Source organism: Staurois parvus, unplaced genomic scaffold (assembly GCF_062004578.1).
Source record: "Staurois parvus isolate SC_StPar_1 unplaced genomic scaffold, SC_StPar_1.0 ptg000286l, whole genome shotgun sequence".
In the NCBI taxonomy this organism is placed as follows: Eukaryota; Metazoa; Chordata; class Amphibia; order Anura; family Ranidae; genus Staurois; species Staurois parvus.
The window spans coordinates 730,811-1,019,168 of NW_028318082.1; the positions used below are offsets into that span (position 1 = coordinate 730,811).

At 42.3% G+C, this 288,358-nt stretch overlaps 2 protein-coding genes across 2 annotated transcripts in view; both read right to left on the minus strand.

The window, feature by feature from the left end:
• Positions 1–1,244, minus strand: part of CSF1R (colony stimulating factor 1 receptor) — a 129,868-nt gene extending 128,624 nt beyond the window's left edge. Inside the window, exon 1 of the mRNA XM_089682129.1 lies at positions 974–1,244. Coding sequence (XP_089538255.1) covers positions 974–1,022 — 49 coding nt within the window. The 5' untranslated portion in view covers positions 1,023–1,244. The remainder of the gene's footprint in view (positions 1–973) is intronic.
• Positions 1,245–4,752: 3,508 nt separating this feature from the next.
• Positions 4,753–226,481, minus strand: PDGFRB (platelet derived growth factor receptor beta). Its single transcript, XM_089682130.1, has 24 exons — positions 226,054–226,481; positions 183,473–183,563; positions 103,970–104,026; positions 99,338–99,637; positions 95,023–95,289; positions 93,441–93,568; positions 88,152–88,317; positions 84,551–84,740; positions 82,412–82,527; positions 80,482–80,605; positions 78,263–78,486; positions 74,447–74,541; positions 71,575–71,707; positions 64,050–64,154; positions 63,825–63,935; positions 35,154–35,307; positions 33,069–33,232; positions 28,392–28,510; positions 26,882–27,004; positions 24,822–24,933; positions 21,055–21,154; positions 18,665–18,770; positions 15,765–15,985; positions 4,753–12,976 (listed from the first exon to the last, which is right to left on the minus strand). The coding sequence occupies exons 3-24, from the start codon at positions 103,989–103,991 to the stop codon at positions 12,844–12,846; spliced, it is 3,213 nt and encodes a 1,070-aa protein (XP_089538256.1). The 5' UTR covers positions 103,992–104,026; positions 183,473–183,563; positions 226,054–226,481; the 3' UTR covers positions 4,753–12,843.
• Positions 226,482–288,358: the final 61,877 nt, after the last annotated feature.

A 288,358-nucleotide genomic window follows, 5' to 3' on the forward strand; every position in this document is an offset into this window, starting at 1 on the left:
CTCTGGAGGGGTGACACCAGTGGCGTATTTAGGTTTTGTGCTGCCATAGGCAACACAAAAATCATCTGCCCCCATGGACACTGACCAACACAACCCCCCCATCCCCCTCCCGCGGAGAGAGCCTGTCATTGACTGACAACCCTGCCCCCCACCCAGGAGAGCCTTCCACTACCCCTCTGGCAATAGAGAGACACTCATCTTCACAGCTCCGGACATCAGGCTCTATATACACCATAAAGCAGCCACTCTCGGATCCAACCTGGTTCAAATATCCCTTCTGTCATCCCTTCTTCTGGGGGGAGATGCTGCCCCCTTAAAAAATGCCACCCTAGGCAAGTGCCTTGTTTGCCTTGTGGTAAATACACTCCTAGGTGACACCACGTGTTACCGCACAGGGTGACACCAACCCCAGGGACGCCTCTGTTGAACAGGACATTGTGAACATTACCCATACACATATGTAGAAAATCACAGTGTGTATAGGTGTGACTGTCATAACTAATCCAGTACCAGAAGATAGTTAAATACCAAATAACAAGAAATAGTAATACACTTCCATAGCACTTAAAGTTATATAATGCAACAGCAATTTTATCTCCAAACTGCTATCTCACAACGGACCAGAAAATCACTACCATTCTGTGTATATATAAAAAAAGTGGAAGATGTGAACACAACTCCAGGACTGAGTGCAATACATCTTTGTATTGCAGCTTCTAAAATATAGAAGGCTTGGAATCTTCATTCTCCTTCATGGTAAACAGGTGTCTTGTCAGTGAATTTCAAACCAGTTAAGGCATTTATCACTGTCAGTCAGATAATGATCATTCAATGGTCAGTTAGTAAAAGTAGTAAAAGTCCAAACATTAACTTAAGTGAATTTGGCCTTTTTAACCTAAAAGATATAGGATACTAGACTGGAACTTGGTAATAAAATCAAAGCGGCTTAGCATCTATGAAGTCAGGAACTCACCATCTCTGAGGCTTGCTAAGATGATCAGGGCCAGTAACCCTGTGCCCATTGTGTCTCTTACTCCTACACGCCAGCTGTGCTTATCCAGTGTAGTACGATAAGAGATGAACTAACGTAGGCAGCTCCTGTCTGCCAGAGAGACCTTGGAGTTCTGAGAGCTGTATTTCTGGTACATCCTTTTATCTGGCAACTTCTGTTTTCTCGCTTACCACAGATGTGGAAACTGAGTCTTCTAACCCAAAATGAATGTCATCTTCTTTAAGCTGAACTCCAGACAATATAAAGAACGCAGCTCAGAGTTTATTAATACATTGTAAAATCTATTTTTTAAATGAGAGCACTTAAAGTACTGTACCTGCATTAGACCTGGTATCAGCTTCTTGCAATCCCCAGTCAGCAAATATTAGACTGGGGAGGGAATAATAAGCACAAGGAGGCAACCAGTTATGCTGCACTGCTTATGTGTTAACCAAGAACATGCTGATGGTAGGAAAGAGCAGAGTGACAGGGAGATAAGTTCATCAGTACACTGCTTCTCTTTTTACTGTTACAGTGCCCAGACTAGGAACTGTAGCGCTCTCTAGGTAAACTAGATAGGATTTGTTGTTAGTTACAGGCTGGGTAGCAGCCTGGGATTAGTCAGCCTGGGAGTGAGCCAGGAGTTCACCTCAGTACAGGCTGGGAGGCTCTACAGGTCAGGGCTTCTGCTGAAGCCCTCCCACCCTTCCAGAAACTTAGAGAACTTTCTGGAGGAGAGGCGGAGGATGGGAGGAGGCCCAGATCTGCATGTTTGAGGAAACTTGGCAAATCCCCAGGAAGAAGGTTGGGCATGGTGACCAAAAGGAACCCTTAAATCTGGCAGAGCCTGAGCAGAAGGGAGTTAGGTGGAAGATGGATTGAGAGAAGGCTGGAGTGTAGAGCCTGGGAGGGGGCCCCAGGGAGGGGAGCCTACCTACAGGCTGATTGCTGGACAGAAGGTTCTCCACTGTCCCACCGTCTCCAAGGGAGAACAACCTGTCAGTCGGGAAGGGGCCAGTCCAGTGAAAGGCCTGAAAGCAGCTTCAACCCACCAAGCTAATAGGGCAGGACACTGTGAGTACTTCTACACCCCCTGGGCCAGTTAAAGGGAGAGGACGGTCAGGTGCAAGACCCAACTAGTTTTCATCTGGGACTGCTTAATTGCCAGCTCTTGGAATCCCTTGCCCCGTGCAATTGGGTGAAGAGGAGGATTCATCTGGGGTCTGAGGAAGTGCACCAAGGGGACTTCAGTGCTCCTTAAAAAGACAGTGCCATATTTTTGCTGATCCACATTTTTGTACAGTATTGTTGCTAAGACGTTTGTCCTCAAGTTTGCAGTTCCTTGGGCATCCCATATACCCCTAGACCCCATTCAAGTTTTTAACCCCTTAATTAAAAAAACAACTAAAAACCAGCTCAAGGACTGTAGTAGTGAAGTGTGGAGATGTGAAGAAAATGCATGTTGCCTGACTGTGCAAAGCTAAGGGGGATCCAAAACTCAGCGGCCCCTAAGGGGGTTGTGCTACAAGTTTTTAACCACTTCGTGCTGGTGCCTCCCAGCCCTTTCAGAGTTTCAGAAGATGGGAGGCGGGCGGGGTTTTAAGGCATGTGACCGCCGTGATTCGCTGTCACAGCGGTCACATGATCGGAAAAGGTCCCGATCAAAAGGAAAGATTGGGACCTTTCCATGACAGCAGGGTGTGCACTCTCAGCACATATGTATTTTCTAATTGCACGCAAATATGCGGCCGATCGGCGTCAAGGCCCAGACGCCGAGAGGCCACATATTTTCCTATGCTCGGCGTTAAGGGGTTAAACTATTTACAGTACATTTTCTTTACAAACTGTAAAATATCTTTGAAACAAACCCTTCTTGACCTATCTAACTGCTTCTAATGCAAAAGTATTAATTCCAAAAGCAGTATGCTATGTATAATGTGTGTCCCTGGTGTGCGCTGTCAAGGGGAGGTGGGATGCGTTGTTATGTTTGACACTTTTTCCAATTTTTTTAATTTAATGAAGTGTCACAAAATTACATTTCATTCAATTTTATTCACCACAGTGCATTGAGATATTTACTTTTTTTAAGCAAACTTTATTGAATTGCCACTAAGTGACATTTCATGAAGTTCTATTTTCTGCAGCATGGTGTGAGGTGGTAAATTGCGTCACACCACGTTGAAAAAATGTACTGCATACCATACTTTCTTTCAGCACACACCTTCGCAATGGTGTGGTAAGAACTGGCCTGATAGGTGGCAAGGCATTTTACCTTATTTTGCGGTGGGACTACACTGGGCAAAGCTCCCCAGCTCAGTCCCACCACTCCTGATGTGAAGGGGAGACCAGACTTTACAGGGGTGCCTCAGCACAGCAGTGTGGCTACATTTAGAGTGCCTTGGAAAAGTATTCATACTCCTTGAAATTTTCCACATTTTGTCATGTTACAAACAAAAAAGTAAATGTATTTTATTGGGATGTTATGTGATAGACCAACAGAAAGTGGCACATAATTGTGAAGTGGAAGGAAAATGATAAATGGTTGTCAAACTTTTTTACAAATAATATCTGAAAAGTGTAGCATGCATTTGTATTCAGCCCTCTTTACTCTGATACCCCTAACTAAAATCTACTGGAACCAACCCCTCCCCATTCTTTTTCACTTTTTTTTATATTCAATTAGTGAAAGGGGGTAAAGAAAAATACAACATAACTATTTTAAACAGATGGGTAGATAAATAGGTAAAGCTGGTTATACACTGAGCAAATGCGGAAGCATTCCAGGGTAAAGGAGGAGGACTGGCGGTGGGGGTTAGAACCGGAATTGCACTTTATTAATGAAATGGGCATGGACATTTTTAGGTGTAGCATTGAGGCTTGATGGTTGGGTCTACTAAAAGTCCCATCTACCCAAATATTATATTTTAATTGTTGCTGAAGAATTTGGACTTAGTCACCTCCTGACTTTCATGTTTTAGGTACTCCAGCAGCAAACTTCATTGTCCATCTGGCAGTTTTGGATGTTCATGGCCACATTTGCCTCTTACAGATCCCCTAAAATAGCAGCAGATGTTCAGAGCTTGGTACAGGCACAGTTATTTTCCAGAAGTAGCCTAACTGTCCAGCATCCACCAAAAACAGCAGCTGAATGGACTCACCCTTGAAGCCTTGGGGTTTGGTCTTGTAATTTTGACGATAATACCAAATCTACCTGAGAAATTTACCAGAAATGATTGCACAATACGTTTGCTTGTTGGAAATATTGAGAAATAGCAGTGTGTGTACGTAAAATATTACCACATGTACTGGTAACTGTTTTGGTTCCCATTTTTAATTTTAACTTTCTGTATTTGTAGCAATCAGTAATAAAACATACAACATATGCATTAAAAAATGTGTCTTCATTTTATAGAATCCATATTTAAAGCAACTTTGGAAAAGAGAGAAAGAAAGAAAGAAAGAAAAGAAAGGAAAGAAAGGAAAGAAAAAAAGAAAGAAAGAAAGAAAGAAAGAAAGACAGCCTGTACTGATGATGGAGCAGGAAGAATTTTTAGGAGGTAGTGGGCATGCTATTACATCAGAAAGAAATTCTGGAGTTTTTCTCATTATAACTGGCCTTAACGGCAGGGTAGGAGAGGCTGTTGGAGGTACCTGCTTGCATTGTATACCTAATAATAGCAGTGTTCGTTACATGATAGGTTTGCTTTAATCAGCATCTATAAGATGATACTAGTCCAAAAGCAATGTAATTAATGACAAAATAATACAAAATGCTATCCTTTATTGAGAGTGTATGTACTTCAAAATAGTGATATATTTTCTTTAACAAATATGGTCACATTATATGTACAATTTAGAAAAACATCATGAACATAAAAAAAAAAGTAAGTACCCATGAAAACTAGTACAGCCATGACATCTGTTATCTAGAAACCTGTAGTCCTCAAATAAATGCTGATGCTCAATAAAGAGGCCCAACATGCAAAAACATTATCTTATTATGAGTGGTCTCTTTTATATCTAAACTGAGCTCAGTAACCAGTCAGATTGCATCTTAAAATTAGGTCTGGGCTAAAGGAAAAAAGACAACTTTTACAGTGTTACAGTTAATAAACCTTTGTTTTATAATCCTTAATTGAATGTTGCCCCCACCCTATGTCATGGCATAAGTCATGTGGTAAGCAATTTTTTCTATCAAGCATTATGAGTCTTCCTTTTCATTCCATTATATGTGTTGTTAAGGCAGTCTGACTGCTGTGGTTTCTAAAGAAAGCTGCTACGACATTTAAAACTCAGAACTAGCTCAGATTGAGAAGGAGGAGCAGTGTTGAACCTGGGGCAGAGGCCATGTCTGATGACACAGACACCAGTAGAGATCTTTACTAGCCAAGCCAACTAACCAAATTTGTTAAATTTAATTTTAAAGCTCTAAATATCTAAACAACCGGTAGCCTTATAATTACCACACTATGTATAAATCCCTAGACGCAAAGATATAACTTTCCCCCCAGAAAGTCCAAAACAAAAGTCTCTCTCGGGGTTCGTACAGTGAAATGTCCCTATCATGTGAAAGATATTCTCCTTCTTATTCAGTCTTCAACCACACATGAATCTTAATCCATCTTCTACTTGGTATCCTCAAAAAAAAAAGAAATAAACACACATAGTGCATTATCCTCAGTATCCTCAGAGGACACATGGTGTGCTGGTCTATTGGAAGTTTGGAAATACTGTGGATCGGGATGTGCAGTTTCTTATATGCTTTTTGGCTGACATAGTCCGGTAAAGTGCATGGTCTGTGAGGTGTGGAGCGATTTACCACATGTCACTAGTGGTCACTAGTGGAGCACGTGAGGACACCTTTAGTTATTGATGGTATTACACTATATATAAAATATATTTTTCAGAGGTTATATATTCTATGGAAGGGAGCACGGAAAAGAAGAAGGTGTGATTGGAAGAGCTCTACTTTTGGGATCTGCGATAAGGCGTTTACATATACACACAGAGGGTAAGGGTAGGAATTACAGGCGTTTAGAAGTGATCACATGGTGGAGTGACCAAGCACTGATTTGCTACACATTTTTGTGGGTACGTTTCTCTTAGTATAGCTGTGTTCATACTGAGGATAATGCACTATGTGTGTTTATTTAATTTTAAGATTCACGTGTGGTTGAACACTGAATAAGAAGATGGAGAATATCTTTCACATTTCACATTTCACTGTACGGACACTGAGAGAGACTTTTGTTTAATTTTAAAGCTGTTCTAGGAAAATTACATCTTGAAGTTGATTGATTGCCAAGGAGCATTGCCTACAAATTAATTTCCTAATTATTTTCTGGAAATAGCACTTCAAATGCTCTTTGTTGGACAAAAGGGCAAAGATTTCAGATCGGAGATTTCACACGTATTCATTAATTACCCTTATATAAAATTGCACATTACTGACACCAGAGCCATCTGTCTCTTTCCATAGTGTTTATATTTATAGGAAGTTAATGTTAAGCGGAAATCTGACTCAGTGGAAGGTTCTGTGCATAAATATTGTACAAAACAAAAGATGATTAAAAACAGTACACATCATATTGTTATCATAGAGAGAGAGATTGGCAATGACGCTATGTGCGGATCTGTAACTTTAACAGTGGACCTCTAGGTGATATACATATGTAACACTTTCATTTATGCTTTCACAACTCATTACATCATTATTCAATTCAGATCAAATGGAGCTCTGGCCAAAACCAAAAGGGTTAGAACCTCTGTTAAGTTTGTATTGGTGCCTATGTCAACATTGGGGACATTCACCTTCACTTACTGCTCTGGTAACAACAGGAAGAAAATTAGGAAAAGTCAAGCATTTTAAGGTTGTATCTAGAAGAAGAGGAGCAGAGGTGGTATCTTCTAATGAGAACAACTGTCTCAGTGACACCTGTCAAAATGGGATTTCTTCTCACTTTTAAGAGATTTCTCACTTTTTGTTGTGTCTTTGGAACAGGAAATGGGGTAAGAAACAGACAGACAAAAAATTTAACATAGTGGAACCTCTACCACACCCCATATTCTTGAAAAAAATGTAAGGGTAGGGCTGGAGTTTTACTAGCCAGGTAAAACATTTCTGAGGATGCATTCCAACTTCATATTATTAAAATGTCCTATTTTGAAAATTCTTCAATTTGACAGACATGCTATTTGTAAAGTTATTCATGTCTGAAATCTCACAGCTCTCAAGCTGCAAGCTGTATCCTTCTGTTGTGGACACATTGGGTGCTGGACCCTGGAGCCCTTCATGCTCCGTATAAATACTAGATATGGAACAAAGGGCTGCACACTGGTAGTATCATGTCTCTCAGCAAGTTTTATTATAGACACAGTACATCTCCATCTCAAGAGCCACTCTCAAACACATTACACCCTTCCAGGCTTAATCATAGAGATCAAGCCCCGAAGGGTAAAATGGGTTAGAGAGGCTGAAGGAAGTGATACTGCTAACATGGCGAATTGTTCCTTGTTTAATGCAATGTCTAAAGTTGAACTCCAGGTAAACAGCTAATAGTTTGCTGAGATAAATATAAGGGGTCTGTTTTGATTTTTGTCCATCCAGTCTTGATTTTTACTCAGCTCTTCCAGACAGATCATCTGAGCTGGTGACCTGATTTTTCTCTACTTAGAACACTACAGCTTAGTCACCTCCTGCTTCAGCGTATGACTGATCACTAATAAAGCAGCAACAGCAGACTGATGAGGTCATCCCTCTGGTCTCTCCTACTTTCAGTACCGACAGTACTGTAGCAGATTGGCCCCTGGTATTGCTTCTCTCTCTCATTGTGCTTGCTGCTGTTTAGAGTATTTAAGAGTTGCATTTAAAATACATTTAATTAATCTTTTTTTTTATAAACTTTTTATTGCTTAAGTTTGCAAAAATATGGTATAATCATACCATTTTCAATAACAATATTTCCAAATGAATTCCTCATACAAGGACCATTTCAGTGCAAACTAAAAAATAATAACCAAATATTACCCATCAAATCAAAAACCCAGGTTGCTGCTGCGCTCTATTCATTAATACATCTAACTTATATCTCCATATTATCCTCTAGATATCTCTTAATAACCCATATTTATTGTCTTTCGTTCTTATCTAAAGTTATACAGGAATTACACCATATAGCCCACATTTTATAATACTCCTGAAAAACCCTCTATGTTCTTACATAATTTACTTATATGGTAATTACTGATTAACAGTTCTAATCTATTGACCAGTTAACGGAGGTAAAAGCTGCATCCATCTCAGGGCTTTTTGTTTACGTGCTAGGGCCCATTCTGTACAAACACTGAGGAGTGAGATATGATTGATGCATAAAATATAGCTGAATTAATTTGTTTTGAATTGCAGGGGAAACTACCAAGTGAGAGGAACTAATCTCTTTCCAATTCTCTTCCATCAAAGAAGGAAAAATATCCTGCTATTTATTTCATACTTTCAATGGAATACCACATAACTTAGCTCTCAGTAAACGGTAATACATTACAGATATTGATCATTTTGGTCCTTGCGATCTCAATACCCCAATTATGGATATTTTGATACTTTAAGGTCTTGACAACAAAATGGAGCCTGAATTGTATATCCTAACTGTAAATATTTATAAAAAAAACCTATAGGGCAGATCAGATTGCTGACTTAAATATCCAAACAAATGGAACGTTGTATGGTTTCATACCTGCACCAATGTAACCACTCCTCTCCGTTTCCAAAAAGCAATTTCTTGAAATGCATTCAACTGTTCCAAAGAAGGATTATTCCACATGGGGACCTCTAGGGGAGTGTCTGTAAATCCCACCACCTTCTTAACCTCCTTCCAGACTGCCCAAGCCAAAGACATCATAGGAATCCTTACTTGGGCAATCAGAAAGTTTCCACTTCCAAACCCACCATTAAGTCCTCTACCTGCAGTATTTTATATAAGTGCCCCTCAACTCCATTCCTTTGTTTTTGTGTCAGCCATATTCTTAGATCATTCAGCTGGCCCATCAGATAAAATTAATGCGTATCTGTTAGGGCTAACCCGGCATCCAGTTTTGGCCTCTGTAATGTTGTAAGTTTCAGTTTGCATCTACCATTAGCCCATATAAACCTTGCAAATTGGGAATTTAACTTAACTTAAATAATTGGTTAGGTATGGTCACCGGCGAATGAGAAAACGCATATAAACACACGGTAGTAAGACCATCTTGAATAAATTTCTTCGTCTTGGTACTGATAATGGTAGTTTCATTCAGGCTGCCATTTTACTTTAATATATTCCATCAAGGGGTAACATTTGCTATTGTTAAATTATTTGATTGTAAGGTAACATATATTTCCAAATATTTAAATGAATCAACAACCTTAAGTGGAGAATAAGACCAGACTGCTTCTACTTCTTGTTGTATAGGCATTAGAACAGATTTCTTGCCTTGTTTAAAGCCAGAATACTTCCCAAAGACATCTATTATCATCATAGCCTCCATCAGCGTGTTCTATGCATCTCCCATATATAATATTATGTCATCTGCATATAAACCTAAATGTTCTGTCCTTTCCCCTAAAGTAATATCTATATAGAATCTGAATTTTCTAAATCTTAGGGCCAACACCTGTATTGCTATAGCAAACAAAAGTGGAGAAAAGGAACACCCCTGCTTTGTTCCTCTTTACAACCTTATAGGGGGGGAATGATCAATTTATTAGTAGATTTGAATATGGATGTGCATACAATATCCTGATCCATCTCCTGAATATATCTCCAAATCCAAAACATTTCAAAGAGGTCTTTAAAACAGCCACTCTACAGAGTTGAACACCCTGAAAGTATCCAATGATGCCAGGGCTCTCAACTCCAGAATTAACTCCTCAACCACACCATTAGTTGTGCTCTTCTAATATTTATCAATGTCAATATCTCAGGTATAAAGCTTGCCTGATCAGTATGAATAGTAGATAATATTATTGCATTTAGTCTTCAGGCTAAAATTTTGGTAAAAATGTAAAATCAGTATTTAACATTGATATTAACCTATAAGAAGCACATTCACATGCATATTTCTTCGGTTTCAGGACAAGAACTACTGTTGCTTTGTACGTGGACGTCATGAGCTTCCCCTGCAGAAGGGCCTTTTGGTTTACCCTTGTTAATACCGGAGCCGCAATATCAATATATTTCATATAAACTTCTAATGACACCCCATCCGGGCCAGGGGATTTGCCGACTGCCAAGGATGAGTTAGCATTTCTCACCCTCAGTAATTTTTCCATTCATCATCCTTGCTTGCTCCTCCATAATTGTTGGAAACTCTAAATCATCTAAATACTCCTCTATGTCTGCCTCTGTACATGTCAATGAAGAAGTATACATTCTTACACAATATTCATGAATGCAGGTAAGTATCTCATCTGTCATACAGACCATTACATCCTTCTCATTTCTCACTTTTGGGTTTACTGAGGTATTTTTTGGCTGTTTAGCTAAAAATAGCCAACAGAGCACTAGATTGGTTACCCTGTTCAAAGTACTTTTGATTTTGGAAAAAAAAATTGCTTGGCATTGGCTGTAAGTCGATTTCTTTACTGAGGAGACAAGCTTTCCCATTTCATCTGGTTACTATTTGGGGGGGGGGGGGTGTTATAAAATTGACCTCTGCCTGGCCCTACTTCCTAGCTAATTCTTCGTCCTCCTGTTTTGTAACATGTTTTATATTTGAAATTGATGACTTCAAAGCCCCCTCAAATATTCCTTAATGTGTCTCAAAAGACACAGTCTTCATGTGCTTTTAAAATCCGGAATCTGGAATCTGATCATTGGATGCAACCTGGGAAAACCAAAAAGACTATCCTCCCGGATGGACGCCTCCCTACACGTCATATTATCAAGTTATTACTAATGGTGAGTGATCAGACATTCCACGTGTATTCAGCAGAATGGAACAACGGTAGCACTTTCCTAATGCCAAATCTATCTGGGGAAGGCACCCTTTTCCTGGTATTGACCAGTAATATGTTCTTATATGGAGATCTCTAACCCTCCATATATCTATCCATCTAACTTCATTAATGAATCTCCTGAGAGCACCAGGCCCAACCACCCAATTTTGAGACTGGTGTGACTATTTTAGGCCCGTGTCACACAGAGGGGAATTTACTAAAACGGAAGAGTTCAAAATCTCCATATCTATCCATGATCGGATTATTTTTTAATGCAGAACTGTATTCATTGTTGGTTTTTGCTCTCTTCCTGGTGTTCAGCTGTAAGCTAACCTTCTTATATATTTTTTTACAAAAAAAGTTACATCCACATTATATATGGATTTTTTTTTACAGTGATATATGTGATTGAAATTGCAAGTGAGTAGATAAATGTGAATATAGATGACATCACAAATTTTCCATATATTTGTAGTAATAATAAAGTGAATAACAATGGACATGCAAATATTCTTTGATGGCTGAATTGTTTGCTAAAAGTATATAGATAGTGTAATAAAGATGCTACAAATTAGATATAAACCCAAGAAGTCAGTCACAGACAGACCTAGGGACTATTTAGATTTGTTACAACAGGATAAAGCGCATTGCTCTCCCAGCAATATTCTGCAATATTTTTTCTTTTCATTTTTTTTTTTGGCTGACGGTCCAGCCGCCACCATAACATTATATTCCCAAGGATTTTTCTAGTACATATAGAGCTGTGTACAAAGCTGCATTTACACTCTTTTACTGTTCACAGATTGATGAAGCTGACTGACTGTTCTGCTCATGATAATGCTGGATGGGCAGATTGGTCTATCAGCTACTTCCCTTTTAAGGCTGTAGGAAGCCTAGATTTCACTATGTCTATGCAAATCTGATATATATAGGCTTCTAGTGCAGATGCTGGAGCCTATTTCATATTAGTAAAAACAGGAGTTGTCATACTAAAAACATGCATAATAATGCAAAACCCTCATTCAACCCCTTCTTCCTTCCCTGCCTTTGATATCCAAGTCTACATGTTGACCTCAAAGTCAGAAGATACATTTTGAGGCCAATATTTTATATTTAGGATTGTGCTATAATCACTAAAAAGCTGAGATGTGCTATAATTTGTAGGTAGCATGGATTATGTTATCATAAATGCATACTGTACTTTCCAAAAGGTATCAGCAAGATAATGTAGACATGTACCCCATATCCAACTGCACCAAACTGTCCATTTTTGGTTACACTACGTACATTTAACCAAATCACATTTCTTCTGGGACAATTGAGAAGATGATGTTCCTTGTGTCTTCTTTTAAAACCAGTAAGAGATGTCACCAGATCCTTCTATTCTAGCAGTGCATTAGTCATCCAGGCATCCATAATAGCAGGAAGGAAAAAAAGTGGTGGACTGATATACATGACCACTTACTTATACTTCTCAGATTTCCATACTTTATGCTTCTGACAGTCTCTCCTTAAAGTGATGCTTTCAGTACCATTCAATACTTCATCAAAGTAAACATTGGAATTCATCCATTATATTGCACATTTTTCATAGTTTTACACTTGGAATGAAATATCAACATTTGTAATACTGGTTTGGCATTTGTGGATCTGCCATCATATGGTTTAGCCACAATACCTATGAAAGGCTATAGTCCTGGAGTTAAACGTTCTTGAAAATTGAAGTATGATATTACAGTGCACCAAGATTGTAGAGCAGAAAGATTTCTTTGGTCTTTAAATCCAGGTAATCAGTACATAACATTTTCTTGTACCTTGAGGCATAAAAACTTAATTGCAGCTGATGGTAATTGCCAAATCTTATTCCTTTTTTTATTTGCTACAGGAAACTTTCCTCTACCTCATGAGGCTGTTCAGCTTGCTGAATATCACTCTCCACCTCTTGTTCTGGCTGTCTCAGAGGACTGTCACAGGAGATTGTAGATGACGTATTTCCTTCTTGCAGCGTAGAACTGTGTGATAAATCAAAAAGAAAAAAAATGGTCTAATTTGCAATAAACTGGCCACACAAAGATGTTTTTGTCCTAAAAACAAATTATAATCATGAGTGTTGCAATATTTCAGTTTTCTGCATTTTTATTTAGACTCTAGGGAGACTTTTCATCAGAAAACATATTTCCCTGGTTTATACATGCTGGAGAGTTTCTGAGATATTTCTCAGGAACTCTAGTAACAAGATATCTGCTCCTGAATTCCTGGACCTGCACGCCTGATGTGCTCACTACTGTTGTTGGATTTTCATTTATTTTATATCATGGACAAGGAGCTAAAACACACAAAGGTAGGCAGGAACAGCCTAAACATTGAGGTGGGAAGAAACAGCCAGGAATTATGGCAGAAATAACCACTGTTGGAGAATCCAAGACCCATATAAAATCAGGAGCTCACTTAGTCCAAAGGGTTTCATTAAAAACTAAATGTATTACTTTAAAGAAGATTTTCAGCCTAGTGACAAAAAAATTAAAAGTCAGAAGCTAGAAATGCTGTAGTTGCTGACTTTTAATAAAAGAACACTTACCTGTCCAAGGATCCAGCACTATCCTCACCCAGGTCGGTTCTTCACCGGTCTTCTGGTCCCCGGTACTTTAGTGTGGGAAGCCGGCTTGGACTCTGCACATGCGTGAGCCACACTGTGCTTTGCAAATGGTCCTGCAGTCTTCTGGGACCTGTGATGTGTCACGAGAGGTTGCGGGCAGAGAGGGGGACCAAGTACCTATCAAAACTAAGTACCCGCTCCCCCCAAAAAATGTCATGTGCCAAAATTTGTGAAGGGAGGGAGGACGCAGAAAAGGAGAACTTCCCCTTCTGGGTGAAGTTCCAAAGTAAGATGAACTGACCCTTTAAGCATTGGGGTTGTAGAAGAATTATATAGCCCTGTAGGCAGGTGTCCTCTGCGAGATGCCAAAATGAACCTCCGGTTCACCCAAAACCATATAATTAGGATTTACACATAAACTGGCAGATGCTTCATAAATATGATATATCTACTGACCCAGATAGTTTAGTTGCTAGCATCTCAGAGCTGCTTTTATTTCACACAGGAACTAGTTTTTTTCAGCACTGATATGAGCACAAAATGGCCTGATGCTTTCGGTAATGACAGGTTAAGTATGGATTTGAATGGGTCAACATTATTTGAGGTTTCAGTTCAGTACACAGGAAGTTACAAGGACTGTGAATTTTTGGCGAGAACAACAGATATGTTTTTACTCACAGAAAATGTACTAGCTTAAAAAAAAGGAAAGCTAATGCAGCCACCACATCTAAGGACTGGTAAACTGCAATATACTGCATTTTTTTTGTTTTTGCATTTAGATACTTTAGGTACACTCCAGTCAAAACTATAGATTAGACCATGAAATGCTATATGTTCACCCTTTTTTCTTTGGGTTTAAGTTATTCATTCACAATATCGGAACCCCTTTTTCTTATACAGTCTGTTTGTAATGCTGGAGAAACAGCCTTAAACACACCCATTGCAGACTTTTTGTTATCTCTGACATACAACAAGCCTGTTGTATCAAACTGTCATTATTTTAAAAAAAAGTTCCTTGTATCAAACTGTCGTTACTAAAAAAAGTTCCTTATGGACACCAATTAGATTACAACCTGCCTTGGAAATATGAATTTAACTGGCACTTTCAATGATAATGGTAAAGGGGACAAACAGAGAGGGTGAATCTCCCTAATGGGGGTACAAACTGCAATAGTTCTAATCCATCTCCACTCCACCTTTAGTGGAGTTACCTTTTGCCAGGTATTCATTTTAACAAAAATATTCCAATTAGGTTATATATGTATTTAAAATCTATTTTGCATGTCATTTAAGTCTCAGAGCTCCAACAGCCCTGAGACTGCAGCTGCTTTTGGATGTGATGTTAGCAGCAGGGCTGCTGTTAGAAACCACATGTCCCCATACAGCCAACCTGACAAGCCCCCTTTAAAAAAAACAAACAAACAAAAAAAAAAACAACAGTTTACAGTGCTTCAGTTATGAATGAACACAGTGAGTGATCAGTACAGATCACTCATTGTGTTCATTCAGGAAAGAAATGGTCTGATAAATGTGGCATATTTATCAAACCCTTCCCCCACTCTCCAACCTGAAGGATCCTATTGTGTACTTGCAGCTGCCGGTGGGGGGGGGGGGGGGGGGGAGCTGGCACTGTGGGGGCCCAGGCAGCTGGGTGAATCAGATGTGCACATGGAGGATAATCGGCATGGTGGGCGGGGCAATTACTGGGACCGATCCCCTGTATGGCTCTCTCTGCAGCAGCTGAAAACCAGAGAGGGAGAGGTGAAGAACACAGCTTTCAGATGCAGCAGAGAGAGTCATACAGGGGATTGGTTCCAGTAATTGCCCCCCCACTGCTCCGATCACCCTCCCTGCTCACATCCAATTCACCCAGCTGCCTGGGCCCCGTACAGGAGGACTGGTGGTAACCCCTTGTCCATGGCCCTGGTCAGCAGCCCCAACAGACTCAGGCCTGTCAATCTATAGTACTCCATGTCCCTCCTCCACTGGCAGCTACATCAAAGGTTATGTAGGAATGTGAAGGAAGGGGTAGAGGAGCTGGGCCAGCACAGAATGCATTTAAACACTCCAAGAAGAAGGGAGGGATATGACATTCAAAGGAGGAGAGGGTTGTTCTAAGGAATTGACTATTACTGCAGAAGAGTGTCTTTACCTGGAATTTTTTTAAGTTGTTACAAGGTGATTAGGATTATGAATCCTCTTACCTTGGACGACTCTCCGAATTCTCATTAAGCATGTTATCTGACTCTTCAGGTTTGGGATCAGGCAGAGGAATAATATAGTCGCTGTCATTTGGTTGCACGGCTGAATACAAAATATTTGTAATGCTTTCTCCCCCGTTATTCATTTTTGCCATTCTGGGTCTGACACGAACAACAGCGGGGTGGTCGCTTCTTAAAAACTCTTCATTCACTTGTTTGTATCTCTGCAAAAGACATCATGGGAACATTTATTCTACTCCCTGTCATTCAGTCAATACCTCTTATGCCCATTAAATACAATTGATTAATACTTAAACAACCATTTTAGAACTGCCTAGGAATATTTGCTTAACTTTCCCTATAGGGTAATTAAAAAAAAAGATTTGTAGTGCAAAAAAAGGAGGCATTTTACTTAACTTATTGATTTTTTTAAAATGCAGCTGCTTTGGTGCTTCCAGTTGTGTGAATAGCTGCTCCTACTGCAGCATGCAGTGGTTTCTCTCTCCAGCTAGTATGCCACCGCAGGATATATGCATGCGGCAGGGGAAGGATGAGAGGATCCATTACATGCGGCAGGAGAAGGATGAGAGGATCCATTACATGCGGCAGGGGAAGGATGAGAGGATCCATTACATGCGGCAGGAGAAGGATGAGATGATCCATTACATGCGGCAGGGGAAGGATGAGAGGGTCCATTACATGCGGCAGGGGAAGGATGAGAGGGTCCATTACATGTGGCAGGGGAAGGATGAGAGGATCCATTACATGCGGCAGGGGAAGGATGAGAGGATCCATTACATGCGGCAGGGGAAGGATGAGAGGATCCATTAAATGCGGCAGGGGAAGGATGAGAGGATCCATTACATGCGGCAGGGTAAGGATGAGAGGGTCCATTACATGTGGCAGGGGAAGGATGAGAGGATCCATTACATGCGGCAGGAGAAGGATGAGATGATCCATTACATGTGGCAGGGGAAGGATGAGAGGATCCATTACATGTGGCAGGGGAAGAATGAGAGGGTCCTTTACATGTGGCAAAGATGAGATGAACCATTACATGCGGCAGGGGAAGGATGAGAGGATCCATTACATGTGGCAGGGGAAGGATGAGAGGGTCCATTACATGTGGCAGGGGAAGGATGAGAGGGTCCATTACATGTGGCAGGGGAAGGATGAGAGGATCCATTACATGCGGCAGGGGAAGGATGAGAGGGTCCATTACATGCAGCAGGGGAAGGATGAGAGGATCCATTACATGCGGCAGGGTAAGGATGAGAGGGTCCATTACATGTGGCAGGGGAAGGATGAGAGGATCCATTACATGCGGCAGGAGAAGGATGAGATGATCCATTAAATGTGGCAGGGGAAGGATGAGAGGATCCATTACATGTGGCAGGGGAAGAATGAGAGGGTCCTTTACATGTGGCAAAGATGAGATGATGCATTACATGCGGCAGGGGAAGGATGAGAGGATCCATTACATGTGGCAGGGGAAGGATGAGAGGGTCCATTACATGTGGCAAGGGAAGGATGAGAGGATCCATTACATGCGGCAGGAGAAGGATGAGAGGATCCATTACATGCAGCAGGGGAAGGATGAGAGGATCCATTACATGTGGCAGGGGAAGGAAGAGAGGATCCATTACATGCAGCAGTGGAAGGATGAGAGGATCCATTACATGAGGCAGGTGAAGGATAAGAGGATCCATTACATGTGGCAGGGGAAGGATGAGAGGATCCATTACATGTGGCAGGGGAAGGATGAGAGGATCCATTACATGCAGCAGGGGAAGCAGCTATATACATATCCGAAAGTGTAAAATGGCTGCAGCAGCCAGTGAGAACTGAAGCAGCAGCATTTAGCAGGTATTTGACCCCTCTGACAAGAGGCATACCTGCAGCGGCCAGGGAGCAGTGAAGTTACAGCGTTTCAAGTCACTAGAACTTGGAAAGTGAGTATAGTGCCTCTTCTTTTACAAGGCCAGTCTTTTTTGTATTTGGCCCTTTAGTGACAGGGTAATTTTAACTACTTCCAGTCTAGGCCAATTCTGGCATTGCTCTCCAATATGTAAAAAACATAAATATATTTTGCTAGAAAACTACTTAGAACCCCCAAACATTATATATTTTTTTAATCAGAGGCCCTAAAGAATAAAATGGTGGGTGTTACATATTTTTATGTCACATGAACTTTGATGATGTCATTGACAATGAAGATGTCATAGCTGATGGTGTCATAGATATCATTGCTGACTATTATTATGTCATTAATGATCTCATAGCTGATGGGACATAAATGATGATGTCATAACTGACTCTGATAATGTTATTGATGATGTCATAGCTTACCATGATCATGTCATTGATAATGTCATGGCTGCTGCTAATGTCATAGCTGGCAAGACTTCACTGATGATGTCATAGCTGACTGTGATGATGTAATCAATGATGTCATGGCTGATGATGATGTAATTGCTGACAGGACATCATTGATTATGTCACAGCTGACAGGAAATTATTGATGATGTCATAGCTGACTGTGATGATGTAATCGATGATGTCACGGCTGATGATGTCATTGATGATGTAATAGCTGACTGTGTTCCAGGAACTGGATATCACAGGTCACATCCACCAGGCTTCCTGATCGCTTTGGAGAACCCAGTAAAAACGCCGCTGGTAGGGGGATGAGACCCTCTTCTGCCACCTGTAAATGTAACCTAGTGGCTTTATAGCCGCTAGGATTACTTTTACCTTGTAGGAAACCACTGGCTGAAAATAATTTGGCCATCGCTGCGACATACTGGTACATCACTGGACAGGAAGCAGTTAAACAACTTTGTTCTTACTGAGCAGGATAATGGACCAGGCAGGGTTCCTGTAAATCAGGACAGACAACGTACCTGTTTGTAACCCTCAACTAAAAGATTTCCTGTCATATCCACTAGGTTTGTGAAGGATGGCCTCTTCTCAAATTTCTCATCCCAACATTTCTGCATAATTTCATAGCTGAAAGAATTAAAGATGACCAAGCAGCAAGTAAGTAAAATCAAATGTTAAACTGATTATTAGCATTTAAAATACATTCCAGGTAAAGATGGAAATGAAATCTTAAAACTCAAAAGGGAGTCATCTCACTGCTGAAGAGGCCAAGATACTAGAAGCCAGCGGAAAATTCAACTCAATAATGTTCAACCACTACTTAGATATGAATTTTGGGTGAACTTGCCCTTTAGGCCTTGTAAACATAAGCATTAGCCAAAGCAAATCATTTGTAAAGCCTTCTGCAAGCTTCTAAAGGCTTTGTTCAAGCCATTAACTCTTTTGTTGCCACTGGCATACAGTATGTCATATGCAGGCAGCAAGGGGGGGGTTACACACACTCCTGGCTGCTATAGCATTATAGGTGTGTGATTTTATATAAATTCAACAAGCTGACTGTCAGGTTTCAAATGGAAAACATTGGACAGCTGTACAGGACCCCGTGAAGTGCGCTGCCCCCTTCCTGCATGGCAGGTATTGCCAAACAGAGAGGCGGGAGACCAGCGGCATATGTTTTCTGACCTGCCCTAGCTAGTAAATACTCAGAAGTGATGTGTACTATATCATTTCTAGATTCTTCTGTCATTTTTCCCCAGCTGCTGTGCTGGGAAGACATCAGGGGTCTAACAGACTAATAGTAGTTTAAGTGTTTGTAAAGCCTGAAGATGTTTTACGTTTATGCATGCTACACATGAAGGTAAAAAAACCTTCTGTGTGTTGCCCCCCTCCACAGCCTCCCTAATACTCATCTGAGCTACTTCTTAATCCAGCGATGTGCACAGAAACCTCGACTGTCCCTGGTCTCTTTCTTCTCATTGGCTGAGACAGCAGCGGGAGCTCCCACTGCTGTCAATCACAGCCAGTAATCCAACAAGGAGAGAGCAGAGGTGGGGTTGAGCCACAGCTCTGTGTGTCTTGTGAACATATAGAGTGGGGCTCAGGAGCGACCATGCACCAGTGCCCCCATAGCAAGTGGATTGCTATTGGGGGCACTGGTCAGGGGGGGGAGAAAGCAGGAGCACCAAGCCAGAAGCAAAAGTCATTGAGCAGGGCTGACAAAGCTTGGTTCAAGAAAGGTAATTTTCTGTACTTGTACTGCATCAACAGAGGATGCTTGAAGCTTGCCAAAAGCTTTGCAAATGCAAATAATTGATTTACACACTGCTGTTGTAGAAGATGAAGCCCACATGAACATGGCCTATGGTGGAACTCCAGACACAACTTTTTTCCTAGTTGTGGATAGAGTGGGGAAGGGGTAGAACCTCTACCTGTCACAAGAAAAGAGACAGAATCTTACTGAAGTGATAGTAATGTGATAGTAGATCTAACATTACAAATATTACTTCTACAGGTGTCCACATTGGGAGATTTCAATTTGTAATGCACTGCAGTGCATCTATATGGCATGAACAAGACATAGAAAAAACAATTGCTTTCTGCATGTCCCCATGTTGAACCTGAATTGAGTGGATCAGTGCAGCTTAAGGATCAGGGTGCAAATGTATCCCAAGGCTGGATTCACATTTATGCATTTTTCCTCTAATGCATTTTAAAATCAATACCAGGACATCAAAACACATGTCAACGTGCATCGGCGAGCATTAACGCCATTGCTTTGTTGTGTGTTGAAGTGCATTGTATGGGATGTCTACATGTGTCATAATGCACTTCAACGCATGTTGATGCATGTCACGGTGCCTTTACATGCATTGTGATGTATTGATATGTGTCATGATATGCGTTGACACTTCTTAAGCAATCCTTAAGCATGTGTTGTTGATATCAATGCAAAAATGTATCAGTGCTTGTTCATATCACAAGACACATAAAAACATACAGAAAATGCATTTTTAAATGTACTTTTTTTTCTGTACAGGCAACATCAAGTTATTTTTGTATTTTGATTGTGGTGATGCACATTGGTATGTTTTTATGCATTGTGCTGCATAAAGATTCAGCATGTCTGCATTTTTCCCCATGCACATCAACACACTTGCATGGTGTGAACAAGGTACAAAGAGATCAATTATTTTTTCAGTGTTGCATTCAGCCTGCGGTGATCAATGCAACTTAACAGAGCTGGCGTCAGCAAGCCCTGTGACAACTGTAACATTTTAGAATTCCTGTCACGGTCGTGTAAATAGAATTTAAGAGTGTATCTCCCAACAAGAACACAGAAAGAAATAAAGAACCCATTTTCAGCAGGCAGTCATTCTGTACAAGGTACATTGGTCAGGTTATTTTGACTCACATTTCCTCTGAAGCGTAAGAAGGTCTTGACATCCGATAGCCTCTCTTTATAGCATTGTAAAACTGCTCATTCATTGGCAGCTCCGGGTAGGGCGTTCCACCTACAGAGATGATAAAAAGTTGGGTTCTTTATCAGACTCAGACTGGGACAAAAAATAGACCCAGGCATTTTGGACTGAGCAGCCCAAAGCCCGGGGACCCTTTTCTCGGAGTCCGGTAGCGGAACGCCAGGACAATTTTATATTTTATTATTTTCTTACATTTTTGTGTAGGAAGAAAGGAAGGAGGGAAAGAAAGAGACAAAGGAAAGAAACGAAGTAGGGAAAGAAAAAAGAAGGAGGGAAAGAAAGAAAAGAAGAAGGGAAAAGATGGAGGGAGGGTAAATGCCCGGTGTGCCCTATGGCTAGTCCGGGCCTGTTCTTTATGACTGACAGGGTTCTGGAAACCTTTTCAAGCACTGAAAATATGTATAAAATGCTCTCTGATTAAAAGTTATAGAATAACTTTAGCGAGATTAAAGTATAATAAAAGGGCAAAATACTTACCTTTCCTATAGAAAATTTTGTTCCAAGCTCCCTCCAGTACTAGTTATGGGACCAAAAGTCTAGGCAAAAGGCCATGTGACCTCATCTTAAAGGGAGGTTCTAATGTCAGAAAAGCTGGTCCTCTGTTTCAGCAAACATCATGTGCCTAAATGCCTAGACATTTGGTAATGCCACAAGCACTAATCTAAAGCCCTGTACATACGATGAGAATATCAGACAAATGATCATTGTTTTTTTTTTTTTTGCATGCTAGTCTCATAGAGAAGAGGTTACTAAAGTTATTTAAATTTTTGTACTACAGAATAAAAATCCGAAAGTGATGTAATGTATTTGTATTGTATTTCTGGAAGAAAACTGTACTGATTAATCACTTGCCCTCCTGAGGATTTATCCCCCTTCCTGACCAGGCTATTTTTTGCTATACGCGCTGCGTTACTTTAACTAACAATTGCACGGTCATGCAACACTGCACCCAAATGAAATGTATGTCCTTTTTTCCCCACAAATGGAGCTTTCATTTGGTGGTATTTAATCACCTCTGAATTTTTTTATTTTTTGCACTATAAACAAAAAATGATTGACAATTTTAAGAAAAAAACAATATTTAACTTTTTGCTATTAAACACGTCCAGTAAAAACATTTTAAAAATCTAATTTTGTCATAAATTTAGGCCAAAATGTATTCTGCTCCATGTCTTTGCTAAACAAAATTCCAAAACGTGTAAATTAATTGGTTTACATGAAAGTTATATTGTCTACAAATGGCGGTATATATACTGGAATTTTTTTTTGTTATATACTAGTAATTGCGGCGATCAGTGACTTATAGCGGGACTGCAGCAGGCTTTCTGGCACTGCGGGGGGGAACTGACTAACTGTCACTGACATCCTCAGTGACACTAATACAGTGATCAGTGCTAATAAAAAGCATTGACACTGTATTAATGACACTGGGCAGAAAAGGATTAACATCTGGGGTGATCAAAGGGTTAACTGTGTGCTGTGTACTGTTTTACTGTGTGCTGTGTGTGTGTTTTACAGTGTAAGCACATTGCTTTGTATTGCTCTGCTATGCAGAGCAATACTAAGCAGTGTGCTGGAGTTGACAGGGGAGAGATCTGTATTGTTTACATACAGACCTCTCCCCCGTCAGTGATACTCGGTGATCACAGGGTGCCGGCGGGGAATCACTGGCCGGGACCCGGTGATTGACAGCTGAAGCCGCCAATGGCGGTGCGGATGGGGCTGTTATATTATTTCTGCTATAGGGTGGCGGGCAAGCGGTTAAGGGACAATCATATGATCTAGTATTGTACAAGAAAAATATTCGTGCTTGTACCTAGGAATAATTTCGGACAAAAGCTGTGTACTAATGATCAGTATATCGTATGATCGCTTTGAAAGCAGCATTTTTCGTACAATTTTCTGATCATGTGTACTAGGTTTAAGTCTGCATCAGCATGTTCTCCAGGAAAGTACTTCTCGTAATCTATTCTTTTCTTCTAGCAAAACTGTGAATAAATATTCAGGTTAAATTAAATCTATAGTAATAGTACCTAGTGTTCAGGCCAGCCAATCAGCAGCTCTGTCTTTACACTGATCCTCCCCTTCAGAGTCATGTCATTCACTCTTCTTTATAGGAATAGAAAATTCACTTAGCAAAAGACACAGGAAGCCCAGTGGAAAGAGCGAGAAGTCGCAGTCATGGTTGTACTATGGTTGGACAGACAGCTCATTTCCAGATTCACAAATGGATTTGAAGGTTTGTTGGGGAGAGAAAAATTCCCCCCTTCACCTAAAACAGACAAATCTACTTTGGGTAGAATTTTATTTTATAAAAGTTAAAATTGCCAGTTTCTGGGGAAACCTCTTTTTTCCATGTATCCAGAGGGGAATTTACTAAGGATGGAGCAGGGAGAATCTGAAACAGCTGTGTTTAATAACCAATCAACTTCTAATTATTGTTTTCAAAGTTCAAAGTGGTAGTCAAGGCTAATATTAGCTATTCTTAAAAATGTTCCCTCCCCTGCCTCTTACCTATCCTGCATACTCTTTATAAAAAAAGATCTGTGTACTTACCTATTTTTAATCTGCGATGGTCCGGTCATATCATCCTGCAGCTCCAGCTCCCCTGTGTAAGGAAGCGCTCGATATCGGCTGTGAATTCCTAGAGCCGCAACATCGCCCATGACCCAGCTGTTGTTGGCACTCCCTCTCCCCTGCAGCAGCTGTGCATTGACATAGAGAAGATGGAACTGCAGGATTACATGACCAGACCAGAGTGGATTCAAAATAGGTAGGCACACACAGGGTATGCATCATAGATAGGAGGAGGGGGGAAGGAACATTTTTAGGAATAGTTAGTATTAGCCGTATCTTCCACTAACCAAACTGAAGATTGAAGCAGACTGGATACTATGCACAATTGCTCCAGATTCCGAGTGCTCCATCTTTAGTAAATTTTCCCCAATATTTCTTTAATCGTATCACTGTATGGTAATTGTTAGAAATTCAGGGCCCATTCACACTTATGCATTGTACATGCTAAAACATTAATGCACATTGACACAACACATGGAAGCACACCTGCTCTATGTGTGCTGCATTGCGGTTCCATTTATTGTGAATGGCATCCTATGCAATGTACAGTAAAGCATGGTCAACTGCAGCACATCACAATGCCTATACCGTGGGTTGTGGTCTACTTCATTTTGAAAAAATGGTCCTGCACATTTTTTCAAGTAATGTAAGGCACAGCAAGACAAAGGATCACTGTTGCTTTTTTGGGAGAGGGAGGTGGTACCCTTTCATGTTATGACAGGGCCCAATCAAATGGGATACTTCCTCTATTCTTTTATTTTCTTTATAGCTTTGAACTTGTGCATGATTAGATTTCCCCTTCTCTACCATACCACCAATAAAAGGATATGAAGTGAGAAAAAAAGTGTTTTTACTTTATTGTTGAAGTTTTTCTGAACATGCTAGTTGGCTGGCTGTCTCTGGATCCAGCATGTAACATTTAGCTGGAGAAGGAATACATATCTAGAAAGCCTGAATTCTTATTCCAAGTAGTATTTTAGAAGGAAAAGTTAAGAATGGAGCAAATTTAAAATTTCCTTTAAATTCAGTAAACATTTTTCATATTTCTTTAAGTGTGGTGAAATACAACACAACGCCTGCTTCAAAGACATATTAAGGTCAAAGATTCACACACAATTCATACCTAAAGTGAATATTTCCCAAAGGAGGATTCCAAAAGACCACACATCACTGAGAGTCGTGTACAGGTTGTTGAATATACTCTCTGGTGCCATCCATTTCAGAGGAAGGAAAGTCTGGATTAGAAGAAAGTAGATGTTAGCTTACTTGTCTATTGGCATACTATTATATAAAGTTATTGGTGACTGGTTGTTGGAGTGTGCAACATGTCAATTTAAATTTACTAGCCGATAACTGCACAGGCACATTGCCATGCTGTACCCTACAATGCTAGTGAAGCTGCATTTTTAAGTCTTTAAATGGATCGTTTCAAACATAAAACTTTATGAAATTAGAATGCACTGTATAATTCCAAACTTCTGCTTTAACTCAGCACTAAGTAATTGAGATTGGCTATGTGCAAATCTTGTGGTAAGGAAGAGGCAGAGAAGGCTTGTATAAAGCTATTACATAATGTATTGTCTTTCATTTTCCAAATTTATTTAAAAAAGTGAACAAATAGTTAAAGTGTATCTAAAGCCAAAACTTTTTTTGTTTTCTATATAGAAAAACCCTGTTGAGATTAATTTGCCCTGCAGATAAATTCCAGACTTCTCATACAGCCTCTTAATAATGATAGAAATAAAAATGCAGTATTTTGCTTACTATTATGATAAAGACCTTTACAGGAATTGTGACACGAACCACCTGGCACCCCGACTGGGTGCCTCTGTCAAACAGTGCTTCTTGCCTTCCAAACCCTTCCAGCAGACTGATAGCTAATACCAGTCCTTTACCCCAAGCATCATACACAGACAAGATGTTGAGGTAAAACCAAAGGAATAACTGTTTATTAAAACCCAGACACCTACTTTATACCCCCAGGAGGACATTCTCCTTTAGAGATGTTAGTATAGATAAGATAAGATGTACAACCAGTAAAAACATGACAATGCAACCTTTAAACATTAATCTAATTAACAGCTAGGCACCTAGACAAGTCTTATTAGTATGGCTAGTAGTCCCAGGAATTCCCTAGCCTGCCTCCCTTGTCTATGTGCTGGAAAATATGTCCACAATGAGTTTTGATTAGCCAGGGTGTATCCACCAGGATGCCCAGAAACATACAGTGCCTACATACAGTTCTACAGCTATACAGATATATAAAGTACATTACACTACTCATTTCTAAATGTCCCACCCCAAATCCAGCTTGGATCTAGGTTACCAAGTGGCACATAATAAAAAAAAATGAAAATATTATTAAAAGTTAATAATATAAAATTGGTAGTAGCCAGGGTAAAATGGGAAAATGCTGCAGTATGCAGTTCTTGAGGACCACCTGGGGCAAGATAAGAAAAATGCCCAAGAAGAGTTCAATATCCCCTGAAGGTGAGTCTACACAATCTGTCCGTCAAAATGTTCCTGCAGACGCACCACTGTTCTGGGGACTTCCTGGCCACATAATCCTGGTAGATACTCCCGGACGAAAGGTTTCGGGACTTGGCTCCAGGGCCATCTTAATAGCATCAAGGGCCCCTAAGCAAAGCAATGCACTTGGTCTCCTAACAACTTGCTCTAATTTATGTATAAATTCATGACAGAATTAAACATACAGTATATTTATTAGTACTTTACAAAAAACTTTATTTTAGACACTAGGACAACATGCCATAAATCAAGGAATAATCAACACAAAGGACACAGTACGGGGGGGAAGGGGGGTGGTTGGGCACAATACTGGGATCAGGAGAGCACAGTACAGGGACAGTCAGGAGGGCACAGTACAGGTTCTGGGACACTGCCCTGGCGTTTCCGGGATAGCTTAGTAAACTGGGTGACTGTCCCAGTAAATCCAGGACATTTGGCAAGTATGATGTAATGCATTATCATGGGCCCCCATGCACCTGGGGCCCCTGGACAGTGCCCATGCATTAAGTCAGCCCTGCCTGGCTCTCCTCCAACCGGGAGAAGCAGACAAAATCCCCGGTCTCCTCCATGGACCATATTCAGTGGGTAGAAGGCTAGCCCATAGTCACCTCCAAAAGCCCCTGTCCCAGGTGGGCCTCTCACAGGAATACTTACATTGCCTTTGGAAATATAGTTGGAGTCTCTGACGATGTCTCTGGCTAGGCCAAAGTCACAGATCTTCACCAGTTTTCCCTCACAGATCAGGACATTCCTTGCAGCCAAATCACGATGAACACACTGCAGATTGATTTACAAGAGCAAATATTTATTATTCAATTTCTTATACCCTAATGCTGCACACTTGAAAAAGTCAAACGTGGCCATAGTGATCTGTTGGCTCTGCGGGTGGATTGAAATCATGTACTCAAGAATAATTTGCTTGTATACTGAATTTTCATTCATATGAACAGCCTTCCGCTTACAGGGATAGAATGAGGACAATACATACAACAGAAGCCAACAGGAGAACATGTTGATGGTGTCTTTCGAGCATTCAGGCTATAAAGCCAGTATTAGCAAGTAGGTGATTTGTACCGGATATTGGTTGAACTCTGTGAATGAATGGAGCTCCATGTTTTTGTATTACTGGCATGCAGAAAACACCCAAGTTTACAATTTATGTTTGGGTGTCTCTAGCCATAATTTGGGTGTGTGTAGGGGACTGGGAGAATGAAGCATAAGTTAGGCCGGTATGGTATAATCAATTCCTCGTAGATAGATGACATGCCGTGTTTTATTATTATTTTGGTCCAAGAACACTGGAAATTATATAAAGTATATGAATTTCTCTTCTGCTCCACAACATAGGGGTAAGGTGTTCTAGAGTCCACATAGAGAGGGCTGATAACATTGTTAGAGATTTTAGTGGAGCATTATCAGCTTACTACTGGAAGTGAAGACCTCACTGGATTTCTTGCAGGATCAACAGGTATGTTTTGCATTTATTGTACAGCACGGGTGAAAAACTGGTGACCATCCAGCTGTTGCAAAACTACAAGTCCCATCATGCCTCTGCCTTTGGAAGTCATGCTTGTAACTGTCAATCTTGCAATGCCTCATGGGACTTGTAGTTTGGCAACAGCTGGAGGGCCACCAGTTTGACACCCGTGCTTTACAATAAACGCAAAACATGCCTGTTGATCCTGCAAGAAATCAAGTGAGGTATTAACTTCCAGTAGTGAGCTGATAATGCTCGACTAAAATCTCTAACAATGTTATCGGCCCTCTCTCTGTGGGCTCTAGAACACCTCACCTCTATGTTGTGGAACAGAAGAGACAGAGAAGTATTGCCATAGAACAAGCATGTCACCAGTGAAGTCAGTGTGGAGTCCTGATATTCTTACTGGTCTTGGGTTAGTGGCTAACAGCATAAACCATTGGTTCTTCACCAGTCAGCTAGCATTTTTAGAAGACAACGTCAACAATGCCAGTCTATATGTTACATCAGTACAGGTTCTCTTTATGACTGTAATTTTATAGATAACGCCACTAAAGAAAATGGTAAGTAAAAAATAAATATGCAAATAAATGGCAATGGGCAGTCTGTCACTCAAACAGATGGACACAATACTACAAGTCAGTAAATGCACTAATGTGAAGTTTAAAGAGAATTGAAAAAACTTACATTCTTTGAGGCAAGAAATTCCATCCCATTAGCAACTTGGTAGCTAAATCCAATTAAATCAGTATAACTGAGGACTGGTGATTCATTTATTAAGGTGGAATAATTGGTCCTTTCATGAGCTTCATGAAAAAAGAAAAATATAATTAGTTTGTTATTCATATAAAAAAAAACTGATGTAAGGATCCAATTTAGATGGCACATGTATAAGACGAGAGAAGTGTGCGTCTCTCTGTAAAATATGGATTTCATAGTGTAATGCTTTAAGTGAGCCTGGTAATCATGTTAAACTTTTAGGGCTGATTTACATCTATGTGTTTTGGCAATGCACCCTATATACATTGACGCATTGCAGTGTCATTCATTTTGATTAGCACCCCAACACGTCAAGAAAACACACATGCATTGCAACACTCTACAATGCATGAAATTGCAGATCAGATTGCTTTGCGGCAAAAATTCTATGACATATCCAGGGCGGACTGACAACTCATGGGGCCCACAGGCAATAGGGGATCATGGGGCCCCTGTGTCCTAGCCCAAACTTAAAAAATCCTATAAAAAAAGGTCAGAGGGGCATCTCATAGGGCCCCCTACTGACCCCGGGCCCTTGGGCAGCGCCCGAGTTTCCAAATGATCAGTCTGCCCCTGGACATATCCGATTTTTGGGTTTGTGTTGGTGCATCTGAAGCCTATTAATTTCAATGGTCTGACTTAGTGCAGCGCATGTTACCACGTAACAAAAAGCACTCTGATACACATGCATTACCGCACTGCAAAAATGTGAATGGGCTCTAAAAGTCGTCAATAAGATCAAAAACCACAAGGGGACCTTAATTAGCCAAAAAAACTCTCCCTTGTGTTCCTTTTTTATAAATGAACTCCAAGCAAATATATATAAAATACGCATACTGTATTAGAGATGTTCTACCTGCCAAAAGAAGTATTTATTTCTAAGTCCTAAGATTTACAAAGCCCTGCTGTAAAGTGCAGTCCTGTCTGGTAGGGTAGGGGAATCCATTTTCACTGCTGAAGTTCAGTAAGGCTCCGTTCACACCTATGCAGTTTGATTTTGTCCATTTTGCAGTGCTTTTCGCAGTTCGTTTTTCTATATGCGTTTGTGACGCGTTTTTGTTGCATTTTTGATGCGTTTTGTTCAGCTTCTTTTTTTATAAGGTGAAATTTTTTTTGGCTGGGTAGAATAAAAATGAAAAACACGGCAAATACGTGCCAAAAACACACTACCATGCATTTCAGCAGATTCTCCATTAAACTCTATTGTAGCAAAAATGCTGCTTTTTGCTTTTAAAAAAATTCCCTGACCCTTTCCAAATAGCAGCAGCTCAAAAATGCATAGATGTGAATATGTTCCATAGGAATACCATGTTAAATGGATTGTAGTGCATTTCTGCAAAAAGCACTAAATCCACATAGGTGTGAATGGAGACATACACTTACAGGTCTTGTCCCTTCAGCAGCCTGTGACTGACAGTGAAAGGAGAACTAGCACACTGAAGAGCTCATATCTCTATCACTCTGCTCTAAAAGCAGGCTTCTTGCATTACAATACAACTGATAGGCTGCTTGTGCTGCTTCTTCCTCCCCAGTCTGTGCTCTGCTGTACTGAGACTGCAAGATGCTGATACTAAGGTAAATTCAAATATTTACACTACTTGCATCTAATAAATGCATTTAATAATGTACTGTATTAATAAATACGGAGCTGCTTTAATTTGTGTCTGAAATTTAGCTTTACACCTGTCCAGTGAGAGTACATCAGTGGCCACTAATGGGCGCTGTAGACGGGACGAAAATCGGCCGATTTTTATAATGTTGGTGGTAATGTCGGCCGATCGAACGACCGATTTTTCTGTTTTGTTTTTTAAAAACGTCCGGTTTTTGACCTATCTATGGCCTACATAAGGCTAATCTCATTGGATTTGAGGGATAGCAGTTAGTGCTAATTGATGAATTAGTCAATTGAACACTTTTTGACTGCACCAAAAATATATATTCATGTAGACAGGGCCAGATTTACCATTAGGTACAGTAGGCTTCTGCCTATAAAAGGCAAGGGAAAAGAAGTACTAATAAAAAAAATAATTTTTATGTAATTTAAATGATCACACATTATCATAGTACTTGACAGCAAACAAAACAAAAAAATGTTTTGTGTAAACGAGGTCACCCTAGTAGAGGGCTGTTACCTGGGGTAACATGAATATACTTAGACAAATCAAAATGTTTGCAGTTCACTGATTTACGAATTGATTTGTGGATGCCTTATGCCAGGGTTCAGTTGCCTGACTGCATTCTTTTTGTCTGACTTATGCCGGCCATACATGGGTCGAAATTCGACCGTTTTTCGTCCGAAAATTGGACCTAAGAATAATCAGCCAATTTTTGCTCTGTTAGTGGGTCAATGGCATTTTAGTGGTTCCTCCCCTTTTCAGTGAGTGGGCACTTTGGAAAAAACGACTGATTTTTGACTCAATGATGGTCAAATCATACTATCATTTTTCCGAAAAGAATATGCGCATGAGCAGTGACCTGGAAGGAACAGAAGTTTCACCTGTTATATGGGGTGAACTTTATGACTTGGTCGGCCAATTTTTTAAATCATTGATGGCATCATCAGATTACTGAGCGAACTACGTTTTTGATTTTCAGATGAAAAATCGTTCGGAATTCGACCCATGTATGGCCTGTATTAGAGAAGTGGTCTCCAAGCTGCAGCCCGTGGGTCCAATGTGGCCCTTTGCTTGCTTTCATCCAGCCCTTGGGGCACTATTTCATCCACTAACACCAAAGAAGGGATACAATTCCTACCAGTGACTCCGATGATGGGGCACAGTTCATCTCAATGATACCAACAATGGGGCCCAATGACACTAATGTTGGGGCACAATTCCTCCCAATAACACCATCGATGGGGCACAGTTCCTTTCACAGTCCCATTGCGATCCAGCAATGTGAATGTCCCGGGTCTCTGCTTCCTCATTGGCTAAGACAGCAATGGGGGATTGTTTACTCCCACTGATGCCATGACATTTTCCACTCCCGATGGCCATGGTCCGGCCCTGCTAAAGACTGAAGGGCAGTAAACTGGCCCTTTGATTATAAAGTTTGGAGACCCCTGACTTAGAAGAATAGATCAAAACTCTAGTAATGGATGGCTCTGCCAACTGCTCATTCAACATTCAGCCAATCAAAAGCAGGCACTGTACAATGTCCAGCTGTCAGAATACAATAGCCTGACAGGAGAGATTTTCCCATCTAGGCCATTTTTGTGGAATCTGAATTTTTTTTGGCCTGCAGACTGAACAAAAAAAATGTATTAATGTATGGCTAGCTTTAGCAAGTCAAACCCTTATTAAATGGGTACAGGTAATAGCAGGCAGGGGTTGTGTTTTAAACAAAAATGGATGACAGATTTACTTTAAAAATGTTTGTCTTTTTTTTAACCTAGAACTTAATTATCAATCTTGGATGGACTGACCCTTTAAAGATAAACTCCAGGAAAATGCATAGATAAAATACATATGTGGGAGCTGTTTTACCTGCTGAAGGATTTGTATTTCTGTCCATACAGGCATGAGATTCACACAGCTGTACTGTCTGTTTGGCCTACATTTTCCACTGCAGTAAAGTAATATTTATACATACAGTATTTTCTGGCCCCTGGTTTGTGACTGGGCAGTGAAAAAAGATGTAACAAACTGGTGAGCTCATCTTTTTGTCACTCTGCTCTCTCCTCCTATCAGCATGTTCATTGTCAATACATGAACACTGTGACTTGCTCCTTCTCCTTCCCCAGTCTGAACTCTGCTGTACAAGGATTGGCAAGAGGCTGCTACCAGGTAAAATTCAGGCACTTACACTGCTTACATTTAGGGCCATTTCACACAACAAAAATGTATTCCGGATGCATTCCGGATACGTTTTTGCTTACAGTTCACACCAACAGCTCCGGTGCAGTTTTGATGCAGTTTGCTATGTTCCAGTGTGGTTCCGTGCAGAAAAAATGCAGCATGTTCTACTTTTTTTTTCCTGCATCGGAAACTGACTGCACTAGTGTGAACCAGGGCCATTTGAATACATGGAAACCACTGTGCATCCATTTTTGATGCAGAAAAAAGCACACTGAACTGCATCTAGTGTGATCTAGTGCTGTATTAGGGTCAGTTCACACTACAAGAATGCACTCTGGATACATTTTTGCTTACAGTTCACACCGCACGCAGTTCCGGCGCAGTTTTGATGCAGTTTGCCATGTTCCAATATGGTTCTCTGCAGAAAAAATGCAGCATGTTCTACTTTTTTTCTCTGCATCGGAAACTGACTGGAACTGACTGCACTGGTGTGAACTAGAGCCATTGGAATACATGGAAAACACTGCATGCATTTTTGATGCAGAAAAAAATGCACTGAACTGCGTCTAGTGTGAACCAGCCCTCAAGGAATACATAGCTGCATTAGTTTGTGTCTTTTATATTTTCTTAGAGTTTTTCTTCAAAATGTCCTTCTTCTGGTTTATTGCAATGCATAAACAATTCTTGGAAAAAAAAAACTTCCTGAAATATGGTCTGTTTTGACTAAGAAATATAGAGCTCATAGTATATGTAAACTTGTGGGTTTTAAACGTGCGGTTTTATTTGAAGAAGCTCAATTTCCACTGACCGGAAGTGGAGTAACTCTCCAGCTCATATGTGGTTCCATAACCAGATGGCTCAATCTCTGCATATTTAATGTCTTCTTTGAGGTCCAGCATAGGTACATAGTAGATATCATCTTTGCTCATGTCCATGTAACCTCCATCACTGTCTACCGGGATTGAAAAGTGGCTGGAAAGTATAATGATAAAGCATGAAAATATATATATATGAAATGTTAATGTAAAAAGCAGAGACTTACATTTCATTAAATAAAAAGGTTAACTGTATATGATAAACAGTGCATAAGCGCACTAGCAGGTCTGTTTTTCAATATTTTTACCAAAGTTTCACACAATTTTCACCTAAGATTGACACACTATTCACATAAGCTTCAATTAGAAAGATATATCAACTCTGTAAAAGTTGCTGGAATCTTAGGTAAAACATTTACAAACAGACCCATAAATGTCACTCAGTTTGAGTTTTCTTCTACTTTAAATGCAAACCAATAGGCTGACCCTACTGCACTTAAGGAATGGGTCACTTCTGCTGTGTGTGGAACAGAGGTCCAGAAAATTGCAGGCAAAGAATGTCACCAGTGTTGCCTATGATCCTTCATCTGATTTTTTTCCCCATTAAATTTTAAATAGAATATGTAGTTATAACAAAATTATCAACATGAATGAATATGTAGTTATAAAAAATGATCAACATGAATGAATATGTAGTTATAAAAAAATGATCAACATCAGGACTAACAATACTTTTTGTTAGGTAAATATGTCAGGTCTGGTATGGATTTTGATAAGAACCATCACACAAAAATAAAAAAAATGGCATGGGGTCCCCCCCCAAAATTCATACCAGAACATTATCTGGGGGGGGGGCATGCGAGCACCCCCCTTCCCTCCTGAACCATACCAGGCCACATGCCCTCAACATGGGAGGGGTGCTTCCCCACAACCCTGGTTGGTGGTTGTGGGGGTCTGAGGGTGGAGAGCTTATCAGAATCTGAAAGTCCCCTTTACCAAGTGGTCCCTCAGATCCAAGCCCCCCCACAAGAATTAGTATGGGGAACATGGTACCCCTACTCTTTCACCCAAAAAAACACAGGAGGCAGTTTTTGACAAGTCCTTTACTAAAAAAACAAAAATAAAAAATGTTGAACCCCCCCCCCCAAAAAAAGGCTCAGCTTCCAATGAAGGCTCCCACCGCCTGACAGCTCTGCCGCTTGAGACTTCTTAAGTAACTAAGGGGATGGGTCCCCCAGTGTACCAAAGGAAAACTCATACAAATGAGCGCAAAGAGGCCACTCCAGGTGGAAGCATGTGAACGGTTGATCATGAGCTCACCACTGCTCCCTTGTTAATCATTTACATGATGAAGAGAACTGAAAACTTTCCACAGCACCTATTCTTTTCAGTTCTCCCCCAGTGTACCATATACCCCATACTCGTTCACATGGGGGGGGGGGGGGCTGCGATCTTGTTAAAGGGGGCTTCCAGATTCCAATAAGTCCCCCACCAAATCCTCGCAACCACCGGCAAGGGTTGTGGGGAAGAGGCCCTTGTCCCCATCAACATGGGTGCTCTGAAGGGGGAGGGGACAGATTCCGTCTGGATATATCTGTTGCTCCCCTGCTGATCAGAGCAGAGTGGATGAATGACAGGTCTGTGTTTGCTCCATTGATGCAGTGCGGACACAGACAAAGCCTGCTCTGTTTTATGGACCAGCGCCAATTTAGTTTACACTCGCCGGTCCATAGAAGTGAATGGACCATCCAGGGGCAGACTGCCCATTTGGAAACTCGGGCACCGCCTGAGGGCCCGGGGTCAGTAGGGGGCCCCATGAGATGCCCCTGGTACCTTTTTCATAGGCTTTTTTGAGTTTGGGCAAGGACACAGAGGCCCCATGATCCCCTATTGCCCAGGGGCCCCATGAGTTGTCAGTCCGCCCCTGGGACCATCCGATCAGGCCCACCTGAAAAACTGACAGATGGACCTGATTGGACCATTCATGTGACAGGGGCTTTAGTATATTGCAAATTAAATATAAAACATCTAAACTCATATCTGTGTCCACTAGTATGAATGATGAAAGTATAGATTACCTTGACATCCTCTCTCCCGTGGAAGTGTTACTGTAGACTTCATTCTCTTTCCTACTTTTGTCAGCATAGTACTGCAGGAAGGTGTGTTTGTTTCTGTGTAAATAATCCACCAGGTCTCCAAATCTGCAGTATTCTGTCACTATGTAGATAGGTCCTGGTAATGCAAGAAATGATACATCTTTAGTTTGATATAACATATATGGCAAAGGAATCATCGTGCATACAGTGAAGGAAATAAGTATTTGATCCCCTGCTGATTTTGAATGTTTGCCCACTCACAAAGAAATGATCAGTCTAAAAATCGAATGGTAGATGTATTGTAACACTGAGAGACAGAATAGCAACAAAAAATTCAAAAGAAATGCATGTCTAACAAATGATGCACTGATTTGCATGTTCATGAGGGAAGTAAGTATTTGATCCCTTTCACAAAACATGACTTAGTACTTGGTGGCAAATCCCGTGTTGGCAATCACGGAGGTCAGACGTTTCCTGTAGTTGGCCACCAGGTTTGCACACATCTCAGGAGGGATTTTGACCCACTCCTCTTGGCAGATTCTCTCCAAGTCATTAAGGTTTGGTGGCTGACGTTTGGCAACTCGAACTTTCAGCTCCCTCCACAGATTTTCAATCGGATTATGGTCTGGAGACTGGTTAGGCCACTCAAGGACCTTAATGTGCTTCTTCTTGAGCCACTCCATTGTTGCTTTGGCCGTGTGTTTTGGGTCATTATCATGCTGGAGCACCCATCCATGACTCATTTTCAATGCCCTGGCTAAGGGAAAAAGGTTCTTACCCAAGATTTGAAGGTACAGTGCCCGTTCATTGTCCCTTTGATACGGTGCAGTTGTCCTGTCCCCTTAGCACAGCGGTTCTCAACCTGGGGTTCGCGACCCCTTTGGGGGTCGAACGACACTTTCCCAGGGGTCGCCTAAGACCATCGGAAAACACATATTTCCGATGGCCTTTGGAACCGAGACACCGCTCCTCTGTCCGTCTCCAGGTGTGGGCGGGATGACATGCAGTCCCTGTCATCCGGACACACCCCCGGGATCAATCCTCGTCGGTGATTGGCCGCCGGAACTGTAGCTCAGGAGAGGCACACAGGCGGCCAATCACCGGCGAGGAGGTGGAGCTTGGAAAGGAGGAGCCGAGCGGCACCGCGAAGATCGAGCGAGTGAAGAGGAGGAGAGCGGCCGGAGAAGGAAGACATCTGACCGGTAAGTGTCTGTACCATGGGAGAGGGAGGGAGCGAGCGAGCCCAGGCTGGAGCAGGGGTCAGCAAGGTAAGTATCATTGGTGTCAGTGGGAGGAATAGTGCCCAATCATTGGTGTCACTAATACCAATGATGGGGCACTATTCCTCCCCCCACTGACACCAACCATGGGACACTATTCCTCCCCCTTTGACACCAACGATGGGGCACTATTCCTCCCCCCACTGACACCAACCATGGGACACTATTCCTCCCCCTTTGACACCAACGATGGGGCACTATTCCTCCCACTGATACCAACGATGGGGCACTATTCCTCCCACTGACACCAATGTTGGGGCACTATTGCTCCCCCTGATACCAACGATGGGGCAGTATTCCTCCCACTGACACCAACGATGGGGCACTATTCCTCCCACTGACACCAACGATGGGGCACTATTCCTCCCACTGACACCAACGATGGGGCACTATTCCTCCCACTGACACCAACGATGGGGTACTATTCCTCCCACTGACACCAACGATGGGTCACTATACTTCCCACTGATACCAACGATGGGGCACTATTCCTCCCACTGACACCAATGTTGGGGCACTATTGCTCCCCCTGATACCAATGATGGGGCACTATTCCTCCCACTGACACCAATGATGGGGGCACTATTCCTCCCACTGATACCAATGATGGGGGCACTATTCCTCCCACTGACACCAATGATGGGGCACTATTCCTCCCACTGATACCAATGATGGGGCACTATTCCTCCCACTGACACCAGTGTTGGGGCACTATTCCTCCCACTGATACCAGTGATGGGACACTTTTCCTCCCACTGACATCAGTGATAGGACACTATTCCTCCCACTGACACCAGTGATGGGGCACTATTCCTCCCACTGACACCAATGATGGGGCACTATTCCCCCCACTGACACCAATGATGGGGCACTATTCCCCCCACTGACACCAATGATGGGGCACTATTCCTCCCCCCACTGACACCAACGATGGGGCACTATTCCTCCCACTGACACCAATGATGGGGCACTATTCCTCCCACTGATACCAACGATGGGGCACTATTCCTCCCACTGACACCAACGATGGGGCACTATTCCTCCCACTGACACCAACGATGGGGCACTATTCCTCCCACTGATACCAACGATGGGGCACTATTCCTCCCACTGACACCAATGATGGGGCACTATACTTCCCACTGACACCAACGATGGGGCACTATTCCTCCCACTGACACCAATGTTGGGGCACTATTGCTCCCCCTGATACCAATGATGGGGCACTATTGCTCCCCCTGATACCAATGATGGGGCACTATTCCTCCCACTGACACCAATGATGGGGGCACTATTCCTCCCACTGATACCAATGATGGGGCACTATTCCTCCCACTGACACAAATGTTGGGGCACTATTGCTCCCCCTGATACCAATGATGGGGCACTATTGCTCCCCCTGATACCAATGATGGGGCACTATTCCTCCCACTGACACCAATGATGGGGCACTATTCCTCCCACTGACACCAATGATGGGGCACTATTCCTCCCACTGACACCAATGATGGGGCACTATTCCTCCCACTGACACCAGTGTTGGGGCACTATTCCTCCCACTGACACCAGTGATGGGACACTTTTCCTCCCACTGACACCAGTGATGGGGCACTATTCCTCCCACTGACACCAATGATGGGGCACTATTCCCCCCACTGACACCAATGATGGGGCACTATTCCCCCCACTGACACCAATGATGGGGCACTATTCCCCCCACTGACACCTATGATGGGGCACTATTCCTCCCACTGACACCAATGATGGGGCACTATTCCTCCCACTGACACCTATGATGGGGCACTATTGCTCCCACTGACACCAATGATGGGGCACTATTCCTCCCACTGACACCAATGATGGGGCACTATTCCTCCCACTGACACCAATGATGGGGCATTATTCCTCCCACTGACACCAATGATGGGGCACTATTCCCCCCACTGACACCTATGATGGGGCACTATTCCTCCCACTGACACCAATGATGGGGCACTATTCCTACCACTGACACCAATGATGGGGCACTATTCCTTCCACTGATACCAATGATGGGGCACTATTCCTCCCATTGACATCAGTGATGGGACACTATTCCTCCCACTGACACCAATGACGTGGCACTATTCCTCCCACTGATACCAATGATGGGGCACTATTCCTCCCATTGACATCAGTGATGGGACACTATTCCTCCCACTGACACCAATGACATGGCACTACTCCTCCCACTGCAAAATTACAGTTATGAAGTAGCAACGAAAATAATGACACCAATGTTGGGGCACTATTGCTCCCCTGATACCAACGATGGGGCACTATTCCTCCCACTGACACCAACGATGGGGCACTATTCCTCCCACTGACACCAACGATGGGGCACTATTCCTCCCACTGACACCAACGATGGGGAACTATTCCTCCCACTGACACCAACGATGGGGCACTATACTTCCCACTGATACCAACGATGGGGCACTATTCCTCCCACTGACACCAATGTTGGGGCACTATTGCTCCCCCTGATACCAATGATGGGGCACTATTCCTCCCACTGACACCAATGATGGGGGCACTATTCCTCCCACTGATACCAATGATGGGGGCACTATTCCTCCCACTGACACCAATGATGGGGCACTATTCCTCCCACTGATACCAATGATGGGGCACTATTCCTCCCACTGACACCAGTGTTGGGGCACTATTCTCCCCACTGACACCAATGATGGGGCACTATTCCCCCCACTGACACCAATGATGGGGCACTTTTACCCCCACTGACACCAATGATGGGGCACTATTCCTCCCCCCACTGACACCAACGATGGGGCACTATTCCTCCCACTGACACCAACGATGGGGCACTATTCCTCCCACTGATACCAACGATGGGGCACTATTCCTCCCACTGACACCAATGATGGGGCACTATACTTCCCACTGACACCAACGATGGGGCACTATTCCTCCCACTGACACCAATGTTGGGACACTATTGCTCCCCCTGATACCAATGATGGGGCACTATTGCTCCCCCTGATACCAATGATGGGGCACTATTCCTCCCACTGACACCAATGATGGGGGCACTATTCCTCCCACTGATACCAATGATGGGGCACTATTCCTCCCACTGACACCAATGATGGGGCACTATTCCTCCCACTGATACCAATGATGGGGCACTATTCCTCCCACTGACACCAGTGTTGGGGCACTATTCCTCCCACTGACACCAGTGATGGGACACTTTTCCTCCCACTGACACCAGTGATGGGGCACTATTCCTCCCACTGACACCAATGATGGGGCACTATTCCCCCCACTGACACCAATGATGGGGCACTATTCCCCCCACTGACACCAATGATGGGGCACTATTCCCCCCACTGACACCTATGATGGGGCACTATTCCTCCCACTGACACCAATGATGGGGCACTATTCCTCCCACTGACACCTATGATGGGGCACTATTCCTCCCACTGACACCAATGATGGGGCACTATTCCTCCCACTGACACCAATGATGGGGCACTATTCCTCCCACTGACACCAATGATGGGGCACTATTCCTCCCACTGACACCAATGATGGGGCACTATTCCCCCCCACTGACACCTATGATGGGGCACTATTCCTCCCACTGACACCAATGATGGGGCACTATTCCTACCACTGACACCAATGATGGGGCACTATTCCTACCACTGATACCAATGATGGGGCACTATTCCTCCCATTGACATCAGTGATGGGACACTATTCCTCCCACTGACACCAATGACGTGGCACTATTCCTCCCACTGATACCAATGATGGGGCACTATTCCTCCCATTGACATCAGTGATGGGACACTATTCCTCCCACTGACACCAATGACATGGCACTACTCCTCCCACTGCAAAATTACAGTTATGAAGTAGCAACGAAAATAATTTTATGGTTGGGGGTCACCACAACATGAGGAACTGTATTAAGGGGTCGCGGCATTAGAAAGGATGAGAACCACTGCCTTAGCAGAATGTTTCCACCACCATGTTTGACAGTTGGCATGGTGTTCTTGGGGTCATAGGCAGCATTTCTCCTCATCCAAACATGGCGAGTTGAGTTGATGTCAAAGAGCTCGATTTTGGTCTCATCTGACCACAAAACTTTCAACCAGTCCTCCTCTGCATCATTCAGATGTTCAGTGGCAAACTTCAGACGGGCCTGGACATGTGCTTTCTTGAGCAGAGGGACCATGCGGGCACTGCAAGATTTCAATCCTTGTCGGCGTAGTGTGTTACCAATTGTTTTCTTGGTGACTGTGGTCCCAGCTGCCTGGAGATCATTGACAAGATCCTCACTAGAGATGAGCGAATTATTCAAAAATTCGATTCGGCTGATTCGCCGAATTTGCGGAAGAAATTCGATTCGATGCGAATTTATTCGCTGCGAATTTAACTTATTAAAAGGGTTTCTAGGCTTCAGAGAGCCTTTATATTAGTGCAGAACACTGTACCTTTAATTTAAATGCCCTTGGAGTCTGCTGGGGAAGAGAAATAATACTGTCAGTCAGTATGACATGCAGATGAGTGCCGTCGATCTTAGAATCACCGCACACTTCACTCATTTGGGCAGTCACGGGGCATGACGAAGAAGAAGAAGAAGAATGAAAAGAAGAATGAAAAGAAGAATGAAAAGAAGAATGAAAAGAAGAAGAATGAAAAGAAGAAGAAGAAGAATGAAAAGAAGAATGAGAAGAATGAAAAGAAGAATGAGAAGAATGAAAAGAAGAAGAAGAAGAATGAAAAGAAGAAGAAGAAGAAGAATGAAAAGAAGAAGAATGAAAAGAAGAATGAAAAGAAGAATGAAAAGAAGAATGAAAAGAAGAAGAAGAAGAATGAAAAGAAGAAGAAGAAGAATGAAAAGAAGAATGAGAAGAAGAATGAAAAGAAGAAGAAGAAGAATGAAAAGAAGAATGAAAAGAAGAAGAAGAAGAAGAATGAAAAGAAGAATGAGAAGAATGAAAAGAAGAATGAGAAGAATGAAAAGAAGAAGAATGAAAAGAAGAAGAAGAAGAAGAAGAATGAAAAGAAGAAGAAGAAGAATGAAAAGAAGAAGAAGAATGAAAAGAAGAATGAGAAGAAGAATGAAAAGAAGAATGAAAAGAAGAATGAGAAGAATGAAAAGAAGAATGAAAAGAAGAATGAAAAGAAGAAGAATGAAAAGAAGAAGAAGAAGAATGAAAAGAAGAATGAGAAGAATGAAAAGAAGAAGAAGAAGAATGAAAAGAAGAAGAAGAAGAAGAAGAATGAAAAGAAGAAGAAGAAGAATGAAAATAAGAATGAAAAGAAGAATGAAAAGAAGAAGAAGAATGAAAAGAAGAAGAAGAAGAATGAAAAGAAGAATGAGAAGAAGAATGAAAAGAAGAAGAAGAAGAATGAAAAGAAGAATGAAAAGAAGAAGAAGAAGAATGAAAAGAAGAAGAAGAAGAATGAAAAGAAGAAGAAGAATGAAAAGAAGAATGAAAAGAAGAATGAGAAGAATGAAAAGAAGAATGAAAAGAAGAAGAAGAAGAATGAAAAGAAGAAGAAGAATGAAAAGAAGAATGAAAAGAAGAAGAAGAGGAATGAAAAGAAGAAGAAGAATGAAAAGAAGAATGAAAAGAAGAAGAAGAAGAATGAAAAGAAGAATGAAAAGAAGAAGAAGAAGAATGAAAAGAAGAATGAAAAGAAGAAGGAAAAGAAGAATTAAAAGAAGAAGAAGAAGAATGAAAAGAAGAAGAAGAAGAATGAAAAGAAGAAGAAGAAGAATGAAAAGAAGAAGAAGCATGAAAAGAAGAAGAAGAACGAAAAGAAGAAGAATTCCAGTACAGCAAAAAGTGTATCTGCAGAGAGCTCCGCTATTTCTGACAGTTCTCTGACAGTTCCTTCACATTTACAGCGGTTGAAACATTGTATCTATTTGTTTCCGAATAAAAACATCTGTATCCTAAATGGAAACAAATAGATACAATGTTTCAACCGCTGTAAATGTGAAGGAACTGTCAGAGAACTGTCAGAAATAGCGGAGCTCTCTGCAGGGACACTTTTTGCCGGCTGTAGAAGGGATGAAAATCGGCCGATCGGGAAAAATTCGATTCGCGCATCCGAAGTTTGCTAATATTCGGATTCGGTGCGAATTGAATTTTTCCTAATATTCGAAACGAATTCCTCTTCGCCAAGTTCGATTCGCTCATCTCTAATCCTCACGTGTAGTTCTGGGACGATTCTTCACTGTTCTCATGATCATTGATACTCCACGAGGTGATATCTTGCATGGTGCACAACACCTAGGGAGACCGACAGTTGTTTTGTGTTTCTTCCATTTGGAAATGATTGCACCGTTGTCACCTTCTCACCAAACTGCTTGTTGATAGTTTTGCAGCCCAGTCCAGCCTCGTGTAGGACTACAATCTTGTACCGAACATCCTTGGCCATCTTTGGTCTTTGCCATGGTGGAGAGGTTGGAATCTGATTGTTTGATTGTTCCTGTGGACAGGTGTCTTTTATACAGGTAACAAAATGAGATTAGCAGCACTCCCTTTAAGAGACTGCTTCTAATCTCAGCTTGTTAGCTGTATGAAAGACACCTGGTAGCCAGAAATCCTGCTGAATGATAGGGGATCAAATACTTATTTTCCTCATTAAGATGCAAATCAGTGCATAATTTGTTAGACGTGCATTTATTTTGAATTTTGTGTTGCTATTCTGTCTCTCAGTGTTACCTTACACCTACCATTCAATGTTTAGACTGATCATTTCTTTGTGAGTGGGCAAACATTCAAAATCAGCAGGGGATCAAATACATATTTCCTTCACTGTATCTAGTCCCCATTACCCTTTGTTTTACCAATCTTGCCTCAATAACAACATGGACTTTGTAACTTAGATTCAAATTGCCATTTCAGCCTTTAATAAAAAGATATCCATTTACAAACCTTTCTTGCCTGTAGCTAGCAATTGAAGTTTACTTACTCAAACAACTCATCCCTACACAGTTACTACATTTTGTGGCACTTCTATTTACATTGTAAGCTCTCGCAAACAAAGTCCCACCCAGCGCTCTTGACTTGACATATATTGTAACTGGATTGTCTCTCTTTATTTTGTAAATGTCTGTGAAAACTCTTGGTGCTACTTAAATCCTGCATAATAATATTAAGGTTAGTTAGGATGTGTGCGCCCATGTGTTTTGTTTAGGCATGTGACTTATTTTTTATTGTGTTTTTCTTATTTTTGCATGCTTTCACACATTAACTTTTTTTAATAATATATAATTCATTCATTTTTCCTACACCTACAATGTTATAACTGAAACTATTAAAAAGTGCAACTTAACCGCTTGCCGCCCTGCCACTGTGTATATACGTGTGCAGGGCGGCAGTGGAGCGCAAAACCACGTTTAAAAACGGGTTCCGCGCTCCCGACACTTTCGCCGGCAGGGGGCGCGCGCGCGCGCTCCCGCCGACCCGCGGGTGATCCGATTCGATCCAGGAGGGATCAATCATTAGATTTCAGCCAGTGATTTCTGGCTGAAATCGGATGATCGGTCCCTGTCCTATCCTGTCCTGTGTTGATATTTACACAGGGCAGGATATGATGTCATTCTTCTCTGCCTGGACACATTCCGTTCCAGACAGAGAAGAAGAGACATTTAAACGTGAGTAAAACAGCACACTGACAGTTAGAACACAGTCTAGGACACATTTAACCCCCTGATTGCCCCCCCCAGTTAACCCTTCACTGCCCTGTCACCAGTGTCACTGATCAGTGAAGCGATTTTTATTGATCACTGTATCAGTGTCGCTGGCGACTTCCAATAGTGCTAGCGCCCCTCCCAGATAGCGCCAGTTTGCCCCCCAGTACACCAATAAAGCCATTTAACCCCTTAATTTCCCCCCCCCACACCCACCTGTCACCAGTGTCACTGATCAGTGAAGCGATTTTTACTGATCACTGTATCAGTGTCGCTGGCGACTTCCGATAGTGTTAGCGCCCCTCCCATATAGCGCCAGATTGCCCACTAATACACCAGTAGTCCCGTCTAACCCCTTGATCGCCCCCCCCCCCCTGAGTTGACCCCTTCACTGCCCTCTCACCAGTGTCACTGATCAGTGAACCAATTTTTACTGATCACTGTATCAGTGTCGCTGGCGACTTCCGTTAGTGTTAGCACCCCTCCCAGATAGCGCCAGATTGCCCGCTAATACACCAGTAGTCCCGTCTAACCCCTTGATCGCCCCCCCCCCCTCCCTGAGTTGACCCCTTCACTGCCCTGTCACCAGTGTCACTGATCAGTGAACCAATTTTTACTGATCACTGTATCAGTGTCGCTGGCGACTTCCAATAGTGTTAGCGCCCCTCCCAGATAGCGCCAGTTTACCCGCCAGTACATCAGTAATCCCATTTAACCCCTTGATCGCCCCCCCCCCCAGTTAACCCCTTCACTGCCCTGTCACCAGTGTCATTGATTACAGTGAACAGATTTTTACTGATCACTGTATTGGTACTGGTGACTTGGTACTGGTGACTTCCGATAGTTTTAGCGCCCCTCCCAGATAGCACCAGTTTGCCCGCTAGTACACAAATAATCACATTTGACCCCTTGATTGCCAGGAACACGCTTACTTGCACGCTAAACCATCATTGCTAGTATAGTGTCTGATTGGATCAATATCTTTGATCAGATCAGCGCTATACCAGCATTCACATTACTTTAGTATCCCCAAAAACGCAGTGTTAGCGGGATCAGCCCCAACACCTGCCAGCACCTGCGTTTAGCCCCTACGCCCCCCCCTTCTCCCCCGGCAAGTGCAGTGTCAGTAGATAACTGTCACTTGATACATATTACACACAAAACCGCAGTGTTCACAGAATCAGGCCTGATATCTGTTAGCACTTGTCGGTAAATTTTTTGTAGCGGTTCAAGCAGTCCCTGACAGCCAGGCGCTCTTTTTCCCGTGAGTCGCACTAGGTACCTGTAAATTTAGTGGCCAAAATGTCTAAGCAAAGGTACACTAGTGAAGAGGCCTATAGGATTCTGAGCATGTCAAGTGAGAGCGAAGGGGAAGACTCACTGGCAGAACCAGGCTCAGAATACGAACCTATAGACAGCAGCGGCACCATGACAGGTAGCTCAGACGACGAGGAAGTGGTCCCTGCTAAGGTCAGGCGTACCCGATCCCATTCACAGGTTGCTGAGGTGGTACAAATGCATGATGACTCTCATATGCAGCAGAGTGCCAGTACTAGTGCCGCAGTATCTTTTGGTGAACTGGCGAGCACCAGCGGCCTAGTACGTCCTGGTCGTAGGCATACCAGCACTGCAGTATCACTTGGTGACGTGGCGAGTCCCATAAGTGCAGTACAAGCTGGTGCGGTGGCGAGCACAAGTAGTGTCCCGCGGCCACCAAGAATTCGCAGACAGGCCCGTAGAGCCCCTAGTGTCCTTCCGGATGTGCTTGCAAATCCCGATTGGCAGCCCACAAATTCTGCAGCACCCGTACTTCCCCCATTCACTGCCCAACCCGGAATTCAGGTGGAAACAGCAAATTTAAATACTCCTCTTAATTTTTTTGAGCTGTTTTTCACAGAAGATCTTTATGCATTGATTGTGGATCAAAGCAATTTATATGCACGCCAATTTATCGCCGCCAACCCAAATTCAAACCTTGCCAGACCATTCGCATGGAAACCCATTACGGTTTCCGAATTTAAAGTTTTTTTGGGCCTAACCCTCAACATGGGCATTAATGATAAAAATCAATTGCGGTTGTATTGGTCCACCGACCCTCTTGTTCACATGCCCGTGTTCTCTGCTGCCATGGCCAGGCATAGATATGAGAGTATAATGCGTTTTATGCACTTCTACGACAACTCACTCAGTCGTCCTCGGGGTGACCCTGAATTTGACCGGCTCCACAAAATTCGGCCCCTCGTAAATCACTTTAACCAAAAATTTGCAGATGTGTATACTCCCCAGAAAAACATCTGCATCGATGAGTCCCTCATTCAATATTCTGGCCGCCTTGTAATCAAACAATATCTCCCCAGCAAGCGTGCCAGATATGGGATCAAGATGTATAAGACCTGTGAGAGGGCAACAGGCTATACATGTAAGTTTCGGATTTACGAGGGAAAAGATAGTTACTTGGAGCCCCCCGGATGCCCAGACTACATGGGGAGCAGTGGCAAGATAGTTTGGGACTTGGCGTCATCCTATTTCCATATGGGGTACCACTTATACGTGGACAATTTTTATTCAAGCGTGCCACTATTTAGACATTTGTTCAATTTGGGAATTTGCACATGTGGCACTGTGCGATCTAATCGCCGAGGCTTCCCCCAACTGCTTGTAAATACCCGTCTTAAAAAGGGGGAAAAAGCCTGCTTGAGAAATGAAGAATTGCTCGCAGTGAAGTGGAAGGACAAACGGGATGTTTACCTCCTGTCTTCCATTCACGCAGATACGACTGTCCAAATTACCACGGCAGCTGGTGTTGTTGAGAAGCCCCTCTGTGTCCACGATTATAACCTTAACATGGGAGGGGTGGACTTCAATGACCAGATGATGCAGCCGTATTTAGTTTCCCGAAAATCCAAACGCTGGTACATAAAAGTGTCAGTTTATTTATTTCAATTGGCTCTATATAATGCTTTTGTTCTCTATAAAGCAACTGGACATAGTGGATCATGCCTAAATTTCCAGTTAGAGAACATCAGGGCCCTTTTGTATCCAGAAGGTGCTGCGCCCCAAATCCCTCTCCCAGATGCAGTTAGCCGTCTGCATGAGAGACATTTTCTCGATACCATTCCTGGTACCCCAACCCAAAGAAGACCCCAAAAAAGATGTCGTGTCTGCAGCAAACGTGGAATTAGGCGTGACAGCCGCTATTGTTGTCCCTCCTGTCCTGGCCAACCTGGCCTCTGCATCAAGCCCTGCTTCTGCCTCTACCATACACTAGTTGACTATTAGTATAGGGTACAGCACGGCACAGATCAGGGCACATTTACACAGGGTCTCAAAAGATGTTAGGTAGTCAGGAAACTGGCTATCGCATTTGGAGAGACCCTACCAGCTGTTTAAATGTTTGAAGTTTGGAAAAAAAGTTAAAAAAATAAAAAAAATAAATAAAAGTACAAATACCCCCCAAAAAAATAAAAAAATATAAAAACCAAAAATAGTTATAGTTTTTTTTGTTGTTGTCATTTTTGTGATTGTTCGACTTTCACTGGTTTATTGTTGTTTTATTGTTAACCATTTCTGTTTGCAGGAATGCTTTCAGCTGCAGCGTTGACCTGTTTATTCTGACAGCAACAGGAACTTGCTCTCAGAATAGACATAAGTCAGCGTGGGCAGCGCTGTTGGATGAGATTTTTCATCCGCAGTTATAAAAAACAGAATATATGCCAAAGCATGGGGGCCTGGGGTGGCCAGTGGGTGGATGGCCCCTATGCTTCGGCATATATATTTTATATTTGTTGGCACATTTCATGTGTGCCCACCATTAGAAGTGGGTGGATTGAGGGAGGTTTCTAATGGTGGGCATACCACCACACACTTTTCCTTATAAAGTTGTTTTATTGAGTTTATGTTTTATTGTTAACCATTGTTGATTTCTTTGCAGGAACGTCAAACTGCAGCACTGACCTGTTTATTATGACAGCAACAGGGTCTTGCTTTCAGAATAGACATAAGTAGGTGTGTGCAGTGCTGTCGGATGAGATTTTTCATCCGCAGTTAAAAAAAAGAGAATGTATGCCAAAGCATGGGGGCCTGGGGTGGCCAGTGGGTGGATGGCCCCCATGCTTCGGCATATATATTTTATATTTGTTGGCACATTTCATATGTGCCCACCATTAGAAGTGGGTGGATTGAGGGAGGTTTCTAATGGTGGGCATACCACACATTTTTTCTGGCAGAGATTTCTTCTCTTTTTTTTCATTCAGCCCACAGGCTACATAAAGAAAAAAAGAACATAGCATATACACCCAACAAGGACCAGTGACGTATTGGTACATCACTGGACTTTGAATGGTTATACCAGGGTGATGCCTGCAGCTGCAGGCATCATCCTGGTTTTATTTTTTTCAGCCGGCAATGGGCTTTCATGTAAAAGCATTCCTAGTGGTTAATTAGCTGCAGAATTGCCTTTACAAGCAGCGGGAGAAAATGGCCCCCCTCCCCCTCCCTGAGATAGCATTAAAAGTGATTAAAAAATAAATAAATTAAAGGGACAGTGTAAAAATAATTAAATAAATCAGAAAAAAAGAAAAAAAAAAAAAAAAAAAAGGACCCTCGCCCATCCGCGCACGCGCACACCTGCGGTCGTGAGCGTTGACCCTTTCCCAGTATGGAAACAGCGATTGCACCATGCATGTGAGGTATCGCCACGAACGTCAGAACAAGGGCAGTAATTATAGCTCTAGACCTCCTCTGTAAATCTAAAATGGTAGCTTGTAAAGGCTTTTAAAGCGTTGCCTATAGATATTAAAAATGTATGCAGTTTGTCGCCATTGCACAGGGCATGCGTAATTTTAAAGCATGTCATGTTTGGTATCTATTTACTCAGCATAGCATCATCTTTTATATCATACCAAATAATTGGCCAATATATTGTCATTTTGTGCATTAAAATTAAAAAAGTGTATATTTTTCAAAAAAATTGCGTTTGAAAAATCGCTGTGTAAGTAATATGTGAGATAAAAAATTGCACCACCCACCATTTTATTTACTAGGGTGTCTGCTCTAAGAAAATATATAATGTTTGGGGGTTCACTTTAATTTCCTAGCAAAAATACAGATTTTTTTAATGTGAACAAAAAGTGTCAGAAAAGGCTTGGTCTTCAGGTGGTTAGAAGAGTGAGTGATGTGTGGCATAAACCTCTAATGCTGGGCATAAAATGCCCCCACCCCTCAAAATGACCCCTTTTTGGAAAGTAGACACCCCAAACTATTTGCTGAGAGGCATGTTGAATCAATAGAAGAATTTATTTTTTTACCACAAGTTTTTGGAAAATGAAGAAAGAAAATAAAAATATATTTTTTCTTTTCTTTTTTATATTTCAAAACCTTGTGAGAAAAAATTAGATCTGCAAAATACTTACCATGCCTCTTTTTAAATTCCTTGGAGTGTCTACTTTCCAAAAAGGGGTCATTTGGGGGGGTTTGGTGCTATCCTGGCATGTCAGGGCCTCCAAAACTGTGATAGGTAGTGGGGAAGTGAAATGAAGAAGTTACGCACTTTCAGGCTTTCAAAGTGCTCATTGGATTTCAGGCTCCTGTATGTGGCTAGGCTCCCAAAAAGTGTCACACGTGTGGTATCCTCATACTCGGTAGAAGTAGCAGAATGTATTTTGGGGTATAATTCCACATATACCCATGGCTTGTGCAAGAAATAAATCATTTAAATGACAATTTTGTGTAAAAAAAAAAACAAAAAAAAGTTTTTGTCATTTTCCAGAAACTTGTGGAAAAAAAATAAATCTTCCATGGACACAATATGTCTCTCAGCAGATAGCTTAGGGTGTCTGCTTTCCAAAAAGGGGTCATTTGGGGGTGTTTGTTCTATCCTGGTATTTTAGCACCTCAAGAGATGCGATGGGCGGTCAGAAAGTAAAAGCTGTGTAAATTTCAAATTATCTATACCATAGTTTGTAGACGCTATAACGTTCACACAAAGCAATCAATATACACTTATTGGGATTTTTTTTACCAAAAACATGTAGCAGAATACATTTTGGCTTAAATTTATGACTAACTTTGAGTTTACGATATATTTTTTATAGCTGAAAGTAGAAAAAAAATTTTTTTTTCAAGATTTTCGTGTTTTTTTGTTTATAGCGCCAAAAATAAAAAGTGCACAGGTGATCAAATACCACCAAAAGAAAGCTCTATTTGTGTGAAAAAAAGGACGTAAATTTCGATTGGGTACAGCATTGCATGACCGCGCAATTATCATTTGAATTAGTGCAGCGCTGTATAGCAAAAAAAGGCATAAATTACAGTATCTATACCATAGTTTGTAGACGCTATAACGTTCACACAAAGCAATCAATATACACTTATTGGGATTTTTTTTACCAAAAACATGTAGCAGAATACATTTTGGCTGAAATTTATGACTAACTTTGAGTTTACGATATATTTTTTATAGCTGAAAGTAGAAAAAATTGTTTTTTTTTCAAGATTTTCGTGTTTTTTTGTTTATAGCGCCAAAAATAAAAAGCGCACAGGTGATCAAATACCACCAAAAGAAAGCTCTATTTGTGTGAAAAAAAGGACGTAAATTTCGATTGGGTACAGCATTGCATGACCGCGCAATTATCATTTGAATTAGTGCAGCGCTGTATAGCAAAAAAAGGCATAAATTACAGTATCTATACCATAGTTTGTAGACGCTATAATGTTCACACAAAGCAATCAATATACACTTATTGGGATTTTTTTTACCAAAAACATGTAGCAGAATACATTTTGGCTGAAATTTATGACTAACTTTGAGTTTACGATATATTTTTTATAGCTGAAAGTAGAAAAAATTGTTTTTTTTTCAAGATTTTCGTGTTTTTTTGTTTATAGCGCCGAAAATAAAAAGCGCACAGGTGATCAAATACCACCAAAAGAAAGCTCTATTTGTGTGAAAAAAAGGACGTACATTTTGTTTGGGTACAGCATTGCATGACCGCGCAATTATCATTTGAATTAGTGCAGCGCTGTATAGCAAAAAAAGGCATAAATTACAGTATCTATACCATAGTTTGTAGACGCTATAACGTTCACACAAAGCAATCAATATACACTTATTGGGATTTTTTTTACCAAAAACATGTAGCAGAATACATTTTGGCTTAAATTTATGACTAACTTTGAGTTTACGATATATTTTTTATAGCTGAAAGTAGAAAAAATTGTTTTTTTTCAAAATTTTCGTGTTTTTTTTGTTTATAGCGCAGAAAATAAAAAGCGCACAGGTGATCAAATACCACCAAAAGAAAGCTCCATTTGTGTGAAGAAAAGGACGTAAATTTTGTTTGGGTACAGCATTGCATGACCGCGCAATTATCATTTGAATTAGTGCAGCGCCAAACAGCAAAAAAAGGCCTGGTCATTAAGGGGGGTAAATCCTCTGGGGCTCAAGTGGTTAATTGTAAACAGTTTTGTTCGAGAAATTCCAGCCATTCAGAATTAAGGAGCCTACAAGTGTATTTGACTGTCTGCACTGCAATACCATATGCCACCAGCAGAGACAAATCCATTATTGTATCTTGTGGTCAGGGCAAAACTATGTATCTATGGGATGAAAAAGCTCTTTCTAACACTATGGCTACATGTACAAGTGCGTATGTGGCAAATGAGGTTTAATGTTGATAAATGTAAGGCTATGCACTTGGGGGCTAAGAATATGCATGCATCATACATACTAGGGGGAGTACAACTGGGGGAGTCAATGGTGGAGAAGGATCTGGGAGTTCTGGTAGATCACAAGCTTAATAATGGCATGCAATGCCAAGCTGCGGTTTCTAAAGCAAGCAAAATCCTCTCTTGTATTAAAAGAGGTATAGACTCCAGAGAGAGAGATATCATATTACCCCTGTACAAATCATTAGTAAGACCTCATCTGGAATATGCAGTTCAGTTTTGGGCATCAATTCACAAAAAGAACATTGGGGAACTGGAGAAAGTACAGAGAAGGGCAACCAAACTGATAAGAGGCATGGAGGAGATCAGGTATGAGGAAAGATTAGAGGAACTGAATTTATTATCTCTTGAGAAGAGGAGATTGAGGAGGGATATGATCAACATGTATAAATACATCAGTGGTTCATATAGTGAACTCGATGTAGAGCTATTCACCCTGAGGTCATCACAGAGGACAAGGGGGCACTCTATGTCTGGAGGAAAAGACATTTAATCTCCAAACACGGAAAGGTTTCTTCACAGTGAGAGCTGTGAAAATGTGGAATAGACTCCCTCAAAAGTTGGTTCTGGCCAGCTCAGTGGATTGCTTTAAAAAAGGCCAGAATTCTTTCTTAGATACACAGAATATAACTGGATACTAACATTTATAGGTAAAGTTGATCCAGGGAATATCCGATTGTCTCTCGGGGGATCAGGAAGGAATTTTTTTCACTGCAGGAGCAAATTGGATAATGCTTTGCTGGGTTTTTTGCCTTCCTCTGGATCAACTGTGGGTATAGGATTATAATTTTTTTTTTTTTTATGGTTGAACTGGATGGATTTTTGTATTTTTTCAGCCAGACTAACTATGTAACTATGTATGAATTTATGCTCCATATATGCTGCCTGAAGTTGGCAGACAAATGCCTCTTATGTCGCATGTGAATGTGTGTTTATGCGTGTTGACATGTATATAGTGTTTAGGAGTGTATAAGTGTAAATTTATACTATTGGCTTGAATATTCATTTATTCTAGCCACTGGAATAAATTTATATGCATATGTGTGAGTTTATGTGTGTTTAAGCACATGTATGCATATAAAGCCATAAATTAAACTAACTAAAAAATTAAAAAGCTCCTCTATAAAAACAAGTTTGGGGCATTTTTTAATAAAAATGCATATGCACATTAGATAACTTACAGCTGCTTTCTTGGGTGTAAAAAAAAGACAGACACCTTTAATAATGGTATTTTTTCTATGCATGAGTTCTTAAAGGAGGCAACAAATCCTCCTTTAAGAGGTAAAAGTTTTCTGTGGAAACTTGCCTCTATTTGAACTAAGGTAATATTACCAAAGATGTATAGACTACTTTAGACAGTAAAGGAAAAACAACCATACAATAAGAATTATTGAATATTTTCAGCTAAATTGTCAGAAAATGTCCACAATACGATACAATGAAAAAGCATCCTTAGGCTGGCCATACATTATACAATTTTCTTGAGAAATTTGCTTTAGATTTACCAAAAACCATATCATATGAGGTCAAACCTAAATAATACTTTCATTTAGGCAAGCTCTTGAACTACATAGTTGAAGGTAAATCTAAAAGAAATTGGGCAGAAATTGGACAGAAAGTTGTAAGAAAATTATATAGTGTATGGCCAGCCTTACATCAATCAGAAGCAAGGGGAGAAATAATTTCAAGACAGACCCATCTAGATTTGTGGACCCTAAAGACATCACAGTCCCTTGTTTTGGTGTAGTAGATACAGTATTGCTCAGGATGTTAAATGTTGTCTTTTCCAGTAATGGTCACATGAGTTTCTTATACATACTGTAAGCCCCATATTGGCTGCGGCGAACCACGGAGGACTGTGGCCGACCGGGATGCCCCGCTCCAGAGGGGACGTAACCCAGCTCCAGAGGGGGCGCCACCACCTCCCCCGTCGGTACCCTCACCAGCCGCTCCTGCCATCGCCCAGGAGGGGTACTGGACGTCCTGTCCCCTGCGGCCTACCGCTGCCTTCTAAGCCCCGCTGCTGCCCAACGCCTAAACCAGGACGCCACCGTCCGTGCCAGCGAGAGGAGAGCTACCACCACTGCCTCCCCTACCTACAGCCACCGCAGAGAGAAGGGAAGCAGCAACCACCCCCACTGGCAACGAGAGGGTAGGCCGCCACCGGCTCCACATCTGCTTCCCTGCTCCCCACCGTGGACCGCACAGTCGCGCCCCTGCCACCGCACAGCTCCGATTGCCGGATCCTACTGCTCCCACAGACGCTGGGCCCCTTAGCACCCTCATTCACTGGCCCGCAGCATCCACATGTACTGGCCCACGGCGTCCCACTGACGCTGGGCCCTGCTGCGCCTGCCAGTGCCTAGCCCACTCCACCTCTAGACATCGGCCTACACCACCTCCAGACGTCGGCCTGCGCCATCTCCTGACGCCGGGCCTTTGGCACTTCCTGATGCCGGGCCTTTGACACCCCCTGACGCCGGGCCCTCAGCACCCCCTGACTCCGGACCTTCTGCACCTCCTGACGCCGGGCCTTCTGCACCTCCTGACGCCGGGCCTTCTGCACCTCCTGACGCCAGGCCTTCTGCACCTCCTGACGCCGGGCCTTCAGCACCTCCTGACGCCGGGCCTTCAGCACCTCCTGACGCCAGGCCTTTAGCACCTCCAGACGCCGGGCCTTCATCACCTCCTGACGCCGGGCATCAACACCTCCTGACGCCGGGCCTCAAAACCTCCTGATGCCGGGCCTTCAACACCTCATGACACGGGGCCTTCAGCACCTCCCGGCGCCGAGCCTCCAGCACCTCCCGATGCCGGGCCTACAGCACCTCCAGGCACCAAGCTGTCAGCATCCCCAGACGCCGCGCCCTACAGCTCGTCCAGACACCGAGCCGTCAGCATCCCCAGACGCTGTGCCCTACAACACCCCCAGGCACCGCACCCTACAGCTCGTCCAGTCGCCGAGCCACTGTACCCACCAACGCCGTGCCACAGCACCCACGGACACCGGCCTACAGTACCCACAGACTGCAACTAGCCAGCTGCTGACCCACCCGCCCACCACTCCCACTCTCCTCCTACAGATGGACACAGATGAATTCCGCCATGACATGACAGACTCTCCGCATCATCATGCCCTGATATGAAACCTCTCACCCCCCCCATCTGACCAGCACTCCGCTCACCCTAACATGCCATCTGCACTCCTCCTCCTCGTATTCCTCTCCTCCATTCCAAAAATTGCCTCCCTCTACCCCCCTACTCCCCCAAAACAGCTCTACATTGCTCCTTCACTTCTTCCTTCTCCCCACTACGGCTCTCACCACCTCCTCCTGATACTCCACTCTCCCGCCGACCCACATGCCACCATTAACAGATCCACACGCTCCTGCACATCCCATTCCCATGCCACCTTCCTCACCCTTCTCCTTCTCCTAACCGCTGGGGACATCTCCCCGAACCCTGGCCCCCCACCTCCCCACTCCCCCTCTAGGCACCCTCCTGCTCCCGCCAGCCGCCGCAACCCCCTCAACCCCATACCCGTCCCCCTCCTCCCCGCATCCACCCCTCCTCTCTCGGTTTCACTCCTGAACGCCCGTTCGCTTTGCAACAAGCTCACCGCCATCCATGACCTCTTTGTTTCCCACTCCCTCAACCTCCTAGCGGTCACTGAAACCTGGATCCAAGCCACTGACTCCACCTCCCTTGCAGCACTCACCTACGGAGGCCTCGTCTGGACCCACTCACTCAGACCGAGTGGTCGCAGAGGTGGTGGGGTTGGCATGCTCCTGTCACCGCTGAGCACCTTCCAGGTCCTCCCTAACCCCCCTCCCTATCCTTCTCCTCCTTCGAGGCCCACTGAATCTGGCTCTTCTCTCCCACCCCCCTGAGGATTGCGGTGATCTATCGGCCTCCTGGATCCGTATCCCTCTTCCTGGACGACTTTGCTGCCTGGCTTCCCTTCTTCCTCTCCTCTGAGCTACCGATCATCATCCTCGGGGATTTCAATATCCCCATCAACGTCAACAACCCGGCTACTTCCCAACTCCCCCTCCTAACCTCCTCTTTCGCGCTCACACAGTGCACACAGTCCTCCACCCACACCGATGGGAACACCCTGGACCTCGTTTTCTCCCACCTCTGCACCCTCCACAACTCCACTAACACACCCTTCCCCCTCTCTGACCACCACCTTCTCACGTTTTCTATCTCCCCCTCCTCTAACCCCCCCCCCAAAGCGTCAAACCTTCACCAGCCGTAACCTCCGCAACCTAAACTCGGCCCATCTCCACTCGGCAGCTGACCGTCTGTACGACAGTATCCTTCCACTGACATGCCCTGACCTGGCCACTACTGCGTACAACGACTCACTGTCAGCTGCCCTAGACTCCCTGGCACCCCTAACCATGCGTAACATCAGACCCCGACCGCTTCAACCCTGGCAGAACGACCATACAAAATGTCTCAAACAACGCAGTCGCGCGCTGAAGCGATTATGGCATAAATCCAGATCCCCTCGAGCGTTCTCCCTCTACAAATCCGCCTTCCTCACCTACACCACCTCCCTCCATGCTGCCAAGCAAGCATATTTTGTAACCCTCATCAACACCCTCTCCACCTGTCCTCGCCGACTCTTCTCCACTTTCAAATCCCTGCTCTCTCACCCCCCACCTCCACTCAGCACCTCACTCACCGCCCAAGAGATTGCCAATCATTTCAAAAACAAGATTGACGCAATCCGTAAGGACATTGTGAATTCGCAATCTACCTCTCCATCTAGCCTCCCTCCCTCCATCACCCCCTCAACTCTCCCCTCCTCTGACCTCGCAACCGCACTGCCCCCCACCATACCTAATGCCCCACACACTATAACCTCCACAACACTCCGCTCCTTCAGCACTGCTACCACCGAGGAGGTCACTAAGGTCTTCACTGAAGCCCGCCTCACCATCTGCCCCCTGAACCCTATCCCCTCACAATTCCTCCAGTCACCCCACTCCTCCATCAATCGCTCCCTCACCCACATCTTCAATCTCTCCCTCTCTACTGATGCATTTCCCTCCCCCTAAAGCACGCATACATCACCCCCATACTCAAAAAACCCTCCCTTGACCCCACTGACCTAAACAACCTTAGACCCATCTCCCTGCTGCCATTCACTTCCAAGCTCCTTGAGCGCTTAGCCTACAATCGCCTAAGCCCCCACCTCACTGATAACAACCTCCTTGATCCACTACAATCTGACTTCCGTCCCCTACACTACACCGAAACCGCCCTACTTAAAATCACTAACAACCTGCTAACCGCCAAAGCTAATGGCCACTACTCAGTCCTCCTGCTCTTCGACCTCTCCGCGGCCTTCGATACCGTTGACCACCCCCTCCTCCTTACTAAACTGCACTCCTTTGGCATCAGGGATGCTGCTCTATCCTGGCTCTCCTCCTACCTATCCCAACGCTCCTTCAGCGTTACCTATAACGCTGCCACCTCCCCCTCTCTGTTGGAGTCCCCCAAGACTCTGTCCTTGGACCTCTCCTCTTCTCCATTTAAACCTCCTCCCTTGGCAAACTGATAAACTCCCATGCTTCAACTATCACCTCTATGCCGACAACACACAAATTTACCTCTCCACCCCTCACCTCACCCCCTCTCTCTCCGCCCGCATCGCCCACCTCCTGAACGACATATCAGACTGGATGTCGCTCCATTTCCTCAAGTTAAACCTGTCCAAAACCGAGCTCCTACTTTTCCCCCCTGCCCACGCCCCCCCCCCCCATCCTCTCCATCACGATTAGCAACGCCGCCATCAATCCCACCCCACACGCCAAAGTCCTGGGTGTCACCCTGGACTCAAACCTTTCCTTCCAACCTCATGTCCAATCACTATCAAAGTCATGCAGGCTCCACCTCCGCAACATATCCAAGATACGTACGTTCCTCACCCTAGACACTACTAAACAACTCATAGACTCCCTCATTATCTCACGCCTGGACTACTGCAACTCCCTTCTCACTGGCCTACCCAAACAAATGCTATCCCCACTCCAGACTATCCTGAACTCAGTGGCTAGGCTCATCCACCTCACCAACAGCTCCACATCTGCCACCCCCCTCTGCCAATCCCTTCACTGGCTCCCGATTGCCCAATGCATTAAATTCAAATTACTAACTCTGACATACAAAGCCATTCACAATGCTGCCCCAAACTACCTAACTGACCTGATACCCAAATACCACCCTACCCGTGCCCTTCGCTCCTCACAGGACCTCCTACTCTCCAGCTCTCTGGTCTCCTCCTCCCACGCCTGACTTCAGGACTTCTCCAGGACTTCTTCCTTCCTCTGGATCTCCCTACCCCAATCCATCAGACTGTCACCTACCCTCCTTACCTTCAGCCCATCTCTTCAGGGAAGCCTACCCCACCTAGATTGTAAGCTCGAAAGAGCAGGGCCCTCGAACCCCTTGTGTATTGTATTGTACTGTATTGTCTCATGTTCTGTCCCCCTCGCTAATGTACAGCGCTAAGCAAACCCTTTGGCGCTATATAAACACTGTATAATAATAATAATAATATTGACCATTAATCATTTGCTCTCCAGAGGATTTACCCCCCTTCCTGACCAGACCATTTTTTGCATTATGGCGCTGCGTTACTTTAACTGACTATTGCGCGGTCATGCAACACTGCACCCAGGTGAAATTTAAGTCCCTTTTTTCCCACTAATTGAGCTTTCTTGGTATTTGGTCACCTGCGCGTTTTTTAATTTTTTACACTATAAGCAAAAAACGACCGACAATTTTGAGTAAAAAACCTTTTTGCTTACAAATATGTCCAGTAAAAAATTTTAAAAATCGAATTCAGTCATAAATATAGGGCAAAATGTATTTTGCTACATGTCTTTGCTAAAAAAATCCCAATACAGTACGTGTAAATTAATTAGTTTATGTGAAAGTTATAGCATTTACAAATGGCGGTATAGATATTGGGATTTTTTTGTGCACAGTCATCCTGAGCAGTGTGTCCAAGCTGACAGGGAGGAAGACTGTTTGTGAACAAAACATCATCCTCCCCATCGGTGATTGTTGGTAATCAACAGGTGCTGGCGGGTAATCACTGGTCGGGATCCGGACATTGACATCCACAGTAGCGAATGGCAGCGCGGGTAGGAACATAAATATATACGTGATTTTGCGCACCCGTGCTGCCATGTAGCAGCACGGGTGCACTTCTGGCACCCCTTCTGGCACCCCTCCCTTGCCAAGTACCCCTAGAATATGCAGCTTGCTCTGGGGGCACTCCTGCGTGCTCACTCCCGATTCAGCTTTCTGTGTCTATGGGACACACAGAGCGTAACTCCATCCTGCCCCCCATTCCCTCCTCACTGGCTTTGATTGACAGCAGTAGCCAGAGAGGAGTGAGAGACCCAGGAGAGCTCTCACTGGATCATGATTGGGCTCAGGTAAGCATTGGGGGGGGGGGCTGCGGGTAAAAAGCCTTCTGTCTTTAGAACCACTTTAAATCCTAATCCATCTTGATTTAAAATTTTGCAAAATGAACTGTGGTTTATACTGACTCACCCCAGCATGCTATGTCAGCATTAGTAGCGGTGCATGGTTTTTCTTTCAAGCGTACTGACTTTTCAGAAGAATTTCCCCAATTTCAATAGAGAGCAGGAAACATGCTTTCCCTTTTTTGCATTGCGTAGTTCTTGTTTAGCAGTTCACAGACCTCCACCATGTTACCCATTTAGGATCATCCCCAGCAGCTTGCAGTTTACTGGCAGTAGCTAGCACTGAACATTGTTTTAGGAGAGAAGAAACTGCATCTCATTTATCTTATAAGACAAGAATGGACCGTTGAAACTGAGAACACTAATTGGGTCAGTCCACCCAGGATCAATATTTTAGTTGTACAGAGTTCCAAGTTTCTTTATTGGAGACTGTGAGATCACTCTGCCATGATTCCTTACTACTTATTCTCTTTGCTATAAATGGAAAAATAACCTCAACGGGGAGAATTACAGCAGGTGTTCAGACCCAGAAATCCAAGCACAGAGATCTCACTTTTCGAATCCCTGAGTGACATACAAAATTGTCAGCTGGTTCTGCATCTACAAAATGACCCACTGGACCCTGGGTAGGAAGTCTGCTTGACTCATTGCCTCAGGTATTTCCCTGAAGTGAACTTTCTTACATCTGCTGGTCCTCTAGGTTTTCTCTGTGGGACCAGAGAATTTATTTGTAGAAATGCTGGTCGTTCACTGCTTTGTTAGTGGACGTGTCACAGAGTCTAGATCTCTTTTAAGCACTTCTTTCATGCAGAGAACATACCCTCAATGTCCCACATAGTTGGGAGAAAAAGGAAGGACTCCCTAGGACTTGGGACTTTGAAGGCTAGAATAGTACCAGGAAAGTATTTAAAAAGATACAAACTTTTATTTGTAAAAAGTTGTTGACACATAGACATACAATACAAAAATCATTCAGAGTCATAGTACAGCATCAAAATCAGAATACACAATTACATGATAAGGATACCCAGTATGACTGTGTTTTACTGACCATAAAAAAATATACAGTGGGGCAAAAAAGTATTTAGTCAGCCACCAATTGTGCAAGCTCTCCCACTTAAAAAGATGAGAGAGGCCTGTAATTGGAATCATAGGTAGACCTCAACTATGAGAGACAAAATGAGAAAAAAAATCCAGACAATCACATTGGCTGATTTGGAAAGAATTTATTTGCAAATTATGGTGGAAAATAAGTATTTGGTCACCTACAAACAAGCAAGATTTCTGGCTCTCACAGACCTGTACCTTCTTCTTTAAGAGGTTCCTCTGTCCTGCACACATTACCTGTATCAATGGCACCTGTTTGAACTTGTTATCAGTATAAAAGACACCTGTCCACAACCTCAAACAGTCACACTCCAAACTCCACTATGGTGAAGACCAAAGAGCTGTCAAAGGACACCAGAAACAAAATTGTAGACCTGCACCAGGCTGGGAAGACTAAATCTGCAATAGGCAAGCAGCTTGGTGTGAACAAATCAACTGTGGGTGCAATAATTAGAAAATAGAAGACATACAAGACCACTGATAATCTCCCTCGATCTGGGGCTCCGTGCAAGATCTCACCCCGTGGGGTCAAAATGATCACGAGAATGGTGAGCAAAAATCCCAAGACCACACGGGGGGACCTAGTGAATGACCTGCAGAGAGCTGGGACCATCGTAACAAAGGCTACCATCAGTAACACACTACGCTGCCAGGGACTCAGATCCTGCAGTGCCAGACGTGTCCCCCTGCTTAAGCCAGTATATGTCCGGGCCCGTCTGAAGTTTGCTAGAGAGCATTTGAATGATCCAGAAGAGGATTGGGAGAATGTCATATGGTCAGATGAAACCAAAATAGAACTGTTTGGTAGAAACACAACTTGTCATGTTTGGAGGAGAGAGAATGCTGAGTTGCATCCAAAGAACACCATACCTACTGTGAAGCATGGGGGTGGCAACATCATGCTTTGGGGATGTTTCTCTGCAAAGGGACCAGGACGACTGATCCATGTACAGGACAGAATGAATGGGGCCATGTATCGTAAGATTTTGAGTGCAAACCTCCTTCCATCAGCAAGGGCATTGAAGATGAAACGTGGCTGGGTCTTCCAACATGACAATGATCCCAAACATACAGCCCGGGCAGCAAAGGAGTGGCTTCGTAAGAAGCATTTCAAGGTCCTGGAGTGGCCTAGCCAGTCTCCAGATCTCAACCCCATAGAAAACCTTTGGAGGGAGTTGAAAGTCCGTGTTGCCCAGCGATAGCCCCAAAACATCACTGCTCTAGAGGAGATCTGCATGGAGGAATGGGCCAACATGCCAGCAACAGTGTGTGCCAACCTTGTGAAGACTTACAGGAAACGTTTGACCTCTGTCATTGCCAACAAAGGATATATAACAAAGTATTGAGATGAACTTTTGATATTGACCAAATACTTATTTTCCACCATAATTTGCAAATAAATTCTTTCCAAATCAGCCAATGTGATTGTCTGGATTTTTTTTCTCATTTTGTCTCTCATAGTTGAGGTCTACCTATGATGCCAATTACAGGCCTCTCTCATCTTTTTAAGTGGGAGAACGTGCACAATTGGTGGCTGACTAAATACTTTTTTGCCCCACTGTATATTATGGTATCACCATTAATGTACACAACTGCAGAGATACTATTCTAATTGATCCAATGCATTTCAGAGTGACTCCACTCCTTTCTCAGGGAAAAAAGAAGAACTCTGCATATGGATGACGTCATAGTACATGTAAGTGCAAAAAGAATGGTTGATTAAAAAACATGGTGCTTCAGAGTATAGCCTCATATGACTAGGGGCTGACCGAACCCAGACAGCAGAACCCCCCAAAAATTCCTCAAATCACAAGGGCACATCCCAGATCACATGAAGTGTGTAAACCTTCAGGTTAGCACACACCACCTCCTAGTTATACTTGATGGAATGTATCCAAAGGATATCATGGGGGACATCCCAGAAAAAAAGAGAAAGGGGGATACGGATCACTGTGTCCACATCAAGGAACACATGGAATGTCTCAATATCCAGATCGTATTATGTTTCCTCTTTGTATTAGCACAATAGATATAATATAGGGCTTCAAAGACAAATATGCCCAATTCTGTCATTCATCCCATCAGTATTGCAAATAACCAAAGATATAGTGCTCTCTCATATGTGCAGGACCAGCCTGCGGCGTTGCAAAAAAAGTGTACACTGGCTCACAAGGACAGAGTATGTACCATTCGATAGTGCAAGACCTGTAGAGGTAGTGCTCCCCAGTATATGCAGGAAAAAACCTGCAGCGTGTCAAAACCTTTTATGCCAACTCACAAGGAACAATAATTATTACAGAATCAGTGGGATTAGACAATGTTTTAGGCTTGGTGGTCAATGGGAATAAATAAATTACACAGTGCCTGTGCTCAGTAGGAGGAGGAATAGTGCCACATCATTGTATTGGTTGGAAGAATAATGCCCTATCATTTGTGCCATTGGGAGGAATAGTGCTCAATATTTTATATTCATGGGAGGAATAGAGCCCCATCATTGGTATCAGTGGGAGGAATAGTGCTCAATTGTTTATATCCATGGGAGGAATACAGCCGCATCATTGATGTCAGTGGGAGAAATAGTGCCCCATCACTGGTGTCAGTGGGAGGAATAGTGCCTAATTACTGTTGGCAGTGGGAGGAATAATGCTCCACTGATGGTTTCAGTGAAAAGAATGGTGCCTTATTATTGGTGTTGGTGGAAAGAATACTGCCTTTTATCATTGGGATAATTAGTGCCCCAAGAGCCCGAAAAAAGATGGACAAAATGCCGCATCTGGCCTCAGTTTGAAGACTGCTGTGCTAGGTGGAGAAATCATGATGACCAAGGGAACAACCCAAGGCCATGTGTTTATCAGTGGTGAGGAGGTCTCTAACGCCTCTCGCTTTAGCACCATATTGGGCGAGCGTGAATTGGCCTCACAGTTTCCAGTTTTATGAATAAAGGCTCCTATATAATTTTATGGGATTGGGAGGATCAGTAGAATCTGAGTTCCTCTCTTGCTGCTTTTCAAATAGTAAACTGATAAGTAGTGAAATTTGGGTCCTTTTAGTGGTCATCTGGGCCAATGCAGGAGTCCCCAGATTATACATCTTCGTGTAGCCATCATCAAAGCATGCTCCCTGAAGTGTTTGTTTTGAGTGGACTGACCTTTTAAACAGATATTAGGCTAAAGCAGTCTAGTGCTAGCATCTTCTGTAGATGCTATGAGTTACAACATGTCTGTGTCACTTGCTAAAATACATTCTTGAAGTCCTGGAGTGTACAAAAGAAGACCCATATAAGCAATAGAACATTATAAATTACCTCCTTTTGTACATGCAGCTAACAAGTTGACGATATTTAGGTGTGGACCTAGATGACTCATGATCTTCAGCTCAGACATGAGAGCTTGCTTCTCACTACTCCTGGCAGTGGCTGTGAAAATACATCAGTGATATATGTGTAAATAAACATCCATATTCCTAGAAAATTTAGACATAACAGATTTTATATTTTGATCTCATGATTACTGTCAGAAAGACAACTCACATTTTAGCATCTTCACAGCTACTTTTGTGGTGGACTGAGCGTGGCCTAATCCGTGAGCTGTAGCTTCAACAACTCTACCAAATGCACCAGAGCCAAGGGTTCGACCTGTAAAACAAAATAAATAGTCCTTCTCAATGGCATCAATGGATTTATTTTTTCAGTGAAGTAGAAGTGTGTACAGGATTGCTTTGGTGGGAGAAAAGATCCTCACATTGGGTGTGCAGAGGCACCTGTAGAAGTATTATTACTGTTTTATTTATTAGCAATATTAGGGATTTATATACTAAGCACATGGATTAATTTTTGTTTGCACCATTAGACAGTTGTAATCAAAACAGATTACTTGCTTTCAGGCCTCTTGACACCAAAACTAAAAGAGAGGATGAATCTCACCACTGAAGACACAGGTAGGAATAAAAAAAACACTGACAGAGATTCTAGAAGGAGGAACCCCCTAGAAGAGCATGCAGCTGCCACATCCCTGAACTATTAACACTCACTACTAATACCCCTTGGGACTTTGAGGCAGTAACCAAACATTAAACATCTTTAAAAGAAGTAATTTTATTTATACATGGTTAAAAGCATAAACATTAGGAATACCCTAAGATATGTAGTTCCAGTATGATATATCCACCACACAATATACACATAGCCTTATAAAATATAGTTGATCAAACTCATTCAATAAAATATCCAGGTGGCAGCTCCAACGTGTTTTGATCAAAAGAGTCTAGATCTTCTTCAGGGTACATGGCTGAATATCATAATCACTTAAATAATGAATAAACATGATACAACCACACTCCCTCTGGATCACCAAGCACCAAAGCAGACCAGAATACCCAACAAGCAGCCTCAAGGAGTCATGTGGACCCAAGATGTTAGAAGAAGAACTAAAAGGGCCAACAAAGCACAATTGAATGCATCAGGTAGTTCAACGTCTGTTTTGACAGGATTTAATCATCTTGGAAATCCCCAATACACTTGTCCAAAAGTGTCTGTATGTGCCCAGGTGGTGTGGATCCCATGGAAAGAGGAGTGTGGATCTCCATGGGATCCAGACTACCTGGGCACATACAGACAGGAAGAGGGACACAAAGTAAGAGGCAAATCTCTCTAACGGTTCTCCAGGTCACAGTAGAGATCTTATAAGGGTTCTATCCCTTCACCACTCTGTTGAAAACTATGAGAAGATGTTTTGACTTCACATGCCTTTTAGCCAGACATTGTTTTGCATATTCATTTTTCATGGTCCTCGTAAAGGGAATTGGCAGGGGTGTGTCCATTCCCTATATTTTTTGCTTAAAGATGTCACTCTTTCTCAACCTAGAAAGCTGTGTGGTATGGTAGGGGCCTACTTGAAGACCCTTATGTTTATTTTTTGTGTTTTTTTTTACCATTGAATAACTGAATAATTTACATTTATTTTTTTTATTGAAAAGTATGGTATTGGTGGTTTAAGGGGGTTGTATATAAATTAAAAATACAAATTATGCAGCTAGTCCTATTAGAATTCATTTAAATCTTACTGGCTCATCACCATGCTCACTAATAACCACGCGAGGGCACTCTTTGCCTAGTCACTGTTCCACAGTTTAATTTGCAGCACATTTAAATGATGACTTCAGTTTCGTTTTACTATTGCCATCTAACTGCAAAGAAGCAATTTGCATTCCCATTATGTAGCTATGTGCTGTCTCTTTTTCCAATGGTAATAAAGCATAACGAGCAGCCGGCAATAAAACCACTAATGAGTCAGTATAGCGTTTAGTAAACTTGTTCTGGAATGTGTGAAGAGTTGATGACAAGTGTATTATTATTATTATACACCAATATGCAGAGTACGAACAATGTAACATTAAATGCAGAAACAGTTGGGCTGTGTCATGCACGATGTTGCTAGATATTCGTGACAGGACTAAAATTCCGACTTTTGAGACAAAAAAAAAAAATTGAAATAAAAATTCACTTGTAGTATTTTTAAGAGCACAGGGTTCCCAGCCATCACATAGTTGACAAGGTCCACATGTCTAAGAGAGAGCAAGATACAAGCCAATGAAAACATGATATGAGAATCGCTCCAGCAGAACAGAACAGAACTCGAGCCAGTACAATATAAAAATATATATCCCATTAAAAAGGTCAAATAAAAGCATCTTTCTTTGCAATTTTCAGCTCTCTCCCTGCACTACTTCTTTTCTGCCACAAGATGCCTGTAGGTCTGCAGGATCAATTAACCCACTTACTCTGAGCCCAGGTCATCCTAGATCTGCCACCTGGGCAGTGAAAGGAGAAGCAGCACTGTGATGAGCTCATCTCTCTGTCACTCTTATCATCATGGTTCTTGTCATCACAGACTGTTTAGCCCCGTCTACTACTTCAACTTCTCACACCCAAGCTCAGGGACAAGAACTGCACTAGGTCAAATTTTGGTAGTTGCACTGCTTGTATTTTATCCCTTCCTGATACTGCCTCCAGGCATTGTAAGAGGTTCCAAATGCTGGGAAGTGGAGGTGGGCATTCTAATCATGTGACCGCTATGATTGGCAGCTACAGTGGTCACATGATCAGTTTCCAATCGCAAGTATGTATAGGGAGCTTTCCGATACCTACCAGCAGGGCTGCCATTAGAAACCACGGGGCCCCATACAGGGAAAAAAAGGGATTACTATGCTTCAGTTATGAATGAACACAGTTAGTGATCAGTACATATCATTCATTGTGTTCATTCAGGAAAGAAAGGGGCTGGTAAATGTGACATATTTCCCCACACTCCATCCTGAAGGATCCTACTGTGTGCTTGGTAGGAAGGAGAGGAGGTAAGCTGGCAGCACTGTGGAAGTGGGGGCACAAAGGGGGGTCTGGGCAGCAGGGGAAACATATGGTGCACAGGGAGGGTGATGGGTGTGGCTGGGGGGGGGGGCAATTACTGGAACTGATTCCCTACATGGCCAGCAGGAGGGAGAGGAGAAGAAGCTGCTGCAGAGAGCCATACAGGGGATCGGTTCCAGTAATTGCCCCCACTCTGCCCACATCTAGCAGTCTTTGCACTCCTGCTGGCCTGGGCCCCGTACAGGAGGACTGGTGGTACCCTCTTATTCACAGCCCTGCCTGCCAGTCACTGTGCTGGGAGCTCTCAGCACAGTAAAATGTTTACATAGGGACGCATATATGTGACCACTCGCCGTTAAAGCCTACCTGCCAAGAGGCCGCACATATGCATATGGCTGGCAGGAAGTGGTTAAAAATACATTTCAATATGTAATAATGTTTACAGGGCCTCTTACATCTGTTCAGTGTTAAAGGATAGGTTCACCTCTGGGAACATGTTACATGTGCCACCCATTTTTAGGGTGGCACATGTAACATTTTCCCAATACTGCAGCCCCCCCTCCCTGTGATAGAAGTTCGGGGAGAAGTTCTCTGTACAAGCTGTCATTTTTTAAAAACAGTGTTGCTGTGCGGGGTTCCACCCACAGTGTTCTGTGAATTAGTGAACTACAAGTCCTGACCACTACCACGGTGCTGTGAAGCTACCACGGAGCAATGAACTATCATGGTGCTGTACATCCTAAACGGCAAGCTGATATACTGACAGGTCTGCAGGAGTCCTGCACGGCACCAGCGATCTGCTGATCACTGGTGCAATGCTATACAGACTCCTACAACCAAAAATAATAAATGCACATTTCTTTACCTGCAAAAATGTGCACTTATTATTTTTGGTCAAAAGGCGAACCTTCAAAGGCAACCTGCCATAATTAAAATATTGGAGCTGTTATTGTGGATTTATTTTAGGAGCCTAGCATTTTCTAAAGGAGGTCACTAAGGGTAACCCCTGTATTTTTCTGTAACAGATTATTTCAAAGCCATCAGGTCCACATGACAGCCAGGCAACCAGCTTTTTCCAGTGGAGGCAAAGACAGTCCCCTTGTTTCTCTCATGATAGATTTCCTTTAAATGGGAAACTTTGTATTTTATGTTAAACTTTGTGATTTGTAATAGTACTGTTTAGACTTTGAAGAAGGGGACATACCCCGAAAGCTTGTCCTCAAAATTGTATGTTAGTGCAAATAAAAAAAGTATCACGGACAGTACTCAATTGTTTCTGTCTTTAAATGGGAAAACACAGCTAACAATGACTCTGGCTCTTTCCCAAAAAAGGTAAAAAAAGCCGAATATTGACTCATCTACCGCAGCTGTAATTCTGAAATGTTAAAGTTGATTTAACATAAAATGGTGGTAGTTAAATATTATTGAAATGTCATTTAAAATTACACAGCTTATGAAAAGTTATATTTAAAAATGATAGTTTCTATGCAGCATATGCTAGGGAATATTAACATTTGGAGTGTAATTTAGGTGGGAGATGATGCAGTTACAGAGCCATATGTTTAAAAGATACTGTAATCTTACAGAAATATGTTAACTTTCTATTCAACAGAGCATGGGTGACATATAAGTGGATATATATACAGTGCCTTGAAAAAGTATTCATACCCCTTGAAAGTTTCCACATTTTGTCATATTACAACCAAAAACGTAAATGTATTTTATTGGGATTTTATGTAATAGACCAACACAAAGTGTCACATAATTGTGAAGTGGAAGGAAAATGATAAATGGTTTTAACATTTTTTACAAATAAATATGTGAACAGTGTGGCGTGAAGTGCAGTGTGGCAAGAACCACCTTTCACTGTAATTACAGCTGCAAGTCTTTTTGGGGATGTCTCTACCAGCTTTGCACATCTAGAGAGTGAAATTGTTGCCCATTTCTCTTTGCAAAATAGCTCAAGCTCTGTCAGATTGGATGGAGAGCATCTGTGAACAGCAATTTTCAAGTCTTGCCACAGATTCTCAATTGGATTTAGGTCTGGACTGTGACTGGGCCATTCTAACACATGAATATGCTTTGATCTAAACCATTCCATTGTAGCTCTGGCTGTATGTTTGGGGTCATTGTCCTGCTGGAAGGCGAACCTCTGCCCCAGTCTCAAGTCATTTGAAGACTTTAACATGTTTTTTTCTAAGATTGCCCTGTATTTGGCTCCATCCATCTTCCCATCAACTCTGACTAGCTTCCTTGTTCCTGCTGAAAAAAAGCAACCCACAACATGATGCTGCCACCACTATGTTTCACGGTGGGGATGGTGTATTCAGGGTGATGTGCAGTGTTAGCTTTCTGCCAAACATAGCCTTTTGCTTTTAGGTTAAAAAGTTAAATTTTGGTCTCATCTAACCAGAGCACTGTCTTCCACATGTTTGCTGTGCAAACTGGACTTCTTATGGCTTTCTTCCAACAATGGCTTTCTTCTCTTCCATAAAGGCCAGATTTGTGGAGTGCAAAACTAATAGTTGTCCTGTGGACAGATTCTCCCACCTGAGCTGTGGATCTCTGCAGCTCCTCCACAGTTACCATGGGCCTCTTGGCTGCTTCTCTGATTAATGCTCTCATTGTCTGGCCTGTCAGTTTAGGTGGACGGCCATGTCTTGGTAGGTTTGCAGTTGTGCATCTCCGTGAGATGTTCAAAGTTTGTGATTTTTTTTATAACCTAACCCTGATTTAAATGTCTCCACAACTTTATCCCTGACCTATCTGGTGTGTTCCTTGGCCTTCATGATAGTGTTTGTTCACTAATGTTCTCTAACAACCCTCTGAGGGCTTCACGGAACAGCTGTATTTATACTGAGATTAAATTATACACAGGTGGACTCTATGTACTAATTAGGTGACTTCTGAAAGCAATTGGTTCCACTAGATTTTAGTTAGGGGTATCAGAGTAAAGGGGGCTGAATACAAATGCATGCCACACTTTTCAGATATTAATTGGTAAAAAAAAATGTGAAAACATTTATCATTTTCCTTCCACTTTACAATTATGTGCCACTTTGTGTTGGTCTATCACATAAAATCCCAATAAAATACATTTATGTTTTTGGTTGTAACATGACAAAATGTGGAAAATTTCAAGTATGTGTGTGTGTGTATATATATATATATATATATATATATATATATATGTACTCACCGGCCACTTTATTAGGTGCACCTGTTCAATTGCATGGTAACACAAATTGCTAATTATCTTATGGCAGTAACTCAATGTATTTAGGCATGTAGACGTGGTGAAGACAACTTGCTGAAGTTCAAACTAAACATCAGAATGGGGAAGAAAGGGGATTTAAGTGACATTGAATGTGGCATGGTTGTTGTTGGCAGACGGGTTTGTCTGAGCATTTCAAAAACTGCTGATCTACTGGGACTTTCACGCACAATAATCTCTAGGGTTTACAGAGAATGGTCCACAAAATATCTAGTGAGTGGCAGTTGTGTGGACAAGAATGCCTTGTTGATGTCAGAGGTCAGAGGAGAATGTGCAGACTGGTTGCTGCAACATTCAGATGGTAGGGTCAGAATTTGGAGTAAACAACATGAAACCTTGGATCCATCCTGCCTTATATCAATGGTTCAGGCTGGTGGTGATGGTGTAATGGTGTGGGGGTTATTTTCTTGGCACTAGCAAAGTGTACCTAATAAAGTGGCCGATGAGTGTATATACAGTATATACTGTATATACAGGGGTTAGACGAAAAAATGGAAACACTACATGATTTGCAGGTGTGAAAGTGATGACATGTTTTGTGTTGAAATTGGAAGTGATGTAACATTCTTTTGCTTCTGCTGTGTAATGAGACACCTAGCTAACAGGTGGGAAGCCTCACTTTCGTCATTCACTGCATGTGCTGCTTGTAATACGGATTCATGTCAGAGCTTACTGATCTTCATAGAGGACAAATTGTTGGTGCCACTTAGCTGGTGTCTCTGTAACTGAAGTTGCCAATTTATTTGCCGTGTCAGTAGGTACAGTATCAAAGGTTATGCCGAAATATACAGTTTTCATCTGATAAGCATAAGCGCGGTTGACGTGGTCAACTGACTGAAAGAGACAAATGGACATTGCGCAGGATTTTGACCCAGAATAAGAAAACAACTGCTGCAAAAGTGACTGCAGAGCTCAATCTCAGTCTTCACTTAGGTCTTTAACTAAATGGTCAATTTGAAAGGATAAGTGCACTCTAAAATTCTCAGGACAAAGTTTTACCTTGAATGGTGGTACCCCCTTCTAGCTATATAGTAGAAATGTATAAATCACAATAGTGGCTGAACAGAATAATAAATAGTTTTGAATATAAAATAGGGTCAATATATAACTTTAAGTTGTTTGGACAAAGTTATTCAATGAGGATTTCTAACTTTATTTCTCTTTGCCACTTTGCTGATCAACTACCACCATTCTGAGCTGCTCAGCTTTCTTTGATGTGACCCACCCTGGCCTCTGAAACCGTATTTGTCTTTGATGGTTAAGGGTGCTATTCAAACAGCTTACTGGTTGGGTTCCGAGACTGTTCTCTCCTTACTTGGCGGTAGTGATGTTTTCCATGTTCTGTTTGTTAACTGTTAGAACAAGAACCATATCTTGTACAGTGTCCACTTAGGGTACATCACATCTGCCATTTACCTAAGACTAATTTATCTCTTGAAATCTCCCAGCTGGAGTCATATGGAAGCTGCAGAGGGTCCACGTAGATGTACTCATGGCCGTCAGAACTGACTGATTCAATAACCTTCCACCGGATTTCATAGCGTGGTTTCTGTGGACCAAGAAACAAAAGTGGTGACCATTACTTAACCTAAAGATAAAATATTTGAGATATAGGTAGCTCCATGTGCAAAACAGTATGCACCTTTGGTTGAACATACGGAATTCTCTTTCAGTTCTGGAGCTGCTGACAACTGATCAAGAGTCCCTCACTGGATCACATCAGTCATCACATCTAAATAGATCCAGACAGTGTCCACTGTGCCACATGGTAAATCCAAAATGACTGCCAGGAATTTCTACATGTTACATAGCAGGAGCAATGGTTCTGGTTACTTTTTATGTGTGACCTTTGATCTGCTTTGACATCAGTAACATATTGAAAAAAATATATTTTTATTTAATCCCTTATTAACCCTTAGTTAATCCTAATCAGCTCTAATTAACTTATTCCTCCTTATTAATTTTTTATTTTTTTGCTGTTTATTGTTTTGATATTTCTATTACTTTTACCATTGCATTCTACACTTAAATTTTTACATGTTTTTTTGGGGTAAAGGTTTTACATAAATGAATAAAAGCTGATCATTGTAAGCACCCCTGCCAGTGTTATATAGTTTGTCTCTATCCACTTTTGTTGAACAGCTTGGCTCGTTAAAGGAAATTGAAAATAATAGTTACAGGCCAGATCACCAGGTGAAAATAAATGAAAAAGGCCTAAAAAAAAAAGAAATCAAATGTACCCAAAATGTCTGAGAATTGGCAAGCTACAGCCTATACTTTTAAGGTTGTTATGTTTAATGCCAATTTAAATAATGACTGATTGCATTTTTTTGAAATGTTAGTGTTACTTTTAGTGTACTTATTTTAATGACTGACTTAATTTTTCAGTAGCAACAGCATTTGAAATGGTGTCATTGTGAAAGATCTCTCTCTCTCGCCAGGTCTTTGGACATAGGAGTTGAGACGAAGATCCCCTCCTGGGTCGTATTCTTAAAACTGCTGGCTGCTGGAGGCTAAGAGAGTCTGGCCTGGAGAAAACAAGCTATGACTGTCTTCCACAAAATATAGTAAGTGATTGGTTAGGTGAAAAGTACATGCAGGAACCATTCCATGATGGTCTGCCTTGGACATAAAGATTGAGATACCTCTTGAACCTCCAAAATGTTGTGAAGAGAGAGATGTTATCAGAGATGCGATTAAGAAGGGATTTTGTGCCTAGTTTAGTGTTTGACCCCATCCATGTTTTGAGGATATCTTGATTCACCCCTCACTCCACTCCCATAATGAAATCTGTAAAAAACTAGTTCTTGTTTTGAACTCACTAAACTAATGCTCATGCTTTTTACACCCAGAGAAATGAACCATGCTTGAGATGATGTACCTGGGATCTTAGTCATGTACAGGTAAGAGTGCTTAGGACATTTGTTGATCAGCTGAAGATCAGTACCAATCGATCTTCACTACAATTAGTATTACATTTGTGTTGCCAATGTCCATATGTCCGCTCTCCTAGGTTCTGCTATGATTACAAAGTAAAAGACATAATCTGATTGTTTACCATGGGCAGCAATCATTTTTTCTGTTCCCTGCATTTATCTATAGCAGCTAACTGGTTTGAGCTAAGGTATAAAATAAAGATAGTGAGCGCTCCTGAGAGGCAGCTGCTAAAACACCAAAAGGTACCAATGTAAAACCTTCAAAGTAGACGGTATAATAGGGGTGTAGCGCTAAAAATATTAATAATTATACGGTTTCTAGCACAAAACATCCTGTGAGGATGTACTAAAAAATTTCCGCTGATAGAGTTCAAACATAGATATATATAAAATATGAATCAAATCCCAAGATAATAAAATCAGCAGCAGACAAACTTGTGACGCCAACCAGTAGTTAAAGTGCGCACTCACCGGAAGCGCTTGGGTAATGTGCATGTGATATAAACCATCAAAGTATCTGTAGATGGGCAGGTCAATCCGGTGAACTTATCCCCTATGGTGTAGTCATCAAGCTATAATAAGTTGTCTGCTGAATCCAGAGGTCCCCTGTCAAATTTCACATCATTGCAGGATGTAATAACAATGACTCCAGAGACAGCAGCAAGAACCCCTTGAACAGAGGAAACTATTCTCCTTGATGGTTTATATCACATGCGCATTACCCATGCGCTTCCAGTGAGTGCGCACTTTAACTACTGGTTGGTGTCACAAGTCTGTCTGCTGCTGATTTTATTATCTTGGGATTTGATTCATATTTTATATATATCTATGTTTGAACTCTATCAGCGGACATTTTTTAGTACACCCTCACAGGTTGTTTTGTGCTAGAAACTGTATAATTATTAATATTTTTAGCGCTACACCCCTATAATACCGTCTGGTTTGAGCTAACAACATTTGCTTTCAGTCACATGAAAAATTCCAATTGGATGCTCTGCTTTAAAACATTATGCATCATGCCATTTGCTGTAAAAGAAATGATGCTGCTGCAAGAATACATGTAGCTGATATCTAAATGGCATCAGCATCAGTTAATAAACACTGGGGTTGATTTACTAAAACTGAAGAGCGCAAAATCTGGTGCAGCTTTGTGTAGAGACCAATCAGCTTCTAACTTCAGTTTGTTCAATTAAGCTTTGAGAAAAAACCTTTTGCACTCTCCAGTTTTAGTAAATCAACCACACTATATTTACAATGGATGGCTTAGACCAAAATTTACATATTGATCAAAAGGTTGAGGCATGTAGGACAACATGATGTTTAGTTAATATCAGAAGCTGGGCAATGCTTACCTTTTTCCACAAAACAATAAGTATCATTAAGAAGATCAAAGCCAAGGCCACCAGTCCCACAATAGCACATATTAACACAAGTTTAAAAGGCAAATCTGCAGATATAGAATAGAAAGACACATATGTATTAAAGTATTTGTATTTAGAGGAGTAAAGTGCATCGGCCTAATATATAAATACGTCCCATGAAAAGGTGGAATAGGAACTGGTCTAATAAAAAATCATGAAGGTACAGCTGACCACTACAGTGTGCCTGATAATATAGTTACATAGTTAGTCTGGCTGAAAAAATACAAAAGTCCATCCAGTTCAACCATTAAAAAAAAAGATTTAATCTTATACCCACAGTTGATCCAGAGGAAGGCAAAAAAAAAAACCCAGCAAAGCTTGATCTAAATTGCTCCTGCAGGGAAAATAATTCCTTCCTGATCCCACGAGAGGCAATCGGATATTCCCTGGATCAACTTTACTTATAAATGTTAGTATCCAGTTATATTCTGTGTATCTAAGAAACAATCCAGGCCTTTTTTAAAGCAATCCACTGAGCTGGCCAGAACCAACTCTTGAGGGAGTCTATTCCACATTTTCACAGCTCTCACTGTGAAGAAACCTTTCCATGTTTGGAGATTAAATTTCTTTTCCTCCAGATGTAAAGAGTGCCCCCTTGTTCTCTGTGGTGACCTCAGGGTGAATAGTTCTACACCGAGTTCACTATATGAACCACTGATGTATTTATACATGTTGATCATATCCCCCCCTTAATCTCCTCTTCTCAAGAGAGAACAAATTCAGTTCCTCTAATCTTTCCTCATAGCTGAGCTCCTCCATGCCTCTTATCGGTTTGGTTGCCCTTCTCTGTACTTTCTCCAGTTCCCCAATGTTCTTTTTGTGAATTGGTGCCCAAAACTGAACTGCATATTCCAGATGAGGTGTTACTAATGATTTGTACAGGGGTAATATGATATCTCTCTCTCTGGAGTCTATACCTCTTTTAATACAAGAGAGGATTTTGCTCGCTTTAGAAACCGCAGCTTGGCATTGCATGCCATTATTAAGCTTGTGATCTACCAGAACACCCAGATCCTTCTCCACCATTGATTCCCCCAGTTGTACCCCCCCTTAGTATGTATGATGCATACATATTCTTAGCCCCCAAGTGCATAATCTTACATTTATCAACATTAAACCTCATTTGCCACATAGTTGCTCAATTAATATGTGCAGTAAAAATCCCTCTTCCTGTAAACTAGACATTCTAGTGTATTAGAATGCAAAAGGTAAACTAATTATGGTGTGACGTGATGCCTTAAAGAGACCCTGTTGCCAGAGCCTAGATCTCTCTATTTTGTTTACAATTTACTGACTCATTGAGCACCAATAGTACAGCCTTCGATATATTCATTACCGCTCTCCTACACAGCAGCTGTTCTGCCCACCCCTCCTCTCCTCTGCCCATTCACAGAAAGCTTTGGATTTTATAAATGGATTCACAGAATTCAAAGTGTTCTGTGATTGAACAAGGGGAGAGGAGGGATAGGCAGTGCAGCTGCAAACGCCAGTATGGCTGCTGTGTAGAACACCCATAGCTGGGGTGTTTCAGCGTCAAAACTATAGTGATAGTGATACTATCAGTGTTCAGTGAAACAGTAAATTGAAAAAATGAGTGCTCCATGGGGTGGCAAACACCTCATTGCACTTAATTCCTTCTGTGCCAGCAGATTTTAAAAAAAAAATTAGTTTTCTTAAGATATTTTTCGTCTTTAGGGTTTTGTGGTATTAACCTGTAAAAGGACATCCAAAAGCCCTGAGACTGCTGTTGGAGGCTACCATCTTGAATGTGATTTTGGCAGCTCCAGCAGATTTGAGCAGTCACTCAAATTACAATCTACAGAACAGGTTGTCAAACTGGCTGCCCTTCAACTGTTGCCAAACTACAAGTCCCATGAGGTATTGCAAGATTGACAGTTACAAGCATGACTCCCAAAGGCAAAGGCATGATGGGACTTGAAGTTTGGCAACAGCTGGAGCACCACCAATTTGACACCCCTGCTCTACAGTATTCCTCCTCACACCTCCCCCAGAAGCTGCACTGGGGTTTATTTACTAAAGCTGGCGAGTGCAAAATCAGGCTCACTTCTGCATAGAAACCAATCAGCTTCCAGGTTTTATTGCCAAAGCTTCATTGAACAAAATTAGGTTACAAGCTGATTGGTTTCTTATTCAGAAGTGAGCCTAATTTTGCTCTCACCAGCTTTAGTAAATAAACCCCATTGGGTTGTGTAGGAGGTGAAGAGGAGCTTGGCCAGTAGGAGAGTAATTGACACCCCCTGAAAAGAAGAGGGCTATGACAGGTAGTGATAGGGCTGTGCCAGGGAATTAACTGTTCCTGGAGTAGCCAATTGTTCTAGCAAAGGCACATTGCAAATGAATAAAAAATGATTTGTGGAAAGAAAAATACTACGAAAACAAACAATTTAAATACCTAATTTGAATGTGCTATTACCTCTATTTTTAGTTGGTGACAGGGTCTGTACTGAGAAAAATATGTGGACTGCCATTGCTGTCCATTTCTTCTGGCAATAATAGTTTCTTGGCTAACAATTTCAGTCCAATGGCTGCATCATAACATACAATGTACCACCTGCCATTGATGTCCGTTTCTTCTGGCAATAATAGTTTCTTGGCTAACAATTTCAGTCCAATGGCTGCATCATAACATACAATGTACCACCCAAACCTTGAGCTCTTTAAAATAAAACTATAGGCAAAACTTTAATTTTTGATAGACTACAGGGGGGTTGTAACCCCTGCCATTTTTTTGCCATCTGTATCCCTTTGGGAAGATTTTTGTTCACTTCCTGCCCCATAGCCAGAACACTAAGTGAGAATAAATCCTTGTGAATTTAGGGAATCCCTTAGGGAACCCGGGTCACTGGAACTAGTGTCCCCATTGAAAGATTTTCCCTATATTACTTCTCTGGAGACAACCCAAAATGTGGGATTTTCTTACTTTCTTACTTTCACTTTCATGATAATGGTAAACAGGACAAATAGAGAGAGTGAATCTCCCTAATGGGGGCACAGGCAGCAATAATACCCAACATATGTTCTAATCCTTCTCCACTCTATACAAAACTGAAAAAAAAAGGTTTTGCCTTTCGTTATACTCTAACCTTAATTAGGACAGATGGTGTGCACATCTAGTTTACAACCGATAATAAAATCAGCCAGCACACTAAGACAGCGTTAATTACAGTAAACATATCTCCCCAGCCTCCACTTAACATTACACAAAAGGGGAAAGCTTGAAAGGATTTGAAAACAAGTAAAAAGCAAGAAAAATAGTAAACAGTAATTTAAAAATATTTTTGAAGTAACACTATATGAAAGGAATAAATATAAAGTTGGCCTTATCCTAATTTAGCTGGAAAAATGGAAGTATGCTTTAAATCTATGTCAAGGCAAAATAGTCATCTCAGATTTCTACAATATAAAGGCTAAACAGACTCTAAGCAGATATAATGCAATGGAGGCTGTTTACTAAAACTGGAGAGTGCAAAATCTGGTGCAACTTCGCACAGAAACCAATCAGATGTCATGTTTTATTGCAAAGGCTTAATGGAACAAGCTGAAGTTGAAGCTGATTGGCTACCATGCACAGCTGCACCAAATTCTGAGTGCACCAGTTTTAGTAAATCTACCCCAATGCTTCCAATTATATATATTTAACAGACCAAAAGGGAGCAAATACGAAACATTAATTATAAAGGTTTACATGCATTTTAATAAACATCCATGTGGCTAACATTTACTTACAAGGTGGCACCAGGGTGACGTCTCGATGGTGACTAATTCCAAGAGCATTCTCACCACGGCAGCGCAAAGAAAGAGAATCTTTAATACCACGAACATGGAGAATGCTTTTCACATAGTAGGTCCCCAACTCTTCTGGCTGTGAATAGCTGATGTTCATATCGTATTTAATCTGTGAGGTTGTGTTGTGTAGAGGTTCCCATTGGTTCCATCCCTTACTGCTGCACCTGTTGGTGACATGACATTTTTTCACATGTCAAAGTAAAAATTCCGTTTGAAACATTGTAAACAAAACCAAGCACATTAGTGCAGTATAATTGTCAGCATCCTATCATCTCATTGAAGGAGGACATATAAAGTCATTTTTTTTTGTCACTAACATTTTTATATTATTATTATTATTATAATAATCAGCCCGAGCTGACAGGGAGGAAGACTGTTTGTAAACAAAACAGTTTTCCTCCCCGTTGGTGATTGTCAGTAATCATGGGGCGCCGGCGGGTAATCACCATCCGGGACCTGGTGATTGACATCTGCAGCCGCAAATGACGGCACAGGTAGGGCGCACGTGGTTTGCACATGCTCCCTACCCGAAAATGCAAAATCACGTATATATACACATGATTTTGCACACCCATGCCGCCGTGTGGCAGTATATCTGCTATACGGTGGTGGGTGAGCAGTTAATATGCTTAGGATATGTCTCAAAACTGTATGTGATATTATGGAACAGGTTAGTATTAATCAGGGATAATAGGTCTAACTGGTATATGCCTAACTTTTATTTTACCGACGGATATAGTGGGTGCTTTGATTTGTGAGTGATGTCATGTGAAATGGTTTACGTGCACACTGTTTTTTTCATTTAGTTTTTTTTTTTCTGCAAATGGTGTGTTGTACACCCTAGGCTTCTCTAAGAATAGAATGTTGCTAAAACCTTGCTGCAAAAAAAGCAGTTTAACCTAAAATAAAGGCCCTATGAACCTGTATTAAAAACCAATAAACCCGCAAATACCACCCACCTGAAACAAAAGCCCATTGCAGCAAATAAAATATGTTTGCTATGGATGGGACAGCAGCTAAAAATAACTACTCTTACACACTGAAAAAAGACTGGGTAGGTTTAGAAATAACTACACCTGCTGAAAGCCAGAAATATGGTATTGAATAATCAAAGAAAAATGTTTATGGTAGCCATAAAAAAGTGCTATAATAATAATTGGGAAATATGCATTATCCATATTTTATTATCCACAAAGTATTTTTTAAATGTCCCCAATATATTTTATGGAATTCACTATTAGGCAAGTACAAATTAATTAAAAGTAATTTGGCTGACAACTGGGACTCAATACAAATTTTCAGAATGTATTTAAATTCTTTGAAATGCTTAAATGAAGTTCTGCACACATTTTCTTTATTTCAAGGAAACCACTAAAGGAAATATATAATGTCTTTTAGAAGGGGAGGAGAGAGGAGTGGAAAGTTAATGCCAGATTTATGGATGTTTTTCCTCAATTTCTTTCCCAATGACACTCATACAAGAATTAGGGGGAGCAGTTGCCACCTGGGCAGGAAGGCACACTCAGCAATAAAAACATTGTCAGAAATTTTAACTCTTCCCTCTATTCTAACTAAACTCTACTAAAAGGTGTTTTCCCTGTGTACTGTTGGAAGAGATTTCCCATCAAAGGAAAGAAATGGAAATCTCCCAAATAGTGAACAGATGTCAATAAAAACCTGACAGAAGCGTTAACCCTTCTTATTTGTACTTCAAACAGCATAAAAAACTGTGGTTGGGGTTTGAGTTATCTTGCTGTTTTTGGTTTTTGAGTGACCATCCCTGAAGAAGTGCACAATTGACAAAGTTAGATTGACGTCAAAACTTCAAATTTTAATTCTTTCTCCAGATCAGTCATTCAAAGTACTGAAGAAACAGGATTAGTTTAACAGCTGGAGAAGTAGAATTTTTAGACAGTTAGCAATATTGGACTTTATATTTTCTTTCAGTAAGCACCAGGGGCGGACTGACAACTCATGGGGCCCCCGGGCAATAGGGGATCATGGGGCCCCTGTGTCCTTGCCCAAACTCAAAAAAGCCTATGAAAAAGGTACCAGGGGCATCTCATGGGGCCCCCTACTGACCCCGGGCCCTCGGGCAGTGCCCGAGTTTCCAAATGGTCAGTCCGCCCCTGGTAAGCACTAAAGTAATGAAAACATACCTTGTTATCTCAGTACAGAAGTACCATGTGATCTCTGGCCTTGGCATCCCTTTGCCAGCACATGTCACTATCTGTCCACCACCTGCTGGATGACTGTCAATCATTTCCTTTATTTCAACTGGCACTAGAAAAAAAAGAAAAGAAGGCAATGAAAAAAACCCAACATATAATAACAAAAGTATAACCATTAAAGGATAAGTTCACCTTTTAGACAAAAATAATAAATGCACATTTTTTTTGCAGGTAAAAAAATGTGTATTTATTATTTTTGCCTACAGGAGTCTGGAAAGCATTGCACCAGCGATCAGTAGATCAGTAGATCGCTGATACTATGCAGGTTTCCTACAAACCTTTCAGGATATCTGCTTGCTGTACAGGATGTACAGTCAAGCATATATTCTGAAAGGAAGCTTCAATGAACTACCACGACGCTCCACTTGCAGTTCATTCATTCATGGAAGTCCGTGAATGAATGATTCTGCAGTGTGGGTGAAACCCCGCTGTTTTCAAATCTGACAAATAGCATGGGGAAACTTCTCCCCATACTGTCAGAGGGAGGAGGGTGGCAGGTGCGGAATATGTAACATGTTCCCAAAGGTGAACTTATCCTTTAATATTTACATTAGAGACATTTTGCTTAAACCATTATCTTAACATGTGGGCAGGGCATATTGCGTCCAAGTGCAGGACCCAGGGCGAGATCCCGCTAGTGCCCCCAAAGTTGGTGGAAGCCAAACTTCAACTAACACTTTAAAAGCAGTTATGGCAAACAGTTTTTTTTCCTTTTGGGTTTCCTTTTGGGTTTGTCTCAGCCCTGTAACCGATACACCTGCAAGAGAGTTTATTCTTTTTAAAAACAACAGACTTACTGGCTGGATCACCAGTTGAAAATAAATGAAAGAAAGCCTAAAAAAGATAACAAATGCAGCCATGACATCTAAGAATTGGTAAGCTGCAATAGAATGTTTGCTTTTGGGCTTAATGCTACTTTAAGTGCATGCATGTTAAGCAATGTATAAGTGTATCACCGGAAGGTATGTACTGCTTCTCACAGGGATCACAGTACTCCCCCTGATAATACCTTGATCTACTTTTCTCTACAGAAGTACAACACCATCTTTGCTCTGACATCATCTAGGATCAGCATCTACTCACTGGGCTGAAATGCAGGCTCATAAATGATGCAATAATGTAATGCCAGCCATACATGGGTCAAACTTTGCCCGATTTTTCATCTGAAAATCGGACCTAAGAATAATCGGCTGATTTTTGCTCTGTTAGTGGGTCAATGGCACTGACCGATTTTCGTGGTTCCTCCCCTTTTAAGTGATCAGGCATGTTGGAAAATTTGTGAAAAACAACCGATTTTCGACTCAATGATGGTCAAATCGTACGATCGTTTTTCCGAAAAGACTATGCGCATGAGCCGTGACCTGGAAGGAACAGAAGTTGCACCTGTTATATGGGGTGAACTTTATGACTTGGTTGGCCGATTTTCGAAATCATTGATGGCACCATTGGATTACCAAGCAAATAACGTTTTCGATTTTCGGACGAAAAATCATTAGGAATTCGACCCATGTATGGCCTGCATAAGTCCAGGTGCCTGTGTACCTTGTGACTTGCTACAAAGCCACAATGTTGTGGCTTGATCACCAGCAGAGAGGAGACTGAAAAAATGCTTCCTTCTGCCTGCAGCAGACAGGTGACGTCATGAAAGCCAGTGCAAAATCACTTGTATGGTGCTACTGACTGCTTTTAAATGATACCGTAAAATGTAAATTTTTTTAAGAATATAGTTACTGTATATTGTGACATGTCAGGACATATACAGTATATGCAAACTCGATACTGATCCTGAAAGATTTAAACCTCTAGGGTAGGGTCAAGATTTTATTTACATATGATGACATAAGTAAAGATTACTCACCGTTTATCTGAAGATGAAATGTCATCTCTTCATAATCGTCCTCATTGTAAGCTTTCAGAGTGTAGGTGCCTCCATCTTGTTCTTTGACCCTCACAAGTGACAATGTAGTAACATACCTAAAGATATGATGTTGATTGCTTCAGAAAATATTGGCTTAAACGTTTCCCAGTTCTAGCATCTCAAAGTAGCATTAGCTTCTCCCTTACACTGCTAGTCTGTCTCAGTGAATGATAACTTCTCTGGGATATCTCCCACCCTATAAGGAAACACAATGGTAGCTTGTCCATATCCTATGCCAGACTTGACTAAAATTGGTAAAAGTCACTTGGTTTAGTTTACTAAAGGAGTAAATCTGAGAAACCTGAGAGTCATGCACTACTTGGGGTCCTATTCCAGTAGCTGCAGCAAACCTCCCAGTGTCTCCAAACAGGATGGACTTAGCGCATGCAAAGTATGCCATATCCATCCAATAAATCCCTGCCTCCTTATCTTCTCATCATTGTGTTCGATCTTACACATCTGCCATTGTGTGAAGTGGTTGAGTGGCTTGGGTAGTGAGGGTGTGTGTAGGTAGGGGAGAATGGCTGAATTGAGTCTCCGTTGTAAGTATGCCATATCCATCCAATAAATCCCTGCCTCCTTATTTTCTCATCATTGTGTTCAATCCTACACATCTGCCATTGTGTGAAATGGTTGAGTGGCTTGGGTAGTGAGGGTGTGTGTAGGTAGGGGAGAATGGCTGAATTGAGTCTCCGTTGTGTGGAAGCACATAACACGAGACTGTAGCAAGGATTGGAACAGATGCCAAAGGCTATTCACTGTGTTATTGACACGGCCTTTGCTGGCCAGGTAGGACTTTGATAATGTAGGAAAAAGGTGTCTATTGTAGTGATGAGTCCAATTGCCCTGAGTTCGGTTTGAGCAGGGTTTATTGAACTTCACAAAAGTTTGGTTGCCGAAACCGAACTCCATTAAAATCAATGGGAGATAAATCTATGTAATAAACCACTTGCTGACCACTATATATATATATATATATACTGTACGTCCTGTCAGCAAGTGATTATAACAAGATCATGGCTGCGGCTGCTCAGTAAAAGTGATCTGGGCAGCTCTACAGCCAACTGATCGCTTTTACTGAAGTTAGAATGGTCCTAGGTTTGGCAGGCTCATCCCTAGTCTATTGGACTCAAAACACAAAAAAGCTGGATATGAATCTCTAACAGGAGAAAGAATTAATATGTGTGATGTGGCCTTATCACTTGGCCATAGAGGAAGGTGCAATTGTACATTGTTTCTGTCTCCTGTAAGAGATTTATATTCAAAAACTTTTGCATTGAGTCCAAAAGACACCTGTTTTGCTAATGTTTCAAAATTCTTTTTGGGAGCGATTTACGTTGTTTTTGTTTTGTAGTTTTGTATTTTTACAATTTGTATCAAGGGCCTTACATGGCTGCTTGCACAATGTAGGAGTTGTTTTCCCTTGTTTTTGTATACTTTAAAGCTCGTTTGGCTGTACTTCTCCTGTGATCACAGGACTGCGGTTCGTTCTGCACTCCTGTGACCCATTTTCAGCTGACAGCGGGCTAAAGCCCACTGTCGGCTGCCGTTGCTCAGCTAGTCCAAGCTGGGGTAAAATCCCGACTTTAAAGTCGGTATAAACTCAGATCCGCGCACCGGTAGCTGGCTCAGCCTCTCAGTGATCTTCTGAGAGGCAGTCTCTCTTTTTTGATTTTCATGTGGAGTTCCTAATTTGGGTTACCCCTGTCTTTTGGGGGGTGGCCCGGCTTTATGGAGTGCTGAAAAAGACAAAGCCATTAGGAATAATTGATGATCCCTCATTACAGGTTAAAGAATATGTAAACCCAACATTTCATATTGCTGATATGTTCCTGCTGCACCATGTACTTGTATCTTGTTTTCTTTGCATTGCTTCCTTTGTCTGAAATCCCTGGTGTTCCTGCCAGTTCCTCTGTTTTCCTATTTTTAAAAAAAACTGACCACACTAGGCATGAGAGCACAGCTTAATCAGTTCTCTATCTGTGCTGGGAACTCAGCCTGCTCCCCTCCAATGATCAGACTTGTCCTGACACGCCCCCATCCATAAAAGAAAAAAAATAAGAAATATTAAAAGCTCACGTGTTCTCAGCAGTTTTTTCAGTTGCTATGTTCACAAGGCTGTTATTATTTCCAGTCAACAGATGGTCACCTTTTAGCCACTCAATGGTGGGTCTGGGGTAAGATTCAATGGATACCACAATGGACGTGCTTTGATGTAGTGTAGCAGGTAATAAAGTGCCTTCCGTGTGCATCTTCACATATCCCTTTCCTAAAAGAGATTTAAAGATACTTAAAAGGTACAAGGATATATACAAAATACAGGATATACACCATATATATATATATATATATATATATATATATATATATATATATGTGTGTGTATTTAAGTTTTGTTCTGTCCTAGGCAACACAAATATTGTCCGCCTTCCAACTACGCTACCCATGCCCCCCCCCTCCCCTGCTGAGGGAGCCTGACACCGACTTGCCAAAAGATGCCCCCCCCATGGCCGAGAGAGCCATCCAGTAAAATTTGCCAAAAGCCAACCCCCCTCAGTCGGCTGAGAGAGCCCCCCATACTCCAATCATGGAGCACCACGTGGTTCACTTTTTTTTAAATGAACTTTAGTGAAATGTCACACAGTACTATTTAACCACCTGCTGACCGCAGATAGCCAAATGACAGCTACACTGCGGCCGGCCAGTTCTGGGAGGGCGTCATATGAAATCCTCCCAGAACGCGCTCTCCTGCACACCCCCGGGGGCGCGCACCCGGCGATCTCCGTGATCGCTGTGTCCTAAGACACAGCTGATCACGTGATGTGGTAAAAGGCCAATTACAGTGGCCTTTTACCACGTGATCAGCCGTGTCTAATGACACGCTGATCACCGGGAAATGCAATTGCCGATTCTCGACTGCACTTTCCTCACGCTGTCAAAGCGTGAGGAAAGTGCTTCCGAGAACCGGCAGTTGTCAGAGCAGGGATTGGCACCGATCATCAGGGCACTGATGATCAGTGCCCTGATGATCGGTGCCCAGCAGTGCCACCCACCAGTTACGCCCACCTGTGCCCAGCAGTGCCACCTACCTGTGCCCAGCAGTGCGCCCACCTGTGCCTAGCAGTGCGCCCACCTGTGCCCAGCAGTGCACCCTCCTGTGCCCAGCAGTGCACCCACCTGTGCCACCCAGCAGTGCCACACACCTGTGCTCATAAGTGCCACCTACCTGTGCCCAGCAGTGCCACCCACCTGTGCCCACCCACATGTGCCCACCAGTGCCACCCACCTGTGCCCACCAGTGCCACCCACCAGTGCCTATCAGTGCAGCCCAGCAGTGCTGCCAGTCAGTGCCCAGCAGTTGTGTCAGTCAAAGCCTAGCGGTGCCGCCAGTCAGTGCCCAGCAGTGATGCCAGTCAGTGCCACCTATCAGTGCTGTCTATCAGTGCCACCTATCAGTGCTGTCTATCAGTGCCACCTATCAATGCCGCCTATCCGTGACACCTCATTAGTGCTGCCTATCAGTGCCGCTTATCCGTGCCACCTCATTATTGCTGCCTATCAGTTCGCATCAGTGCTGCCTATCAGTGCCCATCAGTGCCACCTATTAGTGCCCATCAGTGCTGCCTCATCAACGCACATCAGTGAAGGAGAAAAATTACCTGTTTGAAAAATTTTATAATAGAAACAAAGAAACTTTTTTTTTTTCTTCAAATTTTTTGCAATTTTTTTGTTTATAGCGCAAAAAGTAAAGTGCCCAGTGGCGATTAAATACCACCAAAAGAAAGCTCTATTTGTGAGAAAAAAAATATAAACATTTCATATGGGTACAATGTTGCATGACCACGCAATTCTAAATCAAAGTGCGGCAGCGCTGAAAGCTGAAAATTGGCCTGGTAAATAAGGGGGTATAAGTGCCCGGTAGGCAAGTGGTTAATTAAGTTCTATCGACCGCTGGGCTGAAAAAAAAGTACAGCGTGCCATACTTCAATTGCAGTGGTCTAAAATGGCCATGTAGGGGACAAGGTATTTTGCCTTGTCTTGCGGTGGGAGTATGCTGTGATTAGACCCTAAATGAGGTTCAGGCTCCTAAGAAATTATATTGGTTCAGTTGGTGAAATATTTTGCAGTATTTCATATTTAAAGCTGAACTTCACTCTCTCAATAGACTATTTTTTTTTATCTTTATGCTGCTAGCAATAGTAAATCGATAGGGAAGTATATCATATTTACTTGTTTTAAACTTTTTTATTTACATTTCTTCAGTTACTTTCTGGTTTCCATACCTAGGCATCATCCCAGGAGCCTTCAGGAGGGGAAGAGGGAAGGAGAGGTTTTCTCAGCTAAGCACGCCTACATGCCTGAGCTAAGGGCACAATGATTCCAGGAAATAAATGCTAGATGAATAATCTGCCCTTACCCAAGATGACCACGGCGATAAATGTTTTTGGGGTGTTTTTCAAAGTGATTTCTCAGCAAAATAAAGCATGGAGACATGGATGGATGGGGGAGTTTGCTTTGAATCTTAAAAATGAATTAAACAGCATTTTTGGTGTGTGGTGCTCAGATGCAGTGCTGTTCCACTTTAACATGACTATAAATAAGGAAATACATAGCACAGTGGCTAAATGGTTAGCACTTCTGCTTGGCAGCACTAGGGTTGTTGGTTTGAATCCCAACCATGGCACCACCTGCCTGGAGTTTGTGTGTTCTCCATGTGTGGGTTTCCTCCCACACTCCACAGACATGCTGGTAGGTTAATTGGCTCCTGTCTAACCCTAGGTCCACACCTTAGCATTTTCCTCTGCGTTTTGCAGAAACACACTACAGTTCATTTAACAAGATTTCCTATGGGACCCGTTCACATCTCCGCTTTTTCACCCAGAGGGGGTGGGGGGGGGGTCTAAAGGGTCAGGGACTTTACATGAAAAAAGTTGAGTTTTTATTTCTTTAGACTTCAATGGAAATGCTGCAGAAAAGCATGTAACGTTTTTGCCACGTTTTTGATGTGTTTTGGTGCGTTTTGCATTTTAAATCTGCCTAGCAACAAGAAAAAAAACAAAATGCATAAAAAACGCATGTGCAAAAACACAAAAAGCAACGCAAAACACACTGCAGAAACAGATGAAACGCAAACTGCTTAGATGTGAACCTAGCCTAAATTGGCAATAGTATGTGTATGAATGAATGTGAGTTAGGAACCTTAGATTGTACGCCCCTTGAGGGTTGGGGACTGATGTAAATGTACAATATATACATATATATATATATATATATATATATATTATTATACAGGATTTATATAGCACCAACAGTTTGCTCAGCGCTTTACAATATAAAGGGAGACAATACAGCAACAATACAGTTCAATACAAGAGGGATAGGAGGGCCCTGCTCCTTGGAGCTTACAATCTAGGAGGGAGGGGCTAGTGGTACAATAGGTAGAACTGCGGGGGATGGACTGGTAGGAGGAGTAGAAGATTCCATTATTAGCAGAGGGCGGGATAGGCTTCCCTGAAGAGATAGGTTTTCAGAGATCGCCTAAAAGTGAGCAGAATAGGCGATATGTATGTAAAGCGCTGTGTAAATTGACTGCGCTATATAGGTACTTGTAATAAAATAATTTAAAGTAAATAAATGCAATCATACTAAACATTTCATTTTAACACATTTGTTTTCATACCAATAACAGTAATGTTGACATCTTTCATTTCAAAGTCCCCGGAATACGCTTCTTCCACTGTACATGTATAGGTTCCTGAGTCCTCCTCAGTGGCGTCTAGTATTTGCAAGACAGAACTTACAGAATTACCAGTTGGGAGGTGTTCAACAATAGCGGGCCTTCCTGCCTATTATGGAAAAAAAACACAGTACAATCATGTGTGCTATGGTGATTAATTTTTTTATCTTTCTAGGTTCCTCCTTTTCCCCCCCATTAACTTGCTATTGATATTTTCAAATGGAATCGTTGTGTTATCATTGCATACAGTACCTTACTGTCAGACCAAGCGATGTTTTCTCTGGATCTTTGTGATTCTCTATGAAATGCAGGCAGATCATAGCTAGTGGGAGGGGCCGGAAAAGTGATATACTTTATGAAAACATCACAGCACCCTGCCTCAGTACTCCTCCCAAGAGCCCTCATCCCTGATTAGTAGTGTACCTAGCCTATTGGACATAAAATGATGTTGTTAAAAACATTGTAAGGGCAAAATTTCAACTGCAGCGCCATTTACTAAGCATCATGATCTGCCGCATGTAATGTAAAAAGCCATTCATAGCATGTAGTGATCTGCACAGGATACGTATGGTGCAGTGGTCCAGAGTATGTAACAAATACCATATTGTATAGCGTGTAGCATTTTGTAGGCCAATTAAATCCTTTCTAGGGGTCAAGAGATTGCACGTAGACCAACCTCATTTACATGTAACACCTTCCTAGGCAGGCTGCTAGGTAAATTAAGGCCCCATGTACGCAGGACACTTTTGAACGATGAAAACTGACTGCTGGAAAATGTAGGTTAAAAACTGTTTAGCCGCGTTTGCATAACGCGTTCATGTGCGTTTGGAAACGTTTTTTAAAGACAAGCATAGGAGAACCTCCCAAATGCCCAGAATGCACAGAAAAGTGGTAAATTATTAACTATTTCAGACTGTTTCAGAGAAATACAGAGAGTAGAAGCAGAGACAGCTGTATGTGTTGAGATTATTTAGGTGTGAGTTGCTCATTATCATTTCTTTTGTTTCCAAGGCTGGGATAGGTGTCTGGTGGAGGGAGTCATTAAGGTCACCTGGCAGGGGGTTTTCATGAGGAATTTGACATGTGAATGCTCATTAACATATCTTTTGTTTCCAAGGGTGGGAGAGGTCTGAGGTGTGAATTGTTCATTACAATGTGTGACAAGCTTGGTAGGAACATCCTGTGTTCAGTGTTTTGTCCATCTGAGTACCTTTAAAATGCTTTGCATGCATTTTTATGATGAAAAAAGGCTCTGGACAGCATCGGGAACTGGAAGAGTTAAAAAAAAATTTCACACACAAACGCTTATCAACGTGATTTGCAGCGATTAGCCGCGTTTACAAGCGTTTTGCGTTTGAAACGCTGATAAAATCGACTGTTGAAAGCAAGTTTTCTGCATTCAAAAAAACGACTGTCAACTCAAATGCCTATAAACGACTGTAAATGAAGATGTGTACATGGACACATAGGAAAACATTAGGGGGAGTTCAGGGGCTGCTGAAAAAAACACTGAACAGCTCCTAAACGTGAGTTTATCAGCTGCAGTGTACATGAGCCCTTAGTGTTTGGCTTGCTTTGTGAGAGGCTGAAGTCGTTTGGTCTAGTCTGTTCTGTCTCCACAGTCTTGGGATTTGATTAATTTTCCCTGGCTCTGTTGAAGAACTTTCCAGAGCACAGGGTGGGAAATTCAAATCCTCAGGGTGGGAAATTCAAATCCTCAGGCTGGGCTTTTGCCTTACCCCAGCCAATCCCTGGGGAGGTGCACCCAGATGGTGGATGTGAGGCAGGTAAATAGCCCAGGAAGTTCTCTTCTTCCCCTGGTGGAGGGGAAGGGTGACTGCGTGCTTTAGGGGCTTCTAAACCCTGAAGTCTACTTTGACTGGCTGTTGGACCACTCATCTTCCCTTGGAACAAGACCATGGTCTGATATCTACTGGGATTCATGAGTAGAGCTTGCAGCTGCAGTTTTATCTGTGGTCACCAACTGTGGATATATTACAATGCTCCAGTATGCTTAGTGTACTCTCCTTATTCTGTGGTCTTAGACTTTTCCAGTCTACTGCATAGTCCTAATATTCCAGGATGGTCTACAGCTCTGAGTGAAACAATGTGCTGCTTCAACTAGTGGAGAAGAGCCTCTCCTAACTTTGTCCTAATATTCTCTTGTTCAGCAACTGGAAGTAAAAATAAACTGTGCTAATATCCTCTAGTGACAGTGTCCTCGTCAAAATAGTGCTTGACGTTTTGGAGTACTACATACCCCATTGTCCTCCCCAGTTAAACATTTTCACCAATAGATCAGAAAAAAGACATCCTCTAGATCACAGGTGTCAAACTGGCGGCCCTCCAGCTGTTGCCAAACTACAAGTCCCATGAGGCATTGGAGGATTGACAGTTACAAGCATGACTCCTAAAGGTAGAGGCATGATGAGACTTGTAGCTTTGCAACAACTGGAGGGCCACCAGTTTGACACCCCTGCTCTAGACTGTTCATTGCACCAGAATAAGTGAACTGCTACCGTGTGCCTGGCTGCCTCAGCACTGTTTGGGAAAGACTCCGTGGGAGTAGCGCTCCTGTGGGAGTAGTGCTACAGACAATTTACACAAAATCACCTTTAATGCAAGTAGATGACTCTTTCCCTTGTGGACTTACACTCCTTCCTCATAATAAAGAAAGATGTCACACTTGCAAAAATCATGCTTATGAAAAATTTGGCAGTGAAAGGATAACTAGCATGTGTCATTCCCCCCTATTTGGCTGGAAGCATAGTTCTCACCACCCTGCTGTTTCCTTTCTAATGATCCTGCTGCAAACGGTGCAGCTGATAGGCTTCCACTTGCCTAATAATAACAGACATTAAATTGATTTTAAATCCACCACTTTTAAACCTTCCTGAATACAACTTTTATCTATTTCTGCCCTTCATTTGTAGCCTCCCTAGTGGTCTGATTATGTCCATATTTCTGTGCTCAAAGCGGTAAATTTTTTTGCATGGAAATATGTATTTTTTTAATTGTAGGCCTATAATTTGTAGGAATAACTCACTGAAATCTGTCCGAACAAGAGTCTAGTAAACATCCCGGGTATGTTAAAATTTGAAACACGAAATCATAAATTATAATTTAATAAATAATCATGAATAATAATAATAAATGTAATTCAATAATATAATCAAACCAAAAACACGGAAATCTGAAGTATAGCGCCAAGTTCGCACATCACTGAGCTTAGTCGCAAAATCGTTTTCAATGTCTGATGACGAATTTCCCCACGAATCATTATCACTCAATTCTGCAAGTGGTTCTGATTTACTATCGCTGTTCTCTAGCCGGTCTAAAACCGCTTTTGACCTAAAGGGACGCTTTTTGGACGCCATGGACTTTTCTCAATTTCCAGGCAGAAAGAATAGTAAAAATGCAGGCAGGGCACAGGACAAAGCACTCGGGACAAAATGTATGTGAAATGGTTTGATACAGTAATGTTTTACTATGTGATTTTAGTGAATTTAGTGAATGTTACTTTTACAACTTTCAAATTTCCCGCCAGTTCCGTCTCCGTACGTCCCGACGTCGCAGGGAACGGAACCCAGATGGATGGAAGACAGATGTCGGCATCCCCAGGAGGACATTGCCGGGGACACTACAGGAGGGACATCGTGGGAGCGCAGGACAAGGTAAGTGAAGAAGAGATCCCAGAGCAGCGCTGCAAGGTATTCCCGAGTGTAGCTCTGGGTTACCGCTTGTGGTGCTGAAACTTTAGCCCGAGCTACACTCGGGAATACCGCCAGGGAGGTTAATATAAATCTTTCCTCTAATGGGAATTATCTGGTAATCCTGGAGTTTCTGGGGCTTCCTCCTTCTGGAGTGGCAACACTCAAGAGGCTAATTGAGCCTCTGGAGTGTTGCCACCATAGTGTGCATGCTCCTCGTTTAGCTAAGTAACCAAAGTAGATATACATGGCTTGCTTGCTAGGTCACGTTTCTGATCACCGCATCACGGCCCTGGTCAGGGCACAGTTAAACCACAGCATCCGACCTCAGCAATCACAGTACCCAAAAAGAAAAAGTAAAAAAGTACGAACAGCATAATATTTAATGCCCAAAGTACATACATAGCTGAGTTTAGTACCACTGTAAAGGCTTCCAAAGACAGCTTTAATTTTTGACAGATCATGCTGAATTGACTGAAATTCGAGCCAGGAGTTGCCCTGCAAGTACTAATAATTTTATATATATATAAAATTACGTGAGATATCTTATAAGAAACCAATAATTTTCTACTTGGCTCAGTCAATTTATACTTTTGCATGACTTTTGTTGAGCCAGGAGGAAAATGATGGGTTGAACAGCAAACTATGGGCTGAACATAAATGATGTCATGCCCTTGATGACATAATTTATGATGAAATGTGTAGGGTGGAGCCAGAAGTTGTGGCATCACCACACATGCACAATTCTGAAAGGAATTGTGGAATTTGTAGTTTGATGGATGCCAATCTCTGTATATACTTCTGCGAGTACGTTTCACTACCATGAAGAGTTTTATCTGAAGATTTTACAATATGAGAGACTGTCGCTGTCTTTCTTCCTTACCGAAGTACGAGATCAGCAGAGTACATGTGAGCGGTGAAATACCGGTGATTCTGCGCGGATTGGGTGTTGGTCACTTCTGGGTGGCCATACATGTGCAAGCGTGTTTTGCCTAATTACATACTGAAAGTCACGTGTATTCTGGTAATCTCATATATTTGCTATTTTGAGTGAAAACGGGGTGTTATACCTATGAACCTGATCTAGAGCCACAGAGACTCTTTACCTAAATACACGGACCCATCTTAATGGTGTTGAACTTTTTATCTCTGTTGGTACGTGGATTACTTCTATGTTCTTTATCGGACTCTCAGATTTTTATTATTTTTAATAGTTATGTGTTTGTGGATATATATTTGTTTAATTATCAGACACGTAATAATTTTAAGTGTGGCAGGACTTTGAATAAGTTAGAATTTGGTTTATTGATCTCTGTGATCTATGCTTACCGGCACAGGATACTCTGTGAACAATTTTTGCTGTCTCACTCTTACAGAAGGGGAGATATTACTATCAGGGACCCTAAGCAATCAAAAAAAAATTGGAGGTTGCTTAGCATCTGCCAGCAACCACCCTAAACTGGAGACACATTAAACTACTGTTGGTCAAAACTGAATGATATTGATTTAGCATTATACCCACCTTCTTACCTGGATAATCCCAGGTAAAATTAAGGATTTCATTATCGGTAACTGTGCATTTAATTGTGATGTTTTCCCCTATGGCCACTGTGCTTTGTATGGGGGTAATGTCCATGTTGATAGTGGAGACTAGAAAAAAAATATAAAAGGACGTGCATGTTTGCATAAACAGTAATGATACAGTAGTGGAATGCACATAAACTAAAAGGAATTCAATACAAACATTACAAATCTGCAACTAGGTAGTAGGTCTAGGATACTATGCTCTTTTATTTACTATAAGCAGGATTTTGGAATTCTTACTGCCCTAGTCACACAAGAGTAATGTTTTACTCTTGTGTGACTAAAAACTGCCCTCAACAATCATACAAACAAATATCTGGAGATCCCCTAAACCTACCCCCACCCTCCAACCTATGACAGTTCACACCCTCTAAACCAAGGGTCTCCAAACTTTCTAAACAAAGGCCCAGTTTACTGTCCTTCAGACTTCAGAGGGGGCAGACTGTGGTCAGTGGGAATTGAAACTGCCCCAGCATCAGTGGGAGTAAACAGTGCCTCAGGTTTGGTGGACAGTAGGAATAAACAATTTTAATAATGCGTGTGGTCAATAGGATCAGGAATAGTACCCCATCATTGGTATTGATGGGAAGAATAGTGCCCCTTTGTTGGTATCAGTAATGTGTCCAATTTGTGGAAGGGATAGTGCCTCATCATTGGTGTCAGTGGGACAGATGGTGCTCCATTTTAAGTATCAGTAATGGTGCCCCATAGTTGATGTCAGTGGGATGAAAAATGCCCCATTGTTGTTGTAGGTGGAAAAAATAATGCCCCACTTTTGTTGTCAGCAAAAAAAGGTGTCTCATTATTGGAGTCAGTGGGAGTAATAGCTCCTGGTACAAGTGGATGAAAGCATGGCCCAAGAGCTGGATACAGACAAGCAAAGGGCAGCATCTGGACCATGGGCCACAGTTTGGAGACCGCTGCTCTAAACTATAAAGGTTGGTGGTGGGTGGTGAGAGGAGCTATGAAAGCTCTGGCTGGTCATGGAGAAAATAGTTGTGATTGGCCAAGAAAATTGATCCCAGCCAATAATTTCTTTTTACGAGCAGGCTTGGCCACCAGGCATTAGAGAAAACCTACAGATATCTGAATGTAAATTGATGGATTGATTAGACATTGTGTAATGTCAGTAGGCAGGTCGTATTTTGACATCTAACGCTCAGTACTGGGCACCTCTGCAACAAGAGCATTTCGGGGCTTTTTTTTCAAGAACATCTCTTTTGTTGGTTTGTACAAACCAAGCTTAAAGCTGCCCACCCTGAGGAAATATGGGCTAGTTCTCCCTATGCATTGAGTTTCACCGCAAATGAGTACCAGCTCATTCTAGAGCCGCCTGCTGTGATTTTCAGTACTGCAAAGATACACTTCCACTGGGCTCCTATAAAATCCTACAAAATGGTAGACACTCCCCAACCCAAATCCTATATCACCCTAATACCTCTGATTACATCTGATTCAAGATGTTTTATTGAGAAAGCATTTGTTGCTATATACTAAAAATATTTAAGAGATTGCTCTACCTTGCAAACTATAGATATAGAACGAACTGGATGAAACTTCCTTCCCATCAAGAGACGCTTTACAATAATAGTTCCGGTCTTCAAAATATCCAGTGAAACCTTTCGTGTTGTCATATGGGTAAGGGATTTCCATATCTCCTATCTTCTCGTGAAGAGTCACTGTGGCATTGGGGTAAGTCACTCGACAAGGAATTGTATTTTTGCTGTTCAGTGGAACAATTAAGAACTCCCCATGTTCCTTGATTGGCAGAAACCACATTTCTGGATCTGGAAGGCAGAGAAAATAGTAGACAAGAGTTTAATAAGCAATCAAGAAACAAACCAGTTATGTATACTATTATAGGACATATAGAGCCTCATGCATAAACAAGGTGAAATCTATGTGTAGGCGATTGTGAAAATTTAAATGTTTCCACTCGAGCCTGTATGCAATTGAAAGATCCTCCACACACACACACACTTCTCTCCCTGTGACAACTCTAAAATCTTGGATTTCCTTACAACTTTGTGTATGGGAGAAAATGGTCACCAGGACAAATGTAGAGGGTGAAACTACAAGTGTGATTATAGACAACAATATATACATGTGCAGTTCAGTGTACATTCCTGGCATGTCTCAATGTCAGGATCAATGAACTCCCATGCACATTCCAGGGAGTTATTTCATCTTTGGCTGGCCAACCAAGATGGCTGAAGATCCTGAACCCAGAGGAAGATAAGGTGAAGATGGAAAGGGAACTTGCAGGTGTCATATCTCTGGAGAGGAGTGAGTATAAGTAGACTTTGGTTCAACTTTAAATGCAGTAACCCCATGGAAAACAAAATAGAATTCCCTCTGCTGAACACAGACCAGTGCAAGATAGATTCCATTGAATTGGTTACTGCACAAACATAGGACTAAACATGGGCTCCTGGACTTCTCTCATTGAAGTTTTGCAAATAGTCTGTCTAACTATTTAATGATTTAAAAGAAAAGTAGGTTTTTTTTCCCCCTATTTAGTCTTCATGCACACTTGAGATTTTTACAGCGGCTGTTTTTGGCTTTTGACATTTTTTTCTACAGCTAGTAAACCCCTGGCATGTTATCCTATGTGTCCATGCACACATAGAGTGTAATCAATGTTTTTTGGCAGGGGCGTTTTTTGGCTTGAAAAAAAACAGAACTAGTGGGTTTCTAGAGGAGTTTTTTAGCTGTAAAAACGCTCTAATACTGAAAAACGTGGCAAAATGCAGTAAACGGCCACAAACTGGCGTTTTTGGGAGTTTTTGGACCAAAAAAAATAGTTTTTGGTAAAAAAACGCAAAGAAGAAAAATGTGGGAAAACGCCGCTAATCACAGCAAAATGCTGCTAAATGTTAATGCAAAAACGCTAAAAAAAGCTGAAAACTCACGTTTTTAACGTGACTTTCTACAGCTAATGTTACCAGCGTTATCAAACCGTCAATTGTGAATGGAGCCTGATGATTACCTAAGTGGATGCAGCATCAGTCCGATGCTGCATCTGCTCCCCACTGGCTCTAAGGGTAAGAACTCAGCGGTCACATGATCGCTGACCGCTGAGTTCTCACAGCCGCTCTGAGCAGATAGGAGGACTGTCAGTCACCGCTGTTTGCTCTGCCCCTCCCATGCTCACTGGCTCTGGCTCTCAATGCTTCATTGAGAGGCTGAGCCAGGTGCCTCTCCAGACTCTGGGGTGGATCCTGACTTTGAAGTCAGGATCTTTTCTAAGCGTGGACCGGTTGAGTGACATCAGCCGACTTCAATCGCTGTCAGCTAACAACAGGTCACAGGAGTGCAGAACGAACGGCATTTCTGTGACCCACATGAGACGTACAGCCAAAAAAAGCTATAGCTGTACATCTCCTTTAAGGAACTTCAGACATAAATACCAACATAAAAACCCATTAAAGAATAAAATAACAAATTCTGCTTTTTCTGCAATATTTGCTTTAGTTCAGAGATTTCCCCTTCAGTAATGTTTTTTTTTCCCTAGATTTCTTTAGTTTGATGACCAGCATCATTCAACCCACTTCCTCTGAGCCCAGGTTGTCCTTGACCAACCTCAGCCTGGTAGTGGACAGTATAAAGAGAATCAGTAAAATGATGAGCTCATCTCACTCAGTCACCTGACTTTTTCCTCTTGCCAGCATGCTTGTCAGCACAAAAACTGATTGGCACCTGGTGCTGCATCTTTCTTCTACAATCCAGCTCTGCCCCACCAGAAGCAGAGCTGATTCCAGAACAAATTCAGGTACTTACACTGCTTGTATTTAAAATTAAATGATGTATTAACCACTTCCCATCCGGCCCATGTACATAAACGGGAGCAGTGCAGGAGCGGGTGGCCATTTATAAACGTGCTCCCGCGTTCCCTGGCTGTGCAGGGACTGCGAACACCGACCACTGTATGGGACCTCTGTGTGAGGTCCCGATCATGTGATCACTGGCCAATCACATCATTGATTACTACTAGTGAAATCTGTAAATGATCACAGAGGTCACATTGTACAAGGCTATTCACAACAGCCTTGTACCATGTGACAAGCTGTGACCAATCACAGCTCTCACAGTATTTCTCAATGGCTGCAAGAATGCAGCCAGAGAGAAGGAGAAATGATTGCTTTTACGCCTTTATGGGTGTAAAAGCAATCAGTGTAAAAAAAAAAAATTCTTCATCACCCCCCACAAGTAGTACAGTGCTGCTATGGTGACACTGTACTGCTAGAGTGACAGTATGTTAAAAAACATAAATAATAATATAAAAAAATAAAATAAAAATGTAAAAAAAATTAGAAAAATTATTATTTTTGGTTATAAACTAATTTGGGTTATTTTATTTTTTACTAAAAAGATAGCTGAATACATTGTGGCCAACATTTATGAAGAAAGATTATTTATTTGCAAAATTTTATAAGAAAAACACATTTTTTTCAAAATGTTTGGACTTTTTCATTTATATAGAAAGAAAATAAAAATCCCAGTGGTGAATAAATACCACCAAAATAAAGTTTTATCTGTCAAAAAAATGCTAAAAAATTCATATGGGTACAGTGTTGCATGACCGTGCAATTGTCATTCAAAGTGTGACAGCGCTGAAAGCTGAAAATTGGCCTGGACAGGAAGGGAGTGAAAGTGTCCGGACTGGAAGTGTTTAATGACTATATTACTGTATTCGTAGGTGTATTTTATATCTGTCTAAAGTTCAACTTTAATGCTTGTTTCACATTTGTGCAGGTGAAAGCCGCTGAGGGACCCGCACTTCGTCCTGCAGCAGCAACCACCAGCACACAAAACGCGGGACCATTGGGTGGGTGAAAATAATCTTCATGGCATGGAAATCACACCCGTACTGGGAACCCCACTGTAGTGCTGGGATGCATTTTCTAGAAAGGTGCAGGGACCTTTTCCCTATGTTTTGCGAGGCATGGCAGCCCATTCAAATGACAGGACTAGCGAGCTGCGCCGCGGCACACAAAGCGGCACTAGTTTGAGCCGAGCCTTAAGGATAAGTTCACCTTTTGTAACATATTGCATATTACACCCATGGTCAGGGTGTAGCATGCATGTAACATGTTACAATTGTACTTGGCCCCACACCCTCCTGATCCCCTGTAATTGCTAGTGGGGAATCTTCTCCCCCACACAAGCTGTCACAATTTTTAAAAAATGTGGCCATGTGGGCCGTGTCACCTATTCACAGTATTCTGTGAATGGGAAGACTACAAGTCCTGACATCCTTTGCAATTGTGAATGAACTACCATGGCACTGCTGAGCGCTGTGGTCATTCATTGATTCTTCCTGTCAGTGCTGATAGTCCGCTGATAGCCCGCAGGAGACCTGAATGGTATCAGCAATCTGCTGATCACTGGTGCAATGCTTTCAAGGCTCCTAAAACAAAAAATAGTAAATGCTGTATGATGTTTCCCTATCCTCTATTGTTTGCTATCGCTTTGTATCATACAATTTGTCATGGTTTGTATGTTTCTTTTAACATGCTTAATAAAATCTTTGGAAAAAGAAAAATAAAGCTTTTAAAGGGTAAAAAAAAAATTGTAAATGCGCATACTTTTACCCGCAAAAAATGTGCATTTATTATTTTTTGTTAATAGGGGGAACTTAACCTTTAAATAATTGACAGCAGTTCTAATGCATCAATGGACCCTAAATATATACGGTAATTTAGTAAATAAATATTTTATACAATAAAAAATAATAATTTCAAATCATTATCATTTCCCTTTAAAGCATCTTTACGGAAGTTCAGAAAAAAGTTCAGTAGATTTTGGCAAAAAATCATATATTTCTATTTTTACCTGGTACAAAGATGTAGACAGATTTCACATCTCCATCATCTTCTTGGCTAGTTGACTCATTGTACAGACAGGAGTAGAGTCCTGTGTTGATCCCGTTCACATTATCAAGGGTCAGGGTATTGGTGTACAGGCCATTGCTGTAATCCAGACTGGAGGAAACAAACTGTTCATCGTGCTTCCAGGCGATCTTCCTATTGGCAAAACAGCTCAAAGTAAAGGTGCTGTCAAGATTGAGCACTATCTCTGACACACTTGGGCTGATTTCCAGGGATGAGGTTCTCCAAGTCAATATTAACAAACCTTAAAAAAGGATAAAACAAATTCAATTTGTTAACATAGAATCCCATTGTTCTCATTTTATGTACTGCTGTTAAAGGGGTGCTATAAGTTGGCTTTACGCCTATGCATTGTGGTAGTGCACCCGTTACTGGTACCAAAGTATACGTTGTCACACAGGTATATGAGTGTTTTGTTGCAGTTCCATTCATTTTAAAAAGCATGTACATCATATGTTGAAGTGTATGTAAACCCTGAAAATGAGCTTCTCTTATTTAGTTCTTTTTGGTTTAAAGTGTTACTAAATCCACAACAGTAAAATCAGTCTGTATACACAGTAAAGCATGCTTGTTATACTCACTGTGGAACATAAGGGGTTAATCCTCTGCATTGTGTAAAAAGGATGGTTGATCCTGTCTTCTCTGATCTCCAATCCATCTACTGATAGAACAGAGCCTTGGAGGCAAGCTGTACATGCTCAGTTTGGTGTGGATTGCTAGAGAGGGTTTTTGTTTTTCTTCGGAGGGTGCATGTGATCAGCACAGGGCCAATCAGCACTGTCCAGACAGAGGGTCAAGGGTTTTGCATCCTCCTAGAGCAGAAAGAAAACTCCTCCTACAAGCTCTAACCAATGCTCTGCTGGACACTGATAGAAGTCACAAGACTGCTCTAACTGCTGATGAGAAAAGGGATTTAGCAGTTGCTGTTTACTAAAATAATTGCATTTCCATGTTGTGTGTACTGTGGGAGACCAGATATAGTGAATGCAGGGTCCTGGGTTTAGTAACACTTTAAATATAGTAATGAAAGCTTTGTTAAATCTGTTAAAGAGAGAAGCTTTTAGAACCTTTATCTGATTTTATTGTTCTCTGTGTCACTCATGAGGGAGATTTACACTTACTCCCCTCCAAGTGAAAGGTGTCAGAACAAAAGTTTTAAGCTTTCCTATTATTAACAAAAAAAAAAGTTGAGCAGGTTACTAAGCAGGCACAATGCACAATGTATTGACTGGAGCTGTTTAATCACCATAGAGCCATCTGGAGGACAGAAGAAAATATTTTTCCTTTTTTTTGTCTGTTCTTTTGTGGAAACACTTTATTACAATGTAGTGGCTATGCTGAAGTCAAAAGTAATCCCTTTCATAGACCATCCATAACTCAACAGATAAAATAGAATATCTCTGAGGGCTCCTTCTCACCAGCCCATGTGCTAAAACGCACATGCACTGGCGTACATTGTGTAGGGGCAGTGGGGGTGGTGTGATGTGTTGTTACAATGCCCTGAACTGTTTAGTTCCTTTTTAAAGAACATGTAAACCCAAAATTTGATATTCCTGATATGTACCTGCTGCACCATGTAAAAAAGTATCCTGTTTTCTTTGTATTGCTTCCTTTGTGTGAGATCTCCAGTGTTCCTGCCAGTCCCTTTGCTTTCCTATTACAAACTGACCATACTAGACATGAGAACACAGCATGGGCAGTTCGATAGCTGTACTGGGAAATCAGTGGGCTAGATTTACTAAAACTGGAGCACTCAGAATCTGGTGCAGCTGTACATGGGAGCCAATCAGCTTCTAACTTCTGCTTGCTCAATTAAGAGTTGGCAATAAAACCTGGAAGCTGATTGGTTTATGTGCAGAGTTGCACCAGACTTTGGACCATGCAGTCTTAGTTAATAACCCCAGTGTGCTCTCCTTCAATGATTCAATGATCAGACTTGTCAATTCCCCCCCCCCCCCCCCCCAGCACAGCCATTCACTGGAAAGATCAGCGTACTGCTGTTTCTCCTCCATATGCAGCTGACAACAGAAGGTATGTGATCACTTATAAAAAAAAAGGGGGAAAAAAGTGTTAAGAATGTTTTTATATCTATACACAAATGTTTTTGATTTTTCATTTCGTTGTTTTACAAGGTGAGGGTTTTCAATCACTTTAATTTTATTTAGCTCTATGCACCACGGCAGGTTGCAACATGGTGACATGTGGTGCGGTGAGTTGCCTTACATAAAAATGCATACTTGCTGCATTTTTCTACAGTATGTGTGACTGGCCATGTATGGTGTGAACAGGACACATAGAAAACAATTGTTCTCTATGTTCCCATGCTTTGAGCCTCCATTGATCTAGACAGATCAGTGCAGCTCAACAGACATCATGTGAATAATAATAATTATATATATATATGTATATACTGTGTGTATATATATATATATATATATATATATACTGCTCAAAAAAGTAAAGGAACACTTTGAAAACACATCAGATCTCAATGGGGAAAAATATCATGCTGGATGTCTATACTGATATGGACTAGGTCATGTGTTAGGAATGTAAGGATGCCCCATCACTTGATGGAAATGAAAATTATTAATCTACAGAGGACTGAATTGAAAGACATCCCAACAATCAAAGTGAAAAAATGATACAGCAGGCTAGTCCATTTTTCTGAAACTTCATTGCAGCAACTCAGAATGGTAATTTTATGGCCCCCATGTGCTTGTATGCATGCCTGACAACATCAAAGCATGCTCCTAATGAGATGACGGATGGTGTCCTGGGGTATTTACTCCTAGATCTGGACCAGAGCATACCATTCAATTTTATCAGTTCCTTCATCCTCCAGGAACTGCCTGCATACTCTCGCCACAGGAGGCCGGGCATTGTTGTGCACCAGGAGGAACCCAGGACCCACTGCAACAGCGTAGGGTCTGACAATGGGTCCAAGGATTTAATCCCAATTCCTAATGGCAGTCAGGGTGCCATTGTCTAGCCTGTAGAGGTCTGAACTTCCCTCCATGGATATGCTTTCCCAGACCATCACTGATCCACCACCAAAACGGTCATGGTGAACGTTACAGGCAGCATAACATTCTCCATGGCTTCTCCAGACTCATTCATGTGCTCAGGGTGAACCTACTCTAATCTGTTAAAAGCACAGGGAGCCAGTGGCAGACCTGCCAATTCTGCTGTCCAATGGCAAATGCCAATTGAGAGGATTCAGGCCACCCTCACGAAGTCTGTTTGTGATTGTTTGGTCAGAGAAATTCACACCAGTGGCCTGCTGGAGGTAATTTTGTAGGGCTCTGGCAGTGCTCATCCTTTTCCTCCTTACACAAAGGAGCAGATACCGGTCCTGCTGATGGGTTAAGGACCTTCTACGGCCCTGTCCAGCTCTCTTAGACTGTCTGTCTCCTGGAATCTCCTCCATACTCTTGAGACTGTGCTGAGAGACACAGCAAACCTTCTGGCAATGGCACATATTGATGTGCCATCCTGGAGGAGTTGGACTACCTGTGCAACCTCTGTAGGGTCCAGGTATCTCCTCATGCTACCAGTAGTGGCATTGACCCTAGCCAAATGCAAAACTAGTGAAAAACAGTCAGAAAAGATGAGTAGGGGAAAAAATGTCAGTGGCCTCCACCTGTAAAGCCATTCCTGTTTTGGTGGTCGTCTCATTGTTGCCCATCTAGTGCACCTGTTGTTAATTTCATTAACACCAAAGCAGCTGAAACTGATTAACAACCCACTATGCTATTTAACTGACCAGATCAATATCCCAGGAGTTTAACTGACTTGATGCTATACTCTGATTAAAAAGTGTTTCTTTCATTATTTTGAGCAGTGTATATATCCATGTTCATTCAGATATATAGGGCTGCAGTCCTAATCCTTGTAGTATCCAGCTTTGCGCAGCCCTCGAACCATTAAAAATTAATTCCAGTTATGGTACTTTTTACATTGGTCCATGTTTGTGTGCATTCAAACTTCATTTTATTGAATTTTATTACTGTTTGATAAACAAATGCGCAAATATGTGCACCATAAAGAAATTGCAACCATCGCCATTATATTCTATCGGGTCTTCTACTTTTAGAAAATACAGATTGTTTGGGTTTTTAAGTCATTTTCTACATACAATTGCAGATTTTAACATGTGTAGGAAATGAACTAAATTGCCCTGGTGGTGGTTAAAAAGCTAGCGGTTTGGCCCATTTCTAAAGTGCAGTGATGTGCTTTACAAATATCATCTGCGCTTCCTTGGCTTGGGAACTCTGAGGGCCCATTTACATTTGTCAGACATTAATGTGCGTTGCATTACGAAAGACCATTAAAATGACCAGCTCTCTCCAATCACAGAGCTCTCTCTGCTTCATTAAGCAGAGGCTCCATTGGCTACACACCACAGACAAATTTTTTATTACTCAGATGGACATTACAGCACATAGCAATTTCTGCCCCCCCCCCCCCCATCATAAAAAACCCTTAAGAATAAAGTTTTAGCTGCAGAAACACTTTTATTTTTTGTCCCCAAAATACTGTTTGTTGCTTTTCCAGCCTGAAATATAATTATTACCTGTAATTATATACAGATTCATCTTCTAAACCTCGTTACAGGAAGTCGTTGAATATCCTGTGAAGACAAAGAAACAGTCATATTAATAATGCTATATACATTCTAAAGAGTGAATCCATTCTGAACTTTTATTGTTTTATAATCATCAGCCTACTCATATTGTACACCCTCTTTCACTCACAGTTCTGCTTGCTAAAGATTTACAAAAAGTTCAAACCTGTCATGAAAGCAGTATGGAGGTTACCAGGGCTGACCTCCCCTGAAAATGCTAGTTCTCTGGCTGTCATAGGTATGATTTGCCACTGACAGGGAGCAAGCATACAAGAATCCTGACTTTTTGTTTGACTTTCATTTACTGCATGTTTGTTCATGGGTCAGGGTCAGGGGTTATGCAGCCCCTAGGGCAGTCAGAGGATAATGAGAACTCCTCCTACAAGGTATAACCAGTGCTCAGCTGGACACTGATAGAAGTCACAAGACTGCTCTAACTGCTGATGAGAAAAGGTATTTAGCAGTTTATATTTATATTTATTAAAATAATTGTACTTCCAGTACTTCCATGTTGTGTGTACTGTGGGGGACCAGATATAGAGAATGCAGGGTCATGAGTTTAGTAACACTTTAATTCCCTAATAGCCACAAAGCATATACGTTCACTTTGTGTGCACCAAATGCCTTTACAAACCAAGATATTAACTTGTAAATGAATCAGTGGGAGGGACTGTGGGAGGAACCTAACATGCTCAACCCACTACAGGCTGTCTGCAGAAAACTACAGGAGGGGGCAGATACAAGATAGTTACCCTGTACAAGGAGAGAAAATAGCAGTGACTGGTCTTTATTACAGTACGCTCCTGCACACAGGCAAAGTTATTATTATTATACATGATTTATATAGCGCCAAAAAGTTTGCTCGGCGCTTTACATTATAGTGGAAGACAGTACATGAGACAATACATTAACAATACAATACACGAGGGGTTCGAGGGCCCTGCTCCTTGGAGCTTACAATCTAGGAGGGAGGGGATAGTGGTACAGGAGGAAATGGCTGTGGGGGATGGAGTAGTAGGAGGAGTGGAGGAGATCGGCTCTTAGGTGAGGGCGGGGTAGGCTTCCCTGAAGATATGGGTTTTCAGGGTGCGCCTAAAGGTGAGGAGGGTAGATGACAGTCTGATGGATTGGGGTAATGAGTTCCAGAGGATGGGGGAAGACCTTCACACTGGTTTACTGCACAATTCTGGAAGAAATACACAAAGCACACCAACATTCAAGGACGAATACACATGACTCTTATACTTATTACAAATGCTTTTTATTGGGAATAATAAAACGTTACAAACAGAGTTTAGGTTTAAAGAGAAGGGGCATAGACAATCGAAACACCCAATACTGCAGGACAAAATACGGAGCCTCTTACAACATTGTAAAAAAGAGAAACACAAAGCAATAAGGAATAATAGAACATATAGCCATATATTTTTGCAAACAATCGTAAAACATATTAAATAAATACTCTAAATACAGAGGTTTGAGACAAAATACAGCTAGCCAGCTGATTATTATCAAATAAGGTCTCTATCAGTAAGGGGACCAGGACATCCATTTACGATGGAAAATATGCATAGTTTCATAATAGTGTGCTAAATCCTTTCCATCAAGTTTATCGCTTCCATACGTGTATGACCTGGGACCAGGGAACCGAAGGTGAATGCCAATTCTAGGCAATTGCCCAATGAATGGAACTAAACAATGTATGTTTCTGACAAGGGAGGGGGGGGGGGTGACACATCCAGTAGATCAGCAAGGAGTAAGCACTTTGAATAGGTGAGGGTCGAAAGTACCCCCCGTGATCTGAGCCACTGTAGTAGAAGCTTGTAGCCAAAGATGTTTAAGGGCTTTACAGCTCCAAAATATATGGAGATGTGTCCCCCTGTCAGGAAAACCTCTACATCAGGATTTCAGGATACCTGGACTAGAGGATATAGTTTATGTATTATAGCAGGAGTATGATACCATCTAGCATACAATTGGACTACTGTTTCTTTTATAGCAATGGAACGAGTGCATTTGAACTTATTAGAAAGCATATCTAACCAATCTTCAGCCGTAAAGTCCTCACCAGTTTCTGCTTCCCAATTTAACATTGCAGAAGAGTTAACTGTTCATTAAAGCGGAGATCCACCCAAAGGGGGAAGTTCTGCTTTAAGCCTTTGTCCCCCATTCCCCATTAAGGATTGGCACCTTTTGGGAGCCGGTACCCGAATTTGACAGGGACCCGCTCACACTTCTGCTGCGATCGCCTAGGCAATCGGAAGCAGAAGTTGTCCTCCCCCCTCCCTCTCCGTAGTTTTTTGGGAGACATGACAGGTCCCAGAAGACTACGGGACCATTCATAAAGCGTAGTGCTTCTTGCGCATGCTCAGTGGGCACCCGGCTGTGAAGCCGCAAACTGTCACAGCCGGGTACCCACACCGAAGATGCCGGCGCCAGGGAGAGAAGACAGTCGGTGAAACCAGCCATGGTGAGGACACCGCTGGACGGAGGGACAGGTAAGTGTCTATATTTTAAAAGTCAGTAGCTACAGTTTTTGTAGCTGCTGACTTTTATTTTTTTTTTTTTTCAGGTGGAACTCCGCTTTAAGTAGCTTATAGATCACAGAAATAGTGCCTCTATCCCTAGATGTAGAATTATGCATCTGCTCAAATACCGAGCCTGGGCTTCCTGTATCAAAAGGATAGCCTGCGCTAAAAAAGTGCCTAATTTGTAGGTATTTAAAGCAAAGCTCCAGTAAAAATGGAAAAAAATAAAAGTCAGCAGCTACAAAAACTGTAGCTGCTGACTTCTAAAAAAACAGCCGCTCATCTGTCCCTCCATCCAGCAGTTTCCTCACCACAGCCCATTTTACCGTTTGTCCTTTCTCCCCGGCGCCAGCATCTTAAGTGTGGGTACCCGGCTGTGACAGCTTGTGGCTTCAAATCTGGGTGCCCACTGTGCATGCGTGAGAAGTGCTGCGCCTTGTGAATGATCCTTTAGTCTTCTGAGACCTGTCACGTGTCCCAGAAGACTACAAGGAGGGAGGACAACTTCCGCTTCTGATCACCTAGACAATCACAGCAGAAATGCGAGGTACCAGTTCCCCCACCCCAGTTCTCCAAAGGTGCCAACTGGCAGTGGGGGACGAGGCCTTAAAGCGGAAGGCTACTTTTGGGTGGAACTAAAGATCAGAGTTATAGAAGAGGCCCACAGAACCTTCAAGATTTGAAGTGGAAGAATGGGCCAAAATCACAGCTGAGCAATGCATGTGGCTAATTTCTCCATACAGGAGGCGTCTTGAAGTATTAAATAAATTTCAGTTAGCGTGTTCAATACTTTTTCCCTGTTTCATTCCATTTTATTGCACATAACCTAATTTCTGGACTTATTTAGTTTGGTTTCTTTGTATGTATGGATTGCATGGGTTGTTACCAACATAGAAATATATTTACTGAGAAAAATGGTGAAGTGTTGAAGTGGTGAATGGTGAAGCGTTGAATACTTATTTTACACGCTATATGTTTCATTATGTTTTCATTATTTGCATATTGTGCTGCCCCCACTAATCTTGTTGCCCTAGGCACTGGTCCATGATTACCATTGTAGCCAATAGAGCCCCTGTAACAGGGTTCACTGGTTGTGTTCAGTCAATACTATTAGGTCCTCACCATAAAACAGTATTCTGTTTTTTATTCTGAGTTCTTCCAGTTATTGATTATATTTTATGGCTCTTTGTCTATTCAATAGCTGACAGCCTATTAATACTATAATACAAAACAGTAGTAAAATATTTGCTATGTCTTGTGAAATGGAGCTAATTCATTTTGTAACCATGACATATAGCCCCTCATTTCCCCTCATCGTTCCATTCCTTTTTTTGTCCCTGGACTTATAAGGTTCTGTTTTTTCAGCATCAATTGTTTTTTTTTTCTGTAGATCTCTATAGATTAGCTCAGTACATGTTTCTTTCTCTTAGACCTTGTGCAGGGCACATTCCTTTTGTGAATGTTTCATGTAACACAATGGCCTGTTTTAATGTATTTACCTTTCAGTTCTTTCCACATTTAAAAAAAAAACATTTCTGTACATAATAATCCCTTTGGTTCATTTCACAGATATTTGAGTGGCAAGAGTGAATACAGAAGATGAAAGAATACTAAACAGTTACAGAAAGCGAAGAACATGTGCTTCTTGGTAACTTAAAGCGATATTAAACCCAAACGCAAATATTTAATATATTGCAGCTTACCAATTCTTAGATGTGGTGGCTACATTCATTTTCTTTTTTAGGCTTTCTTCCCTTTATTTTCATCTGATTATCTGGCCAGTAAGTCTGTTGTTTTTCAACAGAACAAGCTGTCCTGAAGATGTAACAGTTACGGAGTTGAGACAAACCATTTAACATTGACAGGGTTGCTTACAATGATCATCTGTTATCTATTCATGTAAAACCTTTATCCCACAAAGCACAAAACTGTTTTCTGTAACTATTTATAAAGTGTTAGCTAGATTTTTACTTCATTCCGATAGTGTATTTAAATCTGTTAGTTCATCTAACACTCCCCTTGCCCCAGACTGGCAATGCTTCTCTCCAAAGGGTGTCTCCTGTGCTCCTTCATCCAGAGTGGAGGCACTCTAATACAGGAGGTGTGTTACTGGCCAGATCACCAGGTGAAAACAGAGGGAATGAAGCCTAAAAAAAGGAAAGTAATGCAGCCACCACATTGAATGATTGGTAAGCTGCAATATATCACATTTTTGGTTTGGGGTTTAATACTACTTAAGACCCTGACTCTGTTTAGCAGTAAATAATACAAACATTGTTCTAGAAAAACATCTAGCTGGAAGGACTCTGCTTATGAACAATCTATTGTCTCCCAAACATTTCTGATGGCGGCTTCATTAAGAGCTCCAGGCGTTAAAACATTGGTCTCTCAGCTTTCGCATTGGCAGAATCCCCAGTTTTCCTAGTTGGAGATGAACTTCTTAAGACTCCATGCACACTAGCATAAAAAAAATGCTCCTAGCAGCAGCTTTGAGGCTCCATACACACGGATGGTTTTTTTAAACTCAAAAAACGCTGGATAAAAAAAGCTGGTAATAGCATTTTTAGTAGCGTTTAGAAGTGTTTAGGAGCGTTAGTGTTTTATTAGCGTTTTTACACTACATGTAAAAGAAAAAAAAAAAAGAAAAGCTAGCTTTTCTGCTGGAAAAACACTCCAAAAAACTCTACAAAAACAATGTTTTTCTGCTCCTAGAAGCTGAAGCTCAAAAAAAGCTAATCACCTAAAGTAGTGTGCAGGGGCACATAGAATAACAGTATTTAGCTTCTAGAAGCAGAAAAAAAATGCTGTTAACAGCTTCTAGGAGCTTAAAAAATGCTAGTGTGCATGGAGGCTTACAGGGGTTTTTTTTCTGCCTCTGCCTCTGCAGATAATGTTTTCATATATGTCCATGCACATAGGGGTTTTTAAGCTCAGTGTTTAGCAGCAGAGAAAAACCTCTGGTTTGCATTTTTTAGAGCGATTTTCCGGCAGACAAAAAATTGTAAAACGCTCCTACAGGCTCCTTTACAACTGTTGCTAAGAGCTGTTAAGCAGCGGTTGGCCACCACTCATCAGCTGTCAGTGGCAAACCCCGCTTACAGGTGAATGTAAATAAAAAATGCCAGCATTAAAGAATAAAGAAGAAAACTGCATGGGGGCCTCCTAATCCATACCAAGCCCTTTGGGTCCGGAATGGATATTAAAGGCAACTCCACATCAAAAATGTTAAAAACCGGTGCAGGGTCCCTCTCAATATCCATACCAGATCCTTAGGTCTTGTATAGATTTTGAGGGGAACCCCACACCAAAATTAAAAAAAAAATGGCATGGGGTCTCCCCCAAAATCCATACCAGACCCTTATCCCATCATGTAGCCCGGCGGGCCATGAAAGGGGGGGCAAGCGAGTGGTGCTTTGGGGCATACATAAGACAGCCTCCCGCGGTGTCTCTCCAGCAGCTTGCCTGGGTCCCTGCATTGGCTTCCAGGGCTCTTCTGTCATACCAGCAGCTCCAGTCGGGACTGGACTCTCCCCTGGTGGCTTTATACAGAGCTAGTTATATGCCTGCCACTTATGATGCTTGTGAGTGCAGTGTTGTTGTATTTTAACCCTTCAATTTGAATACATCTTGCTACACCATTGGCGGCTTGGCACCTTTCTTCCCCTTTCTTTCTGTTGCAGTGCTCGGGGTCCCAGCCCATACAAGAACGCAGCATAGCTTCAGCCAGCAGTGTCAGCAAGGGACTAATTAATTATTAATATCCTACACCTCTAGGTTATGTAGTCTCTGTCACTTTTAAATTATTGTTTTACTATTTACGTGAGTTTATGTACACCTTCTACATTATATTGCCAGAAGTATTGGGACACCTGCCTTTACACGTACATGAACTTTAATGGCATCCCAGTCTTAGTTTGTAGGGTTCAATATTGAGTTGGCCCACCCTTTGCAGCTATAACAGCTTCAACTCTTCTGGGAAGGCTGTCCACAAGGTTTAGAAATGTGTCTATGGGAATGTTGGACCATTTGTAAGATCAGGCACTGATATCGGACGAGAAGGCCTCTGCTCTAATTCCTCCCAAAGGTGTTCTATCGGGTTGAGGTCAGGACTCTGCGCAGGCCAGTTAAGTTCCTCCTCCCCAAACTCGCTCATCCATGTTTTATGGACCTTGCTTTGCGCACTGGTGCACAGTCATGTTGGAACAGGACGGGGCCATCCCCAAACTGTTCCCACAAAGTTGGAAACATGAAATTGTCAAAAATGTCTTGGTATGCCGACGCCTAAAGAGTTCCCTTCACTGGAACTAAGGGGCCAAGCCCAACCCCTGAAGAACAACCCCACACCATAATCCCCCCTCCATCAAACTTTACACTTGGCACAATGCAGTCAGGCAAGTACCGTTCTCCTGGCAACTGCCAAACCCAGACACATCCATTGGATTCACAGACAGAGAAGTGTGATTTGTCACTCCAGAAAACACATCTCTGCTGCTCTAGAGTCTAGTGGCGGCATGCTTTACACCACTGCATCTGACACTTTGCATTACACTTGGTGATGTAAGGCTTGGATGCAGCTGCTTGGCCATGGAAACCCATTCCATGAAGCTCTCTATGCACTGTTGTTGTGCTAATCTGAAGGTCACACGAAGTTTGGAGGTCTTTAGCTATTGACTCTGCAGACAGTTGGTGACTTCTGCACACTGTGTGCTTCAGCGTGCGCTGACCCCGCTCTGTCATTTAACGTAGCCTACCACTGAGTTGCTCTTCCCAGTTGCTTCCACTTTGTTATAATACAACTAACAGTTGACTGTGGAATATTTAGCAGCAAGGAAATTTCATGGATGGATGGATTTATTGCATAATTGGCAACCCATCACAGTACCACGCTTGGAGTCACTGAGCTCCTGAGAGCGACCTATTCTTTCACAAATGTTTGTAGAAGCAGTCTGCATGCCTAGGTGCTTGATTTTATACACCTGTGGCCATGGAGGTGATTTGAACACCTGAATCCAATGATTGGAGGGGTGTCCCAATACTTTTGGCAATATAGTGTATGTGTATATGTTGACAGCATTTGGTTCAGTAAATCCTTATCTCATATCGATATAGCCTCTCATACACCATCCAGTTCTGACTGTACCAAATTTACACTTTTGATTCCAGAAGGTGCAGTACTGATGTTTTTTGTTTCTATTGCCATAAATGCTTCCTCCTGCCTGTCACTGGTAATGTACACTGAGCCAAGCATGCGCAGTTCAGAGAACATTATTGCACCTGTTCTGTGCTGTTATGATGTAACTTCTGTTCGCATGCGTGATGTCATCACAACCTGGCCATTCAAGCAGGCAAACGGAGCAGAGCCAGAAGACTGGGTGGAAGCGACTCTGCACTAACAGCACAGTACTGGAGGTCTTCCTCTGACAGGTAAGTCTGTCATAGTGTGCCAGTATGCAGTGCGCCAGTATGCAGTGCGCCAGTATGCAGTGCGCCAGTATGCAGTGCATGCTAGCTTAATATAGCATAAAGCTACAGGGGGCCCAGATTAAAATATAATAATGAGCTTACTACTGCTTTAACCTGCTTGCCTACATTACAATATGAAATGTAAATTAATGTTGTATTGAGGCTGCAATTTCCAATTATGCTGAATATATTGATTGACTGCTGTGGGCAGTGATAATTCATTACGCGCTAGGAAAAAAATAGCTGAAAATCATAATTATCATTATCACTAGATGTAGTTATCTTTGTCTGATTTCATGTCCTCCTCTACGAGTGATTGTACTGTCATGGCCTTTAAGAGAACAGACACAATTATGGTCCGGTGGAGGAAGGCAGAGGGTATGTAGAGGAATGGGTATAAACTGACTGTCTCATGAACACTGTGGCTGCAAGCAATAGCTAGCAATGAAAAATAATTATCTGAGGAGGTTTTCGGAATTAAATGATTATCATTGTAATTCAATTAATTAAAATCTAAGTTGAAGGACTATTTAAGCCTCAATCGCTATCCTAAAAAAAGATTTATATTCAGAGGAATTGGCCTTGAATTACTAACAGAGTTTGCTTTAATAATGATTAATTTCCACTTTGCAAAGTTAATTGTCACTTATCTTAATGAATGAAATGAAATGAAACAAAGTTAAACTTCACTTTGCAAAAGAATATGGAATCATATGCAAGGAAAATTAAAAAAAAAAAAAAGTATTTTTGCTTGGACGTGATACTTACCACATTCATTTTGCACAGAGAGAATTCACTTAGCTTAGTGAATGAGGTTTAAATAATCCAATCCTGTGCAAGCAAAAAGGATATTTTACTCAAAGACATGCTGGTAGGTTAATCCTGTCTAAATTGGCCCTAGTATGTGTATGTATGAGTGTGAGTTAGGGATCTTAGATTGTACGCCCCTTGAGGGTTAGGGACTGATGTGACTGTACAATATATACAGTAGTTCACAGAAGTGAGTACACCCCTCCAGGGGCGGACTGACCATTTGGAAACTCGGGCACTGCCGAGGGCCCGGGGTCAGTAGGGGGCCCCATGTGATGCCCCTGGTACCTTTTTCATAGGCTTTTTTGAGTTTGGACAAGGACACAGGGGCCCCATGATCCCCTATTGCCCAGGGGCCCCATAAGTTGTCAGTCCGTCCCTGCACCCCTCACATTTTTGTAAATATTTTATAACTTTTCATGTGACAACACTGAAGAAATTACACTTTGCTACAATGTAAAGTAGTGAGTGTACAGCTTGTATAACATGTAAATTTGCTGTCCCCTCAAAATAACTCAACACACAGCCATTAATGTCTAAACCGCTGGCAACAAAAGTGAGTACACCCCTAAGTCAAAATGTCCAAATTGGGCCCAATTAGCCATTTTCCCTCCCCGGTGTCATGTGACTCGTTAGTGTTACAAGGTCTCATGTGTGAATGGGGAGCTGGTGTGTTAAATTTGGTGTTATCGCTCTCACTCTCTTACTGGTCACTGGAAGTTCAACATGGCACCTCATGGCAAAGAACTCTCTGAGGATCTGAAAAAAAGAATTGTTGCTCTACATAAAGATGGCCTAGGCTATAAGAAGATTGCCAAGACCCTGAAACTGAGCTGCAGCACAGTGGCCAAGACCATACAGCAGTTTAACAGGACAGGTTCCACTCAGAACAGGCCTCGCCATGGTCGACCAAAGAAGTTGGGTGCATGTGCTCAGCGTCATATTCAGAGGTTGTTTTTGGGAAATAGACGTATGAGTGCTGCCATTGCTGCAGAGGTTGAAGGGGTGGGAGGTCAGCCTGTCAGTGCTCAGACCATACACCACACACTGCATCAAATTGGTCTGCATGGCTGTTATCTCAGAAGGAAGCCTCTTCTAAAGATGATGCACAAGAAAGCCCGCAAACAGTTTGTTGAAGACAAGCAGACTAAGGATATGGATTACTGGAACCATGTCCTGTGGTCTGATGAGACCAAGATAAACTTATTTGGTTCAGATGGTGTCAAGCGTGTGTGGTGGCAACCAGGTGAGGAGTACAAAGACAAGTGTGTCTTGCCTACAAGCATGGTGGTGGGAGTGTCGTGGTCTGGGGCTGCATGAGTGTTCAGGCACTGGGGAGCTACAGTTCATTGAGGGAACCATGAATGCCAACATGTACTGTGACATACTGAAGCAGAGCATGATCCACTCCCTTTGGAGACTGGGCCGCAGGACAGTATTCCAACATGATAACGACCCAGAACCAGGGGCGGACTGACCATTTGGAAACTTGGGCACTGCCCGAGGGCCCGGATCAGTAGGGGGCTCCAGGAGATGCCCCTGGTACCTTTTTCATAGGCTTTTCTGAGTTTGGGCAAGAACACAGGGGCCCCATGATCCCCTATTGCCCGGGGGCCCCATGCATTGTCAGTCTGCCCCTGCCCAGAACACACCGCCAAGACGACCACTGCCTTGCTAAAGAAGCTGAGGGTAAAGGTGATGGACTGGCCAAGCATGTCTCCAGACCTACACCCTATTGAGCATCTGTGGGGCATCCTCAAATGGAAGGTGGAGGAGCGCAAGTTCTCTAACATCCACCAGTTCCGTGATATCGTTATGGAGGAGTGGAAGAGGACTCCAGTGGCAACCTGTGAAGCTCTGGTGAACTCCATGCCCAAGAGGGTTAAGGAAGTGCTGGAAAATAATGGTGGCCACACAAAATATTGACACTTTGGGTGTACTCACTTTTGTTGCCAGCGGTTTAGACATTAATGGCTGTGTGTTGCATTATTTTGAGGGGACAGAAAGTTTACACTGTTATACAAGCTGTACACTCACTACTTTACATTGTAGCAAAGTGTCATTTCTTCAGTGTTGTCACATGAAAAGATATAAATGTATAGCACTGCGTAACTTGCCGGCGATATATAAGTACCTGTAATAAATAATAAATAAATAACTTTTCCAGCATGTGATTGGGTGTTCTTTACAAGGTGTATTTTAACTTTGTCTCAGTTCATTAAGTCTAGGTTCACACCTATGCAGTTCGCGTTTGATCCATTTCTGCAGTGTTTTTTGCGTTGCGTTTTGCATTTTTGCACAAGAGTTTTTTTTGTTTACAAACGATTTTATTGAGTATAAGTAGACGATAAATAACAGCACATTTTCAAATATTAACAGCAAAAACAAGGCACTTTGGAAAAGTACAATTCAGAAAAAGATATCATAATAATGAAGAGAAGAAACAGAAGAAAAGTAGATTGCAAGTACATGAAATACGTTAATGATAAGAGAAATTGAATAATACGTCTCTCAACAGCATCTGTCAGTCATTGTTCACTGAAAACGTTATCAATCATGCAATAAATGTCTATAATCCCTCCATGACTCCCATTTTTTATCAAATAAGTGCATCTTATCCAGCAAAGTATAATGAATGCGTTCCATGAGCATTACAGCATCAATTCTGTGCAGGATGGAGCCCAAAGGTACAGCATTGGATCTACAGTGTAAGGCAATAGACCATAAAGTGGCAATACAAATAGTATGTATCAATCTCATAATGGCATCAGGGACCCCTGGGATATGAGCCCCCAATAGGCAAGTCTGAATAGATAAGCATACTGGGGTACCCGCCAGTGAGGTGGCCACCTCGGATATCCTGCGCCAAATCAAAGATATGGACGGGCAATCCCAAAATATATGCACCAAAGTGCCTGTAAAACCACAGCCTCGAAAACATAGAGGGGACGTTTGTGGGTACAATCTATGTAGTCTTGATGGGGTATAATACCATCTAGTTAAAACCTTAAGGGCCGTTTCACGAACCGAAAGAGATCGAGAGCTTTTACAGATATTGTCCACCATGGAATCCCAATCCTCATCCGAAAAAGTGGTACCACTATCCTCCTCCCACCTCTGTCGGTACAACGGAGGCGTATGAAAAAGACAAAGTAAAGATTGGTGATAAAAATTGGAAATAAGACCCCTACCCCTGGGAGAGTCACGGCTGGTACGTTCAAAAAAGGAAACCAGAGAAGACGGTGTAAGGCCAGAATGTGATTCAAAAAAGTGTCTAATCTGTCGGTAACGATGGTACTCGCGAAGGGGAATATCAAAAAGCGCGCGTAGCATATCAAAGGTAATGTAAGATCCTCCTCTTTGAAAATCAGATTGATCATACCACCAACGAAACAGTTGAGGAGAAGAAAAAGCTGGTGTAAAAGTTGGATCACCAAAAAATGAAATACCGGGGGGAATAGGAGAGACCAAATTTAATTTAAATTTGTATGTGGACCAAAGTGTCATTGAATGGGTCACTATGGAGTTATAAAAGGAAAGTGAACGTGGAGAGACCCTGGACCACAGGATGCTCGGTAAGTAGAATGGGCGTATGGACTGAGATTCAAATTTGACCCATGGAATCCGAGAGTTAATAGTTGCCCACTGTGATAGCTGCGCAAAACGAGCCGAAAGATAATATATCCAAAAATTGGGAAGACCGAGGCCTCCAGTCCGTTGTGAGCGGTATAAAATTGCTGAGGCAAAACGTGCACGCTTATTACCCCAGATAAAATGATTAATGGTCCGCTGAAATTGGCTCAGAAACGTTTTTGAGACTGGAACTGGAAGTGCTCTAAAAAGATAAAGAAGTTTAGGCAAAATATTCATTTTAACAGCCGTGACTCTACCCAAGAAGGAAATAGGATAACCATGCCAAATCCTCAGTAGAGTAGTTAGACGTGATATACACGGTGGATAATTAGCAGCAAATATATCTGAATAACTGGGAGTGAGATTAATACCTAAATAGGATATCCGGTCTGTAGACCAGCGGAATGGAAAGGAACTGCGGAGAGATGCACTTAGGGAATCAGGAATATTAACCGGCATAACTACCGATTTGGTAAAATTAACAGTAAGACCTGACGTTATAGCAAAATCATTCAGTATGACACATAAATTAGGCAATGAAGTCAACGGGTTAGTAAGAAAAAGCATAACATCATCAGCATACATGCTCATTTTAAATTGTGAGACTAACAATGGGTAGCCTGAAATATCCGGGTGTGATCTGATCGCTACTGCCAAGGGTTCCAACACCAGTGCAAATAAAAGGGGTGAAAGGGGACAGCCCTGACGGGTACCTCTACCCAATGTGAAAAAGTCTGAATTGGAGCCAGAGAGCCGTATTCTTGTCTTCGGAGAGTCATATAAGGCGTGTATACCGGCTAAAAATTCGTTATTAAAGCCCATTTTTCGTAGCAAGGAAAACATATAGGGCCAAAGAACACTGTCAAAGGCCTTGTTTATATCCAGACTCATCAGCAAGACCTCTTTAGAATGTAAATTAGCATCTTGAATAACGTTGAGCGTGAGGCGAATATTATCAGTGATAAATCTGTCTGGGATAAATCCAGATTGGTCCGGAGAGACCAAAGAGGAGATAATAGGGGCCAACCTGTCCGCCAAGATGCGGCTAAATATTTTCAGATCATTATTCATTACTGAGATTGGTCTATAATTTTGTGGTAAGCTGTGATCTTTCTGTGGTTTGGGTATTAAAGACATGTTAGCCAACAGCATCTCCTCCGGGAACCTACCCCCCTGCAAAACATCATTAAATAAAGTTATCAGATAGGGAGCCAAAGTAGAGGCAAAATGTTTGTAATAACTAGCAGTGAACCCATCTGGACCTGGCGCAGTAGAGCTTTTCAGGGCGCTAATTGCACGAGTTATCTCCTCCAGAGTGCAAGGGGCATTAAGAGAAGCAACTTGAGAAGGTGTGAGAGCAGGGAGGGGTATAGAATCCAGCCACGAGGCTGCAGGTGAAACAGAGTCCGACCGTGGAGGGGCTAATAGGTTAGAATAAAAGTTTTCAAAAATGCCCAAAACCTCCTGAGGCAGAGATGAAATAGCACCCGAGTTAGTACGCAATTTATAAATATGTGGGGGGCGCATGGAGTGATTCAGTTTCCTTGCAAACATAGTGGAAGCCGAGTTGCTATGTAACAAAAACGAGGCTTTTGACCAGCGGAGAGCTTTTTCAGTTTTTTGGGATAGCAGAGTATTCAATTCTAAGCGCTTTTGAGATAGTAACTGTTTATTAAGAAGAGATGGGTTAGCAATATGACTTCGGTAATGTGCTTCCAACTCTCGGGTAAGAAGCAGAATTTGCTGCCATCGTTTTCTATTTCTGGATGAAGCCATAGAAATAAGGCGGCCTCGTAGGACCGCCTTATGGGCTACCCATAATGTGGCTGGAGAAATATCAGGAGTCGAATTAGATAGAAAATATTCCAAAATAGATGCAGCTACTTCATGGCGGGAGTCAACATCCGTAAGCATAGAATCATTGAGTCTCCATGAGAAGGGAGTGGGGGCAAGTCCCATACATGTGATAGACAAGGCTATAATATTGTGATCCGACCAAGGACTCAAGTGGATGTTCGCTATCCTAGAGTTTGCTAATAAAATAGGGGTGCAATAAATATAGTCTAATCTAGCATAAGAGTCATGTGGGTGAGAATAAAATGAATATTCTCTAGCTCCTACATTATGCGCCCTCCAGGCATCTACTAACTGGAAGGCCTCTAGTCTCTTAGTAAGTGATTTTGGGAAGGCGTGGGAAGAGTGCAAGAGTGAGCTACGGTCCAAAAGAGGATTTGCTACCAGGTTGAAATCACCACCCACCAATAGATGGGGTGACAAAAATCTATCAAGAACATCAAAACATTTTGAGAAAAAGGTAGCTTGTGCCGAATTCGGTGCGTAAACATTTGCTATTGTAAGTTCTCGGCCTGAAAGGGTGCCCTTAAGAATAATAAACCTACTGTCTGGATCACGGTACACATGTTGAACCTCAAAGGGGATTGAATTATGCAGAAAAATGGCCACCCCTCTACTCTTGGAGGAGTGTAAAGTATAATACCCTTGTCTATAGGATTTGTGAAAATATGTCGGGTGTTTTGCGGCCGCAAAATGTGTTTCCTGCAATAAAATAATTTTAGCCCCTAATCGCCTATACTGGAGAAAGGCTGTTTTGCGTTTGTTTGGCGAATTGAAACCCTGGACATTATGCGAGATACATTGAATTACCATAATATGCAAAAATTATTACCATCAGCAAAAAAATACACATTGACAAGACATATACTCGAATTATTTGGCTAGATGTAAGGACCTTCAAGTCCATAACAAATAGATTTACGGGTAGCATTACCAGTCTGGGGGACATCCAGACCCCAAAATGGGGGTCGTGACGTCCACACACCGGCATCAAGCCAACATCATGTACGAAATTTTTAGGGAAAAAAAAGACAAAAAACAGTAAAAGTGAAGCAATGATAGCTGCGACAATGAAAAGAGTAACTGAGAGACATGGATCAGGTATGCAATTAGGTGTACCTGAAAAAACAAAAAATTTCAACATCAAAGGGCCAATCGGGCCCAAACCCTGTCTCCATAACACATGAAAAACGGAGCCGTCACCCCACAATCGGGCGGTGATTCCTCCGGTCATGTCAGGAGGCAGGGTGGGGTAACGTGTCCAAGAGTTGTGAGGCCATGAATCAGTGGGCGATATTCAGAGGGCCCGAAGACCCTTGTTAGACTTAAACACATCCAGTTATCAACGAGAGAGCATATATAGTCTATATAAACACAGAAACAGCTCAACAGCGTCCACAAAAACACACATATATATCCCCAAGGTGTAGGGGGTGCTGAAAAATAGACACCCCGTGAGTTGCCTCCTATCCCAATCAAGGGAAACCGCAGACCCGGATCATCGATGCAAGTAATAATAGGCAGGAAGGCATGGTCCCATCAGCCCAGTTCTTGTCGGGCCCTCCTCCTTTCCCTCCGTGGAGATGGAGTGTGCCAGGTAGGAGAGACACGAGGTGTAGGGGGGGGACGCCGAGGCGATGGGGCATCCGCCAGGCCTAACTTGGTCAGGATCTCTCTGCCCTCAGGAAGGGATGTAGCAATATATGTGCTCCATTATGTGGAACTATCAACTTAAAAGGGAAGCCCCATTTATAACGGATACGAGCTGAAAAAAGAGCCGTTGTAACCTCCTTCATTTTCCTGCGCTTCTCCAATGTAGCCGGAGAAACATCTGGAAAAATTTGTAAAACCGAGCCTTCAAAGGAGATCGTTGGAGTGTTGCGAGCAGCTCTGAGTATGTCTTCTTTGGTCAGGAAATCCTTTAGACACAGAACAATGTCCCTAGGCGGTTTATCACCAGGGGGTTTAGGGCGCAGGGCTCTATGGATGCGGTCACAGGCGAAGGACCCGGGGCTGCGATCCGGAAGGAGTGATTTGAATAGCTTGGTAACGGTTTGTGAGAGATCAGATACAGATTCCGGAATTCCCCTGACTCGCAGATTATTTCTGCGGTTGCGATTATCAAGGTCTTCAACCTGTGCCTGCAATTGTAAAAAGGCCGTTTGTAGATGATCATGTTCTCTGGAAAGGTCCCCATAGGCTAGGCTAAGTTCATCATGTTTAGTTTCCAAGCGATCGGTTCTAGAGCCCAATGTGGCTATTTCTTGAGAGAGAACATTAGTGCTTTTGTGTAATTCTGATTGGAATTTGGCGGCCAATTTGGTGTACATGGTTTCCAAGCAAGATTCCAGGTCACCCTTTGTAAGTTGCTGTGCATCTTCACTGACCAGAGTTAATGAAGGAGCTGTGATATCCCGCATGGGTTCGGATGGGGATGCTCGTTCTGCGTCACCTAGAGACATGTTGCAAATCTCGTGTGTCTTAAGTAGATATGTAGTGAGGGACTTTTGAGCTTGTCCCTTCTTTTTTTTGGTGGACGGCATACAGAGAGTCTCCCGGGGGTGATCAACTGGAAATTGGATGATAAAAGGAGATAATGACCCCAGGGGACCTATAACGCCCGAATCAGGTTTAGGGTTGTATTTACATAAACGCTGTCAAGCTTATCCGAAAAAACTTTATATTGTAAATATAGTTAGCAAGCTGTGAGGATGTAGAGTGGACATAGGCCGTGGTGCACCCCATTAATAGCTCCAGGATTTGGGAGGAACGGGGGGGCAAGTATAGGACAGAGGATCCCTCATGATGGCCTAAGAATCCTCCAGGGCAAATATAGTCAGCCCATGCACCCCTCCAGGGCAGTATATAGGCCTCAGTGGGTTTCAGGGCCCAGCAAAGGCCTCAATCACAGAGGAACGGGGTCCCTGGAGTGGTGGGCGGGAGCCCCGTCTCCCGAGTCGTCAAAGGGGGATAGGATGGTCAGTATCTACCAGCCTCCTGCACTCACCGTGGCTCGGATGTGAGGGGGAGGAGGTCCGGTCCGGATGCAGTAGGCCGCAGCCTCAGGGAACGGCAATATGCTGCGCCGTCTCTTCCCCAGGTCTAGGGGATGCAGAGGATGTCACCGATGTCTCAGGAGGATCCGCTGCCGCCCGGATGGTAGCGGATGCAGACAGAAACCTCCGGAATCACGGATCATGCGGCCGCGCCACGCCGCGCGCATCCACCACCACAGATGGCGGAAATATCCCCCGGGGCTTCTCTCCCAGGCACAGGGGAAGCACCTAAGGATCCAGCCGCTCCGCAGCAGCACGGATGGCGGTGGATTGTGTAGGTCGGCGACGGAGCTCCGGATTATGCGGCCGCTCCGGTCGCCATCTTGGACACGCCCCCTGCACAAGAGTTTTTGACGCATTTTTGACATGTAATATTTTTGGCCAACCTGTTGCTGGGCAGATTAAAAATGCAAAACGCATCAAAAGCATGCTGCATGCATTTCTGCAGAGCCTCCATTGAAGTCTATTAAATCAAAATCAAAATGCAACATTTTGCATTTAAAAAAGTCCCCGAACCTTTCCAAAAATCGCACCAGATGAAAACGCGGACATTTGAACATGTTCCATGGGACATCATGTTAAATGGACTGTAGTGCGTTTCTGCAAAATGCAAAACGCTTAGGTGTGAACCTAGCCTAAGATACATAAAAATTCATTTTGAAAGTGAGCATGTCACTCTACTCCTTAACAACTTTAAGACCAGGCTTCGCCGACGTTTTTTGTTTGCATGTAAAAAAATCTGTATTTTTTGTTAGAAAATGACTTAGAACCCCCAAGTATTATATATTTTTTAAAGCAGATGCCCTAGAGAATAAAATGGTGGGTGTTGCAATTTTTTTTATCTCACACAGTATTTGTGCAGTGGTTTTTTCTAACGCAATTTTTTTGGGGAACAAATACACTTTTTTGAATTTTAACGCACTTAAACACAATATAATACTCAATTGTTTGATAAAATATAAAAGATGTCATGCTGCGTAAATAGATACCAAACATGTAACATTTTAAAATTGCGCACAACCAGGTGTGCAGTGGTGGCAAACTGTGTTCATTTTGTTATCCCAAGGTGATGCTTTAAAAGTCTTTACAGGTTACCACTTTAGATTTACACAGAAGGTCTGCTGCTAGAATTACTGCCCTCAATCTGACATTCTCGGTGCTACTTCATACGTGGTGTGATTGCTGTTTACGTATGTGTATGGGATCGACATGTGCATTTGTCTTTGCGTGTGACCAAAGAGGGAAAGGGGTGCTTTACAAAAATTTTGTAATTATTTTTTTATTTTTTACATGTAATTTATTTGGATCGTGTTTATTGTTATTACAGAGAATATAAATATCTCCTGTGATAGCAATAGGCAGTAACAGGATCGATATAATCTGATCCTTTTTTCAAACCACTAAGAACCAGTTCACACTACATGCGTTTCAGTTTCTTTTTTTTGCATCCAAAACGCACAGACAGTAGGTGATATGGTTGTCAATGTCATAGTTCCAGTGCATTCCAGTTGCAGAAAAAAGTAAAACATGCTGCATTCAGGGGCGGACTGACCATTTGGGAACTCAGGCACTGCCCGAGGGCCCTGGGTCAGTAGGGGGCCCCATGAGATACCCCTGGTACTTTTTTCATAGGCTTTTTTGGGTGTGGTTTGAGTGTGGGCGAGGACACAGGGGCCACATGATCCCCTATTGCCCAGGGGCCCAATGAGTTGTCAGTCCGCCTCTGGCTGCATTTTTTCTGCACAGAACTGGAACGTGGTAAAACGCATTAAAAACGAACCGGAACGCACCAAAAATGCAATGGAACGCACATGTCCCTATTTAAATTGAAGAAAAAGAGAGGGGAAAAAATAAACTGGAATGCATAAAAAATGCACTGGGACGTGTCACAAACGCACTGGGCCGCACCAAAAATGCATCTTAAACACATCTGGACTGTGTTTCTATAGTGTGAACCGGCCCTATAGCTTTGTTTAAGGGCCAGTTCACACTACATGCATTCCAGTTGCTATTTGTCAATGTCATAGTTCCAGTGCATTCCAGTTGCAGAAAAAAAAGTAAAACATGCTGCATTTTTTTCTACACAGAACTGTACAGGAACGTGGTAAAGCACATCAAAAACACACCGGAACGCACCATACATCTGGACTGCGTTTCTATATTGTTAATTGGCCCTATAGGTTTGTTTAAGGGCCAGTTCACACTACATGCGTTTCCGTTTTTTCTGCATCCAAAACGCACAGAAATAAGTCATATGGTTGTCAATGTCATAGTTCACATCAGTGCTTGCAGTTCCAATGCATTCCGGTTGCAGAAAAAAAGTAGAACAGGCTGCATTTTTCCACAGAACTGTACTGGAATGCGGTAAAACGCATCAAAAACACACACTGGAACGCACCAAAACGCATCAAAAATGCACTGGAATGCATATGTCCCTATTAAAATTGAAGAAAAAAGAGTGGGGGAAAAATTAACTGGAATGCATTAAAAATGCACTGAAATGAATCAAAAGCACACCAAAAATGCACCGGAACACACCAAAAAAGCGGCAAAAACGCACATACAAAAACGCTTCCAGAACACATCTAAACTGCGTTTCTATAGTGTGAACCGGCTCTTAAACCGCAGAACTGGAAGTGATGAAATGATTGGAGCTTCCAGTTTCTTAGACCATAGAGATTACCAGAGCCGTTCCAGTCTCCGATCAGCTCTATGCGGCTTATCCGCTGGCTGCACTCTTGGATTCCCCGTTGGGACATGAGAGCCCGGGAGAGCCCTGGAAGGAGGTATAAAAGCAATTCAGCGGTTTATTGCAAAGGTTACAACCTATCACAGTACCACGGCTGAAGTCATTGAGCTCCTGAGAGCGACCCATTCTTTCACAAATGTTTGTAGAAGCAGTCTGCATGCCTAGGTGCTTGATTTTATACACCTGTGGCCATGAAGGTGATTGGAACACCTGAATCACATGATTTGGAGGGCTGGCCCAATACTTCTGGCAATATAATGTATGCTTGTTATATGTTCACATTCACGCAGACCCTAAAGTGACACTGTAAACACGATTTTACATTTTGTTTCACCTTCTAGATGTTTCTAGGAGGCGGCATGGCTCATTCTAAGACTTTCTGGATCTTACAGAGTCTTTATTCACACACAGCCTGAGGGAACTCTCATTAACATACAATGCAGGTTTCTGAATTCTTAACCCTTTGTTTGGACAGACAGAGGTTGATTTACTAAAGCTGGAGAGTGCAAAATCTGGTGCAGCTCTGCATGGTAGCCAATCAGCTTCTAGGTTTTTTGTCAAAGCTTAATTGAACAAGCAGAAGTTAGAAGCTGATTGCCTACCATGCAGAGCTGCACCAGATTTTGCACTCTCCAGCTTTAGTAAATCAACCCGACGGTGTCCAGCTGTAGTTTACAACTGATAATAAAGAACTGTGAACACAGTACAGACACGGTTAGGGCTTGTTCACACTTGACTAAATTTATAACTCTTAACAAATGCTCCTATAGCGTTAGAATGGGCGCTAACCGCTTCTCTTCCGCCCTATACAGAAATATTGCTACAGGGCAACAGGGGTGCGCAAAATCACATATGTATGTGACTTTGCAGTTCCGGGTAGGGGCTGCTATTCGTGGCCTTGGCTGTCAATCTTCGGGTCCCGGCTGGTGATTACTCGCCGGCACCCAGTTATCGCCGAGTATTACCGATGGGGGAGATGCATAGCACAGCCATACAAAGCAGTGTGCTTACAGGGGAAAGCACTCACACAGCACACTGTGAAACAGCACACAGTTAACCCTTTGATCGCCCCACATGTTAACCCCTTCCTGCCCAGTGCCATTAGTACAGTGTCAGTGCTTTTTATTAGCACTGCTTTCTGTGTTGGTGTTACTGGGGATGTCAGTGACACCAAATCAGTTCCCCCCCAGTGTAAAAATGCATGCCGCAGTCCCGCTATAAGTCGCTGATTGCCACCATTACTAGTAAAAAAAAAATTCCAGTATATATACCGCCATTTGTAAACGCTATAACTTTTCCGTAAATTAATTAACTTACATGTATTGGGAATTTTTTTTTTTTAGCAGACATGTCGCAGAATACATTTTGACCTAAATTTATGCAGAAATTTGATTTGTAACATTTTTTTATTGGACATGTTTAATAGCAAAAAGTCCAAAATATTGTGTTTTTTTTCTCAAAATTGTCAGTCTATTTTTGTTTATAGTGAAAAAAATAAAAAATGCAGAGGTGATCAAATTCCACCAAAAGAAAGCTCTATTTGTGGGGAAAAAAAGGACGTAGTTTTCATTTAGGTGCAGTGTTGCATGGCCACACAATTTTCAGTTAAAGTAATGCAGCACCATAATGCAAAAAATGGTCTGGTCAGGAAGGGGGGTAAATTCTCTGGAGGGCAAGGGGTTAATGAGCTTTAGTATGAGTGTTAGACTGGCATTTTCCAAGCATTAAAAACGCTCCCCAAACACAATTTTATAAGCATTATAAAAGGGTTAAAACTCCATCACAAGCGTCTATAATAAACTGCAATGTTATTAATGTGCCCGAACCACACTGCAAATGCCCCACAAATGCCTGCCAGTGTGTTTGCGGAGCATCACCATAGACTTGAATGGGAGGCATTGAAAGGCTTCAAACTCCTCCAGGCTTTAATTTTGAAGCAACGCGACGTTAACGCTGCATGTTTTGATACTATGAACAGCACTGTGTGCTGTCCATAGTATCATTTGCATAGACTTTGAGGAGCGTAAAAACTGCTTTCAATGTCAGTATGAACTAGGCCTTAAAGCCTAACTCCAGGAATTTAGCTACTTTGTAAAAAGTGTTGACCACCTTCTAGACTTTTCTCTATTATTTACATCCGACAGGTTTATGGAAGACAGTTAGCTATTTCTATAGTTTCGGGAGCTGTGGTACTGAACCTTCTAGCTCAGCAGCAGATTCAATGCAGCTGCCATACCCGCCCCTCCTCCTGCCCAGTCACAGATGTCTTTGTATTATTTGAACTCATTCACAAAATACAAAGGCTTCTGTGAATGGACAGCAGAGGGGAAGGGCAGGCAGAGCTGCTGTGTGTGTTTCCCCTCCTCTCAGAGACCCGGGTGTCTCCTCCATAAAACTGTCAGATGTAAATAATACTATAGAGATAAGTCCAGGAGGGGGCATGAATTCCTAAAATTCAGCTTCAACCATTTGCCTACCAGGCACTTGTACCCTTTTCGTGCCCAGGCCAATTTTCAGCTGTCAGCCCTGTGGCACTTTGAGTGACAATTGCGCTGTCATGCAACACTGTACCCATATGAAATTTTTATAATTTTTTCACAAAAATAGCGCTTTCTTTTGGTGGTATTTACTTGCCGCTGGGTGTTTTTTTTTTGCGCTATAAACAAGAGCAAAAAAAAAAAAGTTTTTCTTTGTTTCTAGTATAAAATTTTGCAAACAGGTAATTTTTCATCTTAACTGAAGTGCGTTGATGAGGCTGCACTGATAGGCAGCACTGATGGGCACTGATGGGCAGCATTGACAGGCACTGATGGGCACTGATAGGCAGCATTGACGGGCACTGATGGGCACTGATAGGTGGCACTGATGAGGTGGCATTGACAGGCGGCACTGATGAGCTGGCACTGATATGCAACAATGATGGGCACTGACAGGCAGCACTGATGGGCACTGATAGGAAACACTGATAGGCAGCACTGATAGGTGGCACTGATGTGCAACAATGATGGGCACTGATAGGCAGCATTGATGGGTGGCACTGACTGGCGGCACTGCTGGGCACTGACTGGTGGCACTGTTGGGCACTGATGGGTGGCACTGCTGGACAGCACTGATGGGTGGCACTGATGGGCACTGGTGGGTGGCACTGATGGGCGGCACTGATGAGTGGCACTGATGGGCACTTGTGGGTGGCACTGATGGGCACTTGTGGGCGCCACTGGTGGGTGGCACTGCTGGGCACTGATCATCAGTGCCCTGATGATTGGTGCCAATCCGTCCTCTGACAATTGCCGGTTATCGGCAGTACTTTCCTCACACTGTGACAGCGTGAGGAAAGTGCAGCTGACAACTGGCAACTGCATTTACCGGTGATCTGCTGTGTCATTGGTGATCTGCTGTGTCATTGGCTGATCACGTTGTAAAGGCCGCTGTGATTGACCTTTTACTACATCACGTGATCAGTTGTGTCCTTAGGACACAGTGATCATGGAGATCGCCGGATGCGCGCCCCCTGGGGGCATGCGGGAGGTCACGTTCTGGGAGGACGTCATATGACGCCCTCCCAGAACTGGCCGCCGCAGTGAAGCCGTCATTTGGCTATCTGCTGTCAGCAAGTGGTTAATTAAGTTAAACATTACTCCACTGCCCCCTCCTAAACGTTACAAAGCAGGGAGCGCAAGTAAGAATTTTTAAGTAAAAATCACTAAAAAAAGGTGTGTAGCAATTTTTTATTATTTTTTTAGTTATGCTAAATTAATCTGAGCTTGTAGGAGGTAATCATACCTAGGTTTTGTATAAGACGGGGAACAGAAGAAGTGACTATATGATCATCTTTTTGTTATACCGCTACATACACCATCAAGGCCACCAGTCAGATCTTAGGTTTTAAAATGTGTGGCGGTGTGTATGTATGTGAAAAAGGGACCTTAGATTAAAAGGTCCTTGAAGGAGTATAGACAATTCTGTATAACTTTTCATTGATCCATAAATTCCTATATTAAATAAATAAATTCATGAATTAATAAACAGATAAACCAATTAGTATGGTGTATTATTAAGCATGCACATTTTTCAAAAATTTGGCCAGGGCTGGTCATTTTCAGAACCTCATCAGACACATCGTTGAGCAATGCACACTGAACTGGTGCTTCATCACTAAATGATAATGGGTAATATGTTTACAGCACTGCAGGAAATGATCTCATTGGGCTGTTTTATTTATTCACATTATATCTCAACAGAAACAAGACTGATAACAAAAAACTCAGCTTGGCATCACTATTTAGTCTACAACTCCCCATACCCAGTGTGACTTATTTACTGGGCTTCTGTTTATTTGACATATTTGTTTCCAGCAGCCCTCTTGCCGCTGCCTCCCACCACAGCACCATATGGTCCTCAGCTCTTCTGCTTATTTCCAAACAGCCTTTTTGGCTGGACCTTCCCGTAATTGCAACATCCCGTCCTGGAAGTCTCCAGACTCTCATGACATGGGATTTATTCATAGAACTGATTAGTATCGTGGAATTTGTTTCCTTGTCCCCCCCTCCCATCCAGATCTAAGTGAACATAACTACATGTTCGCATGGACCTAAAATCTCAAGGGGCAATATGCAGCTGATGACAAAAAACAGAGACTTGAAAAACTAGAAACCCGAGGGAGCCTAATCCCTGGAATGTCAAACAAAAAATACACTAGGGATATTTGTTGTTAAAGCAGATCCTTAGGAGCAACATGGGCATGGGCAGCATGGTGGCTAAATGGTTAGCACTTCCACCTGGCAGTACTAGGGGTGTTGGTTCAAATCCCAGCGATGGCATTACCTCCCTAAAGTTTGTATGTTCTCCCTGTGCCTGTGTGGGTTTCCTCCAGGTGCTCTGGATTCCTCCCATACACCAGAGACATGCTGGTAGGTTAATTGTATCCTGTCTAAATCGGCCCTAGTATATGAATGAATGTAAGTTAGGGAGCTTAGATTGTACACCCCTTGAGGGTTAGGGACTGATGTGAATGTACAATATATATATGTAAAGTGCTGTGTGAAATTGACTGCGCTATATAAGTACCGGAAATAAATAAAACCTTGTCAGAATGTGCACCTCTTAACAAAGGGCACCCATATAGAAGAAAAATATATTTTAAAAATATTCTTCCCAAATATATTGCCATATATTTGAAATACTATCATTTTGGCCACATTCAATATATTACAAAATATATTTCAATAATATATGTAAAAATATATGTTAAAATTACTTTTTTATATGTTAAAAAAATCTGAAGAATATATTTAAAAATATATATTTTTAAAAATATATATTTTTTAAATATATTCTTCAGACTTTTTTTAACATATAAAAAAGTAATTTTAACATATATTTTTACATATATTTGTAAATGCATTCCAAACATGTAGATTTGTATTTTTAAAGACATACAGTATATTTGAAATGTATTTTTAAAATATTTTTCCATATATTTTGTAATAAAAATGCATTTCAACATGCAGTGTATATATATATATATATATATATATATATATATATATAAATATAAACACACACACATACATATATATATATATGTTCAATGTTGAAATGCGTTTTTATTACAAAATATATGGAAAAATATTTTAAAACTACATTTCAAATATACTCTATGTCTTTAAAAATACAAATCTACATGTTTGGAATGCATTTACAAATATATGTAAAAATATATGTTAAAATTACTTTTTTATATGTTAAAAAAAGTCTGAAGAATATATTTAAAAAATATATATTTTTAAAAATATATATTTTTAAATATATTCTTCAGATTTTTTTAACATATAAAAAAGTAATTTTAACATATATTTTTACATATATTATTGAAATATATTTTGTAATATATTGAATATGGCCAAAATTGTAGTATTTCAAATATATGGCAATATATTTGGGAAGAATATTTTTAAAATATATTTCAAATATATTTTTCTTCCATGTGGGCAGTAGGGCTTGTGTACATGTGTTGACATGTTTGAAATGCATGTCCAACGGAGGACAGTAGAATCCCATTTGCCTTAGTGTAGCTGACAGATTTACAGCTGAATTTGGCATGTGTTGCATTTCTCTGAACACATAATGTCCTATTAGGGCTCAACCACACGAGCACACAGTGCGGAAAAACCATGTTCTGTGCACGTTTCCCACACTGTGTTCAAAACTTACTTGGTGTGTGATCTGTTGCGGGTATCAATATATTCTTAACGACAGCCCAAACACAGACTGCAAACAAAGTATGTTTGCCTGCACCGCATTGCACGGGACTGCAGTACCATGAGATTTGGTGCAATGTGATTTGGAAACGTAGTGCATGCATGAGATCCAGTGCGATTTCAGCTCATGCAATTGATTAGGCTGAAAAATCACACCGCACTAAGTCGCACAGGAATAGCTGAGGAACGCGATCCTGTGTGATTACCCACTTGCCTACTGCCCTATAGCAGATATACTGCTACACGGCTGCTGCTTTATGCAATATCACGTATATATACGTGATTTTGCATTTCCATTTAGAGGGCGTGCACCACCCTACCCGCACTGCCATTGGTTGCAGCAGATGTCAATCACCGGGTCCCATCTGGCGATTCTCGGCTGGCACTCGGTGATCGCCACTGAAGCTGAGAGGGGAGATATCTGTGTGTAAACAACACAAAATTCACTCCTGTCAGGATGGACATGCTGCTTTCTCTCTCTGTACAGCAAGGGAGAGAGAAAGCAGCATGTCTCCCTAGTAAAAACACACACAGCACACAGTGAAAGCACAACACAACACACAGTTAACCCTTCAACCGCCCTAGATGTTAACCCCTTCCTGCTCAGTGTCATTAGTACAGTGTCAGTGCTTTTTATTAGCACTGATCACTGTATTAGTGTCATTAGAGATGTCAGTGGCCGTTAGTTCTCACCCATTGTCAGAATGCCCGCCGCAGTCCAGCTGATCGCCGCCATTACTAGTATAAAAATAAATAAACATTCCAGTATATATACCGCCATTTATAGATGCTATAACTTTCACATAAACCAAATAATTTACATGTATTGGGATTTTTTTTAGCAAAGACATGTAGCAGAATACATTTTGGCCTAAATTTATGAAGAAATTTATTTATTTTTTAATTTTTTTATTGGATATGTTCAATGGCAAAAAGTCAAAAATATAGGGTTTTTTTTTTCAAAATTGATGGTCTCTTTTTCTTTATAACGCAAAAAATAAAAAACGCAGAGATGATCAAATACCACTAAAAGAAAGCTCTATTGGTGGGGAAAAATGACATACATTTTATTTAAGTACAGTATTGCATGACCGCGCAATTGTCAGTTAAAGTAAGAAATGCAGCACCGTATAGCAAAAAATGGCCTGTTCAGGAAGGGGAGTAAATCCTCTGGATGGCAAGTGGTTAGGGTGTCAACCGGTCCTAGAGATGTGTTTGTATTACAGGAAAAGGAGGTTAAACGCATGCACTTGAGTTGTGCTGAATTCAAATGTAATGATCTGCGTTTGACAGTGACACCCATTTACAGATGTCCAAAATACTGGTTATAATTCTGCCATTTTGTGAGTAAGTAAACCCAGATAGCTTCCTCCTTACGTAACCAACACTTTTACCCTCATTTGATGCCATATCTGTCTATTGAATGTTAATTCATCTCAAACTTTCCATTTTGAATGGACAACAGTGGGTTTAAAGTGAATCTGTGCTTTGGTCATGCAGGACAAACCAACAGGTTCACTTTAATACATCCCTCCCCTACTGCATATACATACTTTCCTTATGTTCCTCCACTGATCTATTCAGCTGCTGGAAGAGAAGGAAATGTTCTGGCTAAGCTATGGGTCATTGGAGTCGCAGCTTAGACAGTGTTATGACTTCCCATGTGACAGCACTGATTGGCCCAGTCATATCACATGGAGTCATATACTCTTCCATACCCAGAAGTACTATGAATTTCCTTCAGCTCCTGTCAGCTGAAAGGTGTGACAGAAGAGTGAAAAAGATGCGCATATGCAGTTGACGAGGGGTAGGAAGATTAAAGCAGACTTCCACTCACTCTGTAAAAAAATAAAAGTCAGCAGCTGCAAAAACTGTAGCTGCTGACTTTTAAAAAACAGCCACTCACCTGTCCCATGATCCCGCATTGCCCCCGCTACAACCCATTTCACTGGCTGTCCTGTATTCCAGGCGTCTGCATCTTCAGTGTGGGCACCCGGCTGTGACAGCTTGTGGCTTCACAGCTGGGTGCCCACTGCGCATGCCAGAGTAGTGCTGCGTTTCCTGAATGGCCCCATCATCTTCTAGGACCTGTCATGTGTCCCACAAGACTTCGGGGAGGGAGGGTAGGAGGACAACTTCCATTTCTGATCGCCTAGACCGGGTGTCGGCAACCCGCGGCTCCAGAGCCGCATGCGGCTCTTTTTCACCTTTGCTGCGGCTCCGGAGCACACTGCCCACCAGGTGACAGGCAAAAGGGTTGCCGTAGCTCAGTGGTCGGCAAGCCGCGGCTCTTTTAACCTCCCTGGCGGTTTTCCCGAGTGTAGCTCGTGGTAGAATTTCTATACCACGAGCTACACTCAGGCTTACCATGCGGCGCTGTTCTGGGGGTCCCTGCAGCACTTACCTTGTCCTTCGTTCCCGCGATGTGTCCCCTGCAACGTCCCCGGCCATCTCCTCCGGCCGATGCCGGCATCCGGCTTCTGTGTTCCGGTCCCCGTGACGTCGGGACGTACGGGCGCCGCCGGCGGCGGGAAATTTAAAAAATTTAAAAAATTTCTTTTTTTTTTTTTTCAATTTTCAATAGTAAAACATTGCTGTTTCATCCCATTTCACATACATATTGTCCCTAGTGCTTTGTCCTGTGCCCTGCCTGCATTTTGTCTGTTCTTTCTGCCTGGAAACTTAGAAAAGTCCATGGCGTCCAAAAAGCGTCCCTTTAGATCAAAAGCGGTTTTAGACCGGCTAGAGAACAGCGATAGTAAATCAGAACCACTTGCAGAATTGAGTGATAATGATTTGTGGGGAAATTTTCCTAAAAATTACACCCTACAATAAAAAACTATTTCCATGCGAAAAAATGGTACCGCTTTCAGCACAAAAAATCGGAAGGAATCATACCGCCAGGGAGGTTAATGCAGCTCTTCTGTGTGCCGGGCGCCCGCTCCCCTCCCTCCTCTCGGGCGGCCGCCCCAAAAGTCAGGACTCTGCAGCTAGCCTAGCAATGGGCAAACTACGGCCCGGCGGACCTTATAATCCAGCCCGCGGAGCGTGGCAAACATTGGCTGTCAGGATGTAGGCGGGGCAGCGTGACGAACTCCTCTCCTCTCACAGTCCGCCCTGAAGACCAGAACTGCGCGGGAACACGGCGAGAGGAACGCGCGGAGTACAGGTAAGTGAATTGACACAATATGGGAATGAATTACTATAGGGGGGATGAATTACTATAGGGGGGATGAATTACTATAGGGGGGATGAATTACTATATGGGGGATGAATTACTATATGGGGCATGAATTACTATAGGGGGGATGAATTACTATGGGGGATGAATTACTATATGGGGGATGAATTACTATAGGGGGGATGAATTACTATAGGGGGGATGAATTACTATGGGGGATGAATTACTATATGGGGGATGTATTTTCAGTTTTAAAAATGTGTCTCTTAAAATAAATTTTAATTGTGGTTTTGGCGAGATTTGGCTCAGTTGAAAAAAAAGGTTGCCCACCACTGGCCTAGACGATCGCAGCAGAAGTGGGAGCGGGTACCTTAATGGGGAGCGGGGGACCAATCCTTAAAGCGTAACTTCCCCTTTTGGGTGGAACTCCACTTTAAAGAACACCTGAATGGCCAAAGCACAGGTTTGCTTTAAAGTTGACATCTCCTTACACTGAAGATCACCTCCCCTACCAAATTATTAAGTGTTCTTGATTGGCAAGACCACTTACTGTTATCTCACATATATATTCTTATTATTATAGCCAAATTTACCACCCTAACTCCTCCCACAGTTTTTACACTACACAGACAGTAATATACCGAAACGTGCGGATTGTTCCTGATTGGTGTGCTATTACTTTGTGGAACGTTTCGCCGAATGGTTAACGAAATATCGGCATTTTTGTGGTGAAATTGGTCCCATAGGAATGAATGGCGGAATGTTCAAAACTAGAGTGGGAGCTGATAAAAGCTAGAGTGTGAGCTGAAAAATCAGGACATGATTTCTAAACTGCCATCACTCCCTCATTTGCAAGCCCACCTACACAAATCCTATATCAAACCGTTCAGCTATCCCTGCTGCCACTTAATATGTCCACGGCTAAGCCATAGTCCTGATAGTTTTCACAATATGACCATTTGTTTGCAACTCACGCCGCCCATTGACATTCATTGAAACTGCACTCTAGCCACCTCAAATTTGAAGGGAAATTTCTAAACTGCGACTGTGCCTTCATTTTTAATATTTCAGAGACATACTATGCACCAAAATGTAGGTCTGGGTCTTGTGATTCTCACAATATAAAGCTCTGCTAGGATTTATAATTTTTAAACTACAACCGTTTGAAGATGGCAACCACCAGTGAAGATAGCAAGTTGGAGCAGTTTGTTTTTAACCGCTCTTCACTGTCCTTGCTGTAGCGTGAGTTGCCATAGGAACCCAGGTGTGTGAGCAGGCAGCAGAGTGACAAGCCACTCCACCCTATTACTCCGCCCACTCCAGTTGTAGACTACTGGTGGAGGCAAGAACACGTCACACAATTTCCCCAGACATTGTAGCTTTTCTAGTTCTAGTTGCCAGGCTATAATGCTTCTATGCTCCATAAGTCATTGACCTGGAACACATATGCAGAGAAAGATTTCTGACTTTTCTGCATTTTGGTTCAGTGACTTTAGCAATGTGTTATTTTGTAGTGACTCTCAAAGCATTGTAGCTAGTGGGTAACAGCCAGGTAACTTGCATTTTTAGATGTATGTCAGCAAATGGCAGCCCCATGTTTCTTTCATGACCATTTGGTTTTTTTAAAAAAAGAGCTTCTAAGGAAAGAAATATAAAAGCTGAGCCACGTCATTATGGCCTAGTGTTACCAATTCAACAAAATGAATGCCTTGTGGATATCATCGACAAAACCCGACACAACAACTTCTATTGTTTCTACATCTCCTTTGTGAACATTTACCAGTTTTATATTTATATAGTGCAAGGCAAATTGATTGTTCTTGTATGGACTGTAATGAGGCTTTTGTTGATTCGTGGAATCTACAATTTTTTCCTGTATATTCTGTTATGTGAAAACCATTATGGGGTATTATCCCAACCTTCTCATTTTCAATAAACATAGTTGTTCATGAAATATAAATGCCGAAATAGCTGACTTGTTTTTGAAGGTGCAAGCTCTGGGTAAATTCATCCACAAATTATTATTGCTTAGGCTTGGTTCTCATCTATGCGTATTGGAAACATGCTTTCCTGACTTGCATAGAAAAGCACTGCTTCTTAGCACATGTGCGGGGGGTGGTCCAAAAATTTCTAGTGGTACCTCCATGCATTGGCAACTGCAAGTGCATTCATGCACACCAAACCGCATGGTGTGGCACAATTTTAGAAGAGGGTTGGGGACTTCTTTCCCTGTGTTTATTGTGGGTAGAGCAGCACATTAAAATGATTTTACTGCCCTACACACGCACCCGCGCATGCATAGATGTGAACCAAGGCTTAGTGTGGCCCTGGCTAGGAAAAAAAGGATCTCATATCAGGTTTTAATATGCTTAGTTGGCTGCATGGCTTTTCCAGAACAGTGACTAAATCGTGAAGCTAGGATGAGAATTACATGACTATTGCACCAGAGATAGGCTCGTCCACTTCCCCATTACCACCATTACCGTTCCGCACCAACCCCCTTCCCCTTAACCAATTATACTAACAAAAGACATAACACCAATTTTGGAGTAAATGGCCAACATGGCCTTTTATTAACAACTCAAGTTACAATACACCAACCATTCCTTATAACAGAAACCCACATAATTGTTGTTGGTCTTCGAAGGCACCCCAAAACGATCCGAAATGCACCTGCGGACAACCATATACACTAGGCCTCCAGCCGCAACCAACCAGCTTGGAGACAACCATACCGTCCGCAGTGCAGCACCACCACCTTCCAGTTAAACCTTGGTTAGCTGGGAATGTCCCCGTGCATCCCATACCACGGATGGGTCCCACACCATTGTTGTTTACCTTCCAAATAAGAACCGCCTCCAAAGACCAACAACCGCCACAGCACGCTGGGTAAGCCCTTACCCATGCGTGCCACGCCACAAACGAACAGCCCGCTGCATGCCATCCTGCAGATCCAGGGACCATAAATCCGTCCCAACCGCATGCAAATGTACCCCATCGCACCTGAGATACCACCAAGTATCCACCTCCAACTCCAAGCGCCAGACCACCAACCCCCCATGGTGACTAAAGAAACGCCCCACCTCTCTGTTAACCTTAATCCGAGCCTTGTTGAGCCTCTCTACCGACCGCGCCCAACGCCAAGAGGCACGGGCGACAATGTCGGACCACACCACCACCATCCCCGGATAAGCCCGCCGCAACTGAAGAAAGTCCAGCTTGACATCTCGCACCAGCTCCCGCTCAGCGTGCCTGAAAAAACACCCATGCCCCACTGGACGACGGGACAAAAATTCCCGAACCGCCCGCACTGGGCACACCAGCGAAGCCGGAAGAATGAAAAAACGCACCCGACCACCACGTCCCAATTGGTCCGTCTTAGACCGACGTACCAGCACCTCCACCCATTCACCGAAGCACCTGACTTCATCCACCAATAACCCCCCAAGAACCGGTTTGGACGGGCTAACGAGCTCCCCAATACGCAACGCCCCAAAAAAGGCTACCGCAAAAGCCGCCCGAAATAAGCACACCTCAAAGTCCGAAGAACACACAGACCACAAATGCACAAACAAAGACCCCAACAACTCAAAAGACACCGGACGACGAGAATCCTTACATCGATGAGCGCTCCGGTAACCCCGGAGAGCCTGCCGAACCCAAAAAATCTTCAGTGAAATCCTGACACCCTTGCAACTTAAAGAAGAATGCCAAACCCGCCAGTCGGCGATCCACCGCAGCAGCCGACACCCCCCGCTGAAAATTCCGCTCCACAAAGTACAATACCGCCAAAAACACCTCCGGCCCCCAGGGATCAATCTCAACCCGCTGTAGCAGATCCAGCCACTCCCACCAGACCCTAGAGTATGCAGACCAAGTCGCCTCACTCACCGAACGCCGGATCCGGCCCGCAAGGACTCCAAGGCAATCTCCCACAGCCCGCGGGACAAGGAACCCCGTGTTGCTCCGCCGCCGGCGCCACCTCTCGGAATTTGTCCCACTGAAAGCGAGACAAAGCGTTAGCCACGGTGTTATCAAGCCCAGGGAGACGCACCGCATGGAGAAAAACATTGAGACGCAGACAACGCAACACTAAATGGCGAAGCAAGGCCACCACCGGTCGTGAAGAAGCTGAGACCCGATTGATGACCTGAACCACCCCCAAATTGTCACAGTGACAACGCACGTTTAGATTTCGAAAATCCTCTCCCCAAACCTCAACCGCCAACACCGGAAAAAGTTCCAACAACACCAAGTTGCGAAGAAAACCCGCCTCCCGCCAGGAAGCTGGCCACGAGGCCGTACTCCATCAACCCTGGAAAAAGCCCCATAGCCCGCCGACGCCGCCGCGTCCCTGAACCATTCCAAGTCAAAATTGCTAACAGGGCCAGACATCCAGAGAGCCCGCCCATTAAACGAATCCAAAAAGGTGTGCCACAAATGCAAGTCCTCCCGATGATCCCGAGTCAACCGAATAAAATGTAAAGGGGAGGTAATCCCTGCCGTCGCCGCCGCCAACCGGCGGCAGAACACCCGACCCATGGGCAGAATCCGACAAGCGAAGTTAAGTTTTGCCCAACAACGACTGTAAGGCCCGCAGCTGAATTTTTTGCTTGCCCCAGCACCCCACGTAGTTCCCCTTGTAGAGCCACCAGCTTAACCTCAGGCAAGCGGCACTCCGGAATCCAAAACAATGCCCAAGAAAGTAATCTCCATAGCCGGGCCCACAGTCTTATCCACCGCCAGAGGAACCCCGAAACGTTCAGCAACGTGTTGCAAAGTGGCCAGCAAAACTGCACATACTCCGGAATCTGGCGGACCCACGCAAAGAAAATCATCCAAATATTGGATGACCGAATTCACCCCTGAGACATCCCGCACCACCCACTCCACGAATGAACTGAACCTCTCGAACAAAGCGCAAGATATAGAACACCCCATAGGAAGGCACTTATCAACGTAAAATTAGCCCTGCCAATGACAACCCAAAAAACGAAAACTGTCTGGATGGACTGGCAACAGCCGAAAAGCCGACTCAACGTCCGATTTCGCCATGAGCGCACCGTGCCCATACCGACGGACCCAGAAAACAGCCACATCAAAAGACGTGTAAGACACCGAACATGACTCCGAATCAATAGCATCATTCACCGACCCCCCCTTAGGGAAGGACAGGTGGTGAATTAACCTAAACGCATTCGGCTCCTTCTTGGGCACAACCCCCAAGGGAGAAACAACCAAATCCGAAAACGGAGCGCAAGCAAACGGACCCCCCATGCGTCCCAACCCCACTTCCTTACGCAACTTAGCCGAAACCCCCTCCTCATGCCGCAAGGCTGACCGCAAATTCCGAGCTAAGGGAGGAATCAAAGTCAAAGTACACGGGATGCGAAAACCCTCCGAAAAACCCGCCGTCAGCAGCACTGCAGCTGCGCGATCAGGATACCTCTTTAAGAAAAGCCCCATCCTTTCCACTCGCACCGGAGTCGTCCCTCTTACCAGCATGCTCTCCGGAAAGGCCTCGACCCCGCTGGAAACAGCGCGACAAGGGAAGGGAGCCCCCGCACCCGGAACATTTGTGCCTAAAACGGCAAGACCCACCAAATCAACACGTCCCCTCTTGGAACTGCCAGAAGAACCCCTGACGCCTGGAGGCCGATTGTCCCGGGGAGAACGAACCGCCGGCCCCGCTCTGAAAAAACAAACCAGGGGCCCTCGCCGGTGTCATGAGTCGCATCCAGAGGCCAACGTCTTTATGATCCCAACGCAACGACTGGCGAACCGCCCTCCGCTGCCTAAACTGCTCAACGTACCGAAGCCACGCAGTACCCCCAGAAACCCTGTGAGCCTCACCAATGGCATCAAGGTAACAGAACAGTGCCGAGCAATGTTCTGGAGCCTCCTCCCCAATCACACTAGCCATGATCGCGAACGCCTGCAACCAATTTGCAAAGGTACGTGGGAGAAAACGAAAACGCCGCTGCTCCGCTTCCACCCGCCTACTCTCGTCAACCCGGGACCCTTCAAAAGGAAAACGCTCCAAAGGCAAGAGTGAGAATATATCAACGTACTCCCCACTCCAAAGCTACTCCCGTACCTCCGACTGTAAATGCGCACCCAAAGGGCCCTCAAAACACACGTACACTTCGCCCCTGGCCGAGTCCGCCAAGCCGACAGGCCCGGACACCCTCGAATCCGCACCCAACACCGCAGAGGGGGCCGCAGAACCCCGATCACCTGTCGTGGCCGGAACAACCCCTAGCCCAGACCCCGGAGGAGAAGAGACCCCCGGACACCGCACGTCCCCGCTGTCCTGTACAAGAACCCCGAAACCTTCCCCACCATCCGGCGGGAGCCACGCAGATGCAGGCCCAGGCGCCCCACCACCGCCCCACTCAAGACGCCGCAACAGGTCCCGCAAACCGGAAATCACATCACGAGACCCCCACCCATACCCGACGGGGGAACGCCGACAGTGCACGCCGCAGAGGCCGCGCCCACCGTAGCGGCCCTACCACCCCCCAGCAGGTCCCGTAACGCAGAAGAAAAAGAGATAGACCCCAGAACAGGTAACTCACCAGGCTGCCCAGGAGATGCCCCTTCAGCCGCGTGCTCACGATCCACCGTTGTAGAGCAGCCAGCCGTCGCCCCCGCATCGGGTTCCGACAGCTCGCCCTCCGACCTCTCGTCCTCCGCACGCTGTTCAGATGGCCTCCCGGTCCCAGGAGCCACGGGTCCTGCTGGTCTGTGCCGCTCACGACTCCGCCTCCCGGCACCAGACACGCTCACCGCCGTCCCTGGGCTCCGACCTGCAGCACTGCCAGCTGCCCTCCGCCCAGCTCCAGTCTTCCGCTGATGCTGCTGTGGAGCCAGAGCACCAGACCGTCCAGGGGGCCCGCCGGCCGCAGCAGTAGACAGCCCAGCAGCCGCAGAACTCCCTGCTGCACTCCGTCCAGTGCCGATCCCACGCTGCTGCCTCACTGGAGCCGGAGCCCCAGACTTCTCAGGGGGCCCGCCGGCCGCAGCAGGAGACAGCCCGGCAGCCGCAGCTGTGCGCCTCCCACGCAGGGCTCCCTCCCTGACCGGCACCTTGTCAGTGGAGGAGCCGCAGATTCTGCTTCTGCCTCCATGCCGTGTGGGCGGGGGGGAGGGGCTTCCCCCGCATGAGGCCCCGCCCACTGAGCTCCGCCGATGGCGGGGATTCCTCCCGGCTTCCCCGCTAGCAGAGGCAAGGGAGCGCCCTGCAAGCGGAGCCGGAGGGGCCCGAGCGGGGCTCCCATGGTGGTGCTGAGCTCTGGGAGGGGGGGGGGGGGAGCCCGGGCTAAAGCATTCCGGAGGCCTAGACCTCCGAGCACGTGGGCCCTCCCGCCCCCCTGCTGCAGGTGATGAGCCAGGATCCTGCAAGAGATCCGAGACACGGCTCTGCAGCCAGTCCATCCCCCTGTCCTCCGCTGCCTCCTGCAGCTGAGCCAAAAGGCTGTCCATGGCAGGGCTAAAGGTGGCCTGAAGCAAGGTGTGCTAAACAGACACCAAGCTCACACTCTTGCCATCCAGCTAACTGACTCCCCCTCACAGAACCTCCCATCCTAAGGTGCAGCAAAACCCCACCTACACCAACCTCTACCAATCAGCTACCCCCCACTAACAATAACAAAATCCTCCTGGAGCTACCTTAACCCTTTCTGCTCTTCCTTCCCCCACTCTGGGCCTAGTCATGTATGCCCTGCGCTATTTCTTCTTTCTTTCGCTACGGGCATTTCTGTCTAGGAGCATGCTCCTTACAAACAAGAAGGCAACAGCAGCTACTGTTTTGGGTTTTTTTTGACCCGAGAGGTCCTTTTAGAATCTCGAGCAGCAAAATTTGCACAGTGAAGATTGCTAGATTGAGGGAGAAGGTAAGTATTTGAGCAGGTTGACTGAACTAGGGCGAACCAATTAAAGCCAAATTCAGGGCACAAGAAAAAAAAAAAAACTTACAGTGGGGCCCCCACACTGCATGGGTTAAAAGCTTGTTCCTAGGGGTTGAGGAATAAAATATAATACTTACCTTATTCCTCACTCCGGCAGGCTCCCTCTATGTGCTCCTGGCCGTGGTGGCACACTTACCTCTATCACATACAGAGCTGGCTTGCATTCTATGTGCTGACACCTGGAAACCACCTAAAGCCCACAGCGAAGGAGCAAAAAGAAGAGTCCTGGAGCAAGGGGCAAGGTAAGTAATACAGCCTCTTCTTCTACTCCCTAGAGATTTTAACCCTTAGAGTTGGGAGGGGCGACACTGTGTAATGGAACCGGTCCCCAACTGCGCTAGGGTATTTCCGTTAGACTCCCACTTCCCTGTCCAAACACAGATCCCCGGACACCACCGCTGATCATGCAGGAAATAAGACAGCACCAGACTCTTCTTAAGACGGGAAGTAGAACTGCTTTATTTCAACACAAACACAAGATATATACACAGGGTGGGGAAATACAACCAGTAACAGGAAACACATCAGCAGGCGGACCCATCAGGGGGAAGGGCTGCCAGAAACACCCCCCACCAAACCAAGACACACAATAGAACAAAGGGATACACCAAGTGGCAGGAACACATACATCCCATAATAGTTTGCTGGCAACCAAGACACAATAGAACAATGGGATGCAACACATGGCAGTGAACAATTGACAACCCCCCACCCCACCTATAAATGTCTACATAATATCAGGACAGACCACTCTGTACCTCTAACAGGCACAGGGTGGGTTACACATAGGAGGAATCTGGGGAGCTGATACAGGGGTCCCCCCACCCCCAAAAGACACTCCCATCACACACTGCAAGGGGTTTTTTCCATTCAGGAGTTGGACTTTACAGCAAAATTGTACCAAAGGTGCAGTTGTCCTTTAATTCTCACCAGAACCCATATCTTCATGGAATGTACATGATTTTCCAAAGATTGTGTTGGTTTCCTCCCACAGTCTTAATAATTAGTGACAGTAACTGCGTCAATTGTGTTAGTTTGTATTACTTTACTATATGAGCAGAACTGAAGCATCTTCAAGGCAAATATTTAAATGGTTCCATGTACTTCATAAAGTGCTGAGGAATAGATAACCATTATATAATTAAGTAAAATAATAACATATTGGCTTGACACTTTTAAGGAGGAGAAATAATTAAGCAAGAGCAGTAGAAGACTCTAACCCCCCCACTCCAATTAGGTATACAGTCACTGTAGAGTATTATATTATTATTATTATACAGGATTTATATAGCTCTAACAGTTTGTGCAGCGCTTTACAAAATGAAGGTAGACATTACAGTTACAATACAATTTGGTACAAGAGGAAACAGAGAACCTTGCTTGTTAGAACTTACAATGTAAGGTACTTCTTTCATCATTAAGATAGGAGATCACCTAATTAAAATTCTTGGCAGCTGGCAAATATTTTACCGAAATCCAAGATGGTGTGAAACAGGGCACACAGAGGACAGAAATACCTTAGTCTCTATAAGGGCAATGAGAACGTGTTCCACCTACTTTGTCAGATTCGGCAGTATCTGAACTTCGAGGGAACAATAAACAGTCTACAGTCCCCTTGACCTTCTTCAGTCTGGCCTATTTGGTCCATCACCTATATCTCATGACAGCTATCTCAGCAAAAGCAGAGAACAATGATATAATCCAGGGAGCGTAGGGACCCCTAGAACTCCTAAGCAATCAATTTATAACATTTTCCTGTCTGCAGTTGGAGAGACAGTTACATGTAACAGTCTCCATACAACACCAATGAGCTGTTTTAGAACACCTAGACTTTACAAGTTATTCTGGAATGCTTCAGTGCTACATGAGTTTATACCAAAAAAAATATACTTACCGTAAGGGGTGCTTAAAACATTATTTGTCAGTTGTATTGAGAGAAGATAAGTAAATAGATAATGACACAAAATTTTATAAAATACATGATTTTTTTTTATTTTGGAATTTAATTGAAAAGTTTTAGAACCTCTGTCTCTTGCTTCTGGTGACCTCATGATGGAGATACAGAAAAGAACATCAGGCCAAAACCAGAGTCCAAGATAGTTTTATCTGTTGGATAAAAAAGTCACAAAAAAATAGACAACATGTTTCGGGGGCAGCACCACTCTCCCTTCCGTAAAGTTCAACACAGGATAAAACTTGGATGCGCTCAGAAAAAATAGTGAATTCACAGATCTATATTACTGGAGTCCATCCAAGTTTTGATGAGCCCTGCCGAATGGGGAGTGATGATGCCCCCAAAACATATTATTTATATATGTAATTTTTAATAACAATTAAAACTGTCTTGGACCCCTAATGGTACCTTTACACCCTATTGCTTGATGAGCTTCTCCTCTGGCCACAGCAGCCAGGGATTGACAGCTCTGAAGCCAAAAACTAGAAGTTTGCTGCTTCTGGCAGATATGATCAGCAAATGGATGTTTGATGATTGTCTTCTGCACACCCTGCCAACATCCACCATGGTCATCCATGGGCCTTGGCTGCATTGGTGCAGCAGGAGTGGCAGCGGAGCCCAGGATACATGTCAGTTGATGGAGATAGGGGGGGTTCAGCACCTTGCAGCATGTGTGAAATTGATCAGGTGACTATTCCACTACAAAGCCAACAGTCAGCTGAACAGCCAGGCAGGGGCGTATTTACCACAAGGCAAACAAGGCATTTGCCTAGGGCAGCAGTTTTTAGGGGGGCAGCACTGCCCCCTGGAAGAAGGAACATATGCGGCATTCGGACCAGGTGGGATTCTAGAGAGGCTGTGGGCTGCTTGATGGTGTATGCAGAGCCCGACTGTCATTCCCGGGGATTTCCAGAGCTGTAAAGGTGAATGTCTTTCTCTCTGCTGCCTGGGATGGGTGTTAGTGGAAGGCTTTCTTGGGTGGGGGGGGGATTATGGGGCAGGGGTGTTGTTTATCACTGTCAGGCTCTCTCCACAGAGGGGAGGGGGTCTGGAGTTGGTTGGTGTCAGGCTCTCTATGCCGGGGAGGAGGGGCGTATGATTTCTGTGTTGCCTAGGGCAGCACAAAACCTAAATACACCACTGCAGCCAGGAGTCAGTTTACAGGACTGTACGGCCATGAAGGCAGCTAAAAGGTTAAAATAGAATGCCAGGCAAATATGAATATGAAAATAATCATTATTATGTCCATAAATGTAGTGAACATTGTAGCAAATAAACTGGTGCCCACCTAAGCCGATCCTGGTTAATATGTGTGTATGTGAAAGCCTCAGTCAATACTGCTCCTCGGGCCATGCCCTTTACACATTTCATCACACCCACTGGGGCTAAATCATAGACTTCAATGATTAAGCAACAGTGGGTGGGGTGAAATGCATCAGTGGGCGTGGTCTGAGCATTATTGATTGAGGCTTTCACATACACACATATTAACCAGGATAGGCTTTCTTGCTTCAATGTTCACTTCTTACTGGATGCGTTACTCCTTACGCCGGCACTCCTAATAATCCTGAGTATCAACTAGGGCTTCATATCTCAGCTCCACCAGGGGTGGACTGACAACTCATGGGGACCCCGGGCAATAAGGGATCATGGGGCCCCTGTGTTCTTGCCCAAACTCAAAAACGCCTATGAAAAAAGGTACCAGAGGCATCTCATGGGGCCCCCTACTGACCCAGGCCCTCGGGCAGTGCCCGAGTTTCCAAATAGTCAGTCTGCCCCTGGGCACCACTATAAATATCCATATATCTCCTAGATTGTAAGCTCCAAGGAGCAGTGCCCTCCTAACCCTCTTGTATTGAACTGTATTGTTGCTGTATTGTCTCCCGTTGTAAAGCGCTGAGCAAACTGTTGGCACTATATAAATCCTGTATAATAATAATAATAATAAATGTAGTGTTTCAAATGCAAGCAGTGTAAGGATCTAAATTTGACCTGGTAAGAGCCTCCTTGTACAGCAGAGCTCAGAGAGGGGAAGCGAGAAGCAGCAGGTGTGTTGCAGTCCAAAGAGCTAATAGAAGGAGAGAGCAGAGTGGCAGAAAATTGAGCATGTGTCTCCTTTCACTGATCAGTCACATGATGGGGGCAAGGAGGAAATCTGTAACTGAAAGTGAAACTGCAGCAGAGAAAGCTCAGGTCCCCACCCCTGCCAGAAAGGGCTTTTTGGTGTGCCAGAGCTGCGTAAATCTCAGGGCTGGATGCACAAAATACAAATCTTTTGGCAGATCAAACAGTTCCCTTCATATGTATTCCATCTGTGTATATAGTTTATTGCCTGGAGTTCAACTTTAAATTACAAACTGCACAGAAGAGATCATCAGAACTAACAGCTTCCTCAGAAACTGTCTCATCCACAAAATGAGAAGCAACAGGAGTGTGTTTTTAGAGCAATTATGAGGCTGTACTGAGCAGACTGGCAGGAACATTTGCTAATGACTTCAAATGCAAAGATAGTCTTCTGGAATGCAGCCAGTAGATGGCAAAGCAGAAGTTACTGGTTCAAGTTGAGATAATTAGTACTTGAAAAGATCCTTGGCTCTTTTATGTTATAATCCAATAACCTAGTTTAAGTAGTGTGCAATACTGCTTTATGTTTCCTGCTAGGTCTAATTATCGTTAAATTCCCTTCTGTCATTCTATGCAGAACAAAGTCATTCATATGGTCCCTTGGAAATGTTCGAAAAGTCCCCAATATTCTCCCGTGTATTATCCTAAATAAACTCAGGCTATAAGATGGTCGGAAAGGAGAAGCAGAGGTTTTGTCTATATCAATCAGTTATATGGGACTGTAGGCAGTATTCTATACAATAAAGACCACAACTCTTATTGTTTTGGTACTAACTTGGACGCAGCTGTTTTATTATTGGTTTAAATATCATTCTTTATAATAACACTTTATTTTTACATATTAACTTACTAATAACACTGTTCAACAGGTAAAAAGTTTTGGGCATAAAATTAGCTAATCTTACATAATTTTGGGGTGCTGAAAACGAAAATGACCCTAAAAAATGTTGATTGGCTCTAGTTTCCATGATATATTCACCCATCTAATGACGTAAGCCATTCAAAATTATGATGCAACTTCAGCTGCATATTGCGCAATTGATACTGGTGACCAATAGAAAATTGCATGTATACTGAGATGATGCAATATTAGCCTTTAATTGCATCACTTCACTGCATAAAAGCTGCAGTATCTGTAGCTGATTGTAGTTCGACAGCGTCTTTACATTTCGTTTTATGCTTATATAGGCTACTCAGTAATGCCTCGAACTTGTGTGAATAAAGCAGATAATTTCTGCTATATCTGCGGTGAAATAACTTTTATCTCACAAAAAAGGAGAATAACAGGAATGATTAAGAAAGCCTACAACTTGTATTTTGGCTGCAAGATAGGAGACCAGGACAAGAGCTGGGCACCACATATATGCTGCAATTCTTGTGGGACGGCACTGGAGCAATGGTTGAATGGAAAAAAGGCATCTATGCCTTTCGCTGTGCCAATGATTTGGAGAGAGCCAACAGATCATGTTAGTAATTGTTACTTTTGTATGGTGCCTCCAATTGTAAAAGGGCTAAATAAGAAGAAAAAGTTATCTGTGCACTATCCAAATATTCCATCGGCAATACGTTCAGTTCCTCATGGAGAGGGGCTACCAATTCCTAAAGCACCAGAATCCTTCGTGGTTGAGTCAAGTGAGGAAGAACCTGAAGCGTGTAGTCACGTGCAGTTGTAAGAGATAGCCCTTTCCTCGAATACAAGAGAAAAGCCAAGAGAAGCAAAACCGACACAAACTGAAGACAAAACTAGTGAGAATCCTAAGTATTAAAATGATTCAACTTAGCTTATGGCTATAATTTTTCTTGGTAATCCTATGCAATATATTATGCCATTTAGGCTTTGTTATGTAGTCAATATCACTTGCTTTATATTTGTGGAAAGACATCTATCTATATAATTATTGTGCATTATGTAGTCATTACGCCTATAGTAGAAAACTTTCCGTTTACAGAAAAACTAGAGCCAATTGACAAATTTCATTGTTATATTTGAACTCAGAATGTGAAATTCATTAAGAAATGGATCCTTTTGTTTCCAAAACTGGCAAAAAATTAAAATTTGTTGAACAGTGTAATTGTAAAACATTTTTACTTAAATTAATCTTACTCAAACCCCCAGCTTAGTCACTACGACTCAAGCTGTACTTATGAACACAACACTCATCAACCATACAACTTTTTTCAATTTACAAACTTACGTATTTTACCATCAAATATGATACTTACTAATAATAATTGGCCGTGACAAAAAGGGGCAGGTGGGAGGGAGCACCACAAAGATGCCTCCCAAGTTCCTGATTTTTCCATTAACGGACCCCGCTTTTATAGCCCTTTCCAATTCTTCTCCCTATTGGTCATTTTTTTCTTCCAGGAATGTCCAAGTGTAGTGGGGGGCTAAAAACTCCCAATTCTATAATCTTCCCCATCATATAATATACCCAAGGGGGGGGGGCTTACAACTTCACATGTGTAGTGGGGGCTAAAAACTCACAGTTCTAGAATCTTCCCCATTATATAATATACCCTGGGAGGGGGGGGGCTTAAAACTTCACAGGTGAAGTGGGGGGCTTAAAACTCCTTTTTTCTAGAAGCTTTCCCATTATGTTAGTATATCATGGGGGAACTTGTTGAAACTTGTCTAACTTGTTGAAACTTTAAAGTTTTTTTCTCCTCACACCAGTGGGGGGACTAAAAACCCTTCTGACCTTCTAGAATGTTCCCCCCACTGTAATTATACAGTGGGGGGGACTTTGAAATCTTATTTCCCTGCCACAGTCCCATAACAAAAGGGGGGGGGCTATTTATTCCCGCTTTCTTTTCCTATTCCCAATGTCATATTTAGAAGAATTGACTATCAAAAGCACATTTTGATTGGCTGCTATTAACTAGATCCTTCATAATTCCTTCAAAATTACAGAATAATTATTGATAGGCATCCTTTGGCCTCTTTCACGCGGGGGAGAACTTGATTTGCTCAGCAGGGGATCTGTCCGCTGATCCCCTGCTGATCAGAGCAGAGCAGGCGGATGACAGATCTGTGTCTGCTCAGTTTATGCAGAGCAGACATGGACAGAGCTTGCTTTCTTCTATGGGTGGTCAGGTGCAAATAGACACCCAACTGACCACCTATCCGATCCGCCTAGACGGAGGGGGAAAGGATCCCCTTCAATTTTTTTGTAGTGGAATGGATCGGATTGGAGGTAGGCAGGTGTAAACGGACACAAGTCCGTTTACACTTGCTGGTCTATAGGATACATGGACCATTCAATCAGGTCCACCTGGAAAACTGACAGGCAGACCTGGTCAATTCGCTCCTGTGAAAGGGGCCTTAGTGCTAAAATCTAGGCAGATATAAAATTAATATATGAATTCAGCTCTGTAATCATTAAAGTGGTTGTAAAGCCTCAAGATTTTTTGCCTTCATGCATTCTATGTATGAAGGTAAAAAAAACCTTCTGTGTGCTGCTCTCCCCACAGACCCTCATAATAGTCACCAGAGCCAGATTTTGATTCAGTGATGTGCACGGGAGCCTCGGCTGTCCTGGTTCTCTCTCTCCTCATTGGCTGAGACAAAGCAGCAAGATCCTTTGTCTCACACTGCAGTCAATCACAGCTAGTGAGCCAATAAGGAAAGAGCAGTGTCAGGGCTGAACCGCGGCTCTCTGTGTCTTATGGATGTGTAGATCGGGGCTTGGGAACAAGTTTGCAGCAGTACCCCCAGAGCAAGCTGCTTGCAATTGAAAGCACTGGTCAAGGGGGAGGAGCCAGGAGCTCCAGAAGAGGATTGGGGATGCTCTGTGCAAACCTATTGCACAGAGCAGGTAAGTATGACATGTTTGTTATTTTAAAAAAAACACAAAGCTTTAACCACTTGTCCTCCAGAGGATTTACCCCCCTTCCTGACCAGGCCATTTTTCATGATACGGCGCTGCGTTAGTTTAACTGACAATTGTGCGGTCATGCAACGCTGTACATAAATATCCATTTTTCCCACAAGCTTTCTTTCGGTGGTATTTGATCACCTGTATGCTTTTTATTTTTTTGCATTATAGACAAAAAAAGATTGGCAACTTTGTAAAGAAGACAATATTTTTTACTTTTTGCTATAAAACATATCCAGTAAAAAAAATTTTTAAATCAAATGTCTTCATAAATTTAGGCCAAAATGTATTCTAATTGGTTTACATGACAGTTATAGTGTCTACAAATGGAGGTATATATACTGGAATTTTTTTTTTAATTGTTTATACTAGTAATGGCAGCGATCAGTGATTTATAGCGGGACTGTGGCAGGCATTCTGACATGGGTGGGGGGGAGAACTGACTAACTGCCACTGACATCCGAATGACACTAATACATTGATCAGTGCTAATAAAAAGCACTGACACTGTACTAATGACACTGGGCAGGGAGGGGGTAACATTTAGGGCGATCAAAGGGATACCTGTGTACTGTTTTACATTATGTGCTATGTGTATCTTACTAGGAAAACATACTGCTGTGTATTTTTCTGCTGTGCAGAGAAAATACAAAGCAGCATGTCCTTGTTGGCAGGAGAGAGACCTGTGTTGTTTGCACTGAGTTCTCTCCCCTGTCAGCTTTGCCTGTCGACTGTTGGGTGCCAGCAGGGAATCTCCATCCGGTACCCGGTGATTGACATCCTTAGCCACCAATGGCAGCACATGCGTGCCCCCTACCCGAAAATGCAAATCATGTACATATATGTGATTTTGCTCAGCCCTGCCGCCCTGTAGCAGTACTTCTACTATAGGGCAGCAGGCAAGCGGTTAATATCACTTTAAGAAATCACTAAGGCCCTGTTCGCTGCGATTTGCCAACAATTCCAAAATGCAGCAGCACGCGTAACACACGTTTGGGTGCCATTATTCTTCTAGGCACCCCAAACGTGCTGTTACTGTGCCACAAACTGGTTAAACATTACACTACGATTGTGCAGGAACGGGGTTTAAATGTATATTTTAAATACAATATTAAATACAAGCAGTGTAAGTATGAATGGACCTGGAATGGACAGGGGCACTTTTCCAGTGACATCTGTATAAGTCCTCTGTATAAGCACACGGGACATTTTTACAGCGGCTGTTTTTGGCTTTTGATGTTTTTTTCTACAACCAGTAAACTCCCCAGCATGTTATCCTATCAGCCTCTTGCAGTCCCTGTATAACAGAGATGGAGCATGAGAGGAAGAAGCATACTGAAAGAAAAAGAAGGCATAGTGACAGTGAGATGAGCTCATCCCAGTGCTGCTTCTCCTTTCACTGTTCACACTATTATTATTTATTTATTTAAGGTACTTATATAGCGCCATAAATTTTACGCAGCACTTTACATATATATTGTACATTCACATCAGTCACATCAGGGTTAGGGACTGGTGTGAAAGTACAATATATATGTAAAGTGCTGCGTAAATTGACGGCACTATATAAGTACCTGAAATTAATAATAAATAAACAATTGCTTTTACACCCATAAAGGCTGTAAAAGCAATCATTTCTCCTTCTCTTTGGCTGCATTCTTGCAGCAATTAAGAAATACTGTGTGAGCTGTGATTTGTCACAGCTTGTCACATGGTACAAGGCTGTTGTGATCATTCACAGATTTCACACAGTATTTCTCAATGGCTGCAAGAATGCAGCCAAAGAGAAGGAGAAATGATTGCTTTTACAGCCTTTATGGGTGTAAAAGCAATTGTTTATTTATTATTAATTTCAGGTACTTATATAGTGCCGTCAGGAAGTGACATCTTGCTTACTCCTATTCATGTGATCACTGATTGGCCAATCAGGGATCACATGATCGGGACCTCACACAGAGGTCCCATACAGCGATTGGTGTTCCACTGTGTCCTTCGGACACAGTAGGCACCGGATCGCGGTGCCGCGCACTCCCAGGGAGCGTGCGCAGTCCAAAATGGCGGGTGCTGTTTATGAACAGCAACCCACCCTTGCACTGCCACCATCCGGCCATTTATATACATGGGCAGAACGGGAAGTGGTTAACATACACACCCACAGCGGTTTGCATGAACGGGGTGTGATTCTGATGTGGTGCGGAATTCGCACTGAAAACGCTGTGAATTCCGCACCACATCAGTGTGAACCAGGGCTCAGGGTTGCTCCAAGCACACTCATTACTAGGGATGCAGGACACATCAGCTTCACCATAACAAGCCATATAAACATACTACTAAACCAGGGGTGGACTGAAAACTCATGGGGCCCCCGGGCAATAAGGGATCATGGGGCCCCGTGTCCTTGCCCAAACTCAAAAAAGCCTATGAAAAAGGTACCAGGCGCATCTCATGGGGCCCCCTACTGACCCCGGGCCCTCGGGCAGTGCCCGAGTTTCCAAATGGTCAGTCCGCCTCTGCACTAAACTCACCTATGGAAACACAGACAGAACAGCCTGGGAAAATTCTACACCACACCTTCAAATCGGAAAGAAAAAAGAAACCCACTGAAAACTGAGACAATCATGATGTGAAAAGATGTTTATTTTACAGGGAAAGAAGTGATAAGGACTGACCGCATGGGCTTTGAACAAGGCCTCATCCTTCAGAATCATCCTAGGAGAGAAGTAAATTGCTGGCAGATACCTGGAGCTGTGATGTGTTTATCTCCGGGACTATTTACAGATGGCGGCTGGAAGGAGTTAAGTGCTGAAGCAATTGGTTCAGATGGATGGGATGGCTGACATGTGAAAGAGGATGAGGGAAATGTTACAAGCTTTGTGAACGTGTGGCTCATGTGGCTCACTCTGCAGATGTAGAACGTTGACTGTTTCCTGTGTGCCATATGTTAAACTCTGCCTGGAAAACCAACATTTTGTTTTTCAAAAGCTCTACAGTTCATTTAGCAGCAGTAGCAAGGATGGGAAAAGAAGAAAATGTCAATCTTTGTTTAATTTGTTAACTCGGAGAAAAGTAAACGGATGCTGTATACATATACAACCACTTAGCCACTGGAAGCTGCTATCATTTTCCCTGGGAAAAAATGTAACTTTCTATCCTTTCCTCCATGACCCCCATTCCACACTTTATTTGCTCTGCATTTTTACCCTTGTGCACAGTTGTTATCCTACTCTTCACATCGGTATTTCCTTCACCATTTAAAGCTCATACAAGATGGTATGTTATTTTTTTTTTTTTGGTCAATCCCTCCAATGGTTCCCGTTTGCCCAATGAATAAAATTCAAAAATACTAGCAACAACATGCAAACTCATTCACAAGTCTGCCCCCAGCTACATCATCATTCTCATCTCAAACTACAGTATCACCCAAGCTGTCGTCTTTGCTCCAACCAGGGCCTCAACTTTTTTAGCTCCCTCGTCACCTCCTCCAATGCTCACCTTCAGTACTTCTCTAGATCCTCTTCCATCCTCTGGAACTCCTTACCCCCATATCTCTGGCTATCTCCCACTCTGTCCACCTTTAGGCAATTCCAGAAAACTCATCTCTTCAAGGAAGTCTACCCCTCCTCTACCTAAAAACTGAACTTTTATCTTCTCCATCAACTCATCCACTCACAGTTATATTTTGTATCAGTTGCCCCTCCCTTTTAAATTGTACGCTCTCATGAACTTGGCACTCCTACCCAGGGCTGGATCTAGGCTATCTGTTCTTGGGAAGCAGTACAAAAAGGGGAAGCATAACATCAACAGTGTGACAGAGATGCTGGGAACCAGTATTCCTTGTTATAAGAGTCCCTCCTTACATTAGCTTCCCCATCAGCATCTTCTCTTACATCAGGGTCCTCAATAGACACCCAAGCTGTCATCTTTGCTCTAACCAGGACCTCAACTTTTTAGCTCCCTTGTCACCTCCTCCAATGCTCACCTCCAGTACTTCTCTAGATCCTCTTCCATCCTCTGGAACTCCTTACCCCCATCTCTCTGGCTATCTCCTACTTTGTCTACCTTTAGGCAATTCCTGAATACTCATCTCTTCAAGGAAGTCTACCCCTCCTCTACCTAAAAACTGAACTTTTACTTTCTGCATCAGCTCATCCCATCACAGTTATTATATTTTGTATCAGTTGCCCCTCCCTTTTAAATTGTACGCTCTCATGAACTTGGCCCTCCTACTCAGGGCTGGATCTAGGCTATCTGATCTTGGGAAGCAGTACAAAAAGGGGAAGCATAACATCAACAGTGTGACAGAGATGCTGGGAACTAGTATTCCTTGTTATAAGAGTCCCTCCTTACATTAGCTTCCCCATCAGCATCTTCTCTTACATCAGGGTCCTCATTAGACACCCAAGCTGTCGTCTTTGCTCCAACCAGGACCTCAACTTTTTATCTCCCTCGTCACCTCCTCCAATGCTCACCTCCAGTACTTTTCTAGATCCTCTTCCATCCTCTGGAACTCCTTACCCCATCTCTCCGCCTTACATTAGTGTCCCTATAAAAGTGTCCCTTACATTAACTGTCTGCATCAGAGTGCCCCCTTAAATAATTTGCCCCATCAGAGTCTCCCTTATATCAACTACTACCATTGGACTGCCTCATGGATCAGTGGATGCTCTCACACAGGCCCCGGGGGGGGCACAAGGAAGATATGGGGGGTGGGCACAGCCCATCCTAGCACCCCTCTAGATCCTTGCCTGCTCCTACCCCTCTTGTCTTGCATTGTTATGTAGCTGAATTGACTCCTTTTATTTTGTAAAGTGCTCATCAAACTGTTTGCTCAATAAAAATCATGCATTATAAAAAATAATAGCAAAAATAATAATAATCAAGAGAAGAACCAACCACTGATGCATTGATACTAGTCAGAGCTACTAAACAGGGAGAGCAATAGATAAACCTTGTTCTAAAACAACTACCAAAGTTAACACCTAACACAGCACTAGCCCCATCCCAGCATTAAACCATTGAACAGAATCAATCCCACTGTTTAACTAGATGGACTTTCGTTTTTTTTTCAGCCACACTAACTATGTAACTGTATATATATTTATATATAACTATGTACAAAGCATATCTAAAGCCAAAAACAAAAAATGTAGCATATTGTGGCTTCCCAGTCCTTTGATGTAGTGGCTGCATTCATTTTCACGATTCATTTCAAGATTTTTTCCCCTGTATTTTAACTAGATCATCCTGCTATTACCACACTTTCTGTCCCTTCGTAACTACACTTCTCTATTGTATCTATGGAAGGACCCGTGGTTGTCACACAGGCAGGAATTCAAATATGTCTTCCTTTGTTACTTTTCATTACATGGTTCATTGATGGGACTAGTAGTTTACACAAGAAAGATAAGGATGTTTGTGCTTTTTGTTAAGTTCATAGAAAGTGACAAGGACACAGAATTTTTGCCAAGATACACAAGTATTTTCTGTACTTGCTGAAAATGTTCTTAGCATTAAAAATGAAAATTAACGCAGCCACCAAATCCAAGGACTGGTACGCTGCAATATATTACATTTTTGGTTTTAGATTCAGATATCATTTAAAGAAGCTTGATACTGTGGAAAGACCAAGAAATTAGACAATATTCAAGAAGGAGCGGAGCAAAAGGATAGCTTCCAGTTAGGAGAATTCTGAGGGGGGGGGGGCCCACATGGAAGAAAAATAGGTTTGAAATATATTTTAAAAATATTCTTCCCAAATATATTGCCATATATTTGAAATGCTACAATTATATATATATATATATATATATATATATATATATATATATATATATACTGAATGTTGAAATGTGTTTTTATTACAAAATATATGGAAATATTTTTAAAAATACATTTAAAATATACTGTGTGTATCTAAAAGTACAAATCTACATTTTTGGAATGCATGTACAAATATATGTAAAAATATATGTTAAAATGACTTTTTTATATGTTAAAAGAAATCTGAAGAATATATTTAAAATATATATATATTTAAAAATATATTTTTTTTAAATATATTCTTCAGATTTTTTTTAACATCTAAAAAAGTAATTTTAACATATATTTTAACATATATTTGTAAAGGCATTCCAAAAATGTAGAATATTTTGTAAAGACATACAGTATATTTGAAATTTATTTTTAAAAATATTTTCATATATTTTGTAATAAAAATACATTTCAACATGCAGTATATATATATATTTATTGAAATATATTTGGAAATATATTGAATATGGCCAAAATTGTAGCATTTCAAATATATGGCAATATATTTTAGAAGAATATTTTTATATTTATATTTCAAATATATTTTTCTTCCATATGGGGGATAAAAGTCTTGGAGGGCTGAGCACAAGCCACTACCAGTTGACCCAACATGGAAGCTGTACTGCTCTCTTTGCAAATGAATATTGCTGGTCTCGGCTTAAAATTGCATAAATGAATATTACCATTTATCAATTGCTGCTGATTGGTGGATGAGTGCTTGGGACAAGTGTGGAACTGTTACTTCTAGACAGGCTATTAGGACCCATAATATGGAGTCATATTTCTAAATACCTACCATTTACAGTCTGCTACCATGCCGATTATCGTCCAGCATGAAATTAGCTTCAAAATGGATATAAATATGGCAGGTCTCAAATATCCATTTCTTATAGGAGGGGTGTGAAGGCCTAATCCTCTCCTGTACCTCCCAGAATAGGGGGGTTTGAGTTCAAAATGCTACCCAATAACTGATGGTGAATATGACTTAATTCTGGCTATATTGTCATGATTTCAAAATATACGAAACATGCTGAAGCTTTACAATCTTGGCTGAAAAGCCACTAAGGTAATTATGACCCACGGTCTGTTAGGCCTCTGGATTGCTCAAGCTTGGAAGGGCCACAGTTTTATTATGATTTTCAGACTGGAATGGGGCATTGGGCTAATAGGCTTGAGAGGGCCTGTATCTGTCCTGGTCTGGTAAGAAGGCTCTGGCATCAGTTAACAGTTGTGTATTGCACCAGAGGTTTCCTGGGGGGATAAAGAGAAGGGAACCATTGCTGTTATTCACCAACTTGTACTGCAAACTGTCATGGCTGAATCTGAACAACATAGTGTCCTTGCCCTTCCACACAGCTTTGTGAGGACTCAATGCACGTCACCATTACACAGGTACTGTTGTGTTAAATGCAATTATTTTGTATTATTGTTCAAAACAAAAAAAAGAAGAATTGAGTGTGAATATGGCTGGATTTTCCACCAGGAAATATAGTCCTTTTCTGATAAAAATAATTGTAATAATAATTGTAATAATATTTTAGTTCTGTTAATGTGTGAAAGATACAATCTTTTTTTGAGACAATTGTAATAAAACTGCACACTAAATGACTTTTTTAGCGTTAGATAAATAAAATGCAAAGAATGCTTCCTTTATAGTCTTATGTATTCTAATTGGCTGCCATTAGCTATAAACTACAAAATTTCTTGCAAAAAAGGTTAATATCCATTCTTTATAGAGAAGAAAGGCATGCGGGAGTATGCCTTCTCGTTAGACAGCTCTCACAGTCCCAAAGGCAATGTCCTTTTAAAACAAATGTAAAATAAAACATCTGTTTGGCCTCCTTCCATCGTTATAAATAACTTCATTTTCAGGCAGCCACTGATCTGCTGGCCTGCTAACTCTACTGCATTCTCTTTTTAAAGATACAAATAAAAATTTACATAAAAAAAACATTTCTGTGGGAAGAAAACAGTTCCACAGGGTGTGGGGGATAAGGGTTTGAAGAGTTAAAACAATAATGCAGGAATGCCAAAACAAAAGCCATGAAGTATAATTTTAACATATGCATCAGGGCGTATTCACACCAGCCCCTGTGCTAAAATGTGTGTACGCTAATGCATGTTGTATAGAGGCTGTGAGTGGGAAGGGCAATGCATCATACTGTTTACTTTTTTTTTTACTTTATTGCAGTGTCACAAAAAGGCACTTCATTCAACTCTTAGTGACTTGCTGCTTTTTTATGCTGCACACACCAACACACACATGCAGCATGAACAGGTCAAACAGAATACATTTGTTTTCTATGTGAACTTGCGTTGAGCCTGCTTAATAGACATGGTGAGCTTCCTAGAGATGTATTGTGTGCATCATGAGCATGTGTACATCTCTGTGTGTAGAGCAGCCTTTCTTTTCTTTTTCAACACAGAGGAACCCTTGAAATAACTTTCTGGTCCCAGGGAACCCCTGCTAACAATTACTATATCTACAACTCATGATACAGTGACACAAATGTATTCATACCCCTTGAAATTTTCTACATTTTGTCATGTTACGACCAAAAACATAAATGTATTTTATTGGGATTTTATGTGATAGACCAACACAAATTGGCACATAATTGTGAAGTGGAAGGAAAATGATAAGTGGTATTAAAATTTTTTATAAATAAATATCTGAAAAGTGTGGTGTGCATTTTTATTAAGCCCCCTCTACTTTGATACCCCTAACTAAAATCTAGTGGAACCAATTGCCTTCGGAAGTCACCTAATTAGTAAGTAGAGTCCACCTGTGTGTAATTTAATCTCAGTATACGTACAGCCGTTCTGTGAAGCCCTCAGAGGTTTGTTAGAGAAAATTAGTGAACAAACAACATTATGAAGGCCAAGGAACATACCAGACAGGTCAGGGATAAAGTTGTGGAGAAGTTTAAAGCAGGGTGAGGATATAAAAAAAATCGCAAACTTTGAACATCCCAAAGAGCACTGTTCAAGCCATCATCCAAAAATGGAAAGAGTATGGCACAACTGCAAACCTATCAAGACATGGCCGTCCACCTAAACTGACATGCTGGGCAAGGAGAGCATTAATCAGAGAAGCAGCTAAGAGGCCCATGGTAACTCTGGAGGAGCTGCAGAGATCCACAGCTCAGGCTATTCTTTGCAAAGTGAAGCTTTACCTCATTTACTAAGCTCTGGAACAACTGCACTTGCAGGGTGCAACTGCACTTTGCAAAGTACAGTGTCTATTTGCCTTTAGTAAATCAACCCCTATGTGTGGTGGAAAGCTAACACTGCACATCACCCTGAACACACTATCCTCACCGTGAAACATGGTGGTGGCAGCATCATGTTGTGGGGATGCTTTTCTTCAGCAGTACAGAGCAGGACTGAAGTGCTTTAAGGAACAACTACATTCAAAACTTTTGTTTTTAGGACAGACAAAAAAAAGTTTTGCCTACATACAGTCAGAGCTTTTTTTCTCAGATAACAGGTGCAGGAACTCAACCACGAGACCCCCCCATCCCCCAAAACAACACCCCCCAACACACACACACACACGTACACCCGCCAAGCGGCTTCAAATAGTTTGTATGGCTAAATTTCACTAAGAGTGAGAGGGCCCTAACAGGGAAGTTAAATACCAGGAGTGCATTAAGTCCAGAGTACAGAATTTTCAGGGGTGTGTTACACACAGAGTGCACAGTTTAGGAGTGCGTTATGTACAGAGTGCAGAGTTCAGGGGTGCACTATACACACAGTGCAGAGTTCAGGGTTGCACTACACAGAAAGTGCAGAGTTCAGGGGTGCGCTATACACACAGTGCAGAGTTCAGGGGTGCACTACACACACAGTGCAGAGTTCAGGGTTGCACTACACAGAAAGTGCAGAGTTCAGGGGTGCGCTATACACACAGTGCAGAGTTCAGGGGTGCACTACACACACAGTGCAGAGTTCAGGGTTGCTGTACGCAGACAGTGCAGAGTTGAGGGGTGCGCTATACACACAGTGCAGGGTTAAGGGCTGCAATACACACACAATGCAGAGTTCAGAGATATGCTATACACACAGTGCAGAGAGTTTAGGGTTGTGCTATACACACAGTGCAGAGTTTAGGGGTGCGCTACACTCATAGTGCAGAGTTCAGGGGGACGCTACACCGACACACAGTGCAGAGTTCAGGGGTGCACTACACACACAGTGCAGAGTTCAGGGGTGCGCTACACACAGTGCAGAGTTCAGGGGTGTGCTACACACACAGTGCAGAGTTCATGGGTGTGCTATACACACAGTGCAGAGAGTTCAGGGGTGTGCTATACACACGGTGCAGAGTTCAGGGGTGTGCTACACACACAGTGCAGAGTTCAGGGGTGCACTATACACACAGTGCAGAGTTCAGGGTTGCACTACACAGATAGTGCAGAGTTCAGGGGCGCGCTATACACACAGTGCAGAGTTGAGGGTTGCTGTACGAAGACATGGCAGAGTTCAGGGGTGGGCTATACACACAGTGCAGGGATAAGGGCTGCACTACACACACAGTGCAGAGTTCAGAGGTGTGCTATACACACAGTGCAGAGAGTTTAGGGTTGTGCTATACACACAGTGCAGAGTTCAGGGGTGCGCTACACTCATAGTGCAGAGTTCAGGGGTGCGCTACACACACAGTGCAGAGTTCAGGGGTGCACTACACACACAGTGCAGAGTTCAGGGGTGCGATACACACAGTGCAGAGTTCAGGGGTGTGCTATACACACAGTGCAGAGAGTTCAGGGGTGTGCTATACACACGGTGCAGAGTTCCGGGGGGCGCCACACACACAGTGCAGAGTTCAGGGATGTGCTACACACACAGTGCAGAGTTCAGTGGTGCACTATACACACAGTGCAGAGTTCAGGGTTGTTGTACGCAGACAATGCTGAGTTCAGGGGTGCGCTATACACACAGTGCAGGGATAAGGGCTGCACTACACACACAGTGCAGAGTTCAGAGGTGTGCTATACAAACAGTGCAGAGAGTTTAGGGTTGTGCTATACACACAGTGCAGAGTCCAGGGGTGCGCTACACTCATAGTACAGAGTTCAGGGGTGCGCTACACACACACACAGTGCAGAGTTCAGGGGTGCACTACACACACAGTGCAGAGTTCAGGGGTGCACTACACACACAGTGCAGAGTTCAGGGGTGCGATACACACAGTGCAGAGTTCAGGGGTGTGCTATACACACAGTGCAGAGAGTTCAGGGGTGTGCTATACACACGGTGCAGAGTTCCGGGGGGCGCCACACACACAGTGCAGAGTTCAGGGATGTGCTACACACACAGTGCAGAGTTCAGTGGTGCACTATACACACAGTGCAGAGTTCAGGGTTGCTGTACGCAGACAATGCTGAGTTCAGGGGTGCGCTATACACACAGTGCAGGGATAAGGGCTGCACTACACACACAGTGCAGAGTTCAGAGGTGTGCTATACAAACAGTGCAGAGAGTTTAGGGTTGTGCTATACACACAGTGCAGAGTCCAGGGGTGCGCTACACTCATAGTACAGAGTTCAGGGGTGCGCTACACACACACACAGTGCAGAGTTCAGGGGTGCACTACACACACAGTGCAGAGTTCAGGGGTGCGCTACACACACACACAGTGCAGAGTTCAGGGGTGCACTACACACACAGTGCAGAGTTCAGAGGTGCGCTACACACAGTGCAGAGTTCAGGGGTGCGCCACACACACAGTGCAGAGTTCAGGGGTGCACTATACACACAGTGCAGAGTTCAGGGTTGCACTACACAGAAAGTGCAGAGTTCAGGGGTGGGCTATACACACAGTACAGAGTTCAGGGGTGCACTACACACACAGTGCAGAGTTCAGGGTTGCTGTACGCCAGTGTTTCTCAACTCCAGTCCTCATGGACCCCCAACAGGTCATGTTTTCAGGATTTCCATTATTTTGCACAGGTGATTTGATCAGTTTCACTGCCTTAGTAATTACCACAGCTGTTTCATCTGAGGGAAATCCTGAAAACATGACCTGTTGGGGGTCCATGAGGACTGGAGTTGAGAAACACTGCTGTACGCAGACAATGCAGAGTTCAGGGGTGCGCTATACACACAGTGCAGGGATAAGGGCTACACACACAGTGCAGAGTTCAGAGGTGTGCTATACACACAGTGCAGAGAGTTTAGGGTTGTGCTATACACACAGTGCAGAGTTCAGGGGTGTGCTACACTCATAGTGCAGAGTTCAGGGGTGCGCTACACACACAGTGCAGAGTTCAGAGTTGCACTACACACACAGTGCAGAGTTCAGGGTTGCACTACACAGAAAGTGCAGAGTTCAGGGGTGCACTACACACACAGTGCAGAGTTCAGAGTTGCTGTACGCAGACAATGCAGAGTTCAGGGGTGTGCTATACACACAGTGCAGGGTTAAAAGATGCACTACACACACAGTGCAGAGTTCAGAGGTGTGCTATACACACAGTGCAGAGAGTTTAGGGTTGTGCTATACACACAGTGCAGAGTTCAGGGGTGCGCTACACTCATAGTGCAGAGTTCAGGGGTGCGCTACACACACAGTGCAGAGTTCAGGGGTGCACTACACGCACAGTGCAGAGTTCAGGGGTGCACTACACACAGTGCAGAGTTCAGGGGTGTGCTACACACACAGTGCAGAGTTCAGGGGTGTGCTATACACACGGTGCAGAGTTCAGGGGTGTGCCACACACTGTAGGCAACTCTGCCTCTGTCACTTGCAGGGAGATCATCCAGTGGGGGCATCAGCATCCAGGCACCAGGGAAAAAAAAGAAATCACAGAGAGTGCAGCCTATCACGCAACCCCTCTTGCCCATGAGTGCACTGCACCCTGGGCATCAGCATCTCCCTTGTCCTTGTCCTGCACTCAGTGGGATCTGCTCAGAACATCTGATCTGTGAGAGCTGCTGGGAAACAAGCTATTACTTATAAGTGCAGAAGCGGGTCTTCTGTGTTTACAAGTGATAGCAGTGAGCAGGGAGCTAAAAAAAAGCCCTGCATACAGTACATATTAAAAACCCACTGAAACAACTGATAAGCATTTACCTTGCCCAATAGCTTATTTTTTCATTTAATCTGTAAAATCAATTGATTATAGTCAAAAGGACTCCCAACTTTGCAATGCCATTAATAACTACTGAATATATTTAAAGATCTGATTGTATTGTATGCAATCTAGAAAATCTGTGTTTAAAAGTCTAAACACTGAATTGTATTTTGTTGCCCTAAATTAGGAATCAAAGGATTTATGTCAAGAAAAATATTAACGAGGGGCAGATAAGTGATTGTTGAGAAGAGGCCAACATATTTAATGAGCTTTGATGAATTGACTGTCTACTCTAAAGGTTATCCAAAGCACATAGCTGAGGGTAAGTAATGGGAGTTTGGCTGATGATCTCTAGTGATGGTGGGCCCCTAACTAAACATTCTGATATCTGGAGATTACTACTAATTTATTTTCAAGTTAAAACACAAGTTCAGAAACCGGTGTAGCATTTTTTAAAACCCGAAGGGATTCTGTAAGAGTAACTGTAGAATCCCGAGTTCTGACATTAAGCTTCTGACATTAAACTGTATGCAAACTCTAACAATGAACTTTATCTATTTGTTTTCTTTTGGTCTGTGAAATATACCATTGAAAGTGTCTCATTGTATCTGTTTGATAAGTGCAAAAACATACCAGTTGATCATGTTAGACATCTATTATTATTATTATTTTTATTATTATACAGGATTTATATAACGCCAACAGTTTGTGCAGCACTTTACAAAATGAAGGTAGACATAACAGTTACAATACAAATAGGTACAAGAGGAAACAGAGGGCGCTACTAGTTAGAGTTTACAATCTAGTGAGCTGATCATGTCCAGGGCTCTCTGCATCATCTGCACTGTTATCTGTTGACTTTTTCCCAGTTCCCTCTCTGGACTGCAGTACCACCCCACAATTGTTATACACTGCAATATATTACATTTTTGGGGGTACAGTCACTTTAAAACTACTTTGACATACACAAAACAAAATGGGCTGGGCCTATTGAAGATGGTGTGGTTTGAACCAAATATGGTTTTAATATGGTATGGACTAATATATTTTTCTACCTATCAGCAAGTTTTGGTTTCATATACAGTGCCTTGAAAAAGTATTCATACCCCTTGAAATTTTCCACATTGTGTCATGTTACAACCAAAAACGTAAATGTATTTTATTGGAATTTTATGTGATAGAACAACACAAAGTGTTACATAATTGTGAAGTGGAAGGAAAATGATAAATGGTTTCCAAAATTTTTTTATAAATAAATATCTGAAAAGTGTGGCATGCATTTGTTTTCAGCCCCCTTTGCTTTGATACCCCTAACTAAAATCTAGTGAAACCAATTGCCTTCAGAAGTCAACTAATTATTTATTTATTTCAGGTACTTATATAGCACCGTCAACTTACACAGCACTTTACATATATATTGTACATTCACATCAGTCCCTAACCCTCAAGGGGTATACAATCTAAGGTCCCTAACTTACATTCATACATACACATACTATGGACAATTTAGACCGGATCCAATTCACCTACCAGCATGTCTTTAGATTGTGGGAGGAAACTGGGGTACCCAGAGGAAACCCACGCAGACACAGGGAGAACCTGCAAACTCCAGGCAAGAGGTGCTGTGGCTGGGATTTGAACCAACAACCCGAGTACTGCCAGGCGGAAGTGCTAACCATTTAGCCACTACCTAATTTGTAAATAGAGTCCACCTGTGTGTAATTTAATATCATTATAAATACAGCTGTTCTGTTAAGCCCTCAGAGGTTTGTTAGAGAACATTAGTGAACAAACAGCATCATGAAGACCAAAGAACACACCAGATAGGTCAGGGATAAAGTTGTGGTGAAGTTTAAAGCAGGGTTAGGTTATAAAAAAATATCCCAAGCTTTCAACATCTCACGGAGCACTGTTCAATCCATCATCCAAAAATGGATAGAGTATGGCGCAACTGCAAACCTACCAAGACATCAATGCTCACAGTCTTGATAGGTATGCAATTGTGCCATACTCCTTCCATTTTTGGATGATGGATCCATGAGCATTAATTAGAGAAGCAGCAAAGAGGCCCATGGTAACCCTGAAGGAGCAGCAAAGATCCACAGCTCAGGTGGGAAAATCTGTCCACAGGACAACTATTAGTCATGCACTCCACAATCTGGCCTTTATGGAAGAGTGGCAAGAAGAAAGCCATTGTTGAAAGAAAGCCATAAGAAGTCTTGTTTGCAATTTGCGAGAAGCCATGTGTGGGACACATCTGGAAGAAGGTGCTCTGGTCAGATGAGACCAAAATTTAACTTTTTGGCCTAAAAGCAAAACACTATGGGGTTGATTTACTAATGGCAAATAGACTGTGCACTTTGCAAAGTGTAGTTGCACTCTACAACAGCAGTTGCGCCAGGGCTTAGTAAATAAGCAAAACCTTTGCTGACTTCCATCATCCAATCATATGCAAACAAAATGCAGTTTTTTTTTTCCTTGCACGTGATTGGTTATTCTTTGCAAAGTGAAGCTTTACCTCATTTACTAAGCTCTGGAACAACTGTACTTGCAGGGTGCAACTGCACTTTGCAAAGTGCAGTGTCTATTTGCCTTTAGTAAATCAACCCCTATGTGTGGTGGAACACTAGCACTGCACCATCACCCTGAACACACCACCCCACCGTGAAACATGGTGATGGCAGCATCATGTTAAGGGGATGCTTTTCTTCAGCAGGGACAGGAAAGCTGGTCAGTGTTGATGGGAAGATGTATGGAGCCAAATACAGGGCAATCTTAGAAGAAAACCTGTTAAGAGTCTGCAAAAGACTTGAGACTGGGGCAGGGATTCACCTTCCATCAGGACAACAACCCTAAACATATAGCCAGAGCTACAACGGAATGGTTTAGATCAAAGCATATTCATGTGTTAGAATGGCCCAGTCACAGTCCAGACCTAAATCCAATTGAGAATCTGTAGCAAGACTTGAAAATTGCTATTCACAGACGCTCTCCATCCAATCTGACAGAGCTTGAGCTACAGTATTTTGCAAAGAAGAATGGGCAAAAATGTCACTCTCTAGATGTGCAAAGGTGGTAGAGACATCCCCAAAAAATTTGCAGCTGTAATTGCAGAGAAAGGTGGTTCTACAAAGTATTGACTCGGGGGGCTGAATACAAATGCACGCCACACTTTTCACATATTTATGTTTAAACATTTTGAAAACCATTTATCATTTTCCTTCCACTTCACAATTATGTGCCACTTTGTGTGGGTCTATCACATAAAATCCCAATACAATACATTTACGTTTTTGGTTGTAACATGATAAAATGTGGAAAATTTCAAGGGGTATGAATACTTTTTCAAGGCACTGTACAATACTATTATTAAAATGGCAGACGAAACTGCTCTTGATGTGGTCAAATCAACCAATCAGCATCTATATTCTACCTGCTTGCCTTCCCCCCTACCAGACTGAAATGTAAAGGGTAATATGACTGATATATAATGCAAAGATTATTTTTACAAGCACAATGTTTTTCCTGACTTTGGCCTTTTTCTGCTGTCATCTGCAAAATATCTAATTCTTTTCAACTGCCTTTTTTGGTTTTGAATTACACCAGACGGGTATTTCTGCCAAACGTTTTTCCCTGTGGTCTGTAAAGCATATGCCCACACTTTTTCTTTCCTTCTCTCCCTTCTTTTATGTTGCATGAGATTTCTCTGTCAGTGCTTGCATACATTACAGCTCTAAAGCAATGCATATCGGGGTCTAATTCCAAATTTGCTGATTACCCGGACAGTAATACAGGTATGCATTAATTAAAACTGAATCATTTACACTAATTTGAGTTCATTTCAGTCTCTTATGATCCATTGTACAGAATAACTAGGGGAGTGAGTGCCAGCAATAGAAGGAGCCAATCAGGCAATGTTGCAGGTACATGTGCTGTCAGTAAACAGGCCAATAGAAGACAGGTGAATGATTCAGATCAGTATACGACTGCTGCCTCATTGTGCCTGAATCACAAAACTAGCTGCACACAATTACAAATCCTTTAGCAGGTAAAACTGTTCTCATAGTACAACTGTGTGTTTAGCAACCTGCCAGGAGTTCTACTTTAAGATGTTATTTATTACTTAGTGGACACTTTTGCTCACAGGAGGCATATTTTCTAGGTGAAGTCAGAATTTTGCTCATAGGAGGCATATTTTATAATACAGTAATGAGCGTACAATTTTTGAAAGAATTTCCATTAATAACGTGATTTATCAGCAGTGGAAATACAGATCTGTAATGTTAAATCCTACTGTAATTGGGCTGTACTTTCTACTGTATCATTGCCATCTGTCTCCCAAGAATTTAAACTCCTTTTAATATATTTATTACATCTATAATTATGCATTACTGCTGTAGCCATTTTTTTTTAAAAAGAGGCCTTATGTGAAGTGAATAGTTCTGTGCTAACTAAAAAATTCTATGGCACTTTTTTTTTAGTAATATGTCTTGGCCCTCAATGTATCTTGTCTGTTTCTAAAGAATTTATAATGTGAGGGAACTTGATAAAACACAATTCCATATACAAAGCCAATACTTCACTGGGCTTTATAGCTGCTCCATGCAATGTACAGTATAAGTACATTTTTGACACCAAGGCACTATTAAAGATTGTCATGTCAATTTTTTAACAAAGAATACTAGCGAATCTATGAAAGGCAGTAAAGGGGGAAGGGGGAAGTCTAAACTTGTATGAATACCTATGTCTATAATGTAGGCATTAAAAGATTTTTTTTTACATTCACTCCCCCTTCACCTCTCCCTATCCTTACCTACCATCCTCCTATGCCCCTCCTCATTTCTAGCCTACTATTTTCTCCTTGCCTCCTACTTCCTGCCTCTTCTCCCTTCCTTCCTGCTCTCCATTACTCTTATCACTTACCCTCCTTTCCTCTCCTCCAGTCCCCTATCTTCCTTTCTTTCCCTTCACCTCTCCTCCTGTCTCCTTTCCCTTTTCCTCTCTTACATTCTCTTCTCCTCCTCCTGTCTCCTCTGCACTTGTCTGCCTCTGCTATCGTTTCCTCCCCTCTTTCTCTGATCTTCTCTTTTTGTCTTTTCTACGTTTACTTCTCATCCCTCCTGCCCGCTTGTCTCCTCTCCTCCTCTTTGCCTCTTCTTTCCTATACTCCTGCTCTATATTCCTCTTGTGACCAATCCTACTCCTTTCCTCTGCTCCACTCCCCTACCTTTCTCCTTTTCCATGTTTCTCCCCTCCCTTTTCCTCCCTTACCCCCTCTTGTCATGCTCTACTCTCTCCTTGTGTCTGTTCCACCCATATTTCTCTTTCCTCTTTTGCTCGTCTTTCCTCCTCCTTGCCTCTCCTGCCCTACCCTCCTGCTCTACATTTTTCCTATGACCTACCCCACTCCTTTCCTCTGCTCCAGTCCCTTACCTTCTTCCTCTTCCCTCCCGTCTCCTTTTCTCTTCCTTCTCTTACCTCCTCTTCTTATCCTTCCATCTCATACTCTGACCTCATTCACTTTTTCTCCTTTACTTTCACTTGTTATTCCCTCCCTTCTCCTGTGAAAAAGTAGTTGCTGATTTCTGATTTTTTTTTTGCATATTTGTCACACTTGATGACACTTGGATTCAGATCATCAAACAAATATTAATAATACACAAAGATAACCTGAGTAAATACAAAATGCAGTTTTTTTTATGATGATTTAATTTATTGAGGGAAAAAAAGCTGTCCAAACCTGCCTGGCTCTTTGTCAAAAAGTAATTGCCCTGATCACCCCCCCCCCCCCCCTTGGCTAAATCATGAATGAACTGTGATTAACCACATCTCTTGGAGAATGGAGTTAAATTTTACTTGCCACACCCAGATATGTTGAATCAAGAAATCGCTTAAATAGAAGCTGTCTGACAAAGTGAATCATGCTAGAAGATCTCAAAAAGCAACACATGAAATGATCTACAGAAATTCAAGAACAGATGCGAAACAAAGTCAATTACATCTTTCAGTCTGGAAAGGGTTACAAAGCCATTTCTAAGGGCTGATTCACACATGTGCGGTGCAGATTGAAGCTCAGGTTTCACAGCTAATTGATACAGTAGTTGTTTAGTGATTCATATCAAGTTTACATCAGGTTCAGGACAGGATTAGCTCAGGAACTTATTCTGTTCACACATATGAGGTTTAGAAATGGTTCCCATAGAAGTAGCCTCTAATCCGCACCTGAACCTGAAGGCACTGAACAGAAATCGGACATGACTCTTTTTCAAATCGCACTGAATCCGCACCTAGTACATCAGACATATGTAAGCAGGCACCAAAGGAAGCAATGTTTCTTCACATGTCATGCAGATTGAATGCGTTTCAAACCACATCCAATCCGCATATATGTGAACTGGGACTCCAGCGAACCATTATCCAAAAATAGAGAAAGCTTGGAACAGTGGTGAACCATCCCAGGAGTGGCTAACCTACCAAGATTACTCCAAGAACACAAGGAATGACTCATCCAGGAGGTCATAAAAAATCCAGAACATCTAAAGACCTACAGGCCCCACTTGCCTCAAATAAGGTCAGTGTTCATGATTCAACAATAAGAAAGAGACAGGGCAAAAATGACATCCATGGGAGAGTTCCAAGGCAAAACCCACTGCTGACCAAAAAGAACACAAAGGCTCATCTCACATTTGCCAAAAAACGTCTTGATTATCTCCAAGACTTGTGGGCAAATAAGCTGTGGACTGATGAGACAAATATTTTTTGGAAGGTGTGTGTCCCATTACATCTAATGTAAAACTAACACAGCATTTTATAAAAAGGTGGTTGTGGTAGTGCGATGGTCTGAGGCTGCTTTGCAGCTTCAGTACCTGAGCGACTTGCTATAATTGATGGAACCATGAATTCTACGCTCTACCAGAAAATACTGAAGGAGAATGTCGGGCTATCAGTTTGTGACTTCAAGCTCAAGCACACTTGGGTTATGCAGTAGGACAGTGATCTGAAACACACCAGCAAGTCCACCTCTGAATGGCTAAAAAAAATAAAACAAAAATAAGGTTTTGTAGTAATCTAGTCAAAGTCTGGACTTAAATATGATTGAGATGCTGTGGCAAGACTTTAAACAGGCCATTCATGTTCAATAACCCTCCAATGTGGCTGAATTAAAACAATTCTGCAAAGAAGACTGGGCCAAAATTCCTCCACATCCATGTTAAAGACTCATTGCCAGTTATCGCAAACGCTTGATTGCAGTTGTTGCTGCTAAGGGTGGCACAACCAGTTATTAGGTTTAGGGGGCAATTACTTTTTCACATAGGGCCAGACAGGTTTGGACAGCTTTTTTCCCTTAATAAAAGAAATCATCAAAAATGCATTTTGTTTTTACTTGGGTTATCTTTGCACAAAATAAAAATATGTTTGATGATCTGAATCATTTCAAGTTTTACTAAACCCAGGACCCTGCATTCACTCTATCTGGTCTTCCACAGTATGCAGAACATGGAAATGCAATTATTTTAGTAAATAGAAACTGTTAAATACCTTTTCTCATCAGCAGTCTTGTGACTTCTGTCAATGTTCAGCAGAGCACTGGTTAAAGCTTGTAGGAGTTTTCTTTCTACTCTAGGAGGATGCAGGACCCTGCCCACTATCTGGACAGTGCTGATTGGCCCTGTGCTGATTACATGCACTCTCTCAAGAAAAAAAAAGACCTCTCTAGCAATACACACCAAACTGAGCATGTGCAGAGTGTCTCCACACAATATGTCTTATCAGGGGATAAGAGGGGGGCACTGGAAGAAGGGGATAATCAGAGAAGAGAGGATCAAACAGCATTTATACACAATGCAGAGGATTAACCCCTTAGGTTCCACAGTGAGTATATCAAGTATGCTTTACTGCATACAGAGACTGATTTTACTGTTGTAGGATTAGTAACACCTTAGGTGTGACAAATATGCAAAAAAATAAAAAATTAAGACGTGGGCAAATACTTTTTCACAGCACTGTATATTATGCGATTTGAAGATGATGAATTTAGAGCGGTACAAAGAACTAGCCTATTGCCACATCCTCAATCTGCTGTTCTAAATTGCTTGTGCCGACAGACTGTTCCCTACAATTTCTAAAGGGAAATATTTGACAGACAATTCAGGCACATTACAGGCAGCAGGCCAGAGGAAGATACAGGTAATAAGAATGTATACAGTACATACATCTTGCTTATCAGTTTTCAAAATACTTAAGTGTGGTTGACTTATATTGCTTTAAATTCTATTTTGGAAATGCTTTTTGAGTTTATTCAAAGTTGACAAAGGTGCATTTGACATGCAGTTGACCTCCTTCTGATCACAATTTGACCTTCTTCAAACTGGTTTTGGATCCCTATAGACTTGCATGGGAATGCAAGAACCGAACATAAACATGTTAACACAGGCCCTAAAGTACACAGGATGGACAGACTGAGATAATTATTCTCAGAGACTCTTTGATAAATGAGGACCACATTCTTTGTGTAATCCTAATGTAGGTATTGTTCATAATGTTGCCAAACTATTCCTGATATAAAAAAAATCCCATTAGGTTCTGAAGTTTTTCCTTATGCTACATGATCTCACAACAGGGGCGGACTGACAACTCATGGGGCCCCCCGGGCAATAGGGGATCATGAGGACCCTGTGTCCTTGCCCAAACTCAAAAAAGAATATCAAAAAGGTACCAGGGGTATCTCATGGGGCCCCCTACTGACTCAGGCCCTCGGGCAGTGCCCGAGTTTCCAAATGGTCAGTCCGCCCCTGTCTCACAATACGTCATATAGTAAGCTCCAAGGAGCAGGGCCCTCAAATCCGTCTTGTATTGAACTGTATTGTTGCTGTATTGTCTCCCGTTATATTGTAAAGCGCTGAGCAAACTGTTGACGCTATATAAATCCTATATAATTAATAATTAATATAGTGCTTAAAAACAAAATAAACATACATTAGATACAGTAATAGAGCTGTATCCTGCAAATATATATTGTATACATTAGAGACCTAATAAATAAGAATTCTCAGACGTGTTGTGGTTTGTTAATGTTCTCTTGTTTGTCCTCAATGTGAAAGGATGCAGAATGAAGTTTCCTACAATTAGGCATCATCCTTACTGCAGCAATTAAAGAAAACATCTTGTAGTGTGGGAGGCTTCCTCCTCTCAAATCCTCCTCCAAACATTTGGATAGAATTTCTAAGCCATTCCAGCAGGATGATTTACTGAGAACGTAATAACTCACAAATGTGTCTCAGAGATAGGTCACTGCCCATCAGGGAATACAGCTACAGAGTGGATGGAGGTCTGCTCAACCAGTGATCACAACATGTGAATACTTAGTCATATGTCTGTCTCCTGGAGAAGCTGTAGAAAAGAGGTCTGCAGTGAATAAAAAAGAGAGGTCTGCTAACAGAAAAAAATATGTATGACATACATTTCAGGTCTTATTTACTAAAGACATGGCTAAGCTGTCAATGAGTTTATTCTCATATGCTGGTTGCAGTAATGCTGAATGAGATGGTGGATGGCTCCTCTGCTGTGCAACAAGCGTCAATCAATAGGATGTCTAGGGAGGCCAAGAAAACCATTGCACACGTCCATTTACATATGAACTCGTACACATTTACTGGGTACGTTTACAGGACACAGAAGAATACACAAAGCATATAGCATTATATTGTTACATAGTCAGGTTGAAAAATGTCCACCATGTCCAATAATAAAAAAAAACAAAATAAATACATTGAAAATTTGTATATACAGAACCCTAAATCCACAGCTGATCCAGAGAAAGGCAAAAATATTGCAGTGGAGAGCCTGATCGAGCTTCCTCAGCAGTCAGTGAGCATTGGAGGGGCAGAGTAGAGAGCCGATGACTGACAGTCACTGCTCTCTACTTCAAGAAGTCCAAGAACTGTGCGATCAGTGATCATGAGATCGCTCAGTTCTCAGGCTTAGAGCTGCCGGGGGATGGCTACAGCATCATACTGATGCTGCAGCATGGATGTAAGTATGAATGTTTGTTTTTTTATCTACCCCAAACTTCTCCTTTAATCATTGTTTGATTTTAATAGCCTATTCCAATGTCTCTACTACCACTTCAGTGGTTCGAGAAAAAACAGGGATGGTTGTACAAACATTAAATTTGGTAAATAATTGTGTTATTTGGAGTTGTGACACTAATACAATCTTGTTTTTTTGCCCCCCTCCCTTTGCCCGTTCACAGAATGCCTTGTATTTTGTGAATGGTTCGCAGAATACAAAGCATTCCGTGAATAGACAAAGGGCGAGGGGAGCAAATGAATGATGTTATGGCTTCCATGTATGATACAGCTCTCATAGTCACAGGGGATAGGAAGTACAGTTGCAAGAAAAAGTATGTGAACCCCTTGGGATTACGTGGAGTTTCGCATGAATTGGGCATAAAATGTGCTCTGAACGTCATCTAAGTCACAACAATAGAAGAACACAGTCTGCTGAACATAATACTAACAAACATTAGACGTTGCCATGGTTTAATTACACATAACATGTAAACATTCAAAGTGCAGGGAGGAAAAAGTATGTGAACCTTTGGACTTAATAACTGGTTGACCCTCCTTTGGCAGCAATAACCTCAACCAAACGTTTCCTGTAGTTGCAGATCAGACCTGCACAACGATCTGGAGTAATTTTGGACCACTCCTCTTCACAAAACTGTTTCAGTGTAGCAATATTCTTGGGATGTCTGGTGTGAATCGCTCTCTTAAGGTCATGCCACAGCATTTCAATCGGGTTGAGGTCAGGTCTCTGACTGGGCCACTCCAGAAGGCGTATTCTGTGCTGTTGCAGCCATTATTTTGTTGAATTACTTGTATTCTTTGGGTCATTGTCCTGTTGCATCACCCATCCTCTGCGGAGCTTCAATTGGCGGACAGATGGTCGTACATTTTCCTGCAAAATGTCTTGATAAACTCTGGAATTCATTTTCCCATCAATGACAACAATCCGTCCAGGCCCTAAAGCAGCAAAGCAGCCCCAAACCATGATGCTCCCTCCGCCATGTTTTACAGTGGGGATGAGGTTTTGATGTTGGTGTGCTGTACCTTTTTTTCTCCACACATAGTGTTGTGTGTTCCTCCCAAAAAACTCAATCTTGGTTTCATCTGTCCACAGTATATTTTGCCAGTAGTGCTGTGGAACATCCAGGTGCTCTTTTGCAAACTTCAAACGTGCTGCAATATTCTTTTTGGACAGCAATGGCTTCCTCCTTGGTGTCCTCCCATGTACTCCATTCTTGTTTAATGTTTTCCTTATTGTAGATGTGTCAACAAAAATGTTAGCATGTGCCAGAGATTTCTGTAGGTCTTTAGCTGACACTCTGGGATTCTTCTTTACCTCATGCAGCATTCTGCGCTGTGCTCTTGCAGTCATTTTTACAGGACGACCACGCCTAGGGACAGTAGCAACAGTGCTAAACTTTCTCCATTTGTAGACAGTCTGTCTTACCGTGGACACATGAACATCAAGGCTTTTGGAGATACTTTTGTAACCCTTTCCAGCTTCATGCAAGTCAACAATTCTTGATCGTAGGTCTTCTGAGAGCTCTTTTCTGCGAGGCATGGTTCACATCAGACAGTGCATCTTGAAACCAGTAAACCCAAAACAGGTGTGTGTTTTTTAAGGGCAGGACAGCTGTCAGCAAAACATCCAATATCATCACACTGATTGGAGTCAAGGTTGGCTCACTCCTGGCTCCAATTAGCTCTGGGAGAAGTCATTAAGCTAGGGCCTCACATACTTTTTCCTCCCTGCACTGTGAATGTTTACATGTTATGTGTAATTAAACCATGGCAACATCTAATGTTTGTGTAGTATTATGTTCAGCAGACTGTGTTCTTCTATTGTTGTGACTTAGATGACGTTCAGAGCACATTTTATGCCCAATTCATGCAAAACTCTACGTAATCCCAAGGGGTTCACATACTTTTTCTTGCAACTGTATATCAAGGGCTATACTATCTGGCCTTAGAGCCAGTTCACTCAATAATTTCTGCATTCCTAATGCGTTTCTGCATGTGTGTTTTTGATGCATTTTGGTGCATTTTATCCCCCTTTTTATTTTTCTTCATCTCAATTGTGCACACGTGCATTCCGGTATGTTTTTGATGTGTTTTGCCACATTCCAGATGCTTTCCATACAGAAAACATGCAGAATGTTCTACTTTTGATGACTACACTGGAACGCACTGCACCGAAACGCAACCAGCCCTTACTGAAAGTGCAAATATGAAAGGAATAATACAGCTCATGAGAGTTAAAGTGGTTCTAAAGGCATTAGGATAAAAAAACCTTCTGGGTGCAGCTCCTCCCTCAGCCCCCTCCTTATACTTACCTGAGCCCCATCTCGCTCCAGCGATGTGCATGAGATCCACAGCTCTCCCAGGCCTCTCTCTCCTTATTGGTTCACACAGCAGTGGGTGCCATTGGCTTCAGCTGCTGTCAATCACAGCCAATGAGCCAATGAGGAGAGAGCAAGGGGTGGGACTGAGCCACACTCTGTGTGTGAATGGACAATGTCCATTCACAGGAGCAAGGCATGGATGCCCTCAGAGCAAGAGGTCTGCTACTGGAGGCACTGGGCAAGGAGGAGGAGCCCCACCCCACTGTCGGGGGACTCAAAAAGAAGAAAATCGGAGATGCTCAGAGCAGGTAAGTATGACATGTTTGGGGTTTTTTTAATACTCCAATCTTTAGAATCACTTTAACTCAATCCTTCCATAGAGTCATGCTTTAAAGTTGAACTTTAGCTAAAAAAAGATAGGATAACAAAACTAGCTTTTGTTGCAATATCCCATGGATTTCCCCTTCAGTACTTTATTTGCCAATAGATGGGCAGCTCAGTATTCCATTCCCTCTGAACCCAGATCATCCTGGAAGCCTCCCAGCTTGTTACTGTACAGTGAAAGGAGAAACAGCAGAGTGATGAACTCGCTCTTCTTTCTCCTCCTATCAGCATACTTTTTGTCAGCACAAGAACTAATTGGCTACTTGTGCTGATTCGTATTCTCCCACTCCAGCTCTGCTGTACAGGGACTGCAAGAGGTTGATACCAGGGAAAATACAGGTACTGGCACTTAAATTATGTATTAACGATTACAGAGTTGCATTAATTTGCATCTTTTATATCTGCTTAGAGTCCAGCTTTAAAGGGTAACTGCAGACTATAGTATCCTATCCCTAATCCAGCTAAACAATACAAACTCTCTGTAGGACTGAAATTAGAGTGTGGAAAGCATGAGCATGCACATCTGACAAGATTTTGCATAGTGGCCGTGTGGTGCTAATTTTTGTCAAAATGTTGTCCATTTTGATCAACTGCTAATCTTATTGCTACAGCTATGAATACGTTGGTTGTATATGAAGGTTTTCATGGTGAGGTTCTGTGATTTTTATGTTAAAAACCAAACAAAGCACCACATTGAAACTCTTGCACTCAAGTCACCTAAGTCAACCCTGACTTGCGTCTTCATAAATTATTTCTGTCAGACTTAAAACCTTGATGGTGAGACCAAGCCATAGCAACCACAGTACGCTAAGGATTCTGGGTAATGGATAGACAGTATTCGCATTCTGAGATGTGTGAGTACATTTCAAATAAGGTGGAAAACAAGGGATTACCTGGCTGTTTGCAGAAACACTAATTACTCTATTACTTCAGCCATTTTTATGGTGCATTTTCTCGTGCTGCTCAGCAACTAACATTTAGACAGCAAAAAAGTGAGACGCTCTCAGACCAGCAAGATAACGGTATATGGCAGCAAAACTATTTGGAGGGATCATTTATTCAATTAAGGAAACATATCAGTGTTTTTGAGGAACTGTTTGCACTAAGCATATTTTCCCACATTAGGTTCCCACCATTAAGTCAATGCAAACTTTGTAAAATAATGGAAATATCTGTTCCTCTGTGGTACATGAAGTCCCTTGGGTTTACTCAGTAATGAAGTGGAAAAACCTGTGATGATGTGAAATATGCAGTAGGGACCATGGTCTCTGACAAAGTGATGGTCACACCATGCAAGGCATATAGTCAATCCTACGCATTGCTCTTCCCAAGCTATATCCCCTAAGCTGAGTACCCAACCTCTGCATTTTCCCATCACTTGACAGTCTTTCTTGTGCTTCTTCTCTATCACTACTTACATTGACGTTTTACTCTTCACTTTCTAATTCTCAGTTTAGCAGTTAAATATTTTATATATATATATATATATATATATATATATATATATATATATATTATATTACCAAAAGTATTGGGATGCCTGCCTTTACACGCCCATGAACTTTAATAGCATCCCACTCTTAGTCCGTAGGGTTCAATATCAATATTGAGTTGGCCCACCCTTTGCAGCTATAACAGCTTCAACTCTTCCGGGAAGGCTGTCCACAAGGTTTAGGGGTGTGTCTATGGGAATGTTTGACCATTCTTCCAGAAGCATATTTGTGAGGTCAGGCACTGATGTCGGATGAGAAGTCTCCACTCTAATTCATCCCAAAGGTGTTCTATCGGGTTGAGATTAGGACACTGTGCAGGCCAGTCAGGTTCCAATACCCCAAACTCACTCTATGTATTTATGGACCTTGCTTTGTGCACTGGTACACAGTCATGTTGGAACAAGAAGGGGCCATCCCCAAACTGTTCCCACAAAGTTGGGAGCATGAAATTGTCCAAAATGTCTTGGTATGCTGACGCCTTAAGAGTTCCTTCACTGGAACTAAGGGGCCAAGCCCAACCCCTGAAAGACAATCTCACATCATAATGCCCCCCTCCACCAAACTTTACACTTGGCACAATGCAGTCAGGTAAGTACCATTCTCCTGGCAACTGCCAAACCCAGACACGTCCTGTGGGTTTCCCTTTGTATCCCAAACAATTCTTCTGGCAGTTGTGGCTGCAATCTTTCTTGGTCTACCTGTACTTGGCTTGGTATCAAGAGGTCCCTGAATTTTCTACTTTTCTTCTTTTCTGATCTTCATGGCTCAGTATCTAGCCTAGTCAGTGCTTCCACGTAAGAGCTAACAAACTCATTGACTATTTATACACTGACACTAATTGCAATTTAAAAAGCCACAGATGTGGGACATTAACCTCTAATTGGCATTTTAACCTATGTGTGTCACCTTGTGTGTCTGTACCAAGGCCAAACATTCCAGGGTATGTAAACTTTTGATCATGGTCATTTGGGTGATTTCTGTTATCATTATGATTTGAAAAGGAGCCAAACAACTCTTTGATAATAAATGGCTTGATATGATCCATTGGCACTATGGCCCATATGCTTGATATTAGAAATTCTGTATATAGCTTTACAGAGCAGACATTGCACAGTCCACATGTGCTTTCCTGCTTCTTTCACTGAAACCAGGAAACAGGAAACTATTCAGAGAAAAGACATAGCATTTACCATAGATGCGGCACAAACTTATAAACACTGCCATCTACTGGTTAAAGAATACAACTCTACTGAATACTGATGTAGTTGTTGCACAAACTACATGACCACTGTATTCCAACATGTGAAAACCTTTTTCCATAAAATTTTCTTAACTAATTGTTACAAAGTAGATCACCAGGTCTTTCTACAACCCTCCCCTTGGTCTGGGACTGGCATGCAGAATGTGATAGCATATGTGCATAACCAATTGGTACATATATATTAAGGCCCATAGAGTACCTGGAGGAAACCCATGCAAACACAAGGTGGATATGCAAACTCCATGCAAATAGTGTCCTGGCTTAAGTACAGACCAAGGACCCAGTCCTGCAAGACAGATGTGCTGACCATGATGCCACTGTGCTGCCCCTATATTTATATACTAACTAATGTGTAACCGTTCTTTAGTTGGGTATTTCAGAATTGTTATATTGATTATACAAAACTAGCCTATGAAATATTGTTATTAATGATCTATTGTTGCAATTTTATGCTTTCAAACTAGCTGTTTACCATGTTTTGGAGGGTGGGGGATAGTAGCTGGATCAGCTAACATGACTGCCGGGCGGAACTTCCACTATTTTAGGTGGTTGTCATATTACGTTCTCCCGTAACGCGCCTCCGCGTACCCCACAGGCCGTGTTGTGGCACAATCTGTGACCTGCTGTGTCCACCGGACGCAACGGATGACCAATCAGTGTACCAGCAGCTGCCGGTATTATGTGATTACTGTGACCAATCACAGCAGATCACATGACAATTGTACAGAGTGGATGGCTTTCATTCATGCCATCCATTGTGTACTATTGTGTTGATCTCTGTAATTGCTCACAATGATCACATGGTACAGACAGGGCTAATCACAGCCCATCTGTACCATGTGATTAGCTATGGCCAACAACAATGGTAAACAATGAATGAATCAATTTCATTCTGTAAAAATGGTTGCAACAGTGAAATTCACTGGTATAAGCAATCATAATGTGTAGAATAAAAAATTCTGATCACTTCCCCAGAGTAGTACAATGTTACTATGGTAACACTGTATTGCTCTGGTCACAGTGTGTTAAAAAATTAAATTGAAAAAAAAAAATTATTAGTGTCACCAGTCAGTGTCCTTGATCACCACCACACCAATTATATGATGACGCTGTACTGCACTGGTGACAGTATGTAAAAAAAAAATAATGTGAAAATGTATTTTTTTTTTATTTCAACTTCAAAAAACTTGCCATGCCTCTTACTGAATACCTTGGACTATCTACTTTCCAAAAAAAGATAATTTGGGGTATCCAGGCATCTACAGGCCTCAATATATCAGGACTGATCATTTTTCAGATATATATCCCATAGTTTGTGGACTTTATAACTATCCTACAGGCTAAATAATATACACTGATTTGGGTTATTTTCACCAATGAAATGAGGCAGAATACACTTTGGCCTACATGTATTTTTTAGGAAGAAAATTAAAATAAAAACAGTGGTGATTAAATCCCACCAAAAGAAAGTTCTATTTGTGTGAAAAAAAGATAAAAACTTCATATGGGTACAGTGTTGCATGACCACGCAATTGTCATTCAAGGTGCGACAGCGCTGAAAGCTGAAAATTGGCCTTGGCTAGGAAGGGGGTGAGAGTATCCGGAATTGAAGTGGTTAAATGTTTTATTTGCATATGGAAGGCTTTTGGGGAAACTTTTGCAAGATTTGTAAAAAATAAAATTGAAGCTTATTTTGCAGACATAGCGGTTACTTCAAAAGAGGAGATTAAAACAGTTTTTCCCTTTTATGTCCAGTTTGACAAAAATATCTTCCTTACTCTTTAATTAAAAAACAAGCAAACAATTTCTTAATTACTGATTTCATTTAGTATGATATACCTAGATAACTACTTGTCAAACTGTCATCACGTTACAAATAAAGATTTGCAATGGAATTTGAAAAAAGTTTAGATTTCATTAAAAACACCTGTAATGACAATGTGAAAAATTCAAGTGTATATTGTTACAGGCAGCAGCTATTCTATGCATTGGCTGACCTCCATGTAACCTTGGATAGAACACTGTCCACTCAGCACCCTGAGGAAGGAACCCTGTGTTTCTGCTACTATGGGCGTATGGAAATCCTCCCTCGAAATTTGGACAGTTTCACTCCTTGCTGCTTTTGTTTTGTCAATATAGGAGGATTAATGAAAAAAAAAAACCTGAAGAATAGAGGTGTTGACCACAGTAACCAATCAAGATCCAGCTGGCTTTTTTTTCCAGTACATGTTAAAAATTGAAAGAAAGCCCATACAGACAGAAATATAGAGGATGCCTTTGCTGACCTATCTTTCTGTTAACGACAGCTTCCTGCTTGTCATGCTGAGACAGGGAATTCAATGTTTTCTGAGTCAATGACCCCAAAGAAATGTGCAGATTTGGAGTAAAGTGAAGTTTTCAGGCCCAATTAGGTCTAGGCGTTTGCCTGCAATAGTCTTATGTTGAGCACCCCCGAAAGAGCCTCTGGTTATAACTGAGTCCTTTCCCCAAAATAAGTGCACACACAGCCAGACATACAACATTTGCTCCATTCCAATGGCTTGAACAGTATTGTCTACAGGTGTCTTTTTATGCTTTTATTGCAGAATAACTTGGATGGGGTGAAGGGAGCATGGGATACCCCAGAACTTGCTGAACTGACTTCTATGAGGGCTCTTCTCTTCACATCGATCTGCACAAAAAAAGCCCCACACGACTCTCTACTGACTGAAAGGTGCCTAAGATTTGCTTTAAAGAACTGAGAACTGCACACAGTTACTAAGGCACAGCACTTAGGTAATTTACTTACAAGGCCACAGGAACATCAATTAGCTCCTTTGAATATAAACCAGGAACTCTTCAGTGAGGGAGACAAAGACATACACTTTTACAGGACAGTTGGACACTCTTCCTCCAGATTCCACCGGGTACTGTTCAGTGAGCTCACCAGACCCAAATGAAAATCCTCCCAGACAAGATACTGAGAATAGACCCCCCCCCCAGCTTAAGCAGCAGCTGGGACCTCGATGACTCGAATGGCACCTCTAACAGCCTGCCCCAGAGGCAGAGAATCTGCACAGGGGTCTCCTCTTGTGTGGCTAAACCCAGGACCTCACAATGCCCAAGGCCTCTGAATATTTATGGGTTCTCCAGCCACTTACTGGACACCCCTCTTCAAGGCTTGGTTGGGTTCCCATAAATATTCTAGCTGCCTCTCTATTCTTCCTCCCACTGATTCTGGATTCCTCTACAATGCAAGGGGAAGAATGCAGGTCAGCAGCGTGTGAGACACTGATCAAACTTAAACAATAAATCCCTGCTTCTCTGATTACAGAGGAGCTAAGCTATGTTTACCTAGAAGCCTACACTAACTAGGAGGGTGCTACACATCTAGAGCAATAGCTGCTTTATGTATGTAACACTACCCCCTTAGGAGTCGCTGAGTTGTGGATCCCCCTATAGACCTGCACAGCCAGGCAACATGCACTTTCTTCAACACTTGACAATTGGAGACAGTAAACAGTCCTTGAGCTTTTTTTTTTTTTTTTTAAAGGGGTATTGAACTTGGATGGGGTTGAGGGTTGTATGGAATGCCCAAGGAACTGTGAACATGAGGACAAATCTCCTTAGCAACTATGTTCAAGTCCATAGACAAATAGTCTCTCCTTAAAGAGCTCTCCAGCCCTTCTGGTATACCTCCTCAGACCCCAGATGAATCCTTCTCTTCATTCAGCTGTCTGAGGGAATCCTGAGTATTCAGAGTCAGAGTCCCCTGAGTATGCACATCAGCCCCTCCTCACCCCACCCACTGCCTTCTAGAAAACTTTCAAGCTTCTAGTACAGGGGGAGGTATTAGAGAACTGACCTGCAGAGCCCTCAGCCCTGACTTAAAGTTACCTGGCTGACTCATCCTAGGCTGACTCATACCAGGCTGCTATCCAGCCTCTTACTAAAAACCTAGCTATCTCCCCTTGGCTAACTAGAGGGGCGCTACACGTATATAACCATCTGCAGTTTTATTATTGACACTAGGGGCCATTTACAACAGATGTGCTGGCAAGCATTGATCCATACATACAGTACATTGGGCAATTTTTTTAAGTTGGAGTTGATGTGTGCTGCCCTGAGATGAACAAAGAAAAACATGCCCTACATTTTTCCAGTGCAACATATGTAAGCACACAGCAAAATTCTTAAATGTAAGCAATGCAATGCAAATAAATCTTACAAAAGATAAAACGAAAGTAAAAAAAACCACAGCAAAGCAGCATGCCAACACTCATCAATGCACGTGTTTACATGTACTGGACTCACGCATTGTGGTGTAAATTGACCCATCTACTAACATCTACTGCTGCCTTGCTATATACAGCTTGTTTGCTACTACCTACAATAAATATTGGAACAGCCTGGTAAAAATACATCCCACTGTGCTTGTGATGGTGCTGTAATCTACCATGTTATATACTGCTGCCTTGTTATATACAGCTTGCTTACTATTGCCTACAACCCATACCTTGACACCATTGGGTTAATGCACCCGAAAATGCGCTCAATTTTCTGATGTGTTGGGTGCTATTAAGAAGTAACCCATGCTTCTGATAAAGAGCAGCACGTTTTGTCTGCGTTTGAGGGAGTTTGTGCATGCATTCCCGAGAACAGGGTCTAAAAACATTTTGGTTGTATTCATTTGGTAGTTCATTGTTAAATGCGTCTGAAATAATTTGAATTAGAACGTATTACTGAGAACTGGTGTTTACCATGGAAAGCAATAATCCCTGTGATAAAATATTTGCATCTTGTGCCTTGCAACATGGAGTATAGCTCACATTCATATAAAGATCAGTCAAGTAAATGAAATAGAAAATTAGGCTGCTCATTAGCTTTTCAATGCAACATCAAACCTCAAAACGCAAACATCCTATATTTAGGGCCATATTTAGACATCAGGCAGCCCCTGGCACACTTGAATGATGTTGTCCTGTTGTAAAAAGCTCATCCCCTTGTATCATGCACAATAAAAACTACAGCTGGAATGTGCTAGAGGAGGCAAATGCTGTCTGCTATATATTCACTATTACTGTATAACTGTACAGACCAGCAAACAGGACAAGCAAGTGAATATTTCATGTTTCTGGAACTATAAAGTCTTCCGACTCCTCTCAATATACCCTCAACATTCAATTAATATGGTGACTTTATCCTAGATTGTAAGCTCCAAGGAGCAGGGCCCTCCTAACCCTCTTGTATTGAACTGTATTGTTGCTATCTTGTCTCCCATTATATTGTAAAGCGCTGAGCAAACTATTGGCGCTATATATTTCCTGTATAATAATAATAATAACAATAATATGTCCAGAGGTGAACAGAATGATCTTAGGTTGTGAATTTAGAGGTTTGGTGCTGCCCCCCCCCCCCCCCCCCGCAACACTCCTGAGTTAAGCACATAAAAGCTGTAAGAAGCTTGTAAAAAGACACATGTACAAACTAGCCTGTAAACTCAAGGCAAAAAAAAAATGAACTGTGAATTTTGATTTTTAAATGCATCTTAACCATCTGCAGGTATTGGTCCTTACCTTATTTTGTGCTGTGGCAACTCTTCGCCTTCAGTTAGCTGTCAGTCATTAGTCACACAGGCCCTCAGAGTTCGACAAAAGGGAATGACAGCTGCAGGAAAGAAAAGCCATGGGTCATTGGAAATTTTGTGAAGCTGGTTTTTAAATCTCAGAATTTAAAAAGAACCCATCAGGACACATGTGGAAGCGATCATTGATCACTTGTTTTTTAAACTTTATGCCTTTATCTTTACTTCATCACGTGACAAGACTCCAGAGGCAGATTTACTCTTAGGCGTTGAAGGCCAGTGCCAACAGATGATTGATGCATGGTTATCAGCCAGCGCTACCTACTTATTTACTCGATGTCAGAAAAAAATTTAATCAAACCTATTTATAAACTGTTAAGCCAGCTATACATGGATGAAAATTCGACCGGTTCAGCAGGGTCCGGATATATTTTGATTCATGTATGGGCAAGGAGGTTATACAGAAGTTGAACTACCAATCGACTTCTGTACAACCACCTTGTTGGATTTTCCCTCTTGATCTGCGCTACAGGCTATAGCCGCTCAGAGTATTCTAATGGTGGTGAAGTTTCCCCACTGTCAGAATAAATAGCTTAGCATGTTAGATTGCCCCATCCTCATCGAGTGTGTGGATGGGGAACTGAGTCAGTTTTTTCATTCAGCCCGCTGGTTGACTCATCTATGGGATGCCTTACAGTATTCTACACAAGGTTACAACCAGCAAGGCAATCCAAATTTCTGTGAAGAAGAAGTGATCGTAGGAGGTGTTGGTGTGAGTGCTGAAGATGGTCTACCTACAGGCTCCAGTGACGGAAAACTGTATGAAGTAAAGCAATGATAATGATGACAGTCCAGGAGCTCAACATTAGCAATGGCTGGTCCCATGCATCTCCTGATTTATCCCTTATAAAGAGTACACATTCAGCTGGTAAGCTTTTATATTACAAAATCGCCCAATGACTTCAAACAGATTACAGGCACTGCTGCATGTAACATATAGTACAGTATACAGAGTGCAGAAACCAGGTGTATGAAATATACTGCTACTTACAGTGATGGTCATCAAGAAGAAGAACACCCTCTTACATTGATAGCCAGTGAGAGGAAAAATGTCTCCTGATGATTGTAGGCAGCAGTAAGATTGCCTCTTTCCTTGGTGGTCACCAAGTGTTAATATGCCCCTTTAGATTGTTGATCAATGAGAATAAGTATTCCCTCCTTTCATTGGTGGTCACTGAGAGGAAGTATTCCCCCCTCACATTGGTGGTAACTGAGAGGAAATACTCCCACCTTATACTGGTGTGGTCACTGAGAGGAAGTATTCCCCCCTTATACTGGTGTGGTCGCTGAGAGGAAGTATTCCCCCCTTATATTGGTGTGGTCACTGAGAGGAAGTATTTCCCCTTACATTGATGATCACTAAGAGGAAGTATGCCCCCTTATACTGGTGTAATCACTGAGAGGAAGTATTCCCCCCTCACATTGGTGGTAACTGAGAGGAAATACTCCCACCTTATACTGGTGTGGTCACTGAGAGGAAGTATTCCCCCCTTATACTGGTGTGGTCACTGAGAGGAAGTATCCCTCCCTTAAACTGGTGTGGTCATTGAGAGGAACTATTCCCCCTTACATTGGTGATCATCGAGAGGAAGTATTCAACCTTATACTGGTGTGGTCACTGAGAGGAAGTATTCCCCCCTTATACTGGTGTGGTCACTGAGAGGAAGTATTCCCCCTTTATACTGGTGTGGTCGCTGAGAGGAAGTATTCCCCCCTTATACTGGTGTGGTCACTGAGAGGAAGTATTTCCCCTTACATTGATGATCACTAAGAGGAAGTATGCCCCCTTATACTGGTGTGGTCACTGAGAGGAAGTATTCCCCCCTTATACTGGTGTGGTCACTGAGAGGAAGTATTCCCCCTTTATACTGGTGTGGTCACTGAGAGGAAGTATTCCCCCCTTAAACTGGTGTGGTCACTGAGAGGAAGTATCCCCCCCTTAAACTGGTGTGGTCATTGAGAGGAACTATTCCCCCTTACGTTGGTGATCATCGAGAGGAAGTATTCAACCTTATACTGGTGTGGTCACTGAGAGGAAGTATTCAACCTTATACTGGTGTGGTCACTGAGAGGAAGTATTCCCCCCTTATACTGGTGTGGTCACTGAGAGGAAGTATTCCCCCCTTATACTGGTGTGGTCACTGAGAGGAAGTATTCCCCCCTTATACTGGTGTGGTCACTGAGAGGAAGTATTCCCCCCTTAAACTGGTGTGGTCACTGAGAGGAAGTATCCCCCCCTTAAACTGGTGTGGTCACTGAGAGGAACTATTCCCCCTTACATTGGTGATCATCGAGAGGAAGTATTCAACCTTATACTGGTGTGGTCACTGAGAGGAAGAATTCCCCCTTACACTGATGATCACTAAGTGGAAGTATGCCCCCCTTATTCTGGTGTGGTCACTGAGAGGAAGTATTCCCCCTTAAACTGGTGTGGTCACTGAGAGGAAGTATCCCCCCCTTAAACTGGAGTGGTTACCAAGAGGAAGTATCCCCCCCTAAAACTGGTGTGGTCATTGAGAGGAAATATTCCCCCTCACATTGGTGATCATTGAGAGGAAGTATTTCCCCCTTAACTGGTGTGGTCACTGAGAGGAAGTGTTCCCCCCTTAAATGGTGTGGTCACTGAGAGAAATTATTCCCCCGTTACATTGGTGATCACTGAGAGGAAGTATTCCCCCCTTGCATTGGTGATCACTGAGAGGAAGTATTTCCCCCTTATACTGGTGTGGTCATTGAGAGGAACTATTCCCCCTTACGTTGGTGATCATCGAGAGGAAGTATTCAACCTTATACTGGTGTGGTCACTGAGAGGAAGTATTCAACCTTATACTGGTGTGGTCACTGAGAGGAAGTATTCCCCCCTTATACTGGTGTGGTCACTGAGAGGAAGTATTCCCCCCTTATACTGGTGTGGTCACTGAGAGGAAGTATTCCCCCCTTATACTGGTGTGGTCACTGAGAGGAAGTATTCCCCCCTTAAACTGGTGTGGTCACTGAGAGGAAGTATCCCCCCCTTAAACTGGTGTGGTCACTGAGAGGAACTATTCCCCCTTACATTGGTGATCATCGAGAGGAAGTATTCAACCTTATACTGGTGTGGTCACTGAGAGGAAGAATTCCCCCTTACACTGATGATCACTAAGTGGAAGTATGCCCCCCTTATTCTGGTGTGGTCACTGAGAGGAAGTATTCCCCCTTAAACTGGTGTGGTCACTGAGAGGAAGTATCCCCCCCTTAAACTGGAGTGGTTACCAAGAGGAAGTATCCCCCCCTAAAACTGGTGTGGTCATTGAGAGGAAATATTCCCCCTCACATTGGTGATCATTGAGAGGAAGTATTTCCCCCTTAACTGGTGTGGTCACTGAGAGGAAGTGTTCCCCCCTTAAATGGTGTGGTCACTGAGAGAAATTATTCCCCCGTTACATTGGTGATCACTGAGAGGAAGTATTCCCCCCTTGCATTGGTGATCACTGAGAGGAAGTATTTCCCCCTTATACTGGTGTGGTCACTGAGAGGAAGTATTACCTTCTTACATTGGTGATCACTGAGAGGAAGTATTCGCCCATTTATACTGGTGTAGTCACTAATAGGAAGTATTCCCCCTTACATTGGTTATCACTGAGAGGAAGTATTCCCTCTTAATACTGGCGTGGTCACTGAGAGGAAGTATTCCCCCCTTATACTGGTGTGGTCACTGAGAGAAAGTATTCCCCCCTTATACTGGTGTGGTCATTGAGAGGAAGTATTCCCCCCTTATACTGTGTGGTCACTGAGAGGAAGTATTTCCCCCTTACATTGGTGATCACTGAGAGGAAGTATTCCCCCTTTAAACCCTTATACTGGTGTGGTCAATCAGAGGAAGTATCCCCCCCCTTACATTGGTGATTGCTAAGAGGAATAATTCATTCCTAATACTGGTGTGGTCACTGAGAGGAAGTATTCCCCCATTATACTGGTGTGGTCACTGAGAGGAAGTATTCCACCCTTACATTGGTGATCACTGAGAGGAAGCATTCCCCCCTTAACTGGTGTGGTCACTGAGAGGAAGTGTGCCTCCCTTAACTGGTGTGGTCACTGAGAGAAATTATTCCCCCGTTACATTGGTGATCACTGAGAGGAAGTGATCCCCCCTTACATTGGTGATCACTGAGAGAAATTATTCCCCCCCTTACATTGATAATCACTGAGAGGAAGTGTTCCCCCCTTACATTGGTGATCACTGAGAGGAAGTGTTCCCCCCTTATATTGGTGATCACTGAGAGGAAGTGTTCCCCCCTTATATTGGTGATCACTGAGAGGAAGTATTCCCCCCTTATACTGACGTGGTCACTGAGAGGAAGGATTCCCCCCTTAAGCTGGTGTGGTCACTGAGAGGAAGTATTCCCCCTTATACTGGTGATCACTGGTGATTACATTCACAGTCAATGTAAGAGAATCCTCTCTTACATTGGTGGTCAGCTGCATTCAAAACAGTCCTATACTTTGGTGTCATTGGTTTGTATGGCCCCTGCACTGGTGATCAAAGGGAGGAAGATTGCCCCCTAAATTGGTGGTCAATATGAACAGGTACTTCCCAGCATTGGTGGTCAATAAGAGAAAAAAAGCCCAGGATTAGTGTTAGAGACTACTTAGCTAAGACAGAAGAGAAATACTCTAAGTATGTATACACAGACATCGGGTGTGAGATGGATCCACCAGACATTGCCTGCAACAAGCTTGGCATGCCTGACCTGGAGAAACAAGCAGGAGACCCAGTGCATGTACCCTTTTTGCCTGGGTCTAGCAGCACCCCTGATGGTGACCAAACATAGTAACTATAAGAACCCAGCACAGGACAAAAAATTTGATATTTTCCAACACATAGACAATTGTAGCAGCTGTACACATAGACAGAAAACAACTTTGAATAAACAACAATAGAACATGTTACATTTACTGAAGAACAGGACACATACAAAAAATACTAATTCCCACGAGAGGGAAACCAAGTCATGCTTGACTCATAGTACATAGCGATCTTACAATGAGTTCTGAGTAATCTTACTATTGAATTACAGCTGTGACACATTACAAGTTGCTTGTTATCTGCAGTTCTGCCTAATTACTGAGCAATATTAAACTAAACTTTGATTGACAGTTCCCCCAGTTATCAAAGAATCCTTTAATATGTCCTAGCTATCTATAAACACAAACTTTATACTGACTGATTTCTAAATAAGAGTTTAAAGATCATGTGAATAATATTAGCACCGTATGGGGAATAAAAATATCATATGTTTGGTTATCTACACATGGCCTGCATTTCGCAATACTTTATGTTAACTGTATAGGAGAAGCTGGAAAGTACAGTAGTTGCTGAATCACACATTTTACACAGCCACTAATGAACCACAGCAGAGCATGAAATCAGTTTTTCCATAAAAACAAAGCACGATTCCTAAAGGCTTTGTTCCAGGAATAACAGGTTTAAGCCTTGGAGTGTGCCCAGACAATTGGTTCCCCTAATGGCTTGTCCAGATGGGCAAAACTTTGTTCCCCTCTTGTTTTAGTGTGTCATATGCTTATAGCTTTGATCTCACGTGACTACACAGTTAGAGGGAGTGACCAGTAGCAGAAGCAAAGAAAAACACAATTCCTGCGGCATTCTTTTCCATTTAAGCTCCTGTACAGCAACCTGCAGTAGATTTGTGATGACTTTAAATGGGTTTTAAGAGAGGCTTTCTGTAGTGTGGACATGTCTCGGGAAACAGAGACTCAGGAGTCTTTCTTGATCTTTATCAAGCCCTCATCCAATGGTGGCTTTAGGAACTGGTGCTGGGAGAGGTTCTAACAATCGTTGCATGGTTCCTCCTTGGACTAAATAACTATAAATCACAGTAGTGACGCAGGGGACTTTAGGGTCCTTTTAAGGGATGTCCTGCCTTTTTGGTTGCCAGGAAACTGGCTTGTTTTTACAGGTATTGAAGGATAGGCTATATATAGATAGATGGAGCCTAGACAGGAGAATTTGGCTCTTGGAGTGAGTGGAGAAGGGTTGCCCATTAAAATTAGCTAGAAAAGGGGTGTTACTTGGGAGAGTCAGGCCAGAAGTTTTCCCTACTAGTGAGATTAATTGAGCACCAGAGTTAAGCAGCAGTGATGGGCCAAACACCCTTGTGTTCGGTTCGCGGTTGAACGTTCAAACCCAATGAATGTTCGACCACGAACATCAAACTCAATGCAAATCTATAGGACTCGAATTTGTAAATTCAGAAGGCTTAAATGCAAGTTATTGGCCATAAAAGGAGTATGGAGTATGGGAACTTGAGTACTGCCCTGAGGGACATGAATCAGGGAAAAATGTTTTTTCAAAAAGTAAAAGGGCAGTCATTTTTCATTTTCAGTTAAAAAAAAAAGAAAAAGAAAATTTCCTTTAAATATCATGCCTGGGGGGGTCCCCTTAAACTACCTGCAAAGTTGCACATCTGTATAATGTATAGAACCTGCTGCAGCAGGACTGACATTTCCTTTAAAAATTTACATTTTTATAAAAACCCCCCCCAAAAAAACAGCGTGGGTTCCCCCCCAATCCCTACCAGACCCTATAAAGGGGGGGGGGGAAAATCAGGCACCACCCCTCCCTGCGGCTTACCAGGCCATGTGTCCTCGGCATTGAGATGGTGTCCGCAAGCCGATTAGGACAAGGGCCTCTTCCCCACAACCCTGGTCCGGTTGTTGTGGGGGTCTGCAGGCAGGGGGGCCCATTAGCATCAGGGTAACCCTTTAATTAAGGGGGCACCCTGATGCTGCCCCCCCCGTGAATGAGTAAGGGGTATTTGTACCCCTACCTATTCACTAAAGGGTTAAATTTAGAAGAAATAAAGATGCCAGACTTTTGAAAAAAAACTTTAATTGAATAAAAAAAAATTGTTCCATCGTTGTAATCCATTGTCAATCACGGCGTCCAGCGTTGTCATGCCACCACCGACTCTTTGAAATAAAAAAGAAAAAGTTGCCTGCTGACCCATCTGCACCCGTCGAGCACTCGCTGCAACCTGACATTTGCTGGTCAGATGTAAACAATTTGGCATTGTTTTGACCAATCATGGCTCTCACAAACCTTTACCGTTTGTGTGTTTGGTGAACATACAAGCGACTGATGTGCAAGTCGAACTTACGGTCGACTTAAACATCAAGCCCATCCCTATTAAGCAGTAAAATAGAAAATGTTTGCCTTATAGGGTGAACCTTGTGCCACTGCACTGGAAAGGTTTCTGTTTGATACTGAAATGACTGTGGTGTTTATTCTCTACTGGGGTAAAGTTTAAAGTTTCTTTTACCCAAACTTGATTGGACATTCTTTTGTTTATCGGCTGGGGGACTGAACGGTGAAACATGTCCATCAACAATGTGGGCTTTGTCTGAGCAGTGAGGAGTGTCCAGTGTCTGCCATGTGTCCTAAGAAAAGGTAAAAGTGAGTGCTCGTACACTTGTGGGCTCTGCCCAGGTAACCTGGGCCTAGAATCCCTGTGCCGTGTATGTTTGTGGGAACTAGAAGAAACCAGCCTATGGACTGTGAAGGCTTGGAAAGGAACTCCCCGCTGGTGATTGTTCCTTTGTTGGTAGAGTAGCTCATGAGGCTAAAATGTTAGGTCTCTGACCACTTGTAACTGGGAACAGCCTGGAAGTCAATGGGAGTGTGATTGTCAGCTCTGCCCTTCTGGTAGGTCCACAGTTGCCAGAGATCTGTGATACAGTGAAGATTTAGAGTAGTATTGAACTCTCCATTTTTTTTTCCAGCTTGGAACACTGGGCACAATAAAAGAAATGATCCCTAGTAAACATTTTTTTTAAAATGCTTATCTTAGCAGTTTACAAATTACAATGCTGCTGGCTCCTGCTCTCTCAGTCCTGCTTCCCTGAACTCCCCATGTTCAGAGGAAAGCTTTACCAGTTCACAGTGCAGTCTGGAGTCAGTCTGTTAACTTGGAGAAGGGAAGGGGAAGGAGGAGCAGGAGAGTGCCTTGCCATCTTAGGCTATGGGGCTGTGTGCTTCATTTGATGCACACAGTGAAGAGATACATAACTCCAGTCCCTAAGAGAAAGGAGCCACTCTGAAGCAGGAAACCTGGGCAGCAGTCATGGCACCAACTGCAACAGGAATATAGGCAAGTATTCAAGGATAAAGAAGCTGCATACTCAGCAAATGTTTAAACCATCTGTTGAAAGTGCTTAAAAACTGGGGGGGTTCAATATCACTTTAAGACACTGCCTGATGGAAAGGTAAAATAAATTTAGATGTGCATGCTAAGCCTTGGCAATGACATTTTACAGGTCTTTTTCTCCTTAGATAAGATCTAGTAGTACAGACTGCTGTATTGTGCTTACACATTTTGTAGCAGAAACTAAAAAAATACAATCAAACCCTTTTTACAGAATGGTATTTCTTTTTGCAAATGGGAAATAGATGAAGTTCTGTATTGATTTTCAGAGTGGGTTCTGCTTTTTAAACCACAGGACAAACATTTACAAGCAGCAATGATGAAATGAACTTTGGGCTTCAATTTGCCAAAATATACCAGAAAGCCAGAAAAATTTGATTCTAACCTAGAAACCAGAACTTAATTTAAAAAGATGCCAACATATCTGCCAAGTCTACGGTGTGACAGAATGAACTTCCTTTATGGCCACACACTTAGCTAGTCTACTTGGGACACATTGTTGCATTTGGCATCTATGAATATGGAGAAGAACTGCTCAGTGTGGTTGGTAACAATTACTAGTTAATAGCATTTCCCAAATCTTGGGCACCAAGTTTGCATTAGGGCCACACAGAGTGTGGAAATATTACAAGTGAAATTGCTGCATGCGAGGGACATTGCGGGATTTGCAAATCAAGTTGAAAGTTAAAGTAAAGTCATCCCTTTTGGACTCTTCATTGAGCAGGCGCAATGTTTACAATAGTGGTGTGAACCTCCTGCGCTCAGACTAATATCAAACAATAATATTAATGGCGAGAAGCTGCCAACATAACATTATATATCCAATGATCATCAAAATAAAGTATAAAACAAAATGTGGCGCTAGTCACTTAATGTACAAATAAATCACTGTGCAGAAAAATCCCCTTATTCAAAAATAAATACACTTACTACTATAAGTACCTTTGTGCTTACACATACACAAAACAAAATTCCTATAGTGATAGTGAAAAACCAGTCTGATTGACTAAAAAATGGTGCATAATCAAACAAAAAATATATAAACACACAATGTGCACTAATATATGTATATATATATCTACACAAATCCCATAAAGTGAATACAAAACCTCATGTGCAAAAAATGTGTCTTCTTATTAGTGACATAATATACACATAATAATCTATTTTCATGCGTTTTTAAAGTCCAAACTCCTAATAACACTGTTCAACAAATTTTTATTTTTTGCCAGTTTTGGAAACAAAAGGATCCATTTCTTAATGAATTTCACATTCTGAGTTCAAATATAACAATGAAATTTGTCAATTGGCTCTAGTTTTTCTGTAAACGGAAAGTTTTCTACTATAGGCGTAATGACTACATAATGCACAATAATTATATAGATAGATGTCTTTCCACAAATAAAAAGCAAGTGATATTGACTACATAACAAAGCCTAAATGGCATAATATATTGCATAGGATTACCAAGAAAAATTATAGCCATAAGCTAAGTTGAATCATTTTAATACTTAGGATTCTCACTAGTTTTGTCTTCAGTTTGTGTCGGTTTTGCTTCTCTTGGCTTTTCTCTTGTATTCGAGAAAAGGGCTATCTCTTACAACTGCACGTGACTACACGCTTCAGGTTCTTCCTCACTTGACTCAACCACAAAGGATTCTGGTGCTTTAGGAATTGGTAGCCCCTCTCCATGAGGAACTGGACGTATTGCTGATGGAATATTTGGATAGTGCACAGATAACTTTTTCTTCTTATTTAGCCTTTTACAATTGGAGGCACCATACAAAAGTAACAATTACTAACATGATCTGTTGGCTCTCTCCAAATCATTGGCACAGCGAAAGGCAAAGATGCCTTTTTTCCATTCAACCATTGCTCCAGTGCCGTCCCACAAGAATTGCAGCATATATGTGGTGCCCAGCTCTTGTCCTGGTCTCCTATCTTGCAGCCAAAATACAAGTTGTAGGCTTTCTTAATCATTCCTGTTATCCTCCTTTTTTGTGAGATAAAAGTTATTTCACCGCAGATATAGCAGAAATTATCTGCTTTATTCACACAAGTTCGAGGCATTACTGAGTAGCCTATATAAGCATAAAACGAAATGTAAAGACGCTGTCGAACTACAATCAGCTACAGATACTGCAGCTTTTATGCAGTGAAGTGATGCAATTAAAGGCTAAGATTGCATCATCTCAGTATACATGCAATTTTCTATTGGTCACCAGTATCAATTGCGCAATATGCAGCTGAAGTTGCATCATAATTTTGAATGGCTTACGTCATTAGATGGGTGAATATATCATGGAAACTAGAGCCAATCAACATTTTTTAGGGTCATTTTCGTTTTCAGCACCCCAAAATTATGTAAGATTAGCTAATTTTATGCCCAAAACTTTTTACCTGTTGAACAGTGTAATCATACTTCAGTGAACAAAACAACTCGTGCTGATATTCGTGTTCAAACGTGATTTGATGACTAAACAAACAATCCGATCACCGGAGGAATTAGCCTCTCACCTTCCAGACTCGACCCTTGCGAGTCACAGCGTTTAAATAGGATCCCTCTCACAGATCCTCCAAGTAATTAATACTTCACACGACAGCTCCCACTATATACAGATCTCCCTCTGGGGATCAGAACTCCAAAGATGGCTCCTTCTCCAGGCAGGCTCATATATTGTGCTAACCGCTCACATATAACATAAAACACAAACTCCCATTGTGTAATATGTTTATTACCACAGAAAAGGTATAATAAAATGCGCACTTACATCAATTTTCCGTAAATCAAGGCTCCCACCACATGCTTTTGGATGTCATCTGCACGGGTGTACAAAGTATCAAAGGTGTACCAAAATGGCCGCCACGCCGGAAGTACGTCACTGCGTCGGGCCAATGTTTACAATGGCCTCATTTTTTTGACCATTCCCCAAGTCCAGTAAGGTCAGCATGTATAGAAAAAAAATCTGTATTTAGTTCTTGGGGGCTGTTATTTAAAAAATGTGGGTAAAGTTAAACCTTTTTCAATGTTAATAAGGCTACTAGAAACTTGTACAGGAAAAAGGAACAGGAAAAAGGAGAGATAGGGGACATTTAACTCATTGGTTAAGGCTGGGTTCAAGTTGAAACTACAAGTTACAATTTAAAATCAATCCATCAACAAAATTAAGATGTTTTTGATACCTGAAAAGTTTATGAACACAAGGTATCTTTGACATCTTGGGATCCCCACTAACAAGACTTCTGTCTTGTTTTGGTTTCTGCTTCAGCTGAGGATTTCTTCACAACGGAGCAGTGTTCAGCGGCATGGCAGCAAGAGAGTTAAGTATTTGCTCTATACTTTTACAGGGTGAGCTTATTTCAGGAACTTTGGAGTTGCTTTAAACATTTTAAAAACTGGTATTACTGGGTATAGAATTATCAGTTTACAAAATCATATATTTAACCACTCTGGTGGCTTGATCTTGAATTTCTTTTTTTGGGTAGAATTATCAATTACCTATTTCCTTTATGCTTGTTGGAGGTTTTGGAAAGAAGGCTTCTTTATGATTCTGCTGCTACTGCCTGTTTAAAGTTATCTAAAGTTGGCACTGGATTACTCACATAGGCAAATCATACCTGGTATGACTACCGGCAGCATGCGGAAGAATGCTACAATGGTAATAAATTCAGTTTACAAAACTTTAGGTGTGAACTGGGCAGATAAGGAGACAAGGCATTTCAGCTTGGAATGGCTGCCCAACACAATCCCATCCATCTGGTATGAATGGGTCCAATCTCACTGTTTTGCAATATATACATATACATAGTATATATCCAACATACGTGTCTAAAACGCACAGCGTGTCTAAAGACCATGAGCATAGTCCTTCAAATAAAGAATGTAAGATTCCTCAAATTTCTACAAATAATTTTGTAGCCCAGTCTGCAGTTCCAGGAGGAAAGGGTCTTTGTGTATGTGTTGCCCAAGAGACTCTCACACAAGCACAGCTATAGGATAGACTATTAAGAGGAAAAGCAAAACCAGCGCTCAGGTCTTTAAGCATCCCAGGAACACAGTTACAGTCACTTGCTGAGGTGTGGCCCTCTAAAGATCAGGGAATCTTGATACTATTGGAAGAAAGCAAAAAAAGGGCGCACTCTCCTTGTGCATTACCATGATAAAAAAGGATTTACTGAAAACGACAAAAGTATATACTCACAAACCAAGGGTCATGTACACAAACAAGGCGCCAATGTGACAGTCCCGGAGCTCTGAGGAAGGGAGTTCTTATCTTGAAATGCGTTAACATACTCTGTCGCAAGACCACTATTTGGTGGGACTGTCACATTGGTTCCTTGTTTGTTTACATGACCCTTGGTTTGTGAGTGTATGCTTTTGTCATTTTCAATAAATAATTTTTTATCACGGTAATGCACGATGAGAGTGCGCCCTTTTTCCCCTTTCTTCCAATAGGATAGACTGTTATCCTAGAATGCACAGTAGCTGGTGTTCAGCCCCCCTCCATCTACTAGAGCGCAAACTGAGGGTATGACTTTGAGAGAAAACATGGAGGATTGTGGAGAATGTAGCCAGTACTACAGCTTTGTTCTGAATTACAATTTCCACAGAAACACTTAGGAAGAGGTGGTTCCCTGCTAGTTTCCTGGGCTGAGAGAGGAGAAGGACACATTCTGTAGAGAGACTGAGAGTGAGGGACCTGCAGTACCTGAGGAAAAAGGAGAGGTGACTTCAGAGCAGCAGCCATTCCAGAACAGTGCAGTGAACCCTGGATGCTGAGGAACCTGCTGTCTAGCTAAGGAGCCAGATGCTGAGGATATTGACTAAAAGGGACACCATGCCTGGTGCTGACAGGGAGACGGTGAGAGGCCAATGGCCAACCTTACTCTAAACACTGTATTATTGTCTACTTCAGTTCTTAAAGGAACACTACCCCAAGCGCTCCAACATAACAATTTGGGCCTCAGTGAGCTGGCCATCAGAAGAAGTAGAGTAGGCTACCGCTAACTGCTGTACTGACAGCATGTTATACCTTTGTGGGCAAACTAAGAGGAGACCCAGTGCATCAAGTGCCCCCTTCTGGGGTAAACACTACAGTTTCTTCAACAGAGTTGTTCTGAGAACCACTGTGGTCAGCAATCAAAAAACTCATCTTTGAAAGAACTACACTTGCACTTGGGGGGACAATAGAAAGAGCTAAATGCCTATAGTATAAAAGAGAGAGAAAGGTGGAATCACTCATTCATAACTGCTCAAATTCAAACCTCTCCTGAAATTATGACTTTTCATGTTGCTGGTCCACAGTTACTGGCCATAATCATAATAATAATAATATAGTGCCTTTAAATGTAGCTTCTAACATCTCTTTACAAAGATAACATTAACAGTAAATTCCAGAGTTTTGGAGCATAGCAGGAGAAGGCTCTGTCTCCCATCGAATGTAGGTGTGTAGGGGGGGGATACATAGAAGACCAGAATTTGAAGAGCGGAGGTTACGAGGAGGGAGTAAGTTGATAAAAGTTCAGAGAGATAATGGGGTTCCAAGCAATGAAGAGCCTTACAGGTGAGCAAGAGGATTTTAAAGTCTATGGGAAACCTGGCAGGTAGTGAGTGCAGGACTCCAGGATAGGGGTAATATGGTCACTTGTACAAGACCTAGTCATGATTTTGGCTGCATAATAACATCACAACCAAGATTACAACCATTATGTTACAGATCACCCTTGGGATAATTACATTTTGGTGACAAGCAAAAACAAAAGCAGGGATAGTCACTGTAAAATTAAAGAACTTGCAACATGGTGAAGTTCAATACTCAACTACAGAGTACAAACACTGTTGAGACAAGAATTTTTACTTGCGGAATTATACCAAATCTAAAGTCAAACTCCAAAACAATACATTTCTTCTTTTACTTTGGAAAGACAAAAAAAATCTATTCTTGTCTGCATCTGGGATGGTGATATTTTACTTTATTTCTTATTCCAGTGACAGTTGTAATTAGAATAGGAAGTGAGGGGAAATTTCCCCAGCCAGGGCAGAGACAGTGAGGTTAAAAATAATGGACAGGGGTGATGTTCCTCTTTAAACAATTTTATCTTTTGTTTTGTCTTTTAAGAAAACCATCCTGCCAGCCAGCGAGTTTTGAAGGGTACCCTTGGCCGAGTTTAGCAAACTCAGCTCTTTTTCAGTTACCATAGTGAAGTGGAATGGTAGTTTTGCTTTTTCCTGGCCTCGATTCACAAAATCCCACAGGCAAACATATTTTTTGTACAAATAAGACAGTGTGTCTCGCCAGTTAAAACAATTCATACATGAATGTAACGATTTAACAGTGCCAGTTACCGAACCTCACCGATGTTAGGGTTTCAGACAGCGTTCAATTAAAGCGTGAAGAGCGAGGCATAGAGAAGGGTCCAGATCATGAAGGATTAGAGGCAAAAGCCACTTTGCTCTCTCAGAAACTGAGAAAACAGCATCGTTTTGGCTGAGGGCGACTCTTGGCCTTGCAGTGGATTATGCTGTCTGCCGTCTCCCTGTACTTGTGAAGTGTGTCTTGTTTCGCACTGTTTATGTTTCTTGGCTCTGCTTTCTTTGCTGGATGTGTGAAAATGTTTATTATTTGTATTCCCAGCCACGCATGTGAACGGCGCCTGTTTGAAGACTCTTTAAGGTCACCTATTTGTCTGTAGTTTGAGGTCATGTGCTTTAAGATTATTCAAATTTATGCTACAAGACAACCACGTTTACTTATATGAGTCCAAGTTTTTCTCTACTATAAGGACTCCATTAACTCATGTGGAGAGCCTAGGAAGTACAATGTGACTGTTTTGCACATCCTAAGAGCGGATATTCTCTCTAAACTCATATTTTAATCAGCTGTAACCCTCCCCCACCCTGAAAATTGAATAAGATTTTTTTTTCTGTTTGCTTTTTTATTTTTACTCTGGCAATACCCTGCCCTCATTCATGTCTAGGTGAGAATGATGTGTTGCTGGTCCCACAGCCTCCTGGGTTTTCTCAGTCAAATATCTCAGGAGGCTTCAGAAGTAGGGACACAGGGCAGCCAGTGGGTGCAGATGCACATGTCATCCGGTGCTGGCTGTCTGAAACAGGAAGAGGAAGCCACCACCCGATGACTTAGGAGGACCAAGATGGTGGTGCCGAACACACCAGAACAACAGAACATAGCAGGACAATGCTGGATTTACAGGGAAGGTGAGTATGCAAATTGAGAACAATGCTATGCAAACGGTAAAGCCAGCCATACATGGATCAGAATTCGGCTGGTTCAGCAGGGACTGGCCAAATGTCGATCCACGCATGGGCAGGCTGGTTGTACACAGGTCAATCGATAGTCAAGCCTGTTGGAATATTTTCTCTATACCCACTTTAGCCACTGGTGCTGATCAGTGTAGAATTCTCCCTGCGGTCAGAATACAATAGCACAGTGAGAGGGGAATGGGGGAATCAAGTCATTTTCTTTCATTCAAACCGCTGGTTGAACAAAAAACAAAAAAAATGACTTATGTACAACCAGCTTAAGATGAGTTAAAAAGGGAGGGCAGTAAAGTGCCTCTTAAAGCGCAAACTGATTACGATCACTGGATCTAGAGAAGATGGGAACATTTGAGGGGAAATCTGAGATATAACAAAAATTTTGATGTTTCAACCTGCCAACTTCCACTGAAACTTCATAGATATGTTTTAGATGTCTTAAAGTGTTTGTATACCATCTTTTTTTGGATAGAATAGGGAAGGGTTATAAACTTTGTCAATTTACTTTTTGTCATCTATGTCCCGTTTGGGATTGAAGAGGAAAGTAGAGGAAATCTCCACAAAGTGAGAGGAAGTCCCCTCTATATATATGTTACTGTAACCAGTGTCCTTATTGGAAGAATCGCCTTGTTTTTGTGAGCAATGAGCATCACCTGTTCTGGTGATTTTGGATATTTCCTTTCTTTCTATTTCAGTGATTATGGTCACCAGGACAAATAGAAAAATAGACAGAAGTCTATCTTTTCCCAACACCAGTTTTGCTTTAAATTTAAATAGCAATTCTTGGCAACAAGTGAAAACATTCAAGTAACAAATGCTTGCCAGTAAGCATAGCAAATATGCAAAATCTAGAACGTTCACTCAGTTTACCTAATCATCCACAAGACTAAGTAGGCAGAAGCTTCGAGTCTAGTGGATGTACAGGAGGCCCTAGCTGCAACCAACATTCCTCTGTAGTTAGCCAAAGGAATAGGGCACTTGTTCAAAGTTGTGCATCTGCCTCTGTCAGTTTATAAGGGAGGATGTATTGTACTTGAAGGCAATTGCTGTCTTATGGGACCATGCCAATACAGGCAATGCAAATAGGGCAGCTTTTCTGTACCTCAACCTTGCCTAGGGCCCCATTCTGCCTTAAACCTTTTTCTAGTTCTGTGCAGTATGCAGAACAAGCACACAGAACACAGAAGGAGAAGTAGGGCAGTGGAAGTTCCTCTGCCACTGCCTGCTTCCTGAATCACCAATCATATTCGACCTTCTAAGGAATGTGTTCCAGCATCCCTGGCAGGTGTGTTCTAGGATCACCATGTTATAGACAAAGGGGAGTGGAGTGGACTGGTCTGGTACAGTATTGCAATGCAGAAATGTAAACCTGATGTAAGTTAGTAGCCTTTGATCCTATATGCATTTTAAGGATTGAAGAGACTCTGTACTTTGCAAATTAAGGGAAAAGTGACAACTTCTTTTGAAAGTACACCCGCCCACCCATTGGTGCTCAACTTACCTGTGCTCCCCTACTGCTCCATTCTTAGCAGGAAGAACTAGGATTCTGGAAAGTTAACCATTTTCTCCCTTCCCTTACAGTATTAATATGTTACTAAACCCATAACCCTACATTCACTATATCCAGTCTTCCACAGTACACAAAACATAGAAATGCAATTATTTTACTAAACATAAACTGCTAAATATCTTTTCTCATCAGCAGTATATAGCAGTCTTGTGACTTTAATCAGTGTCCAGCCAAGCACTGGTTACTCTTGTAGGAGGAGTTTTCAATCTCCTCTGACTGTCCTATGAGACTGCATAACCCCTGACCCTCTGTCTGGACAGCTCTGATTGGCCCTGTGCCAATTACATGCTCCCTCCCCCAAACCTCTCTATCAATACACACCAAAAATACCATGTGCAAACTTGCCACTGTTGCTCTAACTATGGCAGATGGATTGGGGACAACAATAGGAGGGAAAGATCGGAGAAGACAAAATCAAACACTCTTTACACAGTGGAGAGGATAGAGGATTAGGTTCCACAGTGAGTATACCAAGCATGCTTTACTGCATATACAGCCTGATTTTACTGTTGTGGGTTTAGAAACACTTTAAGGGTAGTATTATATTCACTGCCTTATACCCAGAAAAATGGGGTATTTCCCAAAGGATACAAAGGAGTAACAGAGTGCAGAGGAGTGCGGGAATAGAGGGCTTGTTTTTTTAAGAGAACAACAGTAAATTTTACTGAATTTGGTCATCCAGTAATGTTCAGTTATCTCTCTGTGGATAAATAGATGAAACAGCCTTCAACATTTTAAAATATGCACCATATGTCTTATAGTCTTGTAAAAAAAAATCTCTATTCAATGTAAAAAATTCTTTGCAGGTATGGTGGCCACTTCATACAAGTAAAATTTTACTCCAATCTTTGGCCATACAGTCCGCTCGTGTTTTAGTCTAAGACTGCAAAAAATTTTATTTTGGTTCCTTCCTGATTCCTGAATCATGCCTGAACTCTGTTTTGTTTCTGAACATACACTTTCCACACCCACCCCAAACAAGAGTTTTGCCAGTTTTTAGCTGGCTGTAGTTAACCTCAGGTAAGTATAGTTAAACAGTGTGGGTGTAGGAGGCACCCATTCAGATAACATATTTATTACTACGTTCATCATAATTTGAAATTTCATCTGGCATTCAGTAATTTGTTCAGATTCATCTTCAGAAACATACCTCCTATTTTTACATTACTGTCTTTCTCATTAGAAACAGGTATAAAATGTACAGATGTTTTCCTACTGCTGAGGTGTCAGCCCCTGAATATGGAGGTTTATGGAAACCTGGCTACGTGTCTTGGGGGTAAGTGAGGACAAAGTTGAATAATTGTATAAAACAGCAAAATCTAAAGTTCATTGTTGGCACATTCATAACATGTACTGTTTAAACACAGCAACAGTTGTACGCCTGGACCTGCAAAACACTCTTCTGTACGTCATTACATTCATTTGATACTTCGACTAGTACCAAATACTGAGCAAATGTAGAGCTAAAAGCCTGTCTTCTCAGCTTCTGTATTCCCAATAAGTCAAAAACACAAGTTTTACATGCAATTCATTAGTCAGCCTTGAAGACTGATAGAGCAATATATGAAAAACTAATTGGTGGAAATCAGAAGGTGGTCAAAAAGTGCCAGAGAACTCATAATAGCAATGGCAAGACATATATAACAAAAGTCACTGTAGTCACGAAGAGGTTGATTCACTAAAACTGGAGAGTGCAAAATCTGGTGCAGCTGTGCTTGGTAGCCAATCAGCTGCTAACGTCAGCTTGTTCACATAAGCTGTAACAAAAAAAAAAACTAGAAGCCGATTGGCTTCTATGCAGAGCTGCACCAGATTTTGCACTCTCCAGTTTTAGTAAATCAACCCCGAAGAGCAGTGTTTGGAATATGTTTGGATGATATGGTCAGCTATTGGGGCTTTTTAATATATTGTATTATAATAATAATAATAATAATAATAATAATATGGTCAGTAGTTATGTTTTGTTAAAAATATGTTTTATGTTATCCAAAAGGTTGATATTCATTCTTTTCATAAAGTAATTTTGTGTTACTAATTATTTGATAGTGATATTACACATATTAAAATTATAATAGTGTTGATTAATATTTGATATCTAATAAAAGTAGAACTCTAGGCCAAACTTGTTTTTAGTTTTGGATAGACTAAGGAATTATTAGAACCTTCATCAGGTGTTTATTGATGTTATTGGGTAGATTTTATTTTGCTTCCTGTTCCAGAGTCACAGCGGGAAGTGAGTGGCAATTTCCACGAAGTCAGGAGAGATCTCAACTTTGACAGTTGCCACCTGGACAGGTATCCCTAGAGATTTCCCTTCACCTATTTTTCTGATAACATTTGTAAGTTTGGAATTTCCCATAGCATACTGGCCTGGTGACACTGGCCTTTGTGACATATAGTGAGAAAAATCTACAAAGGGGCTACAGACAGCAATATACCTAGCACCTGTGTGCCAGTTGTTTGTTTTGTGGGCTTGATATACAGAAGCAGCTCTATAAGTAGGCAAATTAGGCACTCACAGGAGCCTTGCGGCCACCTTATTTACCTAACTAATGCCAGGGCTTTTTTCTGAGCTTACCTGGAGGCTGGAGAGTGGCCACAAAGTGAGCTGGTGGCTGACGATAAGCGATAGGGTAGGTGATAGGTTCAGGTCGGCATAATAGTTCCAGTGGCAGCACTACACTGTAAGGGAAGGCAGACTGATATCAACTGCACTCTGCCTCTCCCTGCAGACCGGATATGTCCTTGGCGGCAGTCACACTCGGAAGCTCAGAGCTGTGAGGAAGTCTGGAAGAAGAACAATGCCATAGCCTCTGGATTGGACTGTCTCTTAACTGGTTTGGACTGATTCTTAGTTGGATTGAGCTGTGTCTTAGCTGGACTGGACTGTCTCTTAGATGGCACTGTCTCTTAGCTGGATTGGGCTGTCTCTTAGCTGGGACTCTCTCTTAGCTGGATTGGGCTGTATGCTAGCTGGATTAGGCTGTCTGTTAGCTAGATATATGGGGATGTCTCTTTGCTGAATATAAGGGGGAGTCTCTTTGCTAAATATATGGGGCATATCTCTTTGCTGGATATATGGGAAATGTCTCCTTGCTGGATAAATGGGGAATGTCTCCTTGCTGCATATATGGGGCATTTGTCTTTGCTGGATATATGGGGCATGTCTCTTTGCTGGATATATGGGGATGTCTTTTTGCTGGAAACTGTGAATTCTTAGTTCATGGGATTTAAGGCTCTTAATATATGCAATTTATACAGCTAATTTATATCGCTTTAATTATTTTTCCTGTTATGGGCGTGAGTGGGGCCTTATGTCTAAGTTTTGCCTATGTTTTACCTAAGACCTCTCAAAGCATAGAGCCACCTCTATTGATATAGATTTAAGAGGTGTAATATTTTTCGCCTTAGGTTTATTTATCATGCATGCTATTTGAGTTTAGATTCGTGCTCTACCTTGCTAGGATATTGCTGCATTTAGATTTATTTCCTGATTATATTTTTCCTCCATCTGCAAATGTCTTAAGTCTTAATGTCCTCTGTTTTGTAATAATAGAGTATGCTGTGCTTTGATAAGAACCAATAAGCGAGGGTCTTATATCATTTTTGAAATTTTGGATTTTTTCATCAGACTGAGTGACCACTGTATAGACTGAATGCAATTTGTTCATAAAAATATTTTTCAGGGCTATTTTGATTAGTTTATTATTATGGTTAAGGCAACTTGCGCGCTGGTTCTTTCCAGGGAATGTGGCATATGGTATTTTATGTGGTTTTTATTTGGGGTTAGGGTTTTTTTGGGGTAAAGCCATCAGAATAAAGCTACGAGGGATCTTCAAAAAGTGTTCTCACTTATATATACATATATATATATATATATATATATATATATATATTTTTTTTTTAACAAAAGTGTGGAAACGTTTTGAAGAACCCTCGTACTTTCTGATGTACTGACATTTTTTTACTTTTGTTGGAGCTCCTTTTATAAATATATATATAAACATGATCATATTAGCAATACATCCTGACAGAGGCTCTAGCTCTTCTATCCAAACCTATCAATGAAATTTTGACTGGAGCTAGACTTTAATAAACTATTTATTATTAGCTTATTATACCATAATGGGTGAAAAAAGAGGTCCCCATATAAAATCAAATGCTAAGTGTATTAAAAAAAAAAAGTCACAAAATATATATACCAGTCATATCTCAAACAGGATTAATTGTGGCCTCACAATTGTTATTGGTATTGAGCCAGTCATTAGTCACCTGTTCCCATATGTCATAACCACTATGCTCAAAATGTGGGGCACTGGCCAGCATGCCACAGTTGTACTGCAGGATACATATGACATTCTACAACATGAATGCTAATTCTTAAGTGCAATAAACCAAAGTGACCAATTAAACTCTATATTGTGTTGTCTGATTTTAGGGCCTGTTCATACCATCGTGGTTTATGTTCTATACAACACATGATCACAGTAAGCTAAAGCACAAGAAAACTAGTTACCAATAAAATCTAAGAAGCTCTTCAAACAAATGTGTTGCCTTAGCGCAGTATTTCTCAACCTTTTTTCAGGCAAGGCATTCTTTAAAATTATGGACAATATCAAGGCACCCTTTAAACTTCTACACAATCTCAAGGCACCCCATTCTAAAATGTAAAAAAAAACTATTCTAATAGTTTTACTTAATGCAGCAACATTCACATGCGTAGGACACCCAACATTAGGTGATTTCTTCTTCCAAAGCAAATATTCCTTTGCAAACTGGTACTGACTAGTATTCCAGTGTTTCCCCCTTAGTTTTTCTCCCTCACTCAGTTGATGTGACCCCACTGCTAATAAAGAGGGGCGGGGTGCAAACAAGGATGCTGTGCAGGCTCCCGATGTCCTCCTTATCAACTAATGATGTTATTGGTTGTTAGGATGCTGGCAGCTGGCAGGTTGTAAAAGTGCACAATGAAAACCTATGGCTTTGTGAAACTAAAAGGCAGACTTGATCCACCTGTAATTTTTGGGTCATTTTTAAGCATATTGCCAAGGCACCCCTGAAAAAGCCTGAAGGTTGAGAAAAGCTGCCTTAGAGGACAGTGTGTTGCTCGCTGCACCTTTTTTGCACTTTGATAAATACACACGTGGGGTACTTACTAAAACTGCATGGTGCAAAATCTAGTGCAGCTCTGCATGGAAAACAAACAGCTTTTATTGTCAAAACTTAACAATATCAAATAATTAGTAACACAAAATGTCTTCATGAAAAAAATGAATGTCCACTATTTGACTTAATTAATACATATTTTTAACAAAACATAACCACTGACCATATCAGCCAAACATACCCCAAACACTACTCTTTGGGGTTGATTTACTAAAATTGGAGAGCTCTGCATAGAAGCCAATCAGCTTCCAGGTTTGATTGTCAAAGCTCAATTAGCCCCTTGCCTACAGGGTACTTATACCCCCTTCCTGCCCAGGCCAATTTCCAGCTCTCAGTGCTGTCACACTTTGAATGACAATTGCGTGGTCATGCAACACTGTACCCATATCAATTTTTATCGTTTTTTTTGTGACAGATAGAGCTTTATTTTGGTGGCATTTAATCACCTCTGTTTTTTTTATTTTTTCTTAAACAAACCAAAAACCGCAGAAAATTTTGAAAAAAAAACATCTTTTCTTCGTTTTTGTTATAAAATTTTGAAAAATAAGTGATTTTTCTCTTTCACTGATGTGCGCTAATGAGGCTGCAGTGATGGGTGCTGATAGGATGCACTGATGGACACTGATATGTGGCACTGATGGGCACTGATGAGGAGGCACTGGTAGGTGGCACTGATGGGCATTGACAGGCATCACTGATGGCCACTGAAAGGCAGCACTGATAGGTGGCACTGATAGGTGGCACTGATAGGCACTGATAGGCGGCACTGACTGGCACTGTTAGGCGGCACTGACTGGCACTGATAGGTGCACTGATGATCAGTGTACATGTCCCCTCTGCGGAATGCCAATTACTGGCTCTCCTCTCCTCTCGAGCTGTCAGTGTGACAGCTCGAGAGGAGAGAAATGCCGATAACCGGTATTTCTCTGTTTACATGTGATCAGCTGTGATTGGACACAGCTGATCACATGACCGAGCCGACATCTTCGGCTCTTTCCGTAGATCGGTGATCCGCTGTGTCCGAGGGACACAAAGCACCGCTGATCGCCACGCTGCACGCTCCCTGAGCCGCGCATGCGCGGTTAGAATAGGAGGACGTCATATGATGTCCTCCCAGAACGAGAGAACCACCTTGTGCCCGTCATTGGACTATATGGCAGGCAGGAGGTGGTTAAATAAGCTGATGTTAGAAGCTGATTGGCTACTATGCAGAGCTGCACTAGATTCTGAGTGCTCCAGTTTTAATAAATCTCCCCAACATTATCATAGTCAATGCCAGGCATTGAAAATGCACTGAAAATGCGGTGTGTATTTAATTAGTATAATTCTCAAGTTACATGTATATATTTCCGATGTTACTCTAGGAGGAAAACGCATGTAAAATGCAAACAGGATGCAGCATTGCATTAAATTTTATTGCAACACATGCGCTCTTTCCAATGCAATGGTGTAAACTGTCCCGTAACCTCTTCGCGCTGACGCCTCCCGTTCCTTTAAGAGTTTCAGAAGCCGGGAGGTGGGTGGGGTTTTGGGGGCATGTGACCGCTGTGATTCGCTGTCACGGCGGTCACATGATTGGAAAAGGTCCTGATCGCAAAGGGAGATCAGGACCTTTCTGTGAGTCACAGACAAATGTGCTGGGAGCGCGCAGGGCACTCGCTCTCAGCACATATGTATTTTCTAATTGCACGCAAATATGCGGCCGCTCAGCATCAAGGCCCAGATGCCGAGAGACCGCATATTTGCATGCGCTCGGCGTCAAGGGGTTAAAGTGAATTCTAGTTGGTTTCTCGGCGTAGTACATATAGGAAGGAATAAAGGAATGTATAACACTCATAAACGCTAGTACACAAAGGTGGCAGTACCGACAATGCACAAAAAGTTCACAATTAATAAATAATGGTGCAAGGGAAATGACAAAACAGGATTTTTGCTAGCACACGATTGGTTGAATGAGCTGAACACAGCTTCGTTGTGTTTACTAAGATCAGTGAACCTTCACTTTTCCAAATCAATAGTCTCTATTCTTCTAGTAAATTCACTCTCATGCTTCCAGAAGGGGACATCGGTGAAACATTCCTGTGCCACAAGCACCATTATGATCACTTGTGCTGTTCATTGGAAGAGTGTGTGATGGTGTGACAACCCAGGGAAAATTTGGGAAAGAGGGAGAGAACGTTGTCACTCTATTATGGGAAATGCCTGGGTGAAGACCTTCATGACAGGATTTTCAGGTATTAATTTAAGAAAAGCGGCATATTTAAAAATATTGACGATGACTCCTGAAGATACATTCAAAGTTTATGAGATTTTAGTGAATGGGTTTTAAAGTAAACCCTAACAGATAAAAAGTAACAACACCTGACTAATTGGTATTATTTTTCCAAGATTCTGAAGGCTTTGAAGCTCTTGGATCAGCATGACAGCCAAGAAGCTAGTAATTTCAGCAATGGTCAGCAATGGCAGCCTACATATTTCTCTATATAGGTTTCTTTTAAAAACTTTCATCCTTTAAAAACCTCATCTCATCTGTGTACTTCGAAGGAAGTGTATTATTTCCATGATGGCATAACAACCAAGTTAATTTAAAATGAGTCATTACATTGCAATGCAGAGGATTATTAATGTTCAGTGGTCCGATCACAGTGTAAAGAGGTGTTACGGGTTAGGGGGAATGTGGACTGAAATTCTTCTCTCCATGTGCCAGCCACACGCCATGGACTGACAGGGAGCACAGAGCAACTGCAGCAAACAGCACTGAACATTGAATGGCAGCCAAAGACCATCAAAGCACCAGACAAATGTACAAAGACAAAGAGGCTGACTGTCCTAATTCCTCTAAACATCTGCTATCGCTACATCGAAAATAACTGATTGCACAGATAGCATATTTATCCTCTGAGAATCGCAGGCTAAGCTCAGTTTTCTGGTTGATTTCATGGTTCCTTTTATTGGTCGGTTCATTTCTAACTCCTATTTTTTTCCTATAACAGGAGATGACATATAGCAGCATATATCTCTTGTATTATTAGAGCTGAACTCTGGGATGCTTAAGAAATCTACCCTGTTAGCAGTGCCCGCCACCCCGGCACTACAAGGGTTAAATGCTTGTTAAATATAGGGGGTGCAGGCTCACCTTTTCTTTCCAATGCTCATTGACTACTGAATGTGCATTGTACTTAATGACATCAGCGCAAAACCATTGGCCAGATTGCCTTAGTGAACAGGTTTCGGGGGGGAACAGTGGCAAAGATGGTGTGAGCCTGCTGGGGCAATTAGTAAGATAAGTATTATGCTTTATTCCTCTACCCCTAGACTAAACAAGCTTTTTACTACTGCTACTGGGTGGGGTGTGAACCTGTTGCTTTTCCCTGCAAGGGTAACTGAACTGATGACTGGAAGCCTAAATTGGATTGGTAACTGCACTACTGCCAAAGCAAGGTGGCACACTGTTCCGCAATGATGCCTTGTTGCAGCACTTGCCATGGAGTTTCATCTCCACATAATCCTATTAGCAAGACATGTTCTCTATCGGCTTTATTCATATAGCTACCCTGGCCTAAAAAGGGGCTACTAGTCAAATTTAGTTCTGTTGGGCAGTAGACACCCTAGCTGCTTATAGTCTACTTGTTCATTTGGGTTTTCCTCTAAACTCAGTGGAGCTGTGGTTTCTCCCTTTTGCCACTGTTACTGGGAACCTCTGGTATTGGTATGAGAATGAGTACAATACAACTAACATATGAATATTCATACTTTCCCTAGCAAATGGTGCATGCTGGGAATAAATATTTGGAGAGGAACAAGTGATCTCTCAATCCCCCCCCCAGGCTTCGGTCTGGGGAAGGTGTGTGAAGAACAGCTGAGTGATTAGGCCTGAAGCCTGAGGCCCATACATGTGCTTGGAGCAGAAGACCTCTGCCTGTCCAGAGAGTCCTGATGCTTGAGACTGTGTGATCTGGGAGCCTGGCTGAGGACAGGAAAGGAATAGATGATGTCTGAGATGAAATACCAGAGGTCATTGTGCCACACGAGGTCCTGGGTGAAGAACTTGCGGAGACCCTGGGAAAGCATCAAGATGGGATCATCGAGACTATTGCTCCTGCCACTGGGAAATATTTGGTTGCTCATGGAGGTGGCTGCTTCTAAGAAGGTACAGATTGCTGGAATCAAATTAAAGGCTCTGTACTGGTTTCTCTTCTTTTTTTGTGCTGTTGAGTCTGCAGACCACAAACGGGTGTTCTGAACGCCCTACCACACTCTCTCTGGAGTTTGAGTGAAAGAAAAAAAAGTCCTTTTTTGTTCTGCTTTCTTAAAGTGACTGTCATCCATCTGTTCACGTCCTAATAATTCCCCAAGTAATCTACACCCTTAGGTGAAATGTATGCTCACCCGTCTCTGAAGGTACCATCATGTTTCCAGAGGTCAGGGGGATGCTACAATCATTGTAGTGCAGTAATGCACAGCCGCTGAATCCACGTACTCCTAAGTGGGCTGCTTGCACGCAGTCCCTGGTGGCTCAAGCCGCATAAACACACAACACTAGATTTACTAAAACTAGTGCACTCAGAATGTGATGCAGCTGTGCACGGTAGCCAATCAGCTTTTAACCCCAGCTTGTTCAATTAAGCTTTGGCAATAAAACCTGGCAGCGGATTGTTTTCTATGCAGAAGTGACCCTGATTTTGCACTCTGCAGCTTTAGTAAAAAAAACCCATGGTCTTTTAGTGGTCTACAGGACTAAGCCCCCCGTGTGAACGAGGCTTACATGGAGAACAACAGATGAGAACATATTGGTGATAAACACAGAATCCAAATACTGTAACTGTAAACTATCATAGCATAACAGTTCTTATCACGTCCTGCCTAATCTGGACAGGCAAACTGAGTGCTGAGTGGCCAGATGTTTCCAATATTGACATAAATTAGCAAAAAGGGCTATATTTGACAGAAATCTGGAACTGATTCGGCCACGCATGCTTATTTCTAGCCAAATATAAAAGATCAAGCAGATTGGCTTAAAGTGACATTACATTTTTGTTGAGAAAATAACAATTCTCTCCAGGTGAACTATGTATGTTGCAAGGATCTTATCAAACTTGTTCCTCTTGTAAAACAACCAACGCTTGCTTACCATGCACATGTAACTGCTAATGCTAAGTGGGGGCCTGTCATTAGTATTACCATTAGAGCAGTATTAGTGCAGTAATATGTGCAGCACTGGCATTCCTAAAGGACACACTGAGGTTGATTTACTAAAGGAGAATAGACTGTGCACTTTGCAAAGTGCAGTTGCATTCTGCAAGAGCAGTGCTCCAGAGCTTAATAAATGAGCAGAAGCTCTGCTGACTTACATCATCCAATCATGTACAAGCAAAAGTGCCTTTTTTCCAGTTTTCCTCACACGCGATTTTGTATTCCTAGCATAGTAAATCTTTATTTCATTTACAAAGCTTTGGTGCAATTGCACTTGCAGAGTGCACAGTCTATTTTCCTTTAATAAATCAACCCCACTGACAGCATATCATGAAAGCTAAGCTCATATTGTAGTACATGCCTGAAATCTGAATTTAAGCTTTTTACAGACTTCTTATGAAAAAGCAGAACAGCAACTACCAGGAAATGAGACTTCCAGGAATTTTGTGAACACATGCGGTGTACAGATTATACCCACATTGCCATGGTTGCAAAACAATTTGCAGCAGCAATTTTTAAAATATATTTTGGTAGGTTGCAAAATCATAGCAGCAAGTTATCTGCAAATAGCTTGAGTGGCCAGACCCAACCATAATATACCCAAATATGTAGAGAGATGTCATTACGTGCCTGAATTTCCAACCTTAGTTATTTCATATTTAAAGTCAGACACATTAAGCATTTTTAAAATTGCCCTCATCCCCTGCTAATGAAAAACTAATGCATTTTTTTTCTAGAGGTCTAGTTAGCACACAATAATACTCTCTTTACTCCATGGTCCCATCCAGGGGCGGACTGACAACTCATGGGGCCCCCGGGCAATAGGGGATCATGGGGCCTCTGTGCCCTTGCCAAAACTCAAAAAAGCCTACCAGGAGCATCTCATGGGGCCCCCTACTGACCCCGGGCCCTCGGGCAGTGCCCGAGTTTCCAAATGGTCAGTCCGCCCCTGGTCCCATCACAACCAACGGTCTCCCACTCTCTAGCACTGGCATGCATGCAGGTGGGCTCCCATACCATCGGCCATGTCCCCTTAGTTACAATACAGGCCCGATGACAATGAAAAGCAACAAGACTAGTTGGGACCAACATACAGAGTGACTTCGGACCATGCCTTAGTAAAAAAAAAAAAAAAAGGAGCAATAGATTCTTCATTCTTCACTCCAACTTGGCAATGGTAACCAGGCCTCAGGTTCTACATAAGAAAAATTGTAGAAAATGCACTCCAGGAAAGATAAACCATAAATTCAAATCAGTTGTTTCAAACTCCAAAGACATGCTGGTAGGTTAATTGGATCCTGTCTAAATTGGACCTAGTATATGAGTGTAAGTTAGGGACTTTAGATTGTACGCCCCTTGAGGGTTAGGGACTGATGTGAACGTACAATATATATATGTAAAGCGCTATGTAAATTGGCGGCGCTATATAAGTACCTGTAATTAATAAATAAAATAAATAAAGGTAGGTGTGGGTGTGTGTGTGCACGGGGGGGGGGCTCTCATAACAGTCTCATAGACAGGAATGTAACGTGCAGAAAATTATATTAAAGTTTATTTAAACCGTATAGATGAACTTTTTGTCAGTTAAAATTACAACTAAAAGTGTTACAGTTTATAAAAAAAAAACTAAAAAAAACTATTGTTCTGGCAAAATCCATTGAGTGCCTACCTTTCTGTACTTTTTGTGTGCTCCTTGTTTGCTGTGTTAGACTGGGGTTATCAGTCCTGCCCAGTTCCCCATTTTATAGAAACGAGTGGAGTGTTCTGTAGTCCAAATCAGAAGCGCATCCTAGGGTGACAGTGCTGCTTCTCCATACTTAAAGTACAGCAAGTGAGTATTGTCACCCTTAGACAGAAAGTATGTTACTGGCAGGATCACCATGTGAAAATAAATCCTAAAACACTATTGCAGCCACCTCATCTAAGCACTGGTAATATGTAATTTAATAAAGGTTTGGTCTTGACTTTAGGTATATGTTAAAATGCACGTTAAAGATGTCTGCTAAAACACACTGTTTTTGTAACACTGCTATAAATACAGTTTATGTGAATTTTTGAGCTCTGAACTATTTTTCCTATATTTTTTATAAGAAAACTGTATTGAGATAGATCTGTTACAGGCTTTCAGATCCAGATGAGTGTCTATTCCACAGATGCAACCTTTAAATAATTATTCCTTTGGCTCATAAAAGGGATGGAAAAGGCAGGGGAACTCCAAGGTTCCAGGAATCAGATTTTTCTGAATAGGACGTCATTCTCGCACTGTGACTGTAATAAACTGATTCATATACATTGATGTATAGCAACTGATTTTTTTTCCACTACATATAAATGAACATATTTTTTTATTTATTATATTATGGTCAGGGCTAAAGGACACATTTAAAAAATATTTTTTATTATTTGGAAAAAATGATAATCTGCAGATTAATGTTTTACAGCCTTTCATTCAGCCAGCAGATGGAGCTGTAGTCTCTTTATCACGCATGCAGCAATTTCACCTGTGCTGAAAGAAGCCAGTTGTTGATATAATTCCTTGTTAGGGCTGTTCTTTAGTGATTCTGTTATATAAAGCTAAATTGGCTCTAAAGTTAAAACATTTTTTTACCTTAATGCATTTCCTGCATTAAGGTAAAAAACGTTTTACCACTTGTTGTGCCCCCCTCCCTCCATAAACACTTACCTGAGGCCTCTCTTGATCCAGCACTGTTCCTGGCTGTATCCCTTCTTTTCCCTCTTCTTCTCACGGGAGACCCAGGGGGGTAGCAGTGGGAGCCATAGGCTCCTGCTGCTGTCAGTCAAAGCCTGTAAGGCTGGAGCGGGGCATGGGGTTTAACCATGCTGTGTGCATCTATGGTCATACTCAGCCCAGCATGTGCCCCCATAGCCCACAGCTTGCTATGGGGGCACAAGCGAGGTAGGAGGAGCAGAGAGCTATGGCGGGAACTCCACAACTCCATAAGTGGAGGTAAGGGACCACTTTGTGCAATACTGTTGCACAGAACAGGCAAGTATAACCTGGGAATCTTTTCTCATGCATGAAATAAACACTGTCATCTTACCCATGGAGGACAAAATGACCGTCTCTGCAAAGGGCCTTCACCATTTTATATTCACCTTATCTAGCTGTGCCTACCTCCTCTGCAGCCACCACTAAAATGAATGGTGTTGGCAACCCAGAGAACCCCTCTGGTCATGTGACTCAGTGCTCAGGCCTAGCCATTGGCTACTAGACCCAACCACTGTCACAGGAGAGGAGGATACATGCTCCTTCATATCCTAAGGTGGCAGGTATTGTAAGCAGCTGTGGATCAGGAAGAGAGTGCTGGAAAGGTAAGTATATAGGGGTCAGGGGACCTCCTTGAGGAGACACATATTGCCCTGCACAAGCAAAGTGGCAGTGTCTCCTTACATTTTTTTTGGAAATCAAAAATTGTGTGCATACTACATATTTAAAATAATATAAAACAACCATTTAAAAAAAAAAAAAAGTTTAAAAAAATTAAAATACTACAATGATTACTAAAATAGAATTGACCTCAAACTGTTTTATCTTTCCTTTAATTTAGCCAGCAGTATCTAGTGCCATCATTTATCACAATTGTACTAGAAATCCCCATTTACTGGTGTGACATAGTAAACTTCCAGACAGTTTTTATGGACACTTTTTTAAGTTACTATTGTTCTTTGCTCTGCTTTTTTAATGTATCTGTCAAAGTCAATTCTTTAAAAAATAGTTTATATTCATTCAGGCATGTGCTGCATAGTTGTGTGTAGGATAAAAAAAGTTCTGTTGACGCATTTTGGTGTTTTGACCTAAATTTTGCAATTCAAGTTAGGCTGTCTATTTTCGCCCTGAACATCTGTCAGGAGTTTTGGATCCCCATTGGGAAGATTTTATCTCACCTCCTTGTATCATTTAGCGGTTAACTAATTATAGTTAATTTTGTATCATTTAGCTATTTATAACTCTGGCCAAACTATAACTTTGACATCCATTGTAAAAAATAAAATTCAAACTGATGAAGTGTGTCCCATGTTATTATTATTATACAGGATTTATATAGCGCCAACAGTTTGCTCAGCGCTTTACATTATAACGGGAGACAATACAGCAACAATACAGTTCAATACAAGAGGGTTAGAAGGGCCCTGCTCCTTGGAGCTTACAATCTAAGAGGGAGGGGCTAGTGGTACAAAAGCTAATAACTGTGGGGGATGAACTGGTAGGAGGAGCAGAAGATTCCTATATTAGCTGAGGGCAGGATAGGCTTCCCTGAAGAGATAGGTTTCCAGAGATCGCCTAAACGTGGGCAGAGTAGGTGAAAGTCTGATAGATTGGGGTAGAGAGTTCCAGAGCATGGGGGAGGCTCTGGAGAAGTCCTAGAGACAAGCATGGGAGGAGGAGACAAGGGAGCTAGAGAGCAGGAGGTCATGTGAGACTCCGATATGTTGCCTTGCTGTAACTATGTGATCGTTTATTAAAACTTTTGGACTCATATTGGTGATCCTCGGTGTGCTGGTGACATTTTCCCTAGGAGAGTTGGGTCACTGATAGTAGACCTGATGTTGTACTCATATAACTTGTGTAATGCACACAGGACTCAATACTCCCTTCTCTCATCCCAGTTAGAGCAATAACTTGGTGATCTGGGCATTGAGGGAGTGACGCAATGGAAACAGATGAGTAGTTTCTTTGCTTTGCAGAAATCTTGAATTGCCACCAGAGATAAGTTGCAAGTGTGAAATAGGTGTACGGCTACAAAAAAGTGATGTGAATGTGCCCCCAACAAACCTTGATTGTGTTTGTTGGGGGCACTGACGTCACGACGCTTAAAGCAATTTACAGCAAGTATTCAGTAATATTGGAAAACTTTACTGTGGATTAAAATGTCAACATTTTAATGGATTTTTAACTTGTAACACATGTGAGTGCACTATTGTATTTAATAAATTATGTTTTAAAGAGGATAAGGCACTATATTCTTTATTACATTCCATGGCCATTACACCTATGGAGAAAAATCCTAAGGAAGCAAGGAGACCCCCTAGTGCAGGGGTGGCTAACCTGTGGCTCTCCAGCTGTTGTGGAACTACATTTCCCATGAGGCATTGCAAAGATGGGAAGTTACTGACTTGCAGAGGCATGATGGAACTTGTAGTCCTGCAGCAGCTGGAGAGCTGCAGGTTGGCCACCCCTGGCCTAGTGGGAAGAGTGATATTCCCATCCATCCATCCGGCTCCAGGAAAATCCATAGGGAAGTGAGGAGACCCCCTAGTGGGAAGAGGGATATTCCCGTTCATCCATCCGGCCTCAGGATTATCCATAAGGAAGCGAGGAGACCCCCTAGTGGGAAGAGGGATATTCCCGTCCATCCATCTGGCTCCAGGAAAATTCATAAGGAAGCGAGGAGGCTCCCTAGTGGAAAGAGGGATATTCCCGTCCATCCATCCAGCTCCAGGAAAATCCATAAGGAAGCGAGGAGACCCCCTAGTGGGAAGAGGGATATTCCCGTCCATCCATCCGGCTCCATGAAAATCCATAAGGAAGCGAGGAGACCCCTTAGTGGGAAGAGGGATATTCCCGTTCATCCATCCGACTCCAGGAAAATCCATAAGGAAGCAAGGAGACCCCCTAATGAAAAGAGGGATATTCCCGTCCATCCATCCGGCTCCAGGAAAATATATAGGGAAGTGAGGAGACCCCCTAGTGGGAAGAGGGATATTGCCGTCCATCCATCCGGCTCCAGGAAAATCCATAAGGAAGCGAGGAGACCCCCTAGTGGGAAGAGGGATATTCTCGTCCATCCATCTGGCTCCAGGAAAATATATAGGGAAGTGAGGAGACCCCCTAGTGGGAAGAGGGATATTCTCGTCCATCCATCCGGCTCCAGGAAAATATATAGGGAAGTGAGGAGACCCCCTAGTGGGAAGAGGGATATTGCCGTCCATCCATCCGGCTCCAGGAAAATCCATAGGGAAGCAAGGAGACCCCTGTTGGAAAGAGGGAACACTCCGCCCATCCATCCATCCCAGGGAAAGAGGGATAATCCCATCTATGTACCACTAAGTCCAATTAAAGGGACAAAAGCCTTTTATGACCTCACTTAACAGTCTGATCATACACAACAGGTGAGAGCACAATCTGTGAAGGTGTATCTTATATTTTTTATGATTGGTGGACTGCCCGGGTATTATTTCATATCACAGCACTGAAAGAAGTGTCAAGGTCACGGACTTAATAAGGACAAGTTTGCAGCAGTAAATTAATTGCAGAGATATCGATATGTATTCCTTCAATGTTGGACTATTATTTATTTAATATTTATTTATTAACATTTTGCAACTGGTAGTGGAGCGCGACACTATTTCTGATTTTAAACCTTGATTGTAATGTGTGTTTAGCCATGGAAGAAGTCGATTGGTCACTGATATCTGGCCTGTGGTTGTACTCATATAAACAGCACATTCCCTCTCTAAGTGTAGGATTCAGTGGTGGGAACCGTTTATGGGAAAGCATGGAAGCACTTTGTCGCTGTCGGATGGTATTTAGTGCTTGCACAGGTGTCCTTTTCACCCCCAATACAAGTGACCATTCCAGATAGCACAGGGAGCTGACAACAGTTGCCAAGATACAACCAGTCCAATTTATGAAACAAACAAACCCACATTTAACAGTAATAGGCTTTCGGTGCTATTTAAGAACACTATTTGCAGACCTTTGTCAGCCTTGATTGACGTCATTTTCCCAGGCAGTGAGGCACGCTGTTTGTCATTGTCACTTCTGAGCTCACAAAGATTAACGTCTATAAGTGGCAGACTGACTTTCTCTACTACTGCAACCTATCCATATTGTTAGTCCTTGTTCTGTATACAAGATACTGCTTAGTATTTATTTATTTCAGGTACTTATATAGCGCCTTCAATTTATGCAGCACTTTACATATATATTGTACATTCACATCGGTCCTTAACACTGAAGGAGCGTACAATCTTAGATCCCTAACTCACATTCATACATACACATACTAGGGCCAATTTAGACAGGAATCAATTCACCTACCAGCATGTCTTTGGAGTTTGAAACAACTGATTTGAATTTATGGTTTCTTTTTCCTGGAGTGCATTTTCTAAAATTTTTCCTAGCACACAATAATGTTCATTTGACTGCATAGCCATGTGTATTTGTTTATTAGAAGTATACTGTATATGCAGCCATCAATTCATGCAAACTGTTCATTGTTTTACAGGGTTAGTCCAGTTAAGATCTGGAAGTCGTTCTTCATACAAACTTAGAGTAAGCTAGACTCCAGGCAGATATACACAAGCCACTTTCACATGGGGCAGACTCCAATTGGATCAGCCAGAGATCCACTCACAGATCCCCTGCTGATGGGAGCAGAATGGGGCAAATGACAGGTCCATGGTCCTTCAGTTTATGCAGAGTGGACATGGACAGAGCTGCTCTGTTCTATGGGCCGTCAGGAGTAAATGGACTCCACTGTCCGTTTATACCCAACTGCCATCCAATCCCTCTAAACAGAGGGGGGACGGATCCCTTCTTTTTTTTTTTTTTTATGGGCCTGTTCGGATTGGAGGTAGGAGGATGTAAATGGACACAAATCTGTTTACACCCACTGGTCCATAGGGATACATGAACCATCCAGTCAGGTTTGCATGAAAAACCTAATTGGACCTGATCCGTGTGAAAGGGGCCTAAAAGACAGATTTATGCATCTCTGTTTTCAGTGGAACTGCACCCAAAAGGGAAAGTTGTGCTTTTCTTTCTCTTCCCCGATCCTTTGCCAAATTTGGAATATTTATTTTTGGGGGGAGGTGGCAGTGGGTACCTAGTATTGAAAGGTACCTGCTCCCACTTCAACTCCAACCGCCTAGAACACATGTCAAACACAAGGCCTGTGGGCCAAATCCAGTCCACTAGGCCATTCCATGTGGGGCACTCGCACTTCTCCTGCAGTTGCGGCATGCCCCCCCCCCCCGTCTCTCTCAGAGAGGGGGATAGAACTCCTCCACCAGATGCTTCACTTCCACGTGCAACTGCAGAGAGGAACGTCTCTGTTCCCCACCCCAACTCATCAGTCGGCAGTAGAGAGGAGGAAAGAACTCCTCCTACAGATCCTGCTCTGCTCTGTGCAGCTGCAGCATCCCCTCGTCTTCTCCTCCTCTGGTCTCAGCATTCAGCAGACTGCAGCAACTGACTTCAGCCTTTCAGACATTTTGAGAGAAATAGAGAGAGCAGAAGCAGAGAGAGCAGTATGTGTTGAGATTACCTGTCTTTTTTGGTTGTATTCACTATGGATCCCATCATGAGCATAATGCGGCGCGTTCTACCATTTTTTCCATCACCCAAAACCTGGAACTGACTGCACTGGTGTACTGGGTCCATTTGAATACATTTGAATACATGGAAAACGCTTTGTATGCATTTTTGATGAAGAAAAAAGGCTCTGGACAGCATCTGGATATGGACATGTCAAAAACGCGTCTAAATGCAAATGCTTGTTAACGCGGTTAACCGCATTTACAAGCGTTTACAAGCATTTGGCGTTTGAAACCCTGGTAAAATCTACTCCTGAACGCACAAATTTTGATGCGTTAAAAAACTCAACTAAACTCTGTAAAATGACTGTAAACGACTATGTGTACATGGACACATAGGAATATATAAAGGAGAGTTCAGGGGCTGCTGAAAAAAATACAGAACAGCTGCATTGTACATGAGCCCTTAAAAAAACAGGGAGCCACCTTGAGATAGGGGACGCCCATCATGAGAAAATCCACACATAGTAGAACCATTAAGAGCCCCAAAACAATGTCCCAGAAGCCCAAAACCTTTTATTCATTCCACAAAAAAACACGGGCTTCCAACGCATTTCAGGGGCCAAAAATCCCCCTTCATCAGGGCTTTAACGATGTATCAAAATCTTTCATGGACTCAAAACAGAGCTCCTGAACAATCAAATTGGTGGCAGGAGACATTGAGTGTTATGTGCGAGTGTCTGAAACAAAATTAGAATTCCTGCCGCAGATTTGATGCTTGATGGTTTTTTTGGTGCAATCAAAAAAAGGCTTTGGACTCCTAAGACATTGGGGTTGATTTACTAAAGGCAAACAGACTGTGCACTCTGCAAGTTGCTCCATAGCTTAGTAAATGAGGGGAAGCATCACTTTGTAAAATATACCCAATCACATGCAAGGAAAAAAAAACAGCATTTTTGCTTGCACATGATTGGATGATGGAAGTCAGCAGCACTTTCCCTCATTTACTATGTTCTGGAGCACTTGCTATGTGTGCAGTCTGTTTGCCTTTAGTAAATGAACCCCTTTGCTTTGATGCTCTTATTGGTTCTATTACATGAGCAACGGAAACCTGCCAGAGTTTGTAACTGTGAGAGGGTCTTTCTCATATATATATACATATATAAAGTGAAAGCGGAGCTCCACCCAAAAAGGGAGTTCCGCTTTAAGCCTTTGTCCCTCGCTCCCCATTAGGGATTGGCACCTTTGGGGCGCGGGTACCTGAATTTGATGTGTACCCGCTCCCATTTCTGTTGCGATCACCTGGGCGATAGGAAGCAGAAGTTGTCCTCCCCCGTAGTCTTCTGGGTCACCTGACAGGTCCCAGAAGACAACAGGACCATTCACAAAGCACAGTGCTGCTCGCTCATACACAGTGGGCACCCAGCTGTGAAGCCACAAGCTGTCACAGCCGGGTGCCCACACTGAAGATGCCGGCGCCAGGGAGAGAAGACGGCCGGTGAAACCAGCCATGGTGAGGACACTGTTGGACCGAGGGACAGTTAAGTGACTGTATTTTAAAAGTCAGCAGCAGTGGCAGACTGACCATTTGGAAACTCAGGCACTGCCTGAGGGCCCGGGGTCAGTAGGGGACCCCAAGAGATGCCCCTGGTACCTTTTTCATAGGCTTTTTTGAGTTTGGGCAAGGACACAGGGGCCCCATGATCCCCTATTGCCCGGGGGCCCTATGAGTTGTCAGTCCACCCCCAGTTAGCAGCTACAGTTTTTGTACCCGCTGACTTATTTTTTTTTTTCAGCTGGAATTCCGCTTTAATGGATGATTTAGACAGACTCCTAAAGTATATGGTTGTAGTTGCATCTCAGGGAGATTGTACAAAGATTACATAGGCGGATTGGAAAGTGTGTGGCCAGCTTAAGACAGTGATTGCCATACTCATGAGCAATATTTTGTGTGTACAATCTTCCACACAAATGATCCAAATTCCATGAACAGTACTAATCTCATCCACAAAATAAATAAAATAAGATAAGGCAATACCCTAAGGCTCCATGCACACTAGAGTTTTTTTTTTTAGGTTAAAAAATGCTGGATAAAAAAATGCTGGTAATAACGTTTTTAGTAGCATTTAGAAGCGTTTAGGAGCGTTAACATTCTATTAGTGTTTTTACAGTACATGTAGGAAAAAAAATAAAAGCTACAAATAAGCTGTTTGGAGCATTTTAGTAGCGTTTAGTGTTTTTTTTCTACCAGAAAAATGCTCCTAAAAACTCTACAAAAACTATTTTTTTCTGCTCCTAAATGCTGAAGCTTGAAAAATGCTAGTAGCCTAATATAGTGTGCACAAATACATAGGGTAACACTATTAGCTTCCAGGAGCAGAAACAAAATGCTGATAACAGCTTCTAGGAGCTTAAAAAAATCGCTAGTGTGTACGGAGCTTAACCTCTTGGCGCCAGCCGAACGCAAATGAGCGGCCTCCCGGTGTCTGGGCCTAGACGCCGAGCGGCCGCAAATTTGCGTTCTATAAAAAAAAGACATATGTGCTGAGAGCGTGCTCCCAGCACACATGTCTGGTACTCACGGAAAGGTCCAGATCTCCTCTTTCGATCACGACCTTTCCCGATCATGTGACCGCCATGCCGTTGTGTCACAGCAGTCACATGACTCTAAACCCCGCCCCGCCTCCTGAAACCCTTAAAGGGTTGGGAGGTGCTGGCGCCAAGGGGTTAATCGGATATTTCAGGTTAGGTGTATTGTGTATTGAATATGATATGTTATCTTAAGGCTACTTTCACACAGATCCACAGCAAAAACGCATAGGCGCAGGTGCATTTTTTATGCATTTTTGCCATCTTCCATGGATTTCAATAAGGAGGTGGTTCTTGGTGAGTTTTTGTACCGCAACAAAAATGCAGCAAGCAGAACTTTGAAAAACGCACTGGACTGGCAAAGGATCAGTGTGAAGATTTCCATAGGAATACACGGTAAAATATTTTTTATGATTTTTTTAACGCAAAAGCAGAAGAAAAATGGATCAGTGTGAAAGCAGCCTAACGTGGACCTGAACTCAAAAAGTGAAGATTTGCTATGTTACAGGAAACATAGTGCTAATTGTACCTACGCTGTACACTGACACTTACAAAGTAGTGGTGCCCAGGGGCGGACTGACCATTCGAGAACTCGGGCACTGCTCGAGGGCCCGGGGTCAGTAGGGGGCCCTATGAAATGCCCGTTACCTTTTTATAGACTTTTTTGGGTGTGCTTTGAGTGTGGGCATGGACACAGGAGCCCCATGATCCCTATTGCCCGGGGGCCCCATGAGTTGCCAGCCCGCCCCTGGTGGTGCCCTTCCTGGTATGAGAGTGTGCCTAGGCACACCCACACTTATACAATAGTTGTATATCTGCACTGTGAGATCTCAGGCATTGCTGCCTCTGACTGATAGAGATTTGCAGTGAGAATTGGGGATGTCAGTATTGTGCTGCTAAATGTTCTTCTTGCTGGAGGCTCTGACATGAAGAAGCAAAGTTCTGCATCTATCAAGATGGCTGTCTCTGTACAGGGATACAGTACAGAACAAGGGATGATACGTCAGTAATGGGGAAAAGACCAGCTGTAGGGAAACTATATGCAATAAAGTTGACTAGTCCTTTGCTGTCTGCCTGCCTTTTCTTGAACCAGCACTGTGCCTGAGAGCATCAGCTTTCTCCTCTCTCTCCCTCCTCATCTGCTCAGAGACAGCAGTGGGAGCCATTGGCTCTTGACGCTGTCAATCACAACTAATGAGCAGAGAGCAGGGAGTGGGACCGAGTCAATGGACACACAGAACATGGTTCAGGAGCGAGCCAGCATGAGTGCCCCCAAAACAAGTGACTTGCTATCGGGGCACTTAGCAACTGGGGAGGCTCCAAGAGTACCAGCGGGGAACCCCAGAGGAGGGGAATTGGAGCTGCTCTGTGCCAAACCATGGCACAGAGCAGGTAAGTATGACATGTTTGTTATTATAAAAAATAAAATTCAAACCTTTACAATCACTTTAACACAGTCAATACATTAAGGTAAAAAACTTTCAGGTTGATGTTCCTCCCCCACCTCTCCCTAAATACTTACCTAGTATTACCTAGTAGTTCTACATCAATCCAGCGCTGTGCCCATCTGCAGGTCTTCTCTCCTGTCACAGGTTCTCACAAGATTGGCTGAGTGCAGCGGCAGCCATTGGCTCCAGCTGTTGTCAGTAAAATCCTGTGAGCAGAAAGTGTGGGGCGGGACAGAGCCACTCTGTGAGTGTCTATGGACACACACAGCCTGGCTCGGAAAGGCACCCGCATATGTGCCCCCATAGGAAGCAGCTTCCTATGGTGGCACACAAAGATGTGGTGAAGTCAAGAGCGATGGTGGGGGACCCCAGAAGAGGAGGTTCATGGATGCTCTGTGTAATACCATTGCACAGAGCAGGTAAGTATAACATCTCTTTTATTTTAATGAAAAAATGAATGTACAAACTTTTAAGATGAAAAAACCCAATATGTTTGTCTGACAGAACAGCAGAAAGATTGAAGTCATACAAACTGATTTTTATGATGTTTGTCTATGTCGCCAATTTTTTCAAACCACAACCCTATATCTAAAGCTAGAGTTATCCATCATTTTCAATTTCATAAGACATCAACTGGCTTTTTAACTAGCAATCCTTCTGCCCAGAGTTTTTAAACATTCCACTACGTTCTCTCCCCTAGTGGGCTATCAGTTTGCCTCTTCAGACATTCAGGCATTCTTAAGAAAAAAAAAAGACATCTACATTTGCCAGAAAGTTGTGAAATGTAATAACGCGTCTTTACATACAATCCAAATTTTACAAACAGGTTGTCATATTATTCTGGAGCCTGGCTATTTCAGTTTGCCTTAAAGTGTATGTTGATCCTAACAATGAACATCTCTTATATACTACCTTTTTGACTATTAAATATGTAATTGAAAGTGTTTTGTTATATCTGTTTAATAAATGGGAAAAAAATACCCATTGATCCTAACTTCCTGTACTGCACTCCTATTCGTTAGCATTGTGCTCTTTCTCTGTACTACAGAAGAGTTCCCTCTTATGCTGTGGAGAAGAGGAAAGGAGATGTTCTGTAATCCTAACCCTATTCCTGTTCTAGTATGACCAAACTGCGCCTACAGATAGTATAATGATTGACCTCTGTCAGCTTTTGGGTTTCCAATCATGACAGCTTGCTTACTATTGCGGTGCTGTGATTGGCTACAGCTAATCACCTGGTACAGGGTGCCAGGCACCATGTGATTGCTGTGGGCCAATCACAGCATCACAACAGTAAGCAAGCTGTTCGTGAGTGAAAGCCATTCATGACAGTTTGCTTACATATTATTATGTGATCACTATGATTAGTCAGAGTGATCACATGATACCCCATCTGCTCACAGGTACTGGGTATCGAGCGCCATGATCTGCTGTGTCCACCGGATCGTGCCACTGCGTGCCCCAGGGGGCATGCTAGTGTGCATATGCTGTGCGCCCACAATAAATTTTGATGACTCTCATATGCAGCAGAGTGCCAGTACTAGTGCCGCGCTACTTTTTGGTGAACTGGCAAGCACCAGCGGTCTAGTACATCTTGGTCTTTCACATATTTCTTAGATTGTAAGCTCCCAGGATCAGGGCCCTCCTAACCCTCTTGTATTGAACTGTATTGTTGCTGTATTATTTCCTGTTATATAGTAAAGCGCTGAGCAAACTGTTGGTGCTATATAAATCCTGTATAATAATAATAATTATTATTTACTATTATTTATTAATTTCATTATTGTCATTATTATATATATTTTTATCATTTTTATTACAGGGATTATTATTTTCTATTATTATTACTACTATTATTATTAGTTACATAGTTCGTCTGGCTGAAAAAAGACAAAAGTCCATCCAGATCAACCAAAAAAAAAAGTTATAATCCTATATCCACAGTTGATCCAGAGGAAAGCAAAAAAAACCCAGCAAAGCATGATCCAATTTGCTCCTGCTGGGAAAAAAATTCCTTCCTGATCCCCGAGAGGCAATTGGATATTCCCTGGATCAACTTTACTTATACATTAATATAAATTATTTACATTAAAATATAATTATTGTTATCTTTATTATCATTATTATTACAGGGATTATTATTTACCTATATTTATTGTTTACTAGTATTATTATTTACTATCATCACTATTATTATTGTTATTATTATTACTATTACATATATTAATATTTACCTATATTTATTGTTTACTAGTAATATTATTATTTACTATCATCGCTATTATTGTTATTATTATTACTATTTCATATATTAATATTTACCTATATTTATTGTTTACTAGTATTATTATTATTTACTATCATCACTATTATTGTTATTATTACATATATTAATATTTACCTATATTTATTATCATTGTTATTACAGGTATTTACTGTATATAGTACTGTCATTTTACAGAGCGCTTTACATATTGTACTATCGCACCAGTCCCTGTTCTCGAGGAGCTTACAATCTAAGATCCCTATTTCTCATGCACAAATACACATACATATTAGAGCCAATTTAGGCAGAGATCAATTTAAATACCAGCATGTTTTGGATTGCAGGAGGTACACCAGAGTACCTAGAGAAAACCACAAGCACAGGGAGAACATGCAAACTCCATGCATAGTTAACTTTCCATTTCATTTTCGTGATGTCATTGCTAGCTGTGCCAAGCTATGTGCGTTCTGTCAAGCAACAGCGTCAGAGACGTATGCAACAGTCTCACAAGCATGACTTACCTTGATCGCTTTTCTTTATATCCCGTTCTGAGACATCCACAAGTGCCTTCCTGTCTCTTCCTTTTCTTGTCTGACTTTCTCTGCTGAGGTTTGGGAGTGAATATTTTCACAGGCTGGAATGTTTCACAAACTTTTCCGCTGGATTTAATGGAGAGAGATCCAGGAACAGGCAGAGAGAGGAAAAAAGTGGATCAGGTAATAGAAAAAGTCTTGCAATAGGGTTGAAGAAGCAGACCAAAGCAGCATCTTAAAGTTCAGACACTTTTTTCAACTTTTTGTATTGGTCCAGCAATTGAAATTCAACTTAAATAGCAAAAAAAAAAAAGTTTTTTGGTCTTCCTTAAAAGTTACTGTGCTGTGCTTTGATGGCAGCTGAAAATAACTGGAAAATCTAAAGAAGCTGACAAAGAAAACAGTCAGCCGTACTGTCTGACTCTTAGCTCTTCTCCAGCCCTTTTCGTATTCCTACTTTTTTTTTTCTTTGCTGTCCCTCCCCACCCCTTGCTCTCCCCTCTGTGTGAGTGTGACCGAATCTGTTTTCAATTCTCCCTGATTTTTCCCTGTCCTTTTTTCTTTCCTCCATTTTTTTGTCTCAGGATATGAGGAGATGTTTATAAAATCCATGAGTGCTGCCAGCTGCTGACTCATGGTTTCATTAGAGGCAGTTAGTATTATTACTGATGATACCAGATGACCCTTGGGTTGCCCTGGTAGGCATTGTATTCTCTAGTTAAAGGCTCACCATTAAACTTGGAAACCTGGAAGAGACACTTAAGAGGAGATATGATGGCGACATACAAATACTGTATCTCAATGGTGATTCTAGCATAGGGAGGAAACTGTTCAGTCACAGGTTGATTAAGTGGACACTCAATGAAGTTGGAAAAGAAGCAGCTTAACCTTAAACCACATAGGAGGTTATTTACTATTAGAGTGGTAAGGATGTGAAACTCTCTTCTACATTTGGTGAGGGCAGCGGGAAGTGTCAATAAGTAAAAAAAAACTCTTAGATGGGCATCTTAGCGAACACAAAATACAGGGATGTGGGCAATGATAGTGACATAAACACGCGTATACACCCACACAGGTTGTAGTGGATGGACTGGTGTATGTATTCAACATTACCAACTATGTAACAATGTACTTTAACTTCCCAGGCGGTATTCCCGAGTGTAGCTCGGGGTTAACTTTCAGTACCAGAAGCGGTAACCATGAGCTACACTCCAGATTACCCTGCAGCGTTGCTCTGGGATCCCTCCAGCACTTACCTTGTCCTGCGCTCCCGCGATGTCCCCCCTGCAGCGTCCCCGGCCATCTCCTCCAGCCGATGCTGGCATCCGTCTTCCGGGTTCCGTTCCCTGCGGGGCGTCAGGACGTACGGGGGAAGGAACAAGCGGGAAATTAAAAAATGTAAAAATGTGACATTCACTCAATACATAAAATCTGATAGTATTACATTACTGTATCAAACCATTTCACATACATTTTGTCCCGAGTGATTTGTCCTGTGCCCTGCCTGCATTTTTACTGTTCTTTCTGCCTGGAAACTGAGAAACGTCCATGGCGTCCAAAAAGTAGTAAATCACAACCACTTGCAGAATTGAGTGATAATGATTCGTGGGGAAATTAGTCATCAGACACTGAAAACGATTTTGCGACTAAGCTCAGTGATATGCGAACTTGGCGCTCTATTTCAAATTTCAGTGTTTTTGGTTTGATTATATTATTGAATTCAATGTATTATTATTATATTATTATTTTTTATGATTATTAAATTATAATTTATGATTTCATGTTTCAAATTTTATCATACCCGGGATGTTTACTAGACTCTTGTTCAGACAGATTTCAGTGAGTTATTCCTAAAAATAACAGGCCTACAATAAAAAAAAATATATTTCCATTAAAAACAATGTACCACTTTGAGCACAGAAATATTGACATAATCACACTGCTAGGGAGGTTAAGCTACTATTTCAGTTTTGGGTAGATGCTACCTTAGGTTGTAAGCTCCTTGAGGGCAGGGAGGGAGGGGAAAGGGGAAAGTGCAGCGTAAATTTTATGGTTGAACTGGATGGACTTTTGTCTTTTTTCAGCCAGACTAACTATGTAACAATGTAAATTGACAACGCTATTGTTAGGGATCCGGGTATGACCAGAAATGTGTGGACTGACACAGGGAAGTAGCAGGCTTCAGGAACACAGGCGTAGTCAGGCTGGAGAGGTGGAATGGTCAGGCAGGCCGTAAGGTACTGTCAGGTGCCGCCTGGCAGTGTCTCTAGCAGCCCACAGCACGGATTTCCTCAGGGCGCGGGGTCTGAGTCCCAGCCTGCTATTCACCAGGGCCCCTGATGGTGGGGATGGACTTCGTGCAGACTGGAACCAGGTCACGACCCCTGAGTGCGTCCGGCTGTGGTAGAGAGTACTGGCAGGGGAGTGCAGGAACGGAGTCTGATGGGAAGAGGCAGGCAGACTTACTAAAGGTGATCCGTGCGGGATGGATGGATCGTCCGGTGAAGTAAGCGTAGTCAGACAGGCCAGGTCGGTATCGTGCGGGCAGCGTGGTACAGGAGGAGCAAGCAGAGAATGGTTGGGGTCACAAGCCAGGTTCAGCAGGTAGCGGGCAGCGCGGTACCGAGGATCAGGCAGAAGGATGGTCAGGCAAGCCAGGGGTTCAACAGGAGACGGTCAGTAGAGGTCAGGATCAAAGCAGGGTCAGCAATGAGGAAGGAACACAGGATACCAGGTACAGGGGCTCATGGGAAACATACACCAAGGCCCTGATCACAGTTCTGGTCATTCCTTAAATACACTTCCTGCAATCAGCTTCAGGTGTTGGCTGACTGCAGGAGTGAGCTTCTGGCTGCTGAGAGCACCCGCTGGTCAGCCCTGGTACTGCAGCCCACACGGCAGGTGAGTCCCACCACCAATGCTGAGTCCATTCCTGACAGCTATATAAGTATATAAGTACCTGTAATAAATAAATAAATAAATTACTGCTGGTAATCTAAACTGGATGTTTCTTAAAGTGTGTGTACAGACCAAGCATTTCTTTTTTTAGTTATGAATAGCTGGGAGGGGTGGGGGGTTATTACTATAGACAAATCCATCCAGTGTCCAACACCACTGTATTGGAGTGCTCAGCTGATGGTGATACCATAGAATAGCCCAAACCAGTGTTTCTCATGCTTTTTCAGTCCAGGTACCATGTAAAACTATGCTCAAGGCACCCCATTCTAAAATGTAACACAACGGTTCTGACTAGTATTCCAGAGTTTCTCTTCTCCCTCAGTTTCATTAGGCTAACATAACCCCAGCACTGACAGAGAGAGGCAAGGGGGGATAAACAAGGTTGCTCTGCAGGCTGCTGGCCCATACAGTGCCCAAGGTTGTAATGCTGCACAATAAAAACCCATGGCTTTGTTTGACCCAAAAAAGCAGGCTTCATCCACCAGCCGATTTGTTGACAATTGTTTGGTAATTTGGAGCAATTTTATGTATTTTGCTAAGGCAGCTCTGAAAAATACAGAAGGCACCCCAGGGTGCCTCGGCACCCTAGTTGAAATAGGCTGGCTTAGGCAGGAAAGAAAATAGCTTGATTCCCCCTTTAACACAGTCAGTGTTTAAGGGGGAATCCCTCCCTTGGAGCTATTGTGTACACCCCGTGGGGGGGCACAGGGAGCTGTCCCTGCTGGGAGAACAAAGTGATTATTGCAAGCGGCTATAGCCAGTAGTAATAATCGCATGTAAATATCTGACATGCTGGTTGTACACAAGTCAATTGGTGGAACGACTTGGATACAATCAGCCTACCCATAGATGGATAAAATCTCGGCCACTCCCTGCTGACCTGGCCGAGATTCAAGGCATCTATGGCTGGCTTTAGATTCCCTCTCTCTATCTCTCTGTCTGTCCTGATGACCATTATGACCAAGACAGAAAGTGATGGAAAATCCAAAAGTTTACAGTTGTTACGAAAACATAAGGTGAGATAAAATATTGAAATGGGGGATTAACTGTAACTTTCTCTAGCACAGGTAGTGAATGTAAACCAATTAGTCCAACATTTTGTATAGAAGTATTGGATAACAGCCTAAGAATTAATGTGCAAAGATATTAGTACTTTACCTTACCCAGATACCTTTTTTAGAACTCATAATACATTAGAACTAATATAATTAGAACTAATACAGAAGCCACATTACTTTTTCCTATCCCTCCACATCTCACTGTCTGATAGGGGGGGGCGACAGTCAGTTGGAGCTTCTGATATGTCCTACTTACACCACAGCAGGACAATTTCTTCCTTATCCCTAGGGCCACAAGGATCTGATTTGTGCTGTTGCGGTCATGTGTTGGCATATGTTTAGAAAAAAGCAGGAATGAGGTCACAAAAAAGTGGGGTGGCTTCTAGAAAAGAAAATTGTCGTCATTTAAGGCAAAAGCTGGGGCATGCGCAGTAAGGGTGACAACACAGAAGATGGAGAAACAGATGAAATAGCATTGCCACTGAGTAGGGAAGAGAGACATATCAAAATCAAACAGGTACTGTATTTGACAAATAAGATTACAGCTGTGCACAAAAACAATCAGCACAGAGAACCATTGAGAGGTATTCAATTAAGATCAATAATAAGGGATCCTCCTGCGCTCATGGGAATAATTGACAAAATACAGCTGCTGTCACTTAGCTGATACCAATAAGTGCAAAATAAAATTAAAAATTAGTGAAGCGCTTGTATCACATGAATACAATCATGTATCTCCATATAGTGTAATTATAAATCAAAGTGACCACTATATATAATAAATGTGTGTTGACTCCCTCTAGTGAAAAGAAAAAATAGTGTCAACCAAAATAGCTAAATAACACACATTAGGAAACTAAATATATAGTGCATAAATCAAATATAATGAACAGAATATATATATACGTGAAAACAGAATATTGGCCACATACAATGGTGTCTAAATTATACATAAATGATATATGCCATAGGTGAACAAGACAATATCAAAGGTGAAAAAAAAAATATTCCATGCATGTGACTGTGCTTTAAGCTGGAACACACACGTGATCTCCACTTCTAAGTGCAAGTACTCTCCTTCAAATGGCAGCAATGCCTGCTCACCTCCCTTCCTCGACCAACACAGGGCCTCAAAGCAGTTACCACCTCAGTGGTGTATTCCTCTGGCAGACTCCTTATTCCTCCTCCTCTCTTATGCAACTCATAAAAAGACAAGAAAGCCTTCCATAGTGTAGTAAATTTAATAGGCAAAGTTAAAAATTACAAAGTTTTCCACTCACATGCTCCTTTCCATAAAAAAGCGTTTTTCCCAGCCTGTGGGTAGATATGCATGCACCTGGGGGAATCCAATATGGCCACTGTGTCCGGACATACGTCACCAGGAAGTAGACAAACCGACGCGTAGCGTCACGTGCGTCGTGACTTCATAGAACCCTGATGAAGTCACGACGCACGTGACGCTACGCGTCGGTTTGTCTACTTCCTGGTGACGTATGTCCGGACACAGTGGCCATATTGGATTCCCCCAGGTGCATGCATATCTACCCACAGGCTGGGAAAAACGCTTTTTTATGGAAAGGAGCATGTGAGTGGAAAACTTTGTAATTTTTAACTTTGCCTATTAAATTTACTACACTATGGAAGGCTTTCTTGTCTTTTTATGAGTTGCATAAGAGAGGAGGAGGAATAAGGAGTCTGCCAGAGGAATACACCACTGAGGTGGTAACTGCTTTGAGGCCCTGTGTGGGTCGAGGAAGGGAGGTGAGCAGGCATTGCTGCCATTTGAAGGAGAGTACTTGCACTTAGAAGTGGAGATCACGTGTGTGTTCCAGCTTAAAGCACAGTCACATGCATGGAATATTTTTTTTTCACCTTTGATATTGTCTTGTTCACCTATGGCATATATCATTTATGTATAATTTAGACACCATTGTATGTGGCCAATATTCTGTTTTCACGTATATATATATTCTGTTCATTATATTTGATTTATGCACTATATATTTAGTTTCCTAATGTGTGTTATTTAGCTATTTTGGTTGACACTATTTTTTCTTTTCACTAGAGGGAGTCAACACACATTTATTATATATAGTGGTCACTTTGATTTATAATTACACTATATGGAGATACATGATTGTATTCATGTGATACAAGCGCTTCACTAATTTTTAATTTTATTTTGCAATTAAGATCACAATCACCACCAGGGCAGACTGACCATTTGGAAACTCGGGCACTGCCCGAGGTCCCGGGGTCAGTAGGGGACCCCATGAGATGCCCCTGGTACCTTTTTCATAGGCTTTTTTGAGTTTGGGCAAGGACACAGAGGCCCCATGATCCCCTATTCCCGGGGGCCCCATGAGTTGTCAGTCTGCCCCTGATCAGCACTACCCTTCCATCCCAGGTCATTTTTCAGCTTTTAGTGTTGTCGCACTTTGAATGACAATTGTGCAGTATAAAAATTTTGTATCAATTTTATTCACACAAATAGAGCTTTCTATTGGTGGTATTAAATCACCACTGATTTTTTTTCTTGCTAAATAAACAAACAAAACCAACATTTTTGAAAAACAAAAAGCATTTTTCCTTGTTTCTGTTATAACATTTTGCAAATAAATAACCTCTCTTCATAAATGTAGGTCAAAATGTATTCTGCTGAAAATACCCAACATTAGTGTATATTATTTAGTCTGTAGAAAAGTTATACAGTCCACAAACTATGATATATATATCTGACAATTGATCAATCCTTATGTACTGATGACCAATCTCATTTCTTGAGGCCCGAAAATGCCAGGATAGTACAAATATCACCCATTTTTGGAAAATAGACAGTCCAAGGTATTTGGTAAGGGGCATGGTGAGTTTTTTGAAGTTGTAATTTTTTGTTAAAAATTTTTTGTAAAATGAAGAAATAAAAAAAAATAATGTTACCATAGTAACATTGTACTACTCTGGGCAAGTAATCAGGATTTTTTTTTTACACATTATGACTGCTATTACCATGTATTTCAGTAGTATTAGAAACCATTGGTACTTAATGAAACTGATTCATTCAGTCTTTTGTTGTGATTAGCTGTGATTGGGCAAAGCTCATAACATGATACAGATAGGCTGTGATTGGCCCTGTCTGTACCATGTAACCAACAGCACAATTATATACAATGGATGGCATGAAAGGAAGCCGTCCATTGTATACATTTGTCATTGTGTTTGGCTGTGAGTGATCACAGCAGTCACATGACATTGGCAGCGGGCCGGCGTTGTGATCTGTCATCGGTTGTGTCCCATGGATACAGCCGGTGACAGATCGTGCCGCTGCACAGCCCCGCGCCTGCTTGAGCAGCACCTTCTGACAGGACATCATATGACTTACACTCAGAAGGAGAAGCGTCCCACCCGGCTGTCAATCTGCTATAGGTGCGAAGGTGTGAAAGTGGTTGTAAAGGCTCAAGATTTTTTACCTTCATGCATTCTATGCATGAAGGTAAAAAAAGCTTCCAGCATCTCCCCCAGCCCCCATAATACTCACCCCTCTCGATCCAGCGATGTGCACTAGAGTGGCTGAGACAGAAGTGGGAGCCATTGGCTCTCGCTGCTGACAATCACAGCCAGTGAGCCAATGAGAAGAGAGAGGGGGCAGGGCCGAGCCGCAGCTCTGTATGTGAATGGACAGCAACGGGTGCCCCCATAGCAAGCTGCTTACTGTGGGGGCATGCGACAGGAGGGAGCAGCCAGGAGTGTCAGCAGGGAACCCAAGAAGAGGAGGATCTGAGCTGCTCTTTGCAAAACCACTGCATAGAGCAGGTATGATGTTTGTTATTTTTTTTTTAAAACTTAAGCCTTTAATTTCACTTTAAGGAAATCTCCCCAACAGAACACAAACAGCAGGAAATATGCCACCTGGGATTTTAACCCTTCCTTACACTATCAAAAAAAAAATTATTAACTATATGTATACGTTAAAGGGTAACTCCACCCCATCAAAGTGGGGGATCGGCAGGGAGAGGGGGCCCGGTGCTTTCATAACATGTTACATGTTACACCCTGCATATGGGTGTAACATTTACCATGTTATGAAAGGTGAACTTGGATGGACTTCTGTCAGCCAGATTAACTATGTAACTTATCCTTTAAGGTGTAGGCCATGAAATAAGTTTTCCAATGCCAAAATAGGAAAAGGATAGAGAGAATTGTCATGGCAGCTGGGTGGGTTAAAGGATCAGAGAATTAATCAAACTGTGACAAAACTGGGGCCCCTGGTGGTACTGTGCTTCTGCATGGTTTGGTGGTCATTCCTTCAGGAGCTAGGTCCTCTTGGAGAAAGTAAGAACATGTGAGTTTGGTAACCAGCCAGTGGAGTGCGACTGAGGTTAAGGGTGATACTTGTTTAAATCAGGTGTTTACACCCAAAATCCCCTTTCTGGTAACGTTGCCAAAACTGTTTTATTGTTTGCTATTTATAGTAGATATCTTTTGATTTTGTTGTAAATTAAAGACTGCTGTGACTATTTTAAGCTCATGTCACACAGAGGGGATTTTACTAAAATGGGAGAGTTCAAAATCTGGTGCAGCTCTGCATAGAAACCAATCAGCTTCTGGGTTTTATTCCAGGTCAAAGCTTAATAGAACAAGCTGAAGTTACAAGCTGATTGGCTACCATGCACAGCTGCACCAGACTCTGAGTGCACCAGTTTTAGTAAATCTCCTCCACAGTCTATGTTCTTATTAGAAGGTAAAAGAACCTGAGATTGATGAATCCTTTATTGATGCAACTTACCTATTTACTATAAACTTGTAGCATATTGGCCCATGCCACAAGGATGACAAAATGTCCTAGTAAATTTATGGACAGCATTGGTTCAAAATCAGATATGGGTCCATTCTAGAAAATCTGGAATTCAGTGGTCTTTTTGTTTGTTCTAGATCAGGCATGCCAAACTCAAGCCTTTGTCCGCCACTGCAAACAGTGGCGGACAAAGTCCTGTAGCACCTAAGGAAAAGATGCCAAAGTGAAGCCCCCCATACCATGTGAACCTATACAGTGAAAGAAAAGTGTATAGCCTCCTTTACAACTGTTTAGTCCTCTGAAAAGCATTATATTTTTCATTAACGTGTTTAACAGAGTGTTGTGTAATATAAGTAACAATAAAACACAAAGTTTAAGACAGCCACACATGAATTGTGGCAGGAACCAGCCAGATTTCGATCCATGTATGGCCAATCTGGCTGTCATTAATGTATGGCCTACCTTACCAATGTTTGTGAGTTGTATTCTTTTATTGCTAAATGAAAAAAGATGTTTTTGACTTGGTTGGTGTTATTCAAAGAGGATGACTTAATAGCTGAGTGGAAGTGTGTAACATAAGCCTGTACACAGTTAGGCTGCAGGAGCTCATACAATGCTACAAGTGTGTGCATGCACAGGATCCTGATCATAAACCTGGTTGGGTAGGTAGTGGTGGTGTTTTAGGAGAAGAGGTCGCCCTCCTGATGGTGAGGAGCAGACTCCTCTATGGAACATGCGGTAGGTGACCTGGCTCCTTGAGTCTCATGGGCCCCAAGTGTTTAGCTGGGCTGTCAGAGCCCTAACCTGAAACTATAGGAGATATACAAGGCCTAGCAATGTGTATACTTCTAACCTTTTATGTGTTGGTGTTGCCATGGACCAGGTGGATGGTTTAGCGGAGGGGTTTCTGGCCCACCATCTGTACAATATTAGCAGACAGTTGGGGTCTGCATTGGTTGTGGTAGGTCATAGGTTGAAGCAGGAGGCCCCTGAACAACCCGGTATTTCAGTAGCTCTCTATCTGAGCTATGACTATGTAGACAACTAGAGACCTGCCTGCCTACACATACACCACCTGCCTACCACCACCTGACGCACAAAAAGAAGAAAAAATAATAAAATGCCCGAAATGCAACTGGTCCCATAGGGTCAATTTCAGCACCAAAAATGTCAAGAAATCATTCTAACAGTATCATTATTTCAATCTGTGATTTATTGTCAGTAGGCTACATTTTGTAGTACTGTCTGTCCAACACATTTGGGCCTATTATAATCTATGTCTTATTGTCATGTCCACCAATATGGTGGTTTTTAACTAAAGGCGGTAAACCTTTCTTCAGCTCTTCTTTTCTTATTTTTGTATAGTTTTTGTTATACCGTATTTTTCGCTCCATAAGACGCACCTGACCATAAGACGCACCTGACCATAAGACGCACCTAGGTTTTAGAGGCGAAAAACAAGAAAAAAAATATTCTGAACCAATGGACTGCAGACATAGTACAGGAGATGACCAGAGACTGCGGACACAGTGCAGGAGATGACCAGAGACCAGAGGGCTTCATGGATTGGGTTTTCATAGCCGAACAGTTGCATCCAAGTCTTACATCAGAAAGTGCAATGCAAAGCATTGGATGCAGTAGTGTAAAGCACACTGCCACCACTGGGCTCTAGAGCAGTGGAGACATGTTCTCTGGAGTGATGAATCATGCTTCTCTGTCTGGCAATCCGATGGATGTGTCTGGGTTTGGAGGTTTCCAGGAGAACGGTACATTCCTGACTGCATCCTGCCAAGTGTAAAATTTGGTGAAGGGGGGATTATGGTGTGGGGTTGTTTTTCAGGGGTTGGGCTTGGCCAAATGAAGGAAACTCTTAAGGCGTCAGCATACCAAGACATTTTGGACAATTTCATGCTCCCGACTTTGTGGGAACAGTTTGGGGATGGCCCCTTCCTGTTCCAACATGACTGCGCACCGGCGCACAAAGCCAGGTCCATACTGACATGGATGAGTGAGTTTGGGGTGGAGGAATTAACTGGCCTGCACAGAGTCCTGACCTCAACCCGACAGAACACCTTTGGGTTGAATTAGAGCGGAAACTGCGAGCCAGGCCTTCTCGTCGGACATCAGGGCCTGACCTCACAAATGTGCTTCTGGAAGAATGGTCAAACATTCCCATAGACACACTCCTAAACCTTGTGGACAGCCTTCCCAGACGAGTTGAAGCTGTTATAGCTACAAAGGGTGGGCCAACTCAACATTGAACCCTGCAGACTAAGACTGGGATGCCATTAAAGTTCATGTGCGTGCAAAGGCAGGCCGACCAATACTTTTGACATTATAGTGTATATTGAGTTTCCTTCTGACCATTTAAAAAATAGAGGAGTAAGAAGTAAGCGGCTTTCCGCTCAAAGGCATGTCATCTATAGATTAAATGCCAGCAGTGTATTCAGAGGACAAGTTCCCCAATTCTGTAGCTTTATTTGTTAACAGACTGGAACAGAGAGCCATTGTTGACCAGCAATGTGTTATGTACAGTATAGTTCAGTGCTCACAATGCTGATTCAGAGACACTTTGTTCTGGCTGCTGGGTGGCACACTGGGTAGTTTGTCTTAGCTTGTTACAGTAATCTCTTATTTCAAACCTTGAATACATGATATAACCTCAATAACTGAGAAAGTGTCCAACAACAGGGCACTATTGTTTAGAGGAAATAATAGAGGAAAATCTCACTATGAACACACACTTTGCCCACGAGCAGATTATTGATGGCTCAAACAGGGCTGAAAATAGCGGGCACGTGCCACATGACTGGTATGTGACTGTCATGTTATTTGAGTGCATGCTAAATAAAGAACGTAGCAAGAATGGATATTTAGAATGCATGGACGTACAGTGAGTACAATCATAACTGACCATGCAGCTGCTACTGGCCCCAGCAGTACATGGAGGTCAGTGCAGCACAAATGCCAAGTGATGTAGCAGAGTGTTCATACTGACAACTGGAGTGGGCAGGATGCATGAACTGATGCATGTAAATGGCTTTACTACAGGATAACTAGCTAAACAACAATGTTCTTTTCTTATTCAAGGAAAAAAACTGTCTCACAATGACTAGGGACCCCTTTAGCAGCATATTCTCACCATAGGGACTCAATTGCCTTCCTTCCAGACGACAGCACTGGTGCTTGGTGATTGGCCACTCAGCCACGCAGCTCTGTCACATGAAGACTGGGAGAGCCTCAATGTATAACTAAAGGCAATTTTTTCTTTTTTGTCATTTTGGAGAAAGTGGAGAGAGAATAGAACCCCTGTCAGATTTTTATTTATGTCTGTGTCCCTGTTTGGGAGAATTGTTCTCTTTCTTTAACGTATAACTAAAGGCAATTTTTTTTTAGTTTTGGAGAACGTGGAGAGAGAATAGAACACCTGTCGGTTTTTTATTTATGTCTGTGTCCTCATTTGGGAGATTTGTTCTCTCTCATTTGCATGTTTACCATTATCATTTCACATTTTGGGTTGGAATCAGAACACTAATAGAGGGAAACATTTGCAAATGGAGCCACTAATTCTGGTGATCCTGGTGACAACCAAGGATTCCCTCACTTTGGAGAAATTTCCTCTCAATTTCTGTTTTGGCTATAGAACCGGAAGTGAGGGGAAATCTCCCCAATGGGACACAGATGGGAAAAAAAACCTGACAGGGGTCATAACCCTCCCAAAATGAAAAAAAAAAGTTTTGCCTTTAGTTTTATTTGAAGCTTATACAGAGCATCCACTTTTCTTCCTGAATAGAGCAAAGGTAAGGTGAGTATGTTCAGCTGGTGGGGTCAGCAGCTTAGTAAAATTTGTCTTCCTGGATCCTGTTACTCAGGTGACAAAGTGCATGATGCACTTTAACCCATCTTCCCAGGTACTGTACCTTAGTGCAGTTGGCAGTATGTCTCCTCCCTACTATATTCTGACTATGTTATATACCCTAGTGTATCTAAGTGCAAACATTTTGTTTTTAATAGAGTGGGGAGTGTTAGAACAATTATAGAGAACAACCAGCAACACTAAGTACTTCACTAATTGCTTGTTGCAATAAAGGGATGATTTTAAGCAATCTGATTGAATAGGGTATGATGGACTGTATCCACTTCAGATGAGAGTAGGTTCACCTCAAATAATACTGATAAAATTACAAAGATATACACATGTATACATAGACATACAATATACTGCCAAAGGTATTGGGATGCCTGCCTTTACACGCTCATGAAACTTAATGGCATCCCAGTCTTAGCCCGTAGGGTTCAATACTGAGTTGGCCCACCCTTTGCAGCTATAACAGCTTCAACTCTTCTGGGAAGTCTGTCCACAAGGTTTAGGAGTGTGTCTATGGGAATGTCTGACCATTCTTCCAGAAGCGCATTTGTGAGGTCAGGAACCCAACCGAGAAGGCCTGGCTTGCAGTCTCCGCTCTAATTCATCCCAAAGATGTTCTATCGGGTTGATGTCAGGACTCTGCGCAGGCCAGTCAAGTTCCTCCATGCCAAACTCACTCATTGTTGTCTTTATGGACCTTGCTTTGTGCGCCGGTGCGCAGTCATGTTGGAACAGGAAGGGGCCATCCCCAAACTGTTCCCACAAAGTTGGGAGCATGAAATTATCCAAAACGTCTTGGTATGCTGATGCCTTAAGAGTTCCCTTTACTGGAACTAAGAGGCCAAGCCCAACCCCTGAAAAACAACCCTACATCATAATCCCCCCTCCATCAAGCATTACATTTGGCACAATGCAATCAGGTAAGTACCGTTCTCTTGGTAACCGCCAACCCAGACATGTCCATCGGTTTGCCACCAGAGTAGCATGATTCTCATTCCAGGGACCACGTCTCCACTGCTCTAGAGTCCAGTGGCGGTGTGCTTTACACCACTGCATCCGACGCTTTGCATTGCACTTGCTGATGTAAGGCTTAGATGCAGCTGCTCGACCATGGAAACCCATGAATTCTATGAAGCTCTCGATGCACTGTTGTTGTGCTAATCTGAAGGCCACACGAAGTTTGGAGGTCTTTAGCTATTGACTCTGCAGACAGTTGGCGACTTCTGCGCACTGTGCGCTTCAGCTGACCCCGCTCTGTCATTTTATCTGGCCTACCACTTCATGGTTGAGTTTCTGTTGTTCCCAGTTGCTTCCACTTTGTTATAATACTACTAACAGTTGACTGTGTAATATTTATTACCAATTACATTTTACGAATGGACTTTTTGCACAAGTGGCAACCTATCACAGTACCACGCTTGCATTCACTGAGCTCTTGAGAGTAACCCATTCTTTCACAAATGTCTGTAAAAGCAGTCTGCATGCCTAGGTGCTTGATTTTATACACCTGTGGCCATGGAAGTGATTTCAATTATTTGGAGGGGTGCCCCAATACTTTTGGCAATATAGTTTATATTATCCCAGAGGTCTGGGCTAAAATCGATTAGTGGATAGTCACTTGTTGACACAGCTGGCTGGAGTTAAGCTGCTTCTTTAAATGGGCTGGGAACCCCAAAGCTGCAACAGAAGGAAGGGAAGGGGAGAACGAGGCACCAAGCCGCCAATCATGTAGCCGGATTTATTCAACAGTGTATGTTAAAATACAATAAATTGCACTTAGAAACGTTACTTAAAACAGGCAAATAACAAGCTCCATTTGGAGCCGCCAGTGTCGAGTCCAGTCCCGACAGAGACTGGTGAGATGACAAAAGTACTGTAGAAGCCAGTGGTCTGGGTAAACTGCCAGAGGACCCCCATGGGAGACTCGAAAAAGGAGCTGTCAAAGGGCTGTCAGATGCCACAAACTCTGTAGCCAATCAGGAATGCGTTTCAGGTGCCAAACAATGCCTTTGTCAGAGGTGTAGTTTGGCCTCCTAAACACATGTCTGTGGTATCCGACAGCTCCTTTCTCACAGGGCAGTTCTCCGGCAGTTTGCCTGAATCCCTGGCCCCTACAGAGCTCCTGTCATTGCAACGGTCTCTGTTGGGATTGGACTCGGCACTGGCGGCTCCACATGGAGCTTGTTATGTGACGTTTTCAGCAACTTTTGTGAGTACAATTTACTGTATTTTTGCATACACTGTTGACAAAATTCTTTCACACCATTGGTACCTCTTTCTCCCCTTCCCCTTCTTCTGGGAAGTGTTAGAACCCCTGTGAATTTTTTATTACTGTTTGTGTTAGAAACTCTGCATATAGCCGTATAGAAGAGACAGTGCACTGTCCACATGTGCTTTTGTTTCTGCTTCTCTGTAGCAAGGAAACAGGAAACTTTATTATTCAGAAAAAAGAAAAACATAGACATAGAGTTTACCATAGATGCAGCTACAAACTTATAAACACTGCCATCTACTGTTGAAGAATATATCTCTACTGAATACTGATGTAGTTGTTGCACAAAATACATGAACACCATATTGCAACACCCCTACTCAACAACTGCTTCTTATATTAGTCCCATTTTGGATCTCAGTTCTAGAAATCTGTTTCAGTTCACTAAAAGATGTCATCTCATCAGCAGCAGCTCTTATCCACTTTTGTTTCTTATGAGTTGGAAGTCTTTGCATCCCATCCCATGAATCTGGCTCTGGTTTTCATGCTACGTGAGCAACATAGGACAAACGTTTGGTTAGGATGCCTTTTAATGCTTCTGGTGGATTTCCTGATTGAAGCCTCTTGTGGCCTGGTTTCTTCTTTTACAATATTTGTATTGTCTGCATTAATTTCTATTCCTGTGTCACTTTGTTGCTTCTCTTCATGTGACACAGATGTGCAATCTCCCCCATTATGAAGCATTTATGTTAGTTCATGAAATTGTGAACACACTGAAGTTTCATCAACAATTACACTTCTACTGATGGTTACCTTGTTTGTATTTGGGGGGAAATTCTGTATCCCTTTTGAGATTTACTGTAGCCCACAAATGCACCTTCCTTTGCACAAGCATCCCATTTTGTACGTTTTTCTTTTCTGCACATAGGCTTTGCTTCCAAAAATTTTAGATTGTTCAAACTTGGGGCCTTTCCATTCCACAGTTCGTATGGAGTTTTCTCCCGGTAGTCTATTTTGGAGAAAGCATGCCCCCAGTACGTGGTTGGCGTATCTGCATCAAACAGCATGGTTCTTTCACTCCCACATAGACTGTTTCATTTTTTCTGCAACAGTTGTGTTCTGGGTTGTATGGTACAGTAGTTTGAAATATTGTGCCATGTTGTTGAGAATCGTCTGTGTGTTATCACCTATATATTCAGTTCCATTGTCTGTGCACAATACACTTGGCATTTTGTCAAATGTGTTGCTTACTTGAGCCAAATACTATTCAAGTTTCTCTAGTACTTTACTTTTTGTGTAACAGCTATAGGGGGGAATTTACTAAAACTGGTGCAGTCAGAATCTGGTGCAGCTGTGCATGATAGCCAATCAGATTCTCATTTCAGCTTGTTCAGTTAAGCTTTGGTATTAAAACCTGGAAGCTGATTGGTTTCCACGCAGAGATGCCCCAGATTTTGCACTCTTCAATTTAGTAAATTACCCCCTAGTGTAGTAATCATCTATAAAACAGAGACAATATCTCTTCTTTCCTGCAGTCAGTTTTTCCATTGGACCACAAAAATCTGAATTAATTAAGTCCAGAAGTTTATTTTTTCTTTAGCTCTGCTGTTACTTAGGCTTTTTTGTAATTTTTGCTTTTATACAGCTGGTGCATTTCATTGTTTGATCATATGAACCAACGCCCTTAAAAAAGCGCTGTCAAATGCAACACTGGTTTAAGGAGGGGAGACCTAGAAAACAGGCCAGCTCCCTCTGGACCACTAGAGCGCTGAGCAATATTCCTGCTTTATACCAGTGAAAAGATGGGGGTTCCCCTTAAAGTGGAGCTCCAGTCAAAATGTAAAAAAATAAAAGTCAGCAGCTACAAAAACTGACAGTCACCTGTCGCTCAATCCAGCAGTGTCCTCACTGCAGCCAGTTTCACTGGCCATCCTCTCTCTCTGGCAGAGGCATCTTAAGTGTGGACATCCAGCTGTGACAGCTTGCAGCTTCGCAGCCGGGTGCCCACTGCACATGTGCGAGTAGCGCTGCACCTTGTAAATGGTCCCTTAGTCTTCTGGGACCTGTCATATGTCCCAGAAGACTAGTTGGAGGGAGGACAACTTCTGCTTCCGATTGCCTAGGTAATAGCAACAGAAATGGGAGCGGGTACCTGTCAAAATTGAGTACCCCCCCTTCCCCAGGCTCCCCAAAAGGAGGTGCCATTCCTTAATGGAGAACAGGGGGCGAGGCCTTAAATCTGAACTTGCCCTTTTAGGTGGAGCTCCCCTTTAAGTAAACTCACAAACGTCACTAATAATATAAAGACAGTTTAGGTTTTAGATGTAAGGTGGTATCTTCGCTAGCATGTTGAGTAATAGTGGATGCTTAAAGGTTTGTATCCAATGGGTGACTAGCTGAGGTGACAGTGATAGCGTTTCCTTTAAAGTGGCTTATTATGGTGGCAGATTATGGTGACTTCATGCAGTGCCTCTAAACAGTGGAGTGGCAGTATGGTAGTATATGGACGTCCGCCTGCTCACCAATCCTGGCCTGAAGGCAGCCGCCTCATTTTGAAGAGATTTTTTTAACTCTGAACAGGAAGTGAAAAAGATATCTCCCCAAAGGGGCACAGATGGGAACATAAACTGACACAGGCTTTCACCATTCCGTAGTCCGTCCAAAATGAAAAGAAACATTTTGGCTTAAAATGATACTAAAGGTTATTTTTATAATAAAATTAAGAAAGTTATACTTACAGTGCCTTGAAAAAGTATTCATACCCCTTGAAATTTTCCACATTTTGTCATGTTACAACCAAAAACATAAATGTATTTTATTGAGATTTTATGTGATAGACCAACACAAAGCAGCACATAATTGTGAAGTGGAAAGAAAATGATAAATGGTTTTCAATTTTTTTTTTACAAATAAATATCTGAAAAGTATGGTGTGCATTTATTTTCAGCCCCCCCTGAGTCAATACTTTGTAAGACCACCTTTCGCTGCAACTACAGCTGCAAGTCTTGATGGGTATGTCTCTACCACCTTTGCACATCTAGAGAGTGAACGTTTGCCAATTATTCTTTACAAAGTAGCTCAAGCTCTGTCAGATTGGATGGAGAGCGTCTGTGAACAGCAATTTCCAAGTCTTGCCACAGATTCTCAATAGGATTTACAGTAGGTCTGGACTGTGACTGGGCCATTCTAACACATGAATATGCTTTGATCTAAACCAGCAATGGGCAAACTACGGCCCGCGGGCCGTATACGGCCCGGCGGACCTTTTAATCCGGCCCGCGGAGCTAGGCTCCCGCAAGGCCAGTGGTCGGCAAGCCGCGGCTCTTTACAAATTTAGATGCGGCTCTCCTGTGTGCCGGGCGCCCGCTCCCCTCCCTCCTCTCCCCTCCTCTCCTCTCGGATGGCCGCCCCCCCCTCTCGGATGGCCGCCCCCCTCCCTCCTCTCGGACGTCAGGACTCTGCAGCTGTCAGGATGTAGGCGGGGCAGCCAGGATGTAGGCGGGGCAGCGTGACGAACTCCTCTCACAGTCCTCCCTGAAGACCAGAACGGCGCGGGAATACGAGAGGAACGCGCGGACCAAAGGTAAGTGAATTGACACAGGGGGGGGACTTACTATATGGGGGACTTACTATATGGGGGATGAATTACTATAGGGGGGACTTACTATATGGGGAATGAATTACTATATGGGGGACTTACTATATGGGGAATTAATTACTATATGGAGGACTTACTATATGGGGAATGAATTACTATATGGGGGACTTACTATATGGGGAATGAATTACTATATGGAGGACTTACTATATGGGGAATGAATTACTATATGGAGGACTTACTATATGGGGGATGAATTACTATATGGGGGACTTACTATATGGGGAATTAATTACTATATGGAGGACTTACTATATGGGGAATGAATTACTATATGGGGGACTTACTATATGGGGAATGAATTACTATATGGAGGACTTACTATATGGGGAATGAATTACTATATGGGGGACTTACTATATGGGGAATGAATTACTATATGGAGGACTTACTATATGGGGAATGAATTACTATATGGAGGACTTACTATATGGGGGATGAATTACTATATGGGGGATGAATTAATATGGGGGATGAATTAATATGGGGGATGAATTACTATGTGGGGGATGAATTACTATGTGGGGGATGAATTACTATGGGGGATGAATTACTATATGGGGGATGAATTACTATAGGGGGGATGAATTACTATGGGGGACGAATTACTATATGGGGGACGAATTACTATATGGGGGACGAATTACTATATGGGGGATGAATTACTATGGGGGATGAATTACTATATGGGGGATGAATTACTATATGGGGGATGAATTACTATATGGGGGATTAATTACTATGGGGGATTAATTACTATGCTTACTATGGGGGAATATTACTATACTTACTATGGATGACACATACACATCATTCATCTACTCTTGGTCCGGCCCCCGGGTCCAATATATGAACCCATTGCGGCCCTCAAGTCAAAAAGTTTGCCCACCCCTGATCTAAACCATTCCATTGTAGCTCTAGTTGTATGTTTAGGGTGGTTGTCCTGCTGGAAGGTGAACCAATCTCCGCACCAATCTCAAGTCTTTTTCAGAATCGAACAGGTTTTTTTCCTAAGATTGCCCTGTATTTGGCTCCATCCATCTTCCCATCAACTCTGACCAGCTTCCCTGTTCCTGCTGAAGAAAAGCAACCCCACAACATGATGCTGCCACCACCTTGTTTCACTGTGGGGATGGTGTGTTCAGGGTGATGTGCAGCGTTAGTTTTCCGCCACACACAGCGTTTTGCTTTTAGGCCAAAAAGTTCAATTTTGGTCTCATCTGACCAGAGCACCTTCTTTCACATGTTTGCTGTGTCCCACACATGGCTTCTTGCAAACTGCAAATGGGACTTCTTATGGATTTTTTTCAACAATGGCTTTCTTCTTGTCACTCTTCCATAAAGGCTAGATTTGTGGAGTGCATGACTAATAGTTGTCCTGTGGACAGATTCTCCCACCTGAGCTGTGGATCTCTGCAGCTCCTCCAGAGTTACCAAGGGCCTCTTGGCTGCATCTCTGATTAATGCTCTCCTTGCCCAGCCTTGCAGTTTAGGTGGACAACCATGTCTTGGTAGGTTTGCAGTTGTGCCATACTCTAGAGATTTCAGAGACTACCAAGAGAATGCAGTGTTCAAATGGCAATCTGATGAGGATAGTCCACAAACAGCACCCAATCCCATTGATAATAAGAGGAGACCTAAAAAGTTACAACCTGAGAAAAGGCATGACTCCACACAACTACAATATCAGTCTCCTAAGTACAACAAAAAACCTAAGCAGTACAACGTGCCAACATTCAACAGATTTGAACCGCTTATGGATCAGAATATAGGCACACGTAATATGCAATGGCATCCTGCTTATGAACATCAAAACTATAATCAACAAAACCAAGGGGTTAATTGGCAATACTATCCCAATAAAAGTCCTTATCCCCACCAACAAGGAGAAGTTTCATCTCCTAGGCATCACTATCCCAATTATTACCCGCAACAACAAGGAGCAGTAGCATCTCCTAGGTATTATAATCAAAAGCCCCATACAAAAAAACAATCGAATCCACAAAACAACAGGCAATATTATGACAATAGGAATTACCAACACACTCCACCGAGGTCATCATACAATCATGATACAAATAGAACACCTCAGGTGCATTTTTTAGGGGAGGGAAGAGTTCGGAAAAGAAGCGGTTCCGGAGAGAAAAAAGGGGTGGTAAAAGGGTCAACAGAAACGGGCAAAAGAAGGAAAACATAGCTGGTCAAGGGATCTTTAATTTGAGCAATGTACCACTAACACAACCTGAGTTACAACTTTTGGACAAGGGGCTTAAATTCGCCCCAAAACAAAAGTTAAATAAGTTTCAAACTTATATTGACATTCATAGATTCTCACGACAACTGTCTTTAAAACGATATTTTTATTCCAAACCCAGTATATATGACCAGAATAATACTTCTAATTACTCAACACTTAAGAATGCCTCAACTTATAACCCCCCACCCCAATCCAGATCCCATGTCAATATTTTTAGGGAACTGGTACTAAAGGATCTGGAGGAACTTAAACTGAAAAGAATTCCTAATACAGACACTACGAAAGGGATTGACCTCCTTTTAAAAAGAAAAGACCTGGTCATCAGACCAGCGGACAAGGGAGGAGGGGTGGTTATACTCAATAAATCTGATTATCTTGAAGAAGCCTATAAGATCCTCAATGATACCACCACCTATACACGTCTACCTAATGATCCCCTACCAACCCTTAAAAAAGGTTTAAAACATATTATAAAAAGAGGATTTGATAGTGGCATAATAAATAAGAAAGAAAAAGACTTTTTATGTCCATCAGCCCCGAAACTTCCTGTGTTTTATATACTTCCAAAGGTACATAAAAATCCGGTCAAACCACCAGGACGACCTATTATCAGTGGAATAGGATCTCTATTTTCAAAAGTAGGAGAATATATAGATTACTTCCTGCAGCCTTTGGTTACATCAACCCCCTCCTTCCTTAAAGATACAAAACATATTCTCAATGATATAAAAGATATTAGAATTTCACCTCAAACTTTTTTGGTTACAGCGGATGTCACGTCCTTATATAGTAACATCGCACATGTAGATGGGATGGAAGCAACTAAATATTTCCTGGACACCCACAGCACTTTATCTCCTCCACATATCGAATATATTTTATCATTGTTACAGTTCGCTATGCAAAACAACTATTTTTGGTTTGATCGTAATTACTTTTTGCAGACCAAAGGCGTAGCGATGGGGGCAAAATTTGCCCCCAGTCTAGCAAATCTTTTTATGGCCTATTGGGAGGAGTTTTTAATCTATGCCAGAGAGTGGCCGGAATTAATATTTTACAAAAGGTTCATAGACGACGTGTTTTTATTATGGAACGGAGAGGAGGACTCCTTAATAAACTTTTTTAAAACATTAAACGACAATAAACTCAACATAGAATTAAGTTACTCATATAGTACTACGGAAATACATTTTTTAGATTTGACATTACTAAATGATAATGGTATGATTGTCACTAAGTCCTTTTTTAAAAAAACCGATAGAAATAGTTTTATTCCGCTTGAGAGCTGCCACCATCCTACATGGTTGGCAAATATTCCGAAAGGCCAATTTTTAAGAATTCGCAGGAATTGCACTGAACTTGAGACATATTATACACAAGCAGAAACTCTAAAAAGAAAATTCCTGGAGAAAGGTTACTCCCAACTAAGTATTGATGATACAATTCAACAAGTAGCGAATACAAACAGAAGCACATTATTAGAGAACAAAAAAATGGAAAAGAAATCACTGATTTGTCCTTTCATAACTACATATTCGACACAACATAAAGCAATTAAACGTATAATCAATAAAAATTGGAATGTCCTGTTGACGGATCCTATCCTTTCCAAGATCTTACCAGATAAACCGGAAGTCATATACAAAAAGGCTATGGCTCTGAGACACCGATTAGCTCCAAATGCCATCAACCCCCCAGAGATAATTTCTCTTGCACCAAATATAAAAGGATTTTTTCCCTGTAATAAGTGCATTATTTGCAAAGTTAAGAATGTAAGGAAGCATAAACAATACTCTTTCACTTCATGCACTACGGGTAGAATATATAATATAGAAAAATGTATAACATGTTATAGTAAAAACGTGGTATATCTTCTCGAATGCTCATGCAAACTCCAGTATGTGGGACGTACCACTAGACGTTTACGTGATAGACTGGGGGAACATGTCAATAACATCAAAAAGGGTTATAAGGATCACTCTTTGTCCTATCACTTTAAACGGAAACACAACAATGACCCATCCTCCTTACAATTTGTTGGAGTAGATGTGGTACAGCCCCATTGGAGGGGGATTAACAAATTGCGAGCAGTCTCACAACTTGAAACACGCTGGATACATGAGCTCCAGACCTTGCATCCAAAAGGTCATAACATACTGTAGATATAGATTTGAATTGTTTCATCAAAAATAGTTAATTTTAGGCTACATGTTCCAATTGCAAATCTTGAGAGATCCAAACAGAGAATTAGATGGTGCTCTATATATATATTTTTTAGTTCTCTTACATATTTATTTATTTAAGTTCATGTACATTTCTGCGTTTATTTTAATATATCATATTTGAGTTTTTATTGCTATCTATTGACATTGGTTAGGGTTGTAAAACTATGGTAGTACTCTATAAGTACTCTATATGAGTTGTTTATAAATATTTATAATTTTAACTTTTATGACATTAATTATGGATAATATTAAGCATATTCCAAGTATTGAGAACCCTTGAGATATATAATATTGAATGTAATTTATATGCTGTAATATATCTCTATATGCATCCTTATAAGTATATCTAGTCTATATGCTAGTGCTATATTCTATTTGGAATGAATTGGCTTTTTCAATTTGGCTAATTTAATATGACCATATTATATTACTTTAAGATCCCCTCTTTTTCCTCTTATTAGCATCATGAAACTACAAATTGAGTAGTTCTTAAGAGATAAATCTGGATTAAGAATGCTAGAGGCTCCCAGTATATCTATGAGATAACGTATGCTGGTCAGCAAAGCAGATCACAATAAAGTATACAAAACAGACCAATGGAAAATGGCGCCCGCACGAACGTTCGGTCGCCTAAGAGTCAGACTTCTAAAAAATGGCGCCTTCTTAATGCGCATGCGCCTAGCATATATATTGGCGTCACACGGCTCGGCGTTATTGGCAAATCCCCCCAGACGACGTGCGTGTGCACGAAACGCGTAGGAGGAGCCAGGAACGCCGTGACGTCACGCCGCCGGAGCATCGTGGAGCTCCGGCGGCCATCTTTAACATTGGACGGTCAGTCCAGGATTTCTCTTGTTTTTACTTTGATTCATACATCGATGTTTATCTTCGTTTATACCAATAAATACCTAACTACTACACTATGGAGATGTCTCTACTTTGACTCCCTCGGGGAGTATTAATTTACAGCCATCTGGCCACTGCTGGTGAAAGGAGGGTCCTCATCACTTGGAGGGAGACCATTGGATTTCAAGTTCCATCTTGATCAGCTGATGACCTCAAGGGATCAGTGTATATATATATATACAAACGCTCATTAAACTGTGCGTTCTGGTGAGTGTGCATTCCTTCTGCACTATATCGCACAGTATCCTGTCACCTGGAGAATAGGAATAGATGAGAGCACCAGAAGTCACCTTGATATCACCATATGAACTATTATTTTATCTTTTTATCTATTTATTGATATACCTAGAGTACCTTTTGTCCAGCGCTGCATCTATTGATTTATATTATTGTTTTATTGGGTTTATGGTTACCTGGTGTACAGCTGCTTATTTCATTTTGTAGGTGCGCTCGTATACATTATTTCTATACTCTTTCCATTTTCGGATGATGGATTGAACAGTGCACCATGAGATGTTCAAAGCTTGGGATATTTTTTAATGCTTTAAACTTCTATACAACTTTATCCCTGACCTGTCTGGTGTGTTCCTTGGCCTTCATGAAGCTGTTTGTTCACTAATGTTCTCTAACAAACCTCTGAGGGCTTCACAGAACAGCTGTATTTATACTGAAATTAAATTACACACAGGTGGACTCTATTTACTAATTAGGTGACTTCTGAAGGCAATTGGTTCCACTAGATTTTAGTTAGAGTATCAGAGTAAAAGGGGCTGAATACAAATGCATGCCACACTTTACAGATATTTATTTCTAAACAATTTTGAAAAACATTTATCATTTTCCTTCCACTTCACAATTATGTGCCACTTTGTGTTGGTCTATCACATAAAATCCCAATAAAATACATTTCTGTTTTTGGTTGTAACATGACAAAATGTGGAAAATTTCAAGGAATCATTTTTCAAGGCACTGTACCTGCTCTGTGCCCTCTTTTGCAGTCCCCCCTGCTGGCATTGTCTGCTGCTTCCTCCTCCAGGTGCCTTTGGTAAAGGTTATGTAAAAAATGAACTTAGCATTTAAAAACATGAAATTAAACATATGAAACCATTATAAATTTCCTTTACCTGTTAAACCTTAAGTGCAGTCAGTGTTCCATTTCAAATGCTGCTTTATGCATTGACATGCCTCCTAAGACCAAGTGGGGTAGATTTACTAAAGTTGGTGCACTAAGAATTTGGCACAGCTGTGCATGGTACCCAATCAGCTTCTAAAGTCAGCTTGTTCAATTAAGCTTTGGCAGTAAAGCCTGGAAGCTAATTGGTCTCTATGCAGAGTTGTGCCAGACTTTGCACTTTCCAGTTTTATTAAATAAACCCCAGTCTGTCTGGACAGTATGGTCACTTGCTGACTTGGCACTATTCACATGCAGCTTAACTCTTCACTAAAACACAGTAGCTGACTCCAATGCAATTCAGACACTTGCAGTACAGAGGATGTTTATCCAGTCCTTGGAAGTGTAATTAGACAATGACTTTCCTGAGCCTTGTCTCTGTAAATAACTAACACATACTCTGTAAAGTTAGGAAACATGTACATTTTGGTGTGACAGAGAAAGTGTATAACTCTGAGATAAATTTGATATCTAGGCTTAGTGTGACTGACATCTCTCTGATGTGTGTTCACCATAGTACTAATCTGAATTCTACCCTATTTAAAACACTACTGGAAGAGTGTACAGTAGTGGTGATCACCGTCTGCTAACATTGTATATTTTCTCTGCCAGCAGAAATGAACACATCTATGTACACTGGTAACCTGTGCAGAAAAAGAACACTATCAATTCTGTGGTTCTAAGAAGAGAACTGAAACATACTGTATGTCCTGGACGACTGGGTTTTCATCGGTGGAGTTGCTAGGCAGTGAATGGGAGGCTAAACAACATAAAAACTCTTCATTGCATCACTGCACAAGTATGAAGTACAACCAGAGGGAACAGAACCAGGGAAGGTTGTTAATTAATTAATGTTGTGAATTTGTATTTATCAAATTCACTTCTATACAGAATAATGGGAGAGGTTAGTAAGTAGCTAGTATGCATTTTCTAAGAATTTAGAAAGCGGATTATTACTATTTCCTTATTGCTTCCTGTTTTTGGAGAATGTTGCCAACATTAGAGATATCTATCAGACACACTCTAATCGCAGTCCAAGTGCTGGCTAAATGCCAGGAAAGTGCTATAGATTTTTATTAAGTGATTATCTTAACCATCCAGGAATAGTCATACGCTTGTGGTTCGGAAATGGGTTTGGGTCTGAAACCTGAAGCCAGCTCTTATTCCTGGTACAATGAGCATTTGGGCTAACGCATGTAAAGTGTTTTGTAGTAACGTGTGTCTTAAATTGGTTGTAAAGACCTGAAATATGAACAAAGCATATCCTTCTATAGTGTGTACTTGTCCTAAGTGCACTAAGTGTCATTTCTGTCTGCTGCTTTGTTCCTCTGCTATCAGCATGAATCACTGTCAAGTTTTCCTGACACCAAGAGAAACATGGTGACAGGGAAGGGACCTCCAGCAGATTGACAGCCTCAGCTCTGTTCATGTGTGCTGGGTGGAGAGGGGTGTGTCTCTTCCTTCCAATCAGTTTTCAGAACTCTCCTCACCGAGCTCTGTAGAGTGTAACTTCCGCTCTCCACCCCAGTTTTCTGAACTCTCAGACAAGCTTTATAAATTCTGCACTTTGAACAGATGTAGAGAAGAAAATATTACAGATAAACAGGTACAACTTATGTAGGAGGATTTGTTTTATCTCGGTGTATCCCCTGAAGCCAGTCACTTCATTGGGTATATGTAAAAGTTTACAACCACTTCAAGGCACTGTGACAGAGGTGTAGGTGAGACAGAACACACGCGGAGAGCAGTGGTAACACAAGGTTTTTATTGAGGGATTTGGGGCACTTGATCAGTGCAGCAAGGGCTAAGTCTGAGGCACACAGCAGAGGGACAGTTCAGGCAGGTAATGGGTAAAGTCCAGGCTACAACAGGGCAGTTCAGACAGACAATGGGTAAGTCCGGGCACACAGCAGAGGGGCAGTTCAAGTGAAGATAATCCGGGCATAGCAGAAGGGCAGGCTGGCAGGCAATGAGCAATCCGGGCACACAGCAGAGGGGTAGTTCAGCAGAGGACAGGCTTGCAGGGGCACTCAGCAGCAGGCAGGCTGACAGGCGAAGATAATCTGGGTACAGCAGAGGGGCAGGCTGGCAGGCAAAGATAATCCGGGTACAGCAGAGGGGCAGTTCAGGGGGGCAATGGGTAAGTTCAGCAGAGGGCAGGCTTGCAGGGGCACTCAGCAGCAGGCAGGCTGGCAGGGGCACTTAGCAGATGGCAGGCTTGCAGGGTCTGGCAGGGTCTTGGCTGTAGGGTCTAGCCGCAACTCAGACCTCTCACAGCACTCTGTCACACGAGCAGGGAACAATCAGGGCACACAGCAGAAGGCAGCTCTGTCAGGCAGGAGGTCCGGGCACTCAGCAGAGGACAGTTCACAGGGTAGCGATCCAGGGACTCACCAGCCAGCAGTGGCCTCAGCAGAGGACGTCTAGGCAGATAGGCACCAAATCCTCACGGGTCTTCAGAGGGCTGTGTGTCTTGGCCGCAGCTTCAAGACTACACAGGCAATATAGAACCACAAGTGCCAGCAGTGCACAAAGCAAAGCACAGTTCAATGCATCTCGAAGTTAGGTCTCAGCTATGAACGGTCCATCCTGACTCAAGCTCTCCCATTCTAAGAGTCTTTCTTCCCACATAGGACAGTATATGGCCCTCTCAATTGACCAAGCCCCAAACTCCTGGTGCCGACTCGTCTGGCTTTTTACAGCTATAAGACACCATGCTGTCTGCGCCCCCTACTGGGATAACTCTCACCTCCCACCCCCTGCGCGGCACAGGAACTGCAAATTTTAAAAAAAGCAGACAAGCATACTGTTGGCAGTGTTAACAAAACAACACAAAAATAAAAGAATATTTCTGCTGTCCGTCACAGGCACATATTTCAGTCCTAAGTGTTCTTCAGATTTATGTTTTTTTTTGTGTATTTAATTATTGTGTACTATGAACATTTTTACTTTACTTTTTTCCACCATCTTTTTACTCTTTTTTTAAAAAAAACATAAAATACTGAGGCCAACGTGGGTCTGTTCCCTTGACACAAGAACAGGTCCAGGATAGTTGAAAGTAGCTTCTGTAATCCTCAGGTGCACTTTAAAGCAGAACTAAAGTCCATCAGCAAACAGGCTCTTTTTCGCAGAAGACACAGCGTCTGTTCCCAATTTGACATCTTTGTGCATCTATGACTCAAAGCAAACACTGTGTTCGGGGACATAAACACGCATCCACATGGATGTCAAATTGGGAGGAGTTCCTGCATCCCAATTGACAAGGGACATCAATGGGACTACCTGTACGGGTATGAGCAGAACACCTATGCAGGTAAACATGACCTCACACAAGCGTATTCTGTAGTACAGCTTATGTGAACGAGGTCTTAAAATGGTTCTTTTCTTGCATTAAGGTAAAAACTGTTTAGGCATTGGTATTGGCTCCTTCCCCCCCACCCTCCACCCATCTTATACTAACCTGAGCCCTCATCCGATCCAGTGCTGTGCACATCTGCAGCTCTTCTCTTCCCTCACTTCCAAATTTCACAGGTTTTGCTAAGCCATCAGTTCCCACTGCTGTCAATCAAAGCCAGTGACAAGGGAGCAGGGGGTGGGGCTGGGTGTCATGTATCACATGACTGTCATACGCTTTTAAGTGTTCTTTGTATTTTGTCTCTGCTCCTCCCTTTCCTTTGGTTTAGTTCATGCTGTATAGATAGCCCACCCTTTTTCCCAGTAATGCACTTCAGCTTCTAGCCTCATGTCTTATGGAAGTAGATCACATTATGATCGTTTGACCTATCTGATGTTCATTTCTGTAAGATTCTCTCAGTTTATAGAATAAATTTCACAAGATCTACAAGGTGTCGTCTGATCGAGTCACTGCCTGTGTTATTCAACTAAGATTGGAGTTAACGCTATCTCATCACAACTGTAAGTTACAGAGATCACACTTTCAATGCTTAGATTGGAGAGACAGAACCAGGGGTGGACTGACAACTCATGGGGCCCACACCCAAAAAAGCCTATGAAACAACCAATGAAAGGTACCAGGGGCATCTCATGGGGCCCCCTAATGACCCTGGGCCCTCGGGCAGTGCCTGAGTGTTTGAATGGTCAGTCTGCCCCTGGACAGAACACTGGGTGTCAATAGACGCAGCAGCAGGGCTTAGGAGCAATCCTGCACAAGTGCCCCCATGGAAACCCTTTTCGAAAGTGGAGGAGCCAGGAACGCTAGCAGGGGACCCGAGAAGAGGAGGTTCTGGCCGCTCTGTGTAATTTTTAGATCCCTTTTCCATGGGTGGACTCCATGAAGCGAATCCACCTTCTCTGCGGTGGGTCTGTCCGCTGATCCCTACTGAGCAGGCTGATGACAGGTCCGTGTCTTCTTGTGCAGAGCTATGGGGCGGTCGGATGTAAATGGACCACCTGTCTGTTTACATCCAACTGTCATCTGATCTGATAGACAGATGCAGAACAATTCCCCCAACTGTCTGCTTTTATCGGATTGGATACGGGTGGGTGTAAACAGACACATGTCCATTCACATCTGTCTCCCTATAGAGAACAATGAATGGTCCGATTGGGTCCACCTGAAAAACGTACAGGCAGACCCAATCAGTTTGTTCGTGTGAAAGGGTCCTTAGTCTTCTGATTTTCACCAAAATCTTGAGTATTAGAATACTTCGGTGGCTTGAGCTTATTCACTGGACCAAAATTTGTCACTGTATCTTATTTCCCTGCTTCTCTACCATTATTTTGCACTAGAGGAAATTATTTTTCATAGTGTGCTAAATCATTTAAGACCCTGAATAGCTTATATTTGAGCTTTTAGCAGATGTTGAAGAGTTAAAATCCAGCTCCAGACAAAACCTTTACATGTATTTTCAGTGTAGTGGGACAGGGTTAGAACCTCTAAGGTTTTTACTGATTTTGGTGCACTCCTGTCCTAGTAAAAATCACAAACCCTATTTCTTGTCGTAAGATGTCACAAGGACAAGATGTCGGGGAAAATCTACTTAGGATCCCAAACAGAAATCAAAACCTGTTAGAAATTGTACTTACCTTCCCCCTTCTGTCCAAAACTAGGAAAAAAACATTGGTGGAGTTGTGCTTTATTAACCACTTGCCGTCCAGAGGATTTACCCCCCTTCCAGACCAGGCCATTTTTTGCGTTTTGCCGCTGCTTTACTTTAAATTACAATTGCGCGGCCATGCAGTGCTGTACCCAAATTACATTTATGTCCTTTTTTCCCACAAATGGAACTTTCTCTCGGTGGTATTTGATCGCCTGTGCGTTTTTATATTTTGCGCTATAAACAAAAAAGGCTTAAATTTTGAAAAAAAAAACAATATTTTTGTCTTTTTGCTATAAAACAAATCCAGTAAAACAATTTAAAAATCTAATTTTGTCATAAATTTAGACCAAAATGTATTCTGCTACATGTCTTTGCTAAAAAAAAATCCCAATTCATGTAAATGAATTGGTTTACATGAAAGTTATAGCATCTACAAATGGCAATATATATTGGATTTTTTTTTTATACCAGTACTGAAGGCGATCAGTGACTTATAGTAGGACTGCGGGACTTTGACGGGCATTCTGACACGGGGGGGGGAACTGACTAACTGCCACTGACATCCCCAGTGACACTAATACAGTGATCAGTGTTAATAAAAAGCACTGACACCGTACTAATGACACTGGGCAGGAAGAGGTTAAGATCTGGGGTAATCAAAAGGTTAACTATGTGCTGTGTGCTGTTTTACTATGTAAGCATACTGCTTTGTAGTGTTTTGCATAGCAGAGCAATATAAAGCAGCATGCTGGTGTTGACAGGGAAGAGATCTGTGTTGTTTACATACAGACCTCTCCCCTCTTAGTGTTTCTTGGTGATCACTGGGTGCCGGTGGGAAATCTCCGGCCGGGACCCAGTGAACGACAGTTGTAGCCACCTATGGAGGTGCAGGTAGAACAGCGCATGCGCCCACTACCTGGAAATGCAAAATCACGTATATATACGTGATTATGTACAGCCCTGCCACCCTGTGGCAGTAGTTATGCTATAGGGCGGTCAGGAAGCAGTTAAGCTACTTGACAGCGTCTTATATCTCTCAAAAATCTACTTTTGAGATTTGCACACCCAATGAGACCAGCAGTTTTTCTTTTTTTCATTTGAATTAAAGTGTTTATAAACCCTTACATATACCCAGTGAACGACTGACCTCAGGTGATACACAGAGATGAAACAAATCCTACTATACATACATTGTATCTGTATATCTGCAATCTTCTCTTCTCTACAGCCATTCAAGTCCAGAATTTATGCAGTTTGTCTGAGCTTCCAGAAAGCAGGGGGCGAAAAGCTGAAGTTACACCCTGCAGAGCTCAGTGAAGAGAACTGATTGGAGGGAATGGACACACCCCCAGCACACAGAAACAGAACTGATGCTGTCAATATCAGGCTGTGCGCTGGAGCTCCCTCCCTTGTCACCTTTTTAGCTCTTGGCTTCAGGAAAACCTGTCAGAAATGGCTCATGCTGATAACAGAGGAACAAGGCAGCAGACGGATATGCCACTTAGTGCTCTGGATAGAGACAAGTACACACTATAGAGGGATATTCATCGTACATATTGCATGTCTGAGGTTTACAACCACTTTAAGAAAAATACAACAGGAAAATCTGAAACACACGAAGGTGGTCCAAAACTTCCATATGGACAGGTTACAGTCAGGAAATATGACAAGATATATAGGAAGGCAGGGGCTAACTCAGACCACCAAGCTCCACTAAATTTTGGCAAACTGACCATTTAATATGGAGTCTGGAAATCGAACAAACTGGCTCTGACTCTCCATTATTTGTAGCTATACTTTGCCATACATCATTTTCTTAACAGAATATTGGACTGGAATCATCACATTTATCTTACAATCTTACAAAGGTAACCTGCAGTCTAAACTAAATTATAAAGGGAACTGTAAGCTTTGTGTATACAATTGCTTTATTTGTTATGATCAGGAAAATAAAGTGTTTAACCGTTTCGATATCGGGCACTTTCACCCCCTTCCTGCCCAGGCCAATTTTCAGCTTTCAGCGTTGCCGCAAATTAAATGACAATTGCACAATCATGAAACACTGTACTCATATCACATTTTTATCTTTTTTGTTTTCCACACAAATAGAGCTTTCTTTTGGTAGTATTTAATCACCACTGGGTTTTTTTTATTTTTTGATAAATAAACAAAAAAAAGACCGAAAATGTAGAACAAAAGGCGTTTTTCTTTGTTTCTGTTATACAGTTTTGCAAATAAATATTCTTTCTTCATATGTAGTCCACTAACTATGGTATATATATCTGACAATCAATCAATCCTGATGTGCTAATTTCTTCAGGCCCAAAAATGTCAGGACAGTACAAATATCCCCCAAATGACCCCTTTTAGGAAGGTAGACAGTCCAAGGTATTTAGTAAGAGACATGGTGAGTTTTTTTAGGTTGTAATTTTTTTGTCACAATTTTTTAGAAAATGAAGAAATTTTAATTTTGTTTTCACAGTTTTTTGTAACCTATTGTCACAAGTGCAGTACAGCACTATCTAGTAATCATATAATTGGTGTATTGGTGATCCGGGACACTGATTGGTGACAGTATGTAAAAAAAATATAAAAAATGAAAGTGATACTAAAGTCTTGTTTTTAAAAAGAAAAAAAAAACATGCCATACTTACCTGCTGTGTGCAGTGGTTTTGCAAAGAACAGCCCGAATCCTCCTCTTCTTGTGTCCCCCGCCAGCTCTCCTAGCCCCTCCCTCTTGTCGGGTGTCCCCACAGCAAGCAGCTTGCTATGGAGGAACTCGAGCAGACGAGCTCCTGAGCCATGGCTCTACATGTCCATTCACACACAGAGCCATGGCTCTCTCCCACTCCTGATTGGCTCAACGGCTGTGATTGACAGCAACGGGAGCCAATGGCTCCTGCTGCTGCCTTAGCCAATCAGGAGTGAGTCCTCAGAGAACTGAGGCTCTCATGGACATCGCTGGATCGGGATTTGGCTCTGGTAAGTGTTGGGGGGGGGGGGGGGGCGCAACACACAGAAAGTTTTTTACTTTCATGTATAGAATGCATGACGGTAAAAAACCTTGATAATCACTTTAATAACTCTTTTTCAATTTTTTTATTACATTTTTTTCTTTATTTAAATTTTTTTTACACACTGTCACTAGAGCAATATAATGTTACCATAGTAACATTGTACTACTCTGGGGAAGTGGTCAGAATTTTTTTTTGTGTGTTTTTTGTTTTTGCTTTTTTTTACACATTTTGATTGCTTATACTAGTAAATTCCACTGTTATAAGCTGCCATTCATACTGAATGAAATAGATTTGCTCAGTGTTTACTATTGTTGTTAACTGTGATTGGCCACAGATGGTACAGATGGGCTGTGACTGGCCCTGTCTGTACCATGTGATTAAAGTGACTAATCACAGAAATCAACACAATAATACACAATGGATGGCGTGAATGAAAGAAAAATGAAAAATGATTGGTCACAACGATCACATGGTACCATCAGTGTCCAGTGAACACAGCAAATCGCGCCGCAGCATGGCCCGTGGATCGCACAAGGCACGTTTTGGGAAGATTTCATATGCCATCCACTCGGAAAATTGAATGTCCTGCCTGGCCTATAGACAAATGATTAAAAATATGTTTTTTAGGTAAATATGAAATATTGCACATGAATGTTATATAGTCCCCTCTCCAGGCAACAGGTAGAGCTTTGTCCTTATCTCAGTTTATTTACAGTTTGTTGAAAAAATGCCTGTTATTTACAGGCTCTGTACCCTAAGCTATAATTTACACAGAAGTGTACTTATCAACAGTGACTCATCTATTATTGGAGGACTTAGTAGAAGGTTTCATTCTGACAGTCACAAAACAGGCGTTGCCGTGCTATCTCTACCTGTCTCTATACTACCGTGATAGATTGCCACCGGTGCAATAAGTCCATTCATGAAATTTCCTTGCTACTACATATTCCACAGTCAACTGTTAGTGGTATTATAACAAAGTGGAAGCAACTGGGAACAACAGCAACTCAGCCATGAAGTGGTAGGCCACATAAAATGACAGAGTGGGGTCAGTGCATGATGAAGTGCACAGTGTGCAGAAGTCACCAACTGTCTGCAGAATAGCAAAAGACCTCCAAATGTCGTGTGGCCTTCAGATTAGCACAACTACAGTGCGTAAAGAGCTTAATGGAATGGGTTTCCAGCAGCTGCATCCAAGCGTTACATCACCAAGCGGAATGCAAAGCATCGGATGCAGTGGCGTAAAGCATGCCGCCACTGGACTCTAGAGCAGTGGAGACGTGTTCTCTGGAGTGACCAAATATGCTTCACTGTCTGGCAATCCAATGGATGTTTCTGGGTTTGGCAGTTGCCTTCTCGTCTGACAAAAGTGCCTGACCTCACAAATTGGCTTCTGGAAGAATGGTCAAACATTCCCATAGACACACTCCCAAACCTTGCGGACAGCCTTCCCAGAAGAGTTGAAGCTGTCATAGCTGCAAAGGGTGGGCCAACTCAATATTGAACCCTATGGACTAAGACTGGGATGTCATTAAAATTCATGCGTGTGCACAGGCAGGTGTTCCAATACTTTTAGTGTGTGTGTGTATATATACACACACACACACACACACACACACAACAGTTTAAAAAAAAACCAGAAGAGCTAAAACATAAATTGACTTACAACCATTACCTATCTATGTAAAGATATGGGAGCTGCCATTACTAACTTACCTTTAAAGTGTTACTAAACCCAGGACCCTGCATTCACTATATCTGGTCTCCCACAGTACACAGAACATGGAAGTGCAATTATTTTAGTAAATATAAACTGCTAAATACCTTTTTCTCATCAGTAGTATATAGCAGTCTAGTGACTTCTATCAGTGTTCAGCAGAGCACTGGTTAAAGCTTGTAGGAGGAGTTTTCTTTCTGCTCTAGGAGGATGAAAAACCCCTGTCCTCTGTCCGGACAGTGCTGATTGGCCCTGTGCTGATCACATGCAACAAACAACCTCTCTAGCAATTCACACCAAGCTGAGCACTGCAGAGTGTCTCCACACGATATCTTTTATCAGGAGATAACAGCGGGACACTGGAAGAAGGGGAGGATCAGAGAAGTCAGGATCAAACAGCCTTTTTACACAATGCAGAGGATTAACCCCTTAGATTACACAGCGAATATATCAAGCATGCTTTACTGCATATACAGACTGATTTTACTGTTGTGGGTTTAGTAACGTTAAAGCGGAGTTCTAGCTGAAAAAAAAAAAAAAAGTCAGTAGCTACAAAAACTGTAGCTGCTGACTTTTAAAATACAGTTACTTAGCTGTCCCTCAGTCCAGAGGTGTCCTCACCATGGCTGGTTTCACCGGCCGTCTTCTCTCCCTGGCGCTGGCATCTTCAGTGTGGGCACCCGGCTGTGATACCTTGCGCAAGAAGCGCTGCGCTTTGTGAATGGTGCCGTAGTCTTCTGAGACCTGTCACGTGTCCCAGAAGACTACGGGGAGGGAGGGGGGAAGACAACTTTTGCTGCCAATCGTCTTAGGTGTTCATAGCGGAAGTTGAAGCGGGTACCTGTCACATTTGGGTACCCGCTCCCCCCCCCGCTCCCCAAAGGTGACAATCCTTAATGGGGAGCGGGGGACAAAGACTTAAAGCGGAACTTCCCCTTTTGGGTGGGGCTCACTACAATGCACTAATAACCCACTGTCATGTGAGTTGATGCACATTGATGTGTTTCTTAATGATTTGCACTATGTTTTAATGGATGTTGAACTACATTTATATCATTTTCTTTTCTGTACAAGCCACATCAAGGGTCAAAATTGTAACTTCTTTCATTATGATAGGTTGCATTGACATGCATTTTATGCATTGTGCCAGGTATAAATGCCGACATGCATTTTTGTGCATTGCAGCACAGCTGCATGGTGTGAACAGGACACATCGAAAACAACTGATTTCAATGTGTCTTTGAGTCAAGCCTGCATGGATCAGTGTTGATTATCGCAGCTCAGCAGACATGGTGTTAATGATCCCTAAAGGTGCACACTTCACCACACCACTTTGTAAAATCATTGACTGTCCCATCACCTGACATGCACATCTCTAGGTCAGTGGTAGCTGGATCATCTACAAGAGTCAAATATCAACAAGAAGAGAACATACAAACTCCATGTTGCTCCTGATAGGATCCGACTTCAGAATCCCATTGCTACAACACTAGTACTGCTGCACCAAGAAGCTGCTGAAATATCTTGAAACTGGAATCTCTAAATTACAGGAATTTATGAAATTTATCCTCTGGAGACAGTTCAGAGAATAGATATTGCTTGTTTTTAATAACTGTCTCTTCTAACATGGCTGGAAGAATGACAGAACGTTTGGAAGAGATTGTTCCTGGTGATACAAATATATTCCTGGGTTTTTGTCAGATGATTAGCTAGGAAAATATGCAGGCACAGGGCATATTACAGGAAATATAAAGACGAGGAAAATTGTTCTTACATTCTGACCAAAGTACATGTAGCTGTTCACATTTTAATATGTAGCTTTTTAAATGTTTCTAAAGCACTAATCCTAAAGTCACTATTGAGGAGCAGAGTGTGCTTATAGCCTGTGACCCAAAGGAGTGTAGACTTTCTGCCCTCTGGATGACCAATGAGAAGGTTTATGGGAAGAAATTCCCGTGCCCCGTGTGACATCAATTAAAATGCAGGCTTCCTGTTGAGGCCCAATGTTCATTTAGTGAATCAGCTTCCTATTACACTTCATCTTGGAGCAAATCAGCTAAACTGGCTACAAGTTTTACACAAATCAGTTTGCTCATCATTTTAACCAAGCATACCAGAGGAAAACATGATAGACATTGCTATTGATGGAACAAGTAATATTGAAATGTTTGCAGGCTTGAGTATTATGCAATAGAACAGACTGCGAGCAAACCTATGATTTGGCCATGCAATGTATGGATGGAGAAGGGGTGCTTTTAGGTGTAGCTGTTGCCTTGTCCTGCATGGGGAGCGTACAGACTCACTTTAAATATATGGATGAATGTAGGAGATTTTCCCCATGCTGACATACAGTATATTTTAGTTGCACTATACTTAAATCAATATATTGCACGATTTGTCTGCCGGCAAGAGGTTAACTTCGAGAATCTAAGTGAAAATAAATTCTGTGTTGTTAATGCTTAACGAAAATCCCCAACAGATCTGTCCTCCAACAGATTGCTAGAATTAAAGATTTGGGTATAAAAAAGCATGTTACTCTCAATGCCTATCCCTTACCTATGTCCAGAAAATAGTGCTTTTACGTACAGGGAATTTACAGTGAAAGCGATTGAAAACGCAATAAAATTAGCAAAAATTTCCAAATCCCCTGGGCAACTATGTAATGAAAAAAAATCTTGAACATTGGATGGGATTTTAACCACCTCCCGCCATATAAGGTAATGACAGGCGCAAGGTGGTTCTCTTGTTCTGGGAGGACGTCATACGACGTCTTCCCACTCTAACCGTGCGTGCGCGGCTCCGAAAGCGTGCAGTGCGGCGATCGGTGGTGCGCTGTTTCCCTGGGACACAGTGGATCACTGATCAACGGAAAGAGCGGAAGATGTCAGCTCGGTCATGTGATCAGCTGTGTCCAATCACAGCTGATCACATGTATATAAGGAAATACCGGTTATCGGCATTTCTCTCCTTAAGAGCGGTCACGCTGACCGCTCGAGAGGAGAGGAGAGCCGGTAATTGGCATTCCTCGGAGGGGACATGTACACTGATCATCAGGGCACTGATGATCAGTGTGCCCTGATGATCAGTGTAGCTCCAGCAGTGCCACCTGTCAGTGTCCATCAATGCCACCTACCAGTGCCCATCAATGCCACCTGCCAGTGCCCATCAGTGCCTCATCAATGCCACATATCAGTGCCTACCAGTGCACATCAATGCCACATATCAGTGCCCATCTGAGCTGCCTTTCAGTGTCACCTATCAGTGCCAGTCAGTGCCACCTATCAGTACTGCCAATCAGTGCCACCTATCAGTGCCACTCAGTGCCGCCTATCAGTGTGTATCTTGTGTAGGAAGTTTGGAGACCCCTGGAATAGACTATCGCATACTATTTATCCTGGAAGATCAAGGGGAGAACTGGGAGCTGGGAATATAATCTATTATTATCAGACTGCTCAGATAGCTACTTCTTGTCTACCTGACTAGATACAGTTGGAGGTGGAAGCATGTGGTGTGTCCCCAATAGATCTATCGATGTAGATCACCTACAGAGACCTGCAATTATGTGTCTGACGTTACCCCATTCTATAAAATTGTGGGACAACCCCTATAAACATACTACACTTTATTCTCCCCACTGGGTCCAGTCTTCTCACCAGGAAAATTGGTGATAAAATATGGGTTTTTACAAGTGTACGCATTTTTTTTAGGGAGTCAGTCCCAGTGAATGCCAAATATATAAGGAACAAAATGGACATGCTGAGGGTAGAATTGTTCTGTTGACAACAACTGTCAAACTATTTCAAAACTTAGTCAAAAAGGTTGAGAACCAGAAGAAGGGACGCTGGTCATCCTGCGTTGCGCCAAGCTGGCTCCAAGGAGACTGAACCAAAAACTATTTCTCCTGCGCTCCGGGACCCAGGCCGGTGGTGAGTAGATGGAAAACACTCCAGAGAGGCAACCACCGGAGTATCCAAAGTCGTGCAGCTCCAAACCAAGGCTGGGGAAGCCTGAACAAACTGTGAAGTGAAACAACAAGAATCGCACCAACCTTGTGCATTACCTCAGTAACCAAAATTTATTTAATGAAGGAATGGTACTCACAAACAGCGGATAAAAACAGGCATGTAAGTCCACCAAGGGACTTCAAACGCAAGAGACCAGCGCGAATCCCATCATGGGTGTAGGTACTCAGTCCAGCTGACGCGTTTCGAAGGTCATGCCTTCTTCCTCAGAGCTGACTGGACTGAGAGTGTATGCTCCCATTTATACCCACAGACTGAAATGGAACCCTCCCAAATGGGTTGGGCTGTCCTGGGCCGGGGGGAGGGGCCCGGGTAACAACAGAGTACAATAAATAGGCAATAGTCATCCAGATGAATATAGAGCAATATAAATCATAAAATTTCAAGTAAAATGTATACAGATGAAAAATAATGCATTAGAAAGTGCAGCTTATAAATGCAATAGCAAGAATTAAAAATTAAAAATTAGGACATTAGTTGATATTAGCATTATACTGATCGTCGGATGCATAACATATATATAAAAAATCTATGAAAAATATATATATATATAAAAATATATATTTAAAAACAAATATATATATAAATAGATATATCTATGAACACAGAGGAACCCACACAATTACATGAACCATACATTGTCCGTTTGTTCATAAACGTGTACATTCTTCCTTTTGTATACATGTATTCATATATAATATTACACTATTAATGAATGTTACTACTACTATTGATTTTATTAATTTTATGAATTTTGCTATTTTTAACAAACACTCTAGCTGAATTGCCCACCGTTTATGAACAAACGGACAATGTATGGTTCATGTAATTGTGTGGGTTCCTCTGTGTTCATAGATATATCTATTTATATATATATTTGTTTTTAAATATATATTTTTATATATATATATATTTTTCATAGATTTTTTATATATATGTTATGCATCCGACGATCAGTATAATGCTAATATCAACTAATGTCCTAATTTTTAATTTTTAATTCTTCCTATTGCATTTATAAGCTGCACTTTCTAATGCATTATTTTTCATCTGTATACATTTTATTTGAAATTTTATGATTTATATTGCTCTATATTCATCTGGATGACTATTGCCTATTTATTGTACTCTGTTGTTACCGGGGCCCCTCCCCCCGGCCCAGGACAGCCCAACCCATTTGGAAGGGTTCCATTTCAGTCTGTGGGTATAAATGGGAGCATACACTCTCAGTCCAGTCAGCTCTGAGGAAGAAGGCTTGACCTTCGAAACGCGTCAGCTGGACTGAGTACCTACACCCATGATGGGATTCGCGCTGGTCTCTTGCGTTTGAAGTCCCTTGGTGGACTTACATGCCTGTTTTTATCCGCTGTTTGTGAATACCATTCCTTCATTAAATAAATTTTGGTTACTGAGGTAATGCACAAGGTTGGTGCGCTTCTTGTTGTTTCACTCCAAGGAGACTGAGACTGGGCAGCAGGCGGAAAAGCGTAGTGAGGGGAGCCGGGGGAATGGCTGGAAAGCTGCAATGGTGAGTCTCTCTCAGTCTCTCGTCTTCTCTCCCTGAAGGGGAGAGGGGGGTCGGCAGATTTTTTGTATTGCCTAGGGTAACACAAAACCTAACTACACCACTGCAGATATCCCAAAGCCCTTTAAAACAATTATTTTCTTTATTCTGTTAGCCATCAAGATAGCTGTTGCCAAGGCATATAAAACCTTTATGATACATTTGACATTTTTGAAAAATAAATTCTCAGATCATGATCCATGAAAGATTATCTACTATAAATTATGAAAGTTATGGAAGGTTTTCCGCATGATTGCCAACATCCCCAATATCAGATTTGCTTATGACAAACACTCCCCCTGGGATTGGGATTTTTTAGGCAATATAAGGACAAAGTTTTTCTTAAAAAAGCTATTAAAAATTAAGTTTATTACATAATATTTAAAAGATAACACATAATAATTTCCACATATCAGTCAACTGTTACAGGAAACTGATGTACAACATTGTATTTATGCAAGAAGAGACTCTAGACTAGGTTCCAGGCGCGTTTCGGAGGAAACGGTCCTTCTTCAGGGATAACTCTGCATACAATACCAAAATATCTGTAGCAAAATTAAGAATATACATTTTTTACATTATACAAAAGAAAAAAAAGGGGAAAACACCTTTCTTGCATAATATCAATACAGCTGAAATATGATACTCACAGCACCATCAGTCTAGAGTCTCTGCTTGTTATTGCCCTTAGAGTCCACAGAGTTTTTTCTCCCGGGTAAAGAAGGCATCACAGGGAAGTGGATTAAGAAGGAGGATGCACAATTGAGGGATATAATGGTGGGGGGGAAATGGGTTAATTTAAGGATTTGGAAAAGAAAAAGGGAGAAGTTTTTACGAGAATGGATGAGTGGCATTATTTTCAATTGAAATACTTTGTAGGGGAGCTTCCAAAACCCTTAAGAACAAGAAAGGACTGGAACCCCTTTGAGTGGTTATTAGATACACAGGGGAATGGGAAACACGGAACTTCTGAAATATATGTTTCTCACTGAAATAAAGGCCACCATATATAGCAAAATGGGAAAAGGATATTGGTGTTATAATAGATGTAGAAAAACAGAGGAAAATGTATTGATTAATTCATGAAAATATAAATATGCGGGAGGTAGAAATGAACTATAAATGTATGGCAAGATGGTATATCACACCGAGTGTGGCACACAGACTGAGTGGAGATAATTCACCCTTGTGTTGGCGTGGATGTGGAGGTAGAGGCACAATGTATCACATATGGTGGGAGTGTCCTAGAATACAGGAGTACTGGGAGAAAATAGTGAATTTGATTCAGAAAATTTCAGAGGTTGATATAATTTTAGATCCAGAGACTTGCCTTTTCCATAGTACCAAGCTCTCAGTCAAAAAGAATAAGAAATCTGGTGTATTGTATTATTTGAATGCAGCAAAGGGCTTTATACCCAAGTTTTGGCGGAGACAGGAGGTGCCGAAAATAGAGGATTGGATTGCTAGGGTAGATCAAATATGTAAGATGGAGGAACTATACCATATGAACTAAGATAAGATGGAGAGTTATTATTTAAGATGGAATAAATGGGAGGATTTAAAAAAAATAATAAAAAAATTAAAAAGTCAAAGTTAAATATAGAAGGTATGGGGGATAATATGATATAAAACAATAAGGTTATACTTTTCTCTTCTCTATGGAGGATGTGGCTCTGCAGAATGGAATAGGAAAATGCAGAGTGGAGGGGGTGGGGTGGGATTTGATGTAGATGGTAGAGTCGGGGGGGCGGTAGGGGGGGTAGAAAAGGTGATACGATAATTGTATTGAAAAATATGTCAATGTTTTTAAAGAGTATGTTTGTATAATTTATCTATTTGAAAATCAATAAATATTTAAATTTAAAAAAAAGGAAATCATGTTAAATGGACTGTACTGCATTTCTGAAAAATGCAAAATGTGGCAGAAAACGCTTAGGTGTGAACCTAGGGGTACAGAGGTTCCCAGAATAAACTCTGTGGAGGTCCCTAGGCAGTTGAAGCCTTTGAGTCCCCGCCATGGGTTTCTGGAGGTTTCTCGTGTGCATGCTTGTTGGATAACATTGAACTAAGTAGTGTGCGTTTCGGCCCCTAGATGAAGATGACCATCACCATTGTACATTACACTTACATAGGTCGCACCAAAACTGACAGCTGAAAGAAGATGAGCTTTTAAGAGACAAACTGTAATGTGAACCTGATGCTTATGGTTTATGTACTTTAGAGAAAATACTGTATTAATGTAATGTACCCAACAACAATCTATAGAGTCTTCAATGTAAAGTTTTAATTTCTGTGATTTGATTTATTTTTCTTTCTAACTTTTGTAAACAATTTAAGAAAGGTTCATTGTAATTTTCCTTCAAGATCAAATCAATATTATTTTGATAATGCCCTAAATGGTGTGAAGCCCATAGGCTGGTGCCTACTCTGCCTTTTTGGTAATCCAGCAATGAAAGGATTTCTATAGCCACTCAATGCTGCTTATTTGTTTTTCCATTAGGAGAATGTTGCTGGAATTTCCTGCAGACCCACCATATTTCACCCAGTCATCCCATTCATAAAAAAGAGGTGAACTCTGGAAGCTGTGCCTAGGTAGAGGGCAAATTACTAGTCACCAGTATTGCCTATGGTCTCCATGTGGCTGATGTTTTCCCCATTACTAGCTTACCATTCTGCACTACATGTTTGTACAGAGGTGGCCGTCTCAGCCTCCAACCAGGAGAAAAGTGAGCAGCACAGTGGTGACATCACCGAATCTCACTAAAGTTCTCTGGAGACTAGTAGTCAGAGGCAGCCAGGGGCAGACTGACAACTCATGGGGCCCCCGGGCAATAGGGGATCATGGGGCCCCTGTGTCCTTGCCCAAACTCAAAAAAGCCTATGAAAAAGGTACCAGGGGCATCTCATGGGGCCCCCTACTGACCCCAGGCCCTCGGGCAGTGCCTGAGTTTCCAAATGGTCAGTCCGCCCCTGGAGGCAGCAGCACCTTAGATCTCACACTGCAGATACACAGCTATGAGGCTTTAGGCACAGGAATGACTAGGCATCATCACATACCAAGAGGCGCCCTAATGTTTTCAGGAGGAATTCAAAATAAAAGTTAGATTTTTCAGGGTACTACTTGGACACAGTTAACAAATACTCACTTTTTGAGTTCAGGTACACTTTAACTGATGGATCCCTTAAGTTGAAATGAGATTTTTCTAAAAAGATTTTTTATGTGATCAAAATGCAGGGCTGACGTCAAAATTTAAGTCAAATCTGACAGCTGCGCACATCTAAAAACAAAAACAGTTATTTTTGCTATGCCAGTCTTATGATCTAGGTCAGTGGTCTCCAAACTGCGGCCCAGGGGCTAAATGTGGCCCTTAGATTGCCTTTATCCAGCCCACTGACAACAACAATGGGGAATTCTTTCTTCCACTGACACCAACGATGAGGCAGGGGCACTATTTCTCCCACTGACACCAACAATGAGGCACTATTCCTCCTATTGACACCATGATGGGGCACTATTCCTCCACTAACACCAATGATGGGGCACTATTCCTCCCACTAACACCATGTTGGGGCCCTATTCCTCTCACTGACACTATGATGGGGCATTACACCTCCCACTACGACGCCATTGGGCACTACTTCTCCCACTGACACCAACGATGGGGCATTATTTCTCCCACTAACACCAACAATGAGGCACTATTCCTCCCTCTGACACCAACAATGATGAACTATTCCTCCCACTAACACTATAATGGGGCACTATTCCTCCACTAACACCAATGATGGGGCACTATTCCTCCCACTAACACCATGATGGGACCCTATTCCTCTCACTGACACTATGATGGTGCACTACACCTCCCACTGTCACATCATTGGGCACTACTCCTCCCACTGACAACAATGATGGGGCACTGTTCCTCCCAATAACACCATAATGGGGTACTATTTCTCCCCCTAATACCAAAGATGGGGCATTCTTTACTCCCATTGATGTCAGGGCATTTTTTACTCTCTTTGGCCATACTCTGGCCCTCCTAAGGCCTGAAGGACAGTAAACTGGCCTCTTGTGTATAAAGTTTGGAGACCCCTGATCTAGGTCAATCAGATTGTGATAAGCACTCTCTATCACATTCAAGCCCTGAAGAAGAGGGAGATCTATTAGGCTTCGTTCACACTTGTGCGACTTGTCATGCGACTTTGTGCACATAAAGGCACAACCCATGTATTGGGACTTAAGTGCCATAGACTGCAATGTAAACTCACAAATGTCGCATGAAAGTAGCATCTTAATGTTATCAATACGACAGTTGTGCAACAGTCAAAGCCAAAGTCAACAGCCAAAGTTGCATCCATTTCTCACCCATCCAAAGTTGCAACAAAGTCGCAATGTAAAGTTGCAATGGAAATCACATGACTTTAGAGCTGCACAAGCGTGAATGGAGCCTTAGCCCCCAAAACATGTTTACTATTCTCTGTTGCCCCCTTGTGAGCAAATATCAATATTAAAAGTGTTTGGATTTTCAGACCTCTTTCTTGGGGCTCTCTTTGGATTTTGAACCACGTGATCCAAGCATTCCTGACAGACAGAATAACCAGATTGGATACATTTCTTTACTACAGCTAAAGCAGCCCATAGGTAAGTCAGTTTTTTTCTTTCAACCAGCATGTTGTATGGAAAAAAAACTGACACGATTCCCCCATCCACACACTTCATGTGAATAGGGGAATCCTCCCCACTGTATCATTCTATTCTGATAGCGGGGAGACTTCATCACTGTTGGAATTCACAGATCAGCTTTGCAGTGTATAGCCTGCAGCTGTGATCGAACGGGGAAAATCAACAGGGCAATTGATCGATAGATTGACTTCTGTACCACCATAGTGCCCATACCTTGATTGAAATTTGTCTGGCTCCTGTTGAACTGGACACATTTTGATCCATGTAAGGCCAGTTTTAGCAACACACCTTGGTCACCAGCCTGCAGCTTGCCCCATCCAATAAAAAAAAATGAAAACAGGTACATTGATGATGTCATCACTCTCCTCCTCTAAGCATGTTCAAAGTGATGAGTGCCAGCACTGAGCAAAACCAGCGAGTAAAAGCCATGCTGTGTAAAAGTAGGTTTAGCAATCTTTGATCAATATGTAATAGGTGCGTTTTATAATATCTGTCTGGAATTTAGCTTTAATTCCTTGGCACCTAGTGTATGCAAATATGTGGCCTCTCAGCGGCTGGGCCATGGCACCAAGGAGCAGCATATTTGCGTACCGAATGTAAACAAAATGTGCCAAGACCGTGCACCCTGCGCACTCCTGCCACATTTACCAGTTCCTCACGAAAAGGTCCAGATTGTTACTTGTGGTCAGGAGCTCATGTGACCGCCTTGACAGCCAATCACAGATGTCACATGACCCTAAACCCCTTAAAGGGCTGGGAGGCACCGGCATCAAGGGGTTAAGCACTTGGTTTAGAGTTTTCCCATTCTCAGACAGGGTTCTGTGGGACCCTGGGATCCCTACAGAGGTTTCAAAGGGTTCCCTGAGCAGTAGGGGATTGATTTCCCACCTACACTGACTATAAATATACTGTAAAGGGGTATTTTTCCACTTACATTCAATATAACGCAGGGGTATCAAACTGGCGGCCCTCCAGCTGTTGCGAAACTACAAGTCCCATCATGCCTCAGCTTTTGGGAGTCATGCTTGTAACTGTCAATCTTGCAATGCCTCATGGGACTTGGCAACAGTAGTTTGGCAACAGCTGGAGGGCCGCCATGTTTGACACTTGTGATATAAGGGGTCATTTCTACACGGACCACCAATGTAAGTGTCAGGGGTGGACTGACCATTTGGAAACTCGGGCACTGCCCCACTAACCCCATGAGATGCCCCTGGTACCTTTTTCATAGGCTTTTTTGAGTTTGGGCAAGGACACAGGGGCCCCATGATCCCCTATTGCCCGGGGGCCCCATGAGTTGTCAGTCTACCCCTGATAAGTGTGCACTTTTCTGCCAATCACAAATTTAAAGTGGTAGTAAACCCCTGGAATAAAAAAAAAAAAAAAAAAAATAATGTTTCTGGTTTGCACTGCATACTAGCACATTCTGACAGTCTTACCTTAAAATGAAAGCCTTCTGTGTTGTCGGCCCTCCATCTTCTCCCACTCTTCCTTCCAGGATTGCGATCTCCGGCCATTTGAATGGCTAGGCTTCAGTAACTTCACTATAATGCTTTAGGGTTCACTAAGGGTTCAAAGGGGGATAAAATGCTGTTTAAAAAATTCATTTTTTTACACACATAGCAGTTATTTAATACATTGAATTCAATACATACACTCAGCGGCCACTCTATTAGGTACACCTTGCTAGTACCGGGTTGGACCCCCTTTTACCTTCAGAACTGCCTTAATTCTTCATGGCATAGATTTAATAAGGTGTTGGAAACATTCCTCACAGATTTTGATCCATATTGACATGAGTTAATGTTGCCTTTCTATCATCTCCAACCAGTCTGCCCATTCTTCTCTGACCTCTGACATCAACAAGGCATTTTTGTCCACACAACTGCCGCTCACTGGATATTTTCTCTTTTAGGACCATTCTCTGTAAACCCTAGAGATGGTTGTGCGTTAAAATCCCAGTAAATTTGCAGTTTTTTAAATACTCAGACCAGCCTCCCTGGCACCAATAACCATGCCACGTTCAAGGTCACTTAAATCCCCTTTCTTTCGCATTCTGATGCTCGGTTTGAAATTTAGCAAGTTGTCTTCACCATGTCTAGATGCCTAAATGCATTAAGTTGCTGCCATGTGATTGGCTGATTAGCAATTTGAGTTACCAAGTGATTGAACAGGTGTACCTAATAAAGTGGCCAGTGAGTGTACGTTCTACAACAGCATCTTTCAGCCTGGGTTCACACTGAAACGGTGCAGAATTTGCAGCAGTTTCTGTGTGAATTCCACACAGAATTCCATGAATTTCGCACCCCATTCATGCAAACTGCTGCGGGTGTGTATGTTAAATTAACAACAACCCCAAATTGGTCCGCAAAACGCAGTGCGATGTGCAGAATCGGATCGCATGGGTGTGAATATCGATTCTGTTTCTGCGCCTTTTTGGTGTGGATGTAGTGTGATTTGAGCTATACAAAATGTATGGCTTAAATTGCACCGCACAGAATTCGCATTTGATTTGCACAGGAATGTGGTGCAGTTCCTGTGTGCATCACATGCGATATACCGCACAAGTGTGAACCCAGGCTCATTCATAAAGGAAACAGAGCAGATAGCTCTTGTCCACGAAAAAAAGCTACTATGCTAGTGGAATAATTTGAGCTCCATCACTCACAGGAACCGTGGAGTGTCACTGGTTACATGGGAAGGGTGACAGCTCTGTCATGCACAGTGCAGGAGAAGCCTGGACAATGCAGATTTGTCCCAGATGCACCCCCTAAAGCATGGTGCCCAAGGCAGGTACCTCTTCTGCTCCTGCCTCGGCCAAGCCCTGACTTAAGCAATTGTAATGTGTTTAAACAAAAGGTTGATAAAGATTGTGATTAAATCTAGCTCAGATAAGGTAGATGTAAACCCAATCAGTAAGGCTTGGTTCACATCTGCGCGGGTAGTGCCGCGGCAGGACCCGCACAAATACCTGAAGCCGTAACACCCACACAGAGGAATGCGGAACCCATGGGCAGGTGCCATTAATTCTAATGGCACACCACCTGCAATGGAAATCACAACCATACTGGGAACCTTAATACCCGTGCGGACTGAGATTTCCGAAGAAGTGCAGGGACTTCTTCCCTGCGTGTCCCAGGGCACGGGAGTCCATTCAAATGAATGGGCTCTTGTGCCCATGCAAATCACGGCCCACACAGCCGTACATATGTGAACCTGGCCTTAAATCTCTTATAAGGTGTAATAAAAATTTTCAAAAGTTATATCAAATTTGCAGCTTCCATTTAAATAACACCTGGAGACCCCTCCTTCAAGCACTTAGGCACTTCCTGGTTTAGGGTGACAACAGTCTTTTCTTGTCCCCTGTGATCCAGCATTGTCATCCTGTGATATGTACTTCCAGTCACGGTTCATAGCACATTACACAGACATAGCACACTATTTTCACCATCAGGAAACCTACCGTAACCTACATACGCTGCGCAGCCATTGCTGGAGAACAGTATTAGCTCCTAGATAGTAAGCTCCAAGGAGCAGGGCCCTCCTATCCCTCTTGTATTGAACTGTATTGTTGCTGTATTGTCTCCCGTTATATTGTAAAGCTCTGAGCAAACTTTTGGAGCTATATAAATCCTGTATAATAATAATAATAGATATGAAGTGGCTGCAGATAGCCAGCAGTAGATCAGCTACACTACCATGCAAATCTTTTATTATAAAAATTATATTTGTTTATGTTGCACAGTGCTTTTGCACTCCAATTCCAAATTAGAATTAGAATATTTTTTTCTAATAATTGAGATCCTCTATTAATTTTGTTGCCTTTTATCAGTTTACATCCCCTATTGGCATACATTTCAGTCAATGAGCATTCTTTTCATAAATAAGGGCTTCCCCCATCCTCTGGAACTCACTACCCCAATCCATCAGTCACCTACCCTCCTCACCTTTAGGCGCACCCTGAAAACCCATCTCTTCAGGGAAGCCTACCCTGCCCTCACCTAATTGCCGATCTCCTCCACTATTCCTACCACTCCATCCCCCACAGCTATTTCCTCCTGTACCACTATCCCCTCCCTCCTAGATTGTAAGCTCCAAGGAGCGGGGCCCTCAAACCCCACGTGTATTGTACTGTATTGTTACTGTACTGTCTCGTGTACTGTCTCCCACTATAATGTACAGCACTGAGCAAATTGTTGGCGCTATATAAATCCTGTATAATAATAATAATAATAATGATAATAAATAGGTACCACTATTGGATTATATATGTACAAATCATTTTAAAAAGCTGAATAAATTGGACCCATTTGTAATAGAGGATAATACAGTATATGTGTGGCTCATGTATATTGGAGCTAAGGCAGAGAGGAGGAAGAGCATAATTGGGTCACTTGGCCTTACGCTCTATGGTCACCCTAGGAGACAAGATCAGAGAGACTTTAGCTTTGTATGTGCTTTATTTTGAATTCCAATGTGTTTACAGAGCTTTATTAATGGGTAGTGAGTAACTGTATGTGAAAGCCACATGTTCGCAGAACGCATGACACATAGATCCCCTGGGAGACCAGAACCCGGAGGCTGAAGTGCACAGTGGTAAATATGAGTGTTAGTAATGAACAGACGTGCATCGGTGCCCGGTGCTTTTCTCAATGCTTTCTGGCAATAGGCTACATACAGTATAGTCAGTCATTCAGAAACTACAGAAAGCTGGCTTCTGTGACCTACATGGGTGAACAGCGGCTGGACAGGAACCCTCGATTATTGTACAGGTGTCACAGGGACAGGAAGACAAAGAAAGTCTGCCCGATGTGGTCACAGACAAAAATAAAACTCTTCTCACTCTATACATAGTTAAACGTTTAGTGTCACTTTAAAGCGGAACTCTCGGCAAAATACGTTCCCTGCTGAACTGGCTGAGACTCGAACCGTCTATGGCCAGCTTAAGGGCTCGTTCATATGGGCCACTGAGTGGCAGTAAAAGGCAGTTGAGTTGAGGTTTTATGGCCCACCTGTTCGGATGAGGAAAGTTGCAGGGTTTGCTTCCCTCTTTAAAGTGTTACTAAACTCACAACAGTAAAATCAGTCTGTATATGCAGTAAAGAATGCTTGTTATACTCACTGTGGAACTTAAGGGGTTAATCCTCTGCATTGTGTATAAATGCTGTTTGATCCTGTCTTCTCTGATCCTCCCCTTCTTCCAGTGCCCCCCTCTTATCTCCTGATAAGACATATTGTGTGGAGACACTCTGCACATGCTCAGTTTGGTGTGTATTTTTTTTTTCTCGAGCGAGTGCATGTGATCATCACAGGGCCAATCAGCGCTGTCCAGACAGTGGTCAGGGTTCTGCATCCTCCTAGAGCAGAAAGAAAACTTCTCCTACAAGCTTTAACCAGTGCTCTGCTGAACACTGACAGAAGCCACAAGACTGCTCTAACTGCTGATGAGAAAAGGTATTTAGCAGTTTCTATTTACTAAAATAATTGCATTTCCATGTTCTGCATACTGTGGGAGACCAGATATAGTGAATGCAGGGTCCTGGGTTAAGTAACACTTTAAATGATTCAGATCATCAAACATATTTTTATTTTGCACAAAGATAACTTAAAAAAGTAAAAAAGTAAAAGTAAATACAAAATTCATTTTTGATGATTTCTTTTATTAAGGGAAAAAAGCTGTCTAAACCTATCTGGCCCTATGTCGAAAAGTTTCACATAGTTGCTCAGTTTGATGTGTATTGGTAGAGAGTTTTTTTTTCTTGGGATAGTGCATGTGATCAGCTTGGGACCAATCAGCGCTGTCCAGACAGAGGGTCAGGGGTTATACAGCCTCATAGGACAATCAGGGGAGAATGAAAACTTCTCCTCCAAGCTTTAACCAATACTCTGCTGGACACTGATAGAAGTTACAAGACTGCTCTAAGGCTAGGTTCACACCTATTCAGCTTGCGTTTGATCCATTACTGCAGTGCTTTTTGCAGTGTGTTTTGCATTTTTGCACATGCGATTTTGATGCATTTTTGGGGGTTTTCTTTGGCCAACTTGTTGCTAGGCAGATTAAAAACGCAAATGCATCAAACACATGTCAAAAACGCACGCAAAATGCAGCACTTGCATTTTATATGCAGCTCCAATGAAGTCTGTTGGACTAAACATGCAAACTGCTGCAGGAAAAGAAGTTTCTGACCCTTTCCAAAAAATGAGCCACAAAAAACACACAGCTGTGAACGTGATCCATAGGAAATCATGATAAATGGCATGGACTGCATTCCTGAAAAATGCATAAAAAACCCGCAAAGGTGTGAACCTGGCCTAACTGCTTATGAGCAAAGGTATTTAGTGGTGTATATTTACTAAAGTAATTGATCTTCCATGTTCTGTGGGAGACCAGATATAGTGAATGCAGGGTCCTGGATTTAGCAACATATAAATATATTGAATTTTTTTAATACCCACAAATTATATAAATCCACTATGTGTGCAAGAAAAGGTTTTGCAAACTCAGATATTACCTTGTAATACCTTGCAGCAGTGACATCACCACTATGCTACACCTGTGCAGAGAGCAGAGTTGTGGGAGGGACCCAGCAGGCCCCACCCACAATAGAAAACTACAGGAGGGAGCCGATATAAGCCCAGACACCCTGTGCAGAAAGAGAGAGCAACAGTGACCGGTCTTTATTACAGGGAGTGCCTGCACAAAGGCAAAGTCTCCCACTGGACTGCTGCACAGATCTGGAAGAAATACACAAAGCAAACCAAGATTTAAGTAAGAATGCAGAAGCCTCTTGTAGTTAAACAATATTTTTATATTTCTTCAGTTACTTACTGGTTTCCATGCCTAGGCAAATGATGTCATACAGCTCAGAAGTCTTCAGGAGGGGAGGGAGGGTTCTCAGTTCATCCTATGCCTGAGCTAAGGGCAGATGGATTGCAGAAAGTGAATAATACATGAATCATCTGCCCTTACTCAAGATGGCCACTGCCAGAAATGCCAGGGGGTGTTTTTCTAAATGATTTCTCAGCAAAATAAAGCATGGAGACATGGATGGATGGGGGAGATTGCTTTGAATATGAAAGATGAATTAAAGCGGAGTTCCACCCACACTGTAAAAGAATAAAAGTCAGCAGCTACAAAAACTGTAGCTGCTGACTTTCAAAAAAACAGCCACTTACCTGTCCCATGATCCCGCGGTGTCCTCCCCGCAGCCTGTTTCACCAGCCGTCCTGTGTTCCAGGCGCCGCAATCTTCAGTGTGGGCACCGGGCTGTGACAGCTTGCGACTTCACAGCGCATGCGCGAAAAGTGCTGTGCATTGTGAATGGCCCTGTAGTCTTCTGGGACCTGTCACGAGTCCCAGAAGGTTACAGGTTAAAGCAGAACTTCCTTTGGGTGGAACTCAAATGGCATTTTTGGTTTGTGGTGCTCAGATGCAGTGTAGTTCCACTGTAAAGGCAGACTATCAATAAAACTTTTCCCTGTTCTGTCCCCCAGTACATGTAGTATTTTGTCCTATGTTGCTAGGTGCTTCCTGACCCTGGTTATGAGTTCCCTCTCCCCCCAAGCCTGCCCGACAACACATCTAGGAGGCCATAAGGCTGGACTGGGAATCCCCCTCTTCCCATGCAGCCAACCAACAACACATCTAGGAAGGAGATGGCCCTTTACTCCATAGAGGGTTCACACTGTAAGCAGGGAGTAAATTGAGTATAGATAATATTAACTGTGGTATCAACAGTGGAAGACAACAGTGGTGGATGATCGCAGGATCCTCTCTATGGTAAAGAAAAACCCATTCACAACATCCAGACAAGTGAAGGACACTCTCCAGGAGGTGGGCGTATCATTGTCAAAGTCTACAATCAATAGAAGACTTCACGAGAGCAAATACAGAGGGTTCACCACAAGGTGAAAACCATTCATAAGCCTGAAGATTAGGAAAGCCAGATTAGACTTTGCCAAAAAACATCTAAAAAAGCCAGACCAGTTCTGGAAAAGTATTCTTTGGACGCATGAAGCTAAAATTAATCTGTACCAGAATGATGGAAAGAAAAAAGTTTGGAGAAGGCTTGGAACAGCTCATGATCCAAAGCACACAACATCATCTGTAAAAAATGGTGGAGGTAGTGTGTTGGCATGGGAATGCATGGCTTCCAGTGGCACTGGGTCATTGGTGTTTATTGATGATGTGACAGAAGCAGCCGGATGAATTCTGCAGTGTTTAGAGATATACTGTCAGCCAAATGCAGCAAAGTTTATTGGACGGCGCTTCACAGTGCAGATGAACAATGATCCAAAACACACTGCTAAAACAACCCAGGAGCTTTTCAAGGAAAAGAAGTGTAATATTTTGCAATGGTCAAGTCAATTCCCTAATCTCAACCCAATTGAGCATGCATTTCACTTGCTGAAGGCAAAACTAAAGGCAGAGAGACCCACAAACAAAGAACAACTGAAGAGAGCTGCAGTTAGAGCCTGGCAAAGCATCAGAAAGGAGGAATCCCAGTCTTTGGTAATGTCCATGGGTTCCAGACTTCAGGCAGTCATTGCCAGTAAATGATTCACAACAAAATATTAAAAATGAACATTTTATTTATGATTATATTCATTTGTCCAATTACTTTTGGTCCCTTGAAAAAGGGGGGATTGTTACCCTTAAGAGCTGTAATTCCTCAGCCCTTCCTCCAATTTGGATGTACATCCAAATTAAACCTGAGAGTTTGCACTTTCAGCCCATATCCATTATATAACTATAGCTTGTATATGTTTTGGTAAATACCTGAAAATATCTAAAATTGCGCCTGTGTCCAAATATATATGGACCTAACTGTATACTGGAATTTTTTTTTTTACTAGTAATGGCAGCGTTCAGCGACTTATAGCAGGACTGCGGTGGGCATTCTGACACTGGGAGGAACCGACCTGGTGTCACTGACATCCACAGTGACACCAATACAGTGATCAGTGCTATTGTGTGGGTTTCCTCCGGGTACTCCGGTTTCCTCCCACACTCCAAAGACATGTTGGTAGGTTAATTGGCTCCTGTCTAAATTGTCCCTAGTATGTATATGTATGAATGTGAGTTAGGGACTTTAGATTGTACACCCCTTGAGGGTTAGGGACTGATGTGAATGTACAATATATATGTATGTAAAGCGCTGTGTAAATTGATGACGCTATATAAGTACCTGAAATAAATAAATAATAAATAAAAAGCGCTGACACTGTACTAATGGCACTGGGCATGATGGGGTTAACATATGGGGTGATCACTGTGTGCCTAGTGCTGTTTCACAATGGGGGGTTGTGTGTGTACTCCACTATAAGCACACGCCATACAAAGCAGTGTGCAGGAGCTAACAGGTCTCTCTCCCATCAGAGACACTCAGCGATCACTGGGTGCCGGTGAGTAATCACCAGGTGGGACCCAGTGATTGACAGCCGAGGCCGCGAATGCTGGCACGGGTAGGGTATGCTGGCGGCTCGCGTGCCCCCTACCTTGAACTGCAAAATTACGTATATATATACGTGATTTTGCGCACCCATGCCTCCCTGTAACAGTATTTCTGCTATAGGGCGTCGTGGAACTGGTTAAAGAATTAGAAGCTCTGGGATGTAACAACCAAGTATGCTAATATTTCTTCAACTTAAAGGTAAAGTGTTTATAGGCTAACGTTAATTCGCAGTGGGCTTGGGTGTTTAATCTTCTGATAACACTAGATAGATTAGGAGCATCAGTCGATTTCCAAAGCTTAGTTATAGTGAGTCTTGCTACTATCAATATATGAGTTACAAATGTTCTATATTGTGAAGGGTATATATTTAGGATAATTCCTAACAGAGCCATAGCAGGGGTAAACTCTATTAATTTGCCCGAAAAAGTAGCTAAAAAGAAGGATACTGATTTCCAAAAGCTATGTAAATTCTTGCAGTGCCATAATTCAGTATATGATCAGGGACGGACTAACAACTCATGGGGCCCCCGGCCAATAGGGGATCATGGGGCCCCTGTGTCCTTGTCCACACTCAAAAAAGCATATAAACCAGGGGCATTTCATGGGGCCCCCTACTGACCCCGGCCCTTCGGGCAGTGCCCGAGTTTCCAAATGGTCAGTCCGCCCCTGAATATGATATAATATGCTGAATTGCCCATTACATCTCCAGCAAATCGGGGATACACATGGGTATATTTTTGAGCATTTGTAAGGAGTTAAACACCATCTATTTAATATTTTCTGGGCATTGTCCCAGCGTTCAATACATGAAGAAGCCTTCCCACCAGGGGCGGACTGACAACTCATGGGGCCCCCGGGCAATAGGGGATCATGGGGCCCCTGTGTCCTTGCCTAAACTCCAAAAAGCCTATGAAAAAGGTACCAGGGGCATCTTATGAAGCCCCCTACTGATCCCGGGCCCTCGGGCAGTGCCCGAGTTTCCATATGGTCAGTCCGCCCCTGCTTCCCACTGATCAATATGGCATTTTGCCATTAGTCCCATGAGAAGGTTTGGGATAATTCTTTTTCCCATTTTTGCATGACCATCACCATTTGTGATCTATTTAGACTCTACATATAATGACATTTCCCCCTTCAGCACCTTATAGTGACCTTAGTTTCCTGTGATATATTGACAGGTTATAAATGGTCAGTCTGGGACCCCCAGGGAACACTGTTATCAATCATTCAATGTCTCTTCTAATGTTCTTTGCCTAGATATGTGACTTGTTAATGGTCCTTTAAGTTTGAGGTTGGACATCCTTATTCAAAACAGGCTTCTGTGTTGAAATAGTGAAAATCCAATATCAGGCAATGAATTTTGCTGAATCAGGCCAGAAAATGTAGATTAGGAAAAGAAAAAAAAATTGATTTTTCAGAGGTGATTGACAGGCGGTGAGGAGGTGATGTGACGTAGCCTCACCGGTTGTTTTACCCTAATTTTTACCAAAAAAACGCGCTGAAACCACTTACATATCATGAGGTTGCAAGGTGTTTGTGACACATCTCCATTCACTTGAATGGGTTGAGTTCAGTGGGCTTGCTGCCTGCTGATCGTGATATGTTGGATAATTTTTGCTGCAACCATGAAGGGAAGCATGACAACCATGGCATGTACACACCATGTCATGGCAGCTTTGGGTTGCTAAAAATGTGGCTCAACCATGTGTTTTTAAGGCTCCTTAATGCATGTCTAAACTTAGCCTAAGGGCTCCTTTACACTTGAGATGGCCCTCCAAAGAGCAATCCGAGGTGGATCGCTTTTCAGAGGGTGCTTGACGAGCAGTGAGGAGGCATTATGTCACCTCATTACTGCCTGTTTTAAACCCTAAACGCCTGCACCACTCCGTGCATTGCCCCATTCATTTGAAATGGTGACAGCAGAGATATATTTTTTTTGCCAAGGCAAACCATTGCAGCTGCAGCATCTGTTTACATCCATACAGCTGCTTTTGCAGCTTAGCAGGAGTGTTTGGGGCAGTAAAAACACAGCTCAGCCGTGTTTTTATTGCCCTTCCCAGCATAAGTATAAACAAGCTGAAAGATAATTGTAATAATGTTATATGAATGTGTATTTCTATTTACTTTTTTATACTAGTTGTCCATTTTCATACATGTCACCCGCCCTAAATGGTTATTCATGAAAATATACGTGGCATACATACCTAAATTAACAATTGCAGACAACACATTCCAATGCACTTATAAAGCATGATGTTGACTTGTGCCATCTTGGCCCATCCTTGCATACCTCCATTGTGCTCCATATGGACAAGCTCACTTTCTGAACTCATTTTCTGATTTGTTTGGAGTAGATCTTCTGACTTTTGTGCAAAATTTTGCACGTTGGGATTTTTTTTTTTTAATTTGGTGAATTAGTTGCATCTTACTTTTCAAACCATTCTTCTTGAACAGTTCTTTGGTGCATTCCTGAAATCAGGTTTACATGCAGCAAACAATTTGGCCCCCCATCCAGAGTTTATCAGTCCCACTGTGTCTAAGTCAACCCACTACTGTACATTTATATAATGAACTCCATTAAAGGAGAACTCCGCCTTTGTTATAAAAAATTATAGCATATGTATTTGCTACAGAAAGCATTTTGTAATTTCATATTTTTAAAAATGACCTTTCTATTTCAATCTGAAGCTGCTGTGATTTTCTAAAATTGTTAGAGGTGATTTTAGCCGTATTAGTGCATTTCCGAAACAATTGAGTACTGTCCGTGATACTTTTTTTTTTTGCACGAACATACAATTTTGAGGACAAGCTTTCAGGGAATGTCCCCTTCTTCAGGTCCAAGCAGTACTGAACACAAAGGTTTAGCAGAATGTTAGAAGAGATGTAGGGGATGGAAAAAAAAAAGAAGATATACAATATACAGGAAACCCACTGACAGATGCAACTACCTCCACAGTTCTAGCTTCCACCCCCAACACACGAAACGTGCCATCATACACAGTCAGGCCATTAGATACCACCGAATATGTTCTGACCCAAGAGACAGAGATAAACATCTCGGGACACTAGCAGACGCCTTCCATAAGAAAGGTTACAAGGACAAAACTATCAACACCAGCATAAACACAGCCTTGAGAACCCGAAGAGAAAATCTACTTCAGTACAAAGAGAAAAAAACAAACAACCGTGTACCTCTAGTAACCACATACAACCCAGCACTAGAGGGAATAAGAAAAATAATCAAAGATTTACAACCCATCATAACAGAGGATGGAACTCTGAAAGAAATATTCCAGCAACCCCCAATACTGGCCTTCAGACAACCCCCCAACCTCAGAAATAAACCAATCAGTAGGAAACTTCCTTCTGATCAAGTTGTCACAAATAATGGAAGCAAACCCTGCAATACAAAACGCTGCAAACTGTGCAACCAAATCAATCCATCAAACAGTGTCAGACACTCAAAAGGGATCTTCAATATCTCCGGATCATACAGCTGCACCTCTAGTAATGTTGTGTACCTTATCCAGTGCAGAAAATGTAGCAAAGGATCTTATGTTGGCGAAACAGGACAGACATTGCAAACAAGGATGAATTTGCAAAGACATACCATCAAGGAACATAAAGAAGATGACCTTTGCACACCTGTGGGACACCATTTCACACAACCAGACCATATTATGGAAGACCTCAATGTTTTAGTTCTTAAAGGAAATTTCAAATCCATTTAGGAAAGAAAAACTTTTGAACTAAGAATCATAATTCTATTTGACACAAGAGATAACGGCCTGAATTTGGACATGGGATTCCTCACTCATTATCCAACAGTTTTATGACTATCAGCTCAAGCTTGACTGCCTCTGCTAGTGTTGTCTGCCCCCCCCCCCCAGACTTTGCTTTTGCTGTGTCTTATCCCTGTTCTCTTTTTTTTCTTCCATCCCCTACATCTCTTCTAACATTCTGCTGAACCTTTGTGTTCAGTACTGCTTGGACCTGAAGAAGGGGACATTCCCCGAAAGCTTGTCCTCAAAATTGTATGTTAGTGCAAATAAAAAAAGTATCACAGACATTACTCAATTGTTTCTGTCTAAAATTGTTAAAAATTCAAGGCAATATGGCAATCAGGAGGCGTTCTGTACACCATATATTTTCCTGATTGTGTAATTGGCTCACTCATTTTCTCTGATGTCTGTACTAAAATACAAGTGACATTTTAAGCATCTGCTGCAATAGGACTTTCACTTTTGTTGAGATACTCCCTAAGGGTTAAATACTTAAAGTGTTACTAAACCCAGGACCCTGCATTCACTATATCTGGTCTCCCACAGTACACACAACATGGAAATGCAATTATTTTTGTAAATAGAAACTGCTAAATACCTTTTCTCATCAGCAGTTAGAGCAGTCTTGTGACTTCTATCAGTGTTCAGCAGAGCACTGGTTAAAGCTTGTAGGAGGAGTTTTCATTCTCCCCTATGACCCTCTGTCTGGACAGTGCTGATTGGCCCTGTGCTGATCACATGCACTGTTCCAAGAAAAAAAAACTCTCTAGCAATGCACACAAAACTGAGCATGTGCAGCTTTCCCCTAAGGCTCTGCTCTATCAGCAGATGGCTTGGGGACAGTAGAAGAAGAGGAAGATCACATGAGCAAACAGCCTTTGTACACAATGTGAAGGATTAACTCCTTAGGTTCAACATTGTGTACAGCAAGCATACTTTACTGCATATACAGACGGATTTTACTGTTGTGGGTTTAGTAACACTTTAAAGAGAGAAGCAAACCCTGCAACTTTCCTCATCAGAACAGGTGGGGCATAAAACCGCAACTCAAACTCCTTTTACTGCCACTCAGTGGCCCGTGTGAACGAGCCCTTAAGCTGGCCATAGATGTTTTGAGTCTCAGTCGGTTCAGCAGGGACCAGCCCAGATTTGAACCATGTATGGGCAGCATTGATAGATAAACCTGGGTACAACCAGCCTGCCGGGTTTTACATGTGAATATTGCTAGCAGCTATTATAGCCGCTAAGGAAGAAGGGTTGGCCGCACACCGGAGGAATGATGAAATGTAGCAATAGATTTATTGATCCATAATATACAAATAGCACCAGGACATATGCAGAGCTGTTAACGCGTTTCATGGGATGACGTGCTTAGTCATAACAAAAAGCGTTAACAGCTCTGCATATGTCCTGGTGCTATTTGTATGTTATGGATCAATAAATCTATTGCTACATTTCATCATTCCTCCGGTGTGCGGCCAACTCTTCTTCCTTTGCATTACGTATGGTGGCGAGCCAGGCTCTGCACTTGTTTTGGTTTGATGTGGATTATCTGCCTGAGTGGTAATTCCTTTGTTCCTTATTATAGCCGCTAGCAGTAATCACTGTGTTCTCCTTTCAGGGATGGCTCCCCCTGCTGGCAGGAGGGATTCCCCCATCAACACTGACTGTGTTGATGGGGGAATTGTCCAATTTTCTTTCCTGCAACCCATGGCTCTAGCAGAGAAAATCGCTTTGTCAATGGCTGGCTTTAAGATACAGCAACACTGTGTTGACTGTGTTTGGCTTATTTAAACACAATGATCAATGATTTGGGGCGTATAAACAAATATATACTTCCCAAATAGGTCCTCTTACGTCTAATTGTTCTTGCGTTTTGACATGCATTTACTAACTTTAGAAGTGTTCAGAGTTTCTAATCTTCTTTTGAAGCACAACTTAAAGTGTTACTAAACCCACAACAGTAAAATCAGTCTGTATATGCAGTAAAGCATGCTTGTTATACCCACTGTGGAACCTAAGGGGTTAATCCTCTTCATTGTGTAAAAAGGATGTTTGATCCTGACTTCTTTGATCCTCCCCTTCCTCCAGTGTCTTATAAATATATCCTGATAGAACAGAGGCTCGAGGGGGCAAGCTGCACATGCTCCATTTGATGTGTATTGCTAGAGAGTTTTTTTTTTCTTGGGAGAGTGCATGTGATCAGCACAGGACCAATCATAACTCTCCAGACAGAGGTCAGTGGTCCTGCATCCTCCTACAGGAGAATGAAAACTCCTCCGACAGCCTTTAACCAGTGCTCTGTTGGACACTGATAGAAGTCACAAGACTGCCACTGTCCAGACAGAGGGTCAGGGGTTAAGCAGCCTCATAGGACAGTCAGAGCAGAATGAAAACTCCTCTTATAAGCTTTAACCAGTGCTCAGTGGATACTGATAGAAGTCACAAGACTGCTATATACTGCTGATGAAAAAGGGTATTTAGCAGTTTATATTTACTGAAATAATTTTACTGTCATGTTCTGTGTACTGTGGGAGATCAGATATAGTGAATGCAGGGTCAGGGGTTTAGTAACACTAACTGAATGCACCTAAAACCAGCTAAACATATTTTGTGAGTTATACAATTTAAAGTCATTACATACATCTAGAAATGCCCTCTGATCACATATTAAAAGAGGTCACTGCTAGACATGTCGTTAGGATTCATTTTTGGATGAACATTTCATTTTTGGTCATTCAGATGACGTCATGCATCTGTTTCATTTGGATGACGTCACATGATGTGATAAAAGTTCAGGCCCATGGGGAAATGACTTAAATTTTCAAATTTGGAAAATGAATGGATCCGAATTTCGTTCCAGAAATTTGCATGCACATGGTGCCATTTGCTATTGTCCAATCAGCTCATGCCATTCCTCTAGGTGGGTTGGATTAGCATCCAAAAATATAAAATCATTCCAATTCAAATCCATCCGGTTCTATAATATATTGAATATATAATAATCTTCTGGAAAAACTGCAAAACTTTTTGAATCCACTGGGACCAACGAATACATGAAATGAATGCTGAAGATATGAATTTTGAAAGCAAATCAAATTCCGAAAACGAACGAAAATGGCAAAACGAAATTCTTCAATGAGCAAATGCATCCGAAATGAAATGAAAATTTCTGGTGTGCCTATGTCTAGCCACTGCCAGTGTGAATGAGAGGGTACAGGGCCCTGACACATGAGAAATCCGTCATTGATTGCACACAAGAAAAGTATACCCACGGTACGCCTAAGGCCTGTGAATTTTGTACCACTAGCCCCTCCCTCTTAGATTGTAAGCTCCCAGGATCAGGCCCTCCTAACCCTCTTGTATTGAACTGCATTGTTGCTGTATTGTCTCCCGTCACATTTAACGCGCTGAGCAAACTGTTGGCGCTATATAAATCCTGTATAATAATAATTGCCAAACATACATTGTTCTCACAGCGCAGATTCCCATGATAATCATTATGGAACCTATAAGTGTTACTGTTCTGACCTCCTACCCTGAGAACATGCTCCGCAAAATCCATGAGAAATGACTTTTTTCTTAATTCTTCAGCAAAAAAAACCACCACACTGAATAAAACAACAGTGACATCCGGTCTCACCACTGCTTGTGGTACATCTGGATTCATTTAATGGAGAAACCAGTTAACCCCTGGCAGGAGAGAGGCAGCAATGTCCTAGGAGGCCAAGCAGTTTAGTTTGGGAGACAAGAAGTGTGGGAGAGATAAGAGGGACACATGGAATGCAGAGAGACAGAAAACAAAACTCTTCTGAAGGCGAGATTAGAGAGAAGAAACCCAGACATAGCCTTTGGACTGCAAAGGAGAGGGAAGAGGAGGGTGACAC

Bases quoted from the DNA above. Each gene is read 5' to 3' on its own strand.
- PDGFRB (XM_089682130.1), bottom strand. From the start codon at position 103,991: ATGAATCTGTATATAATTACAG. The intron at 35,308-63,824 runs GTAATTTATAAT...TTGCATTACCAG, and splicing joins AGCTGCATGTACAAAAGGAG to GACCTATCTACATAGTGACA. The intron at 27,005-28,391 runs GTAAGTTTTTTC...ATCAATCTGCAG, and splicing joins AATTTCTTGCCTCAAAGAAT to TGTGTTCATCGTGATTTGGC.